This window comes from Lagenorhynchus albirostris, chromosome 5, assembly GCF_949774975.1.
Source record: "Lagenorhynchus albirostris chromosome 5, mLagAlb1.1, whole genome shotgun sequence".
NCBI lineage: Eukaryota > Metazoa > Chordata > Mammalia > Artiodactyla > Delphinidae > Lagenorhynchus > Lagenorhynchus albirostris.
Genome location: NC_083099.1, coordinates 76,572,459 through 76,832,344, shown reverse-complemented (window position 1 = coordinate 76,832,344; position 259,886 = coordinate 76,572,459). Strand labels below are relative to the sequence as shown.

The following is a 259,886-nucleotide window of genomic DNA, read 5'->3' as shown; positions in this document are numbered from 1 at the left end:
CTTGAGTGGTGCCGAGTGTTGTTTCTCCTCTCACTGGCCAGTCTGCTTGGCCTTGGAGTGGTTTAGTCCAGTCTCTGTATCCCTGACTGTGAATCTGTGGTTAGGGATGGCAAGCTAAGCCGTGTTAGCAATCGTGCTGGGGCTGGCTGACCTTCCCCAAGCCAGGATAATCTCTTTCCCTGGCAACAGGCAGAAGCACCAAGGGACAGTGACAGATTGTGAAATCCTGGGGCTGGGCTTTCTAGAATTACTTGAAAAGAGAAAATTGTAACAATACCTTGCGTTTGTGTAGTTCTTTTAAAAAGAAAGAAAAACCGTTTTTCAAAGCTGTTCAAGGAGAAGGCAGCTTTGGAATTTTCTGGTAGAGAGCAAACCAGATGGGTAAGAAATGTATTGTCTTATTCTTATCGACGCAGTAACAATTTGAGAGTGTTAGGAGAAATCTCTGCTCTCCCCCCACCCCCTGCCCCACACTGTACACAGGTGGGGATACGGAGGAAGAGAGAAGTAGAGTGACTTGATCAATATTACACAGCATGAGGGGCAGAATTTGACCTAAACTTCTTGACTTTTATTGTCAACCCAAAGCAGACAGGATGAAGAAGCTGAATGACCTAACAGTTTGTTATGTCCACCTGAGATTCTGGCATGTAGACAGCTCTTCCTGAGTCAGACTTTGTACTTGGTTCTCTGGGGCATACAAGAATATGCTTCACTGCTTGTAAGTCTGAAAACAATGAAGAAATGTAGGGGTGGTACATGAGAAAAATTGCCGTCCTCTTGCAAGATACCTACCAAGGATCTTTAAGCAAGGCAGGAGCAGACTCAACAGGCAGGGACAGATGGGGCTGCTTGTGTTGCCTGGGGAGTTTCAGTGCTGTGTGAAGATTTAAAGAAGGTATCAGCAAACTCTGACCACTGGGCCAGACGTGGCCACTGCCTGTTCTTAGACATAAAGTTTTGTTGAAACACAGCCACAGTCATTTATTTTTGTCTCAGCCTGCTTTTGCACTACATGCAGAGTTGAGTAGTTATGACAGATTGGATGGCCCGCAAAGCCTAGAATCTGTACCGTCTGATCCTTTAAGAAAAAGTTTGCCCACCCATGCCTCACACCATACACATAAAAATTAACTCAAAATTTATTAAAGGGACTTCCCTGGTGCCTGCTGATCGAACACGTGTTCGATCCCTGATCTGGGAAGATCCCACATGCCACGGAGCATCTAAGCCCGTGTGTGCCACAACTACTGAGCCTGTGCTCTAGAGCCCGCAAGCCACAACTACTGAGCCTGTGTGCCACAACTACTGAAGCCCGTGCACTCTACGCCCGCATGCCACAACTACTGAGCCCGCATGCTGAAAACTGCTGAAGGCTTTGCACCTAGAGCCCGTGCTTCACAACAAGAGAAGCCACCACAATGAGAAGCCCACGCACAGCAGCAAAGACCCAACACAGCCCCCCCCGCCAAAAGAAAAATTTATTATAGACCTAAATGTAAAACTTCAAACTGTAAGAAGAGTACACAGGAGAAAATCTTTGTGACCTTGGGTCACAAAGATTTCTTTACCACAACACCAAAAGTACAATTCATTATTTTTCAAATTATTCAAAAAAAATTTTGGTAAATTGGACTTAGGCAAAATTAAGAACTTTTCAAAAGACATTGTTAAATGAATGAAAAGACAAACCACAGACTGGGAAAAATTATTTGCAGATAAACATATCTGATAAAGGATTTGTAGGCAGCATCTAAAAAGAACTGTAAGTGTGATAATGAGTAAAGATCCCAATAAAAATGAGCAAAAGATTTGAACAGACACTTCACCAAGACAGGGTGAAAATACACAGATAACACATAAGGACATGAAAAGATGCTCAACATCATTAGCCATCAGGGAAAAGCAAATTAAAAATCACAATGAGATACCACCACAAGCCATAAGAATGGCTAAAGTTAAAGAGTGATCATACCAAGTGTTGGACAGGATATGGAGCAACTGGAACTCTCGTATGCTGCTGGTAGAAATGTAAAATGGTACAACCCCTGTGAAATAGCGTGACAGTTTTTTTTAAAGTTAAGCATTCACGTACCACATGTTCCATCAATTTCACTGCTAGGTATTTACCCAAGAAAAATGAAAGCATATAAGAATATGTTCACACAAAGACCTGTACACTAATATTCATAGCAACTTTATTCATAACTAAAAACAACACAAATATCCATTAACAAGTGATTAGATAAACACGTTTGGTATATCCATGTAATGGAATACTACTCAGCAATAAAAAGGGATGAACTATCGATACATTCAACAACACGTATAAACCTCAAAATGATTATAATAATTATCCTGACTGGAAGAAGCCTGACAAAAGAGAGTATATACTCTATGATTCCATTTATAAAAAATTCTAGAAAATGCAAACTAATCTATAGTGATAGAAAGCAGCTCAGGGGTTGCCTGGGAAGGGCAGGGAGGCAAAGAAGAGCAGGAGAGATTGACTGAAAGGGAAACTTGGGCCAGGGGTGTGTGGGGGGGGTGGTAATTGACGTTCATTGTCTTCATTGCGGTGATGGTTTCTCAGGTAGGAGTGTGTGTGTGTGTGTGTGTGTGTGTGTGTGTGTGTGTGTACATATATATGTGAAAACATCAAATTGTACACTTTACGTGCAGACAGTAAAGCTACTTTTTAATTTGAGGTAAAATTGACATGTAACATTATATATAAAGCTATTTTTTAAAAGGAAGAAAAAACCCTGAGCTTGTTATTTCTTTCTTTAAACACTCTGTGCAGTTTGAAGCAGCTGGCCCCCTCCCCAGGTTTTATATTCCTTATTCTCACTATAATGATTTATCTCATCAGCAACCCGGTCCTCCAAAGCCTTACCTTCCTCCTGGGTGACCACATGTGATAACTGTACTGCCATGGTGTGCTATGGACGACCAGAATTCTATCTCCTCATGTTGATAGGATCACTGTTGCCTTTGGATCCAACTAGGTCAGATATCCAACCTCAGATTCTCATTTCTTTGAGAGGCTATTGCTGGCCACCATCCTGGTATCCATCAGTCTATCGATGAAGGTTAATTACAGAGAACTGAATTCATAATTAACTGAAGCAGAAAGGAACGTGTTAAAAGTTGCTGGGGACAAGTTCAAGGAGGAAGGTCTCAGTCATTTCTGAATATGGGAATTACCTCAGTATGCGGGGAATGATTTGATTGTAGAATAATTAAATCTACATTATAGAAGTACCTTTTTAATGGTGTTTCCTGCCCCCCACAACACATAATAATTTCCCAAACCCTCGTCTTGTGAAATTTCTAGAAAAACTCCAGGGATAGAGAACCGGGGATCAATGGCTTATTCCAGGGATAATTCCCTGGGGTAGGGAAAGAACAAGGTAAACCTGGAAAACCTTGTTGGGCTAGAAAGCAAAGAAGCCCTCAAAGATTAATGAGGACATGTCAAAAGAACACAGGACACTGCACATCCATAAGAATGGCTAAGACGAAACAACAACAAAAACTTGACAAGTTCACAAGAAGAGATTCCAGCCGACTCCAGGGTGGCTCAGGGACCCAGCCATCTGCCGTGCAGGGAGACACCTCACCAGACAGCACCTGGATATGGATCGAAGATACAGCATCAGCCTCCCTGGAAATCTCTGAAGAACCTGAGGAAAGTGTCCTGGTAGAAATCAGGAGCCCTGGGTTCTGCTGCTAAACTGCCTTGTACCTGCCCATGGGCAGGTCTTTTCCTCTGCTGAGCCTCTGTGTCCTGTGTGTTCAATAAGGGGACGGGGCACCCTAAGTGTTTTCAAATTGAGTTTTCTGCAGCCCTAGGAGCCCTTGGATCGCCTTGGGACACTGCAAGGAGAGCCAGGGTTAGGGGTGAGCTCCACCTAGAACAGTCCTGCTTTCATCTGTTTTATGTTTGGCAGATATAACTCTCAGTTGACAAACTCAGGAGGCACAGAAAATATCAATTCCTCTAGTTTCTAAATTTCTAAATTAATTTCTGACTCCCATGACCTATTCCCAGAAGCTGGATGAAATATTCACCCCAAATATTCTTGGATTTCTCCTCTCAGATTGTGCCTCACTTCCAGGACACGGGTGTCCACTAAAAAGCCGTGTCTCTGTCCAGTGGTCTCTGTGAGTCCAGCTGTCTCTGCTGATTCTGTGCCACTCCTGGGACATGGGTGCCTTTTGGAAGTTGACCAATGTCCCCTCTGCCTTTCTCTTCCTCATCCCACAGACCCCTTTCTCTAGCCCACCCTTCGCCCTGGGAAAACTCTCCCTAGCCTGGGTGGATTCCCTTTTGTGTTTCTTTAAGACATTCATTCAGTCAATGCCAGTGAGTCCCCGTCATGGGTTGAACTGTGTTCCCCCCAAAAAGATATGTTGGAGTCCTGACCTCCAATAACTCAGAATGTGACCGGATTTGGAGAAAAGGCCTTTAAAGAGGTGATTAAGTTATAATAAGTCTATAATCCAATATGACTGCTGTCCTTATAAGAAGAGGAAATCTGGACACAGGTAGGCACAGAGGGAAGATGACGTGAAGAGACAGAGATGACGACCATCTACAAGCCAAGCAGAGAGGCCTGGAATGAAGAGTTCCCGCACAGCCCTCAGAAGGAACCAGCACTGCTGACACCTTGATCTCGGACCTCCAGCCTCCAGCACGGTGACAATACGTTTCTGGTGTTTAAGCCACTCAGTGTTTTGTGGTATTTGTTTGCAGCCTCGGGCTGCAGGAAACTCAGTTTGAAAACACTTAGGGTGCCCCCTCCCCTTATTGAATGCAGATTCCTTCTGCCTCTTTTACTTCCCTTGCAAACCCTTTAAGTCCTCCTGAGCACTGTTAGCTCTCCTAACATCTGATTGAATGGGAGAAAGGGATAGGGAAAAACAAGTAAATATTTCATAGTTTCATTCAGCTACACACACACAGGCGAGCAGAGAATCAGAGGCTTAACTGCTTAAAAAATCGCTAGGCTGATGAGTTGATGATTGCTGTCGTTGGGTGATGGGTCCATGGGGGTTCATTGGACTATACTCTCTACTTTTGTATATATTTGAAAATTTCCATTATAAACCATTAGAGAGAAAAAAGGAGAGAAAGAGAAGGGAAGCATCACTGCACACCACTGGGCCAAAAGATGATGCAGGTGCTTCCATCTCTAGAGTTCCTCACGGTAGCATCTGCCCCTCTCCTTATCCCTACCAGCCAGACTCTGCTGACAGCATCAAGAATTACCCCTCGCCCCATCCCCAGCTGAGGCCACTGTCACCAGAGCCCGCGCCCAATTTTTAGCCTGGAGACTTCCTTCTCCAGCCAGGCTTCAGCACTGAGGCCTTTGCAGCCCTGGAGCAGCTGCAGCTGCACAGAGCAAGGATGGCAGACAGACCCTCCTGGATCTCAAATACACAGCAAACCTCATCACCACCTGGGCTGCCTCGCTGGGTCCTCTTGGATGGCTCCTCGCTCCAGCTCCTCTCTCTCCTTTTAGGAGTTGTTTCCCCTGCATCCTCTTATTATCACTTATCATACCAAATAACTACCCCAATATTACTAATGATCACTCAAATTACATCCTGAGACACAGCTACAGTGCCTCATGCCCATGACTCCCCATCATCAAAAGCTCTCCCTGACCCTCAACTCTGGGGCAGGGTGAAAGAACCCATAAAAACAGTATTACTAGGGCTTCCCTGGTGGTACAGTGGTTAAGAATCCGCCTGCCAATGCAGGGGACACGGGTTTGATCCCTGGTCAGGGGAGATCCCACATGCTGCGGAGCCACTAAGCCCGTGTGCCACAACTACTGAACCTGTGCTCTAGAGCCCGCATGCCACAACTACTGAAGCCCACGCGCCACAACTACTGAAGACCGTGTGACTAGAGCCCGTGCTCCGCAACAAGAGAAGCCACCGCAATGAGAAGCCTGCACACCGCAACGAAGAGTAGCCCCTGCCCGCCACAACTAGAGAAAGCTCGCGCACAGCAACAAAGACCCCACACAGCCGAAAATAAAAAACAAATAAATAAATAAATTTAAAAAACAAACAAACAAAACAGTATTACTCGTGGCATTTTAAATGAGCTCAGGATACTGCTGGGACCAGGGTCACATTACCCCTGGCACTAAGGTTAAGTAGTCAATAAACAGCAGCCCAACAGTTCTCAGCTTCCTCGTGCCCCTTTCAGGGGCCACTCTTTGTTTTCCCTTTTAATTCCTCTTCTAAACTCACTTCTTCCTTTAGAGCCCACTAGTGCTGAAATTTCCATTGGCAAAATGAGAAAAGGAAAATGGGCTTTTCATGGGATTGATTTAATGAAATTTAAGAAAACTGTCCTTTTATTTTAGGATTATGTTCTTCTTATTTTCTGGTCTTAAAATATCTTTTCTTCCATGAAGCAGTGATATCAGTGTACCGCAATATATAAGTTGGGGTTTAATTGCAGGTATAGCAGTCACTCTAGCTATTTTAAGAAGGAAATAATTTAATACAGGGATTTAGGACTTTACAAGATCGTTGGAAGGGCTGGTGGAGCAGAGGTAGACTGGGCTTCTCAGAGAAACTCCCAGAAGAATCGGCCTGCCAGGAGCTCTGCCATGATCAGGAATCTGGGGAATCAGGGAGCCGTCTGCCGGCTCCAGGACCACATCACCCCCGGCAGTGATCCACAGATCCACATCAGCAAAAGGGGTGCCCCATGTTGGCCCCTTGACACACCAAACGAGAGCCTGGGCCTGGAATCTCTGCTACCGCCACCTCCGGGAAAACCAGATGTTTTTGTCTCCCCGCTAGTCAGGAGAAACAGCAGCAGCGCAGAAGCACGCGGTTGGCCGCGCACTGCTTTCTCAATCTCAGGCCAGCGCATCTGCCTGGCAGAGGGTGGGTCACGTGTGCACCTGGAGCTGTAAGGCCTGCTGCACAAAGGTTGGAGCTGCTTCAGCCAGTCTGCAATTCTGTTGCTCAACTCCCACATTTTACTCAGGTGTGAAATCCAAAATTTCCAGTGGGCACGGGGTGGGGGTGGGATCAGTGCTCTAGAGCATCCCCGTCAACGACAGAAATTAAACTACTTAGATACGTTATCTAATAAACATAGGAAGAGGTGCTCCTCCTCATGAGTCACCAACAGGATATGAATTAAAATCACGATTAAAATCATTACTGCAGGGCTTCCCTGGTGGCGCAGTGGTTGAGAGTCCGTCTGCCGATGCAGGGGACGCAGGTTCGTGCCCCGGTCCGGGAAGATCCCACATGCTGTGGAGCGGCTGCACCCGTGAGCCATGGCCGGCTGAGCCTGCGCGTCCGGAGCCTGTGCTCCGCAACGGGAGAGGCCACAACAGTGAGAGGCCCGCGTACCGCAAAAAAAAAAAAAAAAAATCCCTACTGCACACCCAGTAGCATGACTGAAAAGAAGAAGAGTGACAACACCAAGTGAGCGCAAGTATGCAGAGCGAGGAGAGCTCCTGTTCACTGCTGGTGGGAGCGCATGCTGGTACAAACACTTCGGAAAATTGTGTGGCGGTACCTACTAAAGCTATAAGTACAGATGACTTCTGACCCACTAATTCCACCCTAATTCCATCAAATAAAAACAGGCATGAGAATGTTCATGGCATCACTATTCTTAAGAGCCCCAAACTGAAGACAGCCCAAATGTCCATCGACAGGAGAATTAATAAATAAGCCGGAGTATATTCACATAATGAAACACTACAGAGCAATGAGAACCAACAAACCACAATTGCGTGCAGCTGCATCAGTGGACATTAAGCCAAAAAAGACAGACACACAAGAGCGCATTCCATGTGTTTCCAATTAAACAAAGTGCAGAAGCAGGGTCTTGGGAGTTAGCATAGCGGGTCTCCTTGCAGGTAGATAGGAACTGGTAGGGAACATGAAGCAGGTTTCTGGGGTGTTGGTCATGGTTTTTTTCTTGACCGGGATGCTGATTACACACTGGGAATTTCTGTCTTGCTGTACACATGATACATGCACCTTTTAATGTATATATATATATATACGTCAATTAAATTTACAAAATGAAACAGACAACTTAGCTTTCAATCTTTCCCTAAGCACCTTCCCACCCCCCACCCTGATAATAGTGATGGTTCCATTTACAGAACACCTACCGTGAGCCAGGCACTGCAGGTCACACTGCTGATTCTCACTATCTCTGGGCGAGGTGAAAGGTCATTTTGTGGATGAGGCACCAGAGATGAAGAGTAATTACGCAGCTTGTCCAAAGCCATCCGGTGGACAAGCGGTTGAGCCATGAGTCAAACCCACAACCCTACAGCTTGTGCCTTTCCCCTTCAGAAGCCCATTGCTTCTCCAGTATGCTTGGTCTCTTCTCCTGGTCTGCAGCCTGGCTGGGTATGTGGTTCTTTGCCAAAGATTTGGCTGTCTCCCTGTCCCCTCCCCTCCGTCCCCTCCCCTCTGCCCCATTTCCCCTCTGCAGGAAATGCCAGCAGCTGTCAACATCGCCAAACACCCTAGAGGGCAACATGCTGTTCCTTGATGACAAGCCCCAGGGAGCCACCGACCCTTACTGTCACCGCAGGAGGGTGGTCTAGCATTCCAGAACTTGTCCTTGCCCTTGTGCCAGCCCCTCCTGGGAGCGTCTGGGCAGTGTTTGGGAGCTCTGTCAAGCCAGGGCCTACAGGAGCAGGGCTGGCAGATTTGCACCCATGACTAGTCCCCTGTGACCATGTCTGGGTAGAGTAGGCTGAGGCCAGCAGCAGCCAGAGACCCTGGGTCCTCTCAACCCTCACACCCTGACTGGCTCTTAGAGGAAGTTCCTGATGCCCTGGGGAGGCCCCTCCCACAGGCCTCGGGTGTGGCCTGGAGGGCGAGCTCCTCCTCCTTCCCCCCCTCGCACTGGCGATGTCAGTGCCTGGCGTCTGTGCGGTGAAAGGAAGTGCTGGGTGCTGAGCTAGGCATGGAACTGTAGGGGCAGCTGTGATAGAAAAAGATGGCGGTGTCCCTGTCCGCAAGTAGCTAACAGCCTTGGTGGTGACAGCACCTAACATTTGTGGAGCACTCACTGTGTGCTGACACTGTTTCTATCTCTTTATAGGCGTTATCTCATTAAGGACTTAAAAGAACTCTTTGAGACAGGTACTCTGATTTCCGTTTTACAGATGAGGGAACCCAGGCTCAGAAGTTGAGTGACTTGCATGGCAGGCCCTCTAAGCTGGCCCAGTCTTCCCCTCCCCCTCACGTTCACTATCCTTGTGTAAGCTCCCCCAGTTTGAGCGCAGGCTGGACTTACCGCCTCACTTCTAATGACTAGAATAGGGTAGAAGTAATGAATGTTGCTTCTGAGACTGAGTTATAAAAAGGCTTGGCTTCCATCTTGGGCACACTCTTCGTTTTCTGGGATCACTCGCCCTGGGGGAAGCCAGCTGCCTGGTGGTGAGGCAGCCTAGTGGAGGGGTCCCTGTGAGTACATTTGGAAGCTGCTCCTCCCCCAGGTGAGCCTGAAGATGACTGAAGCCTCAGAAGAGACCCCAAACCAGAACCATGCAGGAAGCTGCTCTCACGTCCCTGACCCACAGAACCATGGGATAGTAAATGTTTGTGGTTTGAAGCAGCCGAGCGTAAACAGATCCTGGGGGGAGCTGTTATGTAGCAATAGCTGGCTAATCCCTTTGCCTGCGCTCATGCAGAGAGAGCTGGAATCGGGACCCCGGTGTGTCTGACTCCAAAGTCCCCACTCTTAACCGCTCCTGTTACTGCTTCCCCTGAGTCGTGGAAGGACCACATCAATGCCTGAAGTGAACTGAGACTGCCTAGAACTAATGATGAGTCTGGGAGCTGAGGAACTTAACCATTCTGTGCCTCAGTTTTCTCATATATACAATGAGGATGATAATAGTACCCAATTTCATAGGGTTGTCACGATGATTAAACAAGTTTATATATGTGAAGCTCTTAGAATGTAGTGAACATTCAAAAAGAGATAATATTAGTATTAGAGGAAATAATGTGTGCAAATATTGAATGAAATAAGATTCGGCTCAGTTCAAGCTCCTCTTAAAAATCAGTGTTCTTGGGGCTTCCCTGGTGGCGCAGTGGTTGAGAGTCCACCTGCCGATGCAGGGGACACGGGTTTGTGCCCCGGTCTGGGAAGATCCCACATGCCGCGGAGCGGCTGGGCCCGTGAACCATGGCCGCTGAGCCTGCGCGTCTGGAGCCTGTGCTCCGCAACGGGAGAGGCCACAGCAGTGAGAGGCCCTCGTACCGCAAAAAAAAAAAGTAAAAATCAGTGTTCTTGTTTGCAAAATGGAGATAACAATATTGTCAGTCCTTGTCGTCAGGATTAGGTGAATTAGCAGTGTCTGGAATGTACTAGAAGCTTCATAAATGGCACCTGAAGCATGATGATCATGACTAATGTTCTAAGGGTGGCACGTGGAGGATAAATGACTAGTGAGTACTGTTGCAGTCCAGCCCCTGTTGATCCCACTCTCCTGAGACACCTCACATTCCCCTGCACTGGGGTCTGGGAGCCAGCTGAAGGTGGAGGGCGGGATGAGGGTGTGGGCAGAGAGCCTGTGGTTCATGGGAAATCCATGAAGACGCCTAGACCTTTCTTCTGGTCCTTGGGAATGTGCTCCCTTAGAGCACTGGGCTGGCAGCTAATAGGTCCCTCAATCCTCCAATCATGGGATTATGTTAACAATCCCAAGAAGGAAATTGGTTCCATGAAATCCCCAAGTCCCTGGGGCTGAAAGGCTTAATGAGTTCCCAGCACCAAGGATGCCACCATTTCTCATTCCAATTGATCTTTCTTGCGATCCCATGGTTTGTGTACAAAATATACTCCAAAAGAAATAAATAAGTAAATAATATAAAAAAAAGATGGGCCTTACTCTGCAGCCCTATGTGGAAATGTTTGAGAAAATGTGATGACCATCTTTGTTCAAAGATTTGGAGATTTGGGAAACATGTTTGTATAACTTTCCCAATTTGTCATTGAGTTTTTTAGCATAGTGAAGAACCAGATACCATAAAGAAAACACGAAACACGTAGTCCCCAAAATGATACCAGAACATACTTTTTAAAAAGTACAGGAACTTCCCTGGTGGTGCAGTGGTTAAGAATACGCCTGCTAATGTAGGGGACACGGGTGTGAGCCCCTGTCCAGGAAGATCCCACATGCCATGGAGCAATTAAGCCTGTGAGCCACAACTACTGAGCCCATGTGCCACAGCTACTGAAGCCCGCGCGCCTAGAGTCCATACTCCGCAACAAGAGAAGCCACCACAATGAAAAGCCCACGCACCGCAATGAACAGTAGCCCCCACTCACCACAACTAGAGAAAGCCCGCGTGGAGCAATGAAGACCCAACGCTGCCAAAAGCAAATAAATAAAATAAATAAATATATTTTTTTTTAAAAAGTACAACTGCAGAGCAACCCAAATGTTGCCTTTTTCACCGAGGTCCAACAACGCTGGCTATGAACTTCAAGCAGGAAAGACTTGGATTGTGATCCTGTCTGAGGCAGATCACTTCCCGTCTCTGGATTTTCTCATCTATAAAGTGTCAGGCTTAGATCTATCACTGGTTTTCAAGTTGGGTACCTTGGAGCTCCTGGGGGTGCCCTGGGAGGGGTTCCACCCCCTAAAAAATCAGAGCTTCTCCCCTTTTGTCGGCCTCACATTTTAGGATTCAGATTCTGATTTTTTTGGAAAAGAGCTTTTCCTGCTTAGGGAAAAAAAAAAAAGACTTGAAAGCTACTTTCTTTGGTCATCTCTAAGGTCCTATCTAGTTCTGGTAACATTAGAGTCTGTGTTCAAGAGGAGGGAAAGGGCGGTACAAATGGCATAGGAAACACAGGAGTCAGACTCAAAGGAGAACTTCCCTAATAGCAAAGAGCATGGAAGGAATAACATGGAAGGAGAGCTGAGGAACTTTCATTTGCAGGGATCTTTGAGAAGAACAGCAGAGGGCTTAGATGCAAGGAGGTAGGTGAGCTGATTCCACGGCAGGAGGATTCCACTGCCCTGTGAAATTCCTACATGGGCTGAGCAATTCCTGGATGGGGAAAGGCCCTGCAGACCAGAAGGCACAGTCTCTCTTCTACATTTCTTTCCTTCTTCCTGAACTTACGTCTCCCAGCTTTGCAACCTGAGTCACACATTCAACAAACATCCAGAAGTGCCTACTACATGCCAAACCCAGTGCGAGTTCTGGGGATGCAGCCGTGAACAAGGCGAACATCCCTGCCCTCTCGGAGCCTACGTTCTAGAGGGCAGCACAGAATTTGACCTACAAACGGCAGTCATTTAGTGCCACCCATACTAGGGCTCCAGGAAAGAAATACAGAACAACAAGAACGATCGCAGGGAGCTGGGACCCAGGGGTTACTGAGGTGGGTCTTCCTTGAGGAGTGATATTTGAGAGAAAGGTGAGAATTAACCAGGTGGAGAGGGAAGAGGACCCCATCCCACAGAGGGAGCCACAGGGAGGGTCTTCCAGCCTTTCCCTCTGATGCACAGACGTGCTTCCAATTTCTACATTAACCAATTTGCGCCCTGGGTGGTCTCACTCTCTGCGTTATCTTCCCCACCTGTCCTCTGGTGCGTGCTTCTCAAACCTGAGTGTGCATCAGAATCAGCTGGGCGCTTGTGAAAACCACGTCCCTGGGCCCCGCCCCCCAAGTCCTGAATCAGTGTCGATGAGGTGGAAGGGGATGAGGCTGGGGGCACAGCACAGAGCACCCTGTGGCCTTGGGGCAACAGTAAAAGTGATATAATTAGTGTAGTCACGGAGCGTGCGGGTTCTGGAACACCCTCTGGCTTTATGTCCAGGCTCTGCCACTCACCTGCCAGGTCACCATGGCCCAGTTACTTAACCTTTCTGTGCCTCAGTTTCGTCATCTGTAAAATGGGAGTCCAGCAGTATTGACTTCGTAGAACTGTTGGGAGAAATACACAAGTTAATATACATGAAAAAATATGAACAGTGCCTGGCACATTGTACGTGTTAAATATTAGCTACTGTTATTCTCCATGGGTCGCCCTTGCGTTAGGGGCCAGCACATGGGTGAGTCACTCTGCATTTGGAGGAAGTGCCTCTGGGTTTTCATATTCCTGAGTCCCCAGGCAACATTGTCATCGAAGAAATACCAAAAGAAACCTACCCTGAGGTAATGCTGCCTGAGGGTAGAGGACATCCTGGGGAGACTTGGGGGTGCTGAGCATGGACCAAACCCCTTCTGCTCCAGGCCTTTTTCTCTCACCCTAAAGCCTCAGATCAGCTGCCTTGATTTCTATTTATTCCATATTGTCAGCTTTTACTCCTGCACCTGTGGATCTGATATCACCTGAGCACCTCTCCAACATATGGTCCCTCCCCTGTGCTTGACTAAATCACATGGTGTCAGGGGCTGCCTGAGAGTTCCCAGAACTCACCCCCTCATTGTTCAGAGGAGGACACTGGGACCCGTGGCAGGGAGGGAGAGAGTGACACAGCAGGGACTCTGTGATGTGGTCCTTTACAGAGTCCAGTGTACTTTCACCAAGCTGGTGCCTCCCAGTAGGAGGAGAGGCGGTTACCTTCACCCCTGGCCTTGGTCATGCCTCCACTGATGGTTTCCTTCAGCCCATGACTGGGCTCCAGCTGGAAGACCCCGGGCAGATACGGGGTCTGGGCAGGCATTGGAGCTTGTCATTCGGAGGAAGGAGGGGAACACATGGTCTGAGGCCCTGGCTTGTCCTACTGGCCTGGCTTCCTCGGATGGAGCCCAGCCTGGGCCTGAACAATGTCCTCCAACCAGATGAGACCCGTCATTTAAGGGAGTTCTTGCCCTCAAGGGCCAGAGGCACTGCCACCTCTGGGGCCCCTGGGGAGCAGCCTGTGCACTTGGACTCCTTACTTCCCGGGACCACGAGGTGAGGAAGCGGCTGAGGTTCCCGCAGTGTCTGGCAAGGCGGCCACAGCCTCTGCTCTGCCCTCCACTGAAGCAAACTCAAGTCCCTTCAGCCATTTAACGAGCAGGGCAGGGGCTCCTTTAATCCTCCCAGAAACCCTGTAAACTAGGTATTATTTTGTCCCTATCTTACATGTCGAAGAGGCTCGGGGAAGTGGTGAGGGCAGAAAGTGGAGCAGGAATCAAACTCAGGCCTGACTCTGAAGCTCCGTGTTGCTCTGTCTCCAAGTAACCAGGCAGAGGTTGGGGAGGTTGGTGCTGGGCAAAAATAGAACCACACAAACCAATAATATAGGGCACTAGAGAGCGGTGGAGAGAAAAACGGAGATAAATTAGGGGGACTGAGGATCAAAAGAATGAGAAATTAAAGAGGAGAGGGAGAAATGACATCTTCTTTGTGTCCCTACAGCAGGGGCTATACAGCTGCTTTACACCTGCTATATGCAGGTACATCCGGGTATAGTAGGAGAGAGACCCTAGATGTTTGAGCTACACATCCAAAACACAAATGAACGCACGGCCTGGTGGGGTAGCCTGGAGAACCTGCCCATCCAGAGGGAGAGCCTCCACCCTGACCCTGCCATGTGCCCTGTAGGACTGGGGCCCAGGGTTGCCAGAACTCCAGGGCATTTTTTCGAGAGAAGCAGGAAATTAATTTTTAAAAATGTGAACCCTCTTAATTTAAAAATGTTAGTAACCAAAACAGTTTAGCATATCATTTTAGAAAAGGAAAAAAAAAGCCATGTTCAGCTCACAGACTGCAGGGGTGCAACCTCAGCTTTACTGCACTTGTTTCCATGAGGATCTCACCACCAAACTGTGAGCCTTTCCAAGGCTTCAGACCGCAGGAGGAGCAGTGTGGGCTGGGGGGATCGAGAATCGAGGGTTAGGAGACTGTGAGGAAGAAGCATCCAGATTTCTAGAAGGGAACAAGACTAAGTGAGACCAATGCATTGCCAAAAAGATGCAAAAGAGCCATTCTGCCTTTGACCCTGGAGGTGCCTTCCACCTGTTCTCCGCGGCCACAGCATTGCCAGAGCCCTCAGCTCCAGGCGGAGAACATGAAGCTATGGGCGCAGGAGGGCTGAGTGGGGCAGAGAGGGAGGGTTGTTTGGAGGCGGTGGGAAGCAGCTCAGCCTGGTTGCTGAGAAGTGAATCACATTTCCATGTGATGGGTGCAGTTCACACTTTGTAAGGGAACAGGGAGCAACCGGAGCCTGACTTTTCTAAATATACCAGGGAAGCCAACTTGCCTGGCTCTGAATCGAGATTCCTGACAGGAGGCTCGGCGAGCCCTGGGATCCCACATTTGCAGGCTGCATCCCAGGCTGTGCTTCTCCAATGAGGGGAGAGGGGCTGATGCTGGGAGCTGGGACTTCCGGAAGAAGCCCACAAACTTCCATTCTTGGTTTAATACCTGTAGGTACTCTGGGAAACCCTCACGGGCCTGGGTTAAGCTGTACCACCTCGGGGTTTCTGCGGTCAGAGGGGCCACTGGAACCCCACAGCAGGCCTCCTCCTCCTGTCGCCCTCAGCCTTCCCAGGGCTGCCTGGCACAGACCCCCCCGGTTGTGTCCTCCAAGCTTCCGGGCACGGGCAGTGTCCCTGACATCTTTTCCAGGGTCTGGGAGGGTCCATCTCCCCCGATTCTCCAATCTCCTTGTAAGTCTGCACCTGAAATCACAGTGTGGGCAGCTGAGGCTCTGCCTCCCTCGACAGGAAGCTCAAGTCCCTGGAGGAGCATGAAATCCCCTCACCGTACACCCAGAAGTGGCCTGCAGGGCCGTGCTGTGGGCTGGGAATGCGGGGTCCAGCTCTGCCAGCGGGGTCCAGCGGGGTCCAGCTCTGCCACAGACAGGAACCCATGTTCCTGTCTCTCCTTGGACTCAGTTTCCGGACAAGTGGAGGCTGCAGGTGACGATGCTCTTCTGAGGCCCCTTCCGGTTCTGACATGTCATGGTTCCCTCGTGTACAACATGGGCTGGAGGTTTGGGAAGGTATGAGGTGGGTGGTGTTCAGTGACAGTTCTCCATGGAGCAGGTGGGGCTGCTCATCTTCTCCTGACTTTGAATATGAAATGAAGCAGCCTCAAGCAGCTGGCAGGCTATGAGAAGCGCCTGGAGCTTTCAGCTTGATCAGCTGTCCTAATGCAGGGGAGAAGAGGCAGAGGTAATCAAACAAATGTAGGCTTTAGCCTGTGCACAGAGATGCCCATGGCATGTGGGCACACATCTGGGCATCCTGGGCACTGTAGGCCGGGCCCAGCCCAGCTCCGGGGAGGAGCACTGGTCCTGAGCTGCTGCGGATAAGCAACCCCCAGGCTGTGAGAATTCCTCGTAACCAAACTCTCAGCTGTCATCAGCTTGGCTAATGAGAAGCGCCTGAGGAAAAGGCCGAGTCTGGTGGGGAGGTAGGGTTTTAAGCTCAGACCCCCAGGGCTCCGACTGGAGGTGTCAAGCAGAGTGCTGCAGCCTGGAACCCAGGAGGTGGAGCCCTTCCTGGACCTCCACCTCCCATTGCATCCACTGGGCTTCTCAGGGAGCCTGGTTCAGGGGGTTGCCAGGGGACCCAAGGGCGCCAAGAGGACTAAAAGTCTCCAAGGAGCCGGCAGCTGTACGCTTTGAGAGACTATCTGGGTGGAGTACCCCCCGAAAGTCATCCTAAATGAACCCCCTGCCCCCTGCCAATGCCCCTGTGCTCCAGGGAGCAGGGAGACAGCATGGTGGAGGGAAACCACTGTGCGCTTTGGGATCTGTGGAATTTGGATCGAATCCTGCATCCATCCCTGTTCAGAGGCCAAGCCTGAACACATGAGCCAAAGCGGCAGGCCCAGCCCCTTCTCAACACATTGACTTCCTAAGTTTCTTTAAAGAACTTACTGGTATCTGAAATGACCCTATTTAATCATTTGTTTTTGTTTCCTGCCAGTCCCCCAGACCCTGGTAGAAGCCTGGGGACTGAGAATACAGTGGTCCACAAGCCTGGAGGAGTTCCCACCCTTGTGGAGTCTGCAGTCTTGACAGGCAAACAGGTGAGAAAAATGGCAGTGAGAAATGGGAGGGAAATATAAGCACTGTCACAGTGGCCTCAGAAATTACAATATTGCATGAGACATACTTCACTGTTGCCTGAAACTCTCACTTAACGGGGCTCCTGGTTTTTTCTGGCTCCCTGGCGCTGTGGGAGCATCCAGGAAGTACACCAGGGCCGGTCCTAGGACCTCGGACAGGCACTTCCTGGAGGCCAGGCCACAGCCACTCCTGAAGGACAGGAAGGAATTCACCAGGTGGAGAGGGAGAACCTCCCAGCAGAGGGAATGTGCTGGACAAAGACCAGGAGGTGAGAGCCAGGCGCCCCAAGGGCCTGATAGGCCTTCATGAACATGGGGTGCAGAAGGGTGGAGACAAAGCCGACACAGGTTGCAGAAAGTCACTGGGTCAGGTTCAGGGGTCTGGACGTTGCACCAAGAACAATAGAGTTACTGCAGGCTGAGACAGAGAACGACGTGATAATACCTGCATTTTAAAAGGCTGTTTTGGCTCTGTATGGAGAATGAATTTGGGGGGAGGGCAAGCGTGGAAGCTGACAGCCGGTTGGGAGGCCACTGCTGCCGTCCAGCTGAGATGGTGGTGGCCCAGATAAGAGAAGAGGCAGCGGAGGAGGGACGTTGATAAATTCTATTGATCCTCTGGAGATAGAATCAATAGGATTTAGCGACTGATTAAAAACTAAGTGAGGGCCAGTGAGGGAGCAGAAGAGGGAAGATGACTCCCAGGTTCTTGGCTTGACCAGCTGGTGGATGGGATGCCATCCAGTGAGGTGGGAAAGACTAGGACGGGGGAGGAGGAAGGGATTGTGGCAGGGGGAGGCGGGGAGTTTCATTTTGGATAGGCTGAGCTCTGGGCGCTTACGGGATGCCCAAGTGAAGGGGTCTAGTAGAGCTCTGAGACGGATGCAGGCTTGAGTCAGAGGCCTGCAGTCATCAGCACAGAGAGGAAACGTGAAGCCGTGGCAGCCCTGCTCCTCCTCTCCAGCTCCTGCGTCAGACTCCAGAGGGGCCTGGCTGGGCGGTGACAGGGGGCACCGTGGCCTGAGCCTGATCCCTTCCTGAGCACCCAGTCCCATGGGCAGCCCTCCTGGGTTCTCACCGATGCCCAACATATGGGAAAGTGACTCTTGCTGCCTCATCTTCTGATTTCTCTTAGATGGTTACATAACATGTCTCAACTTTAAAGTGTTCACAACTGATTCAATTTAAAAAAGTAATGTGGGGGCTTCCCTGGTGGCGCAGTTGTTGAGAGTCCGCCTGCCGATGCAGGGGACATGGGTTTGTGCCCCGGTCCGGGAGGATCCCGCATGCCGCAGAGCGGCTGAGCCCGTGAGCCATGGCCGCTGAGCCTGCGCGTCCGGAGCCTGTGCTCCGCAACGGGAGAGGCCACAGCAGTGAGAGGCCCACGTACCGCCAAAAAAAAAAAAAAAAAAAAAAAAGTAATGTGGGCCAAAGAGAACATGTTCAAGGGCCAAATCTGCTCCGGGGGCTGGTGATCAGGGGCCTCAGATTTGAAGTAAGGAGTTAGGATGGAACCTTCAGGGTCAGGAGCCCTGAAGGCAACGTTCTTCAGAGTAAGCCCCTGGACCAGAATCCCCCGGGAGCTTGGGTGAAAATACAGCCCCAGTCTCTATCTCCAGTGATTCAGATTCAGGAGCTCTGAGGGAGCCAGGAATCTGATTTTGTCAAGTACCCTGGGCGATCCCTGATGCACTCAACCTGTGAGTCAGGGGGTTTTGGCAGAGACTTGAGCAAGTTTGGTCAAGGAGGCAGGAGGCAACCAGAGGAGCGGGCTGTCCAGAGCAAAGATCATTTCGAGAACCATGTTGGCTTCCTGGGAGGCATTCCAAGATCCCTCTTCATTCTCCTCAGCATGTCTTGGCTCCTTCCCAAGGAAGAGGAATGCTAATCTTTGTGCTCAGTTTCGAGATTCTGATGGAGCTCCATCTGCTAGCGAGAGGGAGTGGAGTCAATGGGCATCATTAAGAGGTTGGTGTACAGGGGTGTGGGTCTCTCTTCTGGCTCTTCTAGCCATTAGGTGGTGCGCAGAGCCAAATCTGCTCTTTCTCCCTGGATGCTTTCCTGTCCTTCCCAGCCCAGGCCAGCCTGGAGCCAAGCATGGTGGCACAGGCATTCCATCTGTGAGTACTTCTTCCCTGGAGATGGTGGTGTGTTGGGTCAGCCTTTCTATCACAGTGGTAGGACCTATGAACAACAGGGTGAGAGGTAAGCTGAGCAGGTCTCACGATTGCCTTTAGCCTGAGCTACTTCCTCTTACTGGTTTAGGAAGCATGAGTGTTCTATGAGGAGCTTACCAGAATGCTCCCCTGGGGCTCAAGCCACAGTTAACCATTACACATTTTGTTGGCTGGTTCCCCCTTGTTTCTTTCACATACACCTTCATTAGAGATGCATGGAGAAAAAATGAGAGTTCTGGGCCAGGACTGGGTATTGCTGGGGCCCCCAGTCTACTCCAAAACCATATCATTATTTCTAACATCCAGCAGGTAGTACCCCAATTTCAACCGTACGACAAGGACCACAAAGCATACACTGGATTTCCTAACAAGGAGGTCACTAGTGACCTGGAACAGAGCCGTGTCGGTGGCATGACAGGAAGAGCCAGGCTGGGTGCGACGGGAAGAGTGGGAGGTGAGAAGCAGAGGAGAACAGGAGGAGAGAAGGTGGAGGGCTGGGGTCAAAGCCAAGATGGGGAGGCACTCCATGGGAAGAGACGGCAAAGAGGAAGTACAGAGAGGATGGGATGGCTGGAGTGAGATCCCTAAGTGTGTGTGTGTGTGTGTGTGTGTGTGTGTGTGTGTGTGTGTGTGGTGGAAACATCTAGAACACAAGGAGGGGATTAACTTTGGACAGAAGGTCACCCCTTCCATTCTAACAGGAGGAAAAGAAAAGGGTATGCTCAGTATAGGTAAGTCTATAGACGTGGTGATAGAAAGTTGAAGGAATTGCTACCTGATGGCACATTTCTCTGAAATTGGGGGTGTTATCCTGGGCTGGGAGTGAGTCAGAGGTTTAAGGAGGATGGAGTCTAAAGGGAATCATGGGCAGTGCCAGCCAGGCAGCCCCAAGGGTGAGGCACAGCGAAGGGTAGCAGCTGGATGATCCCAGCTCAGGGTTTTGCCAAGAGGGTGCAGTGGGAGGGCAGAGGGGCACGGGGGTTCTGATAACAGTGAGAAGAATGGTGGAGTCTGGCAGGAGAGTCTGATGGGAAGCCTGAGGGGTCATGGGCAAGAGAGATTGGGGAACAGGGAGAGATGGGGAACAGTGAGAGAGCTGGAAGCTTCAGAAAGCCATGGATGGGTGTGAGCAGCAGAGGGCAGGGCATAGCCCCGGAGCTGCCCTGGCGGAGGGGGGGGGGCGGGCAGAGAACTGGTCCCAGCTGTCTCACTATGTGGCCCTGGAGAAGTCACGTGCCCTCTCAGAGCCTCAGTTTCCTCTGCACAGAGAGTGATGGCTTCTCTGGCTCCCAAGCATCTAGGTGGTGAGCTGACATGGGGAGGATGCCACCCAGAGCGAAAGGAACTCTAAGGCCTTGTCAGGTAACAGGGCACACCAGGACAAAGCAGCCGTCACCTGGTGACGTTCAGGAATGAGGGTAAAGTCAGGGAGATGATTTCCTGACACCAGGAGCCTCAAAGAGGACATGAGCCTGAGTAACGGGCTGACAGCGGGCACTTAAACTGGGGTGTAGGCACAGGGGGAGTGGCAGTTGGCTGATCCAATTTGGGGCTGTTGGTCCCAGCTGGGTCTTCTCAGACAGATAAGTTCACATCCACTGGTAGGCTCCCTTTAGACGCACCAGAAAGTAGCAAATGGTAGACTCCATCCAGGGTTGCTGACACCTGGGTTCTCAATCTCATGTGTAATTCATTACCTATTTGAGATGGTGGTTTATTAAAAACAAAAAACAAGGAAAATCTTCCCAGATCCCAGGCTAAGCCCTCGTGCATCTCTTTTTCTGTTGCCCCCAGGACATGTTAACATCCTCTGATGGGGAAAGCTGCTAACAGATTAGTATTTTTCATGGTGTTCAAGGAGCTCTAGCCCTGAAGATGTTTCAAGGATAAAGACTGAAAATAGCTTTCGAAAAGCCTGCAGTAGCACCCCATCTCTTGGAGAGTCACAAACTGCATTCAGGTGCAAAAAGATCTGAAAAGCACAGCAGGAGAGAAAACTTTGTTTCAACTTAAACTACAGAACCGCTCCCCCCAGCATATCCATACTCCCATGCCCACATAACTAATATTCTGTGGCTTTCACTTTGACATACATTGGCTAAATAAACCACCTGCTGTAAGACTATCCCTGTCTGCCCTGGCACAGTCAACTAGTGTGGTTGTAGAGGCATTACGTGTGCCCTTGGTTATCTATTTGGTATGTCCCAGATCGGTGTCATTTAAACAGCTCTTGAGGAAGACTTTAAGGCTGTTAAAGAGACAATAATCCATGGCATGAATAGAAGTATTTTAAATCTATGAGAAAACTCACAGTCCAAGAGTCAAGTTAACTCACACCCACAGAGTGTACTGGACATGTTGCAGACAAGCATTCTCGGGGCCAGACACGGCCTTATAAGGTGGCCTGACATTTTTTCATGGCCCCGGCCACCCTCCAAAAATATCCAGAGACAGAAGAGTGGGAACTGACCTTCCTGAACGTTTCAAAGATTAACAAGCAGGCTCTCCATTAAACAGGAGCACTAACACCTGCTTTACGACCAGCTCCAAAATCTCTCATTTCAAAGCCAGGCAGCCTGCAGGGTCCCAGCCGGGGAGGTCTCCCAAGGCGGAAGACAATAAAATAGCTGGAGCCTCAAAGCACGCATCCGAGCTGGGTTTTTTTGCTCTAAAAAGTGTTATTTCCTGTACCCCTCCAGAATATGCTTTAAGATCGGGCTGCCTTTAATTTATATGGACAAGAGAAATCTGAGACTAATTTGCTATAGTGCGCCTTTCTGCCCCTTCCGCGCCCTTGGACCGAAGCTGTGTTCCAAACGCCTTTGACTCCCAAGGCCCCGGATCGCTTGTGAGGTGCTGCCCTCCAGCGGGACAGCCCAGCTACGACAACACGGAGGCGGAAACCGCCTTTGGGTTTTAACCAAGTCCAGCATCTGGAAATGCATCTGGATTGCATCCACGAAAGTCAAAGATAGATGTGGAAGCACTGCCGTTGTAATAAGTCCATGTTCTGGAATTAGTGAACAGAAAACACAATTTCCAAACATAAGCAGATTTATGAAATGGGTACTAGGTGCTTAAGTATACCACCTCTCACATTTTATTTTTGCTCATCAAGTGACTTTTAAGGTGAATTGCCTTTTTATGGGAAGAAAAGATTATTTTTGCTAATGAGACCTACCCCTATAACAATAAGGGGTATCGGGGTATCTCTCTAAATTTGAAAAAAAAAAAGATTAGTTTCTCACATGTTTAAAGTAAAAGTGTTGGTCAAAAATAACCCGACAGCTCTCTCTTCTAACTCTGGTTCCCAGTTGCCGGCAGGGGAATGTTTAATAGGTGTGGCTATTTTTGCTAATAGTTGTTTAGAACAGTTTCTTCACCACTAAACTGTATAACAACGAACCAGTCTATTTGTAGTGCTGGGATTAAAAAAAAAAATGAGGAATTGCAAAGCTAGTCTTCATTCTTGTTAAAGGGAACAGAACAACACAGCAGTATTTTCGGAACGCTGTGTGTAACAGTAGGTCTCTTAATTATACCAATGGTAATTCCTCAGGCTGGGGCTTATGCTAACACAGTACACATAATTGCCATAAAATATGACAATGACAAATTACAAAGCCCTGGCTGGTTTCCCATCACCACCCTAAGACTGAAAGGTTGTGTTTTCTGTGTAGCCTCTACTATTAACTTTACCTCCGTTCTTCAATTTCAGTTGAAATAATTTTCTTTCTTTTCATAAATGAAAGCCTGTCTCCGAAGCAGATTAAACTCTATGTGAGGAGAGAGGTGGTCCTAACCACTGTGCTGGTAATGCCTGTGACCAGACAGCGTTCAGAAAGAAAATGTTCCTCTTTGGAACAAAGACCACGGTCCTGGACAACGGTGACACCTCTGAGAAAAACTTGGCAGACTCAGGAGGGGGCATGTCCCTGCTGGTGGCACCCTGAGATCACCCAGAGAAATAACTAGAAAGCGACCGGCACAGGGACGCATCAGCACTTTCATTATGAGGTGAGGAAATCTAGGGTCTAGTACTAGCAGGTCAGAAGTGGCTGAGCCGAGTACCCTTCTCAGTGTCTTTCTGCCCACTTGTTACCGTGGACGTCAGTGTGTAAAGTAGTGCCCAGGATTGCTCTGTATTTGGAGTTGTTTTCAGGAGGAGGTACTCAACCACTTGACCGAGTACTGGTTTTATTATAAGATGAACATTGCTGGGCAACAGTATTTCCCCTCTCCACTTACATTAGAAAAGTTAGATTAAAACACACACACACACATTGTAAGAAAAGGGCCCTCAATCTTTTACTGATTAATTTTTTATTTTTCTTGGTCACCTATATGAGGAATCTGTCTTGTCCTTCTGCAGCCAGGTTGGAGACTGGCTTGGTAAGCTTGAAGACTGACTGGTAGGAAGAATGACTTTTTGGAAACCTCTTAATATAATCTGTTTATTTTTCCTGTAAGTGTAGAACCATTAGTGAATAGCAGAAATAGATTTTAAAACTGTAAAGAAAGAGCTGGAATCCGTTAACAGAACTGTAACTCTTCCGTAATCCTACAACACCATTCTCAGGCCAATTCAGTGTGAAAAATCACTAGACTCACTGGTCAGTATTTCAAATCCAGGCAGAGCACACACCAGTTTATTTTGAAATGCAACACAGATCAGTATTTTATGAATACAACTTATTACTACATTATCTGGTAAAAACAGCTTCCAAATGCATGCATAGAAAGTTAAGCATAGTCTTTGAACTCCTTATTTCTAAATATACAAAAAATACATTTAAATTATATAATTTTAGTGAATCAAAGACTTATAAAATTACAGTTTTGGTTTTCCCAACATAGAAAAAATATAAAAATGACTATATATACGGTTGTATAATTTTTTACCCAAATTTCAAAGGAGCATTATGTACTGATATTGTCTTATAACATTTTATCTGAAACTCAGAATTGAAAATAATTTGCAGGTTGTACCACATCAATGCCAACCTTTTATTATAAACGAATAACCAGAAACATGAGTGGAAGTGAGGGCACAATCTCTTCACATGCCTTAACGCTACATTGTCTAAACCCTTCCTGTCAGAAGTTTGCTCCAGAGGAACGTTTTCATCAGGAAGGATGTGCTTTATTCCATGACTAACTCTCCACGGTGCCTTTGATGATAGTCAGTACGTGTTAACCCAACCTTAGCAAATAGAACACAGCAAGATGCGGATTAGCAGCTCGTGTCTACAAAGCACTACTGCATACCTCAAAGAATTTTCTGCCAGAAGGTGGTACCCGAAGTGGGGGATCTGAAACACCCAATCAGGTGGGGGGCTGGGCAGTTGATGCCTTTGACTGTGCCCTGAAATGAAAACGGTAAGTCTGACAAAATACCCACCAAAACACCACCTTCCTCATTCACACTTTATAAGAAGATGTGACATCTGGTGGGGTTAGATGTTCTCAATTCATAAGAGAACACCACCACTTCCAAAGAGAAATGAATTCATGTTAGAGATAAAGAAACCAGTTACTGAGAGAGGTGACTGAAGGACACGGTGGCATGGCTTACTTATCTTCAACGAGCATTTCAAATGTTGATGGACAAAAATGCACACTGGGGTTGAGACCCTTTTTGAGAAGGGAGTTGTTCGCTGCGTTCTTGTTGCCAAAGTTCAATTTGATGCATAACCACTATTTGTGACAGGCTGTTTTTCACAGTGACAAATTATAATAGAGAGGCCCGAATAAAAGCCCCAAGCCAGCAATCCTGGAAAACCTACATTTCTCATCCCATCTTCTACAACTATTCCAAAAACAAATGAAAAAAATCTTACTCAAATTAATAATAAGGCTAATATAACCCAAATTGATTCTATTTTATAGTAGAAATACATTTTTGGAAAAATAAAAAGAAAAAGCATGAAAAATAATCTTTCCCACATATTTTATTTATCAAATACAAGAATAGATTCTAATCTCAACACGCCCAAGTTAAGAGTGCTAACTTTAAGCAGAATTTTAATGTTTAATTCAAAAATAATTTATTACACATCTACCTGCATTAAATTATAGGCTGCATATTTTCTTCTCATTTTCATCTTAATTTTCAAGCTTCTATGAAAATAAGCATTTAAAAATTAGTTTTCCATTACGACACTTCTAATATTAGCAATTATATTTTAATTGATAATCAGTCAGTTAGCTAGACTTTTACAGATCAACCAATTAAAAAAAACGGGGGTGAAGTTTGCACAAAGAACACTCTGTGTTTAAAATCTAATGCACATCTAAACTTGGGCTTTACATTTTTATCCAACCCTTTCCTGAAGAGCCTTAAATGCACAGTTTAGCAATTAAAGTATGGCGACATGATGTTAATTAGACAATGTCCATATGTCCAAAGTATTTCTTGGCTGATCCAAAATGTGGGGACAATACTACTTTTAGCTCATGACTGCCCAACTGGAACATTTCACTGCCTCTGGACTTACAACTTGGTGGGAATTACACAGGACCATAATTAGGAAAAGTATCCAAACAGAAGAGATGAATGAAAATGTGAAGGTAAAATAATAAGGGCATATGAACCCATTCCTGACTGTTCTTCCAGACTCCATTTTTAGAGTAACGCCTTCCGTGTGCTTTCGTTAATGGATTCTTTACTCCTGTGCGACTAGACTGGCGTCAGGTCCCTAAGTAAGAATTGCTCTTGGCAAACACCCTGCTCAAGGGTGTTCTGAGAATGGTACTGTGAAAGGTACTTGTCGCTGACTAGTGACTGAGCTTTCCCTTTCTGAGAACTGTCATTTTGTTAAAATATGATTGAGGCTGAGCCCCAGATAAAGTAGCTTCTCTACAATATACACATACTTATTAAATTCAGGCACACTTCGTAGTGGCAGGCAGTAATGACTCGACTGAAAACAAACAAAAGGGTTCTAGCTGTTTTCTGATTATAGGCACTACTCCAAAGTTTCACAGACATATATACATTGTATAAGTCATTCACTAGATAGGGGGGAAGGTCCCAGCCATAACTTCAGAGCATTCCAGAGGACAAATGGCTTCCAGCATGCAGTCAAGCACTTTGAGAGGGAATGCTAAACACACTGCAGACTGAAACATAGCTGCTGCAAGCTGGGCACTGAGCGGGCGCAACTTCATTACTCAGACTGTAACGCTCAAGTATTTAGTATTACAGATCTTTATTTATCAGACACATGAAGGAAACAGGAGGATAAAAAACGCCAAACCCCTTTCCAGCGCCGTCATAAAGTACTGGGAACTTCTGGTGGAAAGAACATGCTGAGATGGACCAGCAAGGATGTTTTATGTAACAGCTTTTGTTTTGTTTTTTATAAAATCCCAGGCCCACGTGACACTGGATTTTGGTTTTTGTTTTGTTTTGGTTTTTTTTAGTATTTTAAAAAAAGTTCTTACTTATTTTCTATGAAACGTACTGGGAACAGAAAAAGTCTGCAGCATCTTTTGTCATTGGAAAGTTTGTTTCTGGGGGTGTGCAGGAAGCAGGAATTATTCAAATTTCTTGTGTTCTTCAGTATGAGAAAGGACCTTTCTTCTCTGGTGTATCATGTGGAAGTATAACTGGGGAAAAACTGGAAAGAAAAGAAAGAATTCATTAAGGAGATGATTTAAAATCACATGTTCTATGTAAAGCACATGGACTTGAGGTCCTCTCTGACTCTCTGACCACTTTCTCTTTCAGCAACTAAGGAAGGTAACAAAGTAGGCTTGGAGAGAGAGGAAAAACACAGAGGGACTGACTTTCCCGCTTTAGCCGAGGGGGAAGGGTAGTGTGGACTGGAATGACAGACACTACTGACATTACCATTACCAATCAAGATGCCACAGAGACGCCAAATGATACTCTTTACACTCTCTCATATTATCTTCACATTTATTCTCTGATTCCCCAACAACTAGGGGAAGAATCTAGTGATGGAGTTATTATTCCTGTTCACAGAGGAGGAACTCAAGCCCCAGAGAGGATGGGCGCGTGCCTGGGGTCTGACAGCACATCACTGACAGAGTCAGGACCAGGCTCGGGGCTCCTGACTCTTAGTCTCGGCCTCTCTGTTACTGCACTGTCATCAGGGAGGATCTCCTGAAAGTACTTCCAGAGAAAGGCTGTTCTTTGAGTGGGAAGACTGAAGAGGGGGAGGAACGCTGTGACATTTGATCTGAACACCACTGAGCGAGGTCTGGAAGAGGAAAAAGTCCATATGAAAAGCAAGCCCTCAGGCACCGGAGATTCTGTTCTTGGTCATTTAATAGATTACTTTAAAAAGGACTGGTTCTCAAATGAATAGGGTGGTCCTGCCTCCCTAGGGAGTCTTTAGAAATGCGGGTGGGGGGAGAGTATTGAAGGGGGTAGATTACTGGCATTCAGCACAAGGGGCCAGGAATGCCAAAATCCACAAAGTATGACAGTCCCCCATGACTAAGAACTGTGTCATCCCAAATGCTTATAGTGTCCCTGCTGGGAAATGCCAGTTTAAACTACCTGACCTTCACAAGGTTACTGTAAACTGGGGGTTCAAAAACCATGTGAAAAACTCCAGTGAGATGGTCTTGGATGTACACTATCCCTCCTTCCCTTCCCAACCGCTCCAATCTCTATTTTTTAGACAGTAACCTGTGTTTTGGGGGAGGTAATTTCTACTACTGCCAACTCTCCTCTCACAGTTTCTTCCTTTTTAAATGGATTCCAAGTTGGCCAAATGTCAAATGATCCTCCCAAAGTACTCCAAGACATCAGTGGGTGTGTGCACACAGATCTGACAAACTGCAGAGGAGGCCCCAGTGCCGAACTGGGCTGCCATCCACTCCACTCACTATTTGCAGGCAGGAAGTTATTCACAGAAAAGACCCAGCTTGTGCATAAAATTCAACAGTGAGAGAACTATTTTGGTATGAAAGCCAGAAAATTTGACAAGCTCTATAATCTAAAAACTGGAAGTAAAGATATAATTAAACCATAAGGAATGCTAATTGTAATCATTTGAAAATGTGTGGCCAGTCACATTTCTACAGACCTACTTTAGTAAAGGGAAACTTTGAGGCAAAGTACACCAAGGACTTTTCCACTGGCTGCATTTGTTATTACGCCACTCATAAGGTGGCTGTAGCCCCACAGGCTCTGAGGGAGGACAACGATCCAAAAGCCATTCATTAGGCCCTTAGTGGCAGCAAGACAGCCAAGTACACCTTCTTCATCCCCCAGGCAAGGGCCTGCTGGCTACAGAGGGTCAGGGGTCAGAACTGGAGAGCCGATATGGCCCTTTCATTTTTTTTTTACATCTTCCAGAGGTTTCTCAGTGCCCAAGAGAAAGGAATGTGTGGGGGAGGCCAGGAGAATGGGGGTACTTGGGTTGGAAATTCTCTACTGCTCTGAGAGTGACTCCCTGGTGACCAGAACTTGGGTGACACTGTCTCCATCTCAATTACCCACAAGTTCACACTGAATCCAACTACAGTGGCTGAAACAATTCCAGATGCATGGCTACTGCTTTTAACTACACTGAAAATCTCGACCTGCCAACGGGCCATTTAGAAGTCTACCCTCTGCTCTTACAGCTCAGGACATGGAGGGTGGAGATGGCGGCTGTGCACGTTATGTGTGTCTGGCTTGGCGTGTCGGAGTCGGGGTAGGGAGCTGTGCGTGTCACTGGACCCACCTTCCTGTAAGGAAAGGGGCTCTCTTAAGACTTGAAGGCTGAGAGCAACTGGAAATGCTCTGCTTGGGGCAAGTTTCTTCTGTTCCTCTAAAAATCAGAGGTGCGGTTATGGTTACTGACAACGTGGAGAGTGCCCTGCTTCTTGGCGCCCTCACCCTACTCATTGTTTCTCATTTCTCTCAGCCTTTTTCTTAAGGCTATAGCTAACTTTCTACAGCCTTTTTAAGGCTATAGCTAACACCCCTATAGCTAACTTTCACCAATTTGCACAAGGATGGGGGGAGGTGATGTAAACAGGACTTAGATGTCTACTGAGTCCTGTGGATACTGTACATACTCATACTGCATCTGCAGCAGAGGAGGAAAAGAGCATCTTGCAAGGGACTCCAAAGCACCTCGATATGAGAAAACTCCCATGGCTGCGGCTCATGGGCCACACACAATACGGGCTATGTGTGCACCAATGCAACAGCAGGTCAGGACCATAATGAAGAGGCGCTGCTTTATGTAAGATATGTATATCATTAACTCCCCATTAAAGAGGGTTAAAAGAAACGTAAGTTGTAGAAAGGAAACCAAATTTGGTAAAGAAAGCTGCATTATCAACAGCAACCTCTCCTAACTCTGCATTTTCTTCTCATAAATACCAAGTTTTGGAAAGTTGGAAATGTGCAGCTGGCTGGAATGAACTGTACAAACTGGTCTCAGTATTAACAACCTAAACAACTGAAAACATTCAGGGCCATTGGCTCAGGCCAGAAGCATAGTGAGTGCCAGCAGACACAAATATGGCCTGCATGACCATCCTGACTGGGGCGGGGAGTTAGGGATTTGGAGGGAACCTTTTAATCCCTGTCCTTGTTCTACAAGAGTTAAGCTGCCTTAGAAATGAAAGAATACAGCTTTTAACCAAGCCAAGTTCTCTTATCAAAAAGAGGCTGAGAATGGAAGAAGGGGGAAGGATTGAGGTAAAAGCAGACGTCTGTTGAGAGGAGAGCGCTGCCCTACCCCCTGTAAGACAGCTGGCTCTAAGGTCTGTGTTTTCTCTCTTTTCAGGCCAAGAAGGACAATCCCAGAGAACTGGGCTTGTTTTCCTTCAGGAATCTTATCATCCTATCCTCCTGTGCTTGACCAGGCCCCTTCGCTATGCTCAGAGGTCAGCAGGCAGAAGCAAAAGGCTGGGCAGCACTGCTTGCCCACCAGAGCACAAAGAAGACTCCGAGGTGCAGACAGACACGGGCTGCCCTGGAGAACTGCTCCTGGAACAGAGCCCCTCCTCCTCTTCCACAGACAGAAAACCTTGCAGCAACTCTGAGGTAGGGGCCCCAGATTTCTGACAATGACACAGCACCTTGTTATTGGTTTGATTTCATGATATTCTCCTTGCCCCTCTCCCAGTTACCCAATACAGCATCTATCGCCATTCAAAGACTTATGTTGAATTTAAATAAATCCTGTGGTGCTCGCTGGGATATGTGTTAGCCTGGGTGTGGCAAAACTGCAATTAGGAACTGTTGCTCTAGAGACTGGAAACGAAACTCTAGGGGAACAAAATTAGAAAGGTGAAAAGCTCTAAGTTAATTTTTACTACTTAAATTTTTACACTCTTCCATATTTATCTTTTGTTTGAAAATCAGCTACCTTTTACATTGGAAGAGAGATGGCCTTTAGCCACCATGGTTCTAGCACCAGAGAGGAGGACTTGATCATTAATAAGAGTAGAAAATGAGTCATGTAGCAGAACTGCATCCAAGAACTTCTCCAAGATAAACGTTCACATGAAATCGGGGTGGGCTTTTTTTCTCACAACGCATGAAATGCAATTTTCCACAGGGGGACACAAACATGTCACCTATGACTGTTAGGATGATTCATTCTGTGGGCTGAAGAAAAATCCAACCCTCCAGGCTGAATTCAACCTGAGGTTTAGGGGAGAACGTAGCATCTCTCTCACAGACTAAAATAAGATTCAGAGTCACAATGCCTATGGAAGTAGCTAAATGAGAAGAAACATTAACTTTACGTGTCCTTGGGTAAAACAAGATCCTTTTGGATATGTGGAAATCAATCATAGGATTGCAACTGAACATCAGAATTTGAGAAAAGGAGTAAACAACTCTTCCTCAGCAAACGTGACTCATTTCAGAGAAGCCTCAAACATGGCTTTTTCTCTCTGTTCATGTGCTGATAGACATGTTTGATTATCCATATATTTAAACCTTCAGAATTATTAAAATAATTGGAAACCATCCTTAAGATAACACTATGTCCTATTCAGATGGCTCTGTTTATTTCCAAACAAGAAAGTAAGAAATATAGAAAAAATAAATTAATCTATTTTTATTTTATTTGTTTCTAGTTAACTATCAATTCCTTAAAAGTGAAGTAACTGTCTATTTTGATACAGTAAAAATGTAAAAATCTCTTTACAGTGTTTTTCAAATACCACAACAAGCAGTTCTCAAGAGACAGAAAAACTCAAGGTAAGGTCTTTAATGGCTTTCCACTCAGTACTCTCCTCCAATAGACAGTTAACCTATCCTGGAATTCACTGTTTAAAACACACACTGAGAAGGACTGCATTTTGGCAGCTGTATTGAGAAGGGTTCATCTTTATTCAATTACTACCAGAGAAAATTCCCTCTGACAGTCGGCATTCAACAAAAACCAAAGCGTTCCCAATAAATTAGATTTACGGTGTAAAAACAACCAAAGGCATTTCACTCTAGTTATTCTTGAGCCAATTTCTGAAACATAAATAAATATATGCATAAACATCTACTTACTTGGAATGTAGGAGATCATTATCAGAATTAGGAACGCGTAATAGTCAAAAGAGAAATTGTATTTGTTAGGTAAACTGATGGAGTATAGGCCAGACTGTCTGACAAAGGGCAAAGCGGCATATATTGTGAGCAATTCTCCTGACACTCCCATTGGGTACAGCACAATGAAAAGCGTGTACCTAAAACAAAACAAAACATTCATTACTGAGGTTCGAAGCCAGCTTTAGTAGAAAGATGCACCCCCACCAATACTGATTACTTGGTAGAAAGCTATCGTTTATACATCTCCCTGTTTACCCACTGCTTAAATTCAGGTTTTACAAGCCAGTTTTTGAAAAGGGCCAAAGCAAGTATGCTTCTGAATGTTCTAAAAAAATGTGTTTGGTCAGCCTCAAAATTCGGCCTAAATAAACAACTCTTCAAAACAACTCCCTAAAATAATTGAGATGATGCCAAATATTGGTGAAGTAGGGGCACTGAGTCATGGTTTATACTGAAGGGTCCTGCCTCGTGGGGTGGGGGTGAGTTTGCGGGGGAAGGTGTCAGAGCATGGTGTCTAGGAATCCCTACAATCTACACCAAAGTCTGGTCTGTGGACTGAAAAAAACAGCACATCCAACGTGTGTATACTGCTACAACTTTTCAAATGTCTGTATGTGCTACTGTGAAAAATAAAATATATCATAATTTTAAAAGACATTAAAAATTTTTATGATAAGCCTTTAGTCATTACATAATTTTCCAGTCAAAAAAACTACAATTACTATCACATGGGTGACTCCACACAATTTTTTTCACTTTAAAAAAAGGAGTTCCTCAGGTTTCAAAAACAATTCAGAGAGGTTCATCCTATGGAACTAACGGAAAGCCATTCTGAGGTGTAAGTATTGCTAAAGAAATCACCAGCTCAGATTCTAAAAAGCCTTTGGCTGTTTGTGGCTGACAATAAATACTGGGCTCTCAATGTCCAGGTACAGGAATCGTGCTGAGAAATCTGTGACAAAAGAAAGACATGTTCTCCATTGCTACCTTCAGCCACGCTGAGGAGGATGGTGGAAAAGACTCTTCCATGGGCCACAGAAGACAATGGACAAAAGAATCTTTCTCTAATTGTAAAATCAGGGTTTGGTCAATAAACTTTCCCTATAACCAGGATAGACAGCTTTCACAAGTCTGCCCGGCTTGGTTAGAAACTGCTATATTATTCCCATTTTCCTAATACAAATGTTTATTGAAAAAAAAGAAAAGAAAAAGGAGAAGTTCACATGCTTGAAATGTTGGAGACATTTGGTTTATGTCTCTGTTTAATCACTGGACTCATAAATTGTCTAGGAACCATCGTTGCGGAGCACAGGCTCCGGATGCGCAGGCTCAGCGGCATGGCTCACGGGTGCAGCCGCTCCACGGCATGTGGGATCTTCCCGGACCGGGGCATGAACCCGTGTCCCCTGCATCGGCAGGCGGACTCTCAGCCACTGCGCCACCAGGGAAGCCCCCCAAGGACAATTTTGCTCCTTTGGCTTTGTCACTCCTTCCTGTAGTCATTTCTCACTCAGAAAACTGCTCACAACTGTGTCACACATTAGTTCAGATAATTAGATGAACTATCAGCCTTTTACACAATTCATAACAAATATTACTGCTAAAAATAATCAAAGCAAACTAAACTGATAATATGCTAAAACTGCCATGTAACATTTGTTATTAATTAAAAAGTAATTTAAGAGTTATCTTGTTGGCAAAATTGAGACAAGAATTGGACTTGGTCCAAAATCCATCAAAATGGCAGAAGCTCATCAGTAAAATTTTCTATGGACAAAAAATGCATGGTATATCAAATCTCTTTTGAATAATTTAACTGAAAAGAATTGATCCCAAGGAAATAAGTAGAGATAAAAAATTTTAAAGTGTTTCTATTAATCAAAGTTATGTACAGTCACTTATTCTGATGAAATCTACAGATCAGATTTCTACCTAACCCGTCTCACACAATTTCATATTTATTTACTTATTTATTTATTGGCCACGCCGTGCAGGTTGCAGGATCCTAGTTCCCCGACCAGGGATCAAACCCAGGCCCACAGCAATGAAAGTACCAAGTCCTAACCACTGAACCACCAGGGAATTCTCACAATTTTATTTTTAGAAATAAAAAATAGTATTTAGGCAATAAAGGAAAAATACAGTGATAGATCACTTCAAAAGTTAGTCTTCATTCCCTGTACTTCTTTACCTGGCCCATTTGATGAGGTACGGCAGATGGTTTAATAGACTGAATGTATAAAAGGAGTAACGGATAATTTCTGTGATTGTCCAGGCAATAACAAACAGGAGGACACTGTCTTCACTCTGTACCTGTAGGAAAAGGAAGACAAAAGCAAAAGCAAACACATAAAACATCTTAACAAAGAAGCACTCACCATGTGGGGAGCCGAGTCCCTCACCCCCCTTACAGAGCTGGTGGGTTGAAGAAGTCGACACAGCCCCTGGTCTTTATTCTCAATGGCCATAGCACAGCACAGAAAGAGCTTACCACATAAAGGAACACATGCATGCCTATGACAACAATTGTGTAGAGCCAAGTGAGAAGGAATGCGGCTTACTGATGAGTAAGAGAGACAGGGAGGGGAAATTATATGAGCTGTAGCCCACAGGGAGAAACACACACGATGAGTGAGTTTCTGCATGTTCGTTTGCTGACCTGATGTGGAGAATGTGAACTGGCGTTAGTAGGAGCCAAGAATGGTTAGGTAAGATGGCAGAAGGGTGAATTGGTGGAAACCTTGGGTTCCATTAACAAGAATTTTAATTTGATTTGCATGACAACTTGGAATCCAAGGAAGTTTCAAAGAAGGGCAATATAATGATTAAAACACAACTGAAGCTAATTCCCTGGGCAGGATGAATTCACGTGAGGGAGGCTGGAGACCAGCTACGAGGCAGGGCCCATTTATTCTCTCCCACTGGTGACTTCTGCCTCCATGAGGCCTGGTTTAACTCAAGGATTACAGAAGCTTCCATGCTGATCACAGGAGGTGGCTAAAGCCAGAAGAGCTTTGGAATACTTAGCCTCCTCTGAAGTTGTTTTCATGCTGAAAAAAATATATACTTTTTTTTTAACTTAAAAAAAAATTAATTAATTAATCACTTAATTTATTTTGGCATGCTGGGTCTTCGCTGTGGTGTGTGGGCTTCTCTAGTTGTGGTGCACGGGCTGTAGAGTGCATGGGCTCAGTAGTTGTGGCATGTGGGCTCTCTAGTTGCGGCATGTGGCATCTTAGTTCCCCGATCAGGGATTGAGCCCGGGCCCCCTGCATTGGGAGTGTGGAGTCTTAACCACTGGACCACCAGGGAAGTCCCCAAAACAATATACTTTAAACAGAGCTCCTTATGTATGTTTTTTAGGGGATGTTCTCACTAGATGCCTTAGACTGCAAATCTTGCATGAAAATTTATTACCGTGGTATTAACTTTCAGCACCCCCTCTTCCCACCCCAGCTAGGTTATGATGATCCTTGGCACTTGGAAACCGATAATAAGAAACAACCTTGCACACCAATTCACTTATATTTTCTTACATTCGAAAAGAGCAGTTAGAGAGTTGAATGTGAATAAGAAATTCCACTGAGGAAATCAAACAAATTTCAATTACAAGATGGATCGTCTCTGTCTTACTCCTAACATCTAATACAACAAAGGTATGGCATTCTAACCTTAACTTTTGCTTCTCTGCATTTGCAATGTTAATTTAGCACTTACATTCTTCCTCAGAAAGTGTACATGGAGTGATCCACCTACACAATGAAATAAGTAGTCATTTACATACCTATTAACTAAATTGCTCTCACAAAGAATTTCATAAATCCATAGTTACTACCCTCTAAAAATAATAAGAATTTTATACTGTCAAGAGCAAGGGTACTTTTTGTTTTCCTGGCACTCTTATATTAGCCAAAGTAAAGCAAAAGCTAAACCCCTCTAAAGCTTTCATGTTTCATTTTTCAGTCTGTCCCCAAATCCTTGCTTAAAACCCATCTATACTAAAATATAATTTCAGAGCACACTTTGCTTTTTGATAGACTTTGTAATCCTCCTCATCTTAAAGAGATATGTTTTTACAGCTATGGACTGAAGCCTTCCTTAAAGACCTTTGGGTTAAACAAGAAGTTCTTCTAATATTTTGCATTGTAATCGTCTTGAAAGCAGGGAGCTTGTTTTATTCATTTTTGATTCCCAAAAGCACTTTGTGATTTTCTCAAGTAGGAGCTCAACAGATATTGGTAAAGCAAAACAATTCAATCATAATCAGTGGCCTGCTTTTTGATACCTGATATTAGTTTCTACGGAGTCTTAGAGGCCTTCAAATAAGGGAAAAGCAAACAAAGAAGCCCCCCCCGCCGCCCCCCCCCTGCCCCCCGCCTCCCACTCTGATCCAGCCTGCAGGTTATTTGATTCACTGTCCCACCGCCCCATTAGACTATAAACAAAAGAACTGTAACAAACTCAGACTCAGGATGAATGTGAAAACAGTCTGTTCCCAGAATCCAGCTGTGAAGACCATGTCACAATTTTAAAAAGACTAAGGATGGGGAAAATGATCATTCTGTACAAATGATATCTTCAGATCAATAGGAAGTACATGTTATTAGGGAGGGGCTCACATAAAGTCAGAGATCAAGCTTATCTAATTTGCAGATAACTATCCAATAACACAAAATAGGGGTAGAATGGAATGAGTTAAAACCAGGAAGATCAATGAGCAGGTTTGGGCTAGGTTGACCAAAAATGTCTTGAAGCCATGTTTCAAAGCTGCATGTTCACAATCATGGCACACACGGGGGAATGGACCGGGGGCAGCCTGGCTGGCCAGGAAACCTTCCTTTGCCTGGTGCGGTGAGCTGCGTGTTGGACCCTCCACACCGTAGACAGCAGGTTTCAGCCCCCTGCTCTACAAAGGGAGAGGAGGCGTGGCGAGTGGGTGGCTTGTGTAATTTAGCCAAGGGAGTTTACAAAGAAATTCAAGCTGGAGAAACAAATGGGTGCAAGAGAAAAACCTTTACAAACAAATAGCATCACCTGTTTGCTTGAAAAGGCTCAGGGAGCATCAGTATATGAAAAGCTGTCATTTTTATTACATTCAAAGAAAAACAGCTGGTGCCACATAAGAAAATCGCTATTGTAGAAACCCTATTCTTCTTAGCATTTTGGAACCTACTGCTTACCACTCTGGTTATTTCAAAGAAATCCCCTGGTCATGCTTTCTCTGGTAGGTGTTCTTTCCTCTTCTTGATACCTTTTTCATTTGTGAAGAGAACAGATTTTGGTAAAATCTCGGAGGTGAGAACTAGAGTCTCTTCTCGGCAGAACTGTGAACAGTATGTTTATCTCAGTCTCCTCTGGTTGCCATAATAAAATACCATAGTCTAGGTGGCTCAAACAGCAGAAATGTATTTTCTCGCAGTTTTAGAAGTCCGAGCTCAGGGTGCCAGCATGTTTGCTTCCTTGTGAGGAACGTGAGAGAGAGAGGGAAGTTCTCTCTAAAAATATGTAAAAGGTATCATGTGCAAGGATATTAGTGCCTTAGAGGCATGAATCTCATCGTGAAGATCCCACCCTCACGACCTCATCTAAACCTAACCACCTACCAAACGCCCCCCCTCCAAATACCATAACACTGGGGGACTTAGGGTTTCCATGTATGAATTTTGGGGGACACAATTCAGTCCAAAGCGTCGTTTCAGACCAGGTGTTGGCAAACTTTTCCTGAAAAGGGCTAAACAGCAAATATTTTAGGCTCTGTGCCATATGCGGCCTTAGTCAGGTATTCTTTTTTGTTGTTTTTTTATACCCTTTTAAAAATGTAAAAACCATCACAAATTGCAGGCTACATGTAGCCCACAAGTCAACCTTGTTTTAGATTCATTTGACTCCCCCAACTTTCCCTGTCTGTTAACCTCTACAAATATCATTCTTCAGCCTTCCTTTGGCAGACTCTGCGTGTGTGTGTGTGTGTGTGTGTGTATGTGTTGTGTTTTGCTGGGGGGTGGGGGAGGCAATATATCTATAACCAATGGATGCTATGGAAAAAGGATGTAGTCTTAAAAGAATACATATAGGCAAGTTTTTCATGTTATGTCATCTTAAAATCTTAGTAATCTCCTTATGTTTGTGATAAAATATATATAACTTAAAATTTACCATTTTAATCATTTTTAAGTGTATATTTCAGTGGCATTAAGTACATTCACCATGCTGTGCAACTATCACCACCATCCATTTCCAAACTTTTTCATCATCCCAAACAAACTCTGTACCCATTAAATAATCTCTCTCCATTTCTCCCTCCCTCCAGCCCTTGGTAACCACCACTCTATTTTTAGTCTTTAAGGACTTACTCATTTCACAACACTGTAAATCAACTATACTTCAATTTAAAAAAAAAAAAAAAAAAGAACTTGCTCATTCTAGGTACCTCAGTTAAATGGAATCATGCAATATGTGTCCTTCTGTGTGTGGCTTCTTTCATTTAGCATAACGTTTTCAAGGTTTATCCATGTTGTAGCACGCATCAGAATTTCCCTCCTGTTAAAGGTTGAATATTATATTGTACGTAAATACCACATTTTGTTTACTGATTCAACTACTGACGAACATTTGCATTGCTTCCACCTTCTGGCTATCGGAATAATGCTGCTGTGAACATGGGTGTACAAATATCTATTTGAGTACCTGTTTTCAATTCTTTTGGGTATACCTAGGAGTGGAATTGTTAGATCATATGGTAATTCAATGTTTAGCTTTTTGAGGAACTACCAAACTGTTTTCCACATTGGTTGCACCATTTTACATTCCTACCAACTGTGCAAAAAGATTCCAATTTCTTCACATCTTCACCAACACTTGTTATTTTCCTTTTTTCTTCCTGACAGTAGCATCCTAATGAGTATGAAGTGGCATCTCGTCGTGGTTTTGATATGCATTTCCCTAGTGACTAGAGATGCTGAGCATTTTTTCATGTGCTTGTTGGTCATATGTGTATCTTCTTTTGAGATATGTCTTTTGCCCATTTTTAATTTGGGGGGGAATAACCTCTTTTTAATAATTATGATCACAATAGCAGTAAAAATAATTATACCTAATAGTTACTGAACTCATACTACCTGCCAAGCACTTTCTAACATATATTACCTCTTCGAACCCCCATTTTACAGATGAGGAAAGTGAGGTTTACAGAAGTTGAATCCAGGTCTTGTCCCAAAACTCTGAACAGTTCTGACTTGTCTTCTTGGGCTTTAGACATACACACACACTCCCCTGTTGCTGTGGGGAGAACATCTCTCTTGCAATTGAGGATGGGGAGGTGAGGGAGAGGCATAGAGATGGCAGGTGTAAGAGATGGCTAGTATGGTTGGAAAATCAGTGACATGTTGTAAATAAGTAAACTGAGCAAATAAATCAATATATTAAAAAATGGACTTCTCACTGTTGGAATAGGTATTTACAAACATGGAAGGGAGTCGCTAGAAAGAACACCAAGATGTTGAATTGTAATTGGAGGAATCAGTATGAGCTCATGATTTTATGTGTGTGTGTGTGTGTGTGTGTGTGTGTGTGTGTGTGTATACACATATACACACACAGCGATGTAAATACTTTTAGATATACACGTGTATGAGTATATATGCATATAGATGTATTGATACATATATGTATATAGTAGCTTTCTCTACTGAGAGGACCAAGAAGCAATAACATCCCAGTAGCGAGGAGCACCTCAACTACCAGATCTTGGTTCCTAAATATACCATCCTCCACTAAAAGGAACCAGGCTCCTTGGCATAATGGCTGATTCCAGGGCTGGGGCAGGGGAAGTACAAGATGATTCTGGAAATCTTTTTATCAGAAAGTAAGGAAATGCTCAAACAATGATGAAGACAAGTCAAAAGGACAAGAAGAAAGGGTTCCCACTGACCAAATCACAGACAATTTTAGCATCAAAGTAAATAACAGATTACAATCCACTGGATTATATAGGAATTCACAAGTCCAAACTGATATAAATAAAATAAATAAATGAATAAATGAGAGAAAGGGAAAGCTATTCCTTACAGTAGGATGCCAACTAATACATGGAAAAGAAATGACATAAGTAGAGAATCACCATTTGGTAGCCATCAGAGAGGTGGCTGATAGAGACCAGGAATCATTCCCGAAAAATACTGATCAATAAAACAGGGAAAATGGTGACTTGAAGGTGGAGAAAGCTGGCAGGCACCAACAGAAGCAGGTGATTGAGGTCAACATCACCAGGGGTGGGATGGGTATAGTCATGGTGCTGCCACCTCATGTGATACCCTGAGAAGAGCATGGCACCATTTCTCTGGTATTTCTGCCAAGAATGCATGGCTTGAACTGGTTATGAGGGAACACTGGATGGATCTAGGCTGAGGGTCACCCTAGGGAAATTAAGGCCTATACTCTTTAAAACTGTTAAGGACATGAGAGACAGATCAGGACTTCTTAGTCTTAGACTGAGGGGTCTAAAGAGATCTTTCCCTGTGTATCCTGGTGCTTAGCACAATACCTGGAGCATAGAAGATACTTAGCAAATATGTGCCATCCAGGAAGGGAAAAAAAAGGACACTTAGTTTAGACAGTTAGTGAAATGTGAATGAGGCCTGCGGATGGGACCATAGTATTGTATCAGTTTTGGCTTCCAGACTGGAGGGTTGTTATGCAGGTGATGTAGGAGAGTGTATGAAACATGTACTTGGGTGACAGGACGTCATGTACAGCTTGCTCTCAAGGTTCAGAAAAAAATGAATGATAACGGGTAGATAAATATAGAGGAACAGGTGACAGGAACAGGAACAAATGTAGTAAAATGTCAGTAGTCGGGGAATCTGAATGAAGGAAACATGAGAGTTCTCCGTACTGTTCTAGTTCAAATTTTCTGTAAATTTGAAATTACTTCTAAAGAAATTATTTTAAAATATCACCTGACAGCTAAGCAACCACTTTGGGGACATAATTAGAAGCAAACAATATCATCTGGTTTCTATAAATTGCTTTTGATATGAAGCCGCTAAATCTGCTGGAAGAGGCGGGCTCCATAACCATAAAAGAAGATACAAGAACATTTATAACGAAGACTACCAATAAGAGCACACTTGAGAAGGAACAACAGGTTTATTGCTGATCCTAAATTTGTATCGACATCACTATTGTCTTACACTGTAAGTACCCCAAGGGCAGGTCCGAAAACTCGCTTTGAAAAGGGGTTAGGTTACTTAAGAAGCAAAATCAGACTTTCAATAAATGCTTTAGATTAGGATAATAATGATGATTAAGATAATGATAACTCCCATTTAGTAGGGCTAATTATTCCTTAAGTATGGTAAAAGTAATTATGTCTAAATTTTCACCAGCTAACTGTGAAACCATTTTAGTAAGTATAAAAGAATTCATTCCTATGGGAAGTCAATTATATCTCTCTTTTAAAAGTCAATTATATCTCTGCTTCAGGACATAGAATTCAACACAGTTGTGTAGAAATTTGTCACTATAATTTTGGGAAAAGATTAGGTTACATTATAGCTAATATGTACCTAACATTTATTGAGCACTTACTAAGTACCAGGCACTGTTCTAAATGCTTTATATGTATTAACATATTGCATCCCCAAGACCACCCCATGAGGAGGGACAACAGGGCCTGGGAGACTAGAACAGCTCCTCAGGAGCTAAAACAGCTGGGCAGCGGAAGCGTGACATGGTGCCAGCACCCTGTCTTTCCCGCCTTGTCAGTTATCCCACTCTACCGTACTGCTCAGTTCTGCTCCTGAGCAAGCCCTGTAAGGGCAGCACCTGTGATTTCTCCTTCCCATGCTTCCTAGTGCTTAGCACAATACCGGAGCAGAGAAGGTACTGAATGAGTATTCTGACCCATCTGCAGCCTGGCCTGCATGTTCTCTGCCTTGGTTGGAACAGCCTTGGGTGAGGAGGGCAGCTCCCCAGGGAGGGTGAGGCCACAGGGCTGCTGCCTGGATGGTGACGTCAGCAGAAGGTTCGGGCTGGGGCACTGGACAATTCTGACGACAATCCTGGTCCTTTCCATAACTTTCTGAAGCTTTTTTGAATAAAAATGTAACTCACTTAGTTATCTGCTTAAAAGGAATGTCATCCTTGACAAGAAGTTGAAATGTAATAAATATTGACATGTGGTGGTTTAAAAAAAAAAAGATGTCTGGATTAGCGTCTTTTCACATGGTAATTTCATGTGTAAAGTGTCCTTCATGATTTAGTGTTTATTAAAAATCCATGATAGGGTACACGGTAAACAAACCAGAAAATAATATTCCTTTTCTATGGAAAATGCAAGTTATATATTAATGTTCTTCCCCTTTAAAGGAGAAAAAAATGTGCATCTACATAGATTTTTCTTAACCTATAATGACAAAGGGAACTGGTTAAAAAATTATTTTCATTACAACACAATAACTAAGGACTAATTTTTGATATGGATGATGGCCTAGTTAAACGTTTTGGCCTACGAAAACAAGTCTTGGTCATGAAATTAACTTTTCTGAACATGCAATGAGAAAAATGTATAAGCATGCGGTAAACAAGCAATGCATGATCAATTCTATATTTATGACAGACATGCAGGTCTGAATGCTAATATGTTCCCATTAGTCCAACTTTAATGCTACTATCTGCTCAGCCCATTTCCTGGGAAACATGAAGGAAGAGTGGCAGGTTCCTACCACTAGCCTCTTCTCCAATCATTGCAACTCTTGAATTAAACAGACCTCCAGGCTTCCAGGCTGCATATCCTTATCTCTCCCAGCCTCAGCTTCCTCACATGGAAACTGAGGCAATATTTGCCTTTGCATGGTTGATGTGAGGTCAGAAAAACCTATCAAATGCTTAGTAAAATGCTAGCCATTTAATATACAGCAGTTATTACTATTATTCCATGAAAGAAAAATTCAATTCAACAAATCTATATTAAGTTTCTACTATCTATGCTAGCCACTGCTGGGACCCAGTACAGGTTGGTGGCTGCCTCTTAGGCTTAATTAATTACCAAGATGATATTTTGTTTGTTGTTGTTTTGCTTCCTGTTGGTAAGTGTTAAAGGCATTAGCCTGTACCAACTCTGGGAGGTCTAAGGATCTCACCAGCTGCTAGCCTTTCCCAATGATCTTCCTGAGTTCTGTTTGATTTCCTCACCTCCAAAGAGCACATTATTAACTGAAAAGTTTTCATGCAACTATTTCCTTCAACCAAACTCAAACACGAGGACTGCATCAGAATGGGGTCATAATTAGTCCCACCTTGATCATACATACCCAATACAGTCTGAGTATTCTACGAAGCAACAGTCCTTTAACTACAGCAAGACAGCCCGAGAACAGTATTCCCAGCAGTAGGTTATTGTGGCCACATAGGGAGAGCTGGGGCATACTCACCCCACTGTCCGCCCCAGACCTCTAAATGTATCATCCTAGAGTGCCTACCCAACACTCTAGAGGGGACAGGATTGATCATTGTCAGAAATGTAACTGACATGGTCAAAAGAACACGAAATTGGCAATATACACTGTGAAATGTCAAGGTTCTTTTGTTCTATGATGGTTTAAGAATTGCAAAAATGTCAGTAAGACAGAAAATAAAAACAAAGGCCCCAATGAAAACAAACAAACAAAAAAAAACCCCAAAGGCTATGAATACCATCTCCTGGAGCATAAATATTAAAACAATGTCCCATGATCCTGGTCCACAGATACTTTGAGTTTGTACAGTGCTTTAAAAAATAGTTGAGCCAGTTTTTTAAGTTAGAGATTTCACATTAGAAAAAAAAATCTGTATTTCTGCTTTTTCTTAAAAGAGCGACTGCATAACACTCGATCGATTTGCCAATCACTAGCTGAGGTGAGCACGGCCTTTCTTCTGAGATGATGTACACCCTCTAGTCATCATATTCTGCTTGAACTTTCCTTTAACACCCACCTGTGGGACAGACATCTGGTGCCAACTGATAAGCTCTGCTACAGATGGCGAACTGCTACACAAATGTAACATGACTATTTGAAAAACTCCAAAGTTTTAAAAACTATTAAGTAGTATATAAAAACTTGGTTAATTTGATTAGTTTTTACACTTGAAGCTCTCAACATACACTTCTTTGAAGCAGTAACCTCAATAAAAGATTCCCTAAATTTGACCTAAAAAGACAGCACCAATGCAGAAGGCAAAAGAGATGCATGATTATCGGATTTTGGGTTATCCTGGTAATTTTTTTGCCAGAGAAAAATATAGTAAAGGGGAGAAGATGCAACACAAACGATTATGGCAGCAATTTAGAGAAAAGTCAAGTTAAAAGTCTTTAATGCATCAAGCCTAATAATTAGTCTCCTCCCTCCCTTCCAAATGCAAGCACACCCTCAGCATGCTTCCACACACAACCACACATGTGTATCAAGTCACGTCTTACAAGCTCCCAAAGTGCACCAGGGTCACTTCAGACTGGAAAAGGGTCCTCTCTCTGGAAAATGCAGACGACTTAGTAATATGCTTTATTTTATCCACGATGCATCACAGCTTTTAAATGAGAGCTTCTTGACTATATAGGGTTTCTTGATATGGGTAGGTAAAAAAGGCTATTGAACCCTCTTCCCAGAAGCAATAGAAATACACTTCATATATATTTCATAGGAGCAGGGGGAAAGGGATGATTTCTTCAGGTTCCCCTGTCATCTTCAAGATTCCCACTGAGACCAGTTACCTGCTGCATTCACTGTGCAGGTCAACTATCAGGAGACTGAACGTACTGGTATTCTTGTCCATTTATATATTTTTAATTAAGTTATCTGATTCTCCATATTAATGCTGAAAATACAGTTATACTGAAAAAAGCTACAGCATATAAAGGACCGATTTGGCAAAGGAGCAGATAATTTAAGAGACAGTTCCTCCTCCTACATATTAAAAAAGTTTTCCAATGAATATTTATCAATGCTTTAAAAATGCCACTCATTGTACCGTGGAGCACAGCTGTTTAAAAGCAGTTTATAGCTAATAATTTTTAACTTTCCTTGACTTTGCTGACATATTTTAGCAATGCTCACGATGTATGCCACCAGCTCACTTTTACAGTGTGAAATGAGAATCTCTGAGCTCACTGGGATAATAATGTTGACTGTATTTCTATGGTATCTTTGAACTCAAATGGGAGAGAAAAGGCCTGTGAAATGGTTTTCAACAAAGGCATATGTGGGACATGTTATCATGGTGAATCCACTGCAAAGGCCAAACTGCAGGTCTCTCAAAGGTAGGGTCTATATGGCCTCTTGCCTCACCAGTTAATCAACTGCTACCTCTGCAAAAGATGAGAATACCATCCACACTGCTTCCCACACCTGCAATCAGGATTTTTATGACAATTTAATCTAGAGTACTAAACAAAAAATCCCCAGATTTAAAGAACACAGCATACCAAGTATACCATATAAATTTCCTTTGGCTACTTTTTTTTTTTTTTTGTGGTACGCAGGCCTCTCGCTGTTGTGGCCTCTCCTGTTGCGGAGCACAGGCTCCGGACGCGCAGGCTCAGCGGCCATGGCTCACGGGCCCAGCCGCCCCGCGGCATGTGGGATCTTCCCGGACTGAGGCACGAACCCGTGTCCTCTGCATTGGCAGGTGGACTCTCAACCACTGCGCCACCAGGGAAGCCCTGCTTTTTTTTTTTTTAAATCACACAGTCATGCACATATGAGATAAAATATATGGAACCTAACTGACTGAAATAAAGAGAATGGTAAATAATATTACACTGAACAACTACAGCTACACTGTCCGATACAGTAAACTCCAGTCACATGTGGCTATTTAAAATTAAATTACATTAAAATTCAGTTCCTCATTCACTCTAACTTCATTTCAAGGGTTCAATATGTGTTCACATACAACTAGTAGCTACTATATCGAACAGCACAGACACAGAACATTTCTGCCATTACCAAAAGTTCCTTTGTACAGTCCTGGGATAGAGGAAATATCCAAAAGAAAAATGCTGGTAACCAACATGTTTCTATCACTATACAGGACTATACAGTTACCCTTTTTGGCTTGAAATAAACACCTGAATTCACTTCACTTTCAAACCATGGGTGAAAACTGGTTTGAGTGTCAAATTCACTTATTGGTAACTCTCCACTGACTGTACAACTTGACAGCACACTTCTATGACACAGGCTTACTTCCCTGCATTATTTATTCTTCAACTCAAGCTGATGACATATAACCAAAGCTGAAACCACTTAGGCTCCCAGCCTGTAAATCTCATCTCAGGTGCTTCTTTGGGAAACTACTATTTTACATGCAAGGTAACCTTTTTTTTCTTTCATCATTCTCATTCCTATTCCATGACAGTTTCCTAGTGCCAAAAGTCAAACATCTTTGTTAATCTCAGGACTCCAAGTATCCAGATTTGGCTCTAAACAGGCTTCCTACTATTTCTAAGTAGCAGCAATTACATATATTAAGATACTACCCAATAGTATGAAAATGTCTTATGCTTGAAGAGGATTCATTCCAACAATGAGCTTCTGTGTCAGAAATTCCATTATCAGAAATAGAAGGAAAAAAAATTAGGAGGAAAGTAGGAGACACCACTGATACATCCAGAACGTCAATTAAATGGGGGAGAAGCGTTTTAGCATAATATTTTAAAAGACTAACTGAACTGTAAATGCACTGGGAAACCCAAGATCTGGAAGTTCTGGGGCAGAGGGAAAGGAAGAAACTAATAGTGCTCAGGCCTGAAAGGCCTGGCCATCTGCAGGGCAGTCTGGACTGGGCAGGCTGGGGCAGGTCTGGCTTTGAGTCCCAGAGGAACCTCATAGAGTGGGGCACTTTCCTTTGGAGCTGACAGGTCAGGCCCTGGCCCTTCCTGCCCTGAATGACATTCCCCCAAATGAAGATAACCGTGCACTCTTCCAGGGAGTTTGTCTGGTTTAACTGCTCCCTCTCGTGCCAGAATTGAGGAATGGGAATGGATGATGTCAGATTTAGCCCTTGGGGTAAGAAAGCAAAAGAAAAGGTCCCGAGAAACTTCAAGTGTGAGGGTGTTTGTGGGGCAGGGTCACCGATGGAGGAGGGTGCAGTGGAGGAGAGCCGAGAGGAGAAAAAGATTAACATTAAACACAAATGAAACTGATTTCCTGATTTTGCTGGGCCTGGAACCTATTCAACTATTAACTGACAAAGGGAGGCTATGTTCTTGTAGGATGTAGTGGTAACACTCATTTGTATGGTTTAAGATGTTTTATTTTATTTTAAACACAACTGACTTAATTATCAAAGAACAGAGTATAATACATTTTGAACAAAGGAATGCCACTGAAGTTTTCCAAGGACTACAAAAGAACTAAGACAATGGGAGAAAGATGCAACATGGAACATCAGAAGTGAGCCTACACTGAACCCAAAAGGATCTAAATATTTTGCAATATTTTGCAATAAAATTTTTACACATGGTTCAAGAAAATGTTGGAAAGGGACAGAAAAACACTGAGGGAAAAACAGACAACCTGATTTTGCCAAAATCACCTATGCTAAATATATTCAATGTCAAAGTGAACCATCCAGCCTTGGGAAAAGTAACACTATCTTTAAGTGTCCATTATTAACAGATGCGGAAGTGGCATTAAAGTACTGCTACAACTGTCTTGGAGTTGTCTAAAGTCTGACAGTGTCTGATTAGCAATCAAATAATGAGGTTTCCCACCTTTAGGAGAGGTGCTAATTTTAAAAGTGAAGGTGATGCAAATCCACCTACAGAAATATTTAAAATAGAAAGTAAGGGAACAGATGGAGTAGGGTGGAGAACTTTAGACATTTAGCACTCAAGGGGCCAAAAGATACTGAATGTCTCCCAATGTCCTTTGCTGAGATGGAACGTCACTGTGGAAATGGCCTGGGCTAGAAGACAGTGGCGTGGCTTCTGGTCCAAGCACAGTACCCAAGGAGGGAACAACGTGCCCCAGATGCAGCCTCTCAGCTCCTCATCTGAATGATATGGATAAGAAGGTGCCCTTCCTGCCTAACCGAAAGCCCATGTTCATGGATGGCCGTTAGGGACAAGGAGCACGTGCAGCCACAGGAAACGTGCTAACAAGAGAAGCAACCTCAAGAGGCAGCAAGAGCATGAGTGCACCGCGAGCCCAGCTGGAGGACCCAGCGGAGAAGGAAAACCTATAATGCAGCACAACAGGAAAAGGATCATGGAGTATCCTCCAGGAAAACAATCGTGGAGTATCGGGGACACCAATGTACTTAGTCCTTTAGCTTCCACAAGAGTGAAAAAGGAGAGGAAAAGAGGAAGAAAAAAAAAAAAACTGTGTGGCATCTATGAAGGAAGTAGCAATCCTTCTGAAGTGAAACTGCTTTATAAGGGGTTTCAGAAGCTGCTCAGCAAAAAACTGCATGCTAGAGACCTTGATTTCTAAACACTGCTGCCTTGTTTTCATGTATTCCCCTCAGTTAATCTCCACAAAAACTCTGTGGGACAGATACCAGTATTACCATGTCACAGATGAGAAAAACAAGGCTCAGAAAGTTGAAGTGCTCTGTCCTAAGCCACAGGGTAAGTGTCGAAGTGCACACTCACCCACTCCTCATGAAAATGATGGCTGTTAAGCCTCCATGTTCTAGAATACTGAATTGGACTTACCTAGAAAATAACAAAAGTGTCCAAGGAAGATGACATTTCTTGAGAAAACCGAAGAAGAGAGATGTTTGTGCAGTATTTCCTTGGGTGGAAATGATAACAATCTACCTGGAATAATGTATGATCTACTTGGTGGCGCTGGCCAGGCAACAAGAAGCACCTGCCCAGGATGGAGCCCTTCCCTCCAACTCGCCCCCCAAACAAATGATGCTTTAGCTTCTTTAATGCCATGGTTTCAAATCTGCCTCTGACTTCAAGGTGGGCCCCTCAAGCTTCCTCTTACATGCAAGTGAGCCTCAGCCCCACAGACACTAGATTTTGGAGAAGGCACCAGAAACTCCACAGTCCCTCCACTTAGCTGGGTAAAGGAACTCCAGGCTTTCATTCTCTAAGAATGAGACTATGGCTCTCAGATTTGGGACAGAGATGGTGAAATTTGGTTAGGTCTCGAGGAAACTAAGCAGAAGTGGGAAGTAAAATCAAGAAAAAAGACGGGCAAATAAAATTACAGCACAACACTACAGTTTCTTAGAGCATTTCTCAAACCTTAGAATTCATCAGATTATCCAAGGAGCTTAATAACAGTGATGATTCTCTGTCTCCACTCCCCAAAATTCTTTATCAAATGTGGGGCGGGACCTGGAAAGTGCATTTTTAAGAAGCTTTCTGGTAATTCTGTTCCAAATAGTCCATAAACCCCAGTATGAAAAATAGTCTTGGAATTTTCATGGAGAAAGACCAACTAATTGGAGAGATTTAATCAGAGTGTCCTAAAATGAGCACTAAAAAACCAGAGAAGCACATGGGCAAAGCGTTGCAGAAAAGCACCCAGGGCCTACAATTGATTTTGTACATTTCACATGTAAACTATCTGAGTGGAGAATCATATGCATGTGGTGTGACAGAACCGCTGACGAGGAAAAGTGCTTCTGGGTCTGAGATGGGGGTTTTCAACTCCACACGGGATGAAGAAAGTATGGTTAGCACAGAAAAATAAGGATGTGTTTACATCACATTTTTAACTGGTGAGAGCAAGTTCTGATGCAGTGGGAAGACTGTGAATTCAGAAGTCTGCTTTTCAACTCTGCCATTTGACAGACAGTCATTTGCCTCTCTAGCTTCCAAACTTTAAATGGAGACTACAACCTACCTCAAGAGACAGTTGTCAAGAGTGGATAATTATAACATATTTTAATAAAGCCCTCTGTAAACTGTAACGCATCAAACAACAACAAACAGCCTAATGATATCTTTATCATAACTGGAGGTTACTAACTTTCTTAAACACTGATGGCAAGCTTTTTGTAGGCATCTTGCTGAGAAGTTAGCAGAGACGGCAGATTAAGTGTTACAGAGCCCAGTGGCATGCCAGAAAGAAGTGGGAAACAGCTGACTGGTGAAATCAGGAGAATTTACGGAGCATTCCAAAGGAATGTGGGCAAACATCCTTTTCTCCAATGGTGGCAAAGGGTGAGGAAGAAAGGAGAGAAGGCTCAGCACTCCAGAGTATAGTCTATTTTACACAAATTACCGCTGGTAAGGTGTCAAAGGTGTTTGTTGCACTTAGGCTAAAGTCAGCGAGAGCCCAGCAACTTCTTACTCAACCGCTGCCCATGCCCTGGGACTTCTGCTCCAAGAACATGGCGATCTTACACTAAGAACTCCGGAGAGGATGTGTGTGGGCTTCTCCAAAGAGGGCTGGGCCAGGAAAAGGGACAGTGGCCTACCTGTGTGTCCAGGAATCTGGGGCTTGGCTTAGCTACTTTTGGACAAGGAAGAATATGTGCCTTGTGGACTTGTCTGTTTCTGAAGGGGGGTCATAGTGAGGGACAGAAGGTGGCATCTCCCACTGCAATTCACTCTGAAAAATGTCAATCTTTTTTCAGTTCAATGAGGAGACAAAGACACAGACCCAAACAGAGGGTGAGGGGAACAAATGCCCATAGAGGCCTGATGTGGCAGTAGCAGTGGGCAGCCTGGCTAAGGAATGGGAAAGAAGCCAGTTCAGTTCTGGAGGTCAGGTGGGAAAACTGGAAAGGAAACAGGTTAGCTAGAATTTCTGATTCCCTCCTGTATCCCTCAAACCCTATGTCCCACCCTGAGCTTGTCTGTTTTACCAGAAGTCTTACTTTGCTTATATAAAAAGTCCATTTAAAAGGAAAGAAGTGGGAAGGTTATTTGCTCTGTTAGGTCAAGAAAAAGCTTTTGAGCATAGAGACATTTTTTCTTTAATATACTGCTCATCAAGGTGTCCTGCTAGTGATGGTGGGTCCTTATACATCATTAAAGAAAACCATCTGATCACCTTTTAGTTCTATGATATACCTGGTGACATCTACATGACTAGCATTCCATGCAGTAAAGAATTATAATGACAAGTAAGGATGCATGTCCTAACGGGCGTCTTAAAAGAAAATATACCTCAAATATGAAAAAAGTAGTATCTAGTCTTAAAAGGTATACAGGCTATACCTTAGTACATCATGTACAATTACAGAAAACAGGGGAATGAGCATAGAAAATATAAGCAGGCCAGAGAGGGTGGAACAAGAGTCCAAATCCAAACATAATGCTATGAAAATGAAGAACCTGTGTCCACTTTAGAGGGAAATATGATGTAAAAACAAACTGAGAATGAAAGTAGAGTACTGTGAAAAGAATTTGAACATTACTATGAGAAAGTGATATATATTTTATGAAGCAGTTATTTCTGAGGTCAATTTCCCTATGCATTGGTTATGTGATTCCCACCATTAAAATAAACAAAGCTGGATATAAAGAAAATACAGATATTTTAAAGATGTTTCGGTAAAACAGAAGAATGGAAGTTTAACAGGGAAGCCATATGTAATGTTGTATAGAACAAACTGAATTATAGCTAACACGAAACTCTACGGCAGGAAAAATAGTCTTTGGCCAAGAGAAGGGGCTGAGGAACAGGTCACAGACAGCAGACTGGCCTCTGAAACGCCACAGCAACAGCTATTAGCTATTAGCAACTTGGGGTGGGGCAGGAGGGAATCTACTGCCATAAACAAAACGATGAATGGGTTCTTTTCAAAGAAAAGGGGAATGAGGAGAAAAGAAGTGTGATCTTGGAACAGCAAATACTATTTACGTGAGAAAGGAGTAAGTCAATTAATCAATAGGGTATGTGTGAAAAGAAGAGGACCCAAGAGGTGACAGAAAGACAATAAAATTTACTACAGTCCTAAGAAAATGATATGTTAACAATAGTAGAAATTGGGTAAGTTTGGTTGCAGAGAAACAATTATGAATACGCAAATCTAACAAGCATATAACTTAAATTACTGTAAGGCTCAAATATGACACTACCTGTGAAACCATCTGTTAAATGTCAAGTCTGTGCATCTGTCAGGCAGGAGGTTACTGAGGGCAATGGCCAGGTCAACATAGCTGTAATCCAGAGACATTTAATAGCTTTCTAATCCAAGCTGTCTTCCTGCTCTGCCCAGGAAATCCTGGCAAATGTCGGTAACAGCAATATGGTAACAACTGCTTAACTTGAACTGTAATCATTTTTGATTTATCTGTCTGTCTACCATCCCGTTTGTCAGAAGTGCTAATAAGCAGAGGAGTGTTTTTTTTTTTTTTTTGCGGTATGCGGGCCTCTCACTGTTGTGGCCTCTCCCATTGCAGAGCACAGGCTCCGGACGCGCAGGCTCAGCGGCCATGGCTCACGGGCCCAGCCACTCCGCGGCATATGGGATCCTCCCGGACTGGGGCACGAACCCGTGTCCCCTGCATCGGCAGGCGGACTCCCAACCACTGCGTCACCAGGGAAGCCCGAAGAGTGGTTACTGAAGCAGAGCAGAGGAGAAGCAGAGGTCGTGAACAACCCATCACCTGGAACATTAGCTCCTGGACACCTAGGGTCTGACTCTACTGGCAAACTGATTAAACACTCCAGAGTTGAAAACACTCTATCTTCATTTAATTATCGAAAGTACATAATTACCTGTTTAAGAATATAAATGAGTTACTATTAGGAAGAAAGTTTAAGTCACTTAAGACTATTGGGAAATTAAAAATTCGGGTTGCTGGTTAAAATGGAAAGGACAGAGTGTATACACAAAAGTAAAGGAGGAAGAAATACAGGTTAAAAATGATTTACAGAAAGAACTTTGAAACCAATGAAAACAATAACTTTTCCTGACTCCAGAAACAAGAATGAGGTCAAGGGGCAATATGCTACATTAGGATTTACTTGCCTGTTTTTGACTTTTTTTTTTGTTTTAAGAAATGTGATTACTCTAAAAAGTGATTATGTAAAAGTATGAGATTGTTTTACATTCTTCCTACACAGAAAGTGTAGACAGACATCTTCAAGGAGTGCAAGAGCTTAAAAGAAAAAGTCTGTGAATCTATAACAGGAACAATAACTTAGCTTAGTCAATTTTGCTTAAAAACTCATTAGCTATGTGCATTTTTCTGTATGTATATTATACACCAATAACAAGTTAAAAAATCATTAGTTAAAATACAAATGAAACTGTCTAAGTAAATTCTGAAAAACAAAATGTTTTGACAGGGATTTCAGAGTAACAGAAGACAAAGAAAAAACCAGAATAATGCTAAGGGATTAGCACATTTCATGAGGCTAAAGAACCCAATAATGCTGGTGATAAGTTACTGGGACTGGAAACCTGAAAACTGAATCTTCCTGGTGGCTACAGGTACTCTTCCTCACGATGACATTAGCAAGTAATAACTGACTTTTAAAAAGCCAAAAACATACTAGAAAACAATTCTCTTCCCTGATACCAGAAAATGAAAGCTTAGTTGTGGATTTACACCCATGGTAAATCCCTCCAGTTCTTACAAGAAGTATCCCTGGGCCTGCCTGGGTATCCACCACCCCAGACCCCCAGCAGAGGGTATCCACCACCCCAGACCCCCAGCGGAGGGTATCCACCACCCCAGACCCCCAGCAGAGCGTATCCACCACCCCAGACCCCCAGCAGAGCGTATCCACAGATCCCTGGGCCTGCCCAGGTATCCACCACCCCAGACCTCCCAGAACTACTAGACTCAGCACACTTGGGAATTCCATTAACCCTGGTGGGCTGGGTGGAAACAAGTTTGTTTCCCGTGGTCCTACAAAGATTGGACTGTTCTGGGAATGCATTAATGTCTCTCACTTCCACAACGGTCCCACTACAAGGATGAAGATGTCCAGAGTTTATGGTGCTGGATCCAAACAAGAAAGCAGAAAAATATAACTGAGGTGCAGACCACATCCATACCAGCCCAATCTCCAAGGGAACTGAGAGTTCAGGACTTTGTGTAATAAGTCTTCTCTTCACAACACTGCATATTTGGAGTATGTTTCCCACTAGTAACCCAATTCCTACAGTACGAGGGATTTTTATCTGGGCTATACTGATATGACCTGGAGTTCCATCTTTAGCCATAACACATATGTGAGAAAGAAAAGTTGACTAACATTTGTTAAAGCTGATAGTATTTTATTTTTGTCAATTTAAACACTTACCTCTTTGACGCTATGTGTTACTGCCCATATTAAAAAAACTCTTGACATCACCTGGAAAGAAGTCAGGACAACAGAAGATGGAACAATTCCTGAAAGAAATTTTAGGATGGGTAAATAAATGTATTGTACTAGTTTCAAAATGTAACAGATTTTCTAAAACATCCAAATTTTAATGTTTAAAGCCAAAACTATCATAAGCAACTGAAACTTATCTACATTGCTATATAGACTATGTTTTTCTATGTAGTCAATATTAAAACTTTTTTCCTCCCTCAAAACAATAAAATTGTTAATGGCAATAGCAAACCACAGAATCTAGGTACCTTTCGTAGGCCTTTCAAAACCACTTATACAGGTAGAGAAAATAAAACCACTGCTTAACCTTTAAAATTAGACATTGAAAGTTCCTTTTACAATACGCGTTTCAAAAATGAACAGGCAACTATGGAAGGAAAATCAATGGTATTTGTGTCACTGGAATATTGGAAGCTCCTGGATATCAGACTTGATATGATATACTATCTGATGGTTAAATTGGCATCTTTTATAACCCACTTGAAGATTCTGCCAACAAGTGGACAAAATCAAAGTTTATATACCATTTCTTCTCACCTTGTTCTTAACAGTAAGCATTGGTACAATTATCTTCACAATGTTCTCAAGTTATAACACTGGAATCATGTTTAGTTATTTCAGATAATCATCAAGTTCTGCTAAGTTTACATTTCTTTGGCTTCTCCCTTCAGTTCCTACAACCACAATCTAGAGACCAGCCACCACCATTATATAAAATTCTTCCCTCCTTTAATTCATCTTAAACCCAGCAATAAGTCATTATCTGAAAACATTCTCCTATCTTTGTTAACTTTACACTGGCAAGGAACTGCTACAAAAATAAAATCTGGAAGCAGAATTATGGGTATGCAGTCCAGCAGCCTCTCCACCATTTCTCACTGGTCTTACCGCTACCAGCAACTAGACTTAACAACTTTCCGGACCTGTCAAGTTGCACGTGGGCAACTCCACACCTGCCAGGAACCCCTCATGACGGGTTGTAAATTCTTCTTCCGCTTTAAAACTAACCTCACCTTCAATACATTCAGTGGACTATCCCTGATCAATTTTCATTCTTCTGAGCCCTCTAAAATACACTCAGACTTCTAGACATTTATATAGTTGGACAAACTACAACTTGCCAAAAGACCATGTGCAAATCATATAAAGCTCTATAGGTTTGGCTATGAAAGAAAATTATATCTTAGAATGAGTTTTAAAGAAGATCTGGGCTTTGAAGAGGTAGGATTTGGTTCTCAAAAGCAAGTAAAATGGACATGTCAAGCACAATGCTTGGCATATAAAGATGCTCAATAAACCTTTGTAGAATGAATAAAAGAAAAATATAAATGTATGGACATATAAATCAATGGAATAGAACTGAGAGTCCAGAAATAAACCCTCACATTTACAGTCACTTGATTTTCAACAAGGGTGCCAAGACAAGTCAATGGAAAAATATTTATTTTTCAACAAATGGTGCTGGGACAATTGGATATCTACATGCCAAAGAATGGAGCTGGGATACTTTCTTACATCATATATAAAAAGTTCCTCAAGACGGATCAAAGACCTAAATGTAAGAGGTAAAATTATAAAACTCTTGGAATAGAGTTATTTACATAGATGTAAATTTTGTGACCTTGGATTAGGCAATGGTTTATTAGATATGATACCAAAAGCACAAGAAAAAAAAAAGGGCTTTATCAAAATTAAAAACTTATGTGCTTCAAAGGACACCATCAAGAAAGTGAAAAGAAAACCCCCAGGTAAGAGAAAATATCTACAAATATATATAAGAAAATATATACAAAATATATAAAGAACTCATAATTCAACAATAAAAAAAACTACCCCATCTAAAAATGGCAAAGAATTTGAATAGACATTTTTCCAAAGAAAATATGCAAATGGTCAATAAGCACATGAAAAGGTGCTCAGCATCATTAGGGAAATGCAAATTCAAATCATAATGAGATACACTTCACGCCCACTATCATTAAAAAGACAGATGATAACAAGTGGAGATGTGGAGAAGCTGGAACACTCAAGCATTGCTGATTGGATTAGAAAATGGTGCAGACACTCTAGAAAACAGTCTGCCTCAAAATGTTAAATACAGAATTACCCTATGACCCAGCAATTCCACTCCTAGGAATATATATACCCAAGAGAAATGAAAACATATGCCCACAGAAAAACTTGTACATGAATGTTTGTGGTGGTATTCATATTAGCCAAAAAGTGGAAATATTAAAAATGTCCATCAACAGATGAATGGATAAATAAAATGTGGCAAAGCCATATAATGGGACATTAGAAATAAAATAAATAAAAAGTAATAAATAATAAATAAAAGGAAATGAAGTAATGATACATGCTACAATATTAATGAACCTTAAAGCATTATGCTGAGCGAGGAAGCCAGTTACAAAAGATTACATGTTGTATGATTCAATTTACATGAAATGTCCAGAGTAGGCAAAATTATAGAGACAGAAAGTAGATTAGTGGTGACCTGGGACTGGAAAGTTAGGAAGAAAATGGAGAGTGACTGCCAATAGGTACAGGGTTTCTTTTCGGGGTGATGAAAATGTTCTAAAATTGATTATTGTGATGGTTGCATAACTGTAAATACTGAACTGTACATTCTAAATGAATGAATTGAATGATATGTGAATAAACCTTTTATTTAAAAATATGTACGAATGAAGTACAGAGCCTGATGATATAATATGTAATACTGCCAAAGAGGCTAATTAGTGAGTCAAACATTAAGTGTATATACTTAGCCAGATCGCATTTCAATTAAGAAAAACTAAAAAAGATTGACAAACAAAAAGTTTTCCTAAATGAGTTATTAAGCACTTGCCACTCAAGGAAAGATCACCACTCTTTCTAGCTTTTTTTTTTTAACGCAAAGGCCAGCTCATCACATAAAAACATGATTTTTTTTTCCTTTTATTTCTGCTCTTTCTTTTTTTACCACTGAAACAATGGGCTAGACTGCTAACGGTCTGAGCAGTGCTCCAGGGTTGCTGCTATATTTGGGTAGGGATCAAAAAAGTCCAGGATCTGGGGGCTTCCCTGGTGGCGCAGTGGTTGAGAGTCCGCCTTGCCGATGCAGGGGACGCGGGTTCGTGCCCCGGTCCGGGAAGATCCCACATGCCGCGGAGCGGCTGGGCCCGTGAGCCATGGCCGCTGAGTCTGCGCGTCCGGAGCCCGTGCTCCGCAACGGGAGAGGCCACAACAGTGAGAGGCCCGCGTACTGCAAAAAAAAAAAAAAAAAAAAAAAAGGTCCAGAATCTGGTCCTCAGATTTCCAAGTTCAAAAATCTAATTTTATGCCACTCACGAGCAAGAACTAGGCTCTTGGGAGACTGACTCATTAGTCAAATCCCAGTTATTAAACCAAAATGTCAATTTATTCACTTGTAATAAAGGCACAGCCTTTGTAATTACTAAACGTCTGGGATTTTAGAGACCGTCATCTAGGGGTGCTTTTTTCTGCTGTCAAAATCAGAATGCTTTGTAAGTGTGACTTTAAACAGAGGCATTTGGGAGATCTGAAGATGAATATCACAATTCAGTTATATACAGCTTTATTAATTATCCCTTCTCTACTATAAAGCTCCCTTTTCTAGGAAACATGAATAGTTATATATGTTTCCCTTTCAAAAGTGCTAAACAAAAATTATCTGATTTTTTCCTTAAAAGTAAGTTTTGGTAACCAAAAACAAAGATTTACTTTTCTGGTAAATTTCCCATCAGTCTTTTCTTCTAAGTATATTTTTAAATACAGTTCAACTTTTACTGTTTATACTCTTTGTGGTTTGCTTTTCTCATTTAACATTTTAAGAAATTTTCTATCTTACAACAAACATATTCTTCAAAATTTTTAACTTGATTCATAATATTCCTTTGAGTTGAATATGTTTGCTTACCTATTCTCCTTCTGTGAGACATTTAAATTGCTCCAATTTCTTGACACTATAAATGAAGTAATGCAGTATTACAAATAACACTTAAAATTTTTTGAGGCTTAGACCTTTTTTTTTTTTTTTTTTTTTGCGGTACGCGGGCCTCTCACTGTTGTGGCCTCTCCCGTTGCGGAGCACGGGCTCCGGACGCGCAGACTCAGCGGCCATGGCTCACAGGCCCAGCCGCTCTGCGGCATGTGGGATCTTCCCGGACCGGGGCACGAACCCGTGTCCTCTGCATTGGCAGGTGGACTCTCAACCACTGCGCCACCAGGGAAGCCCCTTTAGACCCTTTTGTTAAAAAAGGATTATTTCCTTGGGACAGTTCCCAGAGATATAACTGCTAGGTCAAATGGCATGAATGCCTTCAAAGCTCTTGAAATATACCGCCAAATTGCTTTCCAAAAAGTTCGTATCAATATACACTCCCACCAGCAGCATAAAAGAGTGCCTGCTTTAGCACAGCCCCAGAAGTAAATTTAAATCTTATTAAGTTAGAGAATAAAAAGCCGATCGATGCTTTCTAATTTGATGCAGATGCAGAGATGTTTCTGGCTTTGCCTGCAGGTGCTTCTGCATTCCCTATCCAGGGAATCTACCTAGTTAGGCACCTGAATCTCTTCCAAGTGATGCCATCCATACCAACTCTCACTTAGCTTCTATAGCATATGAACCTACCTCAACCAGTCACCCAGCAATTAGCACTGCTGGCCCTCACCTGACAGCCCAATCTCAAAATGCCTCCTCTAAGAGATCAGTAAAAAGGCCAGTGGGAGGAATGAACCCTTTCATAGGGAAGATCATATGAAGTCCAGGAGCTCCAAGTTTATCCTTGGATTCAAGCCAGACAAACAATAGAGGGCCACACAGATGAAACATATTACTTTAGCTCTGAAAAGAACTGACATCACTGAGTTGGGTTTATTGTTATCATCAGGTCGGTTTCATAAGAACTGGTTAAAAAATTATTACCTTATCTGCTGTAGGAATGGTATGCAGTGTAATATCCACCCTATCACTCAATGCCCCTTCTATAAAGCCTCAAGTGGGAAGTCTGTTTAAAAACTTAATGTTAAGAAGTGTTTGCTCCTCTCCTCTCCTCTCATCATTCCTCTCCAATGATAAGAATTATATAACTCAGTTGCCCTTTTCAACTTGGTAGTCAGAAAGTTTCAAGCCAAATATGAAGCATACTACAGTACTATATTTTGTGTTTAAGTTACCACAAATCCTTGTGGAATGAGGAATACAGATAGATAAGACAGACCAGATCCTCTTTCTTTTCTAGACTTCTTACAGTCAATCCCACTGTGTTAACATTTGTTATACCATTACCCTTTATTTGAATACAATGTTCATTAACAGCATGTTCAAACTACCCAAACCGCACATTTTTTTTTATTGTTGACTGCTTCAATTGGTTGTTTCCAAATGACGGAGAGATTCTGCAATCTTATCAGTAAGCTATTACTAGATCAAAATTCATTCAAAATGATTACTAGATATCTATTATTTGTTAATTTAATTCAACAAACATTTTTGGAGTACTGCTCCGTGCCAGGTACTGTTCTTCATGCTAGGGTTACAACAGTGAAGGAAATGCCCCTGCCCTTGTGAACTTACACTCTCAGGCTATAACTGATTTACTTTGGGATAGCTTTTATTTTTAGCACGTTTTCCCTGAAGTTGATGCGAGGCTACTAAACATTTATAAACTGGAAAATGGCATGAGTGCTTCTTGGTTTCAGAAAGATATCTCTGTCAGCAGTGTGAATCTTTGGCAAGGCAAAGTTATAAATTGAGAAACAATTATGAGAATTTATGTTGAAAAGGCAGTGAACTTTTGAAGCAAAACACTGGCAGATAAAAGCAGCACAGGCACTTGTGTGAGTGCACATAACAAGCAAAAGCTGTATAAAGGGGATTCGGCAATCAGGTTCTTGTTTCTCCAGAACCAGGGTGCTCTGAGGACTCTCCAAACAGTTGAGCCCTGCAAAGCTGAGTAGCGCTAGAAATCCTCCCTGCCTGGTGCAGCCCTCACATGGGCCAGGGTAGTGGGACTGGGAGACTGGCCACATATGACCAAGACCAGGTTGAAAGTTAAGTACAGGAAAGGCAACACAGGCTGGGAGCAGAGTAGCATAGTGTTCAGACGGAGCCCACTACCAAAGCAAGAAAGGAGACACAAAGTTGGTGCCAGAAATTCAACTAAATGATGGAAATTGAAATCAGAATCTCCCTACCGAAATTCCAAATCCACTGAACTAAAAGTAATAAACATTAAATAACAACAACAAAAATCACTAGCAGCAACCAGAAAGGAATGGGGTACAACTTTATACCATATATTTTAAAAAGTGCTAGCCAAGAAAGGATTATAGCACACCTCCTGCTTTGTTCCCAACTCCCAAAAAGTGATATTGGTGAATCAACAAAATCGCAAGAATTTTCACTAACAGGCCTAGATTGGGAGAGAAACACAAATTTCTGACTGGAGTGTAACAGATGTGGAGGCTGGAAAGTGATGGGGAAGTAACTAACTGGGAGCCACCTCACAGATGCTAACTAAGCCTTTCAGACCCCACAGAGTTGGAAGACTGGTACAAAGTTCCCTATGAGGACAGGATATACTTTCTACAGGGTTGAGGAATCCCAGGATGAAGCGATTAAATCTCAGAGGAGAAGGAAGAGCTCACCTGTTTTTAAATAAGTAATTCGTTCACACTGTTCAAAGCTTTTAAAGTATAAAAAGATACACAGAGAAAAGTCTCCCTCCCAGTTCCATCCTACTACCACTCAGGTGCCTTTCCTACAGGCAACCAATTAATTTTTTGTCTATCATTCCAGAGATATATTTTAGGTATTCAACAGCAAATATGTAAGTCAATGTATAAAGATACATTTATACACACTCTTTTTCCAATTTTTTCCACAATGACAGTCTTTTCTTCTTTTAAAAATATCCTGATGATCTTTCTATATCAATACATGCATACACTGTTTTAATTACTGAGGCTTTATGTTTCAATATCTGTGTACTCTCCTAAGCCCTACCACCATGCCCTCAGCATGTAGAAAAATACATAAATCAGGAAAACCTTCATCCTTAAACTGTAGCTTAGAGGGGAAGACAACTGAATCTTAAATACTGTGGAAATGCAGTCAGGGAGGATTCAGTAACACAGCAAATAAAATGGCTGGACAGGGCTGCTTGCCCTTTAGCAAGACGAAAAGACATGGCAACCATATGAACATAATGCAAGAAAAAAACAAAAATAAAGCATGCATTGACGGCAGGAGGAGAATTCAGATAGATTCGAAGCACAAGAAGGATCTGAGGCACCACTGCTGGCTTTTAAGATGGAGAGGCCATGTGCAAAGACTGGAGAGCAGCATTCAATTGCTGAGAGCAACCTCAGGCCAATAATCAGCAAGGAAACGGGACCTCAGCACTATAACCACAAGGAACTGAAATCTGCCAACAGCTTAGAAGCAGATTTTTCCCTAGAGTCTCCAGATAAGAACCCAGCCCAGCTGATACCTTGATTTTGGCTTTGTGAAATCCTAAGCAGAAAACACAGCTGAGCCCACTCAGACTTCTGACCTATAGAACTATGAGCTAATAAAGAGGTGCTGTTTTAAGCCAAAAAGAAAAAAAAAAAATTAAATCAAGAATAAATAAAATAAAGCTTGCATTGCATTTAAGGGAAAAGTCAAAGATTAAAGCAACTGGAAGGAAGATAATAATTACAGAAGACAAAGACAATCCAACACAAGAATAATTGTTATCCCCAAAGTAGAAAACCCAATATATGGAACAGAGAATGTATTTAATGTATTTAAGTACATTAATGTATTTGGGTGTAATCCAAGAAATGAAAGAACTAAATCTGTACTGAAAGAATACACTGTATCTCAGAAAACAACTGATAGTGAATAAGTAAAACCAAGAACTTTCTTGGTTAAAAAAACAATACTTTGGGATCCAGGAAAAAAAGCAAGTTACCTACAAAGTGGCAAGAAAATCAGCCTGGCTTCAGACTTCTCCACAGCAACATTCAATGTCAAAAGACAATGAAGCAACACTACAAAGGTCTGAGGGAAAGAAAGTATGTTCAAGAATATTACACCCAGACAAGATGTCATTCTAGTGTAATGGCAAAAGGTAGACATCACTAAATGTGAACGAACTTGTCACATAATGCCTATGTGACTGACCCCGAGAAACACATGCTGTCAGAAATTCAGCCAAACAAGATACAAATCAAAATAAAGAACTCAGGAATGGAGAAGTCATGGCAAAAGGGCCCATAGTAGGCAATGAATCCATTCATATATAACACTAAGACAAAACAATTATGGTAATTATGGTTATAGAACAGAGTGTAAATGCTTATAATATTATTAAATTAGTAACAATTTAAAAATGGAGTCAGGAAAGAAGAGATGGAAGAATTAAGAGATATTGCCTAAAATATTGCTAAATGTAATTCTAATCTAAATTTTTCATAATCTTTTTGTTAAACTTTAAGGGGCCTTTTAGTAAATAATATATCTCTCATGGTTAAAGGTTTTACACCATATTCTTTTTTATAAACTCAATAATTTTAATGAAAAATAGCATGTATAGCATGAGCTATATAACTTGATTTTTCTTTTTGTTGTTGTTGTTTTTTGTTTTTTGCGGTACGCGGGCCTCTCACTGTTGTGGCCTCTCCCGTTGTGGAGCACAGGCTCCAGACGTGTAGGCTCAGTGGCCATGGCTCATGGGCCCAGCCGCTCCGCAGCACGTGGGATCTTCCCGGACCGGGGCATGAACCCGTGTCCCCTGCATCGGCAGGCGGACTCTCAACCACTGCGCCACCAGGGAAGCCCATAACTTGATTTTTCTATCCATCTACTTTTTCTTTCTTATATTAATATATATGTGAAAAGAATGCTCCCTGGGATGATGTTTATCTAATATAAATGACGATTAGCACTACTGGTACAATTTTTTTAAAACTTTATGTACTTTTACACATTGTTTGAACTCATAAAAAACATGAGTTAAAAATTTAAATTAATAAAATCATCGTTCTTAACAAGAAATGAAACATCTGGCATCAGCAAAAGATAATTCTGGAATTGAATTAATTCCAATCTTAAATAGGAATTTTCTTAAATATTTTCTCTTAGAGTACAAGCTATTCTTAGGGAAACAAAATATTTCTGGCCAAAATGAAGAGAAAAGTGGGAGTATGAAATTCAAGGAAGAAGATTACTGGCTTCTTTTGTTTGTGTTTTTTAAAGAAGGACTGACAGAAGATCAATTTTCTTTTCTTTTTTTCCAGAACATAGAAAACTGGCCATGCCTCTTGGGCTTGCAGCACCTGACCCCCCCCGAAAGCAATTTTCAATATATTTATCATAACCACACTTATTTTATTGAGCTCTGACGAAAGAAATTTGTGTCTTACACTGAAATCAACAGCAAAATTATGGTATTTATATGATAACCTCTGGATTTATTTGAGATTGGCATTTTGAAAAGATATACTAAACTGTAAGATGGCATTACATTTTGTGTTAAAAGGATAATGTTACTAAGTGCTTATTTTTTACCAAATTGAAATGGATATAAAGGAGAAGCATAAGAAATCAGGTACAGTGATACTTCATGTGTCTAGCATTGGGAAAAACCGTGTAGTTAGAATGAAATCTTTTCCCTTTATGTGACAAAACTTTAAATACAGAGGTGCTTCTCACACTGGGGCATGTATACCCCAAATATGTGCTTTAGGGTCCAATCCAGCGACATGCTACTAGCAGTCAACTTACTCAAACTCAACAGTATGAACTCAACCAAAAGAAAATAAGATAGAAAAATACATTCATGCGGACAACTTTACCCAGCATTTCACAGTGTGAATGTGTGCACCGGAGTGAGTGGTGGTCTCGGGTCTCCTGGCCATGTTGATTGTGATTTTACTGTACAAAGATAATATAATATTCATCTAATGAGGCCCTAAATGCGAGCCAATTATTTTATCCGGCATTCAAATGAAGGAAAAGTAAACACTTGCAACACTGGAGGGAAAAGTGCCTGTGCTGGACTCACTGAGAGTCGATACTAAGTTGTACTGTTGTATGAACAATTTCAGGTGTTTTTCATTGGAATTTTACCTCTACATAAGCAATTCCACTTTAGAAGACAAAGCCACAGGATATATATAATGCATCTTCATGGTTCATTAATTTTCCCTGAAATTCGGGGGGGGGAATCCATTTTTACATTAAAACATAAAGAAGGGGACTTCAAGTGTTTCATATTTATGGCAAGTTATCTGGTCTTTACTCTCAAACCCCTGGAGAGGAAGTATACTCCTCACAGATATTAGGCAGACTTGAGAAAAGCTGGAAAAGCACTATGATACATAATAAAAATATAAGGTAGGAAGTTGAGTGCATGGAAAAAGGGATAGAAAAAATCTCTTGAAACCATGGGAGAAATCAATACCTAAATGGATGTGGTGAAGGCCTGTACACTTGCTTGGGGCAGAACACAAACTTGGCTTAGAGCTCCTTTATGACTAATGTAACGAGAGAAAACAATCCACGTGTAATTTCAGTGTACATGAAAAAAACAGAACCAAGGGGCTCATTTTTGTTTTGTGTTTTTTTTTTGGCCGTGCCACTGGGCCTGTGGATCTTAGTTCCCCGACCAGGGATCAAACCCACGCCCCCTGCATTGGAAGCGTGCAGCCTTAACCCCTCGATTGCCAGGGTAGTCCAGGGGCTCGGATTGAGCATGTACTTATACGTAAAATGGCTTTGACTACAGTAGTAGTTTCAAGTTTACTGGATGTCCTCTACACACTTTTCTGTTTGCTTTCACTGTTTCCTGTTTCAGATAGTCGGCTCTCAGAGTGTCTGCCACTAGCTTGCTCTTCCACTTAACTGAGGTTCTTACACGTAAAAAGTAACAATAAACTGGCTTTAAGAGATCCAGAGGCCTCTGAAGGAAATGAGCTCTGGAGGGTTTTATCAAATATCCAGAGGCTTTCTTTCATTTGTTTGTTTACTTTTGGGGTCTCCATTTTTTAACAAAGTTACTGGAAGTCTAATCTCTGAATGAGAGCAAAATATAAACATTAAAAAAATGACACATTTCCAACCATTCTGAAGATAACATATTATAAAAGGGTGACACATTTTGAAAAAGATGAAAACATAAAAATATTAGAAGCCCTTCTCAAAGAGGACACAAGTCAATTATAAGTCATGGAACCTCACTCAAACCTCTATATTATAGTTAGCATTCCAATAGCAAACTGCCACCTGATTAGTTTTACTGTTCATAGAGCTGTAGGTGTTTTAGATCAGACTGTTAAGTGCAGCCTCGAAATAGGGATAGTTCATATATATTTCACCAGCAAAACTACATCATAAGCTTTTCTTAAAAAAAGAAAAGATTTATTAGTACCTCTATTTTTATACTTATCAAGTTTTGTCTTAATATACTTATGAAAATTCTATTATGTAAAGCTTTTTCAAAAGGCTGAACCCAATCTGATTGTCACTTACTGGAAATAACAGAAGATCTAATGTCAAGTTTGAGAGTATAATCATTTCCTTACTACTTGAAAAAACCAACAATCACAGGATTTCACTTAAGCAAACCAAGAAATACACTTCTGCTAAACCATGTTTTTTCTCAGAGTTCTACCAAACCCTGTGAGTAGGGAAGGAAGATTGAAGACGAAGTTTAACTTTACTAGAAGGTTGTGAAAGAAGGCTTTCTTGGGAAAGATTATTTAAAAGAGCAAGTAACCATAAGGGTTATTTAAGTATGGTGATGTTTAGCTAAGAAAATCTTGGCTGTCAGAGTTGGAAAGGATCTAAGAGATCAAGTTCGACTCAGTTCTTGATAGATAAGGAAACTGAGGTGTGAAGAGGTAAAGTGACTTGCCAAGCTTACATGATAGTTGAATACAACAAATTAATATTAAACAAATTTATGTTTAAAATTTGGTGGTTATTCACAAAGAAGGTTAATTATTGGTCAATATATAGCTATAAGAGAATTAAAGTATTAGCAACCAATACGACAAAAGGTTAACATTCGAAGCATATAAAGACACAATTGTTTTTGTCTTTTAAAAAATCAAGACCTTAATGGACAAATAAGCAAAGGGCATAGTAGATAATTCACATAATAAACAAACATGGAAGTATATACAATTTCATAATTAGCAAAAAAAGTAAGAAACAAGAGTAACCTATGATTTTATATGATTAACTTAGTGAATATTAAAAATAATCCTTTGCAATTCAATTTGGCTTTTTTTTTTTGGCCCTGCCCTGCAGCATGTGGGATCTTAGTTCCCAGACCAGGGATCAAATCAGCGCCCCCTGCAGTGGAAGCACAATGTCCTAACCACTGGGCCACCAGTGAAGTCCCAATTTTGCAATATTTTTGTTAAAAGAATCTTCATACTCTTTGAATTAGTAACTACATGTGAAAATGTATGCAAAAGGCATAATCCAAAGACTAAAAGGTTCACATATCAACAGATATTGGTTGAAAAATTAATATTTAAAAATGGGGGCAATCTAAACATTTTCCACTGGGAGGCATGACAATACATCTAATTCAATGAGATATTTTGTAATTTAAAAATATCAGTGAATACAAGATAAACGTGAAACACCCTGTCATATCAGAAAGTAAGGACGCTAAAAAGGTGACTGAGGTTCTATCATAAAGGACTCGGAAGACAATCTGAAGATGCTCCCACTGGCCAAAGATGGCCAATTTGAGCATTAAAGAGAAGAAATACAATGGACTGAGTCACACCGGATATGTTAAAATTCATGAGTTCATGATGATAAAATAAGAAGCAAAGACCTTCACTGTCCCTTTGACACGCTCTGATTTGTGTTGTATGGAGGAAGGAGTGTGTGTGTGCGCGTGCACGTGTATATGAACATGCATGCGCGCGTCCATTAGTATCAGTGCCTGCCTGAGTCAGGAAAATGACATGTCTGGTTCTGTATGAGGACAACGGTGTATAAAGCAACATGAAATGCTAGCCCTCATTTTGTTTTAACTTATAGACTAATGTAAATTGTTCTCAGAACGGGATTTTTTCCTCAAAATTGAAACTGTTTTTCCTTTTGGGTTTAATGAAGTATTGCTAGTTGAAGCCAGTCTGACATGGTGACAGAGCTGTTAGACTGATGAGAAGTGTTGCTGTCTGAGTTAAAGCCAAACCCTGAACCCTTTTAAAGAATAAAAAATATTGTATATGGGAAAAAAACCCACAAACTTTTACTGGTTTTCTTTAGAGGATTCTGGGAAACCAACACATTATTCTGAAAACTGGTAAAGGGAAAAAAATCAAGCTTGAAAAAAAAGAATATATGTATCTTGTTATGTCACAAGAAACTAAGGAAAGCAGTTTGGGAAAGGGGGAAGGGAACTGGATAAGTGGAGAGCCAGGGTGGGACAGGGGCTCACTTTTCACTGTATACCCTTTAATGAATTACCTATTTGAAAAATAAACTCATTTAAGTATCACTATAGAGATTATGTAAAAAAATGGAAAAATGGTTATATTAAAGGGAAAAACTCAGCAATCAAACGGTAGCCACTCTGATTTTAATAATGTAAAAACCGTATATGCACGTAGACCAGGCCTAGAAGGAAACACAGAAAAACAAAATTGCTGACTAGACTTGCAGAATTTAGGGCATTTTTTCCTTTACATTAAAATGAATTCCCTTGTTATATTTATAATGTTATTTGTCCAATAAATAATGTTAAGGTGGCATTTAAATGGGAAACATAGTGTTTTCACTCTGTTACCCATACTTGTAGGAAAGCCCAGATATTTGAACCTTGAGCCCATAATCAAGGCACTAAGAACCATTTGCAGGCAACTTGACTCTTACTGTAAGCAAGAGACCTAAGAAGGATAAAAGAAAGGGTATACTGAGGGTTGTTCATACAGTAGATGTTAAAAGTACAATGACTCTGCCCAGCTCTATTTCCCATTCCTGCACTAATGCGGGGGTGGAGGCGGTGGTGGCATGCACTGAGTAGGAGGCCAGCAGAACATGGAAAGAGCCTGTTGACAGCGCATAAAAGACACACACTGAAAACGCTACTTGCAGGAGGAGTCAAGCTTGTCAAAGTACTGCAGAGGCTGGGAAAGTGAAGAGAAGAGAAAGAGCAATTATAACCTGAACCTAACAATTCCTCAGCTAAATTTAACTAGAGAGGTGGAATATATCTACAGCTTGAAAATGATAGGCAAATGAATGTTCAGGTACAAAAAGGCCCAACCTACACAGAACTTTAAAGGGTCATTGTAAAAAAAATTTCTATTTTCGTATCAATCATCTGCTATTATTCTGAATATATTTCAACTGTGAACCCCTCAAATAAATAAATGGACTTAAGGAGGTATAAGGAAATCCTAGGCTCAGAGCAAAACCTTTTATTTCTTGTTATAAGTCAAAATTAGTAAGGATTTATTAATGTCAAGCTTTTCCAGAAACATTACTTTAAAAACTTTTAGCTATGAATAATGAAAATTAAACAGTCACTTCCATTTACCTTTTCAGGTTTAAAATGAAATTATTTATTCGAAGCCTTCCAAATTTTTATGTCAAGAGATATATCAGTTAATATACTTATTTACACTGAACTGTGTTCACAAATAATTCCTAAATATATTACTTAAACACCTAAAGTACATTATCCTAAAAAACAAATACTTTATATGCATTAAAATATATATCTAAAAGGTAATGATAACTATTTCTGGGTAGTTAGATTAAGTTGATTTTTACTTTCCTCTTTATGTCTTTCAGTATTAGCTGATTTTAAAAATAATGTGCATGTTTCACTTTTATATAGAAATAAGGTTATTTTAGAAATAAGGCCTTTTCACTTAAAAAAAAAATCACCACAACATGATTTAATAGCCACCATATTACAAATTCTGTTAAGAATAAAAATGGGTAGAAGTTCAATCAAAACAATGTATAATTGTTTTCACACACAACTGATTTACAATTATTTTAGCAAAAAAAAAAATCACATGTAATCAAAAATCTAAGTTGCAAACAGCTTTTGGAAGAGTTTATTTATTCAGGTACCCCCTATTCTAATAAAGACTTTGCTGGGAGGAGTTGATCATATATAAAGTCATTACTGAGATTCATGATCACATATATTACTTAGGGGTACTGAGATTTATGACCATACATATTGTCTAGAGGTAAACCAATCTATGTTTTTGCTTTTCAAATCCAACTTTAAAAATATAAGGCAGATTAATTATTCACATCAAGTACTCTAATATCACTATATTCTGTTGCCAAGTGGATGGACTCATGGATTGCTCTACTGGCTCAAGACTTGAGCAACCATTCAAATCCTTTGTGGCAACCACTACTGGTTGATTATTCAGTGTGCGTTTTCCTCTCTTCCTTACTAACAGAGTACTGATCTTATATGGAATAGCAGTGTACCCTGCTAAAACACTAGCTTCTTTGGAATCCCCTGCAGTTGGAAGAAGCCATGTGGCACAGTTCTGACCAATGAAAAATAAACAGTTTCTGGAAAGCCTTGCTGTGCAGCCACTTTCTGCCTGTAATGTGACATGACACCACATAACTCATCACAGCCACATTATAACTACAGGACCACATGCACCAAGACAAAAGTGACACACTTCCGTGAACGGTAGAGCAGAAAGACAGATTTCTTGTTACACGTGAAAAAGAAACTCCTATTTGGCTAATGCACAGTAGTCAGAATTCTGGCATGTATAGCCAAATGCAATCCTACTTATATACTCTTTCTTTTGCAGTTGAGAAAACGAACCAAAAATCTGAAGGGAATTTGAGTAGACTTAAGAAGTCAAAGTATATCAGAGTGCAGGACAAGGTAACACTTTTAAAAAGAAGCTATTCCAATTACACTTTCCAGTCATGAAGACTAATGGCATCTGTAAGAAAGATGGTGAAAGTTTGGTGTAATATTTTCTTCTGGTTAACAATTTCCTAAATCATCTATAAACCAGATTTCATATCTCAAAACAAAATCACTAATATTTTATGTCCAAAAACAAAAGCAAAAAATCTGCTCTCTTTTGCAATTATGACATGTGGTATTCATGAGCATCTTTTAAAAACATTTTCCTGGAGCCAAGAATGTGGCTTGCCAGGTCAAGATCTACCAGATATAACTGCAGTATTTACTGCAACATTTAACTATCATAAATAGTTCATTGCCCTTAAATGAATCATTTTTCTTTAACAGTGTTGGAAATGTGATTACCCTATTCCCCCTGCACAGATTATTTTAAGGAAAAACTCTACCCATAAGCACCATACTCTAAGCAAATCACCCACAGATCTAAGAGGAAAATGTTATATGAAAGGAGATAAACTCTAGAGAGCCAGAAAATAGTATTTTACTTGATTCTTCACAGTAAACAAAGTACTATGAAGAATCACTTTGTTTTGAACTCCAAAGAAGTTTAATAAATATTTATGGACTGAATGTGTGAATGAACCCTAAGAATAATGAACACAGATCACATATCCCAGAGCAGGTTCCTGTAAAGTTTAGGAGAAACCCCTTTTGAGGTTAGAGTTTCAGAGTGGAGAGGGATACCATTTCCTCATGGTGTGTCATTATGAAGCTAAATCTCTCACAGGCTATTCTACTACAGGTGAAATCTACACCGAGTGTCACCAGCTTATTTTGCTCCTACCATGTATCCCTGAAGTACTTGCCAAGATGACCAGAAACTCTGTATTAGGTGCTATCTGTTAGACCATGATTTACTTTAAACTATATAGAAGTAAAGGGAGAAACAATTAGGCTATGTTGTTGCTCAACCTACAACAATAATACAAAAATCTACTATTAATTCAGAGTACTCTATGCATCAACCATGGTTCCACATCCTTTACTTATATTAACTAATTTACTTCTCACAACTCCTATGAGATAGGTGCTATTATTTTTCTTTTTCTTTTCTTTTTTTTTTTGGCCGCCGTGTACAGCATGCAGGATCTTAGCTCCCCGATCAGGGATTGAACCAGGCCCTCAGCAGTGAAAGCGTGGAGTCTTAACCACTGGACCACCAGAAAAGTCCCTATTTTTCTCATTGTATAGATGAAGGGAACTGGGGTCCAGAGAAGGTAAGTAACTTGCGCTAAATCACACAATGAGTAAGTGGTAGAAGCAGAACCAAACCCAGGCAGTCTGGCTTCGGAGTCCATGCTCTTAAACACTAAGCTATATTACCTCCAACTATAGGAAGGAGAAAATCAAGCAAAACAAGCCCGTGGATGGTTTTAAAATATGCCCACAAATTCTTTGATACTCCTCCCTTTAAGAGGTAGCCTACTTTTCCTCCCCTTGAGTGTGGGATGGACTTAGTGCCTTGCTTTGAACAAAAAGAAAAAGGTAGGAGTAATAATGTGTGATGCTAGGGACTAGATCATAAAAAGCACTGTGGCTTCCTCTTTGCCCTCTCTCTTAGATCATCCACTCTGGGGGACACTAGCTGCCGTTTCATAAGGGACTTTCCAGCAGCCCTATGTGGAGAGGACCAAGTGGTGAGGAACTGAGGTCCCCTGCCAATAGCCATGAGAGTGAGTTATCTCAGAAGCACATCCTTCTGCTCCAGTCCAGTCTTCAGCTGATTGCCGTCCTGGCTGGCATCTGACTACAACCACGAGAGGCTGAGCTAGGACCTCCCGGCTAAGCTGCTTCTGAATTCCAGACGCACAGAGACTATGAGAGAGGAAATGTTTGTGATTTTAAGTCACTCAGTTTGGGGGTAATTTTAATGTATCAATAAACACAGAACCTTTCATCAGAACCATATTTTCAATATAAAATTGTATTTTAATACATTTTGTGTAAAATATATAAAAACTTGTGTAATTACATAATTACACAAATTGTATAATTACATAACTATCTGTAATTATATATAACTTATGTATAAGCACATATAATGTACATGTTATATATATAAAATATATACCCACATATATGTAACTACATGTAATATGTAATTATAGAATTATATGTAAGTATAAATTAAGTAAAAAATGATTTTGAGTGTCTGCTCATTCCGTGGAAGCAGTAACCATTTTAATCACTGCAGAAGGGTAGAACAACATATCCCCAATGTCCCTTCAAAAGCTACTCTATTTACTTAATAAAAAATTAAACAACATATATTAAACATATATACATGTAGAAAGATTATTCCTGCCTTATATCGTCACATACTCTTTACTTTTCCTCTTTTCTTATAAGTCAATAAAGAAATAATACATTCCAGCTCCAAAAATCTATCATAAGAACAAACTGTCTACTTGATTCCTAACAGTCTATTTAAGGTGCTAATTTGCCATTATTTATAGACTTGATTCCTTTCTGAGCAGCTGTCATTAACAGAATAACTTAGGAGTTCAAAACATTCTTTATTCAACTCAACTGCCTCCTGGAATTGTTAGTCATACATCTCAAGGTTACAACTATGAAGGCTATGAAAAAGAGCCACCATTACATACACCAAGATTAGTTGACGCTCACTGATTGATATTCCGTTAAAGCCCTCATTCCTAATCATTTAGGTCTCTTTTATCAGATTGGAGTCTTTCTGAAGGTGTTTCCTGCACCAATGTTTTAACTGTCTGTGGCTTTCAAAGCACTCCAGAGCTGTCATTTGGAAACCCATGTATGCCCAGAAGACAAACACTAGTGTACCTCTTGGTGTAGAAGGGAAAGAGAGAAAACAGTGAGCTGGCTTCTAGTCTAGAAGTATTTGATACTTTGTCCGCACCATTCTCCCTGCTTCAGGCTTTAGAAATGGTACTCTGGCCTCAAGCTGTCTCATCCTAACTCAAATTCTCTAAAGGAAGAAGAGTAGAGGCATGACCATACCTGGGCAATGAGGGCTGAGGAGAGTCTGAGAACAGGAAATGCAGGGGGAACAGATGAGGACGAAAGTGGAAAAAGAAATGGAGAAAACGAGCAAAACTGAAGAGGCAGGAAAAATAAAGGGGAGGAGGAAAAGGCAAGGAGGAAAAGAAGGAGGAGTAGAGAGATTTCAGAGGAAGACATGAGAGCACAGAGAGAATAAAAACATGGAAAGGCAAAGAAACAATGTTCCTTCAAGGAAAAGAGAGCAAGTGTGAGAGAGAGAAGGGTGTGGGGGGGATAAATGGTGAAAAAGGCAAAGAAGCGGGGAAGTCATAGCTTACCTCTAGGTCTCTCATTAGGCAACTAGTAGAAACTGGGAATGCCACTAACAGATCCAGAGAATAAGAGAAAAAGCAGGTCTGAGATAAAATGATGACTTAAACTTTATACATCTTGAGTTTGTGGTGTGCATAAAGGAGCCAAGTGGCAATGTTCATCTGGGCAGCTGAGTTGGAAACTCAGAAGGCTGGTGTGGCCCAGAAGAGAATATGTGGGAGCCAATGAAGCTATGGGGAAGGTGTGGTGAGGTCAAAGAGGGAAACTGCACAGGGAAGAAGAAGAAGGCTAAGGACCAAAGCCCAAGTACACCAATATTTGAGGGACACAGAGAGAAAGAAGAGCCCGTGAAAGAATCTAAGGACAGGGGCAGGTGACCTAAGCCATAGGAAGAGAGCTAGGAGAGGGAATGGGCAGGTGGAAGAGTGAACTGAGAAGCAGCAAGGGAAGTGCTGTCCTTACGGAGAATGAGGTTTCCATTAAGGTAAGAAAGTTGAGGAATTATTCTGTGAAGACAGAGGTGAATTTGCTTCCAGTGGAAAAGGGTTCCAAAAAGCACTGTCATCTCTCCTTCTGTGCTCCCATACCCCTTTGAACTTATCCTTTGGGCAAAACTTTTGTCACACTCTGCTTCATGCTTGTGTCCTTGGCTTGAGAACAGGATGGGGTCTGCTGATATTTGTATTCTCGGTGCTTAGTCAGTACAGTGCTTGTCACCTGGCACAAACTCAATAAATGCTTGGAGGTTTTCTGAAGGGCAATGGAAGTATGCGTTAGTAAAAGTCTTAAAATACGATATGACCTTTGACATATTTCTATAAATTTATCTATAGAGACTAGTCACAACTGTGTATAGATTTAGCTACAGATACAGTTATTTGCAAACTTTATTCAACAAATACAGCATTGATTAAAAATCACAATGTCTACATAATGAATACTATACAAGCTCCAAAAATTTTTATTGACCATCAATAATAAATAAACCTATACAAAACCTAAACCCTCAGCACAACTAAAAGATATAGACAACTACAGACTCAAATCACATGTAAGTAGAACTATAAACACCAAATTCCAGCAGAGCCATGTCTTGAGCCTCTACTGCAAATCTTTATGGAAAGTGAGAGTCTGGAAAAATGGCATGTTAGCAAGAAGAGAGGAACAGAGGGCTGAAATTTGAGGTAAAAATTCCCCCAGGAAGAGGCAGTCCACCCTAGGTACAAAAGCACTGAGAAAAACACTTTGTTGATTAGACTAACGACAGAGAAGGGAATTACTTAAGTCTGTGGGACCCAAGTGGCAATCTCAAAAAGGCATCACTTCTAGGGCAGAAATGGGTAAAAGGGAACGGAGAGATGTCTTTTAGTGAATGGATGGTGAAGGAGGAAAGAGACAGGAGGAAATCTGCACTCCTGTAACACAAATGAGAGCTCAAAACAATTGACAGGCATACAAATCCTATTCCTACTGACCTCCTCAAACAAAAAGGCATCCTTTGAAGAGACTACACTTCACTATGTTTACAGATAAAAGTGTCCTCAAGCTAGTAATCTTATAAATCAAACCAAACTTCCAACACTAGCCACACAATGAATACATAAAAGCAACTTACAATTGTACAAAACTACTATCAGAAGAAAACAAAAAAAGAGGATCAAACATTTTAGCTAATGAAAATGCACTCAAAAAAAAAATCACAAAGGAAACTTTAACACAACACTCCAAACTGAATATTATTAAATAAGCATTTGAGTATATGAAAAATTATTTTTAATCAGAAGTTCAAAAACTAAGAACAGAAATGGACCAAACCAGGCAGAAATGAAACAAAAGCTGAACTCAGGACAGAAATAGAAGAGAAAGACAAAATGATATCTGACCTAAGGACTACTTAAATTTCAGGTGATCAAAAGAGAATACATTCAAATGAAAATTTAACAAAGGGCACTGAAGAAAGGAAGCAAAACAGCGAAGAGAATAAAAATGAAATTAAAGTAAAAGGGATCAGAGAGAAAATGGCTGAAAAAGAAGGGAGGCAAACAAGATCTAACATACAGATATTTGGAGCCCCTGAAAAAAAAAAGTAATGAAGCAGAACTAAAATTTAAAACTATAATCCAATAAAACTTTCCAGAAATAAAAGAAGGCCTGAATTACATATCGAAAGAGGCTACTAGGTACCTGGGAAATTGCCCTGCAACAGTCAACTCTAAGGCATACCCTAGTAAAACTATTAGACTTTAAATATAAAGAAAAAAATCCTCAGTGATATCAGCAGGTTGGCAGAATAGGATTTTTCAGCATGAAACATCAATGTGAAAAACTATCCTCACAGAAACATCAATTTGAAAAACTATCCACACATGAAAGTACTTTCACAATAGCTAAGGATTCTAGGTGAGAGATTACAGCACCTGGGTGAAGCACAGAAATAAGAAAAGACTCACTGAAGACCAGAATAGGAAGAATGACCTGCATCACCCTTCACCATCAAGCCTGGGTAGCATAGTACAGAGGGAAATACCCTCCGATGGGGGAAGGAGAGTGAAGTAAACACCCAATTTCACCACAAACTCCAGCACTAAACCTATCCCTGCAGCCCCTGGCTCCAGTCCAGCCCTCAGGGCCCCAGGCTCCAAGCTGGCCCTAGTGCCAGGCAAACCTCCATGGCCACCAGCTCCAGACTGGCTTGCATGGACCTAGGACCCAGGTCTATGATCACAGACCCAGGCTCACTCCAGTGCCAGACTGGCCCCTATGGACCCAGGATTCAGACACACCCCAGCGGACTCAGGCGCCAGGCCCACTAATCTGCTGACCCAGGCACAAAGCCAGCTCGCCTGAGGACTCCAGCAGCAAGCTGACCCACAGACCTCATCAGATAGCCTGCCCAGAATTTCTGGCCAGGTCAACCGGTGAAAAGCTTTCCAAGCTGAAGCCCGTTTATAAAAACAGACGGCAATGCAAGGCTAAGGGCATGAATAAACAGGGAAACATGACACCGTCAAAGGAACGAATAAAGTACTTGTAACTGATACTAAAGAAATGGAGATCTACAAACTGCCTGACAAAGAATTCAAAATAATCACAGAAGAAGTTCAGTGAGCTACAAGAAATGCAATTAGATAACAAAATGAAACAAGAAAAACAACACATGAACAAAATGAGAAGTTCAACAGAGAAACAGACATCATAAAAAAGAACTAAATAGAAATTCTGAAGCTGAAGAACACAATGACTGAACTGAAAAATTCCACAGAGAACTTCAAGATCAGACTTGATCAAGCAGAAGAAAGAATCACTGAGCTTGAAGACAGGTCATTTGAAATTTGTCAGTGGAACGAAAAGAGAAAAGAATGAAGAAGTGTGATGAAAGCCAATGGGAAACCATAAACTAACCAATACATACATTATGGGAGTCCCAGAGGAGAAATGGGCAGGAAGAGAAAGAAATTATGGCATTATTTATTTAAGGAAATGATGATAGAAAACTTCCCTAATCTGGAGAAGCAAACAACATCCAGATCCATGAAACCCAAAGAACCCCAAAGAAATTATATATACAGAGATCTTCACTGAGATACAATATAATCAAATTATCAAAAGTCAAAGACAAAGAGAATTCTGAAAGCAGCAAGAGAAAAGCAACTCATCACAGTCAAGGGAATCCCTATAAGACTAACAGCAGATTTCTGTTAGGCCAAGAGACGATGATATATTCAAAGTGCTGAAAGAAAAAAAACCCCTGCCAACCAAGAATACTATATCCAGAAAGAGTTTCCCCTTCAGAAATGAAGGAGAAATAAAGACTTTCCCAGACAAACGAAAGCTGTGGGAGTTCAATATACTAGACATGCCTTAGAAGAAATGCTAAAAAGAGTTCTTCAAGTTGAAATGAAAGAACACTAACAACACGAAAACATATGAAAGTAAAAATCTTACTGTAAAGGTAAGAATATTGTCAAATTCAGGATATTCTAATACTGGAATGGTGGTATGTAAATCACTTTTAACTCTGATATGTAACTTAAAAGACAAAAGTATTAAAAATAACTATGGTTACAATAATGTGTTAAAGGATACCCAACACATAAAAGATGTAAATTGTGATACCAATAACAAAAAAACATGGGTGAAGTAAAAGTTAGAGTGTAGTTTTTGTATGTGGTCAATGTTAAGTGGTTATCAGCTTAAAAGAGACTATTTTACTACAAGATGTTTGATGTAAGTCTTATGGTAACAACGAAGATAAAAACTATAGTAAATACACAAAAGATAAAGAAATCAAAGATACCACTATAAAAAAAATCAAATCACAAAGGAAGACAGCGAGAGAGGAAGAAAGGAACAACAGAACTACAAAATGGTCAGAAGGCAATTAACAAAATGGCAATAGAAATAGCACCAATAATTACTTTAAATGTAAATGGATTAAATTCTCCAATCAAAAGACAGAGAGTGGGCTTCCCTGGTGGCGCAGTGGTTGAGAGTCCGCCTGCTGATGCAGGAGACATTGGTTCGTGCCCTGGTCTGGGAAGATCCCACATGCCGCGGAGCGGCTAGGCCCGTGAGCCATGGCTGCTGGGCCTGCGCGTCCAGAGCCTGTGCTCTGCAACGGGAGAGGCCACAACAGTGAGAGGCCCGCATACCGCAAAAAAAAAAAAAAAAAAGACAGAGAGTCACTGAACAGCTTAAAAAACAAGATCCAACAATATGCTGCCTACGAGAGAAACACTTTAGCTTCAAGGACACATAGGCTGAAAGTGCAGTGATGGAAAAAGATAGTCCAAGCAAATAGTAACCAAAAGGATCAGGGGTGGCTAAAGTACATCACACAAAATAGACCTTAAGTAAAAAACTGTCACAAGAGACAAAGAAGATCATTACATAATGATAAAGGAGTCAAATCAAAAAGGATATATTAATTTTGATTATATACACACCCAACATTGGAGCACCTAAACATATAAAGCTGATAACAAAATTGAGGAAAGAAATAGCCAGCGGTACAAAATTAACAGGGCACTTCAATACCCCACTTTCAACAATGGACAGATCATCCAAGACAGATCATCAATATGGAAACAGCAGACTTGAACAACACTACAGATCCAAAGGACCTAACAGACACACAGAGAGCTTTCTATCCAACAGCAGCAGAATACACATTCTTTTTCAAATGCACGTGGAACATTCTCTAGGATAGATCACATGTTAGGCCACAAGACAAGTCTTAACAAATTTAAGAAGACTAAAATCATATCAAGTATCTTTTCCAACCACAACAGTATCAAGCTAAAAACCAATAACAGGAATAAAATTGGAAAATTAGATTCAAAAGGGAAATAAAAAAATATCTTGAGACAAATGAAAATGAAAACACAACATACCAAAACTTACGGGATGCAGCAAAAGTAGTTCTAAGAGGGAAGTTTCAGCAACAATGCTTACATTAAGAAAGATCTCAGCTTCCCTGGTGGCGCAGTGGTTAAGAATCTGCCTGCCAATGCAGGGGCACAGGTTCGAACCCTGGTCTGGGAAGATCTCACATGCCACGAAGCAACTAAGCCTGTGTGCCACAACTACTGAGCCTGCACTCTACAGCCTGCAAGCCACAACTACTGAGCCTGCGTGCCACAACTACTGAAGCCCACGCTCCACAACAAGAGAAGCCACTGCAATAAGAAGTCTTCTCACTGCAACAAAGAGTAGCCCCCTCTCGCCGCAACTAGAGAAAGCCTGTGTGCAGCAACAAAGACCCAATGCAGCCAAAAATAAATAATAAGTAAATAAGTAAATCAAAAAAAAAAAAAGATCTAAAACAACCTAACTTTATACCTCAAGGAACTAGGAAAAGAAGAACAAACTAAGCCCAAAGTTAGCAGAAGGAAGGAAATAATAAAGATCAAAGCAGAAATAAAGAGACTAGAAAAACAATAGAAAAGATGAATGAAACTAAGAGCTGGGTTTTTTTTAAAAGATAAAATTGACAAATATTTAGCTAGACTAAGAAAAAAAGAAAGAAGACTTAAATAAATAAAATTATAAATGAAAAAAGAAGCATTATAACTGATATCACAGAAATACAAAGGATCATAAGAGACTACTATAAACATTTATATGCCAACTAGATATCCTAGAAGAAATGGGTAAATTCCTAGAAATACAACCTATCAAGACTTAATCAAGAAGAAAGAGAAAATCTGAGCAGACCAATAATGAGTAAAGAGAGTGAATCAATAATCAGAAACTTCCCAATGAGAAAAGCCCAAGACCTGATGGCTTTACCAGTGAATTCTACCAAACATTTAAGGAAGAATTAATATGAATCTTTCTCAAATTCCTCCAAAAAACAGAAGAGAATACTTCTAAACTCAGAAAATAAAATAACAGGCCAATACCTCTGATGAACACATATGAAAAAATCATCAATAAATACTAGCAAACCAAATTCAGCAGCACATTAAAAGGATCATACATCATGATCAAGTGGGATTCATCCCTGGAATGCAAGAATGGTTCAACATATGCAAATCAATAAATGCGATACACCACATTAACAAAATGAAAGATAAAAGTCATATGGTCATCTCAATAGATGCAAAACAGCATCTGACAAAATTCTAAACCTTCTCAAAAACTCTCAACAAATTAGGTATAGAAGGAATGTATCTTAACATAATAAAGGTCATATACGACAAACTAACATCATAGTCCATGGTAAAAAGCTGAAAGCTTTTCCTTTAAGGAACAAGACAAAAATGCCAACTTTCACCACTTCTATTTAACATAGTACTGGAAATCCTAGCCAGACCAATTATGAAAGAAAAAGAAATAAAAGGCATCCAAATCAGAAAGGAAGAAGGAAAATTGTTTTTGTTTGCCAATGACATGATCTTATATATAGAAAACTCTAAACTTCACACCCCCCCCCCAAAAAAAACAACTATTCAGTAAAGTTGCAGGACAGGAAATCAACAGAGAAAAATCAGTTATGTTTCTACACATTAACAATGAACTATCCAAAAAAGAAATTAAAGTCAATTCCATTTACAATATCATCAAAAAATATATAAATATTTCAGAATAAATTTAACCAAGGGGATAAAATATCTGTACACTAAAAATTATAAAACACTGATAAAAGAAATTGAAGACACAAATAAATGGAAAGATATCCTGTGTTCACAGATTGGAAGAATTAATATTGTTAAAATGTCCATACTACCCAAAGTGAACTATAGATTCAATGCAACTCCTTTCAGTATTCCAATGGTGTTTTTTATAGAAATAGAAAAAAAAAATCCTAAAATTCACAAACACAAAGGACCCTGAAAAGCCAAAGTAATCTTGAGCCAAAAAAACCCCCCAAACAAACAAAATACAATGCTAGAGGCAGTATACTACCTGATTTCAAAATATACCGTAAAGCTTCAGTAATCAAAACAACATGGTACTGGCATAAAAACAAACATATAAACCGGTGGAACAGAATAGAGAACCCAGAAATAAATCCACACATTTATGGTCAAAAGATCTTTGAAAAAGTTGCCAACAACACATAATGGGGAAAGGATAGTCTCTGCAATGATGGTGCTGGGAAAACTGTATATTCACATGTTGAAGAATGAAACTGGACCCTTATTTCATGCCATGTAAAAAAAAATCAACTCAAGGTGGATTAAAGACTTAAAATATAAAATCTGAAACTGCAAAGCTACTAGAAGAAAACATAGGGAAAAAGCTTCTTGACATTGGTCTGGGCAAATTTTTTTGGATATAACCCTCAATGAACAGGCAACAAAATAAAAAACTGACAAATGGGATTGCATCAAACTAAAAAGTTTCTGTGCAGCAAAAGAAACAATCAACAGAATGAAAAGACAACCTACCTAGATATCTGCAAATAATATATTTGATAAGGAGTTAATATCCGAAATATTGATATATGAGGAACTCAACTCAATAGCAAGAAAACAAATACCAAAACAGAAAATGGACAAAGGACCTGAAAGGGCACTTCTCAAAGGAAGACATACAAAATGACAAATAGGTATATGAAGAAAGCTCATCACTAATCATCAGGGAAATGTGAATCAAAAACCACAATGAGATACCACCTCACACCCATCAGAATAACTATTACAAAAAGCCAAAAGATACCAAGCGTTGGCAAAGATGTGGAGAAAAGGGAACTCTTATACACTGTTGGTAGGAATATAAATTGGTATAGCCATTAGAGAAGATAGTATGGAGGTTCCTCAAAAAATTTAAAATAGAATTACCGTATGTTCTAGTAATGCCACTTCTGGGTATACATCCAAAGGAAATGAAGTCAGTATCTTGAAGAGGTGTCTTTACTCCCTTGTTCATTGCAGTATCATTCACAACAGCTAAGATACTTAATCAACCTAAGTGTTTACTGATGGATAAATGGATAAAGAGAACATGATACACACACATATATTATCCAGCCTTAAAAAAGAAGGCTGTCATTGCAACAATATGGGTATACCTGAAGGACATTATGCTAAGTGAAATAAGTTAGGCAAGAAAGAGAAATACTCCATGATCTCACTCATAGGTGGAATCTAAAAGAAGTCACACTCATAGAAGCAAAGAACAGAATAGTGGCTGCTTAGAGCTGTGGGATGGGGAAAAAGGGGAGATGTTGGTCAAAGAATACAAAGATTCAGTTGTGCAGGATGAATAAGTTCTGGAGAACTAATGTACAGTATGGTGACTGTAACTAATAATATTATATTATATACATGAAATTTGCTAAGAGAATAATCTTAAATGTCCTCACTACGAAAAAAAAAGATAACTGTGAGGTAATAGATATGTTAATTAGCTTGAGTGTGGCAATCATTTAACAATGTATATTTATATTGAAGCATCACACTGTGTATTGTAAATATATGTAATTTTTATATCTCAATAAAGGTGGAAAAACAGAAAAATTTTTATGATTTTCAGGTAAAAAGAAAAAATACCTTTTTTTCCTTTTGGCTGCGTTGCATCTTCATTGCTGTGCATGGGCTTTCTCTATTTGTGGCGAGCGGGGGCTACTCTTGGTTGCAGTGCATAGATTTCTCATTGTGGTGGCTTCTCTTGTTGCAGCGCATGGGCTCTAGGCACATGGGCTACAGTAGTTGCAGCACACGGGCTCAGTAGTTGCAGCACGCAGGCTCTAGAGCACAGGCTCAGCAGTTGTGGCGTACGGGCTTAGCCGCCCTGCGGCACGTGGGATCTTCCCAGACCAGGGATCGAACCCATGTCCCCTGCATTGGCAGGCAGATTCTTAACCACTGCACCACCAGGAAAGTCCCCAAAAGACAAAATATCTTAAAAGGGCAAGATATTAGGTTGGTATCAGACCTCCCAGGAGAAACACACAAGCAAGGTCGAGTAAAGAACATAATGAATGTCAAACTGAAAGTTCTGGCTAGTGCAGTAAGACAAGAAAAAGAAATAAAGTATACAAATTGGAAAGGAAGAAACAGAACTATCTTTATTCATAGATGGCATGATTATCTATACAGATCTACCCAAAGAATCTACCAAAAAACCTCCTGGAACTAATAAGCAAGTAGAGCAAGGTTGCAGGATACAAGGCCACTACATAAAAAGCCAATTGCTGCCTTATATGCCAGCAATGAACAACCAGAATTTGAAAAAAAAAAAATTTGTAATAACATCAAAAAAAGGAAATACTTAGGTACAAATCTAACAAAATAGGTACAGGATTTTTACGTGGAAAACGTCAAAACAATGATGAAAGAAATCAAGTAAGATCTAAATATATGGAGAGCTAGTCCATGTCTGTGGACTAAAAGACTCAATATTGTTAAGAGGTCAATTCTTCCCAACATGATTTATAGATTCAACACAATATCAGTCAAAAATCCTAGGAAGCTACTTTGTAGATATTAACAAACTGATCCTAAAGTTTATATGGAAAGTCAAAAGACCCATATAATACTGAAGAAAAAGAAGAAAGTTGGAGGCCTTATATCTATTACAACCAAGACAGTATGGTATTGGAAAAATAACTGACATTTAGATCAACAGAACAGAATAGAGAGCCCAGAAATAAACCCATGCAAATATCTGATCTTCAACAAAGGCACAAAGACAATTCAATGGAGAAAGGATAGTCTTTCTAATAAATGGTGCTGGGACAACCGATGTCCATACGTGAAAAAGTGAATCTAGAAACAGACTAGACATTTTTCACAAAAATTAACTTGAAACAGATCACAGACCTATTTGTAAAGTGTAAAGCTATAAAACTTCTGGAAGAAAACAGGAGAAAATCTATGTGACCTTGGGTTTGGTAATGAGTTTTTAGATACAACACCAAAAGCATAATCCATGAAAGAAAAAAATTCCTTCATAAAAGCAATTTTTTGGTTTTAAGCTGGTTAAGTGTAAAGTTGGTTGGTTTTAAGTTAAACTTTGGTTAAGTTGGACTTCATTAAAATTAAAAACTTCTGCTTTGTGAAAGAGACTATTAAAAGAATGAAAAGACAAGTCACAGACTGGGAGAAGATATTTGCTAAACATACATCTGATAAAGGATTTACATCCAAAATATAGTAAGAATTTTAAAATCTCAACAGGAAAACAAACAACTCAATTAAAAAGTGGGCAAAAGATGTGAACAGAAATCTCATCAAAGAAGGTATACAAATGGCAAATAAAAATATAAAAAAATGTGCACATCATTTGTCATTTGAGAAATGAAAATTAAAATAAAGGAAACTCGGACTTCTCTGGTGGTGCAGTGGTTAAGACTTCAAGCTTCCAATGCAGGGGGCCTAGGTTAGATCCCTGGCCAGGGAACTACATCCCACATGCATGCCGCAACTAACAGTTCACATGCCACAACTAAGGAGCCCGCATGCCGCAACTAAAGGAACCCACGTGACGCAACTAAGGAGCAGGCGAGCTGCAACTAAGGAGCCTGCCTGCCATAACTAAGACCCAGCACAACCAAATAAATGAATATTAAAAGAAAAAAATAAAGGAAACCACTGCATATATACTATGATGGCTAAAACCCAAGGTAGCAACTGCTGGTGAGGATGCAGAGCAACAGGAACTCTCATTCATTGCTGACAGGAATGCAAAATGGTGCAGCTACTTGGAACAGCTTGGCAGTTTCTTACAAAAGTAAACAGTCTTGCTATATGATCCAATAATTGTGCTACTAGGTACATAATCAACTGATCTGAAAATGCAAAAAAAAATTTTTTCCCACACAAAACCAGCACACAAATATTTACAGCACCTTTATCCATAACCATCCCAAACTGGAAGCAAACTAGATATCCTTCGATAGATGAATGGATAAACAAACTGTACATCCATACAGTGGAATATTATTCAGAAATAAAAAATGAACTTTCAAACCATGTGAAGATATGGATGAATCTCAAAAGCAGATTGCTAATTGAAAGAACGCTGTGAGGTAGGAACTGTTATTAAAATACTAGTGGAAAGATGTTCACTATGAATGAAGAAGAAAAAATTCCTTTCCTAGGAAAGCTGTACAAAACTATAAAAGACATACTACGTCATACAGATATTCCAGATATTCCAAAGTGTTCTTGCTTCCTTCATTAATACACTATTTAGCATTCAACTCCTGCTGTGGAATCATACATCAAAGAATTCTTTTGCTAAACTTTCACTTTTTGGCTCAATGCAATTAACTCGGTCACTAGATGGTGTTTCCAGCTTTGCTGGACTAACCTTGCTTTTGAAGCTAAGAACATAAGTGGAAGGTTTACTGACTTCAGACTGTCACAAACCATCTGACCAGAGATCTTCTGAAATACTTTCTTTGTCTCTAGCTTTTCAATTAAGCAAATTAAGGTAATTTTTAATTTTAGAGATACCCTGTGCCTATAATTAAGAAATATTTATGAGATAATCTCCAGGGCAATGCAGGAAGTTTCAGCTTTTTGTTACCTAAAATATTAATGATCAAGGCATGAGAGAGCGATGGAAAAACATCCACTTCTCTTTTCTCTCTCTCTTTTCAGTTTCAGCTATTGATTCATTACTATTTTTATTGGACGTCCTCCAGAAGTCCTTACCTTCAGAGTGTCTCCTTACTAATACAAGGGTGCCATCTAGTGATGGTCATGGGTAAATGTATGCCATAGAAAGTGTGTGTGTCCATCTCCCACCCCAATTCAGTTTTCTGCTGGGGCTTTCAAGATGCATTGAGAAAGCAAAATAAACAAATGGGACCTAATTAAACTTAAAACCTTTTGCACAGCAAAGGAAACCATTGACGAAACGAAAAGAGAACCTACTGAACGGGAGAAAATATTTGCAAATGATATGATTGATAGGGGTTAATCAAAATATATACACAGCTCATACAACTCAACATCAAAAAAACCAAACCAGCTGATTAAAAAATGGGTAGAAGAACTCAAGAGACATTTTTCCATAGAGGACATGCAAATGGCCAACAGACACATGAAAAGATGCTCAACACTGCTAATCATCAGGAAAATGCAAATCAAAACCACAATGAGATATCACCTCAAATCTGTCAGATGGCTATCATCAAAAAGAACACAAATAACAAACGTTGGCAAGGATGCGGAGAAAAGGGCATCCTTGCACATTGTTGGTGGGAATGTAAATTGGTGCAGCCATTGTGGAAAACAGAAGAGGTTTCTCAAAAAACTAATAGACCTACCATATGATCCAGCAATTCCACTTCTGGGTATATATCCAAAAACCCCCCAAAACACTAATTTGAAAAGATACGTGCACCCCAATGTTCATAGCACCATTATTTATAACTGCCAAGATATTGAAGCAACCTAAGTGTCCCTCGACAGATGAATGGGTAAAGATATGGTATACATATACAATGGAATACTACCCAACCATAAAAAAGAATGAAATCTTGCCATTTGCAGCATCATGTATGGACCTGAAGGGCACTATGTTAAGTGAAATAAGTCAGACAGAGAAAGACAAATACTGTATGATATCACTTATATGTGGAATCCAAAAAATGCAATAAACTAATGAATTTAACAAAAAAGAAACAGACTCACAGATATAGAGAACAAACTATCGGTTACCAGTGGGGAGAGAGAAACAGGGAGGAGCAGGATCGGGGTTGGGGATTAAGAGGTACAAACTATTGATACCATGTATAAAATAAATAAGCTATATGGATATATTGTATAGCACAGGGAATATAGCCAATATTTTATAATAACTATAAATGGAGATAACCTTTAAATTGTGAATCACTATATTGTACACCTGTAACATATAATTTTGTACATCAACTATACTTCAATAAAAAATGCATTGAGAGGGAAAATGTACTAAATCTATCAATACTATACTTGAAACAAGTTTCCTAATACTCATACATAGGTATATTTAAACATCTAGCGCATCCTCCTTTTCTATTGTTGCCCAGATAACTGACCATCTCTGAAGCTACTTCATAGTTAGTTTCATGGAATTTCAGATCATCCAGCTGAAAGGAATGTTAGAGATTATCTATTATCTAGTCAAACTCCTACTTCTTCAGATGTGAAAACTAATGCCCAGAGGGAGGATGCCTGACTTGCTACACAGCTAGTAGTGTTTCCAATGGGGTTGGTTTGCCTTAGCTTGGTTCCTGATGGACTGGAAAACAAGATAATATTACCTTACCGAGAAGATATTTTAAAATATCTCAGTAACAGGCTTCCATTCAAACCAAACCCCTAGCTGTTCCTGCAAGAATGGCAAAGGGTATAAAATTCCCTGATCTAGGCTCTATTCATGGCTTTCCCTTTTCCAACTGGGCACAGAAACCCTCAGGGATTATGTTTTGCCCACTAATAATCAATGGAAGAGCTGCTACAGCTTACTGAGTGCTTGCCAGGTGCCAGGCAGTGTGCGTGAGCTCTGGGTAAGCCCCTCACCTTCCCTGCTCAGGCACGTTGGGCTCCTGATGAGCATATGCCCTATTTGTCCCTTCCCTTCATCTCAGTACATTCAGTCACAGCCAGGAACAACTTACGGAGCTGGATGTTCCAGGCAAAGGGACATTTTATGTACAAAATCATGGAGTGTGAAAATGCAAAGTTTATTCAGAGAAAGTGGCTGAATCTTTGGGTATGAGGAGCAGAAGACGCAGGTGCTAAAACTATCTTTCTTTCCTCTTCTCTGTCTAGAGGGGAGGAGGCAAAATGTGATCAGGAGGCAACAGAGTAATCAAAGCGCCAAAGTAGAGGGAGACTAAGCTAGACTGGTCTGAAGGGCTTGGCTGATTTGGGAAAGATTATGAACATGGTCTTGGTAGAGTTCTGGTGTCGGGATGCTGGGAAATGACTGTACTCAATAAATGACAAAGACAGAATAGCAAGGAGTTGACCAGGCCTCTAACCTCCCCACTGCACCCAGACAGCCCACTGCACCCAGACAGCCCTCTAGGCAGCAGACACAGGCCGGCCTGCTGGGAAAGGTTAAGTCCATTTCCCCACCTCAAAGGGCATCTCCTTCCCCTGTCAGTACTACCACTAAACATGCCCCCAGGCAGAAAGCAACTTCTGAATCTAAATCTGCACCATTTTGTATTCTGTAAGCCAGGAAAACTGGCTTGGGGAAATGGGTCCCAGGGTTGAACACACTAAGAACAGGGTGGAAGAGAGCCAGCAAGGTCCATGTGACCCTGTGTCAGTTCCCACTAACAAAAGGGGACATAGATCTCAGGATCAGAAATTTGTACTTTGGGAATATGGCTATTTTTATACTGTTTGTACTTTTGATACTCATTCCCTTTTTGTTCTTCCTCACTTTTGGTAAAGTTCATTTAAAAAATGTCAACTAAGCTAAGAGGCACCAAAGAAGGCAGTTTTGTTTCTGTGCCCAGCCATACCCATGAGGGCTGGGCGCAGGGGTGAAAGTAGAATTCCAGGTGAGCAAATCTGGGGGAATAACCCCTTTCCTCCACAATGCTTTCCTTCCAGAGTTCTCTTCTGCTGCAACACGGAAGGTTCTGGGTCTGGCTTTAGTAGTATGTGAGGGCATGTCCTTCACAATATTGCACTGTAAATGAGGAATAAAAGCTTGAACCTCTGGGGGGCCGGGGAGGGGGGGCGGATGGGAGGAGGCATTGCAGTTTGGAGAGGATTTAGTTCATTCTCACTGGTGGGAGGGATAAGATTTCTGGTAGGAGACTGGGTCTTCTGGTGCTTGTCTCTCCGGCAGCTGCCCCTTTCCTCCCTGGCACCATTTGTTACTTAATAAAATCAGTCTGAAGCCATATGCTACCTATTAATATTAGGGTGATTACAAATTTCTTAAAATTAATTGTTAAGAAATAATTAAGTAAAAGGTATCATCAGTTTACGAGAGGAGTGCAAGCTGGAATGTACAGCAAATATTTGAAACCACAAATCTAGGAGACCTACGTGAAAGGGCTTCTGTCCTTGTCTGTTATCAGACATGATAATAACAGAGTGTATGATATCAGAGTGCTAATGATATCAGAGTGCTAATGATATCAGAGTGCTAATACTCAACTTCAGACATAATACCCTCTGGGCTATGACTGAGCTCCTGTTCTACAGTTTTCAATCAAGAGAACTTCCAAAGTTATTTATATTGACAGTATAATTTCCAACACAAAGGTTCACCAAACACACAATGTTACATCTTATTAAGAGTATCATCAGGGGCTTCCCTGGTGGCGCAGTGGTTGAGAGTCCACCTGCCGATGCAGGGGACACGGGTTTGAGCCCCGGTCCAGGAAGATCCTACATGCCGCGGAGCGGCTGGGCCCGTGAGCCATGGCCGCTGAGCCTGCGCATCCGGAGCCTGTGCTCTGCAACGGGAGAGGCCACAACAGTGAGAAGCTCGGTACCGCAAAAAAAAAAAAAAAAAAAAAAGAGTATCATCAGTTCTAGTCTCTCTACCTCTAATTTCTATCCCAACAAAGTGGGGTAACCATACTCTGGAGTTAGCTGAGAACCACCCATATTCAATATGCCTCTTCCACAATCTAATCTTGAGCACAACACAGAAAAACAGGTAATACTTCTTTCAGTACAAACTGTACCATATGGTTAAAGAAAACCACAACTCTTCTTTGCAGTCTTGTAAAAGACATATCTCAACTGGGTTTTAAAATTCTCATTTCCAAAAAGAAAAACACTGCGTAAATAAAAGCATTATGAATTTTGGTCTGAGGGCTGCGACCACAGTATTTAAGAAATCTCATCCCAGAAAAAGACAAATACTGTTAGATCTCACTTGTATGTGAAATCTAGGAAACAAAAACAAAAAACAAAACTCATAGATACAGAGAACAGACTGGTGGTTGCCAAAAGCAAGGGGTGGAGGTGCGGGGAACGGGTGAGGGTTGTCAAAGGTACAAACTTCTAGTTATAACATAAACAAGTCCTGGGGATGTAATGCAGAGCATGGCGACTACAGTTAATAATATTGGATTGCATATTTAAAGTTGCTAAGAGAGTAGACCTTAAATGTCCTTATCACAAGAAAAAAAATTATAACTATATGAGGTGATGGACATTAAACTTATTTTGGTGATCATTTAACAATATATACATATACCAAAGCCTTATGTTGTACACCTGAAACTAATACAATGCTATATGTCAATTATACCTTAATTAAAAAAAAATATGTCCCCAACATGTGCTCAAAAGGGCTATCACTTGTCCCCTTTCCCTCCCCGCAAAAGAAATCTTGTTCCTGCATTATCAGTGGAGAGCAAACAACCCACTTTAAAGAAGTTGGGGCATGGAAACCCATTTGGAAGGACAGAGGCCTGACTTTCTTACAGAAATGAATCCCTCATGTGGAATTTTAGTTTACTATTTCTGGAGGCTATTTTTGCCAAGTTGCATTGTCACAACCATGGACAAGAAGCAACTCCAACCCATACTAAGAACAGGTGGCCCTGAAGCACTCACTTACACAGAAATTACAATTTAGGAAAAATAAGAGTATGGAAGAGTTACACTTATATAAATCTAAATATGGAACATTACATTAGGGACAGAATAAAACTTTTAACATTCTATGACATTATTATTGCTAATAATAAGAACTATAATTTTATTGGGCAATTTTCAACATTGCTATATCTTAGACATTAAGCTAAGTGTTTCTCATGTGTGTCCTCTCGTGTTTTCACAACAACCCTAGAGGTAGGTATTATTATCCTCCTTTTATTGAGGAAGAAATGAAGGCACACAAAAGTTGAGTTACATCCTGAAAGTAACAGCTAGTAACTAACCCAGGTCTGACTGAGGTCTAGACTTCTCATCAACAATATGTAAACTAAAGACATCTCAAGGCATTAAAACAAGTTTCTAAAAGACCAAGCTATCACAGTGAAAAGTTTCAGAAAGCCACAGGAAAATAAACCATCATTCCAAAAGTAAATTTAAGTCGTATGAGTAAAAAAATAAAGGGTTGCCTTTAGGCTAATGCTAGAAACAGCCTATTTATTAGTATTCTTACTGATTTTTTTTAAGAAACTGAGAACATTTTGAAACAAGTTTCAGAAAATTTCACCAGAATTTAGTAAGATTATGATCAAATGTTCACTGAGCTCCCACTAGGAGCCATGAACTGTTAGGTGCTGGGATACAGAAATCAATAGGAGACAGTTCTCATTCTTGGAAAAATTCAGTGATCTTGGTGGGAGATATAGGTATAGTGACAGACCATAATACATTGTGGAAAGTGTGATAACAGAGTGAGTTGCAGGGTATTACAGAAAAGTGAGGAATGGTATGTAATCTAGCCAGAGGGTGGTAGGAGAGTTTACTGGGGGAAGCTGCCAGCTGCAGGGGATGGGCTACCACTCCGGCAGAGCACAAAGCCTGGGCACAGACCAGAGGCAGGAAGTAGTGCAGTAGTATGGGGGGCCGGGGGGACACAAGAAGGTCAGGGTTGCTGAAGCACAGAGTGGGAGGCAGGGAATGGACATAGGTAAGGCTAGGGAGGTGGGCAGGGTCCAAATCATGAAGATGTTTAAACCAGCGAAGGGTTTTAAGCATGGAAGTGACATGCTCAGAATCATCCTTTAACTCAATCCCTCCAGGACTGTAAGCATGGATTTGGAGGCACACAGCCACAGGTTCAACTTCTAGCTCTAGGGCTTATTAGCTAAGTGAACTTTGGCAAGATATAAACCTTCTAAGCCTCAGTTCTGTCAACCGTAAAATGAGAAGTAAGTAGATTATGAATGTAAAGCACTGAAACATAGTAAATGCTCTTATTATAATGATCGCTCTTATTATTACTAATATTAATATTATAAACCTACAAGTTCAGGGAGTGTGATATGGGAGTCCAGATGAGACATACTCAGACCCTGAACAGGGCTGGAAAAAACAGGACAATCTGAGAACTATTTAGGAAACAGAACTGAGAAAACCTGATGACCACCTGGCTATGGGAGTATGGGGAAAGGAGAGGAGACATCATGGATGAACACTAGGTCTAGAATGGGTGACTGAATGGACAGTGGTTGGAAGCTGGTGGAGCACCTGACAAGAAGGAGACTGCTGAGGAGAAGGAGGTGTACATCCAGGAGCGGACATCCAGGAGCTCATGGGGTGAGTCTGGAGTCTGGGGTGCAGGTGTGGCTTGGAGTTAAAGAACTGACGGTCTTAAGTACCTCAACCCATGAGAAGGGAAGAGATCACCCAGAGGGCCTGTTCAGGCAGAAGAGCAGTGTGCTGGGCCAGATACTGGGAACACCCACAATTAAGGGGCAAGGGGAGAAAGAAAAGCCCCCAAAGAAAGAAAAGAACCACAGAGGACCAGAAAAGCCAGGAGGGCTCAGTATGATGTAAAATAAAAGAACAGGATGTCACAGAGGGGGTCATCAGTGGTACCCAACGTAGTTGAGAAGTTCAGTAAATTCCAAACATTAAATTCCTCAGAATTTAACAGAAACTCGTGCTGATTCTAGACCAGAGGGCAATTTTAGTAGGACAAGGGGTACAGAAGCACAACTGCTGGGTTAAGGTATAAATGGGAGCACGGAAGTGGAAAGAGTATACCAGAAATCTGGTAAAAGGGATGAAGAGGACTTATGTGGTAATAAGGGAGGAAGGCAGGGTCAAAGGTTAGGTTAAAAATTATTTTTAGGATGGAGCATTCTGAGCATTTTGTGAGCTGAGAAGGAAAAGGCAGATGACAAAGGGTGATGATGCAAGAGAGAGAATCACTGATGGAACAAGGTTCTTGAGAAAATAAGAAGGAATTTTAAAGTATCTCCTGTGTGTCAGGCACCAAACCAAGACCTAGGGACACCTGTCCACAAACCATCAGAGGGGAGTGTGACATAGATGCTACTCCTCGGAGTGCATCCTGCCAGAGGCGCTCAGAGGGGCGCCCATCTGAGTGTGGCTTTCCTGAGCCTGAGCCTGTGCCTGTTCACCTCTCTGCTCCCACTACCCACCAGTGTCTGGCCCCACCTGGTAGGCATTCAATCATGTTCTTGGTATGAATGAATACATATACTTGTCAGAAACTTTATTTCCAGGGGTAGAAATTTTATAGAGGCATGAGAATATATTCTAAGACAGATAAAAGGAATTTGTGTATTAAAATACAAGGCAATATTAATTAAAATAATAATACACATGCTTGGAAAACATGCATCTAAGAGCTTTGTACGGAGGCAGCTAAAGGTTAAGGGGGGGGGGAGACTGGGGACACAGGGTTCAGTCATATGGAGAAGGCCTGAGCTGGTTCCAGAACTCTCTCTGGCTGAACATATCCCCCAATATACAAATTTAAGCACTTAAGAAGGGACAACTTTTTCACCTCAAAACTCTAGATAAAGGACTAAAAAGGAAATGTATGTCAGATTATTCACTAGCTGAAACCCATTCACCGTAAAATAAAGTCAGTCAGGTGGGCTCTGGCTCAGACTGGCCAGGTCCCAAGTGAGGCTGTGCCATTTACTGGCTATGGGAGCAGGTCCCTTAACCTTCTCTGGGAAAGCAGACCCCACGACAAATGAGTCTCCAAGCTCCTTTCAAATCTCTTGCTTAAAGGTGCTAAAGCAGTTTCCTAACCTTCTGAATCACGTTCCTCTGAGAATCTATGAAAGCTATGAATTCTACCCACCTTCCCAAGCAAACACAGACACATCCATACAAAATTTTGCAAATCATTTGAGAAATCTCTGATTGTAGACCTCCTCCTAGTGAGAAAATAGCCGAGGTGCAATTCTTTATAAGGAAGATGTTTGTCTTCCTTAAAAGTAATAGAGCCCAGGTATCATAGTGATCCCTTTAAGGCCCATGGTGGAGATTTGCTGTGTGTCCACCTGAACCGTAAGTCTTCTCATCTCTGAATTCCCCAGTGCCCCGAATATAGTAAGTACCCACTTAATTTATCCATTATGTTGATCAGGGCCATAATGGTTTGAATGCATAGTTCTGGAGTTTTCAGACTTTTGGTGCTTCTCAGTGAGTAGCAACTTCAAATCCTCCCTTGGAGAGACAAGTCCACATGCACAGCAACCGCTATGGGTTTACTCCACAGGGTCTATCAACTTTCCAAAATTGATTTCTGCTTAGAGGAGTCTAGCCGCCCCAGACTAGAAGCTATGCCTTAGTTCCAGAGCAGAATTTGATGACCCTCCGCATTCCCCAAAGAGGAATCACACTGTATCTGCTTTTAGCAGAAATCTCTCACATTGGTATAACCCTTTGTACTTGTACATTCCAATCCCTCTCACATACATTAAATATTCATCTGAGAGGTAGGCAATATACGCAGTACTCCATTTTAAAAAATAAGGAGAGTATAACATTTAAGTAATCAGAGAGGGCTTTCAACAGAGCCCAGCACTCCAAGTCACATTTTTATAAATATGCCAGGTGTTTGTCTATTTACCCTTGTACTGAGAAGGCAGGAGAGGCCTCTTTAAATTGACAGAGAAAAATAGCCATGGCATTTAATAAAGTGTTCAGTGATAACATCTAAATAGTACCCATGATTTTAGAAACCAAAAGCCGAAGCAATTTTATATATAATGATTAAATAGGTTAGTTTTTCAATGTTCAGTAAGAATCTAATCAACCTATCATTCATGACTTAAAAAAAGAAAGCAGAATCCACTCTACATAAGTTGGGGGGGAATTCCATACTCACCTACTGCACAATGTAAAATCTAGAGAGAAAAAGGGGGGAAAAGAGGATTAGTAAAGATCAATAATATTATAGTTTTATATCATACAAACTAGCCTTTCAGAAGAATAGAGCAGTGTCTGCCAGCAATATTGAATTCGAAAAATGAACGTTCAATTTTTAAACTTGGCTACAGACTATTTAAAAAAATGTAAATTCTTGTTCAGTTTTTTGTTTATTCATTTTTAGTTTGTGTATCTATGGAAGATTTCCTAAGGAATAAATCTTACCCAGTAGTTTAGCAAATGTCAAGGACCTATTCTATAATACATCAAATGGTAAGAGCAGCCAGTGTACAACAACTCCCATGTCCCATTTGTACAGAACAGAACTATCACAGACTATGGAATACAAGATCAGAAGAGCCTTTTCCTACCCGGCAGGCCCTTCAATGCAGACATTTATTCTACAAAGCTCTACCCTTGGACCCCATCTTATCTCATTCTGTGATCTCATTATAGGGTATTCCCAGTCTAATCTCTAACCCCAGATTTCTTTGAACTCCAGGCCCACATTCCTTTGGACATCTCCATCTAGGTGTACCAGCAGCAACTCAAAGATGGCATGCGGGCTTCCCTGGTGGCACAGTGGTTGAGAGTCCGCCTGCCGATGCAGGGGACACGGGTTCGTGCCCCGGTCCGGGAAGATCCCACATGCCGCAGAGCAGCTGGGCCCGTGAGCCATGGCCGCTGAGCCTGCACGTCCGGAGCCTGTGCTCCGCAACGGGAGAGGCCACAACAGTGAGAGGCCTCCGTACCACACACAAAAAACAAACAAACAAACAAAAAAACAACAAAAAAAGATGGCATGCTTCAGCAGGAAGCTCACCCCTCCTTTCCTTCATACCTACCATGCCTCTTGATCACCAACCCCCCCCCCACTCTCAGATTCAACTGCTCTTTCCTTTCCTTCACTCCCAAGTCAAACAGGTTTCCAAGTCCTGCCAATGCTTTTGGCATGTATTCCCCAGTTTTTTATTTCCAGCGCATGGGTGAGACTGCTATCTCCTCTCCATCTCAATGGCCATCTAACCAGCCAATTAGGTTCTTCCAAATCCCCTTCCAATTCATCCTGTATCTGGCACTGCTTTAACCTGGGTGGTGGTAGTAAAGAAGTAATTTGAAGCCATCTACAAGGTTGATTTAATGACCAAAGCTTTTCTGGATGATAAGACCTAACAACTATTGCAGTGCATTTTGGAATACATTTCTCAAGCCGTCATTGTGTTGTTTGAAACTAACAATAACCCTGGCAGATGGGCAGGACAGATATCTCTACTTGCAGATGAGAAAACGAAGGCTTAGAAACACTGCTCAGCTTCACCAAGGTAGTAAGTGATGTAGCGGATCAAGAACCTAGATTTTATTCCTACTATACTGCTTTTTGTATCATTTCACTGTACATTAGTTATACCTGAAAAAGCTATAACTTGACAAGACTAAGCTCTATCTAAAACATGCCTAGCGACTTCCCTGGTGGCTCAGTGGTTAAGAATCTGCCTGCCGGGCTTCCCTGGTGGCACAGTGGTTGAGAGTCCACCTGCTGATGCAGGGGACACGGGTTCGTGACCCGATCTGGGAAGATCCCACGTGCCGCGGAGCGGCTAGGCCCGTGAGCCATGGCCGCTGAGCCTGCGTGTCTGGAGCCTGTGCTCCACAACGGGAGGCCACAGCAGTGAGAGGCCCATGTATCGCAAAAAAAAACAAACAAAAAAAAAAACAAAAAAAAGGAATCTGCCTGCCAACGCAGGGGACATGAGTGCCAGCCCTGGTCTGGGAAGATCCCACATGTCACGGAGCAACTAAGCCCGTGCGCCACAACTACTGAGCCTACACTCTAGAGCCCGTGTGCCACAACTAGTGAGCCCATGTGCCACAACTATTGAAGCCTGTGCACCTAGAGCCTGTGCTCCACAACAAGAGAAGCCACCACAGTGAGAAGACTGCACACCGCAATGAAGAGAAAAGCCCACACGCAGCAATGAGGACCCAATGCAGCCAAAAATAAATTAAAAATTAAAAAAAAATTAATTAAAAAAAAAGAATCCGCCTGCCAATGCAGGGGACACAGGTTCGATCCCTGATCCAGAAAGATCCCACATGCTGCAGAGCAACGAAGCCCGTGTGCCATAACTACTGAGCCTGTGCTCTAGAGCCTGCGAGCCACAACTACTGAGCCTGTGTGCCACAACTACTGAAGCCCGTGTGCCTAGAGCCTGTGCTCCGCAACAAGAGAAGCCACTGCAGTGAGAAGCCCGCTCAATGCAATTAGAGAAAGCCTGTGTGCAGCAACAAAGACCCAACGCAACCAAAAATAAACAAAAAAAACCATGCCTAATAAGACTCTGTGCTCAAGTCTATGATTTCACTAAGTTTTTTCTGAAGGGAGGAGGATGGGGGTGGCTTGGATTAAAAAAAAAATCAAGCTGCACAAATATGTCGATAACTGATAAAAGAATTACCAGACTGCAAATCTTATATTTTTCAAAAGAAAACACTGCTAAGAATCTCAAATGTGTGAATAGTACAAGATAAGCCAAACCTCCTGCTGCAAAGTTGAGGAAAACTAAGATACGTGCTGATTGAAATGAAATGGAATGAAAGATGAGTGATGAGCATCCTTTGAGACAAGACAGATGATAGTGCCTAGATAGAAAACCTATTCTATTCATGTATGTGGCAAGACATCCAGGCTGCTGATTTACAATAGGACACTGCAGGAAAGGATGGATAACCTTAAGGCCTATCATGTCTTCTTGGTGTGACAGAACAAATCTTAGTCCTATGAGACCCAATCTCCCCTTTTTAATCACATATTTTATAATGCCTCCTTTACTAAATATAAAATTCATAGATGATATAACTTACTTGCACAAAAATTAAAACAAATAAAGTGTCCTAACCAATATGTAAAGAAGAAATAAAAAGTAGTTTATTTAAAAAAATATGTATTTCCACAGATAAATGCTTGGGGACACAATGACATAATGAAGCAGTCAGATATATGTATCAACTTATGATGAATAAGTTTGGATTTAAAAATAAGAATACAAGAAAGCACTTTGGATAAGAAAAGGAAAATAAAAGAACAGAGGTACAGACCAACCCTAGAATAAAAACAGTATTAAGATAATAATGGACATAGGGGAGTAATCTTAACTGAAGTTAAAACAACACGGCAAGTAAATAACAAAGTAGAGAAAATGAGGAAGTACCACATTATCACAAATGAAGCTAGGTCTTATTTATTTGTAAGTGTGGTGTCAAAATAATCCCCTAGATTATGTCATGGGATAGGGTAGGAAGAAAGTATCACAGAAAACATCCTTCTGCTTTGAAATCCCACTGGGACATACAATCTGTGCCTGGTCTGTAAAAAGAACTTGGAAACAATATTCTCTGAATGGTGTGACAAGGAAAAGAAGATGGATTAGACAAAAAAAACAGTAATGCAAAATGTGATAAAGTAGTTGTTTAACTGTGGATACTTTTAGGAAAAAACTGAACTGTAATGATTCAAAAAAAGGCAGTATAAAATATTGTTAAAATAGTTATACTAAAGAAATCGAGGGGGCTTCCCTGGTGGGGCAGTGGTTAAGAATCCGCCTGCCAATGCAGGGGACACGGGTGCCAGCTCTGGTCCGGGAGGATCCCACATGTCGCGGAGCAATTAAGCCCGTGTGCCACAATTACTGAGCGTATGCTCTAGGGCCTGTGAACCACAACTACTGAAGCCTGTGCGCCTAGAGCCTGTGCTCCACAACAAGAGAAGCCACCACAATGAGAAGCCCATGCACCGCAACAAAGAGAAAAGCCCACACGCAGCAATGAAGACCCAGTACAGCCAAAAATAAATAAAAAAATTTTAAAAATTTAATTAAAAAATAAATCTGCCTGCCAATGCAGGGGACACGGGTTCGATCCCTGGTCCAGGAAGATCCCACATGCTGCGGAGTGACTAAGCCCATAGGCCGTGACTAGTGAGCCTGTACTCTAGAGCCCATGGGCCCAACTGCTGAGCCCACGTGCCATGACTACTGAAGCTCACGCACCTAGAGTCCATGCTCCCCAACAAGAGAAGCCACTGCAATGAGAAGCCCACGCACCACAACGAAGAGTAGCCCCCACTTGCCGCAACTAGAGAAAGCCCGCACGCAGCAACGAAGACCCAATGCAGCCAAAAATAAATAAAATAAATGAATTCATTAAAAAAAAAGAAATTGAATGAGATCCCTGCATTTCACGAGTCTCCATTAACTTAAAGTCTGAACAGGAATCTCAATCTGTTCCATATTTTAAATCAAAAATTTCATTGCTTTTGCAGTTATAACACTGTTGCACTGAAATCCTTTTCAACTAAATATGCAAGCTGGAAATGCTATAATGTTTACAGAACAGAATGTGCAGAGTGAACAAATTACTCAATTATTTTGAGATGATACCTTTATTTCACTTAAGCTCCCTATTCATACCAACTGTGCTAGGTAGAATCCTAAAGATGATTCCCTAAGATTCTTGTACCTTGGTTATCCAATCAAACACTAAACAAGGTACCACAGGGCGGGAATTTTGCAAATGAAATTAAAGTCCGAAGTCAACTGATTTTAAGGCACAGAGATTATGTGGGTAGGCCTGATCCAACCAGGCCAGCCTTTTAAAAGCAGAGAGTTTTCTCCAGCTGGTGGCAGAAGAGGAACTCAAAGATATTCAGGGAACAAAAGATATTCAATATGCCATTTCTCACTTAGAAGATGGAGGAGGCCATGTGCAGGGACTGGAAAGCAGCCTCTAGGAGCTAGGAGTGACCTCCAGCTAATAGCTAGTAAGGAAATGGGACCTCAGACCTACAACCACAGGTTAAGTGGATTCTGTCAACAAGCTGAATAAGCTTAGAAGCAGACTCTTTCCCAGAGCCCCCAGATAGAAGCCAACCCAACTGGCACCTTAATTTCAGTCTTGTGAGACCCTGAGCAGAGAACCCAGCCAAGCCCAGTTTCTGACTTATAGAACTGTGAGCTAATAAATGAGTGTGGTTTTAAGCCACTAAGTTTGTGGTATTTTGTCATGCAGCAAGAGAAAACTAAGACAATGACCTTCTTCTAACTTAATAAGCTTTTTGTTTAATTTCTCGTGAAGATTTTTTAGTATGAATATGTACTACAAAACTATCAATTTATATTTGGAGAGGGATCAGCCCATGGTATATACAAAAGTCAGGGGGAATACAGACCTCCACTGCGTTGGACTGTCTCAGACAGCGCAGGACATCTACTTATAGCACCCCCATTCATTGTAGCAATCAAAACACCCTCTCAGTTTTCTAAATCGCACTCTAGAGGGGTCACACTGCTCTTGCTGAGATCTCCTGAGAATTACTGAACTAAAATAAGCATACCTCATTCAGAAGACTTGCCATATTCAAAATCTCCCTTGAAAATATGGCACAGTGCTAATGATCCAATGTCAGCTGCTAGGAGAGTTCACGCGGTTGAATGCTCCCCAATGTGTCTGCCACCAGTGTCTGTGTTCCCTGGGTGAGCCCCCCTTCCCCAGCCTCTCCAGGAGACTCCCCAAAGCCAGCAGGAGACTGGGGCATGAATGGAACTGGTAGAACTTGTACACAGGCAGCCAGGCTCCAGAGCTGGTGCTCTTAACCACTACATATATTATTGATTTTGAGATCTGTGCCTTACAAACCATAAATATTCAGAACTTTGAGCAGTACATTTGCTTCTCTCCTGTGTCTGGAATGAGAGATAACCAGAAGTACAGATTTAGACTCATTCATGAGCAGTTTCTAATGGTTTAGCTGGATGGTCAGGGACTTGGAAGGAACAGGATTGGAAGATAGTGACAAGGAAAGTTGGGGAAGAAGTATGTGGATGGATCTCTTAGAATGGGCATAGACATTGAAAATATTTGTCTCACGTGAATGCTCACCAAATGGCATCTACTGTAAAGCAGACTCTTAATGATGGTGGACAAAATGATGGACACTATTAACGTCAACTAGACTCTTCCCAGCCATCCCAGTGTTTCCTCAATAGACCCATGAACAAATTGGCCACGTTAACAAGAATGGAGGCTACGCACGGGCTCAACAACATGAACTTCCTCTTAGCAAGGCAGACCTGGTTAACCCTACTGCTGAGCGCCTAATCTGCCAATAGCCGAGATCAGAATTAAGGGCCCTATAAAGCATCATTTCCCAGGCGGACAGCACACAACCTGAGGGTAGGTCGATTACATGGGATTTCTTCCGCCAAGGAGGGAGCAGACATTTGCCCTCACTGGAATAAACACATACTCTAGATGTGGATTTGCCTTCCTTGCCCACAATGCCTCTGCCAGTGTCGCCATCTATGAACTCACAGGGTGCCTGATCTGCCATCATAGCATTCTACAAAGTATTGTGTCTGATCAAAGAACTCACTTCACAGCAAAAGAAATACATACATCAATGGGCTCAGGCCCACTGAATCATTTGCTCTTAACCACATATGCCATCACCCAGAAATGCCTGGCTTAGTTGAAAGGTAGAATGATTTACCGAAGACTCAGTTATGATGCCAACTGGGAGACAGCACCTTGAAAGAATAGGGTTCTGCCTTACAGGACGCAGTTTATACTTTGAATCACAGATGCTGTGTTCCTCATCACCGGATTACACAGGTCCAAGAATCAAGGGGAGGAAGTAGGAGTGGCTACTCTCACTATTATACCTATTAACCCACCTAAAGAATTTCTGCCTTCCATCCTGGCAACTTTGAGCTCTACTTGTTTGGAGAGCTTAGTCTCTACAAGGTTACTGGTTGCACCAGGTGACAACAATGGTTCTACTGAATTGGAAGATTAGACTGCCATCTGGCCATTTTGGGCTCCTAATTCATGCTACTGCACCAATAGGCAAAAAAAGGGGGTTTATCTATGGATGGAGTGGTCAATCCTGATTGCCAAGGGGATATCATGTTGCCATACACAATCGAGGCAAAGCATACTATATATGGAAGCCAGGGGGTTCTGAGGCACCTCTTAGCATTTCCAGTAGTAAATGTTAATGGAAAACTACAGCAACCAAAAAGAGGCAGAATGACTAAGGACTCAGACCCCTTGGGAATGAAGGTTTGGGTCACTGCTGTGGGTAAGGGAAATATGGAATGGGTAGTAGAAGAAGGAAGCCACAGGTATCAACTATAACCTCATGACCAATTACAGAAAGAAAAACTGCAAAAAAAAAAAAAAAAAAAGCAGTAAACATCTCTCGCTTGAACCCTTTCCATTTCCACCCAGTGGCAATAAGCTCATTTTAGTTTCAAAATTCAACCTCAGTGTTGAATGTCATCTTTCACAATAGGTTACTTTGAAACATCTTTTTTGTAAAAGTTTCTAAGATTTGCACTAAGGAAATTAATTTTGTAAGTTACCAACAAGTTTGTTCAGTTTCATTTTTTAAAAAGACTTCCATTTTTTAACGAGTAGTTTTAGGTTCACAGCAAAACTGAGAGGAAGGTACAGAGCTCTCCCATTTACCCCCTGCCCCCCACTCAAGCACAGCCTCCCCACTATCAAAATCCCCAACCAGCGTGGTATGTTTGTTACAACTGATGGACCTGTACTGACACATCACTGTCACTCGAAGTCTGTAGCTGAGGGTTCAATGTTGCTGTTATACCTTCTATGGGCTTGGACAAATGTATAATGACATGTACCCACCATTACAGTATCATACAGAGTAGTTTCACTGCCATAAAAATCCTCTGTGCTGTGTCTATTCACCCTTCAGTTTCATTTTTTTTTTTTTTTTTTTTTTTTGCGGTACGCGGGCCTCTCACCGCTGCGGCCTCTCCCGCTGCGGAGCACAGGCTCCGGACGCGCAGGCCCAGCGGCCACGGCTCACGGGCCCAGCCGCTCCGCGGCACGTGGGATCCTCCCGGACCGGGTCACGAACCCGCGTCTCCAGCATCGGCAGGCGGACTCTCAACCACTGCGCCACCAGGGAAGCCCCAGTTTCATTTTTAATCCAAGGTAAAATAACAATAACAAAGTCCAAAAAAGAGTAACAAGTTTCAAGAGGAATATGAACCCAAGCAGCTTTAGTTCATGGATTTAACATCATTCAGCTATAGTAAGTCCCAATTTCTGTCTTTCAATTCAAAATTCCACATTCTTGGAGAAAAGTCTGACCAGCCCAGTTTGGGCCAGGTGTGCAACCCTGGATCAGTGAGCTATGGCCTGAGAGGCAGAGTCAGGGGTAGAGATGCAGCTGGTATGGGTCTAGTGGTAGAACTGCGAAAATTTCCAGAGAATAAAACCCCCTGAGCTGGGCAGCTCCACAAAGCATGTCTACTACACTCATGTTATGGAGAGGTCTAGAACTAATTTGGGTTATGTTTACCAGTATTTGGTTAGTTTTGAAATTTATATTTATGATTTCATCTTTTTTTCTTAAAACTTACCTATATAATAACATGTAGCCTTGAAAGACATCGATATGTTATCAGCAGTTATCATTAGCTTATGACCGACATGTTTTTTCTTCTTTATGTATATCTGGGTTTTGCTACAATGAATATATAGCACTTATGTTATAGATGATTATGATTAGAGGCAAACACCTTTCCCCTCTCCTCTGGCTTCATGAGAAGGCTTTTCTTCCAAATATTTCTGGTCTCTCTCCACCCATTAATCACTTTACTTGGGAAAGGAAGGATGACGCATCTGATCAGTAAATTGGCAAGAATGGGGCATGCGTACCTCAGCTCCACCCTAGGGCTTCCACAGAGAACCCCAAGCTCTCTGGTTTTCTCCATGCTGCCCTGGCCCTTGCTGCCTGGGGGAGGCAGAGTCTACCTCTGGAGTTCAGTTAGCAAACCTGCCTGACTTGCACACTAACACACAGCCTCCCGCTAGGCCTTTATCACTAATAAAGGTGATTTTTAGGGTCCTTATACAATTTGAGTTATTTCCCAATGTTCAGAACATAAGCAAGAAAAAGGGGGTATTTAGTGCGCTCTCTCAAAGGTTTCAATCCAAACATGTTTTCAAAATCCTTTTATATCCATTTTTGAAGGAGGAAATAGGTGAAATTTCCTTAATCACTGTTACTTTTTCTGTCACTTAATCTGACCTTTTTTGCTGTATTTGGCTCTATAATTTATTAATTCATTATCTGCTTTATTTTCATATTCTGACTGTGAAATGTTGAAGCCCCACAGCACTTAGAACTGGAAAAAAAGTGTTAAGGTCATCTAATCCAGAATATTCATTACAGAGAGGTTGAGACCAAGTGGCACAGCCAAGTCTTAGTACCCAAATTTCTTGTCTCCAGTGTTCTTTTACATATACTGTGACACTTCTCAAGTACAATTCTATTTTTACTTCTTTAGCCATTTCTGCCAGCTTTTCTATGATAATCATTCAGCCATTAATAAATTCCACCAACATGTGTCTACCATGTTCCTTCTGCGTGACAAATTGTAAATGCGGCAAGTTTCTCTTTGGCTTCTGCTCTGAAATCAACTTTATCTTAAGCAGGATGGTCCTGTTTTTCTTGTATGCTTGGTCGTGGAAGGCTGGATGTCCTTTAGTAAGCTTACGTCAGTCTTTTACAGGCAACAGATTGTTGAATTTTGCTTTTTAAACGAGTAACCACCATCCTACTTTTTTACTTTGATAAAATTAATGAGTCTACTTGCAAAGACATCAGAAACAATGCATTTGTGTGTAGTCAATCATCCTATAAGTTTATTGTTACTGCTACTGTCTTTTTAATTTAACAGATGTAAAATTCTGTACTTCACTTTAAATCAAAAGATAACCTATCTAAGCTGTCTATTTTCTTCTTTTTTCAAAGAACTTTTTTAAAAAATAAATTTATTTATTTATTTTATTTTTGGCTGCATTGGGTCTTTGCTGTGTGTGGGCTTTCTTTAGTTGCAGTGAGCGGGGGCTACTCTTCGTTGTGGTGTGTGGGCTTCTCATTGCTGTGGCTTCTCTTGTTGCAGAGCACCTGCTCCAGGTGTGTGGGCTTCAGTAGTTGTGGCCCATGGGGCTCAGTTGCTCCGCAGCATGTGGGATCTTCCCAGACCAGGGCTTGAACCCGTGTCCCCTGCCTTAGCAGGTGGATTCTTTTTTTTTTTTTTTTTTTTGTGGTACGCGGGCCTCTCACTGTTGTGGCCTCTCCCGTTGCGGAGCACAGGCTCCGGACGCGCAGGCTCAGCGGCCATGGCTCACGGGCCCAGCCGCTCTGCAGCATGTGGGATCTTCCCGGACCGGGGCATGAACCCGTGTCCCCTGCATCGGCATGTGGACCTCCAACCACTGCGCCAACAGGGAAGCCCAGGAGGTGGATTCTTAACCACTGTGCCTCCAGGGAAGCCCTCAAAGAACTTTTAAATCTTATTTTCCTAGTTCATTTTTGTTTTCTATTATACTTTATTACATATTTATTACATATTATATCTTTCCTTTTTAATTTAAAGATTCACAAAGTGATATATATGTAAATGCACACTAAAGTATATAGAAGAAAAAGCAGAAATTCCCTTGTATTCCCCCCAAATACCACATCCGTCCTCAGAGGTAAGTGCAGTAACAGTTTGATATGCACCCTTCCATACCTTTTCCAATATCTGCAATTTGCTTTTTCTTTTGATTTTCCTAACCTGAAAACATCACCATATTTTAATAATTATTCTCATTACTTTTGTCTTATGAATTAAAAAGTTTATAAACTCTGTGGTGACCTAAAATTTACATCACAAGGTTTGTGTTCCTTTGCTTTCCCTCCTTCCCACTTCGTTCTACCCTGGGAGAATCTGAAATATTTTATGAAATTACATGTGGATACCTTGCAATCTGTATGACGGTCTAAAGCTATGCTGTCAACGCAGTAGTCACTAGCCACATGTGCCTATTTAAATTTCAGTTAAAAGTAAATAAAACTAAAAACTCAAGATTTTCAGTCTCACCTGCCCCATGGGCTCAACAGCGGCTAGTATATCAGACAGCACAGATTTGGAATATTATCGTTGCAGAGAGTTCTTCTGCACAGTGCTAGTCTAAAGAATTGGTTAATTTTATTGGACTTCCCTGGCGGCACAGTGGTTAACAATCCGTCTGCCAAGGTCGGGGACACGGGTTTGAGCCCTGGTCCAGGAAGATCCCACATGCTGCAGAGCAACTAGGCCCGTGCGCCACAACTACTGAAGCCCGCACGCCTAGAGCCCATGCTCCACAAGAGAAGCCACTGCAATGAGAAGCCCGTGCATCGCAACAAAGAGTAGCCCCTGCTCGCCACAACTAGAGAAAGCCTGCATGCAGCAGTGAAGACCCAAAGCAGCCAAAAATAAATAAATAAAAAACAACTTTATTAAAAAAAATTGGTTAATTTTATTTACTTATATATCAGTTAAAAACCCTTTGATAATGTTTTTTCAAAGTTCTATTATTTTGGTAGGTGTTTTCAAAATGTCTCCATCTGTAGGAAATTGCATGGTCTGTTATTCAGGAACCTAATGCTGTCTCCTAGCTTCATATGAATCTTTTTATTTTTCAAAGTCTAACGTCCCAAGTTGTTTTACCATTACATTTTAAGATCTCTTCTCTGCTAGAAATCACTTATCTTTCTTTTAAGTTTAAAAATTTAACAAATAGGTGCCCAGGAAGGGAAGGGATTTTTTTTCTTGAAAAACAGTGCCTATGTACAACTCCATATACTCTCAATAACCGTACTGAGAGGGGCTTTCCGTTCTGAATAGTTTTCTAGAATTTTTCCTGATTGTCTTTGAGTTATACTTTCCAATCTTTTCTACTTCTGGTAGCCGTACTTTTTGACAGGTTGTATACCCTCATTCTGTTTTCTAGATACCTTGGTTCTACTATACTATTCATCTGTTAAGTTTCACTACTTTCCTGTATATTTTGTTTTTCTGTTTTATTGATAATCATTCATGCATTAGCTAGTCCACCAACACATAATATCTCTGATATGCCTGGCACTATGTATTTTGTAACGTTCTTTTTGACATTCAAATAGTACACTCTGAACAGTCCCAATGGTTTCTGCTCTGTAATCTGTTTTAGCTGAGACTATAACTAGGAACTCCTGCCTTTCTTGAATCTTCAGTATCACTTATTTCTCTGCACTGTGGCCTGCTTCCTGCCCTGAACCGCCACCATTGACATTTTTAGTTTTCTTTAAAAAAAAAATTTTAGCACACTCTTTTCTATAGCCAATACCTATCTTCTCTGAATACCGTATCAATTTGCTTCTATTTGCTTGAGTTGTTAAGCAGTGAGGCCTGTGTGGGTGGACTCCTGTTTCCCACAGTCTCCCTCTTCCCTTCTAATGTTGTGACACTTATTAATTATACCCAAGTTCTATTTCCCTCTGGTTTTCACACTGTTTCTGAAGCTGGTTTGTCTGGGTTTGCTGTCATTCCTGTTTGTGTCAGATAGCTCTACTATGACTTGCTCTGCTAGCTTTTCAGAAGTCTATTTTAGAGGGCTGGTTTCTCAAAACAAGTCCTCAGAATAAAGTTAGTCTAAAATGTGCATATAGCTTGTGTTTCAGAAGTTCCTTTTTAAAATTACTGAGAAATTAGCATGTTTCCAAAAGGAAGAAAAATATTACAGATGATGGTTATGTCCCCAGATGAGTTCAGAAAGGCAAAGTTAATATACAATGTGCCTAAAGTATTAGTAATATCACAGAACCCCACCACCTAGTATCTCTGTGGGAAAAAATCATCCAGTAGTTGAGGCAAAAAGACAAAAACTGGCAGGGAGACAAGATGGGAGCCCTCTTCCTACAAATTCTTAAGATTTTGCTATATATTAGAGAAATATCCAAAATCAGTTTCCTATTATTTCATTAAAGGATCTGAGGAGAGTTGTGACGTGAGGCATTAGAATTAGACCAGAATACAGAGATGGGGCTTAGAAAACAACAAAAGCTATCTTCTCTCCTTCACTGCTTCTCCAGAACCAGTTCTGCCATTTCAGACCCAGTCCTAAATCAACTCTAGGAAAAGATAACAAATGACACTATTTTTCTTTATTTTATTTTATTTTTCGGTAGATAAGAGGGTTCCAAGCATTAGAAGGAGATGGAAGAGAATAAGAAGGAAAGGAGGTGCCTGTGGTCCATTAGATATTCCAAGATGGACGGTGGCAGGTAAATGATATTGAATATATGTACTGATGTACATGTGTTGAAGATGGTCTGTATTAGTCTCAACAATTAATGTCTCTGCAGAGCAGTCCTTAACCTACTGGAATCCTCACTGTCAATCACAGAGGCACATCCAATTACGAGTATTTGAAAATGTCTTTGCTGCAATTACATTCTTATGTTAACTAAATATATTTAGAAATCCAAATTCTCTTAGAAATAATTTTAAAGCGCCATAATGTAGGATCTTTAATTTCTAAACTTTAACTCAGTTCTTAACAAAGCTGGAAAGATAGTCTGTCCTTATCCATGAACATCATGGACCCGAAAAAAAGAATAAAGTAAAAAGAAAATTTATCCGGCTCATTATAGATGAACAGCATTTTTTTTTTTTTTTGCGGCACGCGGGCCTCTCACTGTTCTGGCCTCTCCCATTGCGGAGCACAGGTTCCGGACGCGCAGGCTCAGCGGCCATGGCTCATGGGCCTAGCCGCTCCGCGGCACGTGGGATCTTCCCGGACCGGGGCACGAACCTGCGTCCCCTGCATCGGCAGGCGGACTCTCAACCACTGCGCCACCAGGGAAGCCCCTGAACGGCATTTTTTAAAAATTGAGATATAATTCACATATCACAAAATTCACTTATTTAAAGTGTACATTCAGTGATTTTTAGTTATGTTCCCAAGGTTGTGCAACCATACCACCATCTAATTCAAGAATATTTTCATCACCTTAAAAGGAAATCCTGTACCCATTAGCAGTCCCTCCCCATTCTCTCCTCCCCACAGCCCCTGGCAACCATTAATCTACTTTCTGTCTCTATGATTTGCCTATTCTGGACATTTTGTATAAATGGAATCAAACAACACATGGCTTTTTGTTTCTGGCTTCTTTCACAAAGCATGTTTTCAAGATTCATCCATGTTATAACAAGTACCAGTAATTCACTCATTTTATGGTATGGAGATATATTTTATTTATCTATGAATGGCATTTTAAAAATATACTTTTGCTACCTATGTTAATTAGCTCTCAGATTCAACTCAAGACACATTGTAGTTATTCACACACTGATCCCTTGGCCCACAAAGTTATCAGTATTTTACTTTCTAACAATTTATAAATCATCTCATGCCTTACCATCTTCACTGTATTGCGTCTCATTACTTTGGTAAATACTTCTTGGACTTAATGCCTAGCACCACTTTTCTATAAATTGTCCCTTCCCTCCAACTTCTATATGGTTAATGTGACCCTACTCTTGTCTACAGGTCCAGGAATAAGCACCTGATTCAAGCTGGACATATATAGGCCCTTTGCTAGGAATATGGAAATGGAAATAATATTGTTTTTAATTAGCTGCTCTCGATTGCAGAAACTACAATCTCAGGAGTTTTCTGTTACCATTGTCTGCCACACAGACTTAAGAAACCAAAAACAAAACCCAGTCTGCAAGAAGAGAAGAATCAGAGAAAAAGAGAGAGAGACAATAGTAGAGATAAGAGACAGAGCAAGACCTCCTGGGTTCCCTGTGGTGCTCCAGTCCCAGATTCCAGGCCATTCCTAAAGCCCAGCTGCATCCCCACCCTTGGATTCCATGGGACATAATATACACTTATAATAAATTCCCCTTACAGTTTAAGTCAGTTTCTATAATCTCCAGCCAAGAGTCCTAACATAGTCATCTACCCAGTAGGATTTTAATGTCTTTACTAGCAAGGGCTCAACCTCCATGGCACCCATTACAGTGACTCAAACACATACTTATTTAACTATCACCTGTGGAATATTTTGAAAAACTATCTATAAAAATTACTCAAGACATTCTTGGATACGTATGTGGAAAAAAATTAAGATTTCTGTCTACTTTATTAAAAAGCTATATTATTGGGACTTCCCTGGTGGTCCAGTGGCTAAGCTTCCATGCTCCCAACGTAGGGGCCCAGGATCAATCCCTGGTCAGGGAACTAGATCCCGCATGCCGCAACTAAAGGTCCCACATGCCGCAACTAAAGGTCCCGCATACCGTAACTAAAGGTCCTGAATGCTGCAACAACAACAGAAAGATTCTGCATGCCACAATGAAGATCCCGCACACAGCAATGGAGATCCTGTCTGCCGCCGCAACTAAGACCTGGTGCAGCCAAAGAAATAATTTTTTTTTTTTTTTTTTTTTTTGCAGTACGCAGGCCTCTCACTGTTGTGGCCTCTCCCGTTGCGGAGCATAGGCTCTGGACGCACAGGCTCAGCGGCCATGGCTCACGGGCCCAGCTGCTCTGCGGCATGTGGGATCTTCCCGGACCGGGGCATGAACCTGCGTCCCCTGCATCGGCAGGCGGACTCTCAACCACTGCGCCACCAGGGAAGCCCCAGAAATAAATATTTTTTTAAAAAGCTATATTATTGTATCACAAACTGAATATATCTTTGCACCCATTTTGCAAAAAATCATTTAATTTCCTCAGAAAGTCTTTCTGTATTACACTACTACATGCCCATTTACACTTGCTTAGTAAATGTTTTATATTTTTAAAAAGCAAAGTGTTATATTTTCCTAAGAAGATTTGAAGTTTCTTGAGAACAAGTAATCTCTATTTCCTCTTAAAGCAAATTCCCACAGAACCTACTAAAGAATAATCACACAGATTACTATTCAGAATATTCATGCAGAGATATAAGTGAGTAGCTGACCTCCCTGGACTCATTTTTTCCTCCTATAAACACGGTTTATTGTCAAGCACGAATAATTTCCATAAGGACAACTTATCTGTAATTAAACAACACTAAGCACATTATTATACTATGTAGGTTAGGTAGGCAATAAAACATTCCTTAATGGACGGCTCAGGAGATGCAGCTCTAGCAAGCCTGCTCTCTTGTCTCAGGTTGAGGGGTCTACTGCCATCACTGCCCTCTAGAAAGTTAATTCTCTGCACATCCCAGGGAGTCTTCATTCATTTTGCAGAGTTCTTTTCCCAAAATCAAATCCAGGATTTGTCACCTAATTGGGTCTTAGTGGGGATAACAGAGATAAAACCAGAACTCCAAAATATTTTCTTAAATCCCTATTAAAAATTTTATAGGGATAAATGCGCTAATCCCTCCAAGTCTAAGATCTGGTTCCTGAGTAGATTTTGCATCACACTATTTAATGTCACAACCTTCCCTAAGATATCCTTAAATTTTAAAAATTATACCTCTAATATTACCAAGTCTTACAGAGATAGAATCCCCTTTAAATTAGTAAATTATTGAAGTATTCCAGTTGGATACAACTTACTATATCAAGCACTCAGGCAGTTTCTGATGGTCTTGACTCCAAACTTGGTTCTCTGTAGCTTGAGAACTGTGCTGGCCAAAGCTCTGACAGACAAGTGATACTTATTTACTACTGCCCCTTTCCCCCCAAAATTTAAGCCTCTAAGTTTACAATATGGCCCACACAAGGATTTGCTAGTCTCCTCAAACTCAAACTGTTAGGGCAGAAAGGAACTTTACAAATCTACTTCAAACTAATTATTTTACAAATGAGAAAACAAGGTGGACAAGAGATAAATGACTCGCCCAAATTCACAAAGTAAGTTGGTAAAACCAGCATGCTTAGAATAAGGGCACTCAGCCTCCAGCTGTATGTTCATTTCATCATACCATCTAACTTAAACATGTAAGTATGGACAGTATTGAAATCTCTCTGCTTTCTGGGAGAAAAAAACCCCAAACCTACAACTTTCTGCTTTCAGAAATGAGGGTGAGGGCTTCCCTGGTGGCGCAGTGGTTAAGAATCCGCCTGCCAATGCAGGGGACACGGGTTCGAGCCCTGGTCCTGGAAGATCCCACATGCCGTGGAGCAACTAAGCTCGTGTGCCACAACTACAGAGCCCGCGCTCTAGAGTCTGTGAGCCACAACTACTGAGCCCACATGCTGCAAATACTGAAGCCCACATGCTGCAACTACTGAAGCCCATGCATCCTAGAGCCCGTGCTCCTCAACAAGAGAAGCCACTGCGATGATAAGGCCACACATCACAACGAAGAGTAGCCCCCAGCCTGCCCGCAGCAACGAAGACCCAACGCAGCCAAATATAAGTAAATAAACTAATTAAAAAAAAAAAAAGAGGGTGAGAGGTTGAGGTAACATCTCATTTCATGGAGATAAATGGTCTTTTCTTAAACAGCCTTCCAAATGTCATGATGGGCTTGGCCTAAAGGCTAGGTAAAATGAAACTGAATATCAGATCTTCTCTGCAACCCGAAAATTTTTCACCATAATGAACTATGGCAGCTATGGTGTGTGCCCAAAGCTACCTCATTCCCCCTTTTCCATTAACGAAGTCTACAGTCCCTTGGCCAGAAGTATGGGCATGTGTCCTAGATCTGACTAATCAAGTATTGCACATCACTGGCAAGAGTGATTGGTCTAGGTAAGACCAACCAGAATCCTTCCCTAACGCTGAAAAAATAAGCTCTCTCCCACCAGGTGGAGAAGGCAATCTGCAGTAGGAGAGCCTAAGACTAATATTCAAAGAGAAATAGAGAGAAGCAGTGATGAGAGATGGAAAGAGAGTGCTGCAACATCAAATCCTTGGTTCTCATTCCCAAGCTGGTTCCTTTGATTTTGTAAGTTAACCCTATTATCTTTATCAACTACAGAAGCCAATAAATTTCCTTTTGCTTAAAATAATTTGAATTGCAAGTCAAAAATCCTATCATATACTTACCCCAGAAGACAGGACTGGATATATATATTACCCTTAATACAGGGAAATTAATAAACTATTGTTTAAAAAGGTTTTTGGAGGCTTTTAAACAGGCTCTACTATTTCTTATATTTATCATTCCTGACATCCTACACTCACCAACTTCACTGTTCCCATTATATGCCCGGTCCCTGTAAGTATCTGAGTTTGCTAACACTTCCCTAGGAAGTCCCTAGAATTTTTAAAAATCCTAATATAAGCTTGTTTCATTTGATTGCCAATAAAAGTTAAATGTAAAATATATTCCAGGTAATACAAGTTAAATGAGATCTTATTTATGTAGAATGTCAAAAAGATAAACCAGGTATCAACATTATACACGGCATTCTACGAGGCAAGTTTTCAACATTTAAAGCAAATCCAGCAGAAACATGGCTACTTCAATATAATTTAGTAGCTTGTTTTAATTTTAAAACAACAGAAATCAACAACAACAAATCTCAGGACCCACCTCCAATAAGGCTCCAGTTTGGAAGAATTTCAAAGGCTTTTCAATGGAATAATAAAGGCTATGATAGCTACCCTTAGCCAGGTATGCTCTGACCAGACCAACAGCTATAACGAGCCACCTAAGAAAAAGAGCAATCAGAAGAAAAAAAAAAAGTAAGTAGGATTATAATAGAAAGATGTGGCAATCATAGATATTACTAAAGGTGACCTCAAGATCTGTGTCCTAGGTTTATCGATTATCACTCTCAAACGCTAAGCTGTATGTAATGCACAGAAATGTTGCACCTCCAGCAGCACCCTACGAAGAGTGCTTTTTGCAAAAGCACAGTGGCACCTCACCCATCTGGAGCTCAGCTTTTTGGCAACCTTGCCCGTTGAGAACAAGACCAAAAGGAGGGAAATAAGCTAAATTGGTCCTTGAGCAGCTAAATTAGGTGCCAGGAAGTCCAAGACAAGAGAAAAAAACTATTAAAGGAAAATTTTAAATGCCCTGTGCAGTTAAAGGGTCTGTAATAACAACAGGGTGGAGAGATGTTTTAAACTATTTTTAGAAGTATCTCATTGAACATACCCCTACCTTAAAATCTATTCTTTTAAAAGACTGCAAATGACATATGAATAAATGGTTTGTTTTTTAAAAAGAATAAAAGGTTTTTAAGCTGAGATTCCCAAAATCAATTTAGTAAAGAAAGCCAGATCAATACAAAACACAAAACAGGGAAGCACTTAGGCATATGGCTCTGAACTCTACATTTCTGTTCTACTGTCCTCCAAAATAAATTTCTCAGGCCTTGTAGTTTTTTATTTGTTAAGTTCCATAATTAAATGAGGTATATCATTATTAAGGTGTGTCTCCTTGAAGGTGCTAACAGATTTATTTATGTGTAAAATCTTAACTAAGCAGTGGGGTATGTGGTCTATGTTATTTCTAGAAACTATCATACAAATACATCGAACAAGAGTTTGTAAAAAAAAAAAAAAAGAAATGAATTCCTTAATGGTGTAACTGGTTCAGCATTTTCAGTAGCCTAGAAAAAAAGCTTACTTTACTCTCATATCCCCAACTTTTCTTCTGGTTTAAGATACCACTCCTTACCCTCCACCCCATTCTCTATGTTCATGGTTCAGGAATAAAGGCTTCTTTTCGTCTTCCCCAATGTATCTTAAAATCCCTCTTCAGTACAATGCTCTCATCAAAGCCCTTGCTAAGATGACAAGAATTTTTATATATAAATACACACATATGCACTGATGAATATTCTTTTAAAATCATTCTGTGACCATTTATGTGATAAAGAAAACGTGCATCTGTAATATGGCTTCTAAACCCAGAACTACTACTAACAAGTTCTGTGACCTCAAGTCAAGCAAGTCACAACTTCTCTGAGCCTAGGTTTCAATACTGGCTATTTCTAATACTAGCCATAAAGCCTATGATCCTCTCAAGATGTGTTTGCGTGTGTGTGTGTGAAAAAAGCAAGGTGCTGAAATGCTAATCATTAGCATTCATATTTTTAAAATACCTATGTACACATATTTGCTTGTATCAGTATCTGAAACATAAACAAAATTATCTGCCTTCCAGGGAGGAAATCTGGGTGGAAGGGAAGGTAGAGGGAAGATTTTCACTGTATGCCCGTGCATACATTTTCAATTTTGCACCTGGCCAATGTATTATCTATTTTAAAAATAAATAAAACTGGATGTTCATTATACAGTTCTTTCAACTTTTCTATATGTTTGAAAATTTTCATAATAAAATGTTAAGAATTTTTTTTTACAAATTTATAAAATTTAAAAATATATAACAGTCTGATCCTGTGATCCTTGTCATCAAAAATAATGGGGTCAGAGAATTAGAGGAATCTTGGAGATCACCTAGCTCAACTCTTTAGTTTTTACAGATGAAAAAACGGATGTCTTGAGAAATAAAATGATTTATCCAAGGTCACACAGTTAGTGTCATAACTACAACTAAAAACTCGCTGCGACAAGGGATGGACTGAAATAAAGGAGAAACAAGAGGGGGTAAAATCTGTTTCCAGGGTCTATTACGCTTCTCCCCAGTAACTCTGCCTTCCATCTCTAGTGTCTTCCCCACCTCAATCCATCCTACAAAGTCTAAACTCACCTAAAGCACAGGACTGCTCATGTCACTGGGCAAAAACTTTGAACGCTGTTCCACTACCTTTCCCATTAAAGTTCATCCTGGATTTTGAAAACAGCCGCCGAAATAAATGGTCAACTCTGCAGACACAGGTCCCTCCACTCCCTTTGGGGAGAACAGCTCGCCATTCGTGACTTGCCGCCTGGGCTCTCAGCGCTGCAGGATCGCCCGGCACAACGCCCCTCAGACATGGACGTGTGGCTAGCCCATACGTCCTCCCAAGGCCCTCCGGACCAGCGCCTGGGCAGCCTCCCCCGAGCCCCCTTGGAGCACTGGAACTCCAGCTCGGTACCTGGGAACTTGCTCGACCCCCAGCAAGCACCCAGGCGGATTCAGCCTCGACTGCCCCCGGAGCCCAGGTGCCGGGGACCGGACTCCCGCCACCGGGGCTGCGCTGCGCGCGGCGGGCCAGCCGGGCCGCTCCTCCTGCCGCAGAGCCCCCTCCCCGGCCAGACTCTCTCCCCGCCTTCCCGAGCCCCAGCCTCACCCCGCGGTCATCACCACATTGTAGATGACCAGGTACGCCGTGGCCAGAGGCCCCGGGCCCTTTTTCTTTCGCGAGCCGCTGGCTTCGCCGGCCCCGGCCCGGGCCCCGCCGCCCCCATTCCCTTTCGTTGCTGCAGTCGCCGCGGCTGCCGCCATATCAAACGCCGGGAGCACGCTCTCCTCGCGCGAACACCTCCGCCCAGACTGGCCACTGCGAGCGGGGTGGTGGGAAGGACAAGGGAGAGGCGGGGCCGAGGCCGCGGGGCGGAGCCAGGGACAGCGCCCACGGCTGCCGCCATCTTGGAGGAGGGCAAAGACGCTCCCGGCCCTCCCGCCCCTCCGCTCGCCTCAGTCGCCACCGCCATCGTGGAACAGGGTAATCACCGCCGCTTTTGCGCTTCCGGTAATAACCTCCGGCGCCATCTTGGATTAGGTCAATGTTGTGTTTGGCCTTATTCGAGAGGCCAGTTGTTTCTGCCGTCTGGCTGTTTCGTCGTCCCTGGTTATTCTCTCTCCTATAATTTCCGCCTCTGTGTGGGATTAATAAAATGATGCTTTCATTTTCCCTTCTCATCTTGACTTCTCGCAGTGGTCGTATCTTCACCCCTATACACGCGGTTCGAGTAACCTGCCATTTTGGGTCAGGGCAATTTACGCTGATTTCGCTTCCCATCATCCCTAGAGGCCGGCGGGAACTGCCCTTTATCTTAACTGCTAGCCGGGTTGAAGATTCTGTCTCTGAAGGTTTATTCCCTGCCTTTTGACTTTAAGTTACTTGTACAGTGGAGAACGTCAACGAGAAGTATGTCCCTTTTACTATCCGATTAAAGTTGCCCGTGTGGCCTAGGATCCAGTGTCATTCTTGAGGGCCTGGAGGATGCCCAAATGCGTCTTCCAGCCCGAAGCCGCGTGGGCTCGCCCGTCGCCGAAGCCCGTCGTCGAAGCAGGACGAGGATGAGACGATTAGGCTGCCGGCTAAGGGTGAGGTGTCGAGTGGAGCGAGAAGCTTTCCACCCACAGTATTCCAAGGTAGAGGGATGTTGGCTTATATGGAAAACATGTCTGCTTAAGGAAAGCGGGACAGCTTGGGGAACCTGCTTCAACCAGCTGACCTCACTTTCCATTCACTGCTTTGTTCTAGCGGTTTTTGGTTTGTATTAGAAGTCTCCTAACCGTCAATTTTCTCATGCCCAAATCTCTCTTTAAATTAATTACTGTACATGTGGTATACGATACTTATTTATTCTTTCCAGTAAGTATTTATTTTATGGAGCGTCTGCGAGATTGCACTGGGGTTCATGGCACTAAGTGAAAGACCAAGTCCTCGGTCTCCCAGACGTTATAGAGGGAGCCAGGTGAAAATAACTGTGTTAGTTGGTGAAGAGTGTTATCAGTTAGGAAGTTGTTTCAGTAATCCAGGCCGTAGCGAGTCGTGGTTTGGGCCAGAGTGGTCGCAATTGAGGTGATGAAAACTGAATTGAATTCTGGACATATTTTAGAAGTAGCGCTGATAAGATTTGTTGATATGTTAGCTGTGGAGTGTGAGGTAAAAGACATTATGAGTAGCTTGGAATAATTGAGTTGTAGAAGAAGCTATTTTGAAGGCAGAAATCTGAGATTTTATCTTTTACTTGCTGAGCTTGACGTCTATTAGACATTCAAGTGGAGAGGTTGAGTAGACAGATATAGACACTGAGGTTCCAGGAAGAAGTGTGGACTAGAGGTATAAATTTGACAGCCATCAGGGCGGTGATGGTATTTAGAGCCATGAGATATCTAAAGATTGAGAGGTAATAACTAAACGGTTGTCAGTGTCTCATCCTTACAGCCCCACCGATTGTGTAGAGATCCTGTTGCCTGGTTTTCCTGACTTCTTTAAAGTGCAAGTTGGTGTACTCACGTTGCAGACTGTGATCAGAGGGAAAAATTTTTGCAAAGGAAATAAAGAAGCGAGTCATTTTGCAGAGCAGATAATCACTATCTAAAAGCTTCTTTCATTCATTTAACTGATATTTTTCCCAATATAACCTGCTTAGTGGGAAAGTAGGAGGCAGGAATGCATAAAGCTCTGTCGGAAATCAATTTAAAACTCAACGTATCTTCTTACAGTCACTTAGACTCCAGTCTGTTCTCTCCAGTATAGTCATAGTGATCTTTTCCAAATACAAACTTGTTCATGTCTACTACCTTCCCCCCACTCTCTTGTGACATTTAAATGGCTTTTAATGGCAGTTATGGTAAAGTATAAAATATTTAATGTGACCCACAATAATGTGCGTGGTCTTAACTCCTACCTGCTTCTTCAGTCTCACGTCACACCATGCTCTCCCTAGACATACTACCTTTATCTTAGTTCTTCCAATGAGTGATGAGCCTTTCTGCCACAGGGGCTTTGAGCCTGTTGTTCTCTCTGCCTAGAATCTCCATCCCTTCTGATCTTCCTCCTTCTGATCTAAGTTTGCCATCACTTTCCCTAAACTTCTGGAATGAGTCATTCACCTTGTCTCCACGTACTTCCTCTCATGACACAGGCCACAGTAATTTTATATTTACTCATGTGACTTCTCTCCCCAATAGACCACAAGTTTCATTAGACAGGAATAGTGGTATTTTCTTGTAGTAGTGGTTTGTTTGAGTTGTTTGTGTTTTTCCCCTTCATTGCCTGACACATTGCCAGCAACATGATTCTGTCTGGATCAAGCATGATTTCTCTAGCAAAAGTAATTATTTCAAGCCTTAGGACTATCATGACACAAGCAGAGCTCATTAGAGTTCTTCTGTGAAATTGATATGAAGATGCTGGGGTGTAGTGTTCATCTTTTTGTCAGGATTATTAAAAATAAGAGGTTGCGCTCCTGGCTCCAGACAGTCACCTTCCCTTCCATGTGGGGAGAGGAGAAACCAAGCAAACACGAGGGACTCTGTGTTTTGAGGGCTTTGGGTCTTGATTCCAGTCCCTGAGGTCTGGTACTTGATGCTTTTCCTTCAATTTTGTGGGTTTTCTCATTATTCTCCCCAGCAAGGGAGTCAATATATTTCTTTTGCTTAATCTAGCAGTCCCAGAACAACAACAACAACAAACCACAGCTCTATCCCATTTGTTCCAATAAAAGCCCTGGAAAGTAATCTCTTTAGTTTGAGTCACATGCCCATCACTGAGCCAATCATTGCAACCAAAGGGGATACAATATGCTGACTGGCCAGGTCTTTGTCATATACACATAGCAGGAGGAGGGAGGCTTCACCCAAACTATATAAATTGAGTTTATACATCCCCCGCATTTGGGGGATATAGTTCCCCCAGAAGTAATAAGGGAGTTGTTATCAGAAGAAGAGAATAGATGTTGGGCAGGTATGGTAGGCTGAAAAATGCCCCCCCTCATTGATGTCAAATATCTGTGAATGTTACCGTATTTGGAAAATACATTTAAATTAAAGATCTTAAGATGAGAAGATAATCTTGGATTATCCAGTGGGCCCTAAATGCAATCACATATCCTTATAGAATAGACACACCGAGAAAAAGAGTCACACACAGGAAGAGGAGGAGGCAGTGTGACCACAGAGGCAGAGATTGGAGTGATGAACCACAAATCGAGGTATGTTGACAGCCACCAGAATCTGAAAGGTGCAAAGAATGGATTCTCCTTTAGAGCCTCCAGAGGCAGTACAGACTTGCCTTGCAATACCTTGATCTCAGACTTAGAGAATTGTGAGAGAACAAATTTGTCTTAAGCCACCCAGTTTGTGGTAATTTGTTACTGCAGCAACAGAAAACTAATACAGCAGATAAAAACAACAGATACTGAATGTATATTATATGCCTCCAAGTATCTTACTCCAAGCCGAGTATTGGGAGAATTGCTACATTCAAAGAATAATTGAGAATGTTAAGCAGGTTAGAGTGGTCTAAATAAACATTATTTCTGAGGACTACAAAGCAGTATTGTTGTGAGGAGAGAAGTCAGGAAAAGCTTCTCGAAGGCATGTCTCGAACATAATCATAGGGATGTGTTATGAAAAGGTTGAAAGTCATTAAAGTGAGAGAAGATAAAAGGTAAAAAATGTAAGAGGACACAGCCATGTTGTGTCTACAGAAAGCTAACGAGGGTGAAGGGATAAAAATAAGTCTAAATAAATAGTTGGGACTTGATTGCTGGACTGAGGAATTTAAATTTGAACTAAGACATGGTAATGAATCAGGTTCTTAAATAGTTATAGGTTGAAAGTATTATCCGAAAAGAAAAATCAACTCCCATTTATTAGTTTCCTATTGCTGCTGTAAAAAATTATCACAAGTTAGTGGCTTGACACATCATGGAATTTATTCTTTTAAAGTTCTGTGGATCAGAAGTCCAAAATGATTCTTTCAGGGATAAAGTCAAGGTGTTGGCAGGGCTGGTTCTTTCTGGAAGCTCCAAGGGAGAATCCATTCTTTACCTCTTCCAGCTCCTAGAAGTTGCTGGCATTCCTTGGCTACAGTCACATCTCTCCAGTCTCTCCAATCTCTGATTCTGTTGTTGGAATACCTTCTCTGATTTTGATTCTCCTGCTTCTCTCTTACAACAACTTTTGCGATTACATTGGGCCCAACCTGATGGTCAGGGATACTCTCCCTATCTTAAAATCCTTGACTTAATCTTATCTGCCAGTCCCCTTTACCTTATAAATAACAGTCTGGGGGTTAGAGCATGGACATATTTGGGGGCTATTATTCAGCCTACCACATTCCATTACCAAAAGAGAGGGAGGGAGGGAGAGAGGGAAAACCCCAAAGACTTGAAAAATGATAAACATTCTTTAAACCACTGCTGAATTTGCAGGAAAGTAAAGGGTATCTCCAAAGTGGGGATCAGAAGTGGAGTGAGGGCTTGTGTTGGGCATGGTAAAGAATAGGAAATTGAAACCAGAACAGTGATCAGTTAGTAAAAGCAAAAGCCAGGATTTCTCTGAAGGTAAATGCTAATGCCAGTGTAGGGCTGAGACTAATCAAGTGAGTTTTCTAGGGCATTTTCTATTTGGGCACAACCCATTGATTTCAACATATGAATTTTGAGGGGCTCATAAACATTCAGACCATAGAAGTTGCCTTCCTTGACAAAAGGGATTTTGTAGGTGTGATTAAATCAGGGACCCTGAGATGAGGAGATCATCTTGGATTATCTGGGTGGGTCCTCTGTAATCATAAAAGGGAGGCAGAGGAAGAATCAGTCAGCCAGAAGGCAGTGTGACTACAGAAGAAAGTCGGAGTGAGAGGCAGTGTTTTTGGCTTTGAAGATGGAGGAAGGGGGCTTCCAGAATCTGGAAAACACAAGGAAGTAGGTTCTTCCCTAGAGCCTTCAGAAAGGAATGCAGCCGTGCCAACATCTTGATTTTAGCCCAGTGAGTCCTGTACTGGACTGCTGATCTACAGAACTATAAGATAATAAATTTGCATTGTTTTTTAAGCCACTAAGTTTGTGGTAATTTGTTACATCAGTAATTGAAAACTAATACAGTAATACATCTGTATCAACAGCAGCCAAAAAGCATTACTAGAGGTAAAATCTTTCATAATAATGAACCGTTCTGTTCACCAGGAGAACAACAATTTTAAACAGGTATGCGTAATTTAAGAGGTATGGCCTCTGTGCTACTGTTCCAATTCTACGTAGAGAATTATAAAACATTATTGGATGATGTTAAGGAAGACCTAAATAAGTGGAGAGATACTGAGTTCATAGATTGGAAGACTCAATACAGTAAAGATGACAGTTCTCCCCAAATTCATTTATAAATTGCATGCAATTGCAATCAAAATTTCACCAACTAGTTTTTGTTTTTTGTTTTGATTTTTGTGGAATTTGAGAAGCAGATTGAGATTTTATATGGAAATTTTAATGGTCCAAAAATTACCAGGATATTGGGAGAACTTGCTCTACAAGGTAACAACATTTATTGTAAACTATAGTTTTACAATTAAGACAGTATAGTATTAGCATAAGGATGGCAAATAGACTGATAGAACAGGATAGAGAGTCCAGGAACAGACCCACACATATATAGTCACTTTATTTATGACAGAGATACAGTAGGGAAAAGATGAACATTCCAGTAAATGATTCTGGGAGAAGTGGATATTCGTATGGGAAAAAAAAATTTCCTACCTCACACTATACACAAAAATCATTTCTAGACTTAAAATGTGAAAGTCAACATTTAAAGCTTTTAGAATTAGTATAGGAGAATATCTTTATGACCTCAAAGGTAAGGAAAGAATTTTAAAACAAGATATAAAAAGTACCAACTGTAAATGAAAAGGTTGCTACTTTGACTATATTAAAGTAAAGGATTTTTGTTCATCAAAAGATAGCATAAAACAAGCAAAAAAAAAAAAGCAAGGTACAGAGTGGGAGAGGATATTTGCCACACATGTAATTAATAAACGACTAGTCTCCACAACGTATGAAAACTCCTTCAAATCTGTAAGAGATAATTACATTGAAAACGTGGGCAAAAAAAATATAAATGACCAGTAAACATATGCAAATATGTTCAACTTCTTATTAATCGGGGAAATGAAAATTATAAGCACAGTGTGATACCATTAGCCATTCTCTGGAGTGGGTAAAATGAAACTGTTTGATAGTACCAGCTGTTGGTGAGGGGACTGCAAGTGGCGAGTTGGCACATTCACTTTGGAAAGCAGTTTGGCATTATCTAGGAAAGTCAAAGATACACATATCCCATGACTGTTTTTCTAATGCCAGGTTGATGGCCTTAAAGATTCCCTAGGGTACATATATCAGAATATTCAAAGCAGTATTTTTCGTTATAGTCCCACACTGAATGGAACACATCTATCTACAGTAGAATAAATAAATAAATTGTATATCTTACGATGGGATACTTTACAGTGATGCAGGTGAACAAATTGCAGCTCTATTGAGTTATAACAGAGGAATCTCAAACAATATTGAGTGAAAGAAGTAAGGCACAGAAGAATACATACAGTATGATTCATTCATCTAAAGTTAAAAATCAGGCTAAATGAAAAATTATATTGTTTAAGGGATTCATACACAGGTGGTAAAACTAAAGAAAAGCAAAGAAATTATCATCACAAAAGTCAGGATAGTGGATACTTACCCAGGATAGGTAAGATAGGTGGATAGTGGGGAGGGAGGAATTTATGACCAAGAGGGGACAAGTAGCAAGGATTGGGAGAGTGGCAGGGAGAGGAGTTCTGGGAGTAATGGAAATGCTTTATTTCTTCACCTGGGTGGTGGTTATATAGGTTTTCCCGTAGTGATAATTCATTAAGATGTATATTTATGTTTTGGGTGCTTTTTGCTTATACTTTATATGTTAGATATACTTTATATGCTTGATATACATAAGTGATATATAATAAAAAATAAAGAGGAGTCCTGCTAGTAGGAAATACTGCATCAGGATGATCATGTAAGAAGCTATTGTAGTTAATCTGGGTATAATAAAGATGTTAAGGGGGGCATCCCTGGTGGTGCAGTGGTTAAGAATCCGCCTGCCAATGCAGGGGACACGGGTTCGAGCCCTGGTCCGGGAAGATCCCACATGCCGCGGAGCAACTAAGCCCGTGCACCACAACTACTGAGCCTGCGCTCTAGAGCCCGGGAGCCACAACTACTGAGCCCGCACGCCTAGAGCCCGTGCTCCGCAACCAAAGAAGCCACTGCAATGAGAAGCCCGTGCACTCCAATGAAGAGTACCCACTGCTCGCCACAGCTAGAGAAAGCCCAGGCACAGCAACGAAGACCCAACGCAGCTAAAAATAAATAAATATATATATATTTAAAAAAAAAGATGTTAAGGGGACAGCATCGCTGGCACCTCTTTTTTTAAAAAAAATTATTTATTTATTTTGGCTGCTCTGGGTCTTAGTTGCGGCATGCGGGATCTAGGTCCCCAACTAAGGATTGAACCCAGGCCCCCTGCATTGGGAGCACGGAGTCTTACCCACTAGACCACCAGGGAAGTCCCTGGCACCTCTTTTAAAGAGAAGCTGCTGAGGCAAAACCCTGGTGACAGATAGTGGCCATGTTTTGTACCCTATTATCTTCATCCCTTTGACTACAGATAGGAATACATATACAGATGGTAAGACTATACAACAAAGCAATGAAATGTTTATCACACATTCAGGATAGTGGATACTTCTGGACTTGAGCTGGGCACCTGATCCAGGAGTTATTGATAGGGAGGCACCCCTCTTCCTCATCTTTTCATCTCCATAAAAAAAGGCAACTTCTGTACAAAAGAGGTTATGTACTAATCAGATTTCCAGCTTCCTGAACAATGGAGACCAAAACTGGTTAGTTAGAGAGGAGTGTATTGAAAGGACATTGGATAGCTCACAAAATTGATGGAAAAGCTGAAGAATAAGGTTTGGAACATCGACAGGAGCCAAGGGAAATTAGACATCTAAAAATAGAGACCAAATCAATACACAGGAAGAGTCTGGTTAGTATCTAACAACTTCTGTCATTGGCACAGCCACCATTGGGCATTGGATGCTGCCATTATTGTTTCCTCTGTCACCTCTGGAAAGATTCTAAACTGCCATTTACTTCTCTGTGTTATTCACTCCAGAGTCAAGGTTGTAGGTAGGAGCATATTGTTGGAAGCTGACATGCCCAAATTCTAGAGACAAGGCAGATGGGAAAGGGGCTATTTGCCCACACTTGAGCTTCTTTATTGGAATTACCTCCAAATAGGAAGTGTGTTTAGATACTGGGTGGCCAAAAATGAGAGACACCCATCACAGGAAATATCAGAAATAAACATATCTGGCCCCACAGGGAGGAGGAAAGAGTAATATGATTAAGATCTGTGAAATTCTTTGGGCCATGTTTTAACCGGGGGACGAGAGATTCTGCACAGTCAGGAAAGGCAGCCAGGCTGACTCTGCTGCCCTGCAGTGCACCATTCTCTCTCTTTTCTAGTTTCTCTGCCTGTGATTGGGAATAGGGAGTAGGGTGTAATTCTGATCAGCCCTGTGCTACTGGCCAGGCTATCTTCAATTCAGGAAGCTGAAAGTCCAGATGGCAGCAATCTCCATGGTTGGTCACGTGCCCCAAAACATACCCTTATAGGGCTCTCTCTTTTTCTTTTATTATTTTTTTATTGAAGTGTAGTTGATTCACAATGTTGTGCCAGTCTGCTGTACAGCAAAATGACTCAGTTATACACATATAGACACTCTTTTTTTATATTCTTTTCCAATTTGGTTTATCACAGGATATTTAATATAGTTCCCTGTGCTATACAATAGGCCCTTGTTGTTTATCCATCCTATATATAATAGTTTACATCTGCTAATCCTAAACTCCCAGTCCTTCCCCCACCCCCTTCCCCCTTGGCAACCACAAGTCTGTTCTCTGTGTCTGTGAGTCTGTTTCTGTTTTGTAGGTAGGTTCCTTTGTGCCATATTTTAGATTCCACATATAAGTGATACCATGTGGTATTTTTCTCTTTCTGACTTACTTCACTTAGTATGATAATCTCTAGTTGCATCCACGTTGCTGCAAATGGCATTATTCCATTCTTTTTATGGCTGAGTAGTATTCCATTGTATATATGTACCACATCTTCTTTATCCATTCATCTGTCCATAGACATTTAGGTTGTTTCCATGTTTTGGCTATTGTGAATAGTGCTGCTATGAACATAGGGGTACATGTATCTTTTTGAATTATAGTTTTGTCCAGGTATATGCCCAGGAGTGGAATTGCTGGATCCTATGGTAATTCTATTTTTAGTTATCTGAGGAACCTCCACAGTTTTCCATAGTGGCTGTACCAACTTACATTCCCACCAACAGTGTAGGAGGGTTCCCTTTTCTCCACACCCTCTCCAGCATTTGTTATTTGTAGACTTTTTAATCATGGCCATTCTGACTGGTATGAAGTGGTATCTCATTGTAGTTTTGATTTGCATTTCTCTAATAGTTAATGATGTTGAGTATCTTTTCATGTGGAGGGCTCTCTGTTAATGGCCAGATGGGAGATGGTGCTGAGGTCATTCCCCACCTTCCTGAATTGTTATAGTTTCATTATCATACAAAACCCTGCAGAAAAGGAGGGGTGAGTGATAGGATTCAAACTCTAAATTCCACTCTAAACTTCCAGTTAGCCCATAGAATGGCCAGTGATATGACTAATATGAAAAGGTTATATCACATTATTCTTTTGAGAATTTGAGCTGACACCTGAGCAGATGTGGAGAGAGGAGATGCGCTATGAGAGACTGTGAGATAGCTGCCTTAGTACTTGATGACTTTCTATGATCAGCTTCAGGCCATAGGTCTCCTTATAAATGGTTAATAAACACACCAATGAAGATAAATAACATTTATGAACAAATGATGATTAAAATGATGAGATAGACGCCCCCTTTTTTCTTTTCTTCAGAATGTCAAAGATAAAAATAATACTGTTAGCAGGGATATAAGGACATGGGTATTCTTAAACTTTGCTACTGAATGTACAGACTGATAACACTGTCTGGAAGGCAGCTTGACAATACATAGCAAAACCTTCAAACCATGAATGTCCTTTGACCCAATAAGTACACTTCTTGGAATTTATCTTAAGGGATTTAGCTCAACTTTTCTTTTTTTAATTTTATTGAAGTATAGTTGATTTATAGTGTTGTGTTAATTTCTGCTGTACAGCAAAGTGATTCAGTTATATATATTCTTTTTCATATTCTTTTCCATTATGGTTTATCACAGAATATTGAATACAGTTCCCTGTACTATACAGTAGGACCTTGGTTTTTTAAAAAAATTTTTATTGGAATATAGTTGATTTACAACGTTGTGTTAGTTTCTGCCATACAGCAAAGTAAATTTGTTATATATGTGTGTGTGTGTGTGTGTGTGTGTATCTCCACTCTTTTTTAGATTCTATTCCCATGTAGAGGACCTTGTTGTTTATCCATCCTATATATAATAGTTTGCATTTGCTAATCCCAAACTCCCAGTCTTTCCCTCCCCCACTCCCCTTCCCCTTGGCAACAACAAGTCTGTTCTCTCTGTCTGTGAGTCTGTTTATCTTAAGAAATTTAGGGTGTGAAAAAAGATTTTGTTAGTTATAAATGCTCATCACAGTGCTATTTACAGTATCAAACTGTTGTAAATAATCTAAATGTCCAGCAGTACAGACTGGTTAAATTATGATAGAGATTTAAAATAGTATAACATTCAGACATTAAAAATGATTTTGCAGAAACTTAATTTCAAATGATTCAGCAAAAATAAAGTGTGTGTGTGTGTGTGTGTGTGTGTGTGTATGTAACAGAGAGCACAGTGTGAGAGAAATTGTGAGCAAAGGGCAAATGTGGAAAATGATGTGATTGTTAAGACAAAAACTATAACAGGTCAGAAATGTCTACTCTGCCTGCAAGCTGACAAGGTGGCCTGGCCCCCACCCCACACACTCTCGTATTTTCATGTATATTTTTCTTTCAGGGCCCAGCCGCAGCAAGGGGCTCCAGATTTTTGTCCCTGGAGACCATTACTGCCAATTCTTGGGGTCTTCCTCCCAAAGGACAGCCTCAAGGCATTGTTCTCTCTTTGTGACCCAGCCCAAGTTCCAGTACCCTGTGCTGAGGAAGCTGGCCTCTTCACCCAGGTCCCTCAATGAGGAAATGTTCTCTTCTTTTGAATACCATGGGGGACACACATGGTCTGGGGCCTGGTCCAGGTGGATGGAGTGTGGGGTTTCACAGGAAGAGGAGCAGGGCAGAGCTTGATCTCAGGGTGCACTTTGTGGCTTAAGGTATGTGTGTGGGGGTTAGTCTGGGTCCAGATAGAGGGGCAGGAAGAGGATGTATGTATGTATGTGTATGTTTATATATATAAAATAAAATATACATGTTATTTATATATATATAATACTGTTACATACACACACACACACACACACACACACACACACACGCACACAAATAAAGAGCCCTCTGAGCCACAAAACAAAAACAGTTTATCATTTATGGCAAAAGCAGCAGCCAGAGCAACATCTTATGTTGGTTACCAAGCCCCATCCACACAGGGCAACATAGTGAGGGCCAGATGGTACCTGCATATGCAGTGGGGTGCATTACAGGAGAGCAACCCTGTAATGGCATATTGGGGGTGGTACATTCTGATCCCCTTCAGCTCCTTATACAAATATTAGGAAACTCTGATCTTATATATGGCTGCTGGTGACCTGTCTCTCCTGCCCTCCAAAGAGAGAGGAACCTTGTCTTTGTTCTAGAATGTAAGCCAGTCTTCTCCAAGATGGGAAGGAGAGGTCTTTATCTTTACTATTCTGAACATCTCTGGGAAGAGAAACATATCTAATCCTTACCCTACTGGAATGTCTTTGTAGGGGAGGAAAAAAAAAAACCCTTTATCCTCTACCCTCTTAGGTTCAGTGTCTGGGACCCTGCGAATTGAACTGATAAAAGATTAACAGGAGAAAAAGGTTTACTTCATATACATGTGGGGGGGCCTCACAGAAATGAAGTGAAAACCCCAAAGAGGTGGTCAGACCCATAGGGTTATATACCATTTTAACAAAGAGCAATAAATTTGTGGAGAAGTGACAAGACAAAGGAATGTGGGTTTAGGTTTTTGTGGGCAGTAAATTGTGGGAAGGTAAGCTTGTGGGGAAAATTAATGGAAGATAAGGGTTGTTTTTAGTAAAGTTTGTTATGTAGCTGCCATCTCTGGGCTGAGACGAGTTTAGAGTCAACTCGTGTCTGGTGATTAAGTGTTATTGTGCTCCTCCTGATATATGAGAGAGGATGGGGACACATTCACAAAGGGAAATTTATGCCCTGCTTTTAGGCAAATAGGGGGAGGATAGAGAGCTTTTTCTGTATCTGCTGTTTCTCACTTGCCTTCAGCTCAAAATAGTCCTTATGCCAAAGTGGCATATTTGGGGGTGGTACATTTTGATCCCCTTCAGCTCCTTATACAAATACTGGAATTGATTGTAAATGCTTTTGATCAGAAGACCTGAATTGTCCAGAAAAGTGAGATGTTCAGAGTGGATCATCTCCGAACAATATGGAGTGGATCATCTCCCAACAGTATTCTACTGAAGGGTTTAAGAGTGTTTATCGAACTATTCTATCAATCTTTCTCCAAGTTTGAAAAAATTTTAAATAAAAAGTTGGGGAAATAATGCAGAGTTGCATTTGATATGGAAATTGTTTAGAATATATTAAGTAGAAAAGTGGACTATACATGGTGTGTACTAAGATCTTATTTTTACAACAGGTATATCTGTCTATAGAGAGAAAAAATCTATAAGGGGATATACCAATATATTATTAGTGTTTATCTTTGGCTGAGTAAGGGCATTAGGTTTTTTGTTTTGTTTGTTTTTGCGGTACGCGGGCCTCTCACTGTTGTGGCCCCTCCCATTGCGGAGCACAGGCTCCGGACGTGCAGGCTCAGCAGCCATGGCTTACAGGCCCAACCGCTCCACGGCATGTGGGATCTTCCCGGACCTGGGCACGAACCCGTGTCCCCTGCATCGGCAGGTGGACTCTCAACCACTGTGCCACCAGGGAAGCCCTAGGTTTTTTTTTTTTAATGTTCTTTCTGTTTATATGTATTCTGCTTTTCTTTCCCCAATGAGTGGTTTTGTGAGTAAATCTTTTTCTTTAAGTTTATCAAAAACGAATCCCTTTATGTCTTCTAATGAGGGTAGATAGCAGTGACATGTTGGTTTTTTCTCCCCCCATCTTGGATGTACTTAAATTGCCCTGCAAAGTGGGGAGGGAAGTGAGTGAAAGATAAAGAGGAGAGAAACCTAGGAGAAGAGACAGGTCTGGGAGGATTTTTCAAATGAAATGCTGATCAATATGAATTCCCTTATTTACCTTACCTACCTTACAAAATCAGTAAATTCTTTTATATTTTTGTGTGCGTTGAATTTTTTGGTGGGAAACTCAAAAGGAAGAGGAGACAACAGTAGTATGGGTTACATTTTGGGTGCTGCCTGGGATTTTCAGAGTAAAGTGCACTGCCTAGCTATATTTAGGATTAAATCATCGCCTAGAATAGTGGTTTTCAAACTCTTAAAGATTAATGAGGCCCCTGAAGAACTTTTATTTATGTGGTTTATAACTACTTTATATTATCCATATTAGAAATCAAAACTAAGAAAAATATAAATGACAAGAATATGTAAGCTGTCAGAGTGATGACATTATCACACATAATGACACCAAAAGTAAAAGCAACAAAAGCAAAAATAAACAAATGGGACTGTATCATACTAAAAATCTTCTGTTACAGCAAAGGAAACCATCAACAAAATAAAAAGGCAACCTACTGAATGGGAGAAAATATTTGCAAATCATATATCTGATAAGGAATTAATATCCAAAATATATAAAGAACTCATACAACTCTATAGCAAAAGAACAATCCAATTAAAAAATGGGGGCTTCCCTGGTGGCACAGTGGTTGAGAGTCCGCCTGCCAATGCAGGGGACATGGGTTCATGCCCTGGTCCGGGAAGATCCCACATGCCATGGAGCAGCTAGGCCCGTGAGCCATGGCCGCTGAGCCTGCGCGTCTGGAGCCTGTGCTCCGCAATGGGAGAGGCCACAACAGTGAGAGGCCCGCGTACCACAAAAAAAAAATAATAATAATAAAAAATGGGCAGAAGATCTGAATAGACCTTTTTTTTTCCAAAGAAGACATACAGATGACCAACAGGTACCTGAAAAGATGCTCAGCATCGTTAATCATCAGGGAAATGAAAATCAAAACCACAATGAAGCATCACCTCCTGCCTGTTAGAATGACTTTATCAAAAAGACAAGAAAGAACAATTGTTGGCAAGGACGTGGAGAAAAGGGAACCCTCGGGCACTGTTGGTGGAAATGTAAATTGGTGCAGCCACTATGGAAAAAAGTATTAAGTTTCCTCAAAAAATTAAAAATATAACTATATGATCATATAACTATATGATCCAGCAATTCCATTTCTGGGCATTATCTGAAGAAAATGAAAACACTAACTAGAAAAGATATATGCACCCCCATGTTCATTGCAGCATAATTTACAATAGCCACGATATGGAAACAACCTCAGTGTCCATTAACAGATAATGGATAAAGATATTTATATATATATATATATATATATATATATATATATAAAATCTCCATAAAAAAGAATGAAATCTTGCCATTTGTGACGTGCATGGACCTCGAGGGCGTTATGCTAAGTGAAATAAGTCAGACAGAGAAGGCCAAATACTGTGTGACCTCTCTTATATGTGGAATATAAAACAACAACAACAAGAACAACAAAAACCCAACCAACATCATAGATACAGAGAACACATTGATGTTCTCTTTGTTGGGATTGTTGCCCGATCCCTGTGTTTTCTGAGTTGCTACTTCTCACTCTCAGTTGTGCCTGTTGTCCACCAGTCTACAGCTTTTCTAGTCTAACTTTATTTATTTATTTTTTCCGTCTGGTCTAACTTTAAAAGACCCCTTTTCCTGCCAGCGTTCGAGGAGAGACTGTCAGAGGGCCTGTGGGCTAAGGGAGGAGATGGAGGGGGGACAGTCAATCTAATTCCTGTTTTTTGCCTTGTTCTGTGGTAGGACTCAGCTTGCTTTTTGACGGTTTCTCCCCTGAAGATGCTTGCAGTGTGGAAAAAGTTGAAACGAAATTACTTACCAATTAGTTTATCCCAAAATTTTGTCAACAACTCAAGTCTAATGTATCACCTCTTTTATTCTTTGCCCTGTGGGTTTAATGCCTTTTGTGCCTTTACTTTCATTTTAGTGAGGTTTTGGGAGGCAGGAGATAAATTCAGGTGTCCAATCTGCCACGTATGACCACTAGCCTCAATTTAGTTTCCATAGAAACAGCTTCTCTTCCCTTTAGCACCCCATTTTTATTGATTTATATAATAATTAAATTATGTAATTACAGTTGTACAACTGGCATAAAGAAGTTTAAGAACAAATCCAATTGACTCTTGGTAAATAATACTACTCAGTGGCCATCAGTTAGTAGAACAGAAGTGTGTGGGCTCCAGTTCATTTATTTTACAGAAAGAATGAAAATTGTGGTTAGGTTGGGCAAGTTTGATTAAATGGAAATTAGTTAACTGAGCTTCTACATTAAATAAATGAATATAAGACATTCATTAACAGGGTACATTTTATTTCTATTTTATTTTTTTAACATCTTTATTGGAGTATAATTGCTTTACAATGGTGTGTTAGTTTCTGCTGTATAACAAAGTGAATCAGCTATACATATACATACATCCCCATATCTCCTCCCTGTTGTGTCTCCCACCCACCCTCCCTATCCCACTCCTCTAGGTGGACACAAAGCACCGAGCTGATCTCCCTCATTAACAAGGTGCATTATTAAAAGTCTAAATGATTTGGCTTCTTGGACAACCAATTTAACTTTAAATGACTTTATCTGTGTTTAAAAACTCCTTGAGCAAGCAGATGCCTTTCCAGAATCAGGCTCTTTTCTGTACTTTGAACGTGGGTACTATTGATGTGTTCAGACTGACTTCCTGGACTCTGGACCCTTGTCTGTCCTAACTCCTATGTATCCCATCCTACTTCTGCATTGATTTCCTGGTTGGACTTTTGACTTGCAATGACCTCAATGCATCAGTGAGTTGATGCCTTACATTCCTTTTGAGGCTCCCCTTCATAGGTACATGGTTCCCTCAGTCTCTAACCTGTTAGGCTTCTTCAGAGTAAAACTGACTTGCCTTCCTGTTGGCCTTCTTCTCTGCAGGAAGTCAGGTTTCAGCTTCTGTGCTCTAGTAAGTTACCTGCTCATCTGTTTGCTTTCCACCTTCCAAAATTCTGGTATTTTTCATCTTTCTTCTCCCATATTTGTCTTTGAGGGGTTTATAGCTTTAATAAAAAGTATTCCTTCACTCTCGGTTTAATGGGGTTCTGAAGAGAACGGTTACTGCTTGTCTTCTGGAGTTCATGTTTGGTGTTCTCTCAACTATGGTAGCTTCCCATTTTCTAAACCCTTAATCTCTTGATTCTCCAGAAAATAGGAGCATTTTGAGCTTTCTAGACAACTTAAAAAAGGTGTCTACCTAGTCTTTTCCTGGGACTGCCTAGCAGAGCCCTATTTGTTCTGTGGTTAATATACTGCCAGAAACAAGTCAATGTGAATTAGCTTTTGTAAATATAAATTAAAAATAAGAGAACTTTTGGGGATTAAAGGTTAACTGTGTGTTTAAAGTCAAGCCAACTTTGAGAAATTTCCTCTTGATTGGAAAATAAGACTCATAAGGTCAGATGAGCTTTTCTCTTTTGACTATGAAGAAGAGAGTATTTAGAGACTGGAAGTTAAAACTTTTCCGGAGACCAAGAAGGCAGTTGTAGCATTTCCTAAACTCAGAGCAATTGTGTTTCATACAGCTGTATGTGCACTTTCAGTTACAAAGATGTTTTTCCGGAGGTGGGTGGAATTTCCATAATTCTTTCCATCTTTCATTAGTGTATAACTTTTCCACATATTTGTTTTGTTTCTACAGAAGTATTATCAGTTCCTTGCGGGTAGAGGATGTTCCTGACACATCTTAGCATCTCCGAGTGCTAGAAGGATAGAGCTGACCGTAAGGATCAGGTACTGTGCATGAGCTCTTTTAATTTTTATAACGATCTGTGAAGGAGGAAATATAATTTCTCTAATTTTATAGGTGAGAAAACTGAAGCACAAGCTACACAACTCCAGTGAGAAGCAGAGCTGGAACTGATTCCGCTTGGCTGATTTCCCAGGTCAGCTAGATCCTACCCCTCATATCCTGCAGTGCTTGCTTTCAGTGAACAGGTGAGATGCTTTCTGGAGAGACGGATCTGGGACTTCATGGAGCTTACAGAATAGGCTGTATGACTGCTTGCTAATAAATGTCTGTTGAATCTGACCAGAGGCTATTGGTCATTGTAACATACCATCTGGAGCAAGACTGTGGAGAAGCCCTATAGCTTAACCTGTCTCTTAACTGTTGGAAGCTACTGATGTCTGCCCAAAAGAAGCTAATAATAATGAATTGACTTTTAGGTTAATTTGTAACCTTCTTCTTCCTTAGTTATCTCCAGCTGGAAGAAATCTAGTCCCAGAGAGTCAAATAATGATGTCTTGTGAAGAGTTGTCATGTACTTCTGTGTGGTCACTACTGGGGCTGTGATCTCTGACATGAAGCCCTCCTTGCAATGTACAAGCATTTGGAACACTGGCAAGGCCTGTGAGCTAAAATTTAAAACAACCAGCAGTTAGAAACTGACTGTTCTCTCTAAGTGCTGTAGATCTCCTGGGTATTTCCAGTTCCAATGGGAAGGGAGTTATGATCAAAGCCACTAAGGTTAAAATGACTGTAGCTATCAGGATGGCCCCTCCTCCTTCCTTTTGGTTCACTGTCGGGGAAATCTTGCCCCAGGGGTGCTGTCTCTTTCTCTGCTATCTCAGTTGTCCCTGTTGGATGCTCCCCTGTCTCAAGTAGCTACAAGTTCCAAAAACACCAGAGATTTTTTGCCTAACTGGTTGCTTCATATCACAAGTAATCTGGTAATTGCTTGTGAATTGCAGGTCTCTATTTTGATTCTGTGGTGAGAAGCACAGAACTGGTACTTTTTAAATGTCTTAAAAAGTGAAAAAATATATGAACGTAAATAATCAAACACAGTAACGTAAGTATTGAGTTTGTGTTATCCAATATGATTGATGAAACTATAAACCATACTTTCCAGACTGATTTCATGTAAACTTTTATGTTTTAATTTCATAATTTGAAAAGTGATATGCATAGTTAAGGTAAAATTTGGAGTTTCTCTTTTCCTCCTAGTCCATCTAAAACAGTGCTGTCTAATAGAACTTTATAGAACGTTTTAATCTGTGCTGTCCAATAAGATAGCCAGCCACTAGTCACATGTGATTATTGAGCACTTAATGTGGCTAGTGCAGCTGAGGAACTGAATTTTAAATTGTATTTATTTTCATTAATTTAAATTTAAATAGTCACTGGTGAGTCATGGCTACCATATTGGTCAGAATAGATCTAGAATACAGTGATGACCTTATAACAGGATAGTCTAGGCTATGTTACAGCCACAAAGAATGCTAAAATCTTGGGGATTTATAAGAACAAAGATTTATTTCTTGCTTGTGTTATGTACTCATTTGGGATTGGCTTGGGACCTAGGTGGATAAAGTAGCCACCATCTGACATGCTGCCAGTCACTGTGGAGAGTCTTGCACCAGTACTTAAATTCTCTGGACCAGAGGGGATGAACATCACTTCTGCTTCTACCTCGCTGACAGGAATTAGTCACACAGCCCCATCTCCCATCTCACACAGGGAGTCAAGAATGTGGTCCTAATCATGTGCCAGGGGGCAAAGAGCCTCAGTAATGACTGTCACAGACATTAGCTTCCTTTTCGAAATACAGAGGCATTCCCAAGGGTTAAAGAAAGTAGTATTACCTGTGTATTCTTGAAAAGTGGAGAGTTGAGTTTCTTTAGAATTCAGATATTCTTTAGCTCATTGACACTCAATGGCACAGATGTATTAAAAGCACAGATTTTATTAAAATGTGTAGAACTCAAACATCTTGATAAAAAGAGACTTTAAGTTAGAGCTGACAACAGTCAGCATGTCTTTTTAGTTATACATAGAAATTCATTTAATATGAAGCTCTGCGATGTAAGGAATAATCAGTGGATTGTTTTTATATGTTTGGGAAGAGAATGGAATGGAAGGAAATTATTTGTTTTCTTTCAGAATATAAGGTGCATTTTTCACTAGCGAGGAATAAAAAGTCCTTTTCTTTAAAAATAATAATTTCCTCACTAGGAACATTTTTGGATTGTGGTTGCCTTAAAAAAGTGAAACAATTTAAATATTATCTGGACAATGGATTCTTTCCAGACTATACTGTGGAATCATAGAATCATCTAGTCTAACATTTAATAGTATGTCTTGATTCTTTCTAGAATATCTACAGTATTGTTTGAATACTCGAGGCCTGGGGGGGCCCACCATCTGATATCTGAAAACAGACTTCCTGTGAAGCAGGAGTGATGGTTTCCTGAGAACAAATGCTTCACTATCAAGACATGGAAAGACAGCACTCGGCTGCTAGTAACAAATTGCAGCAAAGTTACAAATGCAGACCAAGCCTTGGTAAATATTAATGACGATGATGATTTTGTGACCTACTAAAAATGTCAGATTTTAGCATTATGAGCGTACTGTAGATACTAGAATGTAATTGAACCAAAATGATGCGCGAGAGAAATTTTGAAGTAAATGTGCAAATTAGGCTACCTAGTATAAACTAGAAGTGCCCAAGTCATTCTGTTCCTTAGTAAAGCACAACCAAGTAAGCCTTTTTTTTTTTTTTTTGGCTGCTCTGCGAGGCATGTGGAATCTTAGTTCCCTGACCAGGTATCGAACCCATGCCCCCTGCGGTGGAAGTGTGGATTCTTAACCACTGGACCACCAGGGAAGTCTCTCCCAGCATGTAAGCCATTTATGCAGCAGAGCATTTGTTTTTAGTTTCTGACATCTGTTTGGGTCGTCTACAACTGGTGGCATGGAAGGGAAAAGAAGGCTGCAAAGACTGAACAAAGAGCATGCACTGTGGTAGCCTTTATTTAAAAATTGTGAGCTAACTACAGTTGTAGTGTTCTCATTTACCATTCTGATGGCATAATAAACTGGGAGAACATTAACACAACTTCAAGAAGGCATCAAAAAACCTGTAAACAAACATACACACCACGCATGCGCGCACATATACAGCATACATGCACACAAAGATTATAGTCTAAACACAATCAAAAGTGATGAAGAAAAGCTTTGAATGCTCTAAATCAAATTTTAAAACACTTTATTATAATAAACTGTGGCAATACTGTGGCTATATGAAAAATGTTGTAACTGCTTAAAAAGCAAAAAGAAAAATACTGGCAATTTGAAACTAGCAGCAAGAAGCAGATAAAAATAGAATGGAAGATAACATAAGACTAAGTAACATCAAAATTCTAATGTTGATACTGTGTAGGATTGCACTGAAGTAATTTAAAATTAGTTCTTAAGGAACTCGCAAAAAGTCCCTTGAAATGTTAAACTGCTGCGCTTTACAAACAGTGGAAAAGAAAAAAGTATTTGGAATGTTACACACACACAGAGGAAATGTATTAGGCATATCAGTTTATGGTCTTTGTTTATGCCCTTCAAAAAGTTTTATAAAGAAAAATTTAAGTGCCAATGTAGTGAAAGAAAGTTAAAAATTCCTAAAGATGCAAGTCTGAGTGCATTTATCAGGTTAAGAATATATGTCAAGGTCGGGGGGCAAGGCATGACTGATGCACATTCAAGAAGAAAAGTCTCGTGGAATCCATAAGGTAAGTAGAGTTCTCTGGAGCACGTTTAAAAATGAAGGTATATTAAACTCAGACTATCCTGAATGAGATTCCAAAGTATGTGGAGTTCTATAGCTGAAATCTATTTCATAGTGGCCAATAAATAATTAAGACTAACTTTTCAGCAAACTGTTTTTTCATACATTCAAACACAAAAATCTTTACCACACATGCAGAGCTGATATTCTAAAACAGCGCAGGTATGAATCCTGGTTTCAGAAAAACACATTAACAAGGATTTTTTTTTCCATTTTTTTTCCATAGGTTCCTGTAGAAATCTTCAAAGAGGGGATAAGTTTAGATTTCCTACTGATTTTGGAAGAAAGGAGAGTCTGTTTTTCCTAAGGAAGCCAGTCATCCATGAGCAGGAGACGTGTCTTCAGAATCTAAGAAGTGTAATGTCCCTAATGCTTAAACTCATGGCAAGTCCAGATCCAGAAAAACTGGCAGGTAGAACAGGGGATGGAAATGAAAAGTTCAAATGTCTATAGTATACTTTGGAAATATTGTGCCTCGTAAGTTAAAATGGCTCAACTGCCTGCAGAATGAAGTGCTACAGGACTGGAGGAGACCCGGTTCTCTGGAGTAGGAGCTGGGAGAGACCCCCATCTCCAGGGACCCTCTGGGCAGGGCTGTGACCTTGTTTTTTTTCATGAGTGCTTTCAGTTGGAGAATTTATATGACTTTGCCCAGATAAAGCTTCCTTATGTTACTTTTTCTCTAAAATTGGTTGGTCAGGCAAGTTACTGGTGATTTCCCAAAATGAAATCTAGCTGTACTAGAATCTTAAGGTGCCAGCTAATTTAAATTAATGCCCCTCAGTAACGCTGCTGGGTATCAACCACTATTGCTGAAGAATCAACCCCCAAATGACCTAACTAAGTAATCTATCACACTAGGTGCTTTTACTGTCTTGGGTTTTTTGAGCTTTAGAGAGATAGTCTTTGTAATATGACTTAGAAACTGCTTCTCTCTGGCTTTGTTTCATTCTTCCTCCTCTTCTTCTTCCCCTTCTCCTTCTCCTTCCTCCATGGTTTCCACAATGAGCTCTGCTGTGCAGGTGGCTTCTCCAAGACTGTTGACAGCCTTGCAAGTGTACTTGGCATCATCATCCCCGCAAACATCACTAATGATTAAAGAGCAGTTCCCATCCTCATCATAGTCTATCTGGAAGTGGCGGGACTCCCTGATTGACTGGTCATCTTTGAACCAGACGACCTCAGGGTCTGGGTATCCTGTATCACAGGGAGGGAACACAAGTTGCAGAAACTATTATTTAAAACTTATTATCAGTTCGTGCAAACTCTTGAGCTACCTCTATTGATTAAGGGGGTAAAGGGAAAAAAAATTATGATGTTGGCTTTTACCATCTATTTTGATATTTACATTTGAATAGGGGCATGTATTGTAAACACTAATATCTGAAACGCCACATAAGGTATTGTACAGGCATCCCGTTCCCCACCCATGTAAGGCTTGTACCACCTCCCACCTTAACACAGATATAGATAACTCCCCGGAACACTGTCCCAGTTCCAACCACATGCCTGGAGCTAAATATCTTCTTGGATTAAAAGAAAACTTTTTTTAATCTTGTATAAAAGAACTTAAATAAATTTAAATAAAAAAATAAGAGTTAGAAAAAATGGGCACAAGGGATCTTTTGGGGGTGATGGAAATGTTTAAAAATTGGATTGTGGTAATGACTGCACAATTCTGTATATTTCTAAAAATAATTGAATTGTATACTTAAAATGGGTGAATTTTATGGTGTATAAATTATAATTCAAAGATGATAACAGACCTGTAAAACATAAATTAGGGGAACTGACAATACTGCTAGGAAAAAGAAAGCAGTATTTGTCTTAGTTTGATCCAAAGACAGACTCATTCGTCTCATTTTATGCATTAGTCATGTTGCTGCAAAGTTCAGCATTAAAATATATGTTTTATGTCTTTAAAAACATAATAATACTAACTGACTGGTTTTTAAACTTTGGAGAAGTAGTTTTACAGGACAAAATTGTAGCCCCAGCTAGAATACAAATTACACATAAGAATTCTAACATTCTTTTCGAGTAGAATTTTGCTTTTAACGAACAGCATCCATATGCTTTACTTTCTCCTCAGCATCCAAAGTGATGCAAATACCAAGAAAATAATCCCAAAGAGAAAAGTAAGCAAAAAGATAATTATTATGAAATAATATTTTCTAAAAAATAAAGGAAAAAGTAAAGAACTTAAGACCCAAAGACAGCGGTGATGGTGAGAGCTACAAGCAGTGGCCCAGGACTCTCAGCAGAACCCCCAATCTGAGCACTTCCACACTAGCAAAGGCAGCACATCCACTTTTTAAAAAAAATTGAATGAAAAAAGAGAAAGATTATGGTAGGCGAGGCATTTATAAGGCATCTTGGTAATATAGTGATGCAGGAGAAAAATTGTTTTTTCATTCCTACCTTTGGGTTACTTTACCCAAAAGGCATTATCTAGCCATACTGCTGGAGAATCTTACAAAGTGGGAGGCATGGTTCGTTATCACTGCTGTCCTGTGCTATGCTGCCTTGGGGAAGTTGGTCTGACCGAAATGGGAGATAGCCCTCCACTCTGGTTGGCACACAACAGTCACAGACCTGAAGCAAAGAGGCCTGTCTTATCTTGCCACTTATCTTTCTAGAATGTTGCAGTCTGTTGAGACTGAAATGCTATGTGTCACCAACAGTGCTAACTTCTCAGGTGCTATGCTAAGATCCCTTAGGGTCCCTTGAGCTCTAACAACTCATTCTGGCCACGTTATTTCTAGCAGGCAGAGAAACATGGGGAAGACAGCACAAGGGCCTGGATCCCAACTTCCCTCAGTTTGAAGTCACACCGCAGGCTGTCTCTGCACTTACCAGATCCACAACTTTTCCCTTGACTCCATGACATCTTTAAAAGACTTGAAAGGTTTCCCCTTTCCACATGTTATCTCACAGTCTCCAGAGCCACTCAAGGCATTAGACACTGTCTTACAGATGAGGACTGGAGGCTCAGAAGAGCTGAATCACCGCCCAAGGTCACAGAGCCCAGTGATTAACAGCAGAGCTGCCTTCTCTGCATCCTATGCTCTGTGCCAGCCTTCCTTTGAGAGCCTTTGGTGGGCAGTTCACATGCTTCCCATAAGCTTGCAAAGCTCATTTCATTAAGCACGTTCCATAGCCAAACCACTTTTAACTTGGGTGTAGTGGCTGATGTAAGTAGGTGAAATATCCGGTGTGCCCTCAGTGAGTCACTGAATGGCCCTAATCTTAAGCAGGTAGAGTGGGGCCGTGGGCCAACTCCTCCTGACCCATTTTCCCTCACAGCCTGGCTGCCCCAGAACTGACATTCTGCCAAGGGCACACAGTAGGGGCCCACCAGCCAACCATACCCCTTTTGTAGGTAAGGGAAGAACAGCTACAAACTTACCTTCGATCTTGCAGTCAAATCTAGCAGCACTTCCCTCCACAACTTCTAAATCACGAATGGTCTTAGAAAAGTAGGGTTTTACATGGGGCTTTTCCTCAGCGACAGCCTCAAGGAAAGCTTGGGAGACATCTTCTAGAAGACGGGGAAGAGGACATGGTAATTTCTTTATTCCTTGTTCTCTCTTCCCTGGTTTAAAAAAGCTGACTTTTTTTTTTTTCTTTTTTAAGTTGCTATAATTTAGCAAATAATGGCGCTTAGAGGACTGAATCATAAGCACACCTTTCTCCTGGGGACTGGCTGGCCTGCTGCCAAATGATTTTGGCAGAAGAGAGAACTGTGACCAAACTGGGGAAATGTTTGGACTCCCTCCCTTATGCTGACACACTGAAAAAGGAAATAATCTTTAAAAAAGTTATCTGGCTGCATTTCATGCTGCTTCAGGATTCAGTTGAGGGTATTGAAGAAGGACGGAAGCACGCCATCCCACCTGATCTCTGTACCCCCTCTGCCCTCCTCTGGAAGCAGCAGGCCTTCATCTGCTCCTTGGAAGGGAAGAGCCAGGTCCTAGAGGCATCTGCGATTTGCCAATAGCTCTATTCTCCACACGGATACTGCCTTCACAGTGTATGACTCTGGACCAGGGTTTGGGATTGGTCCAGGGGAAAGCTGTAACTTTGAGTGGCTCCTGATCCTCTCCTTCCCCTTCAGGCTATTTCTGGGTCACCTGGAGAGTGGCAGGGCTGGAGCAGGAGGGACCAGGCCCATGTGCAGCAGTCTCGGTCCCCGGCTGCATCAGAGCAGCTCAGCAAGCAGCCTCACCGATTACCCTGTCTTATGCACAAAGGGAGCTAGACTCAGCTTCTCACCTTTGGATACGAAAAGCATCAGGCAGTGGGAGGTGGAGGAGTGTCTCAGGCCAAATGAGGCACCTCAGGATAAGGGCCAGACCCTACATGCATCTGAAGCAGGAAGAGGCCAAGGCCTTCACTGAGGAGATGGATGGGGCAGCATCTCAAAGACGGTGGGCAAGTAACTAACCCTGTTGGTGTCTAGGAGGGGCCCTGCCAGTCACTGTCTACCCAGTTCAAACGACATATTCCAGCATCATGAAAAATACCAAACAAATATGGACTATATGAGTCAATTTTTGTTTAAAAGGAAAACGCAAAGACACGTTAAAAAAACGGATATTTTTAAAAAGTTCACTGCTATATGTGATTTTTATTTTATGTTTGCCTGTTATACAAGCATCGCTTTTGTAATGAGAAAAACGAAACTTTTAATAAAGCCTTTGCTAATTCTTATGTAAAATATAGGGAAAAGGTTAGTGGAGATCATCTAGTTCTATTAGACAAATAACTCCTTCTGAAAATAGTTAAACCTAAGGTGAAACAATTAAAGAATACTACATTTAATAATTATTGTCAGGGCAGTGTAAAAGTAGTTTCAAATTTTTCCTTGTAGATTGTATTATTAAAAAACCCAATCCCCCCACCTTAAGAAAAAAAAACCTCTAAATGCCTGTCCATCCCCCATCCCTTCCTTTGTCACCATCGGGCTGGAGAAAATCTTCCTGGAGCTCCTTACCTTCAGATTCTAGTTTTTCTGCATTGAGTGGGCTGGTTGGTGACCCTGTTGAAGATTTCCTGCCACTGAGCCCTGAGATCATTGCCATAGAGGAGAGTCTTCCAATGGCTCTCACAGCATTGCCCGTTTTCTGGAAAATAGACACTGGCGTTGGACTCAGGCGGTGTCACTGGTTCCAGCTGGGCAGCGGGGCTCAGGGAAAAGAGCCCAGCCCAGGAGAAGCAGCTGTCCTTGAAACAAGGGCCTCCTGCGTGCCGAGGTTCTGCAGAGGAGTGAGCCCAACCTTGCTCTGCTCAGCACTATCAGCGTGTCAGAAGATGTTCGGAGAATGGAATGGGGCCTGGAACCGATGTGTGCGTTAATGTGACTAAACAAGGTCAACATGAGACAAAAACCCTTTTCATACTGTGCTTCAACTCCCATAAAAGGGATAGTTTATATAAAGCAACTGCAGGCTGAGACGGCTCCAAAGACTTAACTGCTGACAGGGCCCAGTGGAGGCTGTTTCTCATAAAACAATGCTAGTGATAGGATTTTAATTGGCCAAGAGAATAGTTACTACGGATCCCACAGGTCCCGCTGGGAAAAGAGAAAAAAAAAAAAAGGCCTTCTGTTGACCATAGGCAAGTCGCTTAACCTCCCTGGGCTTCAGTTTCCTTCTCTGTATAAGGAGGGGGTTGGACAGGATGATCTCCAAGGTCTCATTTAGTTCTATTTATGATTCAGATACTTAAAGAGATTTCGAGAAATACTCTGGCTGGCCCCAGCACAAGTCTACAGTTCTTCCCTGATGTACACCCAGCATCAAAAAGCAGCACCCAAAGAAATGAAAAGCACAGCACTTTGCTTTTCTTAGTCAAGGCACCTTGGGAGAGGACAGAATTTTTACTGAAAAAGATGCCAGGACTTGAAAATTTTCTTTGCATTGTGAAAATTCTACCAAGCATAGGATTTAGGTCAAGAAGTCCCCAATTATACACATTGTGTCTGTGTTTCTCACCTTTAAGTAAAGATTCTCACCCCTTTTCTAAGGTCAATGGAATGACTAAGATAAGAAACTAAGGCATAACCACTGCTTTCCAGCCCTGCACCCAAAGCGTCTTTTGAGGCATCCAGATGCTGTGCACCACAGACTAGCTGCTGAGAGAGGAAGGAAACAGCCTGACAAGGGACAGGCTAGTTCTCTAACCACTCATTACTCTGCTAACGTGTGCAAATCACTTCCCCTCTCTGGGCCTCACTGTTGGACCTGAAGATTCAAATCTCCCTGCAGCTCTAGTCTTCTACAGAAAGACTGTGATTCAGACACGCAAATGTGTAGCAGGGAACGCTCCCCTTGAGCCCATGGGCTCCCTAATCCCAAACACCTGGATGCAGGACTGTCTCCACTTGTATGGTGTGGAAGAATGAAGTCTTTCCTCTTCTGTTAACAAAATGACTAATAGGAAGCTATGAGAACAAGGCAAATCAAAGCGTTACAATATTTCAGAGAAGGTGGCAAATAACAAACGAATAGACCACACATTGGGGGAAATTTTCCATCAGATGGAGCAATAGACCATATAATTTCTAAAACAGGAAGAAATGTAAGTGCTTAACAGGGAAAATCTTAATAACCCACACATCAGAGGTCAATCTTTGGAAGCTGCTTTATGGGAAAAACTAGTTGGTGGGGAAGTTATTTGTCAGAACTATATGTTCTAGCCTTCCAGTTTCATGCCTTTGAGCTGAAAATTGGTTGCTGCTTTACTAACTGAGACCTTTGGAAATTTTTAAAACATCAAAAAAGAAAGATTCAATTCTTGATAAGTTCCATTCTTGTCTTGAGGAGGCCTTTTTCTTGTTGGAGGGCAATTTGCCAAGGCTGGGTTCCTGTGTTCCAGGCGGGCAGGGTCTGTAACGGCTTCCCTAACAGAGCACAGACTCCCTCCCCTGGGAGAGCCAGCGAGGGTGACTAACCAGCCTGGTTTCCCAGGACTGAGGGATTGCCCAGGATGAGGGGCTTACAGGGATAAAGCTGAGACAGGCCCTGGAAAACCTCGGCAAGGTGATCACCCTAGAGCCAGCCAGCCATCATGGGCCCTACATAAACACCAACAGCCCCAAGACTACAATTTCCCCTGAGAATGCGTATTATCTAAATGTGATGGCCAAGAGTACCCCGTGCTATACTGAGTCAAAAGCTTTCTTCCCCAAGGCCCTTTGGTCCATACTGCTGAAGTCTTTGTGGTTCTCAGAGAATAAAGATGGCTGCCCACAAGCCTCCAATTCCTAGTCCTTTGCTTCCATTTTGCATGCAGAGGCCCTGTTATCCTGCTCAACTTACCCACCCTCAATGCTATTACTCACCACCACGTCTCTTCAACATTCTTTTGATATAAATAAAAAACCTACCCTCTTTCAGAATAACTTCATTCTAAAATCAATAATACAATGAGTCATCTATCTATTGCTTGCTTGTTGGGGCTTGTTCCCATGTTACTTCCTTCCCCTTTTATGAAAACCACACCAGGGGCTTCCCTGGTGGCACAGTGGTTAAGAATCCGCCTGCCAATGCAGGGGACATGGGTTCGAGCCCTGGTCCGGGAAGATCCCACGTGCCACACAGCAACTAAGCCCATGCACCACAACTACTGAGCCTGTGCTCTAGAGCCCATGAGCCACAACTACTGAGGCCACGTGCCACAACTACTGAAACCCCCGCGCCTAGAGCGCCTGTTCTGCAACAAGGGAAGCCACCGCAATGAGAAGCCCACGCACTGCAACAGAATAGACCCCGCTCACTGCAACTAGAGAAAGCCCGTGCGCAGCAACGAAGACCCAACACAGCCAAAAATAAATTTAAAAAATCCTTAAGAATGTCATAAGCTTTAAAAAAAAAAACCACACCAGAATGATAGCAAGGAAGCTTTTCTTACGCAGCTGTAGAGCGCTGTGGGCCCCCTGTGCTTGCCCTGGGCCTCTCCCTCCACAGCACACCCCATTCTATCCCCCTCCACTCCACTCCGCCTCAGCACACAGAACCTCAGCTGCTCTCAGAGGGAACCCCCTATTCCAGGGGTGCTAAGGTTCTGGTATCCAGAGTTTAAAATGTGGAAAACATTTTCCTAAGGAGGAGATGTAACACAAGGTGGTCAGATGCAGCTGAACTATTACCAGTGACAATATGCTTCAGGGACATTATGTGTTGAATGGGATTTTGCAGACTACTTTTCTATGTAATTTTGTGAAACATAACCACTGTTTCTGTGGAAAAGCCATTTCCAAATGCTGCTACCTATATTAAAATAGGAAATTAATGTTCCTTTTCTGAATTCTGTCCTTTCCCTTCTCACTTTCAGAAAACCTTATGGCTGATAACACTGTAAACAACAAGAAAAAAATGTGATTCAGATATCACCACAAATTATGGTTTCCGGACACATCTGACTGAAAAATTCCATTTATTTCCTCTCCCATTTCCTTATCTCTTCTCTGCGCCTATCCCCTGGGTTTAGGCTCTTCCTGGCTTTGGTTCACCAGCAGATGTGTGGATGCCTCCAGAAGCCTGAAGTAATAAGGCTGCCCTTTAGCCCACGGCCTCATCCAACCAAAACCCAGTGCAATTCCCTCCTCTGAGAACTGCCCCACCCCCATACCAGTCACCGTATCTGCTCCAGAAATACCGCTATTTCTTTGAGATCTACTGGCCACAGGATCATTAATAAAGCCAACCTTTGATTTTGTGGTCCTCTTGTGGCTTTGTTTTTTTTTAAAGAATATTTGCTCCTCTGATTTCACTGGACCCTAATGGCACCAGAGGGTAAGGTAAGCGGCACACGTGTTCCAACTCACCAGGTACTTGACAGAGGCCAGGAGATCCACCCAAACCTTCAGGCGGGGCTAACCAAGAACTGACTCCCACTTCGGGGAGGCCGCTGAGATGTGCAGGGGGTGAAGTCTCTCAGACCCACACACCCGAAGCCCCTCTCTCACCTTTGCTCCTCTCAACCTTTGTGTGAACTTGGACTTTTCAGTGAACTGCGGTTTAGTCATTCTGTGTGGCAAATCACCAGTGTCCCAGTTGCCCCTAAAAAGGTGGTTTCCTTGTTCTCTGCCACAAAGGCAAGGTCCAAATGCCCCAGTCCCCTGAATGCCCAGCTAAAAGACTGCTCCTGTCAGGCCAGCATGATCAGGGTGAGGTCCAGTTCCCACCTCTGCGCCTTTTCCTCCGTCTGTGCTGTTATCCCCTCCTCTCTGTGCTCTACTCATGTTCCATGGCCAACTTCAGACTCCTGTCAGACTCACATCCACCTCTGGTGTGACTGGTTCCATTCTCTGTCCGCACTCACATATATGGGAATGGAGAGCTATAGTGAACATTTATAATTCTTGGTGTGTGTTATGTCCTTTTATGTCTATTTGCTTCAGGTCCCTGTTACACTGTACATTCCTTGAGTATAGAAACCATGCACCCTCCAGTAGCCCAGGAATTTTATAATACTAGTAGTGATAATAGAAATAAAATAGATCATGATAAGTTCTCTATGGTTTTGGATGATCATTTTCTCCATCTGCTAACAATCAGAGGCGATTTGTGTCATTAAACTGTGTGCTGTTAAGACTCTGTACGCTGGAGCCAGTCTCTGGGTTTGAATCCTGGCTTTCCCACTTACTAGCTGTGACCCTGGGTGACCTTCCTAACCTTTCTCTGCTTTGTTTGTCTGAGAACTGGGGATAACAATAGTACCTGCCTCCCAGGATTAAAAAACTACATAGAGAGTGCTTTGAATGTTCCCTATATGTGGCCAGCCCTCCATACATATTGGCTACCGATCTCATCTGTGAACACTTACTATGTGCCAGGCCATGTGCTAAAGGCCAGATGAATATTCTCTCATATAATTCTCACAACAGTGAGAATCTCACAAAGATTTGGTACCACTAATATCCCCATTTTATAGATGAGAAAACGAAGGCACAGCAAGGTTAAGTAACTTGGCTAAGGACATGTAGCTAGTAACATGCAACCTCTCTATGTCTCTCCCATGTCTCTCTTTGTGGAACATGTGCCCACCTCCTTCACTGTAAAGAAATGCAAGACCATCACGCTACCTATAAGGAGATCACATTCTCCAGGGCTGCCAAATAGTCCTAAAGGTGACATTGCTCGTCCCTAGTCACGAAGACATGGAATGTCAGTCTTGGTCCCAGACTATTTCAGAAACAAATGTAAACATTTCTGGAGTGAGGCCAGGGCAAGTTGGGAATGAGGGTAGCTTGAATAAAGCAATTATGAGGGGCGACATCCCAGTCCAAAGTGACCCCTCATTACCTGCCATTTTCTTCTTGCCATGTACTTCTTCATCCGGTCCTTGGAGAGTTTCTTGGCCTCCATGTTCTTGGTGTCTTTCATTAGCCATGTATGCTGAAGGCACTGGGTGCAGTCCAAGCGGTTTCTAATATAGGCAGAGATCAGAGGGTTTCTGAGCAGAAGGGGACCACAGAGACTGCTGGTCAGATCAGAAACGGGAGGTCACCTGTCCCTAGTTACACAGGGCAGAGCCCAGGGCTGTCTGCTCCCAGTCCATCCACCATGGTGAGAATCACTGTGCTCTTGGCCTTTTTCCTCTCTTGGTCTGGGTTACACTGACTAGACCCAGAATACATTAGTGTTGGGAAAGCCTAAACACCAGTAAGCAACTGGAGTCTCATGACCTGCCCTTGGGGTCTAGGGAGGCTAAGTGCTGGAGGGCAGACATGTCTGGGAATGACTGGCACCGTATTCCAGGGTGGGGTCATTCTGCTGGTCACGTGGGGGCTGGGAACTGTGGAGGCCCGATCCTTCTGCCTCCTTGTCTGATGGAGAGAAGAGTGAAACCTTAGGCCCAAACCTTCGAGAATCAGTGAACTCTCAAATCTTATGGTGTGGTTGAGTATCAGGTTTTTCCCATTAAAACTCAGAGATCACATTCTCTGGGCCTGGGGTCACAGCCTAACTGGCCAGTGGTGGAAGGTACCTGGCCACACTCAGGCAGGCAGCTCCTACATGAGCTAGATACAAAATAAGCATCCAGCTTTGTACAACCTATGAATTATGACAACCTTAGAACTGCACTGAAACTCATTTAATCTTCTGAAAGCTCTGGGAATCTAGAAATATTTCAGGGCCATCACCTTAATTGTCATAGGACTAATGAAGCCCAAAATACCAAGTGCTAACATATGTAGAAAAATGAGTAAAAGTAAATTTGCTAACTATAGCAAATGTAGTGGTCTTTAGATAAGGGGATATGGATTATTTTAATTTTCTTATATTCAAAGTTTGTACAACTTACATGTATTAACTTAGAAAAACATTTTTTAAAGTGCTGATAGATGGAGATTTCTGGTTGAAGAGATGCTGAGTTTGAGTTTATGGGAATCTAGTGTCTTGATCTATATGAAATCAATTCTTTGGTGAGTCCATTTTACGAGCACAGAGAAGCCAACACGTTTCTGAATAAACTCAAGGTCAGGTGAGAAAATAGGGTATACACACAATACCTCATTTACCACATCTTGGGTGAATGAAGCCTGGTTGACAGAAGCCATCCTTGGACCAGAGTTGTTAGGAAGGAGATCCGCACCTCCCTGAGGCACCTGGGGAGCGGGGACCCATCACACGGGAGGGGCATCTCGGCCCCCCGCAACATCTAGATCCTCCTTGGGTCACGCCTGCTTCTGAGGTGAAGACTGGGGCAGCAAAGTGCTAAAAAGACCTCGCTGTCAAGGAGTGTGGAATGTCTCCTCTGGAGGAGTTTGGCCCTGAGCTGGCTAAAAAGGACTGAGAGGTGGGTGCGTAACCAGAAAACCAGACCGAACCACTTAAGAGACCCTCTAGCCTCGCTCCTTTAGCAACTGTGCTCTCATGTCCCAGACAGGATTTCCCCCAGAGGGGGCAAGACGACCGACAGCCTCACAGGGGTCTGCGGGCCAGGGAGACAGGGCAGAACCTAGGCCACAAAGTCCCCTTGGTGCACATGCAGAGCCTCTGGGCTGACTCCTCCCGCCTTCCTCCGGCACGCCACCTGTTTCAACACCACCTTCTGGGGAAAAGCTTACAGCTGCTTGTATTGCCAAATACGACTCCCCGGGGCCCCTGGAGCCAGGCCTTGCCTCATCTGGCCACCTGTTCACAGAGTGGGTGAGGCGCCCGACAGCCCGTGGCCCCCCGCCGACACCCCACCACTCCCTTGCCCTGCTGCAGGCCGGCCCTCCCGGCACGTGCACGGCCCCTCTCCATTTCCTACCGTAACGGTAGCTGCTTCCCCTCGCCAGTGAATTCTCTCCAGCCACACCAAGACCCCCTCAACCTCCCCTCCTCTGCTCTAGCCTCCTCTACTGCTCCCACCTCCATCCTCTTCCCCCTGAAATACTGACTGAGCACCTTGGGCGTCTGACCTTTCCTCACAGCCTTAGGCCGTCTATATGCCTGAACACTCAGGCCTCCTGACGTTCACAGATGTTCTTTATTGTCATCTGCTGACCACCTGGGCAGCTCCAGGCAGCCCCAGAAGGTGGAGGAGAGAACCTCACAGTCTGCACTGTTGCAGGGGACAGAGATGGAGCTGGGCCCAGTGGCCTGGGGTCACAGCCTAACTGGCCAGTGGTGGAAGGTACCTGGCCACACTCAGGCAGGCACCTCCTACATGATCTAGATACAAAATAAGCATCCAGCCAGAATAGCTAGGAGTATGGTCAGGACCGGCAAACAGGGTACCTCCCCTGCAAGCCCCAGAAGGGGGGCTGAGGTTTCCGCAGGGCGGCTGCAGGCCACAGCTGTACACGGAAAATAAAAGGGGCTGTCGTTATTCACACACAAGCTGCCTCATTCCGTCAACAGGCAGTCAAGCGCTGCTTTTCAGGTGAGGTTTCTGTGCTTCGAAAGACAGGAGAGTGTCGGGCACCAGGGAGCAGGACCCTCGCGCACGCAGTGCCCATCCTCCCCTCCTCGGGTGCGGAGGGGCCCACGACAGGGAAAGAGAGTCCCTGCCTCTGGACCCCAGTCCGGGGAGTGGGGAGGCCGAAAAGACTGAAATCGCGACCCATTACTTCATATCTTTCTTTAGCAAGCTGCTGATAAAGTCCTTGGCGTCATCGGAGATCTCATCGAAGGCCTCGTCGTCAAAGTCCCAGGTGGCTGAGGTGACGTTGGCTAAGGTTTCGTTATCGTTGTCACCCATGAAGGGGGACAGTCCACTGACCCTGGGGGAGGAGAGAGGAGAGCAGTGAGTGGGGGAGGCCAGCAGGGAGGGCGGTCCCGCCAGGGGAGCGCTCCCTGAGGTCAGAGGTGAGAGCGCCCCACACGCCCCCACGCCTGCTTCCCCTCCCACCCAGGAGAGAAGGGGGCGTGGCTCTCAGCCTCTGCCCGCTGGCTCACTCACTGTACTTCTGGTGTGTCGCCCGCCTGTTGACACCACCTGCCTGTGAAGCTGAGGCGGAGGGACTTTTCTTCAGTTTACCACTTCCACACAGCACTGCAGGGCCTTCCTCCCTGCCTTCTGTTCTTCCCCAACACCCAGGCGAGAACTTCGCCCTGCAGAACCTTCTCCAAGGTCCTGGGGGGAGGAATGGCCTCCTTCGCAGGGCTCCAGGCATGCGCGCGCGTGCGCGCGCGCACGCGCACACACACACACACACACACCCGTGGACTGGTCACGTGGTACAGCACTCATCACTGCACCCTGTCCCGCCCTCCCACCTCTCACCATCAGCATCAAGAACAGGGCCAGCCCAAGTGGGGCTCGGCAAGGGTGTGTCCACGAAGGGTGGACCTGCAATGCGGGTCGGTGATCCATCTATACTTGACGTCAATGCGCCTGAGGCATTTAGGCCAAACCAGAAAACTTCCCTCAGAGGAACCATGGCCTGTTCATTCGCTGGGTGACCTTGGACAATTCCCCTCATCTCTCTGTGTCAGCTTCCTCCTCTGTTAGATGGACAACCTGCTACTTGGAGTGGTCACCACTGCCACCTCTCCCTGTTCTCCTTCTCCTGTGTCCTCATTCTCATAACAGCAGACATCTATCAAATGTTCACTATGTGCCATGCACTGGGCAGAGAGCTAAAACAGATGGACTCATTCAGTCTTAACACCACCCTTTAAGGCAGGTAACTCATTACTTCGTTTAACAGATAAGGAAACTGAGGCACCAAGTGGGGGTAAGTAACTTGCTCAAGGATTTGCAGTCAATGAGCCTATTTCTTTTTTTTCTTTTTTTTTTTTGCGGTACGCGGGCCTCTGACTGTCGCGGCCCCCCCTTTGCGGAGCACAGGCTCCGGACGCGCAGGCTCAGCGGCCATGGCTCACGGGCCCAGCTGCTCCGCGGCATGTGGGATCCTCCCGAACTGGGGCACGAACCCGTGACCCCTGCATCGGCAGGCAGACTCTCAACCACTGCGCCACCAGAAAAGCCCAATGAGCCTATTTCTTAACCGCTAATTTGTACAGTCATTTCTAGGAAGATGAAGTAAATCACAGCGTACAGCACTGGCAGGAGGCCTGGTCCGCAGTACGGAGCTTGGTCTGTGACCATAGCTATTATGCAGTTCTTCTGTACACAGTTCACCCCCACTGCCCCATCAATCTGTGATCTCTGGAATGACTCACTTACCAATAGCTTAAGCCAAATAAAATTTGGAAGGTAAAGTATCTCAAAGCCGAACGGAGCAGACGTCTGGCTTACTGGCCTCACTTCTCACCTCTGGTGGGCACCTCATCTTCCCCCCAGCCGTGCAGCCCGCCACTCACCCTGACCTAGGGCCAGCTTCATGGGCCTTGGAAGAGCCCCACTCTTGGCTTCATGCTCTGCTGCCATCATTTTGAAATTCTTAATGTTTACACAAGTCACCCCACCTTTTTATGCTGCACTGGGCCCTATGATTTATGTAGCTGGTCCTGCCCTGTCCCCACCTGAGCCCCATGAGATGGATCTAGGGCCCTCATGCCATCAACCTTCCAAGTTAAGGCTTCACTAACAACGCTTTCCCCAAATCCCTCATCATAAACAATAATGCAAACCCCTCGGGAGCTGTTTTGGCATCCAAGAGGCATCAGCTTATGAAATACACTCGGCCCTGAAAACTAAGTTTTGTAAAACAAAATCTATTGAAATATTGCAAGGAAAGCTTGCCATGGGAGGAACCCTCTGGTGAAAATCTTCATTAAAAAGAAGAAAAAGAGCTTTTTCAGTGTGAATTATCTCACCCTAATCAACATATTTGTGCTTTTGAATAAAAGAGTTTTATAGATGGCATTAAAATATCTTAAAGCAAGACACCCATTTATGTTCTCAGAGGGCATGGAGATAATCATTCTCGATCATATCACAATGAGGGAAGGGTGGGACCTCACCAGGCCAGAGTCTGTGCTGTTATATGCTATTCCTTTCCCCTCTCTGGGCCTCAGCTTCCCCCCTTATACACCAAGGGTACTGGACTAGAATTCCTAGGGGCTCCCAGGAAGCCCATAGGCTTAACTAGTCCCATCAAGAAGCAGCCTGACTCTTGCTTGCCAGCTACATGCTTCATTCTGTCTCTGCACTTTCCATTTGAAACAAAGAGGGGAAGTCCTACAGCACTCCAAGAGATCGCCGGGAGGGGGGGGAGGGGGCAGGGAAGTAAACAACCCTGCTGTGGAATGCTGAAAGGCCGCCTTCTGTAAACCTCCTTTCCTAATTAGGAACTGTCATCCTACAAAGATAGGGCTTAATCTCTGTGATGTTCATAGTTGGGGAGAGCCTCCTCTCCTCTGGCCCCTGGCACTCCTCCTTCCTGGCAGCCCATCCATCTGAAATCCCTCCCAAGCCTTGGCTGGCTCCTCACCTGCCCCAGCTCCCCCAGCATTCCCCCTGATAAACAGTACGTCTCTAAAATAAAAAATATGCAGAGCCTGACGATGAAGACAGTATTCGAATTTTAGTAACGCCTTTCCGTGGTGGTGGGATTTTGCAGAATTTTTAAACTTCCTTTCTTGTACTTTTTCTTTATTGCTAGAATTTGCATGGGATCATATATGGTTGGGTTGTTCAACCCAATTAACAAACATAGTAACCCTAGCATTAAAAACACAGCTACTCACCTCTTTTCCCAGTCTTACCTAGGGTTTTAACTGAAGGGGATCAGAGTATACCTCCCCAAAATATGAACTTGGGCATAAAAATTGCCTTGAGCTGAAGGCAATTAGCCCTTTGTCCTCCCTTTTTCTGTCTAAAAGCAGGACATAAATTTCTCTTTGTTAAGGTGACATAAATTTCCATTTGTTCTATTTGTCCATTTCTTCTCTTCCCAGGAAGAGGAGAAAGACTGTCATCTGCATATTAGATATCGCCGAACAGTCCCTATACATTTCCTAGTTACCTTGTCACAATTTACTCCCTCCAGAAGCTCCAAACCCTTTTTCCTTCATCTAGTTATTTCTGTATAATTTATCACTCTTTGTTAAAGTAGTATATAAGCCCCAAATTTTAAAGGTAACTTGAGTCACATTTCTTTATGAACACCTGTGCATATGTACATAATTAAATCTGTTTTCTTTTTGTTAATCTGTCCTTTTAAAAAAAAAATTATTTATTTGGTTGTGCCAGGTCTTAGTTGCTGCATGTGGGCTCCTTAGTTGTGGCATGTGAAGTGTTAGTTGCAGCACGCATATGGGATCTACTTCCCTGGCCAGGGATCGAACCCGGGCCCCCTGCATTGGGAGCGTGGAGTCTTAGCCACTGTGCCATCAGGGAAGTCCCGTTAAACTGTCTTTTGTCAGTTTGACTTGCAGACCCCCAAGAACTGAACCAAAGAGGTAGAGGAAAGTGTTTTTCTCCCCAACATAACCAGTGAATTTGTCTGGTTTTCACAAAATTGTCATCAGTGTGGGCAAGTTCTTGGATGGTCTACTTTTTCCTCACTTGACATTGTCTTTCACAAGTGTATACAGAGTCTCAATGTTCATTTTTAATGGTTAAATATTAGTCTTTGTGCTAATGAGTCAGCTAAGGACATGACTGCAGGGTGTTCTAATTTCTTAATCTCTTGCTGCAGCCAAACCTCACCAGGGAATCTGATGCGGGGGCGTGTTCTGCTTGGAGGACAGAGCATGAGGAGACAGAAGGCAGAAATGCCTCTTGAATTACACTTTCTCTGTGGTGCTTTTTAAGCAGATGATTCCACTGCATGAATGGCCAGCAAAGGAGGCCATACATCTTCCAGCAGAACTGCTGAGCGCTTAGGAAGGGGTTAGTATTTTATCCCATTTTATCCTTGGGATGCTCATTCCCTGGTGTGGTGGGAAGATTTGAGAGGGCTGGTCAGGCCCCACAGGAAGAGCTGGGCATCGTTTTGTGCAGTAGCCTAGGAAAGACAGACCCAGGGTTTAGTCATGTTAACCACAGCCCAAGTCCCTGGAGAGCAAAACCTGCGGGTGGTGTCTGGGCCTGGTGTGGATGTGGGGTGCCTGGAGGTCTCAGGACCTGCAATAGAGAGCATGTCTGGACTCAGCAGCTAAGAGGGAAGAAGCAGCCCTGGGTGGAGCTGCTGGATCCCTCTGAAGAGCCCTGCATCCAAATCTGAGTCTGAGTAGGTACCTGATGCTTGGGCACTGGGACTTCTCCCCAGCTCACTAGGCTGCTGTCCCCAGAAGGTAGATTCCAGACGGGGATGGACCTGCCTCGCTGGACCATGGTACGTGCTCACAGATGAGCTGAGATGGGACGTCTGCAGCTGAGCACAGCAGGAAGATGGTAGGGAGGAGAAAGCAGGGCAGCAGCTTGGGGGAGGGGAGGAGGAGAAGGAATTCTGGGGTAGGGGTGAGGGCAGGGCACAGAGAAGGGTTTTGGTGTCTCCACAGGCAGTAAGGGAACAGCAAGTCCTAAGGAAATGGGGGGAGGGAGATAAGAGAGGGAAGGAGGTCTTAGAAAAGGAGGCGGGGCTTAGAATGTCTTCACCGTGGAAGTGCGGCCTAGAGAGCCTGGTCCTCTCTCTTCCTGCCAGAAACCAATGGGTATTGGTAAGAGCAGAAGTCTCCAGCAGATCCACGAAACCTGCTTCTCCCTTCAGAATCAGGGGTGAGAGGGTAAGGGGCCCCCAACCCCACCTGCTACATCTCTACCCTGCCTGGGGACCCTGGGCAGGCAGTGGAGCCAGGTCTCCTGTACCGTGACAGGCTCTGCCCCGATCCCTCCGAGGGTGTGAGAAGGAGTTCCTTCAGCAAAGTCAAAACAACTTACGGGACACAGCTGCTCACTTAGGAGGTGCCCACCAAATCTGCGCTGAGGGATACACCTGTTATCACTCGTCCCCCAGCTCTCCATACCTCACTGGCCCCAGAAAGGAGATGGTGGGGAGCGGGGGGCATCCTCTGGCACAAACGACTCCAAGCTCCAAAGAGAGGGACGGAGGGTGCACGAGGGCCGCCAGAGAACCTCTGCTGGGGGCTTGCGGCAGCGGCTCCAGAATTCTGCAGAGCAGGGGCTGGGCGGAAGCAACCTGGCTGCGCCTTCCGTTCTCACACCACGTGCCCTGCCGACAGCCCTAGCTGAGGAGAGAGACTCCCAGAGCTCAATCCCCACTGTGAGAGCCAGCAGGAAACGCCCCGCAGGGCAGAGCAGCCTGACGCTGGGGAGGCTACAGGAGGCTGCGTAGGGCTGGCCTGGGTCCGCCACCCCCACTGCTCACCTGCCCCCCTTCCACAGGCACCTCTCCACCCTCCTCCCGCCTCCGTCCGGATGCCTTCAGGCTGGTGCCCCATTCATCAAAATTATTTTCCCCCCATTTCAAAAAGCCCTTCCCTATTCCTAGGTCTCAGCTTTAAAAGTAATCTAGCAAACCATGTAATCCAAATTACTTCTTCCACCTCAAAGAATTTTCATTTTAAAATAAAGTGCTCTTATGAGCCAGTAATTCTAGTTCTAGATTATATATCCAACAGAAATGCATAAAGATGTTCACTAAAGCACGTGTACCGGAACACTCACAATAACCCGAACTGGAATCTAGCCCATCGGCACAGAATGGATAAGTCAACTGGATGAAGTTCACAGAGTGAAACACTATACAGCACCAAGAATGAACTACAGCTACACACCGTAACGTGAATGGGGGCCACAAACAAGGTGGGGCAGAAGCCAGACACATCTTTCTGTATGATTTCTTTTATATAAAGTTCAAAACAGGTGAACATGGTGCGTGATGTTAGAATGGGGATCAGGTTACCCCTGAGGGAGTAACCAGAGCCTGGGCACCGGGAGGGCTGCGGGCCTGGTATTGTGTGGTTTCCGGGTCTGGGTATAGGTGTGTTTACTGTGCAAATTCACTGAGCGTCTAGTCACCGGTCTGGCCCTGACCCGTAGGGAGACCGATCGTCCTAGTTTGCCCAGGATGGTCCTCACTGCAGCACTGAAAGTCCCGTATCCTGGGAAACCCATCAGTGCTGGGTGAACTGGGACAGCTGGCCATGCTCTAGGACTCTGGGAAGTGGGCAGCCATGTGGGCTTCCCTGGCTCCTGTGACCTCAATGCCCAATGAAGATCGAATCTCTGCCATGCCCCACCCCCAGGTTTATTCTGAGGGCCAAACAGATGGTCCTGATTCTACAGCAGTGGGAAAACCGATGGAGAGAGTAAGGCAAGTCTCCACGATGGCTGCAGGGGGACCCAGGGCCAAGCCAAGCCACAGGGCAGCTGGGTCTGAACAGAGGGAGCTGACCAAAGACCGTGTCCCAAGACCCTCTCCTGGGCAAAGGTCCGGCGTGAGCCCATCCAGCCTGGGGCAGCCCCCACTGCCCTGCTCTCCTTTATTTACCAAGGGGCCAGCACTACAGAATCTGGCAGTTTTCTTCACTCCTCAGCTCCCTTTCTCCTGGGCAGGGAGAGGCAGGGAGATGCTCTCCTGGCCAGAGTTTCTTCTCTGATGCTCTGGGGGAGGCTGTGTGGGTGGGGGTGACCCCAAGCAGGGAAGAAGATGACTCTCTGGGGTACAGAACCTGTGACACAGGTTCAACTGAGGTAGGCTGTCCTCATAGCCCACAGGGAGAGTAAGACTCCTGAGCACGTGAAAAAGCCACATTGGTGCGCGCGCGCGCACACACACACACACACACACACACACACACATACACACACACAATCACTCTGCTTCTGCTAAAGCTTTTGTAACAGTGGTTCCTAAACCTGGCTGTGCAGTAGAATCACCTAAAGCCGTTTCTCACACTGGGGTCTGAAGACCCCATGGACCTAAGAAAGTATTCTTAGAGGTCAATATTCAAGTTTTCTGTGAAAATGTTTAATTTGTCCTTTTGCTTTAACAACAAAACCTTTTTGCAAAATGACTACATGCATATCTGCATTTTCAGGGAGACCATCCCATAACTGTGTGATGCCACACAAACTCAGGGGCTGCCACTAAGGCTAGTGCCTGCTTGCAGCCTCAGGCTTCAGAGACTAAATCAGTCAAATCCCAACAAGAGGGTGTGCTCTAGGGCCTGGTACTCAAAGTGCTGTCTTCAGACCAGCACCACCAGCAACCAGCGCCTGTTAGGAATGTGGATTCTCAGGTCCCCTGGAGCTTCTGAATCAGAACTTGTAATCTAAGCAGCCCAGGTGATTCCCTCATATTACTGTCTGTGAAGCACTGGTCTAGATGACTGGCCTTCCCTCTTTTCTCCAGCATTTTTTAACGGAATGGCTTCCTATTTTCCACCTAATTTCCCAATTCTAATTACTACACAGTAGCTTTCTGTTTGTTGTCTATGGGTCCCACTAAAAGCTCTATCATCAAAAGTGCTTATTAATTAGTCTGTATACTGGACGCAGAGATGAGGCTGGAATTTGGGGTCCCTCTGCCGTGAGGATGGGGTGCGGCCCTCTGAAGATGACGATGACACCCACAGCAGATGTACACCTGGGCTCTCTCCCTGCTTCTCTATGGACCCATGTACACACATGAAGGTAAATTCCACGGCACCAGCCACGTTCCTGTCCTCCTGACCAAAGGCCCCTAGGTGGCTAGCATCAAGGATGGTGAGGGGCCCAGAAGGGGGCTCCTGCTGTGTAGAGCTAGACGCTCCTGCAGAAGTGTGACGTGGGCCGTGGACATCACCGGGAGCACAGAAGCCAGGCAGGCCAGCGAGGAGGGGGTTGGGAGCCTACCGCCCTCCTGACTCTAGGCGGGCTCCCCATCAGGACCCGCCCTGGTCCCGTCAACAGCAGGGCAGCCTGGGGACCCTCCCGCCGTGTGCCCCAGGACTCACAGGATGTAGCAGATGACCCCGATACTCCACATGTCTGTGGCGTAGCCAATGGGCTCGTAGTTGATCACTTCCGGTGCGACGAACTCTGGGGTGCCAAAGAGGACCTTCAGAGAGCCCGCGTTCTCTGCAACCAGGATGGAGAGGGATCAATCGCCAGAACGTCCCTAAGCCAACCCGAGGTCAGCAGATGCCTGGGAGGGACACAGGCGAGGCCGGCCTTCAGCGGCTCTCCCCCTGCAGGACGGCACAGGGACAACAGCCTCCTCGTGGAACAAGGGCATCACACACCAGTGGAACCGCCCTGCCCCGGATGGAATGGCTCTCCAGAGTTCCCTGAGACAGGGGTGGTGACTTGTGCTTGAAAATAATCTCTACCATTCAGTCTGTCATTTGTACCCTGCTGCCTGCTTTACGAGGACTTTCCTATTTAATGCTCTGGCCAAGGAGGATGACCCCCATCTCCCAAGGAGAAAAGGGAGGCCCAGGGAGTGACTCCCCCCCAACCCTGCCTCCCGGTAAATGGTGCTCAGGACCTAACCCAGGGGGTCTGACTCCTGAGCCATGTTCCTCCCCTCCCCCACCCACCTCTCCACGTCTAGTGTCACATCTCTCTTCCCAGGAGCTGCTGGGAGGTTAGTTGGGAAAAACCGTAACCCTGAGGTGGTGCCTCTGAGCCATAGAGGACCATCACCCACCAAAATGACTCTTGGGTTGGGTACTCAGGCCCTGAGCGCCTTCCCCTAACATGCCCTGCCTCCTGAAAGGGCAGGAAGAGCAGTGTTGCTTCAGAGAGCCCTGGACTAGGCCCCAGGTCCTCATTCCACCCCAGCTCATCATGGGACTTGCTGGGCAAAGCTACTGTGAACCTCGGTTTCCTGGTCTACAAATTGAGGCTCACAAAATCTGCCCTGCCTGCCTCCAAGCGCTGCTGTGAGAATCAGATGAGAGAAAGTAGGTGAAAGTGCTCTGGAAACTGTACAGTAGGGTGCAAATGGGAGGAAGCACCATCAGCAAAACGTTCTGCTGCTGAAGGCACCAGAGTGAAAAAAATAATAATGATAAAACAAATGAAAACACCTACAAGGTGCTTACCATGTGCGAGGCACTGCTCTTATCCCTCTACCTACATTAACTCAGTGAGCCCATAACAACTCTATGAGGTGAGTCCTACTGTTACCCCAATTTACAGATGAGAAATTTGAGACATAGGTTCCCACAGCTGGTAAGTGGGAGGGGCAGTCTCCACGGTCTGTGATCTCAGCTCCAATCCAGGGCATCCCCTTTAATACTGTTGTGTCTAATACAGTGCCCGGAACACACACAGCCATGGCCACTGCCATGACGTGTTGGTGCCAACAGGAGAGGTGGCTCGGCCTTACCCAACCTCCTGGCCAGACCGAAGTCGATGAGCTTGATCCTGGTGCCTGTCTTGTTGACACACATGATGTTCTCGGGCTTGAGGTCCAGATGGACAATGCCCTGCTTGTGGATGTACTCCACCCCCTCCGAGATCTGCCTCATGTACTTGATGCACTCCCGCTCGGTCAGCTCAAAGTCCTCATCGATGATGCGCTCGAACAGCTCACCCCCGGACACGCTGTGGGGACAGAGGGAGTGCTCAGACCACAGGAGCAGGGAGCCTGGCTGGCAGGAAGCCTGGCCAGGGCAGGCTGGGGGAAGGGGTCACGGCCAGGAAAGCCCAGTGTATGGGGGTGCCAGGCATTTTCTGCAGCTTCCTGAGTCCCAGACCACTGCCCTGTTATGTCGGTCCCAGTCTTCCACTGTGTGAGGATGGCCCGGTCCTCCTGGTTTCCTGCTTGGGGGACACCACCTGTGCCCACTAAGCTTTGGAGGGGTTCAGGGAAGCATCTACTAGGCAGTCTCAGAGGTGGCCATGAACTGAGAGATCTAGAATGATCTCCTAAGCAAAAAGGGTAACTGCCAGGCAACCTCTTTCCCCCAAATGACTATAGATGTAAGGGATTATCCTGTTCTCCAGCCATGTCTTTTAGTCATAAAGAATTGACGTTTAAAAACTCACAGTACCCATAAGCATTTGTTTTGCATAGCCAGAAGCAGAGAAATATCTTCAATAATACAGAGCATCAGCACATTTTATAAAAGTCATTGGCTGTAACCTATTATACTTACAGTTGGGATCGATTTGCTTCCTCTGGCTAGGCCTATAACATCAGTTTACTCCTTCCAGCCATAACTAACTTGCCTCCCCGGCTCCCTGGCCCAGGCTGGGAGTGTAGTACATCCTTCCTGCCTGGATAGACTCTGGATCCTGGCCATGGTGGTTCTGAGGCCTGCAGTGGGCGTCTCTTCTAAGGATTGGCCAGCCAGCCTATTTCCCTTCAGTGCAAATGCTGAGTCACATGGGGCCGCTCTGTTCCCCTCTCCCAGCCTTCCAAACCCACCTTCCTCGCTCGCTGCTCAGAAACCTTAAAGCATCCCCTTGGTAACTTATGCAGCACCCAGACATCAGTAAGTTCTTTTTTTACAATGGCCTGTGGATCCACCAGCTGAACAAGGCTGAGTGGGCTTCCTGCGGAGCCTGTCCTCTTCCAAGGGGCTTCCCTCTTCTAAGGGAGTCATCACAAAGATGGGAAAGAGCGGAGTTTGAATCCCGTCTCTGTGGCTTGGGCAAGTTCCTTAACCTTTCTGAGCCCCAGTTTCCTCATCTGTCCCTCCATCACAGTAGTTAGGAATGAAGGAACTTTTGTAAAGCATCATGCCTGACACACAGTGGGTGCTCAGCACATACTAATTATCATCTGACAACCTGCTGCGGGCCAAGTGGATCTTGTTACTGACACCTGAGGGAGAGACAGACAAGGACGCACCATGGGGCCCAGCACACGGAAGCCTCTGTGGGTTTCCATCACCACAGGACAAAGACTTCTGGGAGGGCTGAGCGGGTAAAGGTCAGTCTGTGCCAGTGGCCGCTGGGGGGCGCTGGAACCAACGCTTGAGAACCAACCGAGAAGGAGGTCCTTGTGTGGCCAGCAGGTGGCGCCTCTGTCCTCAAGCCCTTCATTTCTGTTGCCCGCCACCCAGGCTCTAGGTCAAACTCTAATCTCCGTTCTTAGGTTCCAAGGTTTCAGGCCATTCTTAACATCTCTGAGCCCCAATTTCCTCATCTGTAAGATGCAGATAAAAACAGCACTATCTCACAGGGTTGCTGTGAAGATTGAGTGAATTAATACAGGTAAAGCGCTTAGAAAAGTGCCTGGCATATAGTAAGTGCTCAATAATGTTAATTATCTTTTTTTTTTTTCCTTTTTAAAGAACCAGTGGGGGCTCTTGTTGAAAATACAGACTCCCAAGCTTCTCCCCTGAAGATTCTGATTTAGAAAATCTTGGAAGGGTTGTGATCCATATTTTTAATGAGTACCCCAGGTCATTGTTAAAATCAGACAAGTTTGAGAAATATTGGCTTACTCAGTTACCACCCCTGGGAAGCCAGCTGAAATTCATGTCCTCCGAGAAATCACTCCCAATTTCATCATATGATCTTTCCCTCCCTGGGTTCCCACACTCTCATCTCTGCACTTTCCCCATCAAGTCTGCCTTGTCTTAAAGTTGTTTGTGAACATGTCTGGAAAAGGTACGGCTCATCTCTAGACCCTTGTTTTTACCTGGCAATATCTGGCACAGACAAGGTACCCCAAAATGTTTGGTTTTAAATTTAAAATATTCTGAAAAAGCAAGAAACCATTTTTTGCAGTGTCCTTGGGAATGTCTGAGGCAATGAGTGGTGGAAATCTGAGCTGTGGAGATAATTACTGCTGCATTTCTAGAGGTAACCTATTCAGTAGAGGTGCACATACAGGTTCAAACCTATTCAAGTTTAGTTGATGTATTTTGAAAACTGTCCTTGTGGTCCATTTTCAAGGATGGAAGGGGTTACATAAACGGTTCTATATAGGTTTCTTTTCAAAACGCTCAAGACTGTGGGTGGAAAGAAGCTGCCACCCACAGAGATGGGATAAAGCCATGGGCCAAGATTGGGCGGAGGAAATGTGTGCTTAATAAATTAACAGTGATGAGTGAGTGAATGAATGAATGAAAACCTACCTTATTCCAAGGGATCAAATTTATCCCCCAGCTGTAGACATTGGCCAGCGCTCACTGGCAGCCAGAAGGACGACACTCCATGGGGCTCCAAACCCAGACCCTCTCTTCCTTGTCTCATGGCAGCTAGCTGCTTATTCTTTGATCAGTTTTGCCAATGGCAGCATGAAGGTGAGATGGGCAATGGAAGGATGACTCAGCTTAAGCTGCACATCTGCTTCAGTGCTCAGGGGCCCACCAGCCCTTGGAATGTCCCAAAAGGACCAGCCCTGACTCCAGGCCCGGAGCCTGAAGGAACTCCTGTATCAGAGCAACACTGCTACAACCATAGGGGCTTGTCTCATAATCGGAGGTCAGAAAGGCTGAAGACACATTAGTTCTGGGCTCTCACTGTATCTGAGGCGGCTGATCTGAAGGCTGGGGCCCTGCAATACATTTTCATTTTTCTGTATCACCAGGGATTGTCCTTCTCTTAATCTCAGTTTCTCCACCGAACAAGGAGAAGAGCAAATCGTACAGCTGAAAGCCAGCCTTTGCCTTCTCAGTGGCCAGGTCTGTTTAAGCTGGAAGGGAAGTACAGATTGAGTATGAACCTGCTCCTTCTTCTTTGGTCGAGTTCCTATCAAGGGGCAAGCTCCTTACCCCAAGTGCAGGAGAATCAGCTGGCATCTGTGAATGTAAGACTCACTCCTGTCCACGGGGGAGGCGTGGGGTGGAGGGATGAAAGCCAGACCAGCTGAAGCCCTCGTACGTTTTCTCCCAACATTTTCCATCCAGCTTGCCAACTCCCAATTCCAAGCTAAGTATGGTATTCTGCCCACTGGTTCTGCTGCCCAGCCTCACCCAGGCTTGGATGCCTCCTACCCGCTCCTGCACCTTCTCACGAGCTTGCTCAAGGTTTAAGTTCCAAAGATAAGACATTTCTTCACATGTCCCCACACGCCCACGCTGCCTGGACCAAGCAACCTGTTCTACAATAAATGTGAAAGGCTGCAGCCCACAGGGCTATTGTGAGGGTATAATGAGTGAGGCCATGGACATGGGCTAAATCTTTCCTAGAAGTGGGGAGGGAAGTTTGAATTCGGGGCTGAAAACTGATTCTAAGAGACGAAGGAAGATTTTCTTTGAATCTGTGTAAAAGTTCCACAGAGCTGCAGAATTTTAGAACCAAAAGGGAGTATAATCCAAATAGCTCTCCTCGCTGAAAGGATTTAATAATTACAAAACCACAGCTCGACAGTAATAGAAGCTGACCCCAGGTTTCCTGAATAGTAGGATTTGTTCCACAAACCAGTTGGGTGTTAAAGTGCTCACAAAATAACTTTAAGTGAAAAAAAGACCAGGATATAGAAAAAGTCAATGCATCATACTCCTAAGAATAACTCGCAATTATACAGCCTGTGCCTGACACATGTTATTCCATCTAATCCCCACATTGTACACGAGATGGTTTATAGCCTCCTTTTACAGATAATAAAACTAATGATTGGCACAGCTGGGCAACTTATTCAAGGTCGTCAACAAGAGGCAGAGCAGGGATTGAAGTGAGGTTTCTCAGACTCAAGTCTGTCTCTTAACCACGACTGCCTTTCCTGAGGAACACAAGCTGAAAGGAAACACAGCAAAGGTTCACGGAGCGAGGGGAGTCACTTCTCAAACTGGGGATGCCTCACTGGCTTCACCTTTCCCGGGAAAGAACACCGAGATGTTGACACAGTCCTCTCCGAAGGACTGAGATCCCTGAAGCTTGGGATGAGCAGTTAAAGCATGCTGCAGGCAATTTCAGAGTATTGCTAAAGCTGTCAAATGCACATCCCCTTTGATCCAGCACTCCCACACTTCTGGGAGTTTACCCTACAGATGTACACAGGCATGAGTGTAAAGCTATATGTACAAGGTTAGAGGCACTGCCTTTTTGCAAAAGCCAAAGCCTGGAAACCATCCAAAACCCTATCAAAAGAAGACGAATAACCTGTGGTCTATGCATGCGCTGAGATCCCAGGGAGCAGGGAGAGTGAGGAAGCCCCCTGGCTACTGATGTGGGCCCCTCTCCAAGATACACTGCTGAATGGAAAGAAGCCAAGTATAGAATATTGAGTGAAACTTGTCTTTGGGTTAAAAGGTGGGAAGTATGTGTATATATACATACATACATACATATATGAATATGAATAATATATATATAAATAATATATGCTTGCATTTTCATAAAGAAACTTTGGAAGGACACAGACAAAACCAACAAAATTGGTTACCAGTGGTGCTGAGGCAGGGGAGGAACAGGGTAGACGGGAGACAGGGGTAGGAATGGGACTTCTCATTGTGTATTCTCTTATATTTTTTTATATGATTGTATCATATACTTTTAAAATTCAGATTAAAAAAGGAAAAGAAATGATTAAAAAATACACATTGGGCTTTCCTGGTGGGGCAGCGGTTGAGAGTCCGCCTGCCGATGGAGGGGACGCGGGTTCGTGCCCCGGTCCGGGAAGATCCCACATGCTGTGGAGCGGCTGGGCCTGTGAGCCATGGCTGCTGAGCCTGTGCGTCCGGAGCCTGTGCTCCGCAACGGGAGAGGCCACAACAGTGGGAGGCCCGTGTATCGCAAAACAAACAAAAAAACACACTACGGAGCATGTCTGGCTTACTGACTCCAGTGTGTGTGTGTGTGTGTGTGTGTGTGTGTGTGTGTGTGTGTGTGTGTGTGTGTGTGTGTGTGTGTGTGTGTGTGTGTGTGTGTGTGTGTGTGTGTGTGTGTGTGTGTGTGTGTGTGTGTGCACATGCAGACCAGCACTCAGAGGGGAGAGAGGTGAAGGACTGGGACTCGAAGAAACAATGGAGTCCAGGAAAGCCTTGGCTGGATGTCATCTGGTCCTCCCCCTGCCTCTGTACAGCCCAGCTCAGAAAGCGCTACTCTTTGGTGAGTGAGAGGTCAAGAGAGAACAAACCAGCGTGGACCAGGGGCACACAGAGCAGAGCAGGAGGACGGGAGCGAGGCTTACACTCCTGCATTCTGAGCTCCCAGCCCTGGGCCCCCTTCTCTCTCACAGGCCGGTTGCGAAGCTGCCCTGTCCCCCCTCTTCTGCTCTAAAGCCACCTCTAGGTCAGAATGCCCTGAATGAAACCAAGGAGCCGAGGGGTAGCCCTGAGCCTTTCACAGGGAGGTGAGGGTGAGAAGGGGGCAGGGGTCCTCAAAGGCCTGCCAGTGTGCTCTGGAGATAAGCAGAGGGGGCTGGTGGGCAGTGGGTCAGGGCCGGCACCACGCACAGATGGGCTGTCCCCAGTGGTCAGCACCCCAGTGGTCAGCACCCAGTGGTCAGCACCCTGCCGAGTGTCGTGCACATCACACCCTGGCCCACAGTGCTCTCCATCTCGGGGCGGAGGGTGGTGGCGGGACAGCGGGGGAGTCCCACAAGGGGATCCTGGGCCGCCCTGCGGCGGGACACTCACATTTCCAGGACCATGACGATGTTGGCCTTCTCTTCGAAGGCATCCACACACTGGACCAGCTTGGGGTGGTGGAGGCAGTTCATGATGCTGATCTCCTGCCGGATGTTCTCCTTCTCTTTTGCTGAATATGCCTTGAAGAATTTCCCTGCCCAGATTTTTCCAGTTTTCTTCTCTACAAGTCGAAAGACCTGTCCAAATTTCCCACTGTGAATGAAAGGAGGAGAGAAAAAGCAATTTAGCCCAGCTTTCCACTGACCTGGGATTGGAAAGTGATGGACCGTGGGACCCACCTGGCCTCCCTCTTTTTCTAAATAAAGTTTTACTGGAAAACATCCATGCCCATTTGTGCCCAGATTGTTTGTGCCTGCTTCTGGGTTTCAGTAGCAGAGCAGTCGTTGCAGCATAAACCACATGGCCCACAAACCCTAAATATCCATTATCTGGCCCTTTACAGAAGAAGTCGGCCAGTCCCTGCTCTAGGTCAGTGAAGCACACTGCTGATGCCGTAAACCCACTCTCTCCATCACTTGTCAATGTCAGCCCGGGTCTGGCTCCCAACCCTGCCCTAACCCTGTCCAGTCTTGCTGTTCTTTCAGGACTGTCATCTCCTTGGGCTGAGGCCTCAATCTTGGCGACAGACTTCTTTCCCTTTCCCCCGCGAAAGGACCCGTGACGTCAGGTTGGGGAAGTCCTCCCCAGGTACCGGGAATTTCAGAGTGGTTGCCTTCCTTCCACGCCCTTCCAGTACCGGGGGCCTGGAGACAGCCTAGCAAGGCCCCTGCTTCCCACTGTAGGGATGGCAGTGGTGGCATTCCGCTGACACCACTCCCGCCCCGAGCAGGGTCCTCGTTCTTCAGGACTGCGATGAGGTTGGTGTCACTCCTTTATTGGACAGAAACCCTCCGGAAATAAAGAGCTGAGCCCCATTCCTCTCTCTTCCACCTCCCCTCCTCCTCCAGGGATAGTGGGCGACAGGCAGCCCTGGGTGCTGCTGCTGGTGGGCACAGCCTGGCTGTGCTGAGGGCCCAGGGTTGTGGTCTGAGTCCACTGGTGTCTCTGCAGCCCAGGGAAGAGCCTGAGCAGAGACTGTGGCCTGAGTTCACAAAGCGAGGGGTGATGACAGGAGGTGCATGTCAAGGGGGCGCGTTCTCCTGAAGCACTAGAGCTAGAACTGCTGAACGGCGAGCACGGATCAAAGGGAAGGGATCCTAAGGACGGGCCGGGCCAGACCCGCTGCCCTGGGTTATGTCCTATGTGAGGGGTGGATCGTAGAGGAGGACGGGCCTGCTCAAGCTTGCGGAGGGATCCCGGGGCACAGCAGCTCCTAAGAGAGCCCTGGCCGGGTGATGCTTTCACGGGTGCCAACAGGTCAAGCCCTCCCGGTTCTGCAGGAACCTCAGTCTGGGGAGTTGGCAGGACCCAGGGAAGGACAGGAAGAGGAAGCAGGGAACTTAACCTCGGGGCCTGCGCCACCCTCACCCGGGGCTCCGGAAGGGTGCTTCCCACTCCACTTACGATCCTAGTCTCTCTTCGATGTCATAGAAGTCAGACACTTTCTGGTCAGTATTGACCACGACGGTCCGATAATCGACCTCGGGCTCCTTTTCATCTGCAGGGTGGGGGTCGGGGTGAGTGTGAGTCCTCAGACCCCTCACCCACCCCCCTCCACCCCTCGAGTCTTCCCGAGGACGGGGGCCAGCACTCACCATCATCTGACACCTCCACTTCATCCTTCGGCTCTAGGGGGAGAGAGGGCGTGGGCAATTAGTAACAAAGGCCCACCGAGAGCAAAGCATGCCGGGGGCCCTGTCAGACTTCAGCCTTCCCAGGCACAAGACCACCAAGCCCAGAGCTCTGGGCACCACCACGGGGTCAGTGGGTCACCACGGGGTCAGTGGGTCCACGCTGCAACAGGGCCACGTATATACCGGCAGGCGCTGACCCCCACCCAGCCCCTCCTCTGCCAGCTGTCCCCTCCATCCACTCCCCTCTAGCCTTGAGGTCCCCTAGACATGCCCTTCTTCACATCTTTTCTAGTCTCTCTGACTTTCAGAACCTACACACAACTGCGACAGTCCCTTTCTGCTCTGGCTCAAAAGTCGGCAACTTATAATTGCTACTAGTGTCAAATCCATTTATCCATTTGCTGAGAACTTTTTCTGGAATTCCAGCTAGGTACCAGTTATTTTGCCAGTGATCATGGGTGTACAAAACAAAATACAGATGGCATGATCTCTCCTCCTTTCTTGGAGCTTATATATAATTTCGTTGGAGAGGCAAAAACACATATCCTTGAAATATCCATTACGAGTGTTATATAATCAAGCACGTGATATCGCAGTACAAACTGAGTAGACAGTGGAGGAAGGTGACACAAGTGGGGCAAGTATAAAGTCAGAGCAATTAGTCTAGGAAGAAGGAGCCCTTGAGTTGTGTCTTAAAGGAAATGATGGAACACAGCGAGGAGGTGGGTGACGTCATGCAGGAAGCCAGCGGGTGTTTATGGGTATGGCAAGGAGGGACATGAGCAGCCCACCCTGGCCGTTCACAGATGGGGGGTCGTGAGGGGACAGGCTGGTGGCCAGAGGAATACACCCACTTCTGAAGTCCAGGCTTTCCTTTGCTTTGGTATAATTAGTCCCTAAAGAGCCACTGTGGCTTCTTGACCTTAGCCAAGCGCCCTTCCCTTCCTGGACCTCAGTTTCCTCATCTGTAAAAGGAAAGCACTGTATTTCTGGGTGGTTTCTTGGGTCCTTGGCTAGCCCTGGATGCCATGCTTTGTGATGCGCTAGGTGCTACTTGGCCATGATGTGGGGCTGTGTCCCGTCTGACAGCGGGAACCAAGGGAGGCTTCCTGAAGAGGTAGAAAGACCTGAGGAAGCCAGAGAGGGAGGCCAAGGATCTCTAAAGTGTGTGTGTGTTTGTGTGTGTGAACAACTGGGGGAAAGGGTGTGATTTGCTGAAGCTCCCAGCAAAGCAAGACTGAGGACAGGAAAGGGACGGCAGATGGAAGGAAGGCCAGGGCAGACGGGGCCGAGGGGTTGGTCAGACACTGCCCAGAAAGGAGGGCTTGTGTGGGAGCGGGCCCAGCTCTGTGTGCTTCGCAAGTGGAATGCTGGCGGTGAAGGTGTGGGTCAGGGACCAGGTGCAGCTTGAAACTGTAGACAGTGAGCCTCTCTGTTAGTCTGAGGGCAGAACAAATGACTGAAACCTAGGCAGGCAACCTGAGAGAAGTCACACAGTTCCCATGCAAGATAAGTACCCCTTGCTGGGAGAGAGTTTTGAGAGAGTTTATAAGCATGTGACCGGGAACAAGAGAGGCTATGATTTGTTTAGAGTTCTTAAAATGCTGTTGATGAAGTTTAATTTTAAAAAACCAACACAAGTGGGGTTGGGAGGAATATTTGTCACAGAAAGGAAAATGCCGTGGAAAAATAAAAAAAGGATAAGGTCGATGGGGACTCTCAGATTAGTGGTGGGGTTCACAGATACTGTCGGGATGTGAGTATAACTGATCAAGTCTTCTAAATCACAGATTTGAGAGTTGACAGTGACACTGTCAAATTCACAGATGACCAAAATGTACTTGAGAGCAACACACCTGGAAGGTAGTAATGGAGTCATGTGTTCAGGGAGAACTGAATCATTCAGACTTTCAGCATGACAAGCCCTAGGGTATCTAGTTAGAACCAAAAGTGGGAGCCCCATTCCTCAAGCAACTGCTCTGGCCAACAGAATGCTGTCACTGGGGACGTGTGCACCGGCTGCAAACAGGTGTTATTACTCTGCCCTTGGTAGAGCCTGGGGTCATGTGATCCTAGAACCCTGGCTGTTGGCACTGAGAAAGTCTCAGTGGAGCTGGAGGAGGCGTGGGCCATTGAAAGGAAGAGCTGCCATGTGAAGATGATCAGAAGAGGTTAGGCCTCTCTGGTTGGGAAAGAAGCCTAAAGCAGACATGATAAAAAACAAAAAAATCGCAATAGCCAAGGGTGAGATTAGGGTTATGAACTTTCACCAACTCATGAATACTATAACGTGGGAGAACAGTTTAGCGTTATACCTCACATAGGAGGAACGCTGCAGGCATCTGGAAATCACACCTCAAGAGCCACCGTAAGAACGATAAATAGGTTCAAGAGATGTTTAGGTTAGTTCAACAATGGTATGTCAGACTGGGATTTAAGGAAAGCAAGAGATTCAAGTCAATTCAACAATCACTAACTGAGCACTTGTGGATGCCAGTCACTGCATAGGGCCTTAGAGACAAAACATTAATGATAATACCCACATTTAGTGGCAGGGAGGTTCCGTCGTCCTGATCCGTGGTGCCCTAGCTGAGACAGTGGTTTGACCTCTCCTGACCTTTTTGTCCCCATGCCACATATCCTGGTGTAGAATGAGCAACAGGATGAGAGAGTACAGAGAGACAGGCTCTCCTGGCCTGGAATCTCTAGGAGGAACCGTCTGTCGTCTCCTCGTGAAGGAACAGAAGCAGCGCTGTGAGCCCATGAGGGGCTTTCCGATGACCTGTTTCCCGGAGGCATCTTCCAGGTGGCCCTGAGAGGGCATGCAGTTCTAGAACTGGCCTCTCCCCATCTCTCTGACACCAGTTAGAGATGGAGCTAGCCTTCTTGCCCTCCTCTCAAATACCACACCTACCCTCAACTCCTGCCTCTCTCCTTAGCAGTCAAGATGCAGCGTGCTTTCCTGGTACCAAGGCTGTGGGGTCCAGCTCAATCTCAGGGAACCCAGGCCCCGGCCTCTGGCTCACTGTTACACAGCAACCCTTCCTCTGTGCAGGCTGAGACATTTCCCTTCCTCCTTTTCCTTCTCGTCCTGTCTCCACTCTATTTGGAAGGGAAATGGCCATGAGAGGAGGAACCCCAGAGGCGTGGGGGAAAGACCACAATTCAATTAGCCAAGCTCTCTGAGCATAAAGGGGTAGTAATGAGAGAGGTGGCCACGTGGTGTCCATCTGATGTCCATCTGGTGTTCAGGAAGGAGCTAAACTGCAGTAGAAGGGACTTCAACGAGATACTTTTTAAAAAATCCACTCAGAAAGAGCTGTGAGATCCAAGAGCTAAGTGGAAGAACTATTTGGAAGATGGTTCCAAGATATTTCTGCAGGCAGATGACACCATCCCCCTGGAATGGTGTTTCGGGGAGGGCCGGCTGAGCGCTCTGGCCCTCACGTGGCACGTGTCTAGCCGGCTCCCTGGACAGAGCGGTCCCTTTGCACGGCGGAGGGCTGCTGGGCGCCCAGCAGGCACTAGAGGGCGCCCGCGCCCCGGGGAGGGCAGCCGCGGCAGCTCAGGGTGAGCGGTTGATTTCCGCTGCTTCTCTGGGGGCTCTGCATCTCTACCCCACTCTGCAAGCAGCCTCTATCAGCTGTTTGCTAACAACTATACAGACTAGAACAAATTAGGATTAGGAGCAAGGACGGGGCGGATTTCAGAGTTAGAGTTGAGTATGGTGGGAGTGGAGATCCAGACCTGGTTGGGATGGGAGAGAGCGGCTGCGTTGGGTGGGAGGGGGAAGGGGAGGTGCTCGTTTACTCAGGTTTGGGAAGACGAGGAGGGGTGCTGTCAGGTTACGGGTCCTAGTCTTAGCGGGGTGGGGGGCTCTGGCATAAGGAGGCCACAGAGCTGGGTGGAGACCTACATGCTATGCTGTGGCCTCCACCGTATCCCTAGAGCCCCTGCAGCACCTGGAACACAGGAGGGGCACCGGACACACTGAGTGAGCGAATGCAGAGTGAGGGCGGGGATAGAACTGAGAGGTCCGGATGAAGCCCAAAACTGAAGTTGCTGAGGCAGAGGCTGGAGGGGCCGTGGTAGCGGTGGGAAGGTGAGAGCCAACATTAGCTGTGCTTAGAGGGAGGAGGGTTAATTGGCACTGCCTTTTTATGACCACCAGACCCCACGGGCTCACAGAAATGATCTACTATAATCACATCCCTCTTCTACACGTGTGCACACACACACACACCCTCCACTTCTCTAAGAGCCACTGCACTTTTAAAGAGGAGAGAGATGATCAACCTAGGCTATAACTGACAGGCTTCTGAGCCGTCCACAGAGCTTCACTTGGAAGCCACACCCCCTTACCCTCACCCTCCCATCCCCCCCTTCATCCTCTGCCCCTCAGAGGATGTTCTGTGCTGTTCTGCCCCTTCCCCCTCCCATCAGGGACAAGCCAGCTGGACCTGGGGGTGGGAGCATCTTCCAGCCTGGAAGCCCTGGGTGGCCTGAACCCCTCCTCTGGATTGCAGGCAATTTCAACATTTCCCTTTGTCTGCTTCCTGCCAGGACGGGCCCCAGGAAGAGAATCTGAGGACCACAGAAGGAGGTTCAGCTGGCCTCAGGCAAGAAGGGAGAGGCCACCTGCCTGGACCCAAGTGGTCCCAGCCCCTCCTCCCCACAGACCGTCCTCACAGCCCTGGAAGCTGCTGTCCTGGCCTCCTAAGAGCCACACGCGCAGCTCCTGTGGCCTCTGGTCCTCTGTGTGGGGCTCAACAGGTATTCTACAGTCTCTCCTGGTACATGCCCTAAAAGACCTGGAAGTTTTCCCTTCCAGCTAATGCACATCTCACTGCCACGTTACCCCTTTTCTATCACTTTTCTAGGAGGTTGGGAGTCATCTTCTTGGACAAAGTAATATGCTAAAAACGTGCAGACTGGAACCTGGCTGCCTCTCCTGGCACGCCCACTCGAACCAGTCTGCTTCCCATTCTGCTCATGTCAAAGGGCGGCCAATGGCAGTTTTGTTACTGCTTCTCCCAGAAGACATCTGTGAGCGGCTGGTGGGCAGGAGCCCCATGAAACTGCAAAGAGGTCTGGCAGGGCTCTCTCGGGCCGGGCTCCACGATCCACGCCGCCACAGCACACACTGTGGCTCTCAGAGAGACCTGCCCTCTGGGGGATCTCTAGGGCTCCCTGGGCAAAGGCCCCCAAGACAGGGCTGCACAGGCAGAATTATAAATTTGGTGTGTTTTCCACTGGCAACCTCCAAACTTTCTTTCTGGAGCCCTCATTTAATTTGAAAGTAAAGTTTAATATCTGTTTTATGCCTAAATTTTGAAACTAAAGAGGGGTATCAAACTGTAATGACAGTTTCCATACGTATGATGCCTCTGGCTATATGGTGATTTCAGGACCTGCGTCCTGTCCAGCTCCTGGTCCTTTAGTCTTCTCTCTACCTCACATCTTACAGCTCTCTCTTCTCCTAGAAGTCTTTCACTTGTTTTCCCTCCACCTTCCTCCCTGCCCCCAACCTTGCCTCCATCTTAAATTCACAGCACTCGTTTTCTTCTCTTCACATGAAACTTCTTGAAGTAACGTTCCATACTCCTGGCCTCTCCTTCTTCCATTTATTCCTTAGCCCCAGGCCAACCATTCTCGACCCTGTGGAAACGCTATGGACTTTGCTCTCAAAGATCACGGCTTATCAAAGGGCTGAATCCAAAGATCTTGCATCCTCATCTCTTTCCTCTTTGCCACTCGCTGCTTCCATGTTTCTGCAACACAGCTCCAGCCTCCCCTTGGTTCTCTCCCCTCTCAGTCCTTTCTCCTGGTCGTGCAGGCTCCTTCATTTCTGTATCAGTGTAGACTTTCTTTACCCCCCTCTCCGTGAACTTACTGATGCCCATGGCTCCAATTACCAATTAAATAGTGAAGACCCCCCCCCCGCCCCAAACCTGTAGCTCGAGCTTAAACCTTTCTCCTGAGCTCTGGATTCAACCATCCAACAGTCTGAAGACACCTCCCCATGGATATCCCTCAGACACCTCAACTCAACAGGACTGAAGCCAGAACTTCCACCTTCTCTGGGACTCCCTGCTATCTAACCTCCAAGTCACTGGGAGGCAGCCTGGCCTCCTACATTTGTTTAACCAACGGAGCTCAGGCTCAGGGTCAGACAGCTCTGAGTTCAAGCTTCAACACACCATTTCCAAGCTCTGTGACCTTGGGCAACTAGTTTCACCCCTCTAAACCTCAGTTCCCCTATCTGTAAAGTGGGGGTAATGACAGTATCTACTTCGTTGAGTTAGATGCGTGACATAATGCACGTAAAGTGCTTAATGTATGGTTAGCATACAGCAAGTGTTTAATATATGTTAGCCACCATGAATCATAATAATCAACCTCTAAATGGCTCTTGAACTTGTCTTTAGTTGCCCAAGCTGGGACCTGGGAGTAATCTTAGACTCTTCTAACTTTTCCCTTGAATTCTCTGCCCCAGAAGTCATCAGGAATGGTCCATTCCACCTCCTAAGGAGCCCTTACTATACCTCTCCCGGACTACACCACAGAGGCTCAACAGGTATTTCACTGACTCCAATCTCATCCCCCTAGTCCACTTCAGTGCTTCTCAAACTTTCAAGTGTATATGAATCCATGGGGGGGTGAGGGTGGATAATGTTAAAATGAAGGTTCAGAAGGGACTAGGGAAGTGGGGGGCAGAGAGTCTGCATTTCTAACAGGCTCCCAGGATCCCAAGACTAGTGGTCCAGACCACCCCTTGAGTTCCAAAGGTCTATTCTTCCCCTAACTCTCTTTCTAAAAAAAAAGATCTAATTGCATCAAGCCCCTGCCTGAAAACCTTTGATGAACTCACGATTTTACCCACACTCTCCTTTTCGTGTTGCTTCCTCCTGTTTTATCTCACACAGCATATGCCCTGGCCACACACACGAGTCTCAAAATGCCATGCATTTCTACCACTTTGTACCTTTGCTCACACTGTTTCCTCTGTGAGGAATGCCTCTCCCAATCTGCCCTACCTCTTGGAATCCTATTCCTTTTCCCAAGACTCAGCATACGTATTACGTCTAGGAAGTCTTTCCCAACCTTCATGGCAAAATTATTCATGCTTTCTGCTATGTCTCCGCAATTTGTTTATACTGGTCTAATAGGATGCAGCCCATCTCATTATAGTTAGCTGTCCTCCTTGTCAGATTTTATGCTCCCAATCTTATCGGTCTTCCCTGACACTGAGTTCACCCTCAAATATGAGTGCAAGAGAGGAGGGAGCTGGATGAGTGGGTAGGGCAAGACGTTGAAACTATAGGTCTACCTGAGCTCCCGCTTCCCAGGACTGTGCTTCTGATTAACACACCATCGGCCCTGCTGGGAGTGTACCAAAACCGGTGGTTCAGTATTTTTTGAAGGATCATAGGTACCTCTTTTAGAGTATAGATCAGCATCACAACATTGGAAATCAAGATCCCAAAAGACTCTGCCAGCCATCAGTGATGTCCTGTCAGTTCCCTTGTACCCATCTCAGTTCAGCCTTCTATACACACAAGGTAAGTCATGCACATTTATCGCAAGCCGGGGATGAAAGGAAGGCAGCCTACCCTCAGGTTTCTCTCCCACCACTGTGAGTTCAGACTCCTGGCTCGGCTCACTGGTTCCATAGACGTTGATTGCGCGCACACGGAATTTATACTCTCGGTCAGGCAGCAGGTCGTGGATGTTAAAAGAGGTGCTGCGGCATGTGGCTAGTTCCTTCCACTTCTTGTCCGCCGAGTCCCAGATCTCGACGCTGTAGGACTGTACGGCGCTGCCCCCATCGTACGAGGAGCCGTACCAGGACAGGGTCAGCGAGGAGCTGCGAATGTCAGAGGCACAAGGCGTGCCGGCCGGGGGGTCCGGCTTGTCTGGGGAGAGAGAAGCACAACATCACCCAACTCTGCAGGACTGAAAGGAGAGAAGTTCTTTAATTGGCTCTGTCATGAGGGAGAAGCCTGGAGAACAGGAGCTGCGATCCCTGGTCCTGGCTCTCCTTCCCTCATCCACACGGCCACACCTAGGTACATACCTGCCTATGTGGAAAGCCCCACAAATACCGATTTGCTCAGAAAAAAATCTCTTTTTTGCTTAGTTTCCAGTCTACACGCCATGGTTTCCTGTGCTTTGCCCAAGTCAAAAACATATTTCACAGTGTAAACAGACCTAGGAAGCTGCCCAGGAGGCGTGGACTGTTTCCCATCAAAAATATGCTTTGAGAGAGAGTTCAATGTGTGTGTGTGTGTGTGTGTGTGTGTGTCTCCTTCAGGCCTGACGTCAGTGACCTGTGACATAACCAGGGGTCAGTCTCCACTTTCTCTAGGACCTGGGAAACACCTGCCCCGCTGAGAGTCAGTACAGCACAGTGAGCTCTGAAGTCACACACTGGGTTTGAATACAGCTCTGTCTTCATTCATTACTTGTTAACCCCTCTGTGCCACAGTTTCCTCGTCTGTAAAACGTGCATGATAATAGCACTGGATCACAAGGTTGTTGTGAGATGTTCTTAGAAAAGCGTCCTGTTTGAGTAGCCTTCACTGTCATCATTATTGCGAAGTTTATTTCTAACTTTATAATATATAAAAAATTACTCCTACCCTCTCTCTGTCATCCTCCTAGGACTGGTATAAAATGAGATAGAGAATTTCAAAGCGAACCACAGTAGCAAATCACAATCATCCCTGACTGAGGGCCAGAAAATGAGCTGAGGACACAAACTAGGAGCGGCCCTTTGTCTGGCCGCCTTCCCATTCAGACCAGTAATGCTAAGAACCAGTAACACTGCCAACTTCAAGGCAAATCACGGTAGTCAGTGTGTTCATTAATGCGGTTCTTTAGTTTTGCTGATTTTTGGCAGGTGTTCATCTGAACAGAATTCTATTCTTCAGATTTAGTCTCTGCAGGTGGTTGGTTTAGTTACAGATACCAGTGTTCACTAAGCCTTCATCTCCTCCAAGACAATCTGAGTCCTAGAGCTCCCCAAACTGGCAATTAAAAGCCATGTTTTATGCTCTGTGAATTCCAGCTCATTCCTTAACTTCCAGGACAAGTTTGTCTTTTTCATTTGGAAAATGGGGTTAATATATATCTACCTCTTAGGGGTTTGGCAAGCATCAAATAAGCAAACCCAGGTAAAAGTACTTGATTTCTACTCTCCTTCCCCTCAGCAAGGTAGGGAGGCCAAAGAAAATCCCTGCAAATGACTTAAGCATATTGAGAAGAAAAAGAACATTCTGCCTGTGTATGTGTCCATGTATACATAAACACAAACACATACACCTATACATACATACACACACACACACAAACACATACATATATACCTATACACACATTCACACCCACATATACATATACACACACATACTCATTTTCCCCCCTCCCCCAAGCCCTGCTGCTTCTACACCCAGCCAAGAACGCACTGCCCGGAAGCTATCCATACCCAACAACCCCAGCCTGGGCTGACTCGCCCTGGAATGACTCTGGGACTGTGACAGCCACTCCCCACCGGTGGCAGTCACGCTGGAGGCCTCCTATGATGGAACCACTTTCACGGGTTGTTCAATATGTTCTCTTAGAAAAACTGTTTGTTCTGAAAGATATGTTGGTCTTTTTAGAAATATCTCTGGTGTTGGCTAAGATGTTTATTACTCTAAACTCTCTTACAGGCAAGTGGTTCAAGTCCTCTCAAGACCCAGCTAAGGCAGTAAAAAGGCCTAAAGAAAGATGAAGGACAGACTCCCTGCCTCCCTCCCTCAAAGGAAATGCCTGGAAAACTGACTGGACACGTTTAATGTCCTGTAGTTCGAGATGACGAATACAGATACACTCCACTGACTGACATTCTCCCCTCCTGCTTTGGTCAGGAAAAGAAAACTTGGAGAAATGGGTATTTTGGAAAAGGTACTATTAATCCCCTACCCTGTTCCAAATTTAGTCTCTTGGCTAAAAGAGAGAGAACTGACACAGGACATATGTCACTGCCTGCAGCATGAGAGAAGATGCAAAGTTTGGGGAGGGTGGCTTTAATTCAAAGTGAAACCTCAATGCTTTCAAGGAATTGGATGCCATATTAAGGAGTTCAGAACAGACGCAAGTTTGAAGTCATAGGAGATTAGGAGGCCCCACCCGCATGCCTGCCCCGGGAGCCACGGGCTGAGCCTGATGCTTTCTGTTCTTTCCAACCTACGGCGCTCCACATGGAGGCCGGATGAGCTGGGGACGAAAGCCCTCAGGACAGAATAGTCGTCCTCAGAACAGCCTGCTCTCAGGGCCAAAGAAACAGACGCACTCAGTCTGGGAGGGAGGCCTGGGCATGGCCTGGCAAAGGCCAGGCGGGCTCAGTGTCCGGGGCCCCGAGCTCCATGCTTCCTTGGAATTCTTTCCTGGCTCCCTGGAGACTTGACTAGCAGAATGGGAAACGCTGAGTCTAAAGGAAGGGGCTCCGATGCTACCAGTTCCAGGATTTTCTCTTCAGCAAATGTTCTCACTCCTGGGAAAACGGAGGATCTCATCTCTGCTGCTTCTCTGGAGTAACTGCGCTGGCAGTCCCTGCGTGCCTGTGTGTTTGAAGATGGTCTGTGACTGGGCCTAACCCCACCTGGGCCTCCCTCCACTGGCACCTCAGCAGCCACCTGCAGCTTCTAGAGAATGGCAGGGCTGCAAGGGCCCCCAGGTTATCTAGCTGGGTAATCCTGGCCCTTCGGGATTAGGCAAGGCACTTCGCTTACCAAGAATACCCAGCTGGCCAGTGACGGAGCCAAGAGGAGATTCTAAAAGGTCTCTGAACCCTCACTCCAGGGGCCTGTTATTTTCCCAGCTATCAGGCTGAATAAGATCAAGAATGCATCTTGCTTAAGCCCAAGCCAAGCATTACGATGAGAAATCTCCTGCCCTTAAAAATCATGCAAGTTCCGAGCTCAGAGAGTATTGGGGGATTACTGGGTATCTGGGATCCTCTCTGCTTTGTTTTTCTCCTTTAAAGATACGCAGAGTGGCCTGTTTTTCTTGTGTTGGACAAGGCGCATGAAGGACTTCATCTGGGTCCAGCTGCTCTCTCCTGCCCGAGAGGCCCCTCCCTCACCCTTCCGAGGCTGAGGCTGGAGGCCCACTCGTGGGCAGAGGTCCTCCGTGCATCACAAATCCCTGCACTATCTCTTAACATATAATAATGATTAGCCTTCAAAATAGCTAAACATCACTCATTTAAAGTAACTGAAGGAAAGACTAATTTTTTTGAATGAATTTATGTATTTATTTTTGGCTGTGTTGGGTCATCGCTGCTGTGCGCGGGCTTTTCTCTAGTTGTGGCGAGGGGGGGCTACTCTTCCTTGCGGTGCGCGGACTTCCCGTTGTGGTAGCTTCTCTTGTCGTGGAGCACGGGCTCTAGGCACGTGGGCTTCAGTAGTTGTGGCGTGCAAGCTCAGTAGTTGTGGCTCGCGGGCTCTAGAGCACAGGCTCAGTAGTTGTGGCTCGCGGGCTCTAGAGCACAGGCTCAGTAGTTGTGGCACATGGGCTTAGCTGCTCCGCGGCATGTGGGATCTTCCCGGACCAGGGCTCGAACCTGTGTTCCCTGCGTTGGCAGGTGGGTTCTTAACCACTGCACCACCAGGGAAGCCCAGGGAAAGGCTAATTTTTATCATCATTTAAAAAAATAGGAGTCAGAGACTATCTGAAAAGAAAGGGGTACTTTAAAAAACATACAAGAAGAGACGTTTACCGCTAATTAGTAGAAGTTGTGCTAAACTGGCCTTATTTAGCTGGCTTACAAGTGGGTGCTTCCAATGGGCTTGTAACTGTCTGGAGTAGGCCAAACAATTCCTGTTTCATCTCATTTACATTTTACATCTACTTAATCAACCCTGATCAGATAATACACAGATGTCGCTAGAGACATGCAGGTAAACCTGGGCTTCATCCAGATTTACTTTGGACTGATTCTAAATCCCCAGGCTCTGAATGAATGTGGATTTGCTGTACCCATCAACGCGAGTCCTCATTTTATTGAGCAATTCTATTCTTAGCTCTCCAAGGGGGAAGCAGACAGAAAGCCCTTCCCCTCCATTCCATTCCCCTCCCAGGACGGCATTTAACATGCCGCTCCTGCCAGCTGGCGGACAGCCACGCCAATGGCCCTGTCAGCACCCGCCGAGGAGAATGAGAAACTCAACCATAAAAGGCCACAACTGCAGCCCGTATGGTGGTGATGGGGGAGGGGAGCGGGGGGCACCGTGGGGAGCATGGGGGCAGGGGGCGCTGGCCACAGAAAGGCAGTTCCATGGACTTGACCCTAACGTTCCCCCAGCAGGAGCAGATGAGAGAGAACACCAAGGAAAACTGGAAACTGCTACCAGCCAACGGGCGGGGCGTGGCACCAAATCAATACTTCAGGTTCCGGTCTAAGTGGAAAGGCGAACCGGATCACTAGCACCAATCCCCCCTGCCCCGCAAAGTGTTCCTGACTCCAGGAGGAGACAATTAAAATAGGAGTCACCACAGAGAGTGAGGGGGTCAAGGGTCTCTCCTGTCTTTTATAGATGAGAAACCTATTCCCTGAGCCTCTGGTCCACTGGCCTTCCCAGAGATAAAACTCCTGACCTAAGGAAACTAAAGAAAGGGGATCAGATCAAAGAACACCAGGTGAAATCCAAAACTGGGCAGAAGGCCTAAATAGACGCTTCTCCAAAGAAGATATACAGATTGCCAAGAAACACATGAAAGGATGGTCAACATCATTAATCATTAGAGAAATGCAAATCAAAACTACAATGAGATATCATCTCACACCAGTCAGAATGGCCATCATCAAAAAATCTAGAAACAATAAATTCTGGACAGGGTGTGGAGAAAAGGGAACCCTCTTGCACTGTTGGTGGGAATGTAAATTGATACAGCCACTATGGAGAACAGGATGGAGGTTCCTTAAAAAACTAAAAATAGAACTACCATACGATCCAGCAATCCCACTACTGGGCATATACCCTGAGAAAACCATAATTCAAAATGAGTCATGGGGCTTCCCTGGTGGCGCAGTGGTTGAGAGTCCGCCTGCCGATGCAGGGGACGTGGGTTTGTGCCCCGGTCCGGGAAGATCCCACATGCTGCAGAGCAGCTGGGCCCGTGAGCCATGGCCACTGAGCCTGCGTGTCCGGAGCCTGTGCTCCGCAGCGGGAGAGGTCACAACGGTGAGAGGCCCACGTACCGCAAAATGAGTCATGTACCACAATGTTCACTGCAGCTCTATTTACAATAGCCAGGACATGGAAGCAACCTAAGTGTCCATCGACAGATGAATGGATAAAGAAGATGAGGCACATATATACAATGGAATATTACTCAGCCATAGAAAGAAACGAAATGGAGTTATTTGTAGTGAGGTGGATGGACCTAGAGTCTGTCATACAGAGTGAAGTAAGTCAGAAAGAGAAAAACAAATACCGTATGCTAACACATATATATGGAATCTAAAAAAAAAAAAAAATGGTCATGAAGAACCTAGGGGCAGGACAGGAATAAAGACACAGATCTACTAGAGAATGGACTTGAGGACACGGGGAGGGGGAAGGGTAAGCTGGAACAAAGTGAGAAAGTGGCATAGAAATATATACACTCCCAAACGTAAAATAGATAGCTAGTGGGAAGCAGCCGCATAGCACAGGGAGATCAGCTCGGTGGTTTGTGACCACCTAGAGGGGTAGGATAGGGAGGGTGGGAGGGAGGGAGATGCAAGAGGGAAGAGATATGGGGACATATGTATATGTATAGCTGATTCACTTTGTTATACAGCAGAAACTAACACACCATTGTAAAGCAATTATACTCCAATAAAGATGTTAAAAAAAAAAAAAGAACACCAGGTGAAAAGCTTTCGTGTGCACCACGTATGAAGGCCCGAAAGTGCTCTAGGACCAGCCTGCTATCCATCTGCTGCTCCTTCGCTGTCCTGAACGCCTGCCACGTGTGTGTGGGGGGGCAGTGGGCTGAGCATGACGGACAGTAGGAGGCCAGTTAGGAAGCTAGTTTGATATTTCAAGAGAGAGTTGACCAGGGCATGAAAAACACAGTGATTGAGATGGAGAGGAAAAAGTGACCTTGACAATCAGACTGAAGACAGACTCTGAACTCAATCCTGGGATGTAGGAGATAAGAAAAAGGGAGTGGATTGGGGATTAGGAGGGCAAGGTGACCTCAGAAGAGCAGTTCCAGAAGACTAATGGGGCCTGGGGGTGAGGCTACAGGGAGTTGAAGATTGTTGCCAGGGAGGTGAAGAAGGAGACTCAGAGGAGAGACTGGCTCTTTCAGAGGGTTTGGCCGTGAAGAGAGAGCAGGAGAAAGATGCTAGGGTGGCCAGAGTGAGACGAGATACTGCAGGAGTTATGCGTGCCTGTGCGCATGGCGACGATGGGAGAGTCCTGGCAACATTTATGGGAGAAATTGGGGAGAAGCTGAAGAGAATGGGGGTGGCGGGGGTTGGAGCCCTCAAGAGCCTGGGGTCCGGAGCGCAGGAGAAAGGTGGGCAACACCCAGAGCCTGGAGGGTGGAGTCAGCACGGGGACAGATAGAGAGACGCCTGCAGGTGTGGGACCACCAAGCTAAGCAAGTTCATGCCTGATGCCTCCTATTTCTCAGAGAGGCCAGTGGCCAAAGCCTGCAGGGTAGGGGGTCTCGAGGAATGGCTGTCTCAGGGTGTGGGAGAGGGCATTGACCAGCGCTGACACCCTGGCTGAGCCTGGACATTGACAGAGCCCAGCACTGAGTCTGCAGATTGATGTGGTCTCTCTGCCGTGCCCCGAACTCAGGCAGAGCGGCGGTGAAGTTGAAAGGCAGCACTGATTCAAGGTGAGGGTTTGCGAGGGGACTGGGGTTGGGGGCAGGCAGTGGACCAGGGGGAGAAGGGGTCACAGGGGCTAGCTGGAGAGAGTTGGAGTGGCAGAGCTCAGAGTCTGGCTAGAAAGGGAAACCGGGAGGGGATTCATAGGAAGGGGAAAACACTGTGTGTGCAAGGTCTGGGATTCTCAACAAGCACAAAGGGCAGCAACAGTGTGAGAGCAGGGAGTGGGAGAGCAGGGAGAAAGGGAGCCTGTGGGCAGAGGGAACGCGTGCTGAAGCAGCGGCCCCGGGAGACGAGGCCTGGAAGTCCATCATCCCGCCTTCCCTACGCCCTGTCCCCAGACTCACCCACAACGGTGAGGTTGACCTGGGCCTGCCTGCTGCCCAGCCTGTTCTCCACCAGCAGAGTGTAGCAGCCACAGTGCTCCTGGCGTGCAGCCCGGATGGTGAGCTTGCTGACGTTCTCACTGTTCTCCACCTTGATGTGCTCACTCTCCTGGATCTGGGACAGAGAGTGGGGCAGGCACTGGAGGCTTTGAGCCAGAAAGGAAGGGGGCTCCGACCCACACTCCTCACCCCTGGGGATGTGCATACAGCTGCCCGAGCTGTGTGGGGCCGGTCTTGTCTGGGCTCTGAGCTTCCCCCTAAGCGGGGAAGACCCCCTAAGGTCTAGACTCTGAGCTTCCCCCTCTCCTGCATCTAGAGCCAAGCTGCCCTGACAGGGTCGAGATCTGGGACGAGCAGGGAGGGTACTGAGCAGGGTCTGGTGGCCGGGAGTGAGCTGTCACTCTCTGCTCCAGACCGGAAACAGGGCACATTCCAGCCCCCTCCACTGCTCTGGGATGGGATGGTGGGAGAACAGATTTGATCAAAATCACTTACAAAGCCCACCCAGTAGGTTCTGACCTCTTCTGTGCCGTCAAATACCACAGTCACCAGCCAGATGTGGCTATTCAAATTTTAGTTGAGTGGCAAATCATCCAAATGTCCATCAACGGATGGACAGATAAACAAAATGTGGTACATCCAGAAAATGGAATGTTATTTGGCCATAAAAAAGGAATAAAATATTGGTTCATATTACATCATGGATGTGCCCTGAAAACGTAACGCTAAGTGAAAAAACCCAGACACAAAAGAACACATATTGTATGATTCCATTTATATGAAATGCCCAGAATAGGCAAATCCAAAGAGACAGAAAGCAGGTGAGAGATCGCCAGGGTCTGGGGGAAGGGGAGAAATGACTACGAATGGGTCTGAGGTTTCTTTTCGAGGTGATAAAAATGTTCTGGAATCAGAAAATTGTTATGGTTGCCCAACCTTGTGAATATATGTACACTTTAAAAGGATGAATTTTACGGTGTGTGAATTATATCTCAACAAAGCTGTTACAACAATTTTTAATTAACTGAAGTATAAAATTCAGTTCCTCAGTTGCACTAGTCACACTTCACGTGTTCAATAGCCACATATGGTTAGTGGCTACTCCACTGGATAACAGACATGGTACAATTACATCACTACAGAAAGTTCTGTTGGATGGAGCTGGGACTTGGCTCAATGTCTCTGAAGAGGGTTGAGATTCCATCTTACTTCAGACACCACTAGCCCAGACAAAACCCAAGCAAACATGCTTTGGGATAAGGCCAGCTTCTCTTCTTCATCTTTTGAGTCCAACTCTTCTTTCTTCCCCAGTACTAGCCTCCCACCTCTGGGCCTTAGGACAATTTGAATGGGTTGGAAATAGAGCAACAGAGGGCTCAGAAGAAGTCATCACACCTTCTGTAGAGGTGTGATCCAGGGCCAGCCTGCCGGTCTGGGGCCCCTGCTGGTCAGGCACATGGGCACACACTACCAACGTGGGATCAGAAAAATGGCCAGGCTCCCCAAGTTTCTCTAAAAGGAACTGGTTGTTTGGAAATTCAAACATTTTCCTGTAGGACTGTTGTTATAAATGGAAGTTAGATTTCTGGGTCAGTAAGCCAAAATTCTGTTTAACGTACAACTGATCTACTCAAATACTCAGGTGCACTTTTATCTCTCCAGCATGAGGTAAGTTTAAGTGGTCGCCACAGATAGGGTTCAGGGAGCTGGCACAGAATCACAGAAAGCTCTAGAGTCTGAGAGGTCATTTAGGTCACTGGTTCGATTTTCCTGACTCCAAGTAGAATTCTAGACAGAGATACCCAAATCAGGTGGCGGCCATAGGTGGTTTCTGTTTTCTCCTTCATATTCTTCTCTATCACACAAATTGTCTATAAAACAGGCATCCTTGCTAGATGTAGAAGAAAAGGTTATTCAGAGCTCAGATTTGGTGGGTGGGTGACAGGGGTGTGAGGGGCTCTCCCATTTCTCAGGCCCCTGTGATGAGCAGCGATGCTGCCCTTCATCACGGCATTTCTCATCCCTTTCGGCCCACGACGGCTCTGGAACTTGTGTGGGCTGTTCTCGGGCCACTGCCCTCTGTTACTGACCTGCTTTCGGAACTTCATCCAGGTGCAGGTGATGGGCTGGGTGCCGGCCACTTTACCCAACAGCTCCACAGGCTCTCCTGCACGCACCTTTTGGTCCTCAGGAAACTGGATGATCTGAGGGGGCACGGCTGGGGGAGGACAAGGGAGAGAGTGAGCTCCGAGGAGGAGGGAGCCTCAGACATTCTAATCTCATTCGACGCTGCCAGCCACATTGGTCTGTTGCTCCTCTCTCACCTTCCGGAACCTTCAGGGTAAGACTGAGCAATGACCACTGCTTCAGACACCTGGGCTGACGGATCTGCTAGGTTTGCTGGTCTCTTGATCCTGATTCCCTCAGAAGTGACCCACACAATTTATAAGGCATGATTCTCCGTTCGTTGGTTGTTGTGGAATTTGTGCCTCACCCTAATTTTTTGAATCTGTGACCTTACTCCTTTATTAGTTACAAAGCATCTTGCCTTCTAACCTCCAGGTCACCCTGGCTGACAGGCTCAATATGGTTCACATCCTCAAATGTCTTTCCGTGGAAAATAGGGCTTCCTCTCACAGGGACATACAGAGCAGAGCATGAAAACAGCACAAAGTGGATTATCTCGGTAAGGGGCAGACTGGAGGACAGAGAGGTGAGCAGGATTTCACAGCAGGGATGGGAAAGTCACCAGTATCATGTGATGCTGTCCATACCAGAGAAGCAGGAGAAAAGGCAAGTAGTGGAAGAGGGTGGGGGACCAAGGTGTACAGAGACTCTTGGGGAAATTTCAGCCTGAATAATGCAGAGCTTGAATCGGGGAGCGGGGTGGGACCACATCCCCAGTGGTCAGTCTAGCAGAGCAAAGGGTAAACCCCTCACAGCAGATGACTCCCTCGCCCGCAAATGTTGCTGTGACCAATTACCTGCCTTCGGAGGTGTCTTGGGCGCAGGTTTCTTTTTCACAGTTGCATCACCTGAAACAAAGAAGTTCACAGGTTACTTTCTGTTATTATTATTTTTTTTTACAAGGTTCCTGAATCCTAGGAGGGCACAGTCTGATCCACCGGCCCCTCATCCAGATGGAGCCCTCCCTTGAATATGTCTTTCTGGTGACCTTGCAGTCGCACATGGACAACCTCATGAGCGACTGAATACCACTTCTCAACAGGGCCTCTGGAGGGGTCCCCAGAGCCTCCAGGGAGATAAAAACTCTGAAAAATGCTTAAGCTTCCATTGTCCATTTCTATGATGATAACCCCAAACTCACTAACTCTTCTCTTACCCTTTCAGGAAACTCATAAGGGAAATTATGTCAGATAAACTGACTAAATTTAGTCCTTGGTGTGGATCCAAGGGTCTCAGGCTTCCTTTGGGTCACAGACTGTGGACCGTGGCTTTTATTTTGTTAATGTTTGTTGAATGGATCAATGAATGAACAAACAAATGAATGAACAAACCAATGGTCTCCTTCATTCTTACCCCACCCCATTCTCCAAATGACTCACATAAGAAAACTGACCCAGACAGACCAGCTTTGCCGCACAAACCTATTCATTTGTCTAAATAGCCATATGGCGAATATGTAATAAGCTATCTTCACAGCTTATTTTCATATTTCTTTCAGGACTTTGTTCAAAAGTCATCTAACGTACTTACCCAAGTGAAATGAAAACATACATGCACACAGACACCTGTATATGAATGTTTGTAGTGGGTTTATTTGTGATTGCCAAAAACTAGAAGTTATCCAAATGTCCTTCAACCGGAGAATGAATGAACTGTGGTACATTCATACAAGGAAATACCACTCATCAATAAAAGGGAACAAACTTCTGATATACACAACATGAATGGATCTCAATGATTCATCTTCCTCTTCTGCTAAAAGAAGTCAGACTCAAAGGCTGTGTACTGTATAATTCTATTTGTAGGACATTTTAGAAAAGGCAAAACTGTAGGCACAGAGAAAAGGTGGGTGGGGAGGGGTTGACTACTAAGGGGCATAGGACATATTTTAAGGTGTAGAAACCATATCTTGGTCGTGGTGGTAGTTACAGGACTATACGCATTTGTCAAGAACTGTGCAACAGAATGGGTGAATTTTACTGTATGTAAATTATAACATGAAAAATGGGAAAGAGCTGCTTAACCAGTGAGATCCTCCCTAACCACACTATATCAAATAGCTGTGGTTTTATAGTAGATTGTCCTTGTTTTTAGGAAATATATACTGAAGTATTGAGGTATAGAGGATACCACATGTGCAACTTACTCTCAAACTGTTCATAAACAATAATGTGTACGTATGTATGTATACGTGTATATGTGTTTGTGAAGAGGTAGAAGGAAAGAGAGGTTGAAAAATAGAGGAAGAGAAGGAGAGAGAACATATGATAAAGCAAAAATGATAAAACATGAAGATTTGAAGAATGTGAATGAAGGGTATACAAGAAATATTTGTACTAGTTTTGCAACTTTTCCATAGTTCTGAAATTATTTCAAAATAAAAGTTAAACAGAAAGTTAAACAATGTTTTATCCAGCCAGCATGATGTAGTTGTTCAAATGAGGGAGAAAGAGAAAGCAGTGTCTGTTGAGGAGATGGCTGGGAGGTGCGACACAGGGTGGACCTGAGGACTCGAGATGATCTAACCTGGAGAGAAGAGCCCCATTGATCAGGAACCGAGTGACTCAGAGTAGAGAGTCAGGGTGATGTTTGGTGGAGGGTGGCTGGAGCACAGGGCTGGTTTCAGAGAGCAGTGGCACGAAGATGGCGTGACAATTTAAAGAAGATAAAAAATTCAGTTCCTCGGTCACACTAGTCACATTTCAAGTGCTCATAGCCATGCATGTTTAGTGGCTTCCATATTGTGTAGACAGAGAGCACTGCTATCATCACAGAAAGTTCTATTGGACAGTGCCGGTCTAGAATGTCAAGTTTGAGAGTTAGGTCTCTGTCCTGAGTAACAGGAAGTCCTAACACAAACGGCAGTCCAACTGGGCTAGAGGACCCCTGGAGGTCTTTCTAGTTCCAGGGCACAAGAATATCCAATTAGGAGGCTATTGCCATACTCTTAGGAGAAACACATCAAGGTCCAGCCTTGGCAAAGGCAGCAGAAAAGAAAATACAAATAAGAGATGGAAGAAAAGTTAAAAGAATTCCGGGGCTAAACAAGAGGGAGGAACAAAGATTTCTCAGGGACATCTTCCTTGAATAAATGGGAAAAATTTTATCGATGGAACGTGGAATCTAGGAGTGAAAGATGAGGAGTTTGGCTTGGCTCAAGAGAATGTGGTCGATGAAAGAGTTTAATCTGTGTATTGGCTAGAAGCCCAGGATCAGAATTCTAGAGATAGTTGGTGGAAGCTGAACGACAAAGATTTTAGGATCCAACATGCAATCATTAATGGAAACTGTGAGGATGGGTCAGTTCTTTGGGGAAAAGAGTACAGTGAAAGATGAGAAAGGGCCAGGGTCTGATCTGAGCTGATACTCTCAGGGAGGAGCTGGGCTGAAGGAGAGGGGCTGTGGAAGGACTGTTCCTGAAACCCAGGGTGGAGGAGGATGAGTACTGGGAGGATACGACCAGCATCAGGTGATGGGTGGTATTTGAGAGGGCAGGTTGTGTGGGATGGTGGGGTCAGAAGTTGCTCTAGAGTAGATTCTCAAGGACACAGCTAGGGAGTCAACTAATCCATCAAGAATTCTGGAGGTGAAAGGGACAAAGAGAAGCAGGTGAAGAAGAGGAAGGGTCAAGCTAACGTTTCTTCCAAGGTGAGAGAGAAGAGAACAGGTGTGAAAGCAGAAGGCTAGGACTAGATGGAGAGGAAGAGCGCAGAGACGCTGGCAGGGAAGAGCCGGGGAAAGCCAGATCCCTCGGGAGTGCATACTGGATGGGATACGGAACCCTCAGAATTGGCCGAGCCACAAAGCCCCTGCTTCCCTGCATCCAGGGCAGCTGGAAGGGAGACGGCACAACTGGAAGAGAGCAGCCCTCAAGGGAAGGAAAGAGGGGCTCCTACCAGAGCCGGGATCTGACCTCCTGGGAGCGGGAAAGCCATCTCTTCAGAGGAACTGTGTGGAGGGCTGTTGTTATGGGCTGAGTGGTGTCCCCCGAAGTTCATATGTTGAAGCCCTAGCCCCCAATACCTCAGAATATGACTATATTTGGAGACAGGAACTTTAAAGAGGTGATCAAATTAAAAGGAGGCTGTTAGGGTGGACCCTCATCCAAACCGACTGGTGTCCTTATAAGAACAGGAAATTTGGGCACACGGAGAGACACCAGGGATGCACACGCAGAAAAAGGGCCGTGTGAGGCAAGAAGCCCGCCACCTGCAGGCCAAGGAGAGAGGCCTCAGGAGAAACCAAACCTGCTGACACCTGATCTCAGACTTCCAGCTTCCAGAACCGTGAGACAATACACTTCTGATGTTTAGGTCCTCCAGTCTGCGGTACTTTGTTATGGCAGCCCTAGCACACTGTAGCTGCGGATGAGCTCTGGGGGCAGGGAAGGAGACTGCCAGCCCCTGGAGTGGTGGGCTAGGAGTTAATCAGAAGGCAAGGAAGGGCACAAAGTGAAAGCAGATGACTCCAAAGTGCCCCCCTATACTATTCTTGGGGGCTCTGGGTAAACCTACCTGGCCAGAAGTAGAGCCTGAACTAATAGCAATATTTCTATGTTACAGTTAAATAAGATTGAAGGCCAAAGTTTTATGGTAGTTCTACAAATTTCGAGCGCCTCCTGTTTGAATTGGTTAGCATTTGAAACTGCTTTGGTTCCTATCAGTAACAACTATTTGAAACATTAACAGTGTTCTGTATCCTCTTCTATACATATTTTATAGGACCATCTGCTGAAATCCATTAACTGCGTTCTGTGCTTAGGAGAACATATTTAATGGATTAGGAAGCAGAGTCACTGGATTCTAATCCTGGTTTCTCGTAGAAAGCTAGACTCAGCAAGTTGAGTTTATAACCCATGATGTCATCATCCTTTTTCTCACTGGGTTCTTACCCCAACCAAACACAAGCAGGGCACTTCACGTTGTTTCCATTTCATGAAAAAGGAGATGGATTTGAATAAAAGTCAGATGACTTGCTGGCTTTATAAAACGACATGTGGCCAAGTGAGAAACAGGACTTAACCCTCTTGCTGCCCAGTGTATGGCTGCTTTCCTCCTGTTTCCTCTTAACTCCAGCTGACAATCTGCCCCATCCTCAAACCAGGTCCTTGAAACCTTTCTCTGTCCCTTTGCAGAAATGCAGTGGGTGTAGGCTCTGGCACTGGACTTGGGTTTGAATACTGCCCTGTTACTTCCTAAGCTGTGTGACTTATAGCCTGTTAGTTAACCTCCTGGAGCTTTAGTTTCCTCATTCAAAGACTGTGGGAAGAATAAATAAAATTTGTTGTAAAGAATTAAGCTACATTGTAAAGAACGTATAGCAATAAAGTGCAAGCTCTAACACCAGCCCTACCACCCATTCACCTTTCTTCCCCAAACACATCCCCAGAGGACTGCTCTGTACTTTCCTTCACCTGTTTAGTCTCCACACTGTTGGTCAGGTCAGCTTTATACCTACACGAGGTCGCTCATGCTGCACCTGAAGCTCCTTCCCCAGTTCAGGTCCTTAGTAGAAGGAAAATTCTTGCTGGTCCAGATGCCCAAGCTCTCAGTACTTCTTGGGTCACTAACTAGTTTCTTTTCCTCTGGATGCACCCTTCTTATTATCTTATTATTGCTGTCAGCCCTTTGTCCCTCACCCCCTTCTCCAGCACCCCAAACTTTCTGTGCTAGCCATTGCCAGAGAGGAGTATCACAGAAGGAAAATAAAATCCAACCATCTTTGCAAACCTCAGACACAGGGTGAGGCAAGGAGGGCAGAGTGTCCTCCCTCTCCTTTTTTTTTTTTGGCGGTACACGGGCCTCTCACTGTTGTGGCCTCTCCCGTTGCGGAGCACAGGCTCCGGACGCACAGGCTCAGCGGCCATGGCTCATGGGCCCAGCCGCTCTGCGGCATGTGGGATCTTCCCAGACCAGGGCACGAACCCGTGTCCCCTGCATCGGCAGGCAGACTCTCAACCACTGCGCCACCAGGGAAGCCCTCTGAGTTCCTTTTTTTTATCCCTCTTTCTGCTGCCCTCATTTTTCCTGGAGCCCAGACCTCTCTCCTGGGCCCACCCATACATCCCACTACCTGACACCATTTCCCTAGGCACATACCGCAAACCCAACACATCTAAAACCAAATCCAGGTTCTTCTCCCCATACTGCTTCTCATCCCCATTTCTCCCAAGGCCCCCTCCCTGCCCATATCCGGTCACGAGCTGACATCTTTCAATTCCATCAACAAGATAACCTCCTTGGTCCCACTTCCACATCCCCACTGTCACCATTCTAGTCCTAACTGTACCACCTCCTAGACCTCTGGTCCCCTTTCCCCACACTAATACATCCATCACTCAGTGGCCAAAATGGTCTTTCTCAAATGCAAGTCTGATGTCACTCCACTGTTGAAACCTCTCCAGTGGCTGCCAACTGCCTCTTAGGATCAAGTCCAACTCACCTGACAAGGGCCTTCAAGATTTGTCCCCAACTTTCAGACCCAGCCTTCTTTCTAACTCTTGGGGAACACCCTCACCCATGCCCTGTATGCTCAATGTCAGTGGTTCTCAAAATCTAGTGTGCATGATGATCACCCGGGAGACTTGCTGAAAACACAGATTCCTGACCTTCCTGGGGTGTGGATGTTGCCGGTTCCTATGCCAGCTTCTGGGGGGCACTGCTCTGTACTCTACACTGAAGGCCTTTCAGTTTCTGCAATGCCAGGATTTTGTTGTCAACTCTTTGCTGACTCTTACACATTCTGGGACAGGTCTCAGCTCACGCATCACTGCTGCCAGGATGGGTTCCATGCCCCTCCAAGGCAGTTCAATCAGTAGTCATCACAAGGCACTGCAATTGCAGAAACCTGCCCCCAACACGCATACACCCCAGCAAGCTCCCTGGGGACAGGAACGAGGCCCATCCTGTTCATTTTCTGTATCCCCAGGGCGTAGCTCAGTACCTGGCACAGGCTTGAAAACAGCTCTTAAAGGAATAAATGGAACCCCCGAGGATCTCTGTTAACATGGGAATTCCCGAGAACACTCCAACCCACCCCTGGGCTCTGATGCTCAGAGATAAAGCCCATTGGCTTGAATCCTTGTGCAACTTTCCACAAAAAGGAGAAGGTCCCTTGCTCTGTTACCAGTTAGATCAAAGCTGCCAGGTGTTGGGCCTTCTACCCCAGACAGGGGACTGAGGCTGGAAGAAGTGAAGCAACCCAATAAGAACATCACAAATCAAAGCACTGAATTTAGAAGGTTTCTGGGAAACATGGGGCTGGGCTGGGAAGGCTGGCCTCCAATTATCTGGGTAATCCATCTTCTGCTTTTGCCCCAGCCTGCCCCCACCCACCTAGTCCTGGCCTCATGAACCTTCCTCTGCCCTGGGAGGGCAGAGGTCAGCACCCCACAGAAGTTTCCAGACTGCTCAATCTGAAGACACATGAGTCCCTCTCTCCAGTGATCTCCAGAAAGATCAGAGCCAGCAATTGGGAGATATTTACAGAGCCTGAAGGCGGGTCTTACAGCTTCAAAAGGGTCTGAGATAATGGAAAGCCAAAGGGAATTGGGGAGGTGGCATGAACAGCCTAGGGTACAGGGAGGTTCCTGGATCTCCGCCTCTCCGGGGACATTTCCTTTTTTAGGTAGCTAGCTAAAAATAGACATCAAACCCTTCACAATTCCCAAAATCAGCATTAACTTTCTGCCACGAGCTCCCGAAGGGGACTCGGGTTGGGTGACGTGTGGAGGGACAGCACCCACGCTGCAGGGCTGTGTCAGAACAGGACGGTGGAGGTGAGGACCTGGGGATGGAAGGCTGAATCTCACTGTCCTGCACTGGGGGAGGCTCAGGGCTCCAGAGGACTTGAAACCACCCCCCCCCCAGCAATGTCCCTCTCCCTCCCCCCACACACATTAGGCCCTTTCCAACCCCTCCTTACAAACCTGTGGAAAAATATTAGTCATTCTCCCAGAATGAACATCTCTGGGCAAATTTCCTATACACATCCCCTCATAGCAAAGGCTGTCACGTAAGAAGATTCCAGAGGAACACTGCTCCTCTTGTTACCGCAAACACCCAGCCCTGAGCCCCCAGGGCACAGAACGTCAGGACAGTTGTGAAAGAGGCAGCCCAGCATGGCCAGGACAGCAGTGTCAGTGTTGTTTGATGGGCATCCTCCAGGCCCTTCCCTGGGAGGATCCATCCTGCCATTAAACTGGCTTGTGGGAGACAATGGAAGAGCTGGGAAGGATCTGGAGGTGGCAGCCCGGGAGTGGAAGCACAGGTCCACATGCGTGGTGTGGTGGAGGGTGGCATGACCACCATCACTCCTCAGAGACCAGTATTTTGGTTGGGAGTAACCAGGAGTTGGTGCCAGCTTTCAAAGACATTCATGGAAATAGTCCCGCTTCTCTCCCGGGCCCATATCTTTCCCTGTCAAGCAAGTCTCGATGCCAAGTCTTAACCCCTCCAGCATTTCCTTCCAGCCCTCTGAATCCTGGAGAGCGTTTGATCAAAAGAAAGATTTGATCCTGGAGAAAATCTTCTGGATAACTGGACACTGCTTTTGATATCCAAAGACGCTTTCAAAGATGACTTTGGGGTTCAGAGAGAGACACATACAGGAGTCCAAGGCCAAGATATCTAAGAGCATCGTAATCTGGGATAGTAGTCAGTGAGGTCAAAGTGACCGGTATGAGAGGTGAAGCTCAAGGTCAAGGCCAGGCGTGGAACATAAAGTGGTTCAGCTGTATCCTCCCCAGATCCCAGAAGCAGGGGAACTCAAAAATACATTTGAAAAGTGAAATACCTATTATATCCCTACTTCACACCAGGCACTGAAATTTCAGAGATGGACAGGCACTGGTTCCTGTTCCCTCGTTGTAAAAGCGCCTTGTGGATGTTCCTCTATCTCTTTCCTAAATGACCGTCAGCTTTATGGACTGATAGGAGGAACCCCTGAGCCTGTTATCGCACTGGCAGTGCCTCTCTGTATTTTCTCAAACCATCCTTCAACCTCATCAATGCCTGTCTCACACAAAATTCCAGTCAGATCCCCTCCAGCTGGACACACTAAGCCTGGGTTCTATGCATATGGCCTCCTTCCCATCAGGATATCTCTGCTGCTGTGTGTTCATGCTTGCCGGAGCTTCCACCCTTCATGTACCAGATGATACAAAGGGTGTTGGCCAGCCCCACCTGCGCTGTATCACTCCAAAGCAAAGCATTCTATTGAATGTCTTGATGTCAGAGCTGGAAAAGGCCTGGGGGGTCAGTCGGAGAAAGTCCCCATTTGACAGGTGCAGAGGGAGGAAGGGCTTTGACTAAGGCCACATGTTCAATTAGAGGCAGAACCAAGACGTTCATTTCCTGCTCTCCAGCCCAGGGGCTTGTTTGGCTATGCCCTGGGCCTGAGCACTGCCCCACCGGGCACAGTAAATGGGCATCTGGAGGTCCAACAAGGAAGGGTATTGCTGTCTACCCACGCGCCCCATCCCCGTCACAGTGGGGATACTTCTCCCCCAGGCCCACGCACGTCTCTCTTGTTCTCTCTCCAAAGGTGGGAGACGACCCACTCTGGGCTGGAGGAGTGCATAAAGTTTTCCAGGAGTGCTGAGACTGAATTCCCATCAAGATGGAGGAAAGCAGCCATAAAGGATAGAGGGACAATAGACAAAAACTGAATATGGGACCGTGGGTTAAACAGTATCGGTTCAATGTTAAATGTCCTGATTTTAATAATCGCATTGTGGTTATGTTCTTAGGAGATACACAGTAGACACTTAGAGATCAAGGGCATGATGTCTCTATTTGTAAATGGTATATATACGTCTATATGATGAATGGTGAATATATATGAACAGATATAGTGTATATATAGTATATATACGGTGTATATAGATACAAAGATATGAATATTTGATGAATGGTGTATATATATGTGAGTTTATACACAGAGAACGACAAAACAATGGAACAAAATGCAAATAATTGATGAATCTAAGTAAAGGGTGTACAAGAGTTTCTTGTACTATTCTTGCACCTTTTCTGTAAATTTGAAATTATATCAAAATAAAGTTAGAAAAAAATTCCCATTGAGAGGCATGCAGCAAAGACCCTGACAGGTCTCAAGATCCAGGGAAGCACGCCGGCTGTCACACTCTTCTCCCCCAGCTCTGATGGTAGCAGACCTCTGTCCCCACTGGTGGACAGTGTCCACTGTGTGGACAGCACAAGGGATGGCCCTGAGACTATGGAAGGCACAGGGTGGCGTGGGAGGAACGGAGATCAGGGTTGCCCTCACAGTGCCCACATGTAACTAGCTGTGAGCTGTGAGACTCTGGGCAAGATAGTTTAGTTCTCTAAGACTCAGATTTGCTCATCTGTAAAATGGGAACAACTATTTGTAGCTCAGTTGAATAAGACTTGCCTGAAGTGACATAGATTGAGTGGCTAAGACGATGCCTGTTGCATGGGTGCTCAAAAAACTCGTTTTGTGTGATGGGCAGGTGACTGAATCGGAGGCCCTCACGATAGTCCCTGTGCATTCCTCCCTCCAGTCTCCCCTCACAAGAGGAGTGTTACAGCTCCTCCTCAGCGAAACCACATTCCTCTCCTCTTTCATAACCTGGCCTAGCATTTCCCTCATCCCAAAACCTTCCCAGATGACCCCCTCCTCACTTCTGTACCTGTGAGTTGGTCTCTGTCAGGTTAACTTGTACTCTCGTCAGTTTTCTCTCATCCGGCCCCTTGGGTTTGGGCAAATCAGCTTGGCTTTTCCCTCACGCTCCCCAGAGCTAGGCAGCAGCGGTGCCCCCGGGGGCTCTCAGGCCAGCGTAGACAAGCACCATCTACTTTCACACCTGACAGCTCCCTCACAGGACCAAACATCTGAGCTGGGGAGGGGAGGGCATGCAGACAGGGATCTGGCCACCATCTATTTGACTAGGAAACCACTCAGCCTTCCCTCAGTCACTGGAGGAAAGATGGATTTCCTGCTTAGATTAGGTACTTCCCAGCCCTTGATGAAAATGAACACACATACACAGCCAGACCACTCAGCAACGTGAGAATCTGGGCTTTCTCATGGAAACAGAGATGTCTGGGACTGGGGACGGCAATGCTAAGAGAAAAAGGCAAGTTGCAGAGGTGTACAGGCTGCATAATTCCATTTCTGTGAGAAAAAAATCCAACTGAGATATTTGCATGTGTATATGTGAATATTCAGAAAAAAGTAATTGTGAATTCATTTGAGGAGGTGAGTGAAATTAGGGGTAAGATGAAAGAGGGCTTTCACATTGTACTTGGTAAACTTCTGTACTAGTTAAAATGTTGAAACAAGAAGGCATGCATATTTAACTTATGTAATTGATAAATCATATAAATTATCCCCCAAAGTGAGAAAAGAACTGGGGGTGCAGGCCTAAAAGACACCCCCTTCATTCCCTATCTCTGGGCAGTTGCCTTCTCAGGAGCCTCCTGGGAAGGAAGCCCCACAGCGGTACACAGGCACCCAGGAAACTCTGCAGGTTTCGAAGGAAAAATGCTGCTAATGGTCTCAGTGCCCCAGGGAGTGACAGGCTGGGATGATGGGGGCCAGGAGGCGTGGGCCGGCAGAGGGATTCAACATGGCCATTACTATACATAGAGACACACACCTCCATTCTTTCGGGAGTAAGACATCTGTCTGTAACTCCACCGTGAAGGCTTTCTACACAGAGTGAAATTCCCCTTCAGCAGACAAGCAGTGTCAGCTGGAGTTGATGCAGTCACGAATGTGTTTGTTTGCCACGGAGATGAAGCACTTGCAGTTGCCCCTTCCTCTGAACAGCACTGCCCACTGAGCCCCCTTCTCTGCACCCTTCGGAGGGGAAAGAACCATGGCGCCCAGACTCCACCAGAGCATCTGCTCTCTCCCTAAAGGCAGGTGATGGAAATGCCCTGAGGACCTGGGCCGGGGGCCCGTGGTGGTTCCACATTTCATGGAGTTAGAAGAGTTAGACCCGGTTCTGCTTCTCAAGACCAGCGGTGCCAGGGCACCGGGCTTCCCTCTGGACAGCTAGTTTCCAGCCTGGCTGACAGCACCTTGGAATGGCCCAGGAGCATAAACATACACTGAAGCCGGGATCCCACTGCCAGAGATTCTGATCTAATTAGTCTGGGGTGCAGCAGGGAGCAGTGGTTTTAAATGCTCCCCAGGTGAATGTAACATGCGGCCAGGGTCGAGGGCCCCTGCCCTGGAACTGCACGATGACAGCTTGGCTGGGGTTTTCCACAGCCTTCTCTTCTCCAGGGCAAAGAGCCCAGGTCCCGGGTCTGCTCGCTGTCTCCAGTTTGTTTTTCTCTTTCACGGCCCTCCTCTGACCCCACCTCACTTCCCTCGGGATCTCACCGGAATAGATGTACCAGAGCCGAGGACAGGAGGCTGCTCACCTCCCGCCTCCCACTCCCGCTTCTGCCCCCAGGAGAGGAGAACAATCGCATCAGACCCAGTTCACCAGCACTTGGCGCTCTTACGAGACCCTACGTCTCTCCCGAGGACTTTTTCCCGTAACTAAATAGAACACAGGCCCAAGAAATCCTTTCGGAAGATAAAATCATTAACCCATTCTCACCAGGTTTTTCTTAGAATTGTTTATGCATTGTCAACAACTTATTATTAAACGTCGACTTTTGATAATTGGAGGCTCCCAGTGGTTAAATATCCATGAGAGGGCTTCCCTGGTGGCGCAGTCGTTGGGAATCTGCCTGCCAATGCAGGGGACACGGGTTCGAGCCCTGGTCTGGGAAGATCCCACACGCCGCGGAGCAACTAGGCCCGTGAGCCACAACTACTGAGCCTGCGTGTCTGGAGCCTGTGCTCTGCAGTGGGAGGAGGCCACAACAGTGAGAGGCCCGCGTACCACGATGAAGAGTGGCCCCCGCTTGCCGCAGCTAGAGAAAGCCCTCGCACAGAAACGAAGACCCAACACAGACAAAAATAAATAAATATCCATGAGAAATTATCATTCCACTTTGGCTGCCCTGGCATACTGAAGGCTGAGCGTGCTCCCCACCCCCAAAAGCTTGGCTGGTATGTGCACGAGGAACCCAAGCTCCTCACTGGGAAGGTAAATAGGTGAAGAGATGAGAACAAAACTAGGTTACAGAACACTGCCTTGTAACGGAAAAAGAGAGGCAGCCTTTGAATTAATCTAGCTCACTTCCCTTTATTAGTATCGGTCATTAAGAGTTTGTCTTGTCTTTTGCTCTTTTAAAACACAGAGTGTGTTGGGGATGCCCAAGCAACCCCATATCTTTTGTTAAAATTGGAGGTTTCGAAGCATCCTTCTAACAAAATCAGACCGATAATTAATCAGTAGCGGAAGCCAGGGCTGCGTTATGACCTTTGTGGAGTCTAAGCACTTTTGCCTCTGAAGGCTCCTTCCCTTCACTAAAGAAAAAAAAAAAAGTATATACTTACATACATACATACATAAATTATATTTTACAACTGCACTGGTATAAAGATGAATATATTAATGTTATGAATTAAAACATTTTCTTTGACCTAAAAGTTAAATTTTCCCCTCATTTTATAAGATATTGAAATATTCTGGGGGGCCTGTAGAAGCCCCGTGGACCCTAGGCACAGCGCCTAAAAGCTTGTAACGGGTTCTGGGGGAAGCCAAGATGCAAAAAGAGGGAGAGAGCCAGGCAGAGTCATAGGAGAAGCCCCTTCCCTGCTTGGCTATTAGACCACAGCTGCAAGCTTGTTCTGAGAGATGGTGGTAAGGCCTTTCTATGAGCAGGTCACGGCACTGGCATCCTGAGAGGTGCACCCCTACGCTGGCCCAGCTGGAGGCCCACGGAACTTAAAAAGGAGGAAGGAGGATGAGACACAGACACGTCACGGTGACCCCGGGAAGAGGACAGCCAATGGCAGAAGGGGGATGCTGAGTGCTATGGGGGCTCACGGGAGGGAAGAGTTCCTTTCAGCTGGAGCAAAGACGAGCTCAGGGATGAGATGACTTTTCAGCGGGAGCCTGTCCCACAAGAGAGGTGCCAGAGCAAAGGCACAAAGGGAGGAACACAGGGATGGCCGGTGCACACAGAGGAGCTCAGTTTGGCTTGAGGATGAAACGGGAGTAAGGAGCTGGGGGGCAACGCTTGGAAAGAAAGGCTGAGGCTGGATGTCAGAATGTGTGCTCACACGCGGCAGGTGTGCCAGGACGGCAACGTGTGAGGGGTTCACTTCCACGGGACTGGTGGGCTCTGGGGGCCGCTGGGCACTCCAACCAGGAGTGATCTGATCAGAGCCACTGCGTAAGAAGGTCTGTGTGGCAGGAAAGACTCAACTGGGAGAGATCAGGGGAAGGTCTCCCAGGGTTCTTGGTGGGAAGCAGAAGAGGCCTGAGTGACGATGCCAGAGGATGTGGATGTGCAGCACTACTCAGGCCTTGGAGAGGTGGGAGGGGTGAGAAAAGGCCAGTGGCTCGGTCACCGGGAGCTCACAGGGCACCAGGGTGGTGGCAGGGTCCCGGCTCCGAGGAGCACAGGCAGGGAAGTGGCCGGCCCTCAGTCCCGGGTTTGCCTGGAAGGGCTGAACGAGTACTTACTCTCTGTTCCTAGCACGGAAGGAAGAGAGCTCTTTGGCCTCCGGGCTTTCATCTCCGGGGCCTTGGCGTTCTCACTGGTGGGGGCATCTGGAACAAAACAGGTTAACGACAAACATGAGTAGGCAGCTGCCCAGGGGAAGAAGCAGAAGAGGCATTGCGATAAACATCCCCCCTCAACCCCGACAGGTCCTCCCCGTCCCGGCTCCACTCTGAGGGCCCTCAGCGCCTGCCGGGCAGGCCAGGCACCTTCCTCTCAAGAGCACCAAAGAAGGAGTGTCCTCGCCACCCGGCCTTACAAATCAGGGGCAGAGCACAGCTGCCCTGAAGATGGATGGACAGGCTGCCCTGGGAGCTGGGTAGCGCTTTCGCCTCTGCTGCAGGCACGGGCCGCCAGAATCGCGTCACTGGCAGGGCTGGGGGACAGTCAGAGCCCCTCTGCTCACCAGTGCCTATCTTTGCCCTTCACTGGGTCTTAACGCACTTGGGCTAAACATTCTGGATTTCCAAAAGCCCACTCCGTGTAGAGAGGTCTCTTGAACAGGGGACGCAGGGGATGGGCTGCTGCCCTGGGCTCATGGTCTGGAGGGGGCTTGCAGCCTGTTGTCTCTGACTCTTGTACCGAGGGACACTGACAGTCAGACCTCCAGACCAGATGAAGGCCTCTGAGCGGCCGGCACGCCTCACGGGCTCTGGACTGAGCCTTGGAGCCCTTGTGGGGGCTTCTGCACCCTCCCCAAAGCACAGCCACTGGAACCCTGCGGCGGCAGCCTCTGGGCAGAGCTGAAATGCTGCCCGGGTGAGCGCACCACTCTGCGGGGCTGTCCTCCGCTCCCCCTCTTCCCATTCACGCCCAGTGTGGAAGATGCCGGGGAGGAACCCTCCTTTGTCAGGGCAGCAGGGTGACATAGCGCTGGGCTGGGTGGAAAAGGCCCTCACTGGGCCGAGAAGAGCCTGCCCTCTAGCAAGCTGCTGGGACCGGGATAAGAAGGGGCTGGCTGCACCGCTATCACTGGGCTCCAGCATTTTCCCCACAAGGAACTCCCTTCAGGGACTAAGCTGGGAGGGAGCCTCCCCCTCCCAGTCCCTTCCTGTGCATCCTTTTCCTGCTCCTGAAGAGGAAGCGCAGAGGGAGAAAGGAGGGGGTGGGACTTTCCAGCTGCTGCTTGGCCACATTCCTGTGGCCTGTCTGGGGAGGAAGGGCCATCTCCCTGTCCCCGCCTCCACGGTGGGGCAATCCCAGACTCTAACACGTGCTCTCGCCTAGACTGGGCTTCTGGGGCATTGCGGGGTGGGCTCGGAAGCACAGAACCAGGGGCTGGGCGGGTACACTTCCCTTGACATTTGTAGATCAGGCTGCCATAAACCAAGGTCATGGGGTGAGTCTATGGTTCCCTGTCTGGGGCCCTCCCTTCTTCCCTTCCTTCAAGACCAGCACTTCTGACAGCACCAATGACAATTTAAAGAAAGGCGCACCCAGAAATGTCTTTGTTTTCCCCCCTTTTAAGGAAGAGGGGGCGAGGCCAGAGTGTGCACAGACAGTCCTCTCTTCCTTGGCATGAGTACTCGCTTTGCCGTCTTTTTCCCAGTGAGTTCCGGGGCATCCGAGGAGGGAGACAAGGAAGGACCAAGATTTCTTTTTAATTGATGGGGAAACTGAGGCATAAGCAAGCAAAGGAGGAGAGGCCCAGATTTCCTGGGCTCCTGAAAGAAAGGAGATGGGGACTGAGATTCCTTCTCTCCTCGTGGGGTCATGATGGGCTTTGCTTCCAAGCATCATTAGAGTAGGGATGGAGAGAAGAGGGCTCTAGCTGCAGCTCTGTCATCAGCAATCCTGGGATCGTGGGCAAATAATTTCAGCTGCCTGGGTCTCTGTTTCCACATTTGTACAAGGGAAACTACACTTATTTTCTCTGCCTCACAGCACTACAAGGCTCTAGGGAGAGAATGCGTGCGACGGTGATCATTTACCTGTTCATTCATTTCTCCTGTTCGCCGCATTTCCTCGCCTCCTTTCCAAATCCGCTTTAGAATCCTCCACCTTCACAAAGCCCTCCCGGATGGGCCCCTGCTGTATGTTTCCTGCCTCCTCATCCGTCCTCAGCTCTTGGGTGCCTGCTTTACGCTGACTTGTGAGTACACCACCCCGTCATGTGCTTTGAGCCTTGTTTGTAGATGTTCCTTATCTTTCCATCTGGCCGTGAGGAAAGGGGCTCACGTTTCCCTGGCTGACCAGGCACACCCCCAGACTTGGAGCCCCACAGGGGTGCCACAAGCCCCTTCTTCCCTCTGCAGCACCCCCGCCCCCTGTGGGCTGTGTCTGCACCACGAGCCACTAGCCATCAGTCTGTCCGTGAGAACTGCAGCAAGGAGTGCGCTGAGAGGACCACGTGCTTAATCAGAACCAGCTTTGCGCTCACATGGCTGCCCAGGGGATAAAAATAATAGTAATAAAAGTTTAAGAGCAGCATGTATTTTCTGTCTATTTTAATCAGTTTGTGATGAAACTGAACTCCATTTCTAGATCCGGGCTCCAGGGCTGGAGTTCTTTGCTGGTCTGCTGGTGCCCCCAAAGAAGCAGTGGGGAGGAAGGTGGTGGTGTGAGGAGGGGGGGGTGGCCTCAACATAGAGAGGAAAACGTGTCCTTATATGGACAATGCCTCACCCCTTCCACTCCTGGGCTAGCTCTGGGCTCAGCCTTCCAACGCAGCATTTCTTCTTCTGTCTCCCCCAAGAGAGGTCATTCCCAGAGCTGCAACCCTAGGTAGGGGGAGTGAGGTCTTGGGAGGCTTCTGGGGGGCGGTCTGAGCTTTCAGGAGCCCCAGGAGGGGGCAGGGCAGAGGGGCTGGCCTCTCTCTCTCTCTCTCTCTCTCTCTCTCTCTCTCGCTCGCTCGCTCGCTCGCTCTGCCCAGGAGCGAGCAGCATGCTGGCAAAATCAGGAGGGAGAGAGCTCTGGTCAGGATGAGCGCCTTCCTGGCTCTGCAGGCCGGTGACTGTGAGTCCTTGGGCAAGTTCCTGACCTTCTTCACCAGGAAACAGGGAATAACAACACCCCAACAGAGGAGCGAATGAGATGCGGAGTAAGAGGTGGCATTTGTTGGGTACTCAGGCCGTACCTGGCACCATGCTAAGTGCTTTACACCCCTGTTTCGGGTTGAACCACACCATTCGCCAGTATTCCAGCGTTTCTGACCTACTGAAAGAGCAATTTTATTTAGTTCAACCTAACACATTTTAGCTGCCTGAGACCATATGAAGAACAAATGGGAGTGGGAGCAGACTGAGGCCAACAAAAGAAGTGGGGTCGGCTCAGCCACAGTCACCAGGGCTCCCTGGCCATGGAGGCAGTGGACCACAGCGGCTAGGAGCCAAGGTGTGGGTTTAAATCCCTACCCAGCTAGTTATTAGCTGCATACACCTCAGATTAGGCTTTAAACGCCCTTCTTACAGTTGCAAATCGCCCCGAGTCGCCAAATCCATGGCTAAGGCTCAGGCTTTGCCTTATTTTACTTGGCAAAGGCTTTTGACACAATGATCTCCATCATTCCTTTCTTATTGAAATGGTCACCCTTTGGCCTCTGGGACACCCCTCCCTGCTTGATTTCTTCCTGTCTCACCATGGCCAGTCCTTCTCCGTCTCCTTCGCAGACCTCTGTCCTGCCTTACTTGTCAGTGTTGGGCTCTCTCCTTCCCTCCTCCATCCACATCCACCCCTGGGGACCTCATCTACTCCCGGGGCGTTCAGTGGCCTCACAAAGATGGCTCCTCATGTCCTGCCTCCAACCCCGACCTCCCTCCTCAACTCCAGATACATCTAAAGGTCAACCTACGTGACAGGCCCACCTGGATGTCTAATGGACACCTGAAACTTCACCTACACGAAAGTCTTGACCGTCCCCCACCCCTACCCATCCTGATCTTAGTAGGTGGTACCACCATTGACCTGTGCTCCCTCACAAAAACTAAGGGTCATCTTTGACTTCCCTTTCTCTCTATTTCCAATTCATCAGCAAATCTTATCAGCTGTACTGTCAAAACATTATAAATCTGGTCATTTCCCACCTCTTCCATAGAGTCTAAGCTGCCATCATCTCATGCCTGGGCTATCGTGGCAACCTCGAATCTGCTCTCCCTCTTACCCCTCCTGGGTCTGGTCACCGCCTGAGTGATCCTTTACAACGGCCAGGGCTGTCCCACCGCACTTATAATAAAATCCAGCGTCCTGGTCACAGCCTACACGGCCTTGCAGATCTGGTCCTCCTCAGTCTCATTTCCTACCACTCTGCCCCTGGCCCGGGGCTCGGCCACCCTGGCCTCCTTACCTCTCCTTCTGGGAGTGTCTCCCGTACAGTCTCAGCTCAGGGTTTTGCTCCTGTTCCTTAACCTGTGCCGTGCTACTGCTGGGACGCCTTCCCAGATGCCTTCAGGCCTCTGTTCAAATGCCTCTTCCTCAGAGAGGCCTCACCCTCTCCAACAACAGCACGCTCCCCCATCACCCTGCTTTGCTTTCTTCGCAGCATGTGTTGTTACCTGAGATAACTGTTCATCTGTATTTTTGTTTCTCCCTCACTCGAATGTAAAGGCTCTGAGAACAGGAACTTGTTTCGTTCACTGCTTTTAACCCCAGCCCCAGGAGCAGAGCGGGCACTGACATACGGGTTGAGAGAAGGCCCATGGGGACGCCACCCCCTACCAAATGCACACACCAGCCTCCATGGTTACAAAGCCCCTGATCTCACTGGTAGCTGAGGCCCGATGCCCTTGGCAAGGTGGTTGGGAAGGGGGGCCTGATCTGCCCGGTCTTGGGATTTGGGCCTACAAAGGGCTTTGCTTCCTTACCTCTCACCTGGGTCTGAATGAGAGGGAGTGGGCCACTCAGGCCAGAGGTGCAGAAGGACTTCCCAGCAAGAAGGGCTGTTAGTAAGGAAGACCTGGATCTCTCGGAAAGTGGACACTGCCATGTTACTCACTAGACAGCGAGGCCGTGCAGGTGGTGGAAAGGTGCAGACTTTGGAAGCAGACACACCTGGGTTGGAGTCCTGCCAGGGTAACTCATGCCAGGGAGTCATGTGACTCCCTGTGCAGGGTGGCTCGAAGGGCCTGGGCTTTGGGATCAGAGACACCCAGGGAAACGGCATCTCCTGCTTACTGTCTGAGTGACTGGGGAAGGCTGCTGACCCTCGCTGAGCCTGGGTTTTCCCACTGAGAAAGATACCCTGCCCAACTGCTGCATAAACTAAAAATGCACAAGAGTTTCTGGCCACGGCAGGCCATGGCAGGTCTTGAAGGTCAGCTTTTTCTCCTCCTGGGTGAGTTTTCTGACAAGTCCTTACCCACCCCAGGCTTCAGCTGCCTTCTGTGGTACAAGTTGACATGTCTGCTGCTAACCTGGAAGGAACGGCGGTATGACCATAATCAAGTGCACAGGGCTTCCCTGGTGGCGCAGTGGTTGAGAGTCCGCCTGCCGATGCAGGGGACACGGGTTCGTGCTCCGGTCCGGGAAGATCCCACATGCCGCGGAGCAGCTGGGCCCGTGAGCCATGGCCGCTGAGCCTGCGCGTCTGGAGCCTGTGCTCCGCAACGGGAGAGGCCACAACAGTGAGAGGCCCACGTACCGCAAAAAAAAAAAAAAAAAAGTGCACAGAGCACGCTTTTTCTTATGGAAACAACCCAAATGGCAGGATTAAAAGAGCCAGATGTGCTGCATTATGAAGGCTACCTCCCTCTGTCTTTCCTATAAGAGGGAAGTAGTAGTGTGGCTAATACGGAACAGCCAGTGAGCCAAAGTCATTTTCATGAGGTCTTGAAATATATCATTCTATTAGCCACAGATATATAGTCTAAATGGTGTCCAGCACAGGCTACGTGAGTGATAGTGAGTGACTGTCGGGGGCAGGGCCAGCCTGACATCAGCATTAGCTGTGGTCCCCACCCCGAGACGAGAAGGACCTTGCAGCCCCTTAGGAGGGAAGCAAGACTGGTCTTATCCAGAGGTTTAGCAGGGCAGCTGCAGACGGAGAGCAATGGAAGACCCTGCCCAACAGCTAGGCTTCAAAGTTCAGGCAAGGTTACTTCTTAGGGCAAGCGGTTCTTCACTGTCTTTTAATTCATGACTTCTTTTAAGAATCTGTTTAAAACCTGTGGACCCTTTCTTCAGAAAAATGCTCTAACCCACAAACACATAAAAGTTTGCCTGTAATATCAAAGGGTGCATGGGCCCATTGGGACCTCTAAGCCAGGTACTCTCGCCTAAGGGTGTGGGGAGAGCTGAGAGGATCGGGGACATTATGATGGCCAAGATTAGAAGGAGACTAACTTAGGGGCAAAGAAAGCCCTTTAAGTTGCAGAATGAATTCCCAAACCTTAAAAAAAAAGAATCCCCAAATGTATTCTCTAGGGAAAACGGAAATTTTTAAAAATTTTAAAAAATGAGCCATTTGCTCTTTCTGGAAAAGGTGCTGACACTTTGCAGATAAGAAGAATGAATTGCAGTCCTGCCTTCAGCTAGCCGTGTAAATAGAACCCAAAGAGGCTAGGGATTCCCAGAGCAGATAACCTCATTAACAGGCAGGGCTTCCTTCTGGAACCAGCATGGGTCCCAAGTGTGGCGCTGCTAGAAGTAGGTTTCTGGGGTCAAGTTCCCAGAAACACTGTTTTTTCAGTTGCAGTACCTGTCTAGAAAGAAGCAGAACTCTGACCTGGGTGGGTGACAGGAGTAATCAGAAGCAGCGGCCCCTAGCCTCAAAACATGTGTTTCAAGCCCCCTTCTGAACTGACCATACACTTTGACCCATGGAATCTGCTCCCTTAGACTCCAGAGCCCCTGTGACAAACACATTCACAGAACTCCAGGGAGACACGCACAATATTCTACAGTTTCAGGTTTACTGTTGGCTACTGACAATTTAATTTGTGTTACCATTATATGTTTTTTTAAAAAAGACTTTGGTTTTTAAGACTCTCTTTTCTTTTCTCCCACTCATTAGGTATCACGGATCTCAGCTTTTATGATCAGGAAATCATATTACAAAATCCAGAATGGAGACAAGGATTCCACATCTTGTGGAACGGGGGTGAAACAGGTTAGGGGTTTAGAAGCCAAGTGATTATATTCAAAGTCAGAGGAACAACAAAACTGGTCTTCAAAATGCCTTATTTGGACACTAGCTTTTAACGTGTCACTGATAGTTACTAACCAGGCATTTCAAGGGCAAGAAACTGTTTCCCCCAAACTACCTTTTTAGACAGTTCCAGGCAAGTAACGAAATACCAAGAAAGGGCACTGGATTGCAAGTCCCAAGATGGGACTCTGGCCCTGGCTTGGCCCTCAATAGAGCAGGGAACCTCACGAGGGAAGCTTTCCCTCTCTGAACAGCCTGGGTGTCCCGTCCCAAGTGAGGGTGGTGGCCTAAACCATCTACTTCCAAGCCTCTTATTCTAACCCTACACAGAGGACAAAAGGAAAGTCACAAACACACCACCTGCATTTCTTTAGGACAAATCCCCATTCCTTACAGCTTGGATTCGCCCCTTCCTCACAAGAAACACCACTCAGACCTGGTAAGCCTCCCAGTCCCCACGCGTCTCTTCCTCTCCCTCTGCTGTATTTCGAGTACTCTTCTCTAACTGCAGAGGCAGGCCTGTCCCCGTTACCCGAAGCCTCAGCCCCTACTCACCTCCTGGAGGAAGTGTCCCCACTTGGACCTCGCTCTGCTCCCTCTTCCTCACGGGTCTGTCCTGCTGGCACTGACACTTGTTCTCTGCGGCTTGTAAATTACTCTGTAGTCATTTTCCTGTGGGTGTGTCTTTTCTCCTCCTGCCCTGTCTCACCCTTTCCTGCCTGGCATGTGGGGGTCAGGACTGGGGAAGGGGGACCAGCAAGGTGAGCAGCCCTCTTCCCAGCCGGGGGCAGGGCTGTGAGGTCACAGGGGACCACCAAGTAGAGCTCCCACTTTCCTTCCTGTCTCATTGTTTTGCAAAAGATGGTTTGCCACCCACAAAGTGAACGCCTCAGGTTGGGATGGCAGCCTCGGCTGCAGCCCTGTTCAGGTACGGTGGGAAGGGGGCGCTGAGAAGCGGGATTCTACGTGTGGCAGGGGTGGGTGGGCACGACCTACCGTCCACGGTGACTTGGCAGGAACACTCAGCCTGGCCGGCGCTGTTCTTGGCTACGCACTTGTATAAGCCTCTGTCCTCGGGCAGTGCCTTCTCGATGGAGACGGAGCACAGTGAGCCTGGGTGGGAAGAGGAACATTTGTTGAGTGGACCAGGTCTGGGCCCAACACCTGCCGGGCACTTGGAGCATCAGAGCAAGTGTTATTCACACGCCCAGAAGTCAGAGGCCCTGTGGGAACCAACCTGCTCGCCCCACCAGAGCCAAGGCACTTTTTGCTGATAACCCAGATTCAAAATAACTGATCCCTGAGTATACCCAACCGCCCCCGACCCAGGCAAGTTCTCTCACGGGGATGTGATAGAAAGGCAAGAAGAGAGAGAAAGAGCCTCTGCCTTTGGAGAGCATCAGCACAATAGAAGGGGCAGATGGACCCAGGCCCTCACACTGGATGTCACCGAGAGAGACAAGCAGTAGTCAGGCTCAGGTCCACAGACTGGGGTAGGGACACTGGCAGGTGAGGACACTCTGCCCTGCTTACAGCAATGCTTCTGGGAATGCATCCCACAAAAGGGCATTTTGAACAAAGAGGTGAGCGGGGGAGGGCAGGAGCCCCTGTCCAGCAGGGACACTGGCCTGTGGGCTGATCTGTTGGGAGGAGACAGTGACCAGCCTGGGACCCTGGAGCTGGCTTTTCAGGAATGGTATCTGAGCTGAGAATCATGGCCGATGAGGGGCGCTGGGCTGGGAGAGGGCCTCTGTGGGGCTGCCTCTCTCAGTGCAGGGTCCTTTGGTCCCCTCAGAGAGTGATGGCCTTCTTTTCCACAGGGCTACCCTTGCCCCAGCACACCTCTTCTGGCCTGGTTGGGGGAAGGAGGGGTCAAGCTGGGCATGAACAGAAGTCTGGTCCTCACCCATCCTAGCTCTCTCATCCCAGGGCTGGCTACTTCCCTGGGGGACACCTTTGGGGAGTTTCCCTTAGGGTGTGGGGAGACACCAGGCTGAGGACTGGGCTCGCTGGGCCAGGCAGGAGGGCAGCAGTACCCTCGTTCCTGCCATCAGACACACACACAAGCCAGCAGCACGGCGACCTGCCCAAAGCTGCCCTGTCGTCAGGGCAGCCGTCATCATACGAGGAGGAGGATACAGCCAGAGCCACGTGCATCCTGCCGCCTGGAGCCACCGGCTCCGGCCACGTCCCTTTCCGCCACACTGCCCGGCACAAGTCACTGGCTCTGAGCGGGCAAAGCTGTGTGCATCCCAGGTGTGTGTGCGAAGCAGCATGGCCTTTGATCTCAAAAGTCCCCGCACCCCCATGAGACAGATGCACAGACTTGACCAACAAATACCAGGATATTCAGAGAGAGGAAGGGAGATGTCAGTTCTGCCCAGAGAACCTCACTAAGGCTGGAGGAGACCTGCGTAAGGTCTTCAACAGGGAAACCTCAGTCCTGCCGACCCCTTGGGGCAGGATGGCTGATCTGCGCCCCTCCGTCCTACACTCTGAGACCCCACCTCTCAGAAGGACCTCACTATGCTCTCCCATCGGGGTCGGCAATGCCTCAGGATGGCTTCCCATTGTGGCTAGGAGACAGAATTTGCAGACGCTGCAACAGAAAGGATTTAGGTTGGATTTTTAGGAACTCTGTGGTGAGAGTGAGAACTAGATGAGGCACAGGAATCAGGGAACGAGGGTTACTATCTTCTAGAGAGAGACACTTCCATTCATCTGGGAGGGCAGGGGCATGCGCAGATGACCTCCGGCCCCCAAACGTGAGGCTTAGAAGAAACGGACCCCATCTTGCCACTTTCCCTCAGTCTGAGGCTAAGGCTCGGGGAGCAGATATCCCACTGCCAGCAGACATCCTGGTCGAATCCTTGATCGTCTCTCAGCTTCAGCCCCCCAGCTGCCTTCAGCCTTAAACCCAAATGGGACAAAACAGTAATGAGACCCCCGGGAGAGGTGGAGCATGTAGACCACAGCCCTTGCCCTTCACGGGGCGGGGGGGGGGGAAGCATCAGAAAGGTAGTTTTTCCAAGCCGTTCAGAGCCTGGACCCCTGGCCGTGTGCGCGGGCTGGGGGAGGGCCCCCGGCAGGCCTGGAGGCTGGGCTGGCCCAGATTGAAGCATCTGGTATTTCCTGTGGGACAGCTTATTCCTGACCTCCAGAAGAAAAACTGTTTCCCAGAGTTTTTTTTGAGAAGGCTCAGCCTGGTGGGGAATTTTGAGAGGAAGGGGAGGGGGATGGGAACCAGGGATCCAATGAAGGGCTCAGCTAGACCGGTCCCTGGGAGAGCCCCTCAAGGCCACAGAGTCTGAAGACCACCCCACCGTCTTGTGCTTTCTCTGAGTGTGTGGGGAGAGGAGGTGCGGGGTGTACGAGGTAGAGGGAGTGGTTCCAAGCCCTAGAGGCTCTGTTCCGAGGCTGCCCTCAGTCAGCAGTGTCTCCCGACCTGGTCCCCCGGCATGCCGGGACAGTACAGCTCAGCTCCAGGTCACCTCCTCAGGGATGGTGCCTTCCTTGCCATGTCTAAGCACCCCTGGCCGTAGGTGGACCTCTTCTGTGCCCTGAGTTCACCTTTATCAGAGCTTGCCTCCCAAGGCCATTACTGAAACACACGCCTCTCTCCCACGCTAGATCATGGAGGGCAGCGACTATTATGAATGTTTTTCCTGAGCCTGGAATGCAGTCAGTTTAAAAACAAAAATTTGCCATTCTGAGAATGTCCAAGGCATATTTCTGGAGCAGGTGATCTGGTAGGATCTATGCAACAGAAAGTCACGAACACTTAATCAAACAACCTACCACTGAAAAAGATAGTATAGTTTCTAAAAGGAAAAAAAAAATGCCTAACTCAGAATTCTTCAAGTGGATTATGCATACAATGAAAAGGGCTAGAATACAGCCTCGCACATAGTAGGTGCTGTATAGATCCTTGTGTTCTGTAGGATGGACTTATACAGGTTTTGAAAAAGCCTTTGCAAGATCCCACACTGAAGGCAATTAAAAATGAATCATCGGTTGACAGCAGCAACAAAAATGAATCCTCATTCATAGATGGGGAGAAATGTTTGCCAGGGACAGAAGCCTGGCCCGGGGACAGGAAACAAGGCATAAAGATGAAAGCACTTCTCAGGAGCAGCGCAGAGCCCACTGGCCAGCCATGGGCCTCCCAGTCCTGGGCCAAGGCCTGAGCAGCGCTGCTGCGGGTCCAGAAAGGGCCTGGTGAGGCCACCCTGCAGGCCTGGAGGGCAGGCCCAGCTGCTGTAAGTGAGCACCCTCCGCCCTGCCGTTCCGGGGGACGCAAGAAGAGCAAGGACTCCTCCACAGGTCCCTCCAAGAAGGAACAGTCAACTCAACTGCCTGCCATCACACCTCTCCTGCTCTCCTTGGTGCTAGACAGAGTGGACATAATCATGTTTTGGGGGGCCTGCAGGCTATGAGCCCTATTCAAGTACAGGGTTCAGAGAAGCACCCCTGAAACCTATCAACAGTGCCCACCAGCAGTAGGTCACAGACACACACATTGATGGGGGAAGGGCACAAGAGTCTGTCATGGCCAAAGGCCCCAGGGACAACAGTCGGGGAAGGAGTCCTGGGGGAAGTGAATCTTGATCTTAGATGAGGTAACAGAAGGGGGTTCAGTGCAGTGGAGCAAGTACGGTTCCGAGCCAGGGAGGCGGGGGTGGAGGGGATGCTCAGGAGGGTGTGAAGGATGGGAAAACCCACTTAGCAACCCCCCTTCTCCCTACAAACCCCTCAAAACACCAGCTGCCTTCCTTGTTTCCACTGGTGCCGTCACTGTGAACCAGTCACCCACACATGGACACTCAGCGCTCCTCCACCCCTTCCTCTCCTCTACCCCAGCCGCCCACCCTTCCAAGCCAGGCAACAGGTTCTGTTAATTCTGCCTTTGCTTCTTGCACTGGTTATCTCCTGTCTGTGCCCATGGCTACCTTGTTGGTCCAGGCCTCACCGCCTGTCCCCCCACCCTCTTCGGTAAGCTCCTTCCTTGTCTTTGGGCACAGAATCAATCAAAAGCCGTAAACCCCAGCTTTGTGTCTATTGCTCTCCACTCCCAACTCTTACATGGCTCCCTGCTGCCTTTAGGATTGAGTTCCTTCTTAGTATGATGAAGGATGCAATGGGGCCGATGCTGGGAGCCGGCCTGCCTTGGCTGCCGCCTGTGCTCCTGCCTGGGAAGCCCACACCCTCCCTCTCCTGCTGCGGGCCCTGCCTGCCTTCACACTTCAGATCAAGGCCCTGCTCTTTCACCGCCAGCCTCTCCCTGCGGCCCAGCACTCAGCTCCCTCTCCTCTCACTCCCAGCAGCCATCATCGGCACTTGGCTGGAAGAGGTTTATCGCTATGCGTGTGCGTCCTCTCTTTCCAGATCTATCGGGAGCAGATTTACTCGTACCTCTCAGAGGTCCCACTCCCTGCAGCGGAGCCTCCTGAAGTGGTCACTGACGAGGCTCTACCGCAGGTTTTCTCCTGGGTCTGTGTTTGACCTGGGCTCTTGTGGACTTGGACAGGGAAGCACTAGAGAAGGGACAGTGGACACAGTGTGGCTGCTGCTTTGAGGCCAGGCCTTCTCCCTACCAGGCCCGTTTCAAGGTCAGCTTCCTCTACTGCAGTGAAAATACCAGACACTCACAAGCCCAGAGGGCACGGCCAGTCTTCCAGCCTCCTGACAACTGTTGACAGTGTTGCGGAATAAACAGCCATTAGCCTTTTCCCTTGATAGACAACACTCTCTGGGGAGCTGATCAGGGAAGGACCAGGATGCTGACACGCTAACAAGAATTAACTAAGAGGTGATACAGCACAGCGGTCTAGGCGTTGGAACTCAGCTGCCTGCCTTCCAATCCCAGCTCTGTTACTAACTAGCTGTGCAGCCTTGGGCAAAGCGCTTAACTTCTCTGTTAGATGGGCAGTATAGTGGTTGTGAGGATTAAATGAGTGAAAAGCATAGTAAGATGCCTCGGTCAGTGTTTCGCACGTGGTGTTCAATTAGTGCAGGCTACTCTTATTTTTCAAAGGAGAATTACAAATATTTAGAACCTTTTTAACAGTTGGTTTGGGGGCTATCTCCATAATTCCCTCCCGCCCCCCTCCCCCGCCCCAGTCTCTCTCTATCCTCTCATTGTCCTGGCCTTCATTTAATCATGTCTTCTTCCCCAGCTTTAGACCTAAAGGGTCCGTCCGAGGTGCTTTCTGTGGGAGGTGACACTGGAGTAGCCAGTGTAAAAGGGTCTCGGCGCCCAGCAGCTACGATACATCAAGGCACCCTGGGTATGAACAGCCCATTCTAAGGGCTCAGGTGCGTTCCTGAGACCAGAGCTGAGGTGTGCCTACACTGCTTTGTCCAGTTGATTGTTTATAAGCAGCTCTTGGTGGCTCTGCAGGTTCCACGCAGGTCCCACAACAGCTGCACAGCCATGGGCATCGCCCTCAGCCGTCCCAACATCAGCTTCCCCGAGGGTGGTACAGCCATGGACCTCACAGCGTGTAGGACTGTGGGACCACACGTGTCCCCACGATGGCAGCTGCCCACCTTCCGTCCCGCCCCGAGAGGTCACCACAGGGTAACCTGGGAAATGCTCCTGGTCGAGGTTTCGGGTCAGTTTTACCCGAAACTTTCCAACAGGGAGGGGCCCACAGAGGTGGCAGGGAAGGCTGGGCATCCATTCCCCTGGACATCTCATCCCACCGTGGTGATCCCCCATACCTTCCTGTGCGTGGAAAGGCCGAACTAGCAGAGGCAGGGGGATGGATGAGATGACTTCTGGAGGTCCCTACCAAGCTGAGGATTTTCATGTGGAAAAGCTATCGTGTGAACACATTAGCAGAAAAGACACCCTTTTTTTCTCTCCTGGCTAATTTCCCCTTTACTCCTTCAGCAGTTAGATTCAAAACGCTCAGCTGCTCCAGATTTGCTGTCTGAGCTGCAGAGTGAAGACAGAAACTCCATCGTGAGGGCGGAGGGATGCTATTTTCAAATGCTTCATTAGGGTTTTTAAGAGGAAGAAAGAAAGCCAGATGAGGGGTGAGGGAGGGGTGGAGAGGGGTGCCGTCAGAGGACGGGAAGGAAGGCAGCACAGCGGGGGGGGGGGGTGCTTCTGTCTCAGCTGATCTGGATTTGACAGGACCTGACTGCTAGGGCCTCTGCCCTGACTGCCCTCTACCTCTCAAGGTTAAAATGCCACGACCCCGGGAGCTTGTGCCCTGCCGTGTCCAGAGCTACCAGCATCAGCCTCGAGTCAGGCCAGACTCTATCCTAGGGCCGGCCACCAGAGTGGGGCGTGGGAAGGCTGCTGTCCTTGGAGCTCGCATTCAGGACTGGGATTTATGGAAACATTTCAAACCAAATGAGGGGTCAGAGAAAATACCCATCTCGTCCCCATCTCTTCTCTAGGTTAAACTGGCCCATCTGAGAGCTCCAAACCCTGAAAGGCCCCAGATGGCAGGCTTTAGGGCCCCCCCTCTTCTCTCCACAACCCAAGAATGTGAAATACCAGCAAACGAAAGTCTCATCCAAATTAGGAAGCGAGTGGCTCTGTCTGCCTGTGAGTGTGTGCCGTAGGGGCTGCTTGGGGTTTTGGCTTGCCCCTCGGGTCCCTTCAAACACACAACGTTATCAAGACTTAAGTTGTTGGCCCCAAATCACATCCCGTCACTGCACACCCTGACCTGAACCTAAAATGCTGCTTCAAAGGCAGTTCTCAGCCCCAAGCCCCTGGTCAGCCCTAACCCCAGTGCCCCCATTTCCAAGCCTATGATCAGAGCCTTCTCTGGGCCAAAGCTGGGCATTAGCCCAGGCCTGCTCTGAGGAGCCACGCCTAGGGGTGCCATGAGGGGGCTCTGCCAGACAGATGCCGAGATCTGGGAATGTGCCTGGGGGACCAGGCACCCACCCCTGTCCCCCAGCCATGGAGTGTGGTGGGCACCAATCCCGTGAGTGAGGGGCACAGAGAGTGGCCTTTCCCACCCAGGCTCTGGGCTACTAACACCATCAACAAGCCAGGGCTCCAGGAGCTGACGGTGGCTGGGACAGAGCTACCCTCCCTCCCGGCCCCAACCGTGTTACCTTCTTGGGAGAGGACAATGAACTTGGTAGTCTTGAGCGTCTTTCCATTCAGGGTCCAGGTGATGGTGGCCGGGGGGTCAGAGGACACCTGGCACTGGAGCAGCAGTTTCTCACCCTCCACCACACGGAGATCTCGTAGCTTCTCCTTGAAGGCTGGGGCTGTCCCTTGGCTCTCGGGTCTTTTTTCATTATCTGTGGCCCCTGCATGGCCCCTCTTGCAGTTCACATCATTCTTAACCTCCTTCTTAAGTTCTTCATTCCCAGCTGGTTTTGGGGCCTCGGATAACTTGGCATTGCCCAAGGGTTTGGGGGTCTCGGCCGGCTTGGCATTGCCCAAGGGTTTGGGGGTCTCAGTCAGCTTGGCATTGCCCAAGGGTTTGGGGGTCTCAGTCAGCTTGACATTACCCATGGGTTTGGGGGTCTCAGTCAGCTTGACATTACCCATGGGTTTGGGGGTCTCGGCTGGCTTGACATTACCCAAGGGTTTGGGGGTCTCGGCTGGCTTGGCATTGCCCATGGGTTTGGGGGTCTCAGTCAGCTTGGCACTACCCAAGGGTTTGGGGGTCTCAGTCAGCTTGGCACTACCCAAGGGTTTGGGGGTCTCGGCCGGCTTCGCATTGCCCAAGGGTTTGGGGGTCTCGGCCGGCTTCGCATTGCCCACGGTTTTCAGAAACCCTGAAGGCTGGGCATTGCCTACAGGCTTGGGACCTTCTGCTGCCTTGGCATTCAAGGCTTCAGAGCTGTTACTGCCATTCTCTGCAGGTAGCGTTTTCTTACTGCCCAACACCGAGCGGAAACCTGGGGTGGCAGGTTTTGGAGGTGGCACCTTCTCAGGCACAGGGGTCTTGGGGGTCCCCTTCTTGGCCAGGACAGAGCGGAAGTCCACCTGCTGGGGGCTATGCACCTTCCGCTCTTCCTCCGACATGGTCTTCGGCTTCACCTGCCGCTGCAGGTTGGCGCGGAAATCCATCTGCTCGGCTGGGATCTCCTTCAGGTCCTCTTCAGACAAGGTCTTGGTACTCACCTTCTTGCCCAGGAGGTCGCGGAAGTCCAGCTGCCCCACCTCCTGCTGGCGGATGGCCTCCTCGGTGTGCTGCCGCGTCTCCACACGCCGCGTGAGCACCCCACGCACGCCCTCGCCGTCTTCCTCGTCGGGCCCGCCCTGCCCTCCTGCTGGCCAGCCGGGCCTCAGGCTCCCGTAGCCGCCACCGCCACCACCATCAGCGCCGGCTCCCCGGCTGCAGAGGCCCTCACCGCTGGCAGGCTCCCTTCCCCTGCGACCAGTGAAGGGAAAAAGGAAAGTAGCAGGAGGAAAAGGGGCTGGGTAAGAAAGAGACGTCGGGGAGAGCACATCCCCAGGGAGGGAAGGAGGGCGGGGGGGGAGGGGGCTGGCCAGGCCGTGTTTATAGAAGGGAACTGTGGTGAGAGGCGCTTGCTTGCTTCGTTGGTTGTTACATCGGTAATGACTTCAGTAGCCTTATAAGGGTGCATGCCAAAAAAAAATAAATAAATAAAAAATTTCACCCCCCTCTCCTCCCCGGCTCTCCCTCCCTCATCCCCCTTCCAATCTCTCCCTCTTGGCTCGGGCAGCCTCTCCTGGAGGATACAAACAATCTGGGGCTGCTGGGCCGGGCCTGCTGGGACCAGGAGGAAGGTGGGCGGGTGGTGGCACGGGGCCTGGCTGGGCAGCCCCTGGGTGGTACTCACCGCAGGACAGCTCTGGCAGGGCTGCTCTGTAGCATCAGTGATACCTGGCAACTGCATTCACCAACCCGGTTCCTGAAGAATTCAAGGGATCAGTACAGATCAAGAGGCTTTCTGGGCCAAGGGCCTGCCCAGCCTAGGGCTGTGAGGAGGGCGGGGCAGGCAGGAACTTGGCCCTGGGCTGGCTGGCTGACCCCAGGGAAGACAGGACCCTGGGCTAAGCTGTGACCCTAACACACCCACACCAGACCTAGATTTAGGGCAGGGCCCTCCCCCACTTTGGTCACGCTTTATTTTTCCAGCTCTTGTTTCAAAAGAAAAAAAAAAAAAGAATCTTCTGGGCAATAGCTACAGTAGGCATCCAGAAGTAGGACTACTTTTATGTAAGTATATTACAAAAATTATACGATCAATCCATCACTCAGTCAAGGAAGAGTGAAGACTAACACAGCTAAGGGCTGGGATGGAGCCCCTTGGTCTAGACTGTGTGGCCCCGGTCAGCCTGCCCAGTGACCCTGAGTCTGACTCCATGCTCCCTTAATACAGAGGTGGTTATTCCTTCTCCTCACAAGGTGCCCCCACCTGTAGATTTGTACTGATCAGCAATCAGTAGGGTGGGATGGGAAAGTTACAGGTCTTGGATTCAAGTAGACCCAGGTCCCAACCCCTTCCCCTGCTAGCCAGCTCTGTGAGTTTAGGCAAAATTACTTAACCTTGATGAACTTCATTTTTCTTACCTATAAAAACAATGCTGGGCTTCCCTGATGGTGCAGTGGTTAAGATCCTCCTGCCAATGTAGGGGACACGGGTTTGAGCCCCAGTCTGGGAAGATCCCACATGCCATGGAGCAGCTAAGGTCCCCTTCACCTGCTCATGAAATGAAAATACCCTCCAATCCCTACCCATCAGCGAATGCCCTCAGATCAGAACCTTTCGTATTAAAAACCTAACAGGTATCTCCCTACAAGGGTGACCCATTTTCTTCTTCCATTGGGTGGAGAGGGCTCCGGATTCTTCAGCCCATTGTTAAAGCTCTTCATGACCAGCTGAGGCCCCTCTGCTCAGGAAAGGGGCTGCAACCAGGCTTGCTGTGCTGGGCTTACAGCAGATCAGCCCTCTGACCCCACAAGGCTGCCACCTGCTGGCATTTCTGGGCTCTGACCAGCCAAGAAGGTTCTGCTCAGACGAGGGGAAGTGGAGGGGCAGATCTGAGAGGCAAAGGTGACTCTGCCTGATAATAACCACGTTGTATGCAGCACCTTCCAGCCTTCATGACTTGCAGCCACTATCTTTCTTCTCCCCACACAGCCCAGTGAGGCTCAGAGCACTGCTCTGCTCATTCACTGCAAAGGGAAGAAAGGGAGGCCCAGGAGTTTCCGGGATGCAGTGTTGGGCTCTTGGGGTCTCGCACTCATTCCCTGCATTTGGCCATCTTACTTGCACTTCAGGGGCTGACGCATGCCCCAGACCCTACCGTAGACACAATTCATCTCACTTACTCATGGCAGCTCTGAAAGGTTGGGGTCAGCATTGTTTTTTGTTTGTTTTTTGTTTTGTTTTTATTTATTTATTTTTTGCTGTGTTGGGTCTTCGTTGCTGTGTGTGGGCTTTCTCTAGTTGTAGCACACAGGGGCTACTCTTTGTTGCGGTGAGCAGGCTTCTCATTGCGGTGGCTTCTCTTGTTGTGGAGCACGGGCTCTAGGTGCTCGGGCTTCAGTAGCTGTGGCACGTGGGCTCAGTAGTTGTGGCTTGCGGGCTCTAGAGCACAGGCTCAGTAGTTGTGGCGCACGGGCTTAGCTGCTCCGTGGCATGTGGGATCCTCCCGGACTGGGGCTCAAACCCGTGTCCCCTGCATTGGCAGGAGGATTCTTAACCACTGCACCATCAGGGAAGCCCAGCATTGCTTTTATAGGTAAGAAAAATGAAGTTCATCAAGGTTAAGTAATTTTGCCTAAACTCACAGAGCTGGCTAGCAGGGGAAGGGGTTGGGACCTGGGTCTACTTGAATCCAAGACCTGTAACTTTCCCATCCCACCCTACTGGCTGCTGCTCAGTACAAATCTACTCTGGGACATGTGTGTGTGTGTGTGTGTGTCTGTGTGTGTGTATCAACTGCAGGCATGTGGGCTCCACCTGATGGGCACCTGTGCCTGCAGGCCCATGTTTGGGAACGTGTGTTATGTCACCCCCACGTGGACAGAGAGCTGAGCATGTGTCCCGTAGCTCTGCCGATGCATGTGGGTATCTACCTTGCTTTGCCTGGCCTCCCTCCCAATGGAGGACCAGCTCCGGGTCAGGCCCCAGCAGCCCACTGCATGGCAGATGACTCTTGAGGGTCCCAGGGGGTCACTGTTCACTCCTAGACACTGGGACCCACATGACAGGAGGAGAGGTTGATCTTTCGTGCTCCCTAACCCTCCTCTCACCTCCTGGTCACCTTCCTCAATGCTCAAGCTCTTGGGGGTGCAGATTCAAGGTTTGGGGAGTTTGAGGGCCCAGGGTGCTCCTGTGCTCCACAAACAGCAGTTAGGTGCCTCCTCAGTGTCAGGCCCTGGGAAAGCTGGGAGGCCCTCAGAGCATCCTGAGAACTCAGCACAGAAGGCTAACAGGGCTTGGGTCAACCATGGGAGGTCACTTGGGGGTGAGGCCCAGCCCCCTGGCACCCCCCTTCTGCCAGGCTGCTGGCCAGTAGAGCCCACTCTGTTCCCGCTTTTCTTTCAAGCACAGGGTACGGGACCTGGGGTTGGCATGGGGCAGGACAACAAGATGCCCAAGGGCCATGTTTTCTGGGGAGCCCTTTTCGACACCTCCTCAGCTGAGTTTCCTCCTCTCGCAAGTAGCACACAGCCCAGGTGCAAAACTCAGGAGCAGACACTGACCAGATGGCCCTGCTGTGCCCTCGCCAAGCCCCTCAGAGGCTCTAAATGGTGGGGTGCCCTGACCCCCAAGCTGGAGTAAGCTCTATCTCCCCATGGGTGAAGCAGGTAAGCACTTCTGTTGTTTCCTATTACCTGCCTTGAAGGAGGCAGGTACAGGTGGCCTTCCCCAGGCCTCACCCTGAGGTACCCAGGCAGTCTGAGGGGGCAGATGGGAGGTAGAGAACTTGGGATACCATGGCTGGCCCACTATGTATATCATTCCTTGGCATGGGGGTCACTATGCCTGAAGCCACAAACTTAAGTCTCTGCTAGACTTTGAAGGCTAATCCTGGGTTCTTCTGGAGTCTGCCAAGGTCAGAGAGGCCTGTTGCCTGGAAGCCACACCCCAGATAATCTAACCAGCTGATCAGCCTCTTCGGCCCTCTTTTTTTTTTTTATTTATTTATTTATTTGTTTATTTTTGGCTGCACTGGGTCTTCATTGCTGCGCGGGCTTTTCTCTAGTTGTGGTGAGCTGGGGCCACCCCTTTTTGCGGTGCGCGGGCTTCTCACTGTGGTGGCTTCTCTTGTTGCGGAGCACGGGCTCCAGGCACACAGGCCTCAGTAGTTGCAGCACGCGGGCTCAGTAGTTGTGGCTCGCGGGCTCTAGAGCGCAGGCCCAGCAGTTGTGGCGCACGGGCCTAGTTGCTCCGTGGCATGTGGGATGTTCCCGGACCATGGCTCGAACCCTTGTCCCCTGCGTTAGCAGGCAGACTCTTAACCACTGCGCCACCAGGGAAGTCCCTTTGGCCCTCTTTGGTGCCTGCACATACTGTATTCAGTTGCAAAGTCAGGCCTGAGACTGAGGCGCGACCCCCATGTACAGCCCAGGTGCTGCCACAGAGGACATGCGGCTGTCGCCCTGTAAGCTGTACCTTTTACAACTAACAGAATCCTTTGTGTTCCCTGCCTCCTAAACCCTGAATAAGAAGCCCCAGTCTTTGGTTACAAAGCCTTGGACGCTGTCCCACTCTGAATCACCCACCCCTGGAATGGATTTTATATGCAAAATTAGTTTAAAGAACTAATTTCCTGGCAAGTATCAATTTTTGAAATATTTCAGCTGGAATTTGGAGTTGACTTTTTGACATTTCCCCTTTTAGTTCAGAAGACAAGGGCTAGGGGAGGGAAGGGGAGGTAGAAACCAACCACCCGTATGTACCCCCAACTTCAGCAGGACAGAGAGTACCTGTCCCACCCCCACCCTCAGCCTGGCTTCCTCCCAGCCTCCTAGTCTCCCTCCTTGAAAGGCATTCTGTCCTGGGTCTAGGTCTGGTTTCTCTCTAGGTCTGGGTCTGAGAAAAGCCACAGGGCAGCGGGCCCCCTGGCAGGCCTGGCACACACTCCCCAGGGCAACTTTCCACGGACTGGCTCCTTCTCACTGGGGACAAAGCCAAGGCCAGGGCAGCAGCCTCCCAAAGGAATGAAGAGGCTGGACTCTGGGGAGGGAAAAGGGGCAAGGGCTGCACGTGTGGGGACCCTAGTGCGATGTCCCAGGCTTCCCAAGTTCCCAGTGCACTGAAACAAAGAATGGAGGAGCATCTGATTTAAAGACAGAGCTAGGCTTCCAGTCTAGGCTCTGCTACTCACCTTTGGGTGGCCGTGACCCTGAGGCCTCAGCTTCCCCCATTATTAAACAAGGAGGTGGCTAGATAACTTCTGAAGTCCCTTCCAGCTAGGACAGTCTAAGTTTTATGACTGTCCCCAGCTGGGCCCAGACAGTCTGCCTGCTGACCTCCCAGTGCAACCCTCCACTCTGGCCTGGCAGACTTCCCACAGCCTTGCTTTGTTCTTTCCTACCCTCTCGTGCTCAGCCTATCCAACGAGACTTTACTCATTTGCCCCAGAATCCCACAAAAACCTCATCTCTTCTAGGATGTCTAGCTTGATTACATGAGTATTATCTCAAAGCACCACTCCTTTCATACAGACAAGCTCTATTCTAGCATACCATCAGTTTCCACTGTTTGTACTGGCCTAGAGGAAGAAGGAACGACCTTCTCTCCATTTTGGAGGCAGATTGGCCTTCCTGATAATAAACGGTTCAGACACGAGGCAAAGGCCGTTGATGTGTTCTGAGCAAACTGCTGATGGTGGTAGGATGACCAGTCAGCCCATGAACATCTCATCAGCTGACCACAGACATGTTATTAGCTCAGTTGAGGTTTGCTGAGCCTTGCCCAGCTAAGTAGAATTCCCTAGCAGATCCAAAGATGCCCAATGAATAATAAATGGGTATTTTCTTAAAAGTCACTACGTCTTGGGATGATCTGTTATGCAGCAAAAGCTAATGATGCAAATGTAAAGCACATGCCCAGAAGGGACCCAAGCAGACGGAGCACACGCTGGGTTTTGTCATTACTGTAGGAACAGTGCTCCGTCATGGCAGTAGCTTTGCCCTATTGCTACAGAGCTCAGAGACTTGAACGTGATGGGCTCAGCACAGGGAAATGATTGATCCAGGAGAGCAAGCCCCTTGCAAAGTGGCCAGGCACCTGAGCCAGAGCAGTCCAGCCATCTTCAGGACGTGGCACAACCTGTTTGCAGAGTCCAGGTGCAGACAAGTGCTCTTCTTCAATGCTAATACCAACTCTAGGGGCTGGCGTTCTGTCTCTGTCAACCCGGGGTTGGCATGGAATTTTAAGAGTTAGAACATTTTGAAGGTAGAAGAACATTTCTGGATCACATTCATATAACAAATAGTTACCAAATGCTGACTACGGGCAGATACTGTTCTAGGCACTGGGAACACGGCAGTGTGCCTTCATGGAGCTTCCCATGTTCCCTAGAAAGACCTTGAAAGGGAGGAAGAAGGAATGGGGAGAGTTAACGTCCCTGCAGTGGTTTTAAATGTCTACAAATTCTTTGATACTCCTTTCTCCAAGAGGTGGAACTTAATTCCCCTCCGCTGGAGTACGGGTTGTACTTAGAGACTCACTTCTTGCAAAGAGAGTGTAGCAGGACTAATGGTGTGTGACTTCCAAGGATAGGTCATACGAGACACTGCAAGTTCCAACTGGTTCTCTCTCTTGGACCACCAACTCTGGGGAAGCCAGCTGCCATGTCATGAAGACACTCAAGCAGCCCTAGGGAGAGGTCCACACAGCCAGGAGCTGAGGCCTCCTGCCAACAGCCCTGTGAGTGAGCCATCATAGATGTGGACCCTGCAGTCTCAGTTGAGCCTTCAGAGACAGCAGCCCCTGCTGACATCTTCACTGAAACCTCACGTAAAACCCTGAGCCCAAACTCATCTAGCTAAGCAGCTTCAAATTCCTGACCCATACAAACTATGAGAGTATAGCTGTTTGTTGTCTGAAGCTGCTATGTATGGTGGTAATTTGTTACTCTGCAATAGATAATGAAGACATTCCTTCTATCCTGCTGCTTTTCCAATTTGAATCCATCTTCCCTCCTTCACAGTCTTCATATACCAAATAATGGGGGAACAAAAGCCAGGATGTAATAAGACAGAGGACTCTGGGGAACTGAGCTCAGAGGAGAAGGCTCTCAGTGAACCTCTGTTGTATTGAAGTGGAAAAAACAAAAGCAGAAGCACCAATCCTGCACTCTCTTTACCTTGAAGCCCAACCCCACGTTACTTTGTGATTCCTCTGGCTTCCCAGTCCCAGGTAGGGACTTTGCTGGGAGGTAGGAATTTGGGGGGTAGGGGTTAAAGGAGGTTGGCAGGTCATGCAGACTCACTTGAGCAGGATCTCATACTGGCCGGCATGCCAGGGCTGCACGTTCTTTAGAACCAGGGTGAACACGTCCTCATTCTGTAGCACCTCGAAGTGGCCAGTGTCTCTGGAGAGGGCTTTGCCGTCCCGGAGCCAGTGAACAGTGGGGAAGGGGTCCCCAGCTATGGCACAGGAGATGAGGACACTCTGGCCCAGGCAGGCTGTCACTGAGCGGGGCTTGCTGATGAACCAGGGCTGGATGCCATCCTGAGGCTCTGAAGTTAGCAAAGGATTGAGTTAGAGAGGGAGGCCTTTCAGCAGAGAGCATTCACTCAACTCTCCATGGCAGTGAAGGTCGGAAGACAGAGTGTTACCCAAAGAACAGCTTGTCCAGAAATCACTTTTATTGAACATACCGGTAGAGCACATCCTTCTCATGGCAAATCTGTCTTGGTTACTTCTCACAGGATAATATTAACATGAATTTGTATATCCAAAGCATGGGGAGGTTGTCCAGAAGGTACAGGGGCACTGGGATAGGTGCCAATGATCTGCGTGACATGTGTATGATTAAGGGTTGTCACTTGCTTCATGCGTGCTTAATTTGTCTCTCCTCTTAAATATGGGTTCTCTAAAGGCTAGGACCATCATAGGCCGTAACTCATCTGTCACTGCCAAAGTGTTAGTGTGTTAGGAGATACCTCTCCCAGCACTCTCCGAAGCTTGACACCAGTACCCCAGAGAGGGCAGGAGCTTCAGAAGGTAGGGAGAGGAGGACCCACTCAGCCACAGCCTCAGATGTAGGATGGGGAGCTGCCACTGGGGCTGGGATGGGACCCAGGGAGCGTGGGGTCCGTGGTGGGGACAAAGTAGACTCACATGCTTTTCTCGCCTCCAAATCACCTTTGGAGAGACCATGGCAGCAAAGCCTCCCTGCCCCGCCCCTGCCCGCCACTGGTCAGCGGGGCAGCCTCACCTTGCACTGTGAGCATGGCCTGGGTGCGGACCTCTCCTGCGCTGTTCCAGGCTTCACAGGTGTAAGTGCCTGTGTCCTCTGGGAACACTTCCTGGATACAAAGGCTGTGCTGAGTGCCTCTCTGTTCAAAGTGGAAGTCCTCTGACTCCTGGATCTCATTCCCGTTGTGAAGCCAGATGACCTCAGGGGGTGGGTTCCCTGAACGGGGAGGAGAGGCAGGGGAGCTCGTCAGGGAGGTGCTTCCCTGGGCTGTGCAGCAACTCTACTTAATACTGTGACGTTGTATTGCGTAAGTTTTCCCATCCATAACATATTCTAACCCTATCTATCTCAAAGGTTCACTGGGAGGATTAAATAAATTAACACCTTAGCAGCCCACTAGAAACGCTGATTAGAATAGCACCTGGCACAAAGAAAGTACTCAATGCATGTTCATTGTAATTACTTAACAACGGATTTGGGGAAACCAGAAAGAATCCAGAAGTGAAAAATATGACTTCAGAGATAAAAGAGGAAACCTAGAAGAATGGTTTTTAATTATTTTTATTTATTTATTTTTTGTGTGTGGTACGCGGGCCTCTCACTGTTGTGGCCTCTCCCGTTGCGGAGCACAGGCTCCGGATGTGCAGGCTCAGCGGCCATGGCTCACGGGCCCAGCCGCTCCGTGGCATGTGGGATCTTCCCGGACCGGGGCACGAACCCGTGTCCCCTGCATCGGCAGGCGGACTCTCAACCACTGCGCCACCAGGGAAGCCCCCTAGAAGAATGGTTTTTAAAATTAGAATTCAAACTGCTTGATAATGCTGAGTGGTAGCTGGATCAGTGGGTTCCACACTGTTTCCTGCTGTGCACACCTCACACCTTGTGTACATGCCCAGGCAACGCCATGGGGACTTCACAGAAACTCCCTTGTCAGTTTTCACCAAGGGAAAGCTCCCTTAGGACTTCATTTTGCTACCATACAAATGTTGTCCAAGGGTGAAGATGGGTACCAGGCTTTCCCGATGGGTACCAGGCTTTCTAAACCCAGCTCGTGGTGGAGAGCATTTTCACTTTTACTAGTCTACTTCCCCAGGTAGCTTCTAGCCATTTGTTTGGGCATAAAACAATGGCCACCTGTGAGGGTTTCCTCTGCAGAAAGAGCTGAGCCATTGCCCTCTGCTTCCAGGGGAGCAAGTCCCCGGGAACGGCTGCTAAGGGAGGCTGCGTGGTATCAAGCTCTTTCAAGGACAGAGGAGACCACCATCTGTCTCTGATGGGGTAGCCAGCACGTGTCTGGAGGCCAGGTGCAGGGTGCCTCTGATTTCTATCAACTCGAGGAGTATGTGCGGGGGAGGGGACCCGGCCTCTGCCTGCATTGTCCCGAGACTGCCTTCAGCCTTCGGAAGCAGGGAGTTCATCCTAGGATCCCTAAAAGGGTGAGCCCATGGGTTCTCTCCCAACTCATCTTTATCGCTTCTGCAACTCAAAAGGAACTGAAAAACCAGAAAGGACCTCCAGGCTGTCGCGGGACTGATCAGAGGCCAGCATGAGCCTGCGTCAGTAAGTCTGTCCCAGGATATTCCGCAGGCTTCGCTTGCCGGCTTCTAGCAAAAACAGTAAAATCTCTCACTGGGCTGTTCATCCCACACTCGTGTCACCCCACCCATTTGAGAAGGACCCCTGTTCTATTTTCTCACCTTAACATTTGAATAGAGCAACTGAGAATTACCTTCCAAGGGTTAGAAAGTTCTCACATCATCTGGTTTTGGACCTGTGTTCACAATCTTCCAGCTACATTGGCCATACTACGTTCTCAGTTAATCCCTCACCTCTCTAGCATGGCCATCTTCTTCCCTGGACCAATTAACCTCGAATCCAGAAAATCCAGCCCAGAGAAAGCAGAAGAGAGGGACCAAGAGGCTCCACTTCTTTGGGCCCACTGACTGACAGTCCTAGGCTGCCTTTCTGGTAGACAGTGATCTGAGCGGGATGTCGGGAAGCAAAGCCCATGTTGCAACCATGCCCGTTTTCACGTATACCCCGGGGACAGAGATGCAGGGACAGACCTGACACCTGGACTGTCATGGTGACCTGGCTCCCATCCATGACTCTGAGATCAGAGAGGCCTTGCAGGAAGAGGGGCGCGACGGGCTTGCTGGAGGCCGTGGGCAGGAGGTACTCACTCTTCTCGTCACTCTTCTTTTCTGCGTGGCAAAAGAATGTGGGGTGAACAGTCACTCATTCATTCCGCAGACACAGACGAAATGAGCACTCAGCACATGAATGTGTTGGGGCTCAGGTTCCCACCAGAAACTGACCGCTGCCGGATAAGGAGCTCGGGAGGCCCTGGAGATGCCTAGGAACAAGGCGTGCCCATTTCCCTGTGTGGTACGACAGTGCTCTTGCCTCACAGCAGGAAAGGATGAGGCCTCTGTAGGGCCATGTCCAACCTAGGCTCTGGCTCCCCAGGAGCACTTCCAGGGGATGGAGGCTGGGAGTGGGGGAGCCAAAACTTGGCACCTTATGAGACTTTTTTCCCCCTTAAATTGTATTTACTCTTTTGAATAAGTGATACATTCATATAGCATAAAATTCAAAAGGTACAAAGGGTATGTGTACAATCTCCCTTCTACCCCTGTCCTCTGGCCAAATGTCTCTCCCCAGAGGCAACCGATTTTCAGTTCCTTGTTCACCTTGCCAAAGATGGTCCATGTGTATAACACACAATAGCATATAGGTATACTTTTAAATTTTTCTTCTCTTAAAAAAAAATGATAGCACACTATACACAATGATTGGCATCTTGCTTCTTCATCTAACAATACAGCTATCCTTCAGTATCTGCAGGGTACTGGTACCAGGACCCCTTGCAGATACCAAAACCTGCAGATGCTCCAGTCCCTTATATAAAATGCACAAAACCTAAAATCCTCCTGTATACTTTAAATCATCTCTAGATTACTTATAATACCTAATACGATGTAAATGCTATGTAAAGAGTTGCCAGTGCGGCAAATTCAAGTTTCCCGTTTTGAAACTCTCTGAAATTTTTTTTCTCGAATATTTTTGATATGCGGTTAGTTGAATCCGCAGATGCAGAGCCCATGAGGGCTGACTCTATATCTTGATGTTTCTCATAAAACAGCACCGGAGAGCTTCCTCGTTGTTTTCTATGACTGCATGAGGCTCCTTTACCATCTCCTGAGATTTTAAGCACCTCAGGAAAGGCAAAGATGCTACATAATTAGAATGACTAAAATTAAAGACGGATCAACCTAAGTACTGGGGTCTGGCAAGGATGTGGGGCAACTAGAACTCTCCTACACTGCTGGTGCGAGTGTAAAACAGTACAGAGCCTTTTAAAAGCAGTTTGGCGGGCTTCCCTGGTGGCGCAGTGGTTGAGAGTCCGCCTGCCGATGCCTGGGACATGGGTTCGTGCCCCGGTCCGGGAAGATTCCCACATGCCGCGGAGCGGCTGGGCCCGTGAGCCACGGCCGCTGAGCCTGCGCGTCCAGAGCCTGTGCTCCGCAACGGGAGAGGCCACAGCAGTGAGAGGCCCACGTACCGCAAAAACAAACAAACAAACAAACAAAAAAACAGTTTGGCAGTTTCTTAAAAAGTTAAACATACATTTAGCATATGAGCCATTCATTCTACTCCTGGGTATTTACACAAGAGAAATGAAAGCACGTATCCATACACTTTTGAGTTGCACACAAACATTCATAGCGGTTTTATTCCTAACGGCCCCAAACTGGAAACAACTCAAATATTCCATCAACAAGTGAATGAATAAACAAATTATGATACACCCGTACAATGGAATACTACTCAGCACTAATGAGAGACACTACGACAGAGACAAATCTCACAAAAATTACACTGCACGAAAGAAGCCAGGCGAAGAAAGAGTACCTAATGGATGATTCCATTTACATAAAATTCTAGAAAATGCAAAATATAGTGACAGAAAGGTTGCTTGGGGCAGGCGTTCTGGGGAGGGATTGTAAAGGGAAACAAGGAAGCATTTGGGGATGATGGAGATGTTCATTTTTTAAAATTGTGGTGAAGGTTTCATGGGTGAAGCCTTCAAATTAAACACCATAAATATATGCAGTTTGTTGTACAACCAAAACGGGGAGGGCGGTTGGTGGCGGAATCTCTCTCTGGGACGGGGAAGGAGTGCACGGGCTAGACAAAGACAAAAACTAGAACAGCTCTCTGGGTTCGGGGCTGGCCTACTCACTCCCACGCCATTCGCTGGGGAAATGGGTTAACAAATGGGCTTTCCATTATTCTTAGAATCCTCCCTGTGCCGGGCTCTGACCTGCCTCGTGTGAGCCGCACAGGGGAAGGAGCCGTAAGGTCAGGTTGGGCTGGTGTCTGTTTCCCACACAGGATGGCCCTCGCGCAGGGCAAGCTCCCAGCTGCCCCGTCTCTGATCCTGCCCTTCGTCCTGTGAGCCAGGTGGCTTTGACCTTCAATAACTCTTCGTTAGCCTTCTTATTTTTGTCTTTGGGGGAGGGGGGCAGGGGTAGGGACCAAGAAGGCTATGGTATCTCTAAGTTAAACTCTAAGTTTGGGGCAAGAGGGACTGTGGTATTTTGAGTTCTTTTTAGCACAGGGCCACACATACCAGACCTTCTCCTGGAAGCCTGAAGCCATGAGGACACATTTCCAGGGTGCTTTCCATACCTGGGAAAGGCCTAACTCCAAACTGGCCACTAGATTTTTATCTGCTGGCACTGAAAACAAAATATGGTGCACAGCAGAGCACACCCAGCATGGCTTCTGGGAATGAGGCGAGAGAGAGAGGCTGGGAAGACCAGGTAGGTAGGAGGACAATTTTCCCCAAGGCACGTGCCGTGTGAAGGGCGTGGAGCCAGAGTGCAAGGGAAGACAGGGCCCATGACCAGAGGATCGGCTCTCAGAGCCATCCTGCCCCAGCCCCTGGCATCACTGCCTTTGACAGGGGGCAGCCTGGCAGCCTTGGCCTTGGCAGAAGGCCCCGGGAGTGGGCTCCGGGGGCCCAACATTGGAAATGCAGAGATCTCCTTTCTCTGACTGAGTGGCAGTAGCCAGGGAAGCAGGCTGCCTCAGGAGAGTTGAGGAATTTCCTGTCTTGCACAGACTGAGAAGGCTCGAGGACAAAATGTTTTTGCCTGTCCAGGGCCCTCCCTGTTCCCGCCTCTCCGCTGTCTCAGCCAGAGTCCCCAGCTTCGCAGAGCTCCCTGCAGACGGGCTCTTATTCCTAGGTGCTGTGGAAACATCAAAAACTCCAGCTCCCTTTCCTTCAAGCCAGTGCAGCTCCTCTTTGACCCCCACCGTCTCCTGGGTCTTCCTACTGCCCAGTTTTCTGGCCTGGGGCTTTGGCAAAACCAGGCCACCCTACGGGTCTCGGCCAGTGGGGACTAAATGCCTATCTATAGCCCCCTGTCCTGAGAGGGTGGCCTGGGCACTGACTCCCAGGTGGCAGCTCACTGGTTCTCTGAAAGCCACGGAATGTAGGATCTGAAGCCGGGTCCTGGTCTTGGGCAAGTCACTGTCTCTCTCGGAAGCTCGACTTCTTCATCTGTATTTAGGGTAATAATAGTATCATCACAGGACCTGGGGGTTTGAAAGAGATAATCTGTGAAAATACTTTGTCCGGCCATCCAACATCAGTAGTCGCAGGTGTGAGAGGCTGGCGCGAGAGCTGACTCACACCTACCCGCTTGGACGCAATTAGCTGGTGGGTTTATCAGCGAAAGAAGAACAAACAGAGCCTGGACCCTCACCCCAGGATTACAGACTCATTTTGATGTAACCTAAGGGAAATACTGTTAGGAATACAAATGTGTTGCTTCAAAATATCATGGATATATCTAAAGTAAATCTAAAGCAATTTGAGAACAAAATTTCACTGCACTCCCTCAGAGAGAGATGAGAGAGAGTGCCTGAATCTGTGGGAACTGCCCCTGGCAGGCATTTAGTTCCAATGTCACCCATCGCCTCTGACCCTGTTCTTGCCTCCCCAAAGCCCCACTGTAAGAAGGAGAGAAGAGGGAAGTGACTGGGAGGAAATGTGCAGAATGAACCTATTCTCAGACCTGCCGTTCAGGGTCCCATGGGACTAGAGCTACGGTGAATCGGGCTCGCGGGTGGCTGAGTCATCCCCAGCATTCAACCTCCCCAGAATCTTCACAGAGTGAGAAAACCCACCCCCTACAATTACACTCTGCACTGGGGTTCAGGAGCCAACAAGGATGTCAGCCTTGAGACAAGCAGCTTCCTCTAGGCGACCTGAGAGAAGCTTCCCTAACTTGAATCCTGAAACCCCAGTCCTAACCCCACTGCCCCACTTTACTGGTAGTGAGGCCAGGACGTGCTCAGGTGAAGGGAGTTGCCCAAGGTCCCAGAGCCTGTGACAGGCAGACCTAGAGCTCACCCCAGGTCTCCTGACTGCAAGGCCAAGGTGTTCTGGAGGTTGTCTCTTCCAAGGGAGCCAGCCACCTCCTGTGATGCCCATGCTGAACTCCCCGTGAGGGCAAATGTCCTATGCTGACCCCCATTCTTGATCCTTGACAAGGCAGAAGGCTAACGCAGGGCAGGGAAAGCCGGGGAAAAGGGCAAGGTGTGTGTATGTCATTTAATTCCAAAGCCACACACAACTTCTTCTCGCTCATCTGCGGCTGACGGACCACGTATCAGTTTATGCTCACTCTTCTGTGGACTTAGATAAAACAAGAAGAGACAGATGGAGACAGGTGCTGTGAACTCACAGCCTGCGCTGCGTGATCTGAAGCAAGTTCCCTATCCTAAGCCTCAGTGTTCTCTCCTCTAAACTGATAAGAATACTACAGTTATCATCAGTTACTGACAATCATGCAACAGTGATAAGTAATGCACACATCACCAGTATAATGCATGACAAATACTGCAGGGTTTTCAGATGATTCAAGGAAATAACACCCATAAAACAGCTACAAGAACATCTGACACATAATAAGTACAGGAATAAATGTTTTGTGCCTTTCCTAACCCAACTGACTGTTTTTGGTTGAGCAAACTCAACCTGACAATAACTACGATGAGAAAAGTCTCCCAAATCTGGACATTCACATTTAATCAGGCAGAGAACTGAAAGGTCTCAGCTTCCATTGAGATAACATTATAATAATTCCTTACAAAGTTCAGCACCTCACCATTCTAAAGGATTCTAAAGGATGTCTGCAGCTCTCAGTTGATCCTCAACACCCCCTGAAGTAGGGAAGACTGTGCCCTCATTTTACAGCAGAAAGAGCTGAGGCTCAAATTGGAGAAGGAACTGTTAAAGCAAATAAAGTTGAATCCATCCCCTCAAACCATATGTAAGTGGATTAAAGATAACATCTCTCCCAAACTTCATGTAGAGAAAGGATTTGTGCACATCTTAATGACCAGCTTCCCATAGTACATTTCTAGTGAAGTAAACCCACCCAGTGATGAAACAGATTCTTCCTCTGCTCCTTCCGAAAAACAACTGCTTCTTTCCTTCAAGCCAGTAATGTAGAAATTCCTTCATGATCACGTTGGTCTACAAGTTAGTGCCCTCTATGCTCTTCAGGTGCACCGCTACGACAGCAACTTCCCGAAAGGCATGTTACTCCTCTTTTTTGTTCACTTCTATGACATGGAGATTATCGAAGAAGAAGCTTTCTTGGCTTGGAGAGAAGATAGAACCCCAGAGTTTCCAGGGAAAGGCAAGGCTTTGTTCCAGGTGAATCAGTGGCTAACCTGGCTAGAAACTGCTGATGAAGAAGAACCAGAAGAAGCTGACTATAAAAGAACCAGCCAAAGCCTTAAATTGTGGAAAACATACTGTGGCTATGATGTAACTGCATTTGACCTAACCACTGTGAAAATTCATTCCGCTGTAAAGTTTTCACAATATTTAAAGCAGAAGCATGTCAGTTAGGATTTCCTTCTGCATAAGGTTTTTTTGTAGTGTAATGTCTTCATCGTAGTCTACCAACAAATATTTTAGGAGTATCTTTAATGTTTAGATAGTATATTAAATGCAGCATGCAATATTACATCATAAGTTCTCAAGCAGAGGCAGTCTATTGCAAAGACCTTCTTTGCTGCCAGTTATCATAGGCTGTTTTAGGTTAGAAAACTGAAGAGCAACACTGAATACTGTAGAAATGCACTTTGCTCAGTAATACTTGAGTTGTTGCAATATTTGATTATCCATTTGGTTTTTACAGAAAAATTCTTAACTGTAATTGATGGTTGCTGCCGTAAGAGTATATTGCCTGTATTTCTACCTCTAGTAATGGGCTTTATGTGCTAGGTTTTAATATCCTTGAGCCTGGGCAAGTGCACGAGTCTTTTTAAAAGAAACATGGTTTACTTGCACAAAACGGATCAGTTTTGAGAGATCGTAAATGCCCTTGAAGTGGCCTTCGTGGGTATGAAACAAATTGTGAGAATTTGAATTGGTCCCTCTTATTACAGTACTGAAATTAAGTCTACTTAATTTATCAAGTCATGTTCATGGCCTGATTTTATATACTTCCTTCAGAGAAGGAAGCTGGTCTGTCCTAAGAGCTGACATGGCCAACGGAGTCCTGGTCTGGATGCTTCCCTTCCTGTCCTGAGGACAATGGCCAGTCGCCTAGATTCCACTGGGAGCTTTCTGTCACTGCGCTCATGCCCAGAGTCGCCGATTCTCCTAGAGATGTCTCTTCTAGGGTTGTGCTTTAGATGTCACCTGGCACAGTCCTGGTTTGAGGTGGGGAAGGCGGGCCAGGGTCTGAGGTGAGAGGCCCCCAGTGGCCATGGAGCCTCAGGGAACCTGAGCCTCCTTCATTTGGGGAAGGCAGGCACTGGCCATGGCACACCAATAGCAAGGGAGGAGTCCCTGGGACCCTATGACAGACTTGCTACCCAGCTCAAATGGGGCCAGACTAGATAGACCCCAGGGCTTCCCCACACCTGTGCTTCCTCTGCTTTGCTGAGACCAACCCCAGAGGGGCCCTTCTTTCTGGAATAAAGGATGGGCCAAGCCTCCTCGATTTATTGGCCTAGGACTAAAGATCTGAAGTGGACTTATCTGTTGCTCTGGTACTTGGTCAATTGGCCAGTGGCTCTCCACTCACTCACTGACTTAACTCTGCTGTTAAACTGAGCAGCCAGGTACTGGGGGCTCTGTTCCATTTTGAGAGAAAGGAAAAGGACCTGGCCTGTCCTCCAGTGGGAAAGACAAGAACTAAGATTAAGAATGCTGGGACTTCCCTGGTGGTGCAGTGGTTAAGAACTGTCTGCCAATGCAGGGGACATGGGTTCGAGCCCCGGGCCAGGAAGATCCCACATGCCGCGGAGCAACTAAGCCCATGCACCACAACTACTGAGCCTGCGCTCTAGAGCCCACATGCCACAGCTACTGAAGACCGTGCGCCTAGAGCCCGTGCTCCGCAACAAGAGAAGCCACCGCAAGAAGCCCCCGCACTGCAACGAAGAGTAGCCTCTGCTCGCCGCAACTAGAGAGAGCCCGTGCACAGCAATGAAGACCCAAAGTAGCCAAAAATAAATAAACTAAAAAAAAAAGAATGCTTATAAGCAGTTTATTGACAAGTAAAAATGATGCCACATAGACTAAGCTGTAGCAAGACTTAAGAAAGGGAAAGAGGAGCGAGAGGAGAGAAGAGAGGGCGGGAGAAAGAAGGGACGTGGAAGAGGGACTGAGGGAAAAGGAAGGAGAGAGATGTGGGGGGAGCATTGCTTTCTGACCCTACAGACCCTCCGAATTTTCCCTCCTTGGCCGTGTTTGCTCTGTTTTGACTCATCAGAAACTGTTTTTGAAGACAGTTCCTAGTCATGAACTTAAACATAAAATTCTTGCTCTGGGGAAGCAAAAGTATCAAACAAATGATTTCTCAGGGTCCCAGAGCAGCAAAGTAGAAAGCGGATGGGCTGAGGCAGCTGGAGGCCTAGAGCTGCTGCCTATTAGCTAGGTTATTGTGACTTGACCTCTGAGCAGCGATTTTCTTCATCTGTAAAGCAGAGTTAATTCAAAAGTGGAAAGTGGAGTTGTTATGGGAATTAAATAAAACCCACCAGCTTTTCTAACTGATTAGATTTTGTCTTTCAAAACAATGTTCCTCATTAGAAAAGCTAATTGATAGTGGTCTTGTTTTAACACTTATAGGAACTGGTATTAACCCAATACTAGATTTTGAAAAGCTCTTATTTAGAGGAAGTGAAGTACCCACACAACAGGTGCTATTTGTTACCTTTCTCATGAATTCGCATACAGTAACCGGTATAACCCTGCTCCTCAAACCTGGAGACACGAGTGAGGGCTTCGGCTTCTCTTGGGCTTGAAATTAAGAAGCCCCTACAGCCTTTGTCCCAGTGCTGGTGTGATGGCAGCGTCTCCCTCTGTACTGCAGTCATTCTCCTGTTCTTCCCTTCAGGGTCCTTCATCTCTACGGGTTTAGCAAGAAAAACAATCCTGAATTTCTCCTTAGAAATTTTCTCTTGGAAGTTTTCTCCACCTGTCAACTTGTACCAGCCCACACCCTGCTCTCTAGAGCACCCCCATGGTTATGGACCTGAATTTGCATACACATTGAGTAGTTTGCCTTGAAAATGGCCCTTAGCAGGCTCCCAGCTCACTCAAAACTTGTGTCAGATTAAAACAAAAAATTATAGAATGTTACCTTTCAAGTGTTTAAACAGATGACACATATATGAAACAGAGACAGAATACCCTACCATCTTAAGAGCTCCTGAAACCGTGTTCAAGTCCCTGGGTCCTTGCCATGTTGTAACAAAAACAGAAATGAGGTTTTTCCTCTCTTGATAACAAGGAAAATAAAGGGAACAGTGAACAGGTTAGAGAAGAAACATAAACTGACCTGAATTAATCCATCCTAGTTTTACTTTAACTGTTACTAATCTGTAGTGTCTGTAACTAGATTTGTCCTTCACAAAGCTAACCTCTAAGGCTCTCTGACATTATGTGAATTACATCCTGCACCTATCACGCCCTAATTCCCTGTGAATTACATCCTGCCCCTAATGCTCTCTGATCCTGTGTGAATTACATCCTGCACCTGGTGTTTATACTCCCTGAACTCTCTTGTAGCAAATCACCCCTTGTAGCATTCTGCATTTCAGAAAGGTGTGGGCCAGTAACTCAGACACAACAGACTGAGCTGCAGCAGGCAATTACCAGGCTGCCTGACACCAGCTGTGACTGTTTTGAAATAATGCAAGAAGAAAAATGCAAGACCTTCATTACTTTGGTCCTTATCACCTACCCCAGACTGTGAGCTCCACCTATAAGACCTCTTCTGATTCCCGGGGGTTGGGGGGGGCACAGTTCTTGAGGTGCTAGCCTACTCTTTGCCTGGTAACAAATAAAGTTTCTCTATTTCTTTTCCTCTGGAACTCTGTCTCCATATTTCCGCTTGGCATTGATGCACAGAGAGCCAAGATTTTTGGCATCACTCCCCAGGGCTTCTCACCTGGGGAGGGACCACTGCCTGTCACAGCTTTTACTAAGTCCTGCTGTCAGAGCCTCAGGCCCGGTCTCTCAGCATCTTCCCTGCTCTGACACCAGCGTCCCTGGACCCACAGGTTGTCACCAAATAAAGGTGGACATGGAAGGGCCCTCCCCTACTTCCTAGCATCCCCCACTCCTCTCAGGTGTGCAGCCACGTGGACCTTTTGAAGATGCATAGTTAGGGGGAGGGAAAATGATTGCATTTATCTCCAATCTGCTTAAGATTTTCCTTAAGCTTTGAACCTGAGCTATTTTGCTTAGTCATAAAAATGCAAAATACCATTCCAACAGCAAATCCGATTCACTCCAAACCCTGTTATACTGCGGAAGTTAAGTAAATTACCAACAAAAGGCAGTTCTGGAAGCACAATTCTCCCTTCTTCTTTATTTGGTGCTCAAAATCCAGCAAGGTCCAGGGATCATGGTCTAGCTTCCTCCTTTCCCTAAGTTCCAGGCCTGTTGACTCTAGAGGGCTCATCAAGGAAGCTTACCTTCACCCAGCCACTCCCCATCTGCAGAGCATTTATGCACGGTGCAAATCCCTCCCCGGGGACGGATGCGAGCTCTCTTCCAACAAAAGTCTGTCTCTTAACCAAATAAACCTACTTAGAGCATCAGCAAAAGGTCTACTTCGGTGGGCATAAAAAGAGATCCTTCCCCCCATAGCCTTGCTCTCTCTTTTGGCTTTTCTTCTCCCCATTGATTTCTCCAGAACCTAAAAAGCAAATGGGAAGAAGCGGCAAGAAAAAGAATGAAAGGAAACAATGACGTATGACATCCCCAAAAGGATCTCTGACCAATAATGATAGGGTTGCCAGCTGGGAGGCAGGAATCATTGCAACCATAGCCTTCTTACTGCCTTAGAAGTTATAATCAGACTCTAAATATAAAGGTAAACCATCCAAGCCAGCTGACGTTCCCTCCCGAGGCATGTCTGGGAACCATACTCGCCACCACACTGTCAAAGCACACATCACATTTTGCCATTAGGAACGCAAAGCTGTAATTCTGGATGGCATTCCTGACCGAGAGCTCTGGGCAAATGAATGCTAGAGATGACCTGCAATGGCTGTAGAAGTAGACCACGATGTAGCTCTAATTGTCCAATTAGTAAAATAAGGCTCCAGACCCATGACACGGAAACAAACACATACTCAGAAGTCCTTCTGTGACAAGAAGGGCCCCCATGGCGCACAACACCAGTTCCGTTGTATTAACTTGTATAAAATATTGGTTATAAAATAATTTAACACTGATTTGCTGGCCTTCATAGAATTTAGAAGACTTTGGACACATATTGTAGGCGGACTAAAGTTCTTAAAAAACAAACAAAAACGACAAGGTAAAACTGATGTATATCTTTTCCCCTCAATAAGTTTCTCTTCAGCTGACGTAAGTATTAAAAATGTTTTCAATCTATGTGGAATCTTAAAAAATGGTACAAATGAACCTATTTACAAAACAGGAACAGAGTCACAGATGTAGAAAACAAACTTATGGTTACCAAGGGGGAAAGGGGGGGAGGAGGGATAAATTGGGAGATTGGGATTGACATGTACACACTACTATATATAAACTAAATAACTAATAAGGACCTACTGTATAGCACAGGGAACTCTACTTAATACTCTACAATGACCTATATGGGAATAGAATCTAAAAAAGAGTAGATATATGTATATGTATAACTGATTCACTTTGCTATACAGCAGAAGCTAACATAATATTGTAAATCAACTATACAGTACTCGAATAAAAATTAACAAAAAAAGGGTTATCTCAAAATTTTTTTTAATGTTTTCAGTGTTTTTAAACTCATAGAGGGAAAGATTATACAACGTCCAAAGTGCCTGCCAGTATCCTCCAATTAATGACAGGAGGCTGTCAGTACTCAAAGCTGCCCCACAGTGAGCTTGTCACTAATCTGAAAACCAGCTGGGCTTCTACCGATGCTTTCACTGCCTAGTGAATGGCTGACTTCCCTGGTGCCTGTTGCTTTCATTAGAGGCTCTTTATCGAAACAAATACTCTAATCAATATGCTTTATTAAGTTTCATTTTTTATTTTAGAAATCAGGTTTTTAATTTTTTTTTAACTTACCCACATTTTATGTCCTTAGGTACCTTTAAGAGCCCAGCAGGTCTTCACTTAAATAAACAAACCATTAGGCTGAGACACTGTCTAAATGGGCACTATTAGCAGGTTAATAAATCCAGTCACTTAAGAATTTTAGCCTTGACAAAGATACTCCAGGGGGAGATAAATTAAAATATTCTAGCCTAAGGAAGCCTCCACACCAATGACTCAGTGCAAATACACGGAAATATTCACTCCCCTTCAGATCTTCCTGGCTTCTGCAGGAATTTAGATTAATCATCCTTTAGGCTCCATCTGGGTCAGGAGGGAAGACTTTCACGGCCTGGTTAACTACTAGGGACATTTTTCCTAGTGTGGGAGGAGGAAAGCAGGAATATTTGTTAGGGGGCTTTTGAGAGCTAGTGTGTGGGTTTGCTGAGCACTCCCATGAACCCTGAGACCCCGGACATGTGAGGAGGTGGAGGGAACACCCCCTGCACTACCGGGCAGACTCACCCACCGCCATTGCTCTTTCATTCATTCACTGAACACATGCCCTGCCTCTCTCTGAACCCAGTCTCTACCACTGGGCCCCCCACTCCCTTTGCTCCAGACTCACTGTCTCTTAAATAGGCTGACTTGATTCCCAACTCAGGGCCTTTGCACTTGCTGTGCCGCCTGCCTGGAGCACTCTTTTTCCAGTTCATGAAGTCTCTGCTCAAAAGTCACCTTCCCCAAGACGTTTCCTCCAGCACCTAAGAAAGGATCCCTTCCACCCCCCTCTCTATTCTCGTTTTCGTAATAGCACTTGTCGGTATCGGATTAAGCCAGGTGTGGATGATTGCCCATCTCTCCATCAGAATGTAACCGGCAGGAAGACAGAACCTGTCTCTTGTTCATGGCCGCTTCCCCAGAACGATGCCTGGCACCAAGGAGGTGCTCAGTAGAGACCTGCTGATAAGTAAGCACAACCATAAGGGAGGTACAGCTGGTAAGAGAACTCACCCCAGAGGAAGTGACATTTGTGGGAGGGAGTTAGATTTGGGGAGGAAGAGGTTACAGAGGAGAGAAGGCAGAGAAAGCAGGGAAAAGAGGCTGCAGAAATCACGTCAGAGCGATTGCCAGAAATTGCTGAGCCAGCAATCTCTGGATGATTGCAAAACCTTGGCGAAAGGTTAAAGAGGTGAGAAAGAGCACCCATGTCTGGCCTTCAACAAAGTATCTGCTGAGCTCTCCTCCAGCAAAAGTTGCCCGGGAACCTGCTCCTCCCTGGAAACCACACCAGGGGAGGGAGAGCCATTGCCGAATGGCGCCCTCTTGTGGCCAGAGCCCCCAGAACGGATGCTCAGGCTATGGCTTTAGCGTGTGGCCCTACACTTCCCTTCTCTGATTCTGATTCTCTCTTCCCTTTACCAAAACCAAACGACCAGACAGACAGACAGAAAAACAACCACCCAGTGTGGCAAAGTTGATCCTTTGGTAAGACCGCTCCTCAGACTTGCATTTTGAAGGGAGTTCATCTGTTTAAAGGTCGGGACTCCGTTGGACAATCATAAAGGCACCCACTTACTGAGCACGTCCCACGTTTGGAGATCATTAGTGTGTTTGTTAATGTAATCCTCACAGTACTTGGGGTGACTCTCAGTGTCCCCATCACACAGAAGAGGAAGGTGAGGCCCGGAGAGGAAACAGCAGCCCAGCGGCAGGGCCAGCAAGCCGTGCTCAGGACTCACACCTGGGCAGGTGCTCCAAAGCCACGCCCCAGCCGTGGTCTGGGGCCACACGGATGGGAGAAAAAGGCCAGGAGGCCTGGGCCGCTGAGGGAGAGGCCGGGACAGTGGTCGGCATAGTAGGGGACTAATGCCTCCACTACCGTCGTCTCCCTCCCCCTGAGCTGCGCCAGAGACTGCAGCCAAAGAAGCTGCCGATAAAGAAAGAAAAACTCCACGGCTGAGGCTGGTGCGGGACGTGGGCCGCAGCCTCCTGGGGACCCTGGGAGCAGAGCCAGGGCTGTCACGGTGCCAGGCTCGGCCTGCCCTGACCCTGTGCAGGCGGCCCAGCACGGCAGCCTGAGCTCGGCCACATCTCAGCCTCCTTCACCATTTATGGTAGCTGAGCCTCTGTTTGGCCTTCACAGCCCAGTCCATCCCCACACTGGGAGGGGGCCCTCGCTCACACAGGGCTGCTCTCAGAGCAGATCCACGTGGCTCTGGCAGAGTTCTTGCCGGGGACCTCTCTGTTTCTGCTTTGAAACATGCTCAGATGGGCAACCACCCAGGACCTGCCCCTCCCACAGACCTGGGGGCAAGGAGGACAGCCCCCAGGCCGAGTGGGAGGGCCTCCTCGGGAGAAGCAGGGCCGGTCTCCGGCTGGCTGGCCAGTGCACACGGGCACCTCACAGGAATCGCAGAGAACTCAGAGAGGCTGGAGAGAGCCTCTGCAGCCAGGCCACAGCCAAGTCAGGGCACCAGTGCCATTCCTCTATCCCTAGGGGCGACAACGGCCAGCCCCGGGGGCGAGGGTCAGCCCCACTCTGGGGCCAGGGGACTTGCACTCTGCAAAAGGGCAGGACGTTTCAGTGGCTTTGGCGATCTGGGTTCAAAAGGCCAGTGTGGCTCACGACCTTGGGGTGCTTAGGCAGTGACATTGATTTCTTGAGACCCTCAGACCCTTCTACGTAAGATAGGAAGAGCACTGCCCCCCACCCCTGGGCTGCTGCTGCCCACATACAGCGAGACTCTCCCCAGGAGGCCGAGCCCTGCGGGAACAGAGCGGGGAGGCATGTCTCCTGCTAGGCTGCTGGAAAAGCAGGGCACAGTGCATCTGTTCCAAGCACCCGGGCCCCAGTCACCGGGGGAGCTGGGGGCCCGGGCTCAGCTGGGGCTGGGGAGTCAGGCTTACCGGAACACCTGGGGCCCAAGAAGTCCTTCCCTGGCACTGTCACCATGCCTGCCGATACCACAGCCCAGACAGCGCTGTCTTGAGTCTGTGGCTCTCCAGGGACTTCCTGGGACTAAGTGCTTGGTGTTGATCAATGGGGGACAACCATAATAATCAGATTACTGGACACCAGGCTGGTGAGGTATAAGAGCAAGACTGGGGCGCTGGGGAGGAGCAAGGGCAGAAGGAAAAGGGGGACAAACGGTGGCCCTCTGGAAGCCTCAATACTGGCACTCGTTACCCGGTGTCTCCCAGTGTCCCCCAGGGCGTGAGGGGTCATTTGTGAGAGCCTAAGTCCTCCAGGGATACTTTGTCTTTCAGTGCATGCGGTTTTCTGCCTACCAGACTGGAAGCTTCTTGAGCCAAGGGAGTCTTTGCCTCTTTCCCCTGCATCTTCCCTCAGCCTTGGTGGGGTGAGGGGGTGGGGACTGGCCTTGCATGTCCATCTCCCATGGCAGACCCTGGTCACTGTGAGCTCCTGGAGGCCATCGCCTCCACCTGCCTTTAGGTGAGGTGCCCTTTCTCCAAAGCAGATGTGTTGGCAGGAAAGGTGCTTCCAGAGAGGTGCCCAGGGGCTCCTACCATGGACAGTGACCCGGGCGCTGCAGGACACCTGCCCCAAGGTGTTCTCGGCCAGACAGGTGTAGGTGCCCTCGTCCTCCGGGAGGGCATCCTGGATGTGGAGCTCAGCCACGCCAGCCTCGCAGGTGGAGTGAGCATACTGGATGGGCTGCCCTGTGGAGGGAAGCACAGGAAGGCTCAGGCAGGGAGCACCCAGTGGCAGGGTGTGAGCCCTGTCCTCAGCAGGGCAGCTGTTGTCCTGACGGCGATGTTCCCCATACCTGCTCAGCCCCACTGAGGGCTAATGATGTGGCGGGACCACCCCCAGCCAACTGGACGGAGGTTCGAGGAGGGGAAAAAGAGGCAGGTGCTAGCGAGGTAAAGGAGAGGGAGTGATTGTGTGTGTGCAGGAGCAAGGCCGGGGCTGGTAGGACTTGGGGGGCAGATCCTGGAGGTACTTAGAATGCAAGCAGGAAAGGGACAGAGTCCTGTGCATTCTGTTTAAATAAATAGTCCCCAAATCCACATCCTAGACTTCACGGAGTCCTGAGCCTGGAAAGAATCTGACAGGGTCATCTGGCCCATAGCCCAGCCTCAGGCAGAACAGACCTCACCCAGACTGCACAGGAGGCTCCCGGCTCCTTTCAGATGCCTCCAGAATCAATGATTCCACTTCCCATTGCAGATATTTACCAGAGGCAATTCTGCGCCCTCAACCTAACACTGCAATGACATGCATTTTAGGATTCACAGAAAAGATAAATACAGGGAACTAAGAAACGACTCTGGCCCTTTCTTCCAAGAGTCCCTTGCATGGAGGGCCCTTTATTCAGCTCACATAAAGTCCTGCATGGAGACAGAAGTGTGTGGCGTGAAATTCAGTGGTTTCTTTAATGCTATATGTTCCCGGGATTTTATCATTCCAGGATGTGAGCTTTCATTTCCAGGGAAAAAAAAGGAATCTCATTACTGAAGATCCTGGCCTTAGAGCAGGAATGTTTCCATTCACCATATACGAAGCAACTGTCAGTTCCTTCCCTTGTCAGCCCAGGCTCCTGGTTTGCACATCATAAAACTGGGGGTGGGCAGTGGCAGAGGGAGAAAGTGCAGCAAAAGGTCCTCTCCCTGCAATCCAATGTTTTCTTCTGCACATAGCAACACTTCACATCTCCATGACAGGCACCGCCAAGTCAGCCACAGGGCCAGAGGAAAGAGATTCCGCTGGCCCGACTGCACTTCATAGAAGTGGGGCTGGGGGCTGCGAGAGCCAGGGGCCAGGATCCTGCTACTGAGAGGACTGAACACCCGTGTGTGTGTGTGTGTGTGTGCGTGTGTGTGTGTGTGTGCGTGCGCGCGCGCATGTACCTAAAACCTCTCTTCCTTGGGAATACCAGTACATTCTATGACTGCCATCTAAGTGCCTCTGCTATTGAAACCTGCGCCAACAAGCTGTTTGAGAGCTCTCCTTTTACTGGAGCACAGCTCATTTTGGCTCCACAAGCATGGGGGGAAATGGTGGCTCCAGAAAGGAGTTGTTGGCTCAGGGCACTCAGAATCAGGCAACACAGAACTCCCAGCTCCAAGACTGGTGAGATCAGAGTCGGCGGCCAAGGGTCCCCGACTTGTGCATGGTCGCCCTCTAGTGGGAAGAGTGTGAAAATGCCAAGATTCGCCAAGAGTAAGGTGGGGTTGCTTTTCAGTTTGGAGAGGTGTAGACCAGGGGTCAGCAAACTCCTGCTCGTGAGCCAAATCCCACTTGACGCCTGTTTTTGTATAGCCCAAAAGCTAAGGATAGTTTCTCATATTTTAAATGGTGGGAAAAAATCAAAGGAGGAATATTTCATGACGTGTGACAATTGTGTGAAATTCACATGTCCATAAATAAAGTTTTATTGCAGTACAGCCACACCCATTCATTGACGTGTTGTCTCTGGCTGCGCTCTGTGCCATGACAGCAGAGTTGAGTAGCTGTGACAGAGACTGCATGGTCTGCAAATTTGGAAATACTTACCAACTGGTCCTTTATTGACAATGTTTCTTGATGTCTGGCCTGGAGTGTGAGCCAGGCGGAAGGGAAACTCTCTTGCTCAGAGCCCTTCCTTTAGTCCTTAACATCCATGCTCTGTTCCAGCTGCAAGGAGGCTGCCTCCTCGCTCAGTCACGGAATCCGATAGGAGCTCTGTCCGTAGAGAGGGGTGGAGACCCCAATTCTCACCTCTCTGCCCAAGAAGACCACACATAGGGAGACCCCAAGGCAACTTCTCTCACTGACTAAAGATCATTTCTAGCAAAGCCTAAGCAAACTATACCAATGAGGCAGGTTCACAGGCAACATGGCAATGGTGCAGAAATGACTGGGGCTATTTGGTGCACAGGTGACGGGCCGCTGCTCCCTTAAGGAGCCTATTCCATCAGCGTGAGAGCTGCCAGAGACCCGAACCTTCTGTTCCAGCCCAACTCCTCACCAATAAAGAAGACGATGCCCAAAGAGGTAAAGGGGGGTGTCCAAGGTCACCCAACCACTCGATATGGAGGACAAGTGCAGATCCTTCATTCTCCCTGCAGATCCCCAAAGCAGACCCCACTCAATTTCACCAATTTTATGGACTGTTCTCAATTCTAATAATAGAGTGCTCCCATACTTTTGGAATTTAAAGGCTTTTTTTTTTTTAAAAAAAAGAGAAGGGTGATAATAATTTTTTTCCCAAAGGACCTTACTTGCCAAAAAAAAAAAAAGTTGGGATGTCTCTATAGGACTATAATGTTAAAAAGAATTACTGGTCTATAAACCCCCAAACCACTTGCCGCTAAATAAAAGGCAAGATCCCATGAGCAACTGCGAGTGTGGTTCATTAATCTGTTGGTATATTTGTTCATTTATTGACTCAACAAATATTTATTGAGGCCCACTCTGAGCCTGGCCATATGAAAAGGAACTAAATTGCTTGTGCACCTAGGTGCCAGGCATCTCATTAACTGTTTTATATAAAGGATCTAATTTAATTTTCACAACTGCCACCCTGGAAGGTAGGTGGCATTATTCTCGTCTTGCAGACGAGGAGCTCAAGGTTCAGACTGGAGTAAAACTTGCCGAGTGTCCCCAGCCAGGCATTAGCAGACTCCCAGGTCCCGCACTCTCTCTGTACCCCGTGCTTCCTTCTCATGCATAAACGGTTCAGAGTGATATGTGGGGAAGCCAAGTGAGAATGCAGCCAGGGTCAAGGGCCCAGGCAGCTGGAGCAGGGGGGGACTCACCATTGAGCAGCCAAGTGATTCGGGGCACCGGGGTCCCCTGCACCGAGCACTGCAGCACAAAGTCCTGGCCCTCAACGACAGTGCAGTCCTTCAGGACACTGGAGAATGAGGGGGCCATCTCCATCACGGCCAGCCCTGCGAAGGCAGAGAACAGACAGGCCATCTCAGATCACAGCTGACCCGTGCTGTTGACTGACCGGAGGCTGACACCTCACTGCTCTGGGCGCCCAGGGCTTGCTTCTTTGGTGGCCTGGCTTTGCCTGACCCATCATCACACAGGGAAGCAGGCAGCGCCACTGAGGCAGAGACCTGGAGCCTGAGGCAGAGTCACTGGCAGGGGCTTTTGCACTGTCACAAGACACCCCACGTCTGGGACTGCTCAGGACGGGGCTGGCCTCCTCTCCTCCGGGACACAAGTCCCTCCCCACTCCCCATCCTGTCTTGACTTTCATTATCCTGGAGCATCCGCAGAGCTCCTCCTTCCCCCTTTCTTGGCCCTATTCTACTTTCTGGTGTCTTTTATCGTCTTTGACGTGTCCCATCAGACGATGCACACATTTTTTTTCTTTATTTTAAAAATCCTTGGCCGAAATGTTTCATTAGATTGAAAATGTGGATAAAATAGATTTTTTAGGAAAACATAAATTGCCTAAGCTGACTCAAAGAACAATTTATAAATTAAAAAAGCAGACTGGCAACCTCTATGATCTAATCATAGAAATATCCCCTTATGGTTTACTCAAGAGATATATGTACAAGGATGAACACTGAAACATTGTATGCAATAGCTAAAGACCCTGCATACTCTTGTGAATATCTTTTTCATTTGTAGAGACCACATGCCCATTGGTGAGGACATTTCAATTTTAAATTATTATAATTAATTTTTCCAATTCCAGGACAGAATCAAATGACAAGGACTTACATGGGTTCTAGTTTTCCAACCTAGGCCAGTGATTCAGAAGCACTGGGGGCCTGGGACAATGCATTACTCAGTCCCCCCCATGATTCTGATGCACAATCTCACTGAGAACCACTGAGCTGAACTTTCCAGAGGCCTTCTAAATAGGTGAGTTGGGGAGTGTTTTGTAGTTTGGGGGCCATAATTAAGAGCAATAGGGATAGAAAATCTCTTCTACAACACCCAGAACATGCTGCAGAAGAGTCAAGGTGGCTGACAGCTGAGAAAAGGCAACTGGATTTGGTGATGAGAAGATATCTCACTGGTACTTTCCAAGAGGCTATTCCATACAGTGATGAGGGGAAAACCATATTATACAGCAAAGGTTTAAGGGCAAAGGCTAATATTCGAGGGCTTACCAGGTACTTTTCCAGAGGTGACAATGCCACGAGACTGCTACCTTTAGCTCGTTGTATAGATGAAGTTCATAATTTCCCATAGTCAAGCCCAATGGTGAAGCAAGGCTTTACACCCAGTTCTCTGACTTTACATCCACACTTCCTCTAGCCCCGAGCTCCCCTAGAGGGAGAGTAGCAGTGGGAGCACAGCTGCAAGTCAGGATGTGGTGCATCTGAATGGGACGGGTCCTGAGGGAAGGGATGCCAGCCTATCTGGACAGGTGGGGGAAGGCTCCACCTCCACCCCTTTGGACGGCATCGAATTCCCCCATTAGAGAAGTGCCTTTGGGAGTCACTGAAAACAATATGGGCTTTTGTGTCAGACCAACACGGGTTAGGAATATGCCATTTTTTACAAGGCATGGGACCTTGAACAAGTCACTGAACCTCACTGCAGCTCAGTATTCTCATTTGGAAAACGGGTGTAACTCTCTCTCGTAAGATTGTTGGCATAACTGAATGGGGCCATGCAAGCAAAGCTTTTAGCACGAAGTCTGGCACATTGAACAGGCTTTCGGTGGGGGATTAGCTGTTATTATCAGCTAATAACTGGAGACTGGAGTAGCACCAAGTTTTGGGGTAAAAGAGTGAGAGAGAGAACGTGGGAGCTTAAGGGTCACTGAAGCAGAAGGAAGTTTCTTTTTCTTTTTAGTTGAGGGGAGACCAGAGCACACCCGTAGGGAGGAGAAAGAGACCTCTAGATAGGGGGACAGGGAGAGACTGAAGAAATAGTGGGAGAGTTAATCATTATTAGACCCGATCTTTGTGGGGATGGGAGGGATGGAAAGAGAAGTCTTGGTAAGGGAAACAGGCAGCTTTTCTGCAGTGATAGGAAGAAAGAGAGGAAGAGGCGTTAGACGACCGACATCTTGGTGAAGCCTTCTAGAGAACAGTTAAGGAGAAAAGCAGTCAAGCAGGGCTTCTGGAATGGCAGACTAAGGACTTCCATAAGTCTGCCCCTCCAGACGAGGAACAGGGATGCTGGCAAAAGGACTCAACACCAGCTTTCTCAGAACTCTGGAAATTACCCGAAGGCTTGCAGCATCCTGAGCAGCCTTCATTCTAAAACAAACACACACACAGCTGAATCCTGGGAAGCACAGCTAGCTTTGTGGCATGCCCAGTTTCCACCCCCTTGCCCAGCTCTGCGGTGGCTTTAAAACCCACAGCGTCTTTCACCCCCAACTTGCTGCAGGTACGGTCTCCACGCACAGCTTCCATTTAATAATAGTAGCTAACGCTCCAACCAAAGCTTCTTGGTTTTTAACCTTTGGTGGACCCAATGTTAGGCGAGTCCCCCGCCCTGACACAGAGTCCTGGATGGTGAAGCTCAGGTTCCCCGACCTGGGACCTCTGCCTACAGGCGCTCCCACCTCCAAATGAATGGACACTATTCCTTGCGGAGGAATTCACAAATGTAGTAAAATTCCCAATTAAGAAGTGAGTCAATGGTATACAGTGAAAAGCAAGACTACCTCTCACCCCTTCCTGGACCCCCAGTGTCTCTTCCTAGAGGTAACTTGTGGACCCTTCCAGAAATGTTTATGCACACACAAGCATCAGTTTGCTTTGTGTACACAGATTTTTTTTTCCTTTAACACAAACAGCATATGATACACACGGCTCTCTCTGCACTTGGCTTGTCCCCTGTACTCACGTATCTTGGACGGGTTTCACTAGCAGGGTCTACAGGTCAGGCACATTCGTCCCCCTGGCTTCATGGCATCTTACTGTGTGAATGAACTAGTAAGCTCTTTTTTTTGAAACATTTATTATGGCAAATTTCAAACATACACAAAAGTAGAGAAAGCTGTATAGTGAATCATCATATCCCTGTTTCTCAACTTTCATAATGGCCAATCTCACTTCATTCATACCCGCCACTGAGTCCCACAACACATGGATTATATCTGAAGTAAATATCACAAATCATATCATTTCACCAGTAAATAACTCAGCTTATATCTCTAAAATATATGGACTTTGAAAAAAATCACCACGAGATCCACCATCACATCTTAAAAATAGCACTAACTCCTTTATACTAGATATCCTGTCAGTGCTCAAATTTTCCTGATGTTCTTACAAACAAAAATTTTTTAAGGTGTCTCCATCAGGATCCACGCAAAGTCCATGTATTGCAACTACTGGTGTCTCTTATGTGTCTTTTCATCTAAGTTTCCTACAGTTTGTTCCTTCTTTCCTTTTGGCTTGCAATTTACTTGTTGAAAAAATAGGTGAAGGTTATTCGTCTCATAGAGTTTCCATCAGCCTGCAATGTGCTGTGGTTTAATAAGTTCCTCAATAGTATGACATGAGTCTAGGGTCCCTAAACACAGTTCTGTTACAGTAGTGAAAAAATGGAAACAATCTAAATGGAAACAATAAGGCCATGCCTAAACATCATTCTATGAAATATTATAAGGCCATTACAAAGCATGCTTTTTTTTTTTTTTTGCGGTATGTGGGCCTCTCACTGTTGTGGCCTCTCCCGTTGCGGAGCACAGGCTCCAGACGCGCAGGCTCAGCGGCCATGGCTCACAGGCCCAGCCGCTCTGCGGCATGTGGGATCTTCCTGGACCAGGGCACGAACCCGTGTCCCCTGCATCGGCAGGCGGACTCTCAACCACTGCGCCACCAGGGAAGCCCCAAAGCATGCTTTTAAACGATATTAAAAAAAAGAGAACGATGCTTACGTAATGTGAGCAAATTAGAATAGCAAGCAGTATACAAACAGCACAAAGCTCAACGTGTTTTAAAAATATTAAACTACCATTTACTTCTGAGTCATAAGATTAAATAGAGTGTTTAATTTCCTCTCAATGAACATGCACTGCTTTTATAAACAGACACTATAACGAGCACAAAAGATGTGGCCCTCACATCACCTCACATCACTCTCGGCGTGTCGATCTGGTTCTCTGTGAGGCTCAGCAGCCCACAGCGGGGCTGGGCCTGGGGCCTGCGCATGTTTATTCTGAGGTGATTCGGATGCGAACTCCTGATCAGGAATCACTGTCCTGGAGCAGCGACTCTGGCCTTGGCTGGTGGGTGGGAGCGATGTTTCTGCCGGGTGGTACACCCTGGGCAGGGGGCTGCAGGAGGTGACGCTTGTGCGGTGTGTGAAGCACCCCACAGAGGTCCTCCCTCAGGGAACCCGGGGTGACCTGGAGGAATGTACTCACTTTTCACCAGGAGGGTCCAGCCACAGGACACCCGGCCTCGGGCATTGGTGGCCGTGCAGCTGTAGGTCCCGCTGTCCCTGGCCCGGGCTCTCAGGAGGCAGAGGTAGTGGGTCCCCCCAGCTTCATACACCTCGATGGTGCCTTCTCTTCTCCTCAAGGGGGCCCCGTCCAGGAACCAGGTCACTTCAGGCTTCGGGATCCCTGAAACTACAGGGCCAGGTGAAGGACGGGAGGCCCCCGAGAGCACGCTGTACTTGTGGGGCGCAGGTAGGGGTGGAGAGGCTGAGCCGGAGGGCAGAGCCCAGTCCCGTGTGCAGCCGCCCTCCCGCTTCAACCTGCTTTCTTACCCCTCCACCCCACATCCCAAGATGGAGGCAGGGTCCCTGGGGAGGAAGGCTACAAGGGGATAAGCTAGGTCTCCAGGTCAGCCAGAGGGAGGAAAGAGGAGGGGCCCCTGCGGCTTGTGTGCGGTGGAGATGGTGGTGATGGGTTTCCCGCAGAGGGTGGTGAGAATTAGGGCTCAGGGTCAGTGCTGTCTCCAACCATGAACAATGGGTCACTGCTAGGAGTTTCTCCAGAACAAGAGACATGACGAGATTGAGTCCTTCCGGAGGGGAGACCCCTGTAAGGTGCTTCCCGGGGTCGGGGGATACAGGAGACTCTGACCACTGAGCGGAAGGACGGGAGTGGCCCCCCGGGGGCTAAGCGTGGGCACCAGCGGCCTCAGGCAGCTCTACTCACCCTCGCATCTGAACTTGACCGGCTGGTCCTCACTGACTTCCTGGCTTTGGGGCTTGGTCTCAAATTTGGGGAATGTTGTGTCCCCCTGGCCCTCCGTGGGGACCTTCCTGGTAGCAACCTGGCCCACAGTGTCTTGGCTTCCCAGGCCACACTGCCTGGCGTGGAGGGCGGCTGGAGGGCGAGCAGCTGGCTTCTCCCTGTCTTCTCTGGAGGGAGACGGGGCACCGGAGACTGGCACTCTCGGGGCCAGCTGCACTTTTGCGGCCTGCAGGGTGATGGTGCTGGAAGTCTTCTGCAGGACGGGGGTCCTCAGGGCCTTTCCGGGCGAGTCCCCCTCTGGCTCCGGCTCAGATTCCCTCAGGGGCTGAGGCTGGCTCCCCGTGGCCCAGGCAGGGGAACCACCTCTCTGGATGCTGGAGCAGTTCTTACTCTCAGTTGCAGCCTCCAAGCCATCCAGTTTCAGCCCCTGAGCGACTCCATTGGTCACTTCCTTCCTGATGTCTGAACTGGCCACCTTTGTTCCTCTCACAAGCGACCTGTTTGGTGGGTTGTGTGGCGGGGGACAGTGGGGCAGAAGAAGAAATAGAACAATCATCTGGTTATGCATTACAAGCCCAGACTCCAGGGATTACAAAAGCCCACAGATCAAGACAGAGTAAGAGCCGATGTCTTTCTATGCAGTTTGCTCAGTTTCCAGGCAGAAAACAAGCAGCCATTCTTCAAACCCATCCCTAGCCCAGTGTTCTATCCACACTTCTTACATCTGCCCTTTTTCTCTTCTCCACGAGCCCCGACCTGGTTCGAACATGTGATGTCCCCTGTCCACGCTGGCCCTAACCCAAGTTCCACATAGCACGCACCGTCCATCTTTTAAAAACGTAAGTTGAATGATGACATTTTAAGCTTAAGAATTTCCAACAGCTTTTCCACTCGATTAAGAGTAAAACTGAGCTGTTCAAGACGGCCTGCAGGGATGCCATGTGGGAGGTGGCTCTGCGTGGACGCCCCACCCCCCACCCCAAGACACTGTCTCCAGTGCCTACCAGGCTGCAGCCCCTCAGGGTTCTTTGGGCCCCAGGCTCCCTCTCAACTCACCACTTTCACACCTGCAACACCTCTGTTTGGAACACTTTCTCCCTGGGCTTTTCTTCTCCTAGCTCATACTACTCCTCACAGGCCTGAGCTCCAACATCAAGCTTTCAAAAAGGGGTCCTCTGACACTCTACTCCAAACGAGCGCTTCTCGCACTTATGCTTAGCGCTCATGTTTTGTGTGGCTCTGTTTAAGGCCCTTCTCTACACCAGACAGCTCGCCATGCATACCCAGCATCTAGCACAGAGCCTCACGCTCAGGAAAGGAAGCTCTCCCGATGAAGACGTGCTGGGTGAGCAAGTAGATTCTGGCCTTGAACGTGGAGGGCATCCTTGCAGAGCAGTGCCCTTCCTAATGACAGCTAACTAGGAAAGACACTGAGCAGGGTCTTCAAGAGTCTCCATGCTGATGGCAAGCCTGACACAGGATCTGGACAGCAAATTACAATAGAATAAAACTAAACACCCTAAATAAAACAGTGCCTCCTAAACAGTCAGTTCTCCCCCCTACATGGTGACTCAGAAATTCAGGGCGTTTCTTGATGACGAGCCCTCTTTTCTCTCAGGGCGTTTCAAGATGGAAACATGATAATGACAAAGCCTTCACATACCTATTGGCAACGTCCAAGCCTGGAAAAAGGGAGAAGGTAGAAAGACCGTTAGTGGAATGTTTTATACACCAAGAACAGCAAGTGATACGACAACCATCTCTTGTTTATGACAGAGTTTGGCTTCCCAAACTCTCACTTTCCCCATCACCTATGGTCCTCCCTCCCTCTCTCCTTTCAGCTTCCCTGGTCCTGAACTTCTTGGGTTAATCTGATAAACTCCTCTGAGCCCTGGAGACACTGTTAAGCTTCCAGCACTGCCCTGGGACCTTTATGGCAGCCTCTGCTGCCCCGCCCTGGGCACTGGAGCTTCCTGTTCTCTAGCCCACAGAAGGAAACAAACACCACTCTACTGACAACTTCAAACCCAGAAAGTTTAACTTGCATGTGGCCCTCAAAAAGAAACCCCCAGTGATCATTTCTGACAAATACCTGCTTCATTTTAAAGTATACAGAGAAAGTGTAATTTTATTCAGTTCTTCAAAGAAAAAACATACAATTACTAGATATGTTTTTCTTGCCACACGATTTTAAAACATTTTTATCATGGAAAATTACAAAATATACAATAGTACAGAGAAGGATATAACAAACACTGAAAGCCTACACCCAGATTAGGGAAATATCAACCTTTTGCCAATCTTATCTATCCCTTTTTGTTTTGGTCATTTGAGGGGCTTTTTCTGGGAATAGTTTCAAACAAAATGTCATTAAGTGCTTCAGAAGGAGACAGTTCTTTAATTCAGTGCCAGGGCAAGTAAAGGGAGAGGGACTAAAACACTTCTCCAGATGACTAACAGCAGGTCCTGAGCCTGCAGTGAGTTGTGAAGTCAAATGCTATGGCCAGGACCAGGGTTTTTTCTTTTTCTTTTTTTAAAATTGCCAACGTTTTCTTATGTGGAAGTCCTACACTTTATTTATTTTTAAATATTCATTTATTTATTTATTTATTTTGGCCGCACCGGGTCTTAGTTGCGGCACGCGGGATCTTTTTTTTTTAGTTTCAGCATGTGGGATCTAGTTCCCCAACCAGGGATCGAACCCGGGTCCCCTGCATTGGGAGCACGGAGTCTTACCCACTGGACCACCAGGAAAGTCCCCAGGGTTTTTTCTTTTAATGGTGTAGAATGGAAGAGAAAATGCCAGCATGTACTGTACATACTACTACTCAGGATTGTTTCATAAAACTTGTTTTAGTTAAATCTCTCTCTCTCTCTCTCCCCATCTATCTATCTGTCTATTTATCTATCTATCTATCTATCTCCTGGGCTGCAATGTAGAATAAATTTGTTTCTGTGGGTAGCGAACACACTTGGGCCAAAAATGTACAGAAAGCAAGAAGGGGTATTTTCTGAGAAAGGAAAGAGACGGGGAAGAGGAAGATCAAAGAAATGAGGGTAAGAAAGGAGGAGAGAGTAAGGTCGCTTCCCTCCCAGATCCCCAAGCCCCACCCCGCTCAAGGTTCCCGCTAGAATGAAGTGACGTCAATCCCCTTCCCCCTCCACACACTCTGGCTTCCCCAGGCTGGACTTGGCAGAACCAAGGGGAATGTAAGGGAGAGGCGTATTCAAAGAGATTTCAAGAGAAGAGTTTACTGGGGCTGATGACTACAGCAAGAAGAGACAGGAGTCATAGGCGATGCTGAAATGCCCAGTCTGGTGGGAAGCAAAGAGTTACATTGAGGGAGCACCTGATCTGAACGACAGGATGGATGACAAGATCAATTTCAGGCAGGTTAAATCTGAGGTGATGGCAAGACATTAGCAACGCCCACTCTTCCAAAAGGCAATTAGAGATGTAAATAAAAAAGGAGTCTGGGGCTTCTCTGGTGGCGCAGCGGTTGAGAGTCCGCCTGCCGATGCAGGGGACACGGGTTCGTGCCCCGGTCCGGGAGGATCCCACATGCCGCGGAGCGGCTGGGCCCGTGAGCCATGGCCGCTGAGCCTGTGCGTCCGGAGCCTGTGCTCTGCAACGGGAGAGGCCACAGCAGTGAGAGGCCCGCGTACCGCAAAAAAAAAAAAAAAAAAAAAAAAGGAGTCTGTGCAAGAAGGAAAAACTGAACAGAGGTGTGCAGACACACGTGAAGCATCTTCCTCCATGGCCGTGTCTGTGCTAGCCGCCTACCCTTTCTTCTGATTCAAGACCCTGCCCCTGGGGAGGGACACATGAGTAGGTAAGTGTGACACGCGTCACACACAGACACGTAATGAGCAAGCAGCTCCTTCTAGGAGGGTAGGGACTCCAGGAAGGGACGGTCCGGCACTAGCCCTCCCACCGCCTGATACCTTGGATGGAGAGCTCAGCAGACATGGAGGCCTTCCCTGACCCGTTCACCACCAGGCACGTGTACACTCCCACGTCATCTTGGTTGACCTCGTGGATTTCCAGGACTTGCATCCCATTCTTCTCAGACATAGACACACGGGAACTGGGCTGCAGGGGAACATCTCCCTGGGGACGGCATAGGCAGCTTGGTCAGAGAAACTGCTCACCTTTTGACTCTGTCCTACCTGCTGTCAATCCAGGTGGGACAGACACCAGGCATGCACAGCAGGGCCCTCTGCTCTGGGCTCTGTCAACATGCTTGGAGAGCAGCCTGAGGGCAACGCAAGGGTCCTGACTCGAGGAGCATGGATGCGCTGTGGTGTTCGGTCCAGCTGAGGGCAGGTGTATGGAACCTGTTTCGAAGGAGCCCTAGTTTGAGGTGGGAAATCCTATATTCCTCACTTTAGTTCTCCTCTGATGTTCCAGGGTCAGTACAGGAGAATCAGGAATCAGGGAAAAGGCATCCTGTCACTCATTTTTATACAGGAGTTCCGTCTGTGAAAAAGCTCCTCTCCCTGGCCTTGACCCCCAGAGCTCCTCACTGCCCTGTTAACATGGGCTGCCCCCCGCCACTGCTGCCTCCTCTTCCCCCTCCCCCACCCCCCCACCTCTGTCTTCACATTGTTCAGCCCTGAGTGATTTATAAAGCACTCCCATGTGGAGCCTCCCAACAGTATTTGGAGGTAGGTGGGATTATCTCTGCCTCATAGATAAGGAAACTGGGGTTCTAAGAGATCAAATGCTTTGCCCAGCATCTCATGCTTTGTCAATCAGGGAGCTGTGGCTTGAAATCAGCCCCAGACTTCAGACTCCACTCTCTTGACATGGTCAGGTCTGTTTTGACTCGGAAGTTTTATACTGTTTTGTGAGCGTGTGGATTACAGGACATCGTGGGCTGAGTAACACAGGGAGAGTGTGCAAACAGGGGCAAGAACGGGCACGGCTACCAAACACATGAGAACCTCAAGGACGCTCTACAGTTGAAGTGGAAGGGACTGATTGGGAAGACCGACTCCCCGCAGTCCAGGGATCTAACCCAGAGTCAGGGCAGACAAAACCTCACCTTGAGCCAGGAGACCTGTGGCTGGGGCCGGCCAGTGATCTTGCAGGAGAATCGCCCCATCTGTCCTTCTTTGACCACCGCTCGGCCCAGCTTAGTAGCAAACTTTGGTGGGCATTCTCCCCAGATGCTGGGACGGGTCTCCACCGCAGGGGCTGCAAATCTGTCCCTGTAAAGAAATCAGCAGAGAATCTACAGCAATGCAGATGCTTTTCTCTCTGTCCCCACCCAAGTTACTTAAGTTGGGCTCAGAAATCAGCAAAGGACAACCTTCCCAATTCTGTGCCTCAAACACGTTTCTGAAAAGATCTGTGGTACCCAAACCTATTGCCTCCACCTCCTGAGCGTGCAGCCAGCCTTCAGTTACTAGCCTCCCGTGAAGTTAGGCATGCTTGAATTCTACGGAGGTCCGGCCAAAGCCCAGCTTTGGCCCACAGACTGTGATCAGAAAGCAGAAACACCATGTGCCATTTCTAGGCTGGCCCCATCAAAACCTCCTGTGCTGTTCTCCACAGCCTCTCTTGCCCACTCTTCTGGCTGGATGCAGAGTCCTGCTGAGGCTCCGAGGCCTAGGAGACGATGGAGCCACAAAACAGAAGGAGCCTGGGTCCCCGAAAGATGATAGGAAGGTTTTCCACCTGTGCAAGAATATGTGCACTGACTTTGCTTGAGTAAGAAATCACCTTTCCCTGTGTCGAGCCATTGCAATCTGGGGGCTTGCCTGTTACAGCAGCTACCGTTACTTACCCTCACCAATTTAGGCTTACTTGCCATACGAAATTCACATACTGACTGCCCCTTGTAAGTCTGCTTGTTTAAGTCTTCTGACTATTTGCCTTGGTTGTTAGGGACTCCTGCAGACTATGGCCACATAGCCCACTTCCATTTAGCAACTGGACTCGTCAAAGGGGTATCCATAGAGGCCTCCAGGTCAGGAGATGCCGTGTGACTGACACATCACACCACAATAGGCTCCCGCTTTAGGTATCACAACCCAAGATGTTTGAGAAGACTGGCTCCCCAGGCTGTTCTGCCAAGGCCTCAGGAAACGCCAGTTACCTTACGCTGGGTTGGACATCCTGGAACTTACCCCAAGGCTTTGGAAACAAGAGGCTGACCGTGCTTCTTCACGAAGCCCCCTGCAAGTAGGAAACAAAGAGAAAGAGGCTTGAAAAGTCCGGTCTGAGCCACACACTGGGAGCAACAAAAGCCAGAAAGAGTCAGCGGGGGCTGGGCGCGGATAATGACGGAACAGTTCACCCTGACCGAGCCCATACTGGGTCAGGCTCTATGGTGGGCGCTTTACATGCGTCGTCGCACGGATTTCCTGCAATACTTTAAGGAGGCTGGTATTACAACATCCTTCTATTTTTTTAAACGGGTGAGAAAAAATGAGATTCGGAGACATAAAGTCGCCCAGTTGAGTCACAGAGCCAGTAATGGTACAGGAAAGCATCCCGGTTTACCTATTCTAGAACACTCCACCATTCTGCTGAGTGGTTATATGCCCCTGGACCTTCCACTCGGGGATGATCTGTGGCGATCAGGACCTCTCCAGAAAAGGAGCCAGTTGAACGGACAGGGGAGATGCACATGCATCTCTCTTACTACATCTACTCCTTTTTGACCCAATCACCACGCCACCCTTCCACTTAACGCCCAGCAAACAGCAGGGTCTGTCCCGCTGGAATGGAGCAGATCACAGGAGACAAGCTCCAGAGCAGCCAGCACCTCCCAGAACCTGCACCAGCGGGACGCTGGGCACTGCCAGTCCTGGGTGAGGGGCTGCTGTGCTGGGAGGGAAGCAGTTAAACAGCAGACTGTGCAAGGCGGCTGGGCTCAGCTCCTTCACCCAACTGCGGCTTCACCCAACGTGACTATACAGCAGTGGGGTGTTTTTGAGGAATGGGGAGGGGGAGAGGAGGGCATTTTTGAGATAACAATCAGCCTGGAAGCTGTTCTCTTTCTGAGACACACTGGGAATGTTTTTGTTTTTGTTTTTTTTTGGCGGTATGTGGGCCTCTCACTGTTGTGGCCTCTCCCGTTGCAGAGCACAGGCTCCGGACGCACAGGCTCAGCGGCCATGGCTCACGGGCCCAGCCGCTCTGCAGCATGTGGGATCTCCCCGGACCGGGGCACGAACCCGCGTCCCCTGCATCGGCAGGCAGACTCTCAACCACTGCGCCACCAGGGAAGCCCGGGAATGTTTATTAAACTCCACCCAAGGCACGCATGGGAAGGGTAGAAGTCATTCCCTGATATCGGCAGGCAGCTGTAATGGGAGTTCTGCAGGGTGTCTCCCGGAAAAGGGTAAACTTCCTTAAATTCCAGCACTGATCACATCTATGTGAATGCATAGGAACATCGGAATGGAAGGTGAAGGTCATGGCTGAGTACCTCCCTCAGCCATATCTGGTTGAAGGTTATACCAGGACCTTAGTGGAAAAGGGTTAATAACAACGCCTGCCTCACATGTAAGCTGTGATGCCACATGGGTTGACACTTGCTGTACCTGCATTCTGCTTAACATAACTATTTAGTGAGCCGTGTACAGTTTTCATCCCATAATGTGGGTTTAGTTCTTGTCATTCAATTCTCTGTTCAAGGTTAAAAGAATTTATACGCTGATAAAAGGAGAGACCTGCTCTGGGAAGGCCCAACTGACAACTGCAGTCAAGATGCTGGGGTCCCTCGGACACCGCTGGAGGAAGTGCTTTTAGAAGGTATTTGAGCAAATGAGAATCATCAGCTTTAAAGATGCTCTGCTCTTAGATCAGCATCTTCCTTTCTGTCTCTCCGGTTAAAGGAAACGATGCTAAAAGTAGGAAAGAAAGTTTACAAAGCTACTCACTTTGGTCTTGTTTGTAGTAGTAAATATTGGAAACAACATAAATGTCACACAGTAGGGAGACAATAAGTGGCTTAGTAAAATGTACAATTAGACATCGTATTCTGCCACCAAATTATGTTTAAGAATATATGAAACATGCAGAAATATGTTAAAAATATTATATCATTTGCTCTTCAGCACACTCCAGCTGGGCTGTGATCCTCTCCACTCCACGGAGCTCCATTCCGACCACCATCTTGCCAAACCCAGTGGTTAATCCTCTGACAATCTCACTCAGTAGCACCTGACAGCAGGGGCCACTCCTCTCCAAAGCACTTTCTCCTCCAGACTCTCCTGCTTTTACCAGGTTGCCTATTCTTTCCTCAACCTCCTTCTCTTCTGGAACTTTATCTCTGAGAGCACCCTAGGGCTGAGTCTTGGGTCCTCTCCTCAGCGCTATGGACTCTTCCCCGGGGGGGTCTTAGTCCCATAGCTTTAAATAATATCCATAATAACTCCCAAGCCATACTCCCACCAGAACTTTTGATTCCTCAGAAGTATCCAGGCCAGTGCCCAGCACATAGTAGGTATTCAAATATTTGTTAAACGAATGAATTTTATGAAAAAAAGAGCAGCATGCAAAATTTTCTATTCAATGTGATCATAATCAGGTAAAAATAAGATACAATACCCAAACATAGTGAAACAACCAGAAGAAAATATATCAAAACGTAATCGCCTCTTATACATGCTCTATTCCACAGCATTAGGCACACACCAATCACCAAGACTCTCATCTAAAATATCCAGGTACCATTCACTGCACTTACCATGCTACTGTACCACTCATTTCACATTGGGGTAAAGATCTGATAAAAATTAGACTGGTCAATAGATAACCAACAAGGACCTACTGTACAGCACAAGGAACTACACTCAGTATTCTGTAATAACCTATAAGGGAAAAGAACCCGAAAAGGAATATGTGTACATATAAGTGAATCACTGCGCTGTACACCTGAAACCAACACGATATTGTAAATCAACTATACTTTCATAGAAATAAATAATTAATTTAAAAAATTAGACTGATCAACAGATGAATGGATAAACAATATAAGGTCTATCTATACAATGAAATATTATTCAGCCATGCAGAGAAATAATGATACGTGCTACAACAAAGATTAACCCTGAAAATTTTTGCTAAGTGAAAAAAGCCAGACACACAAAAAATGTATGATTCCATTCATATGAAATGTTCTGAAGCGGCAAATCCACAGAGACAGAAGGCAGATTGAGTGGTTGCCGGGGGCTGGGGGAGGGGGGAGTGGAGTGACTGCTCAATGGGTGTGGGGTTTCTGTTTGGGGTGATGAAAAGTTCTGGGGCTAGACAGTGGTGAGGGCTGCACACCACTGTGAATGTACTTAATGCCATTGAGTTGCATGCTTTAAAAGGGTTAAAATGGCAAATTTTATGTAATATGTATTTTATCACAATAAAAAAATTATACTAAGAATCTTTAAAACTCTTGGGAGCTAAATGTCTTAATCCCAAGGCTAAAATTCCTCTACTCCTTAAAAGATAGAGCAAAAATATGGCATTGCCTCAAAGAATACCAAAAGTGTGCTGTTTGGAGGTACTTCTGTATCAGAGTAAGAGCAGGTTATGGTACAATCCAAAGGTAACATATAAAGCAGTCAGCTAAAAATGGAATTGAGGAATGCTCATCTTAACGTGTGTCAACACCAGAGACATACATCAAAGCAAACAGAGAATTGGGGCTAAAATAGCTAACAGGGTCTATTTATAGGCAACAATTTGAAGTTGCAAATTGTCAGATAAGGCAAAATTAATTTTGTGAAAGTATGAAAATCTGGCAGAACAGCAAGGCTATGTAGAAAAATAAGTGGAAAGGGGATTAAGGTAGAAATGCCCCAAATAGAAGAGTAGGTTAAGAGAATTAGTGAAGACAGGATCGAGTTAGTGAGAGGGAAAAAAAGGCCAAGGCACCAAAGGTATTTAAACAGTCATCTCAGATTTTTCAAGAATGAGTAAAAGAGGATGCTAGCAGGTTTTAGGAATGAAAAGTTCAATAGTGGAGGTACTAAGCACATTTTGTCAAAGACTGAGTAGACACAGAGAATGCTGCTGAAAAAAAAAAAAAAAAAAAGAAAGGGGAATAATGTGATCATGATGGTAAGAAGAAGACATACTTCTAAAAAGGTGCGATGATATAATTTATCATCCAAACAGAGACT

The 259,886-nt window shown here is 45.5% G+C and overlaps 2 protein-coding genes, 1 long non-coding RNA gene and 1 pseudogene across 9 annotated transcripts; 2 read left to right on the top strand and 2 right to left on the bottom strand.

Moving 5' to 3' along the window:
* Positions 1–23,848: 23,848 nt before the first annotated feature.
* On the bottom strand, positions 23,849–115,747 carry HACD2 (3-hydroxyacyl-CoA dehydratase 2). 6 transcript variants are annotated; one of them, XM_060150465.1, is made up of 9 exons: positions 115,550–115,747; positions 112,897–113,014; positions 94,480–94,498; positions 53,969–54,057; positions 33,952–34,073; positions 31,719–31,897; positions 26,675–26,850; positions 25,291–25,348; positions 23,849–24,593 (listed from the first exon to the last, which is right to left on the bottom strand). In XM_060150465.1, exons 1-7 carry the CDS (start codon positions 115,702–115,704, stop codon positions 26,768–26,770), a joined length of 765 nt encoding a protein of 254 aa, XP_060006448.1. In that variant the 5' UTR covers positions 115,705–115,747; the 3' UTR covers positions 23,849–24,593; positions 25,291–25,348; positions 26,675–26,767. The 6 variants fall into 6 exon arrangements, with proteins under 6 accessions (XP_060006448.1, XP_060006451.1, XP_060006447.1 ...); XM_060150468.1 differs by having other exon boundaries at positions 26,695–26,850; XM_060150464.1 differs by having other exon boundaries at positions 25,291–26,850.
* LOC132521150 (uncharacterized) lies at positions 29,990–32,836 on the top strand. Its single transcript, XR_009540750.1, has 3 exons — positions 29,990–30,248; positions 31,365–31,415; positions 32,690–32,836. It is a non-coding gene; the product is annotated as an uncharacterized LOC132521150 (long non-coding RNA).
* Positions 115,748–136,217: 20,470 nt separating the features above from the next.
* MYLK (myosin light chain kinase) lies at positions 136,218–254,943 on the bottom strand. 2 transcript variants are annotated; one of them, XM_060150459.1, is made up of 28 exons: positions 254,798–254,943; positions 253,695–253,860; positions 251,413–251,431; positions 249,711–250,246; positions 248,970–249,176; positions 244,426–244,560; positions 241,192–241,344; positions 226,127–226,264; positions 224,079–224,276; positions 223,128–223,377; positions 216,512–216,583; positions 214,805–216,078; positions 207,719–207,835; positions 199,605–199,691; positions 185,821–185,871; positions 184,927–185,054; positions 182,798–182,951; positions 175,189–175,491; positions 167,537–167,569; positions 167,346–167,439; positions 165,831–166,034; positions 159,680–159,897; positions 158,301–158,424; positions 150,116–150,268; positions 147,357–147,480; positions 142,043–142,172; positions 140,456–140,587; positions 136,218–138,243 (listed from the first exon to the last, which is right to left on the bottom strand). In XM_060150459.1, exons 1-28 carry the CDS (start codon positions 254,855–254,857, stop codon positions 137,993–137,995), a joined length of 5,511 nt encoding a protein of 1,836 aa, XP_060006442.1. In that variant the 5' UTR covers positions 254,858–254,943; the 3' UTR covers positions 136,218–137,992. The 2 variants fall into 2 exon arrangements, with proteins under 2 accessions (XP_060006442.1, XP_060006441.1); XM_060150458.1 differs by lacking the exons at positions 207,719–207,835; positions 214,805–216,078; positions 216,512–216,583; ... (8 more) ...; positions 253,695–253,860; positions 254,798–254,943 and adding an exon at positions 207,278–207,347.
* Positions 228,460–232,082, top strand: LOC132520774 (eukaryotic translation initiation factor 4 gamma 2-like; annotated as a pseudogene).
* Positions 254,944–259,886: the final 4,943 nt, after the last annotated feature.

Bases quoted from the DNA above. Each gene is read 5' to 3' on its own strand.
- HACD2 (XM_060150464.1), bottom strand. From the start codon at position 115,704: ATGGCGGCAGCCGCGGCGACTGCAGCAACGAAAGGGAATGGGGGCGGC. The intron at 31,898-33,951 runs GTAAAGAAGTAC...GTTTTGTTTTAG, and splicing joins TACCTCATCAAATGGGCCAG to GTACACGCTTTTCATTGTGC. The intron at 26,851-31,718 runs GTAAGTAGATGT...TTTTCTTTCCAG, and splicing joins AATGATCTCCTACATTCCAA to TTTTTCCCCAGTTATACTTC.
- MYLK (XM_060150459.1), bottom strand. From the start codon at position 254,857: ATGGGGCGATTCTCCTGCAAGATCACTGGCCGGCCCCAGCCACAGGTC. The intron at 175,492-182,797 runs GTGAGTCTGGGG...CTCTCTCCCCAG, and splicing joins GGTCAACCTCACCGTTGTGG to ACAAGCCGGACCCCCCGGCC. The intron at 166,035-167,345 runs GTAAGTGGAGTG...TTTCATTCACAG, and splicing joins ATCGAAGAGAGACTAGGATC to TGGGAAATTTGGACAGGTCT.